This window comes from Accipiter gentilis, chromosome 3 (genome assembly GCF_929443795.1).
Source record: "Accipiter gentilis chromosome 3, bAccGen1.1, whole genome shotgun sequence".
Taxonomy (NCBI): domain Eukaryota; kingdom Metazoa; phylum Chordata; class Aves; order Accipitriformes; family Accipitridae; genus Astur; species Astur gentilis.
Window position 1 is genome coordinate 34,614,692 of NC_064882.1, and position 243,793 is coordinate 34,858,484.

The 243,793-nt window shown below is 40.4% G+C and overlaps 2 protein-coding genes across 2 annotated transcripts; one reads left to right on the top strand and one right to left on the bottom strand.

Annotated features, from left to right (window-relative positions):
• Positions 1–26,755: 26,755 nt before the first annotated feature.
• CYTL1 (cytokine like 1) lies at positions 26,756–29,635 on the bottom strand. Its single transcript, XM_049794849.1, has 4 exons — positions 29,315–29,635; positions 29,163–29,207; positions 27,670–27,798; positions 26,756–27,504 (listed from the first exon to the last, which is right to left on the bottom strand). The coding sequence occupies exons 1-4, from the start codon at positions 29,456–29,458 to the stop codon at positions 27,421–27,423; spliced, it is 402 nt and encodes a 133-aa protein (XP_049650806.1). The 5' UTR covers positions 29,459–29,635; the 3' UTR covers positions 26,756–27,420.
• Positions 29,636–57,014: 27,379 nt separating this feature from the next.
• Positions 57,015–239,945, top strand: STK32B (serine/threonine kinase 32B). The gene is made up of 12 exons (XM_049794716.1): positions 57,015–57,300; positions 86,022–86,077; positions 94,549–94,700; positions 152,647–152,820; positions 178,611–178,648; positions 188,111–188,200; positions 202,616–202,719; positions 207,078–207,194; positions 208,339–208,464; positions 215,025–215,156; positions 215,929–215,993; positions 238,914–239,945. Exons 1-12 carry the CDS (start codon positions 57,225–57,227, stop codon positions 239,050–239,052), a joined length of 1,269 nt encoding a protein of 422 aa, XP_049650673.1. The 5' UTR covers positions 57,015–57,224; the 3' UTR covers positions 239,053–239,945.
• Positions 239,946–243,793: the final 3,848 nt, after the last annotated feature.

Genomic DNA, 243,793 nt, shown 5'->3' on the forward strand with positions numbered 1-243,793 from the left:
CAAATTCAGTTGTTTCATGAAACTGTTTCTAAGCAAAAATGATATTCTCATCATTTACTGCTACAGAGTGGGAGAAAGAAGTGCTTGTACAGAACAATGGCTCATGCAGTATATTTAATACCCAAGAAAAAAGCAGGAGTCTGTATTAAGACAGGTTGCAGGATAATATCCCACGGATGGTTAGTGGCTGTTACAGTAATAAAGATCAAGAGTCTGAACTCACATTTGAGAAATGACAGTCATCCAATTTTCTGACAGATAATTCAATTTAAGACGTCCTCATTTTTAAGGCCTGACTACTAACTTAGTTCAATTAATTTCTGGTGCTTTTCAGATTATGTATGTGGGATGAGTTGTCCACAGACAACTTTATTATTCTTTTCAATGGAATAAAGATGAGAACCTCAAACTCCATGACTTTCTAATTACAAGCCATTTTTCCCCCTCTCTCTGAACTAGAGCACAGAAGGGCTGTTTAGACACTCTTGCTGTTGGTAATGGTTAGGCCACACAGTCAGAGAGCAGAAGCCATCTCATCTGACACAAACTTTTTTTACTATGAGGGTGACTGAGCACTAGCACAGGTTGCCCAGAGAGGCTGCAGACTCCCCATCCTTGGAGGTATTCAAAAGCTAAGACACAGTCCTGGGCAACTGACTCTAGGTGGCCCTGCTTGAGCAGAGCTTGAACGTGATGATCTCCAGAGGTTCCTTCCAACCTCAGCCACTCTTTGATTCTCATCCTGTGACACAGGTGACCCACAGTAGCTACAATTTAATAGGAGACCACCGCTACTTCAAGGAGCAATACCCAAAGGAAGAGAGGACTGTAACCTCTCTTCTACCATATAACATTCTTCACTCTTCCTAAGGAAGTGAATTTATCCCTGCAAATCAGCCACTCGTTTCATCTTCCTTAATCATATGGGGCTAGACTCACACATTGGTCCAGAGGAAAATACTTCCTTTATGAATAGTAAATGTACAGTATATGAGGTGCACTTTAAAAAGGGTCTATTTTACTAAATGTATTCTTTATACTTGTTCTGGCTGTTTAATGGGAATGAATATTTATATGGTCACAGATTCTGTTGCCACAACAGAGAAGTTCAGTGTTTAAAAGCAGTTGCATCTGGGAGGGTATTTGGTAACCCTTCATTCCCACCACCAAATATCTGCAGTTTTGCCACTAGATAGCAGTATGTAGCAATGAATGCTGTTTCCAGAGATGGCTTGAAATAGCTGGGTAACGAAACGCATCATATTCACCCAGACTTAGGGAGCAGACAGGGGAGAAACGGCAGGAGAAAGCAGAGAAAATACTTCCTTATTCTTTTTAAATCTCAGCTGCTTTTCTCCTGTGGCAATTTTTGATTCATAGATGTTGAATTACCTGCACTTGCTGAAAAGAACAAGTGCTCTCAAAATCAAACCATGAGATGAAGTTAAAACAAGGAGTCCTTCATTCTCTGCTACATGAGTGTGCACAGACACGTAGAAAGACTTTTCAGGGTACCTCAGCACTTGCCCCAAACAAAGGACACGGGAGGTTTAACACTAGATACTGTTTCCTACAACAACTTAGTGAAGGAAAGGGTTGACGCTGGAGGTGGGAGAAACTGCAAAGGCTGGCGGTGGTGGTGGTGTTGGCCCTGCAGGCCGTGGTCATTGCCAACATTGGCACTATCTTACACTATCATGTCCTTACATCTGCTGTGTCCCTGCTTTGCTGTTTCCTCTATGAAGGGAGGAAACTCACTGAACTCATCCTAACTCATTGAAACCTAGTGCCTAGTGGAGATAATGGAGTTGTTTTTTTGAGAAATACAGTGATTTGCACCAGATGTGCATCTATCTTAATTTACAGGTGATTAATTCATCTCACCTTGGCTAGGGACCAAGTTAGATTGATAGGTAGAATTTATCTGTGTAGTGAAAATTGAGCAGGGATTTGAATTCAAAACTAAGCCAGTCCAGCAAGAATTGCCAGAGAGGGTAACAACTAGTAAACACTAGGACTGGTGAGTTGAAAAGCAGGTCTTAAATCTAAGGAGAAGAAGAGAAAGTGTGATGCCTATAAGCTGATTATATGCCTCTCTTTACAGAGGAAAAAAATTATCCTATGTTTGTTGTAAGTAATGCTCACAGGAAAAAATAAAGAACTGTGCATGTTGTTTAAGTTCTCTTCCTGATGATAACCACATACAATACCTGACATTTTGTCCCTTCATGTCAACTTAATAAAGATAATGTTGTTGTCATATTTTTTTCTTAAATGGTCTTTTTCTCTTCAGAACTTTTATGTTTCTACAGAGCTTTCTGCCCTTTAGGTCATGTATTCAGAGAGGTGTTGAAATTAGGAAGGAGCAAAAACCATGTAAGAAGTGGGAAGAAGTTGAACTACAGCACTGCTTTGGAGGTGTGGTGACACTGCGATGAACATACCCGGATTTCTGGGAGCGGGCCTTTTCACCCCCTCCCTCCCCTGAGGACTCCCTGTGCTGTTCCCACGTCCTTCCGACACCCCAGTGACTGCAGCACGTTCCTGTTCCTATTCGTCCCTGTCATCACGGTTATCTCTGGCAGCCCATGAAGCCGCAAGGCTGGATGTGACACAGATCTTGTGTTACGGTTTTACATCTCCTGCTTCTCTGTCCGCGTGTCTTGAGATACTTATCACTGTAAGATGCCAGAGTGAATAACCCTGCTCGCTCACAGCACACAGGAGCACACTGGTGGTATTTTTTCCCTTGCCGCAATGAGATCATTATGTCTGTCATACTGAGACTGCATGGATACTATAGTCCTTTACTAACAAATACATTACTCCATTCTTTTTAATAAGATTTTAAATTATGGCTGTAAGAAACATTTTCTTCTATTGCCCCTCAGTAAAAAAGCTTTGGTGGAAAAGATGCTCTTTTTTTTAGCACTTCTAGCAGGTAGTACAGGACATATAGATCCCACGTGGATTATATTGTTGATTTCTCTATCTGAAAACTTGGCAGTGAATTTAATATTTTTGTCGATGGAGATTTTGCAGACTTTTTGAAGGAGGGGGCCATTGGGCTGCTCTGAGCCAGATTTACAACTACGTAACACTTTACGCTCTGTATCTCCACACGAACATGTCAAAGCTGTTGTTAGATGTTGTCTTAAAAGATGGCATTCAGTGCCCTGGCCCTGGCAAGATTTTGGCAAGCCATCATGTAAAAGTCTTCCTTATTGTTGCTTGCTGTTTGCAGGATGAGGCAGGACAAACAAGCTGCTTCCCAAAAGGCACAGCAAGGGTGAGGACTCCAGGTTGCAGTAGATGTTGCTCAGGAGTGGGCAGCATAGATTCTCCTTGCCTGAAGGCCAGCAAAACTTGTGCACTGTGAAAGATGCCCCCTGTTCAAATGAGGAATGTGGTAGGAACTGGAGGGACAGGATGTAAGTCTCCATAGATAGGCCAGATTTGGTCTCCTTGTGTGACAGACAGGATCCCCCATGGTGGGGAAGCCCTGATTAACCCTCCTTTTCTTGCATAGCTCTGAGTTTACTGTCACAGGGAGGCAGGGACAGTTCACAGTTCTTAAAGATGTCATCCCACATTATCTGCAAACTCAGGGAGACACCTGGGTACTGCTTAGACTTTTACATTTTTACTGGGTACTCATACCTGTCCTTTTGTGCCCATGTCTGTATTGCTTATCTTTTAAACCTTAAGTGTTGTTGTATTACTGTGTTTTCAGCCTGGTCATTGACATTTGACCTATTTCTAGCTAAGCAAGGGTGAAGATGGGTCACCCTGAAATTGGATTCAGGGGAAAAATAAATAAGAACACATTCCTGAAGTGCCCTCAGATCTGTGCCCCTTTGACATTCTGGTCTTGCTATGGCTTGTTGGAAGTGCTGGCTGGCACGAGGAAAAGGTAGTGGCTGATGACATGCAAAGCAGAAGTCAGATGAGGGCTGGCACTGTGACACTGTTTTTTAAAAAACAGAGGTTTAATCGTTGTGCATGCAGGAAACTTGAATCCTTATGGAAAAAAAAAATTGTCTTCAAATGGAAAACTATGAGAATGCCTTTATAATTTTCTATACTAAAGTATGACTTGTAAAACAGATGTATATCTCACCGGTAGGACTGGTGTGAATCAAAGTGGTTGCAAACTGTCTTCTGTCAGTTTGTTTCTGTAAAAGCAGGAGAGGGATTGCAGGTCTTATGAAGAGGCTTTGAGAAGAAATATTACTCATAGATATTTCTATGAGATAGATTGCCTTCCTACACCATGGAGAAAGGACACCTCTTTGGTGCAGGCTGTGCTAACTGCACTGACTCAGCTACATTGAAAATTGGCAAAAAAGTGCAGGGAAAGACTCACCCAGTCACTACCAGTGGTCACCCTCCTGCCTGGGGAAGGGATTAATGACAGACCTTCTTAGTATGGCCAAGTTCTTGGTAACAGGAACTTAGGTATTTCACTTTATAACCCTGCATGAGATACCTTTTAGCCTTATGTATGTTATGCTTCTCAGTTTTTGCCAGTTTGGGGTAAATCTGAAGTGCTGTTCCAAAGGCCATTTAATATCAAAGACATAAAATATACTTGCATTCGAAGAGAGGAGGACAACTTTGTGAATTCAGGTTGCTGCTTCTCAGGAGCATCTGTTATCTTAGATCGCAGCTGCCACAATGCATTAAGGAAGAGGAATTTCCTTAATAACTGGAGCAAAACTGTTCCACTGCTTTATAGAGAACACTTGCTGCTCTCAGACCTATTGTGGGATCCTGCTAGCTCTGGGGACAAGGAAGCGTGTAGTTAGACTTTCATCTAAACTCCTGTGCTTGAAAGCAGCAGCAAAATCCTGCATTTTTTTATTTATGTCTTCTTTCATGTTTCTTTCTTATTCTCATTTCTGAATCATCCCTATGGATTACAAGGGATTTGCTGTAGCACTGCTCCTAGAGCTTGACAGAAGTACATGGTATTGATGGTCCCTGCTACCTTTCTGGACAGGGTCAGGTTATCCGCCCCTCATGGCCATGTTCTGGGGTGCAGGCAGGCTTGTAAATACTGCCAGGCATGACAAGAAAGGGGGGAAACCCTGCTGCAATAATTCAACAGTCAAGGAGTTTGCTTCCCTTGTGCTTGTGTAGACAGCTGTGACGTTCAAACCAAGCTTTAAATGTTTGGGCAGGTTTATAAAGGGAAAAGCCTCTTGAGCCAGACTTTTTCTTCTATGGACAAAGGAATGGACTTTGTCTCCAGCTGCCTTCATGAGCCCTCATCATCTGGTACATAAGATAAGGCCTGACTCTACATACTCCCAAGATGGGAGCAGTTTGTATTATTAAATGCAATGGCATTAATGCCAAAGGAAATAAGGACTTATGGGCACTGGCTGTAAAGCAACAAAAGCCATTTTATGTCTAAGCATCTGCCACACTGAAATCAACCAGCATTTAACAGGTCAATGGGAGCAACACCAGAGTGTTTGAGCATAAATTGATTGCTTCTGGGTCTCAAATATCTGGAGGTCTCTTCTACTTACAGCACTGTGGATGCCAATTCCTCTGAAGCACAGAGTAAGAATTATTACCAAACGTGAGAGGCTAGGTCAGATGGACTAGAATTTAAATCCAGTATTTTAAACATTTTGGTTAAAGTTTGTTAGGATTGCAAATAAACAGTAGCTACAACAGTGACTGTGTTTCTTAAGAACTGGACATTGGTGTTTAATTTGGGCCTCAAATATGTACCTGCTTTTCTAATGACATATTATCCTCAAGTAAATTTGTGGACTTTGTTTGATGAGGTGAATTCCACTTTTCATTACTGTAGTAGACATGGTAGCAAAGCCAATATGTTGGCTGGAACACTATTTTAAGTAGTTCTGTGGGGTTTTTCTCTTGCTTGGTTTGATGAATGAAGCTATTGAGGAGAAGGGAAGTAAAAAACTTGAGTACAAAAACCAGCAATTTGTTTGCCTGTTTACTAGCTTTTAGCTAGAATATTAACGCGAGTTCATCACGGTTCAACTGACGTGGAAGGGAGGAAATCCTTGAGAAAAATTATAGTCATTGCTATTGGGGATTTAGATGTTTTTTTTGCAGATATGATCCCATCCACATCTAGTGCCTACTTTAGGGACTGTGTAGCCAGAAAGATATCTAAATTCATACTGATCCTGACCTAGCTACTTTAGCCACTCTCTGGAAAGCCTCTTTCATAAAGAAAAACACCCTTAAAACAAACAAAAAGAGTAAGCCACTCCACTATTGGAAGAGAAGACCAAGACTAAGAACTTCTCCTAAACAAGAGGGGTCAAACACCTATAATGTTGCGGAGGCAATGCCTCAGCTACTGAAATTACAGACCCTAATTTCCAGGCATTGGGCCCATTTCAAAGAAGGAGAAATGGGCTTCCAAATGCATAATTTCTGGAAATCCTCATGAGGAAGGACTTTTGAAAATAACAGTCATAAAAAAGATCCGTTGGTTTGTTTCTTAAGGGATCTTTTCTAGTTATTATGAAAAGCTGTCTTCTAGCCTGTGCTCAAGGAAAAGCTCTGAAAAGCTGAGCTGTGGACTGCCTTCTGCATGTGCTGGAGAGAGTAAGCCTGACCATCTTGGATGATGCTTTCTGTTCCTGTAGAGTCAGGAGGGAGACGAGTGGTTGGTTACTTATTCCTCTGTCTAATGGATTTCTCAGTACAACCCTGATAGGGTCAGTCTTCAGGTCTTGTTTTACTCAGAGGTCCTGTAGCCCCCAGGATCGGTCAGGGCAGGATGGACACATGAGAATGGCTTGTCTGCCAGACTGACCTGCTGAGCGGTTGTAGTTTGGACACATAGAGCTGTGGCATAAGAGTGCCTGAAGAGCACAAGATGTGCTGCAGAAAGAAGCTACGCTATGGGTATATCTACACCAGCGTTGGCAAACAGCCTGAGAGCGCTCTGTCAGAGTGGACATGTTTGCCCTGACTGCACGTAAGTCATGCATCCCTATCAGCTTGACCTCAGTCAAGCCCAAACCTATTCCACCTTTCATCGAGGCTTGCTGCTTCCACCTAAGTGCAGCTCCGCATCTCCTGGGTCAAGGCAGCTTCTAGCAGAGGCAAGAGCATGATCTCATCCCAATCTAAAGTGGACTCTCCTCTCCCCACCAGCCGTGTGATTTTGCCTCCTGCCCTGCCACTAGCTCACTGGCAATTGTGGGGTGAGGTAGTGCAGGAAAGGAGTTGTCTGAAAATAAACACCTTTTGCAAACATGGGTGTGTCTGCCCAGGTGGAAAGCAGGAGTGTGGCAGCCCCACTTGATCAGGTGAGACTGCTTTGAAACCTCCCACTTGCCTGAAATAGATGGAGGAGACGGCTGCAGGGCACTGCTCTCTGCTCTGGCATGGATGGAAAGGGACATGTGTGTCAGCCCAGTACCTAACCCTGGGGTGAGGAAGGTAAGGTGTCTGCCGGACAGGTCTGTAAGGTGAGACAGATGACTTATCTGAGAGCCTGCTCTTCCAATGCTTAACTTTCTGCATCAGTCTCTAAAGTATATGATGGGGAGGGGAAAATGGCTTAGGGAGCCTGGGAGCTGGCTGCTAGCCAGGAGGAGAGCCCTTGAATGAATAAAATATGCTTACATTATAGCTTTAGCTTCTTGTTAAACACTGACCAGATGGTTCTAAGTGCTGGCCTATAAACTCCTTCCCACAACAAAATCCACTGCACATGGGAATACTTGTTTGTGAAAGGGGGGAATTTACAAGTCCTGTGGTGCTCAGCTCCTGAGCTGATGGGAAACATCGGCGGCGGGGTATTATATCTCGGCTGTGGCAGCATTTCACCCATAGTGCTGCTACCACTGAACCACGAGTGAAATGATGTGCTCCACCTCGTGCCAGCAAGTAACCAGCCACTAGTCATATTCACCTCATATACACTTCTATTTTAACTGCCCAGCATCTGTGCTGTCACCTTATTCCCTGTAGCCTGACAAGGAGTTAAATTGCTTCACATTGTAAAATGAGGCAAGGCATCATGTCCAAAGTTAATACGGCTTACTTGCTTTAAGGTCTCAAGGTGGACTTGCATTCCTGGAGGGGGGACATACTCCATAAATGCTTCTGGAAAGCTTTTCTCAGCTGTAAGGCTGTGGATCAGACTTATTCTGTGCTTACTCTGGGTAAATCAGCAGCAGCTCTTGGAGGCTTGCCTTGCATCTGTACTGATGTTTTTAGGAGCGCAATTTGCCATACCTCACAAAGTGGGGCACTGTGGCCTCAAAACAGTGCCTCCCTCCATCCCACCCAGGAAATCCTCATTCTTGAGTTGCTTATCCAACAGAACAGATACCTGAGCTTTGCAAAACTGAAAATCCAGCTGCCCATGTGAGCATCAAAGAGAGATTAAATGCTGCCAAGAAGGTGAGACTCTTCTACCTGAAATGATGTATCCATCCTTTCTGACAGCATTTAATCTCCCTTTGTCCCCCACAAAAGGAGGAATAAAGAAATTTTCAGTTGCTAAAGCTTTAACAAGCAGGTCTAGTAAAAAAAGAGGAAGATTCCAGAGTCACCACTGCACAAGCACTCCCATTGCACACTGTAATTTGCTTGCTGGAGCAAAACTCAGCAAAGATCCTTGAGGGGGGGGAAAAGAAGACAGTGGAAAGCAAAATAATAGCTGCTTCACTTGTATTTGTCTGCTTGCACTGCAACAAGAATGAGTCATTGGTTTTGAAGGGAAACGAAAGGGTGGCGATTTTATTTAAGAATATCAAGTTTTCAATGGTCTATGCTAATGGATAATGAGAAGGGCTGAAATCTTAATTCCAAGGGAGCAGGAATAAGTGACCTCTTTTACTTCACTGAGGCCTAAATGTCACTCCAACATTCAAGAAAACTGAAGAATTGCTTTATTGCAAAGACACTGCCCTCTTTCGATACATTTCAAATAGAGCAACTGTGGGGTTTTCCTTGATGCGAAAGGTCTGTATAACATTGATCTTCCTTGAATCCTTTTCCAAACAAAGAAGTTAAGGGAAAGCTTAAATCCATGCATTTTCAAAGAATTTTCTTCATCGATTTAAAAGTTCAGCTTTAAGAGGGGTGGGAGAAGTAGCAAGAACAGAGAACTCAGCATCTTCAAAGATCAATTCCATAGGATGTATTCATCAAAAGGAAAAAAAATAAACACTCTTATGACTGAGAATGAAATAGAGTTTGCCCTTTTTTTATTTTTTTTTATAATCTGAAGACATCTTATGAATTTGATAGTGTAGAAAGGACTGGATGTTCTTTGCAAGAACTGGGTTAAACCTCAAAACCAGGCTGGCTTGTTAATACAACTAAAACACCCTATTTCAGATCTAATAGGATTCATTGCTTGTTTCCGCATTTCTTTCTGGCCTGAATCCATTTTGAGAAAATGCAGTCTGAACCCAGTGATAACAGGAGGATATAAATCTATTTTAATTAAATATAGAATCACAATCCCCTAAAGCAAGACAATAAACTATTCTCTTGCACTGAAAATAAGATGACCAGATTTCTGGATGACAAATCTAGGGTATTGTGGAGCAGGTGCTGTGATGTCTTATCGGAGATTGGGGGAAGAATGTTACACTGACAAGAGAAAAGGATTTATTATGGCTTTACATACAAGTAAGCAGTAATATCTGAACACAGCATGGCTGTATGGTAAATAATTACATGTCTCTCAGAGTCTAAAATATAAGAAATTCCAGTTTCCACAGACATCTATCTGAACGGTATTAGAGACATAGTTCATTTAAAGATCTACTAATATTACTATACTTGATAAATATGCCAAATAAAAATCACTGTGAAAGCCACCCATGGTGTTAGGTAATTTGGTGTGCTAGGAGTGTTGACAATGTCTCTCAAGCTAGAATCCCTCCAGTCTTAACACTGTGTTAACCAGGAAGGGATGTGGCCATTGCCAAGAGTGACTGTGCCCAAACCTGATTTATTAACATTACTTTTTTAATGAATTATCCTTCTTGCAACTTGAAAGCGTATGTGTCTGCACAGTGAGGATGTTTCTGTGGGGAATACTCTTTTCATAAATGTATGTGTATGGGAAATAACAGGGAAAACTTGCCAATTTACGTGTTGAATGGGTGTTTGTGTAGGGAGAACTGTTTAACAACCTTCCTGCCTACTTACTGCTTTTGTTCCTGATGGTGCCACAACAGAACAAAGCCACCGCCTGGTTCTGTTCTCCCCACCCTCAAACTCTGTCAATGTGTATCGCATCCACAGCCGCTCCTCGGCGATCTTCAGCAGCTGGTGGAAGTGGGAGTTCAGCTGTGTCAGGGTCATGTCTGTGTTTGCTCTGGATCCAGCGGGCATTTGCGTGTGCCGAAGTAGGGCTGGTGGGAAATCCCACCAAAGTCAATTGGATGCGAGTGCCTAAAGTCCATCGCATGCACAAATGCTCTTCCTTGGGACTGTCGCCTGCTGATAAAAGAAATGCGTTAATACTATTACTGCTCAATATCAGCATGTGGAACTTCTCCTCCTGCCATTCTTGGAGAACCGGATAACTTCTTTGTATGACATCATCACCCCTTAAACACCGTTTCTCCTGCAGCAGTCTGCGTGAGTCGTGGTGCCCAGGGTGCTGTGCGAAAAGGAGAAACATGGGGGGTGGCATGGGGGTGTGCAGGAGAGCTTGCTGGTGGCTCAGCAGACTGCAGAGTGCTCTTCCCACCATCCTTGGAAGGAGGTGGAAAAAGGGGCCTGGCAAAGGAAGATCTGGAGCCTGAAATAAAGAGCAGGGAAAGAGATCTAGCTTTGGGAAGGAAAGATGGGATAGTGGGAGGAAGAGTAAGGAAAAGAGAGCTGAAGAGAGTGGAGACAAAGAGATGTGGAGGAAAGGATCACTGATGTGGGCTGGAAGATGACCTGACACGAGAAAGTATGATAGGAAGGAGACTGAAGGGAGGGTGAGACAGAAATAAAGGGGGTCCGTGTAAAACTTTTGAAGAGGACTTCAGTTTGACGCTGCCTGAGGTGTGCTCCTTGGTGCAGGAGAAGAGAGCAGACCTTTGACTTGAGGGACAAGTCACACAGAGACACAGACTGGGTGGGACAACAAAGCAAATTAACTTGCTTCAGGCAATACAAGAGCTGAATGACAGCTGAATATCCCGAATGCTTATAAACATGCATGTCCTGCCTCTCCTCTCTATAGGGGCAGTGAGGGATTTTGGTTCTCTCTATCAATAACACTTTGTTTCATTGGCAGAACAGGGATGACTAGAAAGTCAAGGAGTGGATGGAGACTTCCCCCCCCCCCCCCCCAGATAGTTCTGAGCTAGTAGAAATTTGTAGCTGGATCTAAAAAGCTCCAAGGAAGCCTGGGAGGGAAATACTGTTGTGAGTTGCATTTTCTGTGTGATTTCTCTTTTCTATTTTTTTTTTTAATTTCATTTATAAAACCTGAGGGAAAATACAATGCTTCATGCGACCATAGAGCTGGACTCATCACATTCTAAGTGGTAAAGAGCAGAAAATTTTGCATCTGTTACTGTGAAGCATTTGTTTTTGCCTACATCCATGCCAGGTGCTTGAGATAAGGAAGAAGTACCATATGGGTTTTCAGAGCAACAGGGAGCAGAGGTGATATATTGTGTGTGTGAGCGAGTGAAGAGGTATGGGAGGAGAGTGGGGTGGCATTTGTAGGTAGGAGGACTGCACAGACACATTTGCCTGGTCCAGGTGGGAGTGAATCCTCAAAGGCTATTCAGGATCTGGCTGATGTCCACAAGAAAATTTCTCGACAGATCTTGCTGGCCCGAGTCACTGTCAGGCACAGGAGGAGAGCAGTGCTGGTCCCATACATGGAAATGTCAGTATGGACATCTTCTCTCTCCACAAACCAGGCAGAAAAAGGTTGCAGACCCGTTTCCACCAGAGCCTGGCAATTTTCTGAGCTTAAGCCTGTCTTGTTGCACAGGTGATTGTTGGAATTGGTTTCCTTCTCTCCTAAACTTTATTTTTAGATAAGCCTTCCCGCTTCCCAATCTCAAGTTTTATCCCTATCATCTGTTGCTTAGCACAAGGGTACTGCTAACATAACATACTCTTCTTTGCTTTGCTCAGCACTTGGCACTCTGAGCTAGCCGTAAATTATACATATTTTTCTTTTTCTGTCATATCAATGCATGGGCCTGCAAGTCCTGAGAAATTTCCTCTGAATTGCTAAAACAATCATTTCACAAATCAAGATATGGAGCAAGCAAAGTCTTTAGTGATGTGTATGATTTCATGAATTCAATAATCGGAAGAGGACAGTTTCAAGTAAAGCTTCTGGATAAGGAAAAGAAAAAAGGAAGCTTTAAGTGGCAGAGCTACAGTCACTCAATAACCATCCTCTTTCCTAGAATAAGATTCTCCATCTCGATACTGGTGTGCTGTCTCCAATGCAGAATTAATCTCTGCAAAATCCTTATCGCAAGCCAAACCCAATTAGTGGAGACAAGAGTAATAGTTTAACAGAGGACTGCTGTGGTGCACAGGAATCTGTGAACTGTCCTCACTTCAGCTGTTGCAACTTAAACTTCACAAAGATTATCTTTAATAATTAGATTTGAAGGAACTTCAAGTTACTCAGTTTTACGTCGATCAGTTTGCTGGATTACAGGTCAAGGGTTTTTTTTGAAAAATGGAGCTTTTCATTCTGTCCATCTAAATCATGCTATTGCCAGGTTCATTCAGACTTTGACCTGTTCTTACTTTGGCGCTTTGAACATTGACCAGACCCAAAGGAAACAGTAACATTCCACGCTGCGTGGGTATAAGCATGATGCCCACAAAATGGCAGCTCTGAAAAGAACTAAAACTGGAAGAAGATGGGGTGGCCTCCTGGCTGTGACTTTTCATAGTTTGGCCTGGGCTGCTCTTGCCTCCTGTGATGCTGAATAAAGCACGTTCGTTTTTTTTGTTTTCTCTGCTGTGATATGGCTTTATTCTTCTCTGTGGTCTCTACCTCTGGGATGCCTGGCTCATTGAAGTGACTGGATGTTGTGCTCATGGTTGCAGTAACAGACTGTATGTTTTGGGGAAAAATAATAATAATAATAATAATATATACACATGTACGTATGCATGTACATATGTTCCTTACAAAAGTTAGGCATTTATCAGCACCAGTAGACTGAGATGACTGTCTGGGGTGGGGGAGAGCAGAAAAGGGTGGGAAAGATGTTTCACTTGTAACAGCATTGAATTACCCTGTTCTTCTGGATGTGACCATTCAGAGCTAGAATTTCTAATTTTCAGAAATCAAACCTGTCTCAGAAAGCTCTAAAGTGGAAGCCAATCTATCCATTAGTTTTTTATTAGATCTGCTATTTAGACCACAAGTTAATTTGGTAGGCACAGTGGGATTCTCATCTCTTGGTGATTGTAGAAGCTATCTGACAGAGCAACAGTTGTGCAAATACCCTGTTTCTTGCTTCGCTTACTTTTTTTTTTTTTTTTAAATGCTAGAATGCAAAATATTCTTTAAATCTTTTTAAGCTGTTTCCATTCTGTTACAGTGGGTATCAATTTTATTCATGCTTTCCTGACAGTTTTTATTACTTTGATCCAATTTTTGAGATGCTTGTGCCCAATCTTCTTTGAGGTATTTCAGTGTTTAACCTTTGGAGAGTTTGGTGCTTAAGCATACCGGATAACTTTTCTCTTCAGAATAATTTCTTGAATACAAAGGGACTAATCAAATGATTTTCATGCTTACATATCTGCAAGGCATGGTTCAGCTGCATGATTCCTCTAACGTGTTGGCCTACCAGGTATTGCTAGTACTCATAAAGGTTAATTTATTAATACGTCCCTGTATAATTTCAGTTATTATTTATGTACTTGGAGAAACAAGACTTTGATTTCCCTAGATATAAAGAGATTCATATCCTTCAGGAGAACACCTTATGTAAGCTTGCTGTTGTTATTCTCTTACTGGAACAGCATGAACCATTGGTTTTAATAAGGGGATTAAGTAAAATAGGCAAACTTTACTTGGCTACATTGCCTGGGAACACATTTCCCTACAAAACTGCTCTGGAAGATCCAGTTAGGAGCTCATTCTGTGCTGTGTGTTTAAATCCATTCCTACTCAGCATAACATTTAAATATAGATTTAATGAATGTTTATCTATCTGATTTGTTGAACTGAGCCCACAGTCATTAAACAAGGTGGTAACAGGTGACAACAGTTTGTCTGGTGGGCCATCAAGCCCTGGTATTCCCTATGGAGCCGGGGAATACTTAACTCATCGACAAACTGTTCCTCTTAGTGAGGGAAAGATACATCGTGGGCTTTAGGAGCACCAGAAGGCTTTTTGCATCTCCTCACATCATCCCACACTGTCAAGAGGTGGTGATGGTTCTACTTCGATATCTCAAATCTCTTCTTTGTAGAGACTCAATTAGGAATTTAATTAAAAAAGGAGACAAAAGGAAATAGCATGTCTTCCCTAGAGGAATATTCCTAACACTGAGCATGCAGCCACAGAACAGAAGGGAAAAGGAAGCAGTCGAGCATGGGAAGGCAGCAACTCCTGGAACGACTGCCAGGGTACGGCCTGTTCCACAGTGTCAAGTGCTACTCTGCTCTGTGCCCTTGCACAATACTTGGGTTTTTTTAATTTGTTTTTCCTTTCTCAAGGAAGATGACTTTCCTCCAAGTAAAGATATTATTCAAGTTTTACCCCCTCCCTCCTTCTATGACAGAAGCAACTGTTTCTGCTGTTGGAAGCTGGATTTAACAGAAAACTATTTGCAAATGTAAAAATTAGCAAGGAGCTCTTGTAAATGGAAAATCCCAGATGAGCTGTTTAAAGAGATCGTACCTCCTTACTACTGAAACTATTCTCCTGACCATCTATATTTAATCCTTCTGTCAGAGAAACTAATAGTTTGGGGGAAAGAGTTGCAAGAAGAAAAACTGCACTAGTGGAGTCTGTTATATCGACTAGCTTGCAATAGAAACCTTACCCTGCTGAGAACCAAATAAACCTTTCAGATACCTTTGGTAGAGCTGCACAAGCCTATATTCCTTAGTGCTGCTCAATGGGAACATGTGCCTGCAAAAACACATGGAAGTAATTGCAGAATCACAGAATGGTTCACATTTGGAGAAAGTCTAGTCCAGCCCAGATGCTCAAAGCAGAATCAGCTAGAGCAGGTTGCTCAGGACCTTGTCCGGTTGCATTTCAAATATCTACAAAGGTGGAGACTCCTCAACCTCTCTGGGCACCCTGTTCTGGTGTCTGATCACCCTCACGGTAAGAGTGAGTGGGAGAACCCGAGGGGAAGAATCGCTTCCCTTGAGTTGCTGACAGCACTCTTGCTAACGGAGCCCATGACTACCATCTTGCCACAAGGGCACATTGTTGGTTCATGTTTAATTGGTGTCCACCAGGATCTCCAAGTCCTTTTCTGCAAAACTGCTTTCCTGCCTCTTGGCCTGCAGTGTGTACTTGTGTCTGGGGTTACTCCTCTCTAGGTGCAAGACTTGTACAACAAGCCAAAACTGTTGGCCCCAGTATCAACCCCTGAGGCACATCACTAGTGACTGGCCCCCAACTGGCCTTCATGCTGCTGATCATAATCCTTTGAGCCTGGCTCTTCAAACAGTTTTTGATCCACCTCACTGTTCACTTCTCTAGTTTGTACTTCAGTTTGTTCTTGATGATATTAGGGGAAACAGTGTTGAAAGTGTTTCTGAAGATAAGATAAACAACATCCACTGCTCTTCCCTCATCCACCGTTCTCGTCGTCTGGTTGTAGAAGTCTGTCAGGTTGGTTAAGCATGATTTTCCCTTTCATAAGTCCATATCAACCACACCAAATCAACTTCTTGTCCTTTATATGTTTAGAAATGGTTTTCAGGAGGACTTTCTCGGGGATGGAGGTGAGGTTGACCAACCTGCCATTCCCCAAATCCTTCTTAACCTACTTCAAGATAGGAGTGACCTTTGCTTTCTTCCAGTCCTTTGGAACCTCTCACAATCACCATGACCTTTCAAAGGTAATTGTGAGTGGCCTTACAATGACATCAACCCTCAGCACTTTTGAGTGAAACCCGTCAGGCCCCATGGACTTGTGTATGTCCAGATTGTTTAAATGTTCCTTACATGATCCTTGTCCACCCAGGGTAAGTTTTCTTTGCTCCAGACTTTCCTACTGGTCTCTGGGGCCTGGGATTTCTGAATGCTGATCTTATCAGTAAAGATGGAGGTGAAAAAGGCAGTGAGTACATTTGCTATGTCCTTTGTCACCAGCTTCCCCTCCCTTTCAGCAGTAGGTTCATGCTGCTGTGGAATGCAGGTCCGTGTACCTGTAGAAGCCCTTATAGCCCCTTGCCAGATTCAACTCCAGCCAGGCTTTGGCTTGCATGTCCCAGCATGCTCAGACAGTGTCTCTGTATTTTTCCTGGGTCTTCTGACCCTGATTCCACCATGTGAGGTTTCATTTTGTATTTGAGTTTTGTCAGGAGCTCCTTGGTCACCTATGCAGGCCTTTCAGTGCTCTTGCTTTAGCATGGGTAAAGACACCCTCTTTGAAAAGCGTGCAGCACAGGGAATGTAATTTCAAGGGGAATAGATTTACTATCTGCAACTTCCATAATATAATAGGATATTTATAAATCGCGTTTGGGGAGTTTTATTTATGGGAATTGACTGAAAGGATAAATGAACACAATATTTATGAGGTACACTTTTTTCTGCATGTTTGGGAAAATTTATCTCTTAGAGTTCATGTGTCTTCCAGCAAAGATAAATTAAACCTGGCAATGAACTTTTCATACTCCAGACTTACAGAGACAAAGCTGATCCTTTTGCCTTCTTGTATTACAGCAATTTTCCTCCAATTTATCCAGAACTATCTTCAGCATCAAGTAGCATCAAAATGTGTCTGGCTATTGTTAATAATAAACCCTGAGTCAGCTGTAGAGAGGCAGATTTCAAAATCAATGAAGCTAAGTGGAGTGGAGAAGAGAAAAATAGTCCACACAGCAGCTTTCTGACTTTGCAATCTGACTTGGTGACTAGAAGTCATAAATTTGTGGACAGATGAAAAGCAAAAATGGTGAAAAGCCAGAAGGTTCATTGCGAAGCCTGTTTGAACCAACCAGCGCACAGTCTCTTAAGGGGGAGACTAAGTTTACAAAAAAACTAAGATGGAAGGTGTGAGTTATTGTTGCCAACTTCACTGTTTTCGCTGTAAATGTGCCGTTAAAACTTGTGTAGTACTGAGACAATTTCAGAATTTGATAGCTGTGTTTCTGCTGGTTTTTTGGGGTCTAGCTGCATGACTCAGATGCTGAGACACATTGTCTGTTTCCCAGACTGAAGCAGCAAACAAAGGTTACTTAGAGCTTAACAGATCATCTTGCTTCAAATAGCAATAATAAAAGGCTACCTAGGGATTCTTAAAATCTATGACCCGTGCAGACTCCTTGCGTAAGTTTTAGAGTGGTGCCAACACATGCGAGAGTGTGCATGATGGGGAAGGTGTAGGGTGTTTGCGGGTGTGTCTCCTCCTGGGGGTCTCCTTTTAGGCGCAGAGCCCTGTGAGATGGCACGGTCCCCACCACGGCATCATGCCGTGGCTGTTCAGCTGCTCTGCGATGCAGCAATAGATCTGTAGGCAGATACCTGTGATCACTGGAGTCAGGGAACGGGTAAGTTGCAGCACAGTCTGATCACCACCTATGAGGAAGAGCTGTTGCAGTTTGGCCCAAATGAATGCAGTTGATGATTTAAGGAAATTTCCGCATTCTGACGCAGTGCAGAAAGGGTGGAATTGAACCTCTGCTTTGGGGCAACGTCGAGAAGTATTGTCACTGCTCACATCAGGTAGGTTTTAAAGCAGGTGGTAGCAGAACCTGGAAAGCCCAGTGAGAGCAAGCGATGTAAACTGCGTGGCATAAAGGTATTTTACAGCACGTGTCTAGGTATGGAGCCTGGACCTAGGCTTTGAGTAATCTTTCAGCACAGCTGACATGTGGATAGTTCAGTGGGGTTTTGATTTCTTTTTCCTTTCACGTGTTTCTTTATGAGGGTTCCCCAGGGAATGCATCCCACAATGCACCTGGTCCTACAGCAATTGGACTGTGGCAGAACATACCATTAACTATGCTGCATAGTTGTGTAAGATCCTGACAGTGACTATTCTGCATAGTTGCATGAAAGGAAATATCGCTGCCTGCTAGAGCTTCCCATTTACTAGCATTAATTATTTGATCTGATCTGTACCCTGGACTCTTGATAGCATATCCTGACAGTCAGTAGGAATCACACTTAAAATACTACTGTTTGTAACACTACGGTTAACCTTCTTGAAAATGTTGGTCCTTTTCCCTAATTTTTTAATTAGAATAGCGAACTCTGATCCTGACAGACCTCTTCACTTTCGCCAGCTGTTAAGTGGTATTATTGTATGGAATTTCATTTGACTCCCAGGTAAGAGAGAGGTGTGGGGCCTTACCATACAGTCTAGCTCGATGTCTGACTGTAAACATGCAAAGTATATAGAGACACTTGCATCATATGGTCTCAGTGGTGGTGGCTGCAGAATTGGCTTTTGAAGACATTAATAACAGATCATTGTGCTTTTAGGGATCCAGGTTAAACAGTTTGTTAATGTTCTGCAGGAGTTCAACTTTTTTTAGGAATCCATGACTGTTCTGAAGTTGTTGTTTGCTGCTGAATTTTGGATGATGTTCTTTCCAAAAAGCAATTTGTGAAGTACATTTTGCTGTGACCATCAGGTCTTTGCTTTTCAATATATCTCCCATATAAGCCACTGGGAGGTACGTATTACAGAGAATAGACTGGCTTTTCATTGGCTTGACAAGAGCTTTAACAGGGTGGAAATATTTCTTAAAACCATCTGGCATATGTAATTAGAACCCATTTTAAATTTGGACCATAAATCTAGCTTTGGTCAAAAGCTTGCCAGACAATGAAATAGCAGTCTATTTGATTGTTGTGTAAAATGCTGGTTGTCAGAAAATACAAGAGCCACTCCTAGACTACGTGAGGACATGTGGCTGGAGGCAGTGCTCAGAATGCTGGAGGAGGAGACTGAAAAGGTGTATGCTTTATTTTTGGCACTGTCATCAACTTGCTGTCTGATCGTAGGCAAGCTGTTTATCCCACAGAGTTCATATGTCGATCCTCAAAACTACATTTAAATAACTAAAGAAGCAGTCTGATTCAGAGGCATCAATGTCTAAATTTAATAACCTCTTCCTGAGTTGTCAGAGGTATTATGAGGTGTAATTAATGTACATAAAGCACTTCATGATCTTTTCTTTACCTGTCTACATCTTTATCCAGGTTTTTATGCCATGCTGATGAAGATTCTAAGTTGAAAGTAATTACTGTATGTATGAAGAGATGGCTGAGAAAGCCTAATAGCATAATTACCCTTATCAATAGATTTTCTTGAGAGCAACTCTTTGTTGTCCTCCTTTGAAGACAGTGATGATTAGAAATTATTTTATTTGCATAATTTCTCTTCTGAATAAGACTGTTTTCTGAGCATGTAAGTGGTAAAATGCCATTACAGGAGGCCAGAGCAAGTCTGATGCTTTTGCAGTTGATTGAGGAAAACAGTTTTACGGAAACTGCGTGATCTTTCTTTGAACAAACAAAAGTGCAGGATGTTCCTGCCTGGTTCTTCTTCCTTCCCATCCCCATTCTCTGCCTTATGTTCAGCCAAAGTAACTGCGCGACCTTTAGGGTCAGCTAAAAACTTTTGAATCTGAAGGTCATGGCAAAAGACAAGGCTTATGTCAGGTTTATCTTAGGCAACTGGATAAGTGCTGAGCAGTGAGTTGGGGGCTGGGAGAGGAGGAAGATGAGGCTCTGATCTTCTGCCTACTCTTTGCGGCAATGGTGGAAGACAGCCTTGCCCCTCCTGCAGACTGTCATGCTGTGTCATTCTTTCTTTTTCATGTATCACTTCATGCCATTTTTTACCTTTGATGCAGAGCATTTCAGGGCTGGCATATGTACCCCATGCTGCAAGTAATTTGGCCATAGCCTTTCTCCTAGTGTCCATACAACGCTTGGCAAAGCTCAGGCCGCAGGCTTCTAGGACTTCTCCAGCATTACATGTTCAGATCCTTAATAAGAATGAGACAGTAGTGTTTAAAGGGGATAAAAGTGCTGAGTGAAGAAAGGCGTTACATAAATGCAGGTGTCTGCCCTACCCCCAGGAGCGGCTCTGGCTTAGCCCAGCTCCGAACTGCGCGAGTTGATCGCGGGCCAGGCCCGGGCTATACGACCCGCTGCTGTGTAAAGGCTGAACAAAAGATACTTACGACATGCTGTAGTCTAGAACCGAGTCCGTAGGTCTTCTTAAAAAAAATTTGGAAAAAAATTTAAAATATATGGCTTGTTAGTAACATTTCAGAGGACACTAAGGAAAGTAATACGCTTTACAGCAATTAAAAGACAAACAGAACTGCTTGGGGGCATAGAATGCAAATAATTCCGAGATGTATGGCTAGTGACTAGCTTTATAAACCCAGAGACAGTTCCTATTCACTAGAAGAGGGAGGCTATAGAACAGCCTGAATGTATTTCTTTGCTTCCTTGAACTGGCCTCTGTGTCCTGATTCAAGGAAAAATTTTTGATAAACAGCCTGCTTTCCAAGCTCACATCTTCTGGCTCTCTAGCTGTCATAAGAAAGCAGCAACAGCCAAGCACTTATTGGACCTCAGAGAACTCACAGTGGAGAAAAATAGCTTAAATTCTGCAACTGCAGAAAAAGCTTCCTCTGTATTAAATGGTGGAAAACAAACAAACAAAGTTGTGATTTCCAAATAACATTTTTTCCCTTCTTTGGTCATTAGCAGTGCTTCTGTCTGACCTTGGTTTACTAAAAATTACATACTTGCTTCCCTTTCTCTCAATAGGAATAAAACCATTCTGACTCACTTACCCAGCACTTATCTTATGGGAAAGTCATACGGAAAGTGGGCAAGTTTGGGGTCTGTTCCCTGGACTACTTTAGGATTTGTGTTTTAGTTCAATAATAATACGAAATGCGTTAACGATCTGGAAAGCACAGCTCTTCTCCCAGGAGAACAACTGAATCACTGCACTCCAAAATCAGTCTTTTATTTATTTGCTCAGTGTTAGGAACATTTCCAGGTATTGAAACCCACCTGGCTATACTTGGAAATTCTTATTATAATTTTGTGCAGAGTTTTGACCTGGGGCAGATGCCACTCTTCCAAACAAGTTTTGGACATGGTCTGGAGATAGCATGGACCAGAGACCATCGCCAAAAGGGAACTTGGCTGCAGCCACCCTGGTTAGGAAGGCAAGTGTTTAGTAGTTGGGACATGAACTGTTTCATGTCAGAGAGTGCCAGAGAAAGGCACAAAAACATGTAATGTAGGGGTCTAAAAGTAACCTCACATTCTCAACTGTGCCATGGCTCAGTTCTGGCAGGATTTGACAGCCTGGGAGCTGGGACAGCATCCTGGGAGGGAGGTGTGGATCATTTTGTAGCGTCCATATGAATTTAAAAAATGTGTTTCCTCATTGCATAGTCTATTAAAAAACTGAAATTGACTCCAGTAGACTTTATAGCTACCTGTACATCAAATGGAGCAGCCATTGTATTTCAGTATCGGTTACTTTTTTTTTTTTTGTTTTCCCCCAAATGTCTTCTTCATTATAGAGTAGTGAGGTTAACTTGTACTCTAACTTTCTACATTCATTTTAAAATTTAAATAAAAAAGTGTAACAGTGACTCCAGATTCTTGGAGATAATTTTTTATTTGTAAACTAATGTCGTCAGAACGTTACTGATCAATCTTTCTTTCTACATGACTTGTCATTGATAAAGCCTCAGCTGGATGTCTCTATTTAACCTTGAGCACTGTGCTTCAAAAGGGTGGGAACGAAGTGGATAGAGCTAGAAGAAAGGCAACAAGAAGGGTCATATTTTCTAGACCTCTGATCAATGAAGAAAGATTGAAAGAACTGGATTTGTAGACCAGGGAGAGACAGAAGTCTTCAAATGTACTAACGTTTGCTGCAAATACAAAAAAGAACAATCTAATCCCCACTTCTGTGATGAATAAAGCAGGAAGCAATGGGCTTAAATTTTGAGAGGGCAAGTTAAGTACCAGGTAATGCTTTCCAACCAAAGACATGTCTGGAATAGATTGATTTGAACTGCTGTGGGCTTTCTAGATCAACTTTTTTCTTAAAAAACTTTCAGGCAAACTGCTATCAGGAATGACCTGCGATAGCCAGGGTAGTCTTGTGCTCAAGAGATGCATTAGAAGGTCTCAAGCTTATTTATTGTTCTATGACTTTGGCTTTTTTTCTTCTGTAAGGTTTGAATACTGATGAAATAATGTCAATATATTTCAATCTATGGCAAAATATCTTTGGAGAGGTTTCTCTCTTCCCCCCTGCACCCCCCCCCCCCCCCCCCCATGTCTGTTTGGGTTCAAAATCCTCTTATCTGTCTGAACTCATCCTCTTTACAGGACCTGCGAACATGAAACAAGATTTCAGGGTGTATATGTATGTATTTATCTATCTTCAAAAGATAAACATTTTAATTGGTTTCCTGTTCATTGCTATATTATTTATCTGAGGATATACATTTACCCTATGCTGAGGAAACACTGACTATGAAAAATCTTTTGATAATGAGATCATGGCCTTTCTCTCGACATTGTCTCTGAATTTTGACTTAGCTACCAACAGCTTCCTTGCAGACTACTTTTCTTTTTACTCTGGCAGGCTAACAGTAAAATCTTGGGTGGCACAGGGTTGAGGGCCATAGCAAGCCTAAAAGAAAAGTGTGAATCCAAAAAGTTGCACAAAAAAAAGTTGGTGGAGGTTGTCCACTATAATTTTCCCTTGCATTGCCATACACTCCAAAAAAGAGAAGTTTTTAATGTGGAAAAAGTACTGCTTAAAGTACAGTGGTTACATGTTTGTAAGGTACCATCATTTACAAGACCTTAACATTGTAGCAAATTTTTGGAAAATCTCGGTCAGCATCCCATTAGCTCGACCCACAGAGGCCACATACATAGGGAAAAGTGCAATGGACAAATAGGCACTCCTAAATCTGGTGTTTGGACAAACTAACACTCTGCTCTAAAGTGTACAACCTAAAAGATCAGATTCCTCCTCAGTGCTGCATTATTGTTTTTGCTTTGCTTATAAAAAAAAAAAAAGATTTCATAAGACCATATTTAATTTGTACCCTGTTAATTAGTAGCAAGTCACATATTACCCAGTGGAACCCTTCACCTTGAATGATCTAAATTATCTGTTCGACAGCTGCCATCTTTCCTGACTTGGGGTAGTGGCCAGGGATTAGACATTTGCTAGCCCTCATCCCTAGCCTGGTTTCACCAAAAAACTGTGTATGAGGAGTGGAGTGACCAGAGTGCCTGCTTAAGGAAAGCCTATGTGACTGAGACTGGAACAAAAGAGATAGGAAAGAAGCTGGTTCTAGTAAAATCTGTGATATATTTTTTTGGCAAAATTGGAAATTAATGTCTTTCTTTGAATAATACTGCAGAGACAGTCCCCAAGACCTACCATTTTGACTACCTTGGGGTTCTATGTGATAATGTGAGGGAGAGTCTAGCAGTCCTAGGACTGCTCTTTAGTGAGGCTTCTTGCAGATAGAGAGAAGTCTGTAAAAGAAAACCTAGTTCTAGGATTGACCACTCCTTCCAACAGACCTTCTTCAACAGGCAAGAAAACAGAACAGATGCTTTGTTTTTCTACAGTTCTTCCCTAATGATTGTACAAACTGAGTGCAGTTCCTTAATGATGTGCTTTTAGTAATATTCTGCAATAACTAGGCAAGATGCCAGTTGACGAATTACAACAAATATGTCCTTAATCCCTTCACGGTCTCCCTGTTGGCTGGGGCCCTAATGAGCATGAGCTGCTGTGTTGCAGGAATAAATGCTCAGCTGCATGAATGGCTCCACTGCTCCTTATATACCTGGTATAATGGTAAATTAAAAAGTTGGTAAACTTACTGTCTCACTGAAAGGGTGAGGTGGATTTCTTGGCACATTACAAGTGGATTAGATCTCTTTATCACTGTTTTTTTTTCTCCTGGATCATGACAACCTGGAGAAAGATGCTGTTCATAAAAAGCGTTCATCTAATCACAAATCTCATTATGACAGTCTGAGTGACAGCAGGTTACTATGAACTGAAAAAGCATAGCTTTGCTTTCGGCACACTTTCCATTAAAAATGACATATGAGATGTGAAGAGAATCACAGCATAAACCATAGGGAATATACTTGGTCTAAAAGCACACCAACAACCAGACAGACCTGATCCTGGGAATAAAATATACAGCATCTGCAAATGGAGGATAGGCTTTTAAAGTCCACTCAAGTATGTACAGACCCCAATGCACCTAGTTGCTTTTCTCAGCTTCTGCAGAAGTAGGACGTAACAGTGCAGAACTGAGCTGTTGTTAAGTAAGAGTATATTGGTAAGAGTATATTGCAGACAGAGTGTGTCCTTGTCAGTCATGAAAATGTTAAAGTTACTAACTAAAGCAATGCAAATAAAATAATGATTTCTACTCTGTTTCCAGTTCCAAAGACTTCTTGCAAGATATTTTATCCTAAAGAAATTAGGCTACATTTTCCTTGCAAATGTAATCAGCCTAAAGCAGGAGAAAATACATTTGGAAGGTGGTTGAAAGAATGGAACTTTACAGGAGAAATCTGGAGTTAGGATCACGAGTTCCATCAAAACGTGCTAGAGAAGTCTTATTTACTTCAATAAAGCAGAATAAAGAAGAGTTATGAGAAGATCTATAAGAAAATCCTCATCAAATACTCCATTTCAGAAAGCATGCGTCCATGCGACAGGATAGAAGCAGGGGCAGAAGTGCCACAGTTACCTGCACAGACTTTACCCAAGGTCCATCTAGGGACAGAGTTGCGCGGGCTTCTGTGGATAAGGAAACGCATCTTGCTCTGCCGTTTGCTTGCCAAGTCACAATGCAAGATTTACAACAGGACCGTGTTTAAAAAATGTGTCAGCTGGAGGTGGAAGAAAACAGCCAAAACCTAACAGCTTCTGCTGCCAGCTTCCAAGCACGTGTACTGCCCCGTCCCTGGGTTAGCTCTGCAAACACCATGGCCTGTGGCGACCATACCACGCTTTCTTGCAAGGTACGTCCGTGGCTGTCTTTGTATAAAGGTATGAAAAACAGAGGCTGTGATGTGGTTTTGGTACTTCCATGGAAGTGTATAGGCCCCGATGTTATTCCAGCGCTGCTTGCTTCCCCAGGTGGTGGCTGAGCCTCTGGTTAGAGGGAGGAAAAACTTGAACGTAGAGTCTGAAAACAAATGGTTCAACTCGACCTGAATTTCTCCTTGAGCCAGGGAGCTGCCAGTGCTTGCATTCTCCCTATGTGGGTATCAGCCTCCCTGCCAGCATGTTAATAGGTGCCTTTATTCCAGGATATGGTTTCTGCTGAAGGAGTTGGCCTTGGGTATCTCTAGAGTGTGTAGGATCTTGTACAGAGGTTGCTGGCTTGGAGACGAGAAGAATCCTAGAAGGCAAACTAAGCAATGATTTTTCTGATAGTAGGACTATCTGCGCTGTTGCACATTTTTGAGTTCAGCCTGGTACTAGATCAGATATTGCTGAGCTTGCTAGTGTCTCTACCGCATGCCTGCAGAGATGCCCGAGTAGAACCCCTGTGAGCGGTCTGTGGGCAGAATGGCTCATCTAGACGATTAGTAGGGTTAGCACATGAGGACCTCATCTTCAGGAGAGAAGTAGAAAGTCTGACAGGCGCATTCCTTGAATGGACACTTAGAATTGAAACAAACCAGAAAGAAAAACACTTGTTTATTTTCTTCCTTCTGTATCTTTCCTGGGTTCAGAGTTTCTCACTCTTATTCTGTGGTTCAGTGGGACAGTGAAATCAGATTAGTAGTTTCTACGTGCCAGGCTAATTCCAAAATAAAGAAAAAAATCTTTTTTTTCCCCCCTGCACATTTTTTTCTTTGAATTAATGTTATGATTCACTTATTTCTATAACAGTTATCAATCATTTTGGTTTATACCATCAGATATAGACTAGGATGACAGGATGATAGAGGAGCTGCGATTGTCACATAATCCCATGATTACAGAAGATGGGGCTTTTATAAAACATGGTGAGACCACTGACCAAGTCACCAGGGTTGGCAGTGCTGCAGACGAACAACCAGCAAATACTATACAGGAGAGAGAGCAACCACTTGCACAGAGGGAGGGAAGGGACTCTCTGGCATAATAGCAGCTACTTCCAAGAGTACAGGGAAGACCCTTTCTATTCTTGGCACCAAAGAGCTGCTGGGTGTGAAGATTTCATGTCCTGCAGATACTGAAGGGACCAATGACTCTGGAACTATTACCTGGAAATTTTATTAATCTCAGTAGCCCGGTATATGGGCTGTGTCTTAATAAACTATCCAAACTTTTTATATTTATAGGCTTTCTGAGCCACTGCCTCACAACTTACATTCTCACAACACAGAAACAGCATTTTAAAAAAATCCACTAATTTCGTCAAAGAAATTGTTTGCAGTACAGAAAAATTCTCCCAGTAGAAACTTACACATTGTCAAATCATGCAGACACAGCAAACTTTGCATTGCTATGGAAACAAAGCTAAAGATGGCTTATGCTGTGAAAAACAACTTGCAAGTGACTGTGAAAAGTAAGTTTATAAGAATGACACCTTTCAGTTTGATCTTGAAAGACATGATGCAACACAAACATCTTGGGTTAGAAGGCTGTTTTTATTTAGTTTGCCACAGAGACATGTTACTTTCACCTCTATTCTTACAAGTCTGACATCAAAAACTATCAGCATACATATATGAGCTATACAAGTAGAGAGACATCTGCCAGTACAGAGTTACAGGTCTCCTATCAAACACTTCAAGAAAAAAACCCATGGTCCCTTCCATGCCCATCTAATAAAAGAATTGCTAAGTCAGGATATAATATTGATCATAATGTATTTTCTTTATATGAATCTAGATATTCATAAAAGAGTAAAAAAAAAAATCTAGTATCTAATGTTTAAACAAAACATACTTTATACATTTGGCTAAGCTGAAATATCATACCTTGCCAAATGAAAAAATGCTCTCTAACCATAGTTTCCCTAGCAGCTCAGTAGGTATGCAAGGCATGCAGTTCATTTCCTGCCAAGGCAGAGAAAAATGGGTAGGTCTGAGATAATATTGCTAGTGTGCTTGAAAAAGATCTTAGTTGTTAACATTGTAGTTGACTGTGTAGACGTATTTTGACTCTTTGTCTCCTTGAAAATTTCCCACGTACAGCTTTTGGGTTGACCCCCTTCTAGCTCTCAATGATGGAGGGCTCAATGGGAGGCAGAACAGGACTTTCCAGAGCATTACAGTCATCAGTGAGGAAAGCCAAGTCCTGGAGAAACAAAAGAGAAGGCTACCATTTATAAGAAGGAAGGCAGAAGATAGCACAATGTTGAGAAGCTCAGGCCCTGATCCAGTTTTGCTGGTCAGGGGACAGGGTGGAGACAGAGAGGGCTAAAAGAAGAGACTCTGTCTCTGTTGGTGCATCTTGACCTACCCTTCTGCAGTAGGAGATCATGATGGTGTACAGGCTCCGGGCTTTTTCCTTCAGCTCACTCACTTCAAGGACTCTCTCACATCTGGGGTAGGCCACGAAATCACGGAGTTTTGCCAACACACAGTAATTCTGCAAAGCACGCAAAAGAGGTATGTGTAACTCCGCACAAACACAGATTTATGATTCTCGTCCACCACTTACAAAATTCTTACTGCCTCTGTGGGAACCTTGAATTCCTACCTCTATGTATGTGTAATCTATGTAACCTTTAGCTAGGAAAATTCACCATCAATATTGCATAACGAAGGTGTTTGGTCCAAATAAGTGCCTGGAAAAGTGTATAGACACAGTTTTGGTCTGCCAGCTTATTTCTCACATGCTTTCAGAGGCAGCAGCGCCAATACAATCAAATCTGCTCCTGTAGTAGGTGGAGTTCACTACAGAATAGGTGCACTGTCTCACTTTTAAGAGAGCACCTGATTTAGCTGGTGAAGAGATTATCAAGATCTCACAAACATGATTCCTCTATTCCTGTACAACAGGCAATATTGTGAGCACCAGGCAAAATTTTTTCAGAGTAATTTTTACTTCAGACTTTGCGTTATCAAAATAAAGCACAGCCAACATAAATTTCACAACATCCTTGTGAAGCAGGTAAGTAAATATCCCGGCTCTTGCTTTAACGCAAGGGAAACTGAGGCACTGGACTCACATTGCTTAGTCTTTGCAATGAAGTGAGGTACTGGCAACTCTGGAATTGGAATGGAGAGGGTCCTGACTTGCAAGACTTGATGGTGTAGTTGCCTCTGGCAAAATGTGTCAGACATCTCCTGCTCTGTCTGATATTTTCTACTTTTTAGTTACTCAGTGAAGCACTGGGAAAAGAAGCAAAATGTGTTGAATATCCCAGGGTAGAACACTGACGTAAACTATGTGTGCAGGAGACTATTTTGTCTTTGCTGGGAGACGACTACTGCTGTCTTTTCTCAGTATCACACTTCCATATCCTCAGGCATACTTTTTCTTTCTGGATTCAATGAGTGGCTATTTAAAACAGGAAAAGCCAGGTATTCCTGCGCTTCTTATTAAAACTGCAGTGCCAGAAGTCACTCATGATATAAAATTAAGTAGATTTATTAAGTGAAGAAAGTTTATTCTGCATTTCTTTTTTAAAGTTGTTATTCAAAGTTTTGTTGCACATATTTAACTTCTGAAAAGGTTCTGTCACAATAAATTAATAAGGTACTAATGGTAATCACTTCAAAATATTGATTTCCTCATTTCTGAATTTTTAAAAAAGTAAAATTTCAGAAGCTCCATCGGGATTTTAATAAGGTTCAAAATGAGATTTTTTTTTGGTCACTCATCTCTCATCAATTAAGCTTTTAAAAATTAATTTCGAACCACTCTTCTGAGGTACAGTCTTAAGAGTTATTCTCTTTTCATTAACTGCTTTTACTACACAGTGGTAAGAAAAAAGTGTGAAAACTTACATGTATGTCCAAGTACAGCCTGGGCAGCATCTCCACACATGAGTCCTGCAGAAAAGAAAAAAGACTGGTCGCATTTTTGTTTGGAGGGAAACTTGTGTCATAAGCAAGCAACCTGCAGCGTCTTTGCAGGAGCAGTTTTTAAATAGACTCACCACAGCTTTGGAGGTCTGTAACTCCTTAAAGGATTCCGTGATTTCTTTGCTCAGAGACAACACTCTCGAGTAGCAAGTTGGAGGGGCTCCACTGACTAACAGAGCAGCAGAGAGCAGAGCAATCAGGCTCAGCAGCATCTTCATTGTGGGGAGCTTGTCCAAAGGAGGAGGAAGGGAGGAAAAAAATCACCGTTAGTGGTTAGGCAGCTACCGGTAAGCGTCAGTGAGCAAGTTTGACAAGTCAGCCCCCAATTAAATAGTCTTCTGCATCAAAGGGAAAAAAAAAAGTCTGGGGGTGGTCCGAGCAGCAGCTTGCTGCCGTTTTAAATTTCCTGCCAACCTATGAGGCAGTGCTGCTAGTGCTTTCGTGCCTGGAGCAGGGGAAGGAGGGAATGAGGGTAACAAAAAACCCACACTGGCACTTTTCATTCCAGAAAGAAAACAACATAGTGAGCATCTCAAACAACAGAAATATGTGTAAGAAACAGCACAGGATGATCAAAGTGCTGTAGGCCTTGATCCTGTATGTGCTTTGGCACATGCGCCTCTTTCTTGATGCGCTGGGTTGACCCTGGCTGGACGCCAGGTGCCCACCAAAGCCGTTCTATCGCTGCCCCACACTCAGAGGGACAGGGGAGAGAAAATATAACAAAGGGCTCGTGGATCGAGATAAGGACAGGGAGAGATCACTCAACTAATTACCGTCATTGACAAAACAGACTCAACTTGGGGAAAATTAACTTAATTTATTGCCAATCAACCAGAGTAGAGTAATGAGAAAAACCCCCAAATCTCAAAACACCTTTCCTCCACCCCTCCCTTCTTCCTGGGCACAGCTTCTTTCCCGATTTTCTCTACCTCCTCCCTGCCAGCGGTGCAGGGCGATGGGGAATGGGGGTTGGGGTCAGTTCATCACACGTTGTCTCTGCCGCTCCTTCCTCCTCAGGGGCAGGACTCCTCACTCTTCCCCTGCTCCAGTGTGGGGTCCCTCCCACGGGAGACAGTCCTCCACGAACTGCTCCAACATGAGTCCTTCCCACGGGCTGCAGTCCTTCAGGCACAGACTGCTCCAGCTTGGGTCCCCCATGGGGTCACAAGTCCTGCCAGAAAACCTTCTCCAGCGTGGGCTCCTCTCTCCACGGGACCACAGGTCCTGCCAGGAGCCTGCTCCAGCGCGGGGTTCCCACAGGGTCACAGCCTCCTTCGGGCACCCACCTGCTCCGGTGTGGGGTCCTCCCTAAGCTGCAGGTGGAGATCTGCTGCTCCGTGGACCTCCCTGGGCTGCAGGGGGACAGCCTGCCTCACCAGGGTCTTCCCCACGGGCTGCAGGGGAATCTCTGCTCCGGCGCCTGGAGCATCTCCGCCCCTCCTTCTGCACTGACCTGGGGGTCTGCAGGGCTGTTTCCCTCACACGTTCTCACTCCTCTCTTGGCTGCAGTTGCTGTTGTGCAGCAACTTTTTTCATTTCTTAAATACATTATCCCAGAGACGCTACCACCGTTGCTGATAGGCTTGGCCTTGGCCAGTGGCGGGTCCATCTTGGAGGTGGCTGGCTTTGGTACCACTGGGGGAAGCTTCTAGCAGCTTCTCACGGAAGCCACCCCTGTAGCCCCACTGCTACCAAAACCTTGCCACGTAAAGCCAGTAAACTTGAGAATGTAATGTACAGCTGTGGGACTACATAGGCTGCAGATAGAGAGAAATCCTTCCAGGACTGGTATCACATGTAGGCAGTATCAATCAGACTTGCTTATCATTTTTAGCAAGTCTGAAAGCTTACTACTGTAAAGGAAACCTCCCAGATCTAGTATTATTTTCTCTTTTAAGCTATGCAGATGCTCACAATTTCTTAATCAAAACAGTAGTGCTTGTTATGGCTGCTTGGGGAGACCTTTGTATTTACACATTTGTGGTCTCAAACAGAATGAATACATGTCTATATGGCTGTCATAAATGTATAAAAACCATTTTGCTTTCTGAGTTGAATTTATGAGGCTCTGTTCTTTTATTAGATGCCAGACGGAGCTGAGAAATCCAGATGCTGGGATGCAGGCCTGAGGCTGAACATATGTGTTCTTACATGTTAATTGCCCTGTAAAATGGAGGTACCCTTGAATCAAGAACAGGTTATTTCACAAGTTATTCCCCCCACCCCCCTTCAAATTCAGATTCTAGCTAGGTATTAACCAAAACAGTAAAGTATCTCATGAAGTACCTGCAATGCCCTGGAATTGCAGTAGACCAGGAAGGTTCATCTGAAAGTGGGAGAAGGGGAAATGACTGAACACGTGTAAAAGAAAGGGGCTTCCCTCAGCCATTTTAGAGGGAAAATCAGAGTCTTGAAAACTAGTTTTTGGGGAAAAAAAAGTATTCTGTATTTTGCAGAGAAGACTGACTTAAATCCACCAAAACACCTGGAGAAAACAGGGAAAGAGACCTGAATACTACTGTCTTATACATTTCTTTGCTTTCATAAAGAACAGTTGGTTTAGTAACATCATGTACTCCTGAAGGTTAAATTGGTAGATACTCAAAGAAGAAAGAAAAGTTGGGAGTCCTGGCTGTGGGGAATTTAGGACTGGCCTTGGCAAATGGGCTGCTGGCTCTTATTTTTGGGAGAGGGAGCTGCCTAGACAAGTAAATGAAGAGGCCAGAGGGGGACAAGAAACCTTCTGAGGTGACTCCAAGCAGCTGGATCATAGATCTAAATGCAGCTACCTAGTGCATGTGCAAGGAAAGGATGCTACTTACTGTGAGTCTTGCTGGTGAAGAAACAGACTCTTAATCACCATCTTATTACTGTAAAGAGTAGCTGAGGGTAGGAGTAAAATATTATCCCCCTATCACATTCTCGTTTGGCAAGCTGCTAAAATGTAGTTGCTCTGCCAGAAGAGCAGTCTTCTGAACAGCATAAGTGCTCTCCCAGTACAAGAAGTCAGCAACTAAGCTGCTGTTAAGGATGGCTTCAGAATGAAGCATTTGCTTTTTTATTATTTTTTTTTTAAAGTGCAAGCAGTATTCTCTTTCTTGGTATTTTACCCATATTAAGCCTACCAGGATGACTCCATTTCAAACCACAATTAAATACTATGGATCATATTCTAAAAGACAGATGTCAAAGTGACTGTGACAAACATGACCTCATGGCCACTCTTTGTCTGGCATGAAACACCAGGAAAACAACTCTCCAAGTCCTGTGTCCTGGCCATATTCAGGCAGCTGAAATAAAAACTCTCTCTCTTTAGGATGGGATAAAGTTAAAGGTGCCAACACCAACCTGGAATTACATTATGAAAAGAGCTATACATTGGTTGCCTGAGGCAAGCGTGTAGCTTGCTATAGCCTAACACAATACTCTGTCTCCCAAATTGGGGTGAAAGCCCCATGCCCCAGAAGCCTCACCCAGTGGTCATGTCTGAGGAAGCCTAGCATAAGCGCTAGATGCCACCTGTTGCAGTCACAGCCCTCTGCTCCAAGAAGACATCCAGAGGAGGTAAAGCCCAGCACTTGCATTGCACTGAGGGCTTATGATTTTTGCCCCCAAAGTGGGACACCTGGAATTAATTTCTTTCTCAGTTTCTGAAGGTGCGGGGTGTTGGGTTGATTGGCCATGTTCTGAGGTAGTGACAAAGGAAAGGAGGAGGAAAGGACTGCTACCTGCCGTTCATGCCTTTGCACTTAAGGTCTGCCTGGCCTCACGTTTGCAGCCTGCATACACACAACTCTTGTCCTAAGAGGTGAGATTTGCTCAGCCACACACTTTGCAGAGATGCTTTGCCACTGACAGGCAGGGGAAATGATCCACCCATCCAGTTTCTTCTGCAGAACATGGAAATGCAATGATTTGCTGAGCGACCAAGGTCGTCTTGGTCCAGAGAGCAAAGCAAAGGCTGGATCCAGGCCTCACCAAAACATTTAACCAAATTAAAAAACTGACTATCTATTTTGTGAAGGGGCAAAATTGCTGAAGTAATTTGCTCTGAAGTTTTTGCTCAGCTGCAGTACTCCTGCCTTGTGGTTTCTCTCTGATCCCATATAAACCAACTCAGGGAAAGCCACCTGTGATGGATGTCTACTCAAATAGTTAAAAAAAGAGCTAACCTCAGAAAAACTAGGAAAAAAAGGATTTCTTTTTTTCAAAAGAAAAGGAAGGACTGGAGTTTAATTTCCTCACCTAAATCTTCTCCTCCCTTGGCCAGATTACATGCATAGTTGATTCTGGCCCAGATGGATATTTTCCAACGTCTACTAGCTCATCAGCACTTCTGCACATCTCAGCATGCAGAATATGCAACTCAGTTCAAAAAAGACAAATACTCTCCTCTCAGTTATTTTCTATTTGTAGCTCATCAGCAACATTATCCTTGAGCTCTGAGTACATTCAATTTATGGTCCAGATACGAGCAAATGACTTCTTTTTCTCTAAGAAGCTCACTGGTAATTTCAGGAGAACTTGCTATTGACACCGGGCACTGGGAGTCCTTTCAGTTTAAGGCACCTGGCACAACTCTGAACCAGATACACAGTTACCAAAGTCCTTGAAACTCCAGACTCTCTTTTCAGTGACTGTTTTTATCCAGTCACTTATGCAAAGCCACTTATTAATTCTGGTGCATACCCTGCCTTGGGTAGAGAAGGGCTTTAACAGGGAGACACAAGCTGTTCTTCACAAAAGCTAATAGCATCTTAGAAGCAATATTCAAAATGGACATGGAAACAGTCTCTAGAGCTGCAGGAGGGGAAGGGACAAAGATCAAAATATGTTAGAGTAAAAACTCCCCTAAGGATTCCCTCTGTGGAGAAGCTGCTATTTACAGCCCTCCCGGTCCGTGGGACAACGCTCAGGCTGGCAGTAGAAGGGAGCACATCGGGAGTCAATGAGTACCACCATATTTGTGATGATTATCATGACATGGACGTCTCTACCACAGACACATCTTTACCGTACTCCTCAATTCAGTGAGCATATGAGGGCTCCGAGGGCTCAGGACACACACTCTCTGAGTTTTGCATCTCTTGAGGCTGTTGATGTCACTACAGCCCTGAGTGCCATTTACAGTGCATTTATTTACTCTTATAAGGAATATTCCATAGCAAAAGCAGACACATGGGCTGAGAGGAAACTCAGAAGCCTATGATGACGTAACTGTGTATACATTTTTTTTTAAAATTTTTGAGCTATGTTGTCCTTTTGCTTCCAAGTTACTGAAAACTCAAACAATAATATTTTTCTAAAAGTCAAAGAACTCACTATTCAGGCAGAAATTCCTCCCATGTTTGAACAGTCTAGCAGGGCCTCCACCAACTTTTGACAAAAGCCCTTTCAAGTTGCTGACTTCCTAATACCAAAATCCACTTGTTTAATGAAAATGTTTATTTTAAAATAGTCGGGGGCTGCCATGAGACACCTCATGAAATGACCTTCTGATTATATTGAAAAATAGGGAAAAAAAAGTAAAACAGCGCTTTACAGAGAAAGCCCTGTGTTTAAGAAGCAATTCAAAGCCCAGTCACTCAACTGGCTGTTGTGGCAAAGGTGTCACTTCTTGCTTCAGAGCAGAGCTAAACTGCCCTGCAAGCTTCAATCTCGGCACAAGGCTTTTTGATTAAGGTCTTATCTATTTGTTGTGTTTTTTCCTCGCTGTGCAACAATGTATTTTGTTGAGCCTTTTTGTAGACAGCAGCCCTGAATTTTGGGATAGGGGCTGTGCAGCCTCACTCATAGACCGGCACAGAAGGGAAGCTGGGTATGGCAGCACAGCGTGCCTGCATTTGAAGCTGGGGTAATCCAGCGTGTCTCCTTTTCTCTTTCACGCTAGCAATAAGTCTCTGCTGGTGATCTGCATGGCTTGGCCAAGCTGTGGGCAATGACAAGGCAGGCAGGACCTCAGGGCTGCTGCCGGGCTGGTGTTGCAAAGCTGTTTCCCCATGAGAGTTAAGCAAAAGTTCTCTTTGCTCGCTCAGTGGTATGGGCTTCTTTTTTCTACACTACTGTTGTTATTTTTAAAAATTTACATATATATTGAGGAAACAGATGTTACTGCTCAAAAGCCTGTTCTTAGATAAGATGGTTATAGAAGCAGCTAAGCCATCTGGGTCAGAAAAAGAAACGAGATGTTCTGAAATCTGGAGGTCTTGCAAGCATGAACCTGGCACTGGGCACTTTCCCTGGAGGAAAACATATGGAAATGCGGAGTCCTGTGGTCCAGGGCAGAGACGGGACAGCCCAGCAGGGGTGGGGAACAGGAATAATTTCCTTGTGCTGCCTCAGACCAGTGGCCGAATCACAGACACGGGCTGTGCTTAGCAGCCCTCTCCGCAGGCGGTGTGTCCAACCTGCCTTTGCAGCAGCAGGGACTATGGGTGTATGGGACTCAGCATGATGGCAGTGCCCGGGACGGCCCAGAGATGTCTGCATGAGCGTCTGTCGTTGCGGTGCAGACGTAGCCTGACTTGCCTGTGTCTTGGCTGCTTTCTGTGTAATGGGGATAATTGTATTTCCCACGGACTCTGTGGGAATGCGGCCATCAACACCAGGGAGACGGAAGATTACGCAGTTTTAGCCCTGTCAGTGATACTCTTTTCAGTGACTGCAAGGCTTATTGATTCAAGTAATGCAGGATTTAGAGTCTTAGGCCTTCACCGCCTTGCTAAGAAAAAGGCAGTTTTATCTTGGAGTAACTCGCAGACCTCTCTGGTGAATCAACAGCGGTGCTTTCAGCCTGGATCCCGGGCTGGGCATGGGCAGAGGCTGAGCCACCTCCTTTCCTCCCCGTAGCACACAAGTGCCTTGTCTGTGCTCACGTGTGTGAGCTATCTTAAGGTAATACCATTCTTTATTACCACTGAAGTCAGGGCCTCAATAACAGGGTTTTGGGGAGAGAGGCTTGTTCAGATTGAAACCAGTGCTCAGCAGTAAAAGCAAGTTATTAATTCATGCCTTCCTACCCTCCCCTTGCCCTCGCTCCCCCTCTCTCACCACGCACACATGCAAGTGTGGCAGATGATAGCTTCAGGTCTTATCATTGCTGGTCAGCTTCCCACCCTCCCTAATTACGCTCATGATGAAAAATTATGTCAGCCAGCAAGGAACGTATCATCAGACGTGGTACAAATAAATGTATTCATCTACTAAATTTGTCCCTGACACAAGCCCACCGGGGAATTCGAGGGCTGAAAAAATGCAAGGTTTGAGCTATCTGCTCTCAGAGGTTGTCCCTCCAAAGAGCTTTTGTCTATGCTGTGGTTAATCTGCAAGGAGAGGAGGGACTTAATTTTCTAGGGCTGGTATTCCCGCACCTTTCAGGAGTATTATGTCACTAAAAGAAAATAAATGGATGAGACTGAAAGTGCAGCTCTGTATAACAACCCAGTCCAAGCCAAACGGGAATCCAAAGAGACTTCTCTGCCGACCTACAGCCTGCACAGGAGCTTTTTAGTTGCTGCTTAGCATGCTAGCAGGCTCAGTTTTCTATTTATTCTTGCCTAGAAACCTGCAAACGTCAAAGCTTATGTTGCTGTGTATTTTTCTAGATACAAACACCAGTTCTTCCCGCAGGCTAGCACAACTGCAAGGTAAATAAATTCTCATCTCAGCTGGCTGAGAAGGTAAAGTACAGGTCCATATAATACATCATGTCTCCATAGTTCTACTTGCTTTTCTGTACACTGCTTTTCATGTTTTATATTTAAGCATAGTGGAAAAAATCCTGCCATTGGTGAAATCAATGGCACAAGTCACAGACTCCCGCAGATACACATTCTCACTCTAGATTAAAACTTGTGTTCAGTTCATTGGCCTTAGTAGCACAAAAGCCCTGAAGCCAAAGCAAGAGTAAATCAGATGCATTATTTCTTGTTCCTCACAGCGAGCATTACCTTTTGGAGTCCTGTTCCTGGAGGCACAACACAGGTTCAGAGTTGTCTTTGCCAGTGCCCTAAACCCAAACGATGTGACAAGTACCTTGTACAGCTGCAAATAGTCTTCTAGGGAACAAAATTGTATAAAATAGGGTGGAATAGCTGATGATCCGCTCTACTAAGTAAAATCCAGAAGTTATAAAAATAAGTGAGGTTTAATTCTGTTTAAGAAAATCAATAAAATTAATAATTATATTTTTGTTCTGTCAACTTGCCTTGAAACAAAGAAAAAATAAATATCTCAGCATGTCAGCAACTGGTGTCAGCACCAGACTGTGTTTCAGATGTAATTGTCATTTAAACGTGAATTTCATTCTTCATTGCAACTTTTCTGTTTTAAATCCTTCTGATAAAAATAAAAAAGGAAAAAGAATCTTCTTCTGCTTCTGAAACACATGTAATGAACTCCCAGGTGACTAAGTGTCCCTACAAGTGTGTTTCTGGTTTGTATTTGTTTATGTCGGGTGTCTAAAAAAAGAATGAGTTGAAGATAGGTGAAACGTAGCTGCATCCATGCATGGTATAGTCGATAGCTCTCTACGGTAATAAGACGGTAGCTTGCAGCAGGGTCTCGTCTACACCAGGAGGTCGCCCTGCCGTCCCAGCAGAGGCAGCGCAGAGGCAGTGTTGCCCCCATCCACCTGGTTAGGTGTAGGTAGCGTTCAACAGGTAGTTTTGAGAACATGTGCAAGGACGAGGTGCCGAACAGGCCCCTGCTGCACAGCTGGTTCTCAGGCGGCTTGCCGGAGAGCACCCGGGGGTGCGTTAACCCAGCCCAGCTTGGCACGGGGTGCCCAGGGTGGAAGGATGGGTGTTCGTGGTCACCGGCTGGGTGACAGGTGAGTCGGATCCAAGGGTGGCTTGGGGGACTTTCTCAGCGACAGTGTGTCTACTTACTCTCATGGTTTTATAAAGTTTCGTTTTACCCTTATAGTTATTCCCAAAAGGAAAGAGAAATAATGACACAAAGCTGAGACAACATTAAAGCTGGGTAATGTAGTGAGGAAAGCACTGAGGGATGGCATGAAGGGAAATATTTTGAGTGAAGAATCACCCCCGTTGCAGCGTTATGCCTTTCATGTGTAGAACAAGCCAAGGTCTTTAACATCTATACTTCTAATTTTGGACCATTAAGCTAATTTCCATTAGAAGACTAATCAAATGAACATTTATTTTCCTCCTTTCTATTTGGCTGCAGCTTTTCTTGTTTTGTTTTGTTTTGTTTGTTTGTTTGATGTTTTAGAAGGGTTGTGGCTGGGGAAGTGAGAACTTGGCTTGATTTAAAATGTAAATGCAATTCTATCAATCTTCCCCTCCGCTAATAGGCTGCCTGGGCATTTTAAGGGCATATAGTGAAAAGGAAACTGTGACTGCTAAAGAAAAGCCACCCCCTGCTGTTCCTGTTCATATTTATTTCACAATCAGCCCATTGAAATAGTGTGATTCACACTCTGATGCTGTCGTTGTCTAGCTGGCAAAGTCACTGGTGAATTTAAAGAAGTTTCCCAAGCTGAAAACCAGGCAAACTGCATTTGGGGCAAAAAGCAATCTTATCAGCAATGAGAGCTAGTGAGTCACTGCAGCGATCTCTCTTGCTGAGAGCTGAGGCTACCCTTGCAAATGAGAAGCTCTCTTGAAATAAGAAGCTGTCTTCAAAAAACTGTGAGAAGCTGTTGCTTTTGAAATGTAAAGTGTCCTTCTGATATACATATACATAGAGTATACAAGAGTAAAGTCATGCTAAAGTTTGCAGAGGCAATTTAAATGTTCTTTGTTAAAACATTGTTCTTCAAATAAATAGCCCCAAAAGGGTAAAAGCATGTGTGAGTGCACAAGAGGGAAAGAGGCTGCCCAATTCCCCAGTAATCTTGGGCAAACACTAAAGGAAAACCCTGTCTGTTTACCTTAAATTATCCAGAGTTAATATATTCATCGTCTACCTTCTAACAGAGCAGTTTGTGTGAAAGAATCACTTCCTGGTAACACAAAGACACACAGCCCAAACATTATCTTTACTATATTAATCATGATCTATCGTTGTGACAAGTATTACCATATACCCTTCCACTGACATAACTTAAAACAAAAGTTTAGGAGCCAGTATCAACACAGAAGATCAGAATAGCCTAAAGAAAAAAAATAAAGATCACTAGAGACTGGATTAATGGAAATAATTAAATCCAATAGTATTATGTGCTTGTCTATGAGTTTTTGCATAGAATTTTTACTGTAATGCGAGAGCTCATTATATGTCAATGATAGACGATGCAAAAAAATGCGCTAAGTTTATTACTACATATTTTCTCATTAATTGTGGGATAAATATTAGCCACTAGTCAGAATTGCCATGAAAAAGTTGAGTATAATCCTAGGATGTGTCAGAAGGGTTATAGCCAGAAGGGACAAGGAGACATTGACACTGGTTTAAAAGCAGGGATCTGCTCATCTGGCATATTACATACACTTTTGGTCACCCATGGTTGAGGAGGATGAATTCAGACTGCATGGGGTATAGGAAGAACAGCGAGAATATTCAGTGAACCGGCGAGATGGGACAATGTGGGCATTTTTTCCCTTCTACCTCCCTTTCCTTGTCGTCCCAGTTACTCTTCCAACAGCTGGGTCCTTGTCCTGCTCTCCTGGCAAAGCCGGCTGTCAGCTCTGTGGCTCAGGGCACTCCAGCCCCATTGCCGCCTCCCTTATTCACAGCCCATTCTCCCACAGCTGTTACCGGGAAGTTCTCTAATAGGGGTGGAAAGGGAGGTGGTCCTGTAGACAACCTCTCTATGCATCTACGCATATACATCCCAGTCACTGAGAGAAGTTGAAATCCAGGCACACAAAGACTGCAGAGCCCGGGCAAGCCGGTAACTCTGCTTCTGGGCTGCCCTTTGGATTGGGCACTGCCTTGTTTGCTGACCAGTAGCCATCGCTGTGACCGGTATGAGAATTGAAGCTGCAGAGACGTAGGGCGATGGCCCACGGCTTTCTAGGAGAGAGCCCACAGCTGCCTGAAACACAGGCTGGAGGCCTTGGAGTCCAGCCCAGAGAAGGATGTGGTAACGCACTGGCCAGAGAAGTACAGTTGCCCCACCGGACCCTAGTCTGAATACAACATTAAAACTGCTGTGCAAGCAGTACTATGCAGCTACACGGTGCTCTCAGAAAGGCTGGGTTTGCTCCTGGGGAATGTGAAAAGCACATGTACAGGCAGCGCAGCAGCTGCCGCACTACGAACCGCGCTCAGAACATCAACCCATTTTATTCATTGATTGTACACTAACAAAAGAGGTTGGCATCAACTTTGTTCACGTCAAAAAGACACAGTTTCAATTCTTCCTATTGCATAATTTAGGTACATGAGCTTCTGTAATAAAACAATGCGCCAGGCGGAGAATGATAGCATTGTCCACACCATTTTCCCTCTGACACCAAAGAGAAATGGAGCGAATAGAGTCAAAGAAACCGAACAACATTCAGGAAAGTATCAAAGTGATCAAAGCAGACTCTTTGATTCCGCTTTACACATACTTTTCAAAGGAGGGTTACATTTCCAAACACAGTCCATTGGTTCTTGATGCCGATAAACTGGCTCTGCTTAGATTTATACTTTGATAGAAGGAGGAACAAAAAAAATCTTTAGTGAGGTGCATTTTCTAAGGCGTGCTCTCAAGTGCTGAACGTGCTAGGAAAAGGCTAAATGTATTGATGCTCTCTTAGGATGCCGAGTCCTCACTGAGAGAGACGGGGTGTCAGGCCTGCGTAGCCCTGCAGAAGAATCAGCATTTGCAAGCACGATGAAAAGCTCTAAGCTGATCTTCTTGTTCATCTGTATTTAATACACCTCTTTGTTAACAGACCAAGCCTCAGGGGAAAAAAGCAACTTACAAAGCATGTGGAACATGTTTAAAGAGTGGTTTGGAAAAGGTGCCTGGTTGTAGTCCTTTTATAGCTAGAAAATATTGATGATTTTCATATATTTATCTCCCATTCTTTTCCCAAAGAGATAGACAAGGTTTCAAGGCTCCTGATCTAAATGCACTGGAGTAAAATGTTATTTTTTGATGTTATAATTTGACCATTAATGATGTCAAGCATGAAGCTTTTCTTATACCCTGGCAGGATGTACTCCATTTCTGTCTTTGTAAAATCTGATTTTCTTTCCGTGCTGCAGCAACTGTAAAGAACAAGCTGCCCCCAGGGAGGTATTTTGTTTAGCTCTGCGGACACATTCCTCCAGGAAATATTGAAGCCAAACCACACACACATACGCACACGCAGGCACTGTATTAGAGAATTCAAACCTTGAACAGAAAACAAACCAGTACTGGGTCTGGAGTCTGAACGACAGAGCATGTTGAATTGTGTTTTTCATATTTTTCTTTGTTTTTTACCAGCTGGGGCTGTGGACCAATGTAGGTACTTTCCAAACACAGAGAACACTGCCCAAGGACAGCCCTATATCCTCTGGCCATGTCAGAACTAAAAAACACATGGAAAAAAAATTGCATATCCAGCATTTACTTGTTTTTCTCATGCTGAGGCAGACATGGGCAGTTGCAATTGTCATAAGTCAGAATTTGCTGCAGTGCGAACATCCAACATGTGACCGTGGAGGAAAAATCGCGCAACACAGGCGATGAGAGGAGACATAGATGTATGTTTACTCTTTTATGCATTCTTTTCTTTTTGCTTGCTGAAGACAGGGCTACGAGAAAAGTCAGGCTCTATTTTCTTCTGGCACCCCCCTTGGCAGCTAGTGTCAGGAACATATACAGTAACAAGGACAACATATACAGTAACGTGATTAAACCTAACTTGCTTAAGATGTGGCTTCTGCCCTGAAATGGAGCTACTAATAGGCCAGAGCCACTCTTAAACTGAAAGACATTCTAGTGCTTTCTTTTTTTAGCTTTATTTATCTAACACATTTATTTATTTATCTATCTATCTTCTTTATTTGTTGGACATTCATTTATCGAGCTTTTTATTTATTCAACTGTATTTATTTTGTGGGTTCTGACCACAGGGAAGAAAGACAACAGGGAATCGTGGGCTGGATGCAGACAGCTCAGGTAAGCAAACATGAGGCCAAACCATGAGAGACGCCTCTGCAACCAGCCCCAGTGAGGGGCGTCCCACCTCTGCTGCCCAAGCGAAGCCTGTGAGGGTCACAGCCCCCCATGCCAGTGAGCTCAATCACTGCCTGTCTTGGTGCTCCTTCCGTTGCCAACTGCCTCAAGGGGCAGGAGAGCAGAGGAAAAGGCAGAGGTGGATGGTCCTGTCTTAAGTGCACAAAGAGCCCGAGAGGTGCCAGTGTTTGATGCTGGAACGATACAGAAAAAATGGCTGCGCTCAGGGATGAAAACATCACAAGCCTTGCAGTGGATTTTGCAGCTTGCTTTGCTCAAAGGCACTGCTGGATAGGGACTAAGTTTTTGTAAGTGTTTTGGGCAGTGTTGAACACAGCATCATTTCTTAGCACATGATTCTACCAGTTAGAAAGCAGATACTTAAAAACCAGGGTACGACTAATGTAAATGAGGGCATTTCTTTCCCCTTCAGATTGTTGTGGTGCTTAAGCTGACATTAAACAGTAGGTGTGACAATTGTATTCTTAGAAGAAATGCAAGCTAATTTTGGATTAGACTGCTGATGCTGAGAGATTCTTCATATAGAACTGGTGTATAAATTGCTTGAATTTCCAGTGAAATACATGAAGGAGTTTCAGCTCTGTCAGAGATCCACATCTGATGCTGACCTCTTTTTTTTTTTAAAGAAAGCACTGGTTAAAAAGGAGAAGATGGTGTTCTTCTTGGGGGGGAAACCCAAGGTCCACATCCAGCAAAACTCTTAAGAACACGCCAATTTAGGCATACTATTGAATTCAGTAAGAGCACTCTTCTACTTGAAACTGTGTGCACACATGTGCCTATAGCACACATGGCAAGAAAAAACGCCCAGAAAAAGTAGTGGACGAATACTTGCGTGCAACTGCCTAGTCAAGTGAGCCATGCTTTGGTTGACTCTATGTTGGAGTTTTTACTGCATAATTCAGAATCATCTTTAATAAACCATGTGGCCATTGGTCCTTCTGAAGCATAGATGCCTTCGGGAATGCAATGATTTTTTGCTTTTTTTTTTGTTTATGCATGCTTTGCTTTCTTAATTCCTTTCGTCTTTTGGCTCACAGCCTCCAGCAAAGGAATGAAGTCTACTGTTAGTGTAACTTACTGGAGGATGTTTGAAGCACAGAATAAGAAGACACTACATGTGATTATCTACTATGCTGCTGAGAGCTGGAGACTAATTTCCAGATGACATATGTTGTTAGCACTGCTATATGGATTACTGCTTAAGGGGCAAAGCCATAGATCAAGACTCCCACTGAGCTAGAAGCTGTGCAAACATGTGGTGAAAAGATGATCTCCAGGTCGCAGAACTTTGCTATAACCTCTGCACACTTCTCTGTTCAACCTACTGCTGTTTTTCTCCCAAGATTGTTTCCTTACATCCATTAATAACAACATATTTTCCTTGTCTGGCAACTGCATGCCTTGCTTAGTATTTGTTTCATGAAGTCAATAAATGAAAAATGTCTGTGTTAATATGGTGGATTCCTCGCTGTTTTGTCTACTGGCATCAATTAATCATTCCCACTTGAGAGAGCAGATTTAGAAGGTAATCAAATTTCTCTCCTTTCCAAGACACGCTGTGTTCCTGAGCACTCTACCATTTCTAGTGTTAACCATTCACACAGGCAGAGCACATACGTACATCCAAAACAATCTGTATCTGTTTTGGGTGCTGCTGCTGACAGCTTTGGGGTTTTTGTGTACATGGGATGTACAGGCTGGCCAGCTTTTCCTCCAGCAGTTCTCCTTAGAAGAACAAATGCTGCTTTTGGAGTTTATTTTGTCTGGCAACATTTAGGATTAATAGCACATTGCCCGTGTCAGTGTTTCTGAACAGTTTCTCCTGTTTGGGTCTAAACCTGAAAAGCAAATTCTTCCTTCTTATTACCACCTTGGTACCGGATCCAGAGAAGAGAGTGCTTTCCCAGCACCAAGTGCAGAGCTTGGCTGTCCTGCTCCAGCTTGTGTATTGAGTTTCAGAGCTTGGCTGTCCTGCTCCAGCTTGTGTATTGAGTTTCAGAAGGCCTCAGCACAGTCCCTGCTGTGGGCAAGCTGTCACGTTAATGTCCATGATTCTGTAATGGAGGCTTGTTTGGCGTTGGACAGACAAGTCCAGTGCTAGCCACTGGACTGTGTGTACCACATGCTTGAGAGATGTTATCTTCTCTGTGGTAGCTTTCATCTTGATGACACCGAGGACTGAAAATGAAATATTGTGAGCTGGTGCCTTGCCGAGAGTTAAGCTGAAAAGCCTGAGGGCATGGGGGAGCAGGAGAGCACAGAATGAACCATGGATGAGCAGTCACGCTGGTAAATGACCAGCAAGTTCTGCACTGACATGAATAAAGCAACCAAACATGAGTTGTATGTTCAATGCTCAAAAGAAAACACATTGTCTTTTTGGCAAGAAAGTAAACGATTGCACAAAATACAGGAAGAAAAAACACATTCGGGTGTGTTTTAAGCATTCAAAATGCCACTGCTTTGGAATTTGTTTATTCAGTAAATGAACATATACAGCTTTTTAGGGTCAGGTAGCATGTAAAGCAAAAATAAGAATAAATGGGTTGATTGTTTCACCATATTTTACTCTGATTTTTATGATTCTGACCATTTTTCTTTCCTGTCTAATATTAAATTTCAAAAGCAGGTTTTAAAATACCTTTAATAATTGGGTTATATCCAATGATCGTTAACTACGCACAGATACCTTGGTGAATAGAGTCTACATGCCAGGATGGATATTGCTCGAGACTCAGTTTTCACTTGGTCAGTGCAGTGTAGGGGATCTATTCTTGCTCCTCCGGACATATTACCTTCCAAACAGTCTCTGTAGTACCCTTCTTAAGAAAACCAGATGCTTTCTAGTCTATTAATTTTCAGCAATCAACTGAAACCAAATTACTTTGAAACTAGTTAAGAAGCGTGATTACCTGGCTTTTTGAAAAAGGGGAGATTTTGAATGCTTTTGTCCTGGATTTTGAGACATGCTATTTTCTAGCACAACCACTAGTATGCTTGTTAGTCTTTACGTAAGATCTAAGGATCTTACAAGTAGCTAAGGATCCCAGTGATGTAGGCACTGCATAGTTAGTGATGTGAAGAGATCAGAAGCAATGGGAAAAGAAGAGGAACTGAAAAAGTTATGTGGATAGTCAGTAAGAGTATTTGTTTGCTCCCAAATTGCTGCCATGCCCATGGGCCATAGTAGATCAGCGCGAGCTGGGGTGGTTTGGCCCCTTGCGCTCTTGCTGCTACCCTGTTCTTGGGAGGTGACTCAGATGGAAACTGTCACGTCTTCTGCAAAATCCTCATTTGTGAGCACACTTGCAAATTCTTCTGCCCGGAACGAGCTCCACTGCCCTATGTGAGGAAAGGTCACTGTTGGGCTCATAGCGGGAACAGTTTATATAAACAACAAGCTTCACCACCAACATCATTTTACCTTAATATTTTCCCTTCTGTGTTTTTTATCTCCCTCCAAGGGCTGTCGGTCGGTCTATTGAAGATTCCCGTAATTTCAGCAGCAAGCCACAGCAGGCTCCTTTCAATCAACAGCAGCAGCGTCACAGCGAGCAACACCAGTAACACATTTCCCTCCAAGCAAACACACTCTGACTTCATTCAGGCACACAAATGTGCTCCAAATCCCAAATCACCATCTCCCAGCCCAGCAAGACAAAGGCTGCAAACTGAGTTGAAACAAAACACATAAGCAAGTTGAAACATTTTCTTCCTGCAGAAAAATAACCACAATATTTGCACTTTGCCTACCTGCGGGAACCTCTGGTCCTTCCCATGATCTTGCTGCAGCATTTCTTCTCTCCGGGCTGAGGGCCCAAGCCCTTTGGGTGGGAAACATGGTCCTCCTTTGACCCACAGTTGGAAATTTCTCTTTTCTCAGGAGATGTGAAGGGACTCCAACTTTTGGGAACCTCGGTACCGAATGAAACAGTGTTGAAAAGCTGCCTTCAGTGATGTTAATTGGATTTCAGCTTCAGGGCAACGGAAGCAGGAACTGTGTTTTCTTCAGCTTCATTTCTTTAATTTCCAGTTCACCATTTGCATAACTACTTTAGCCTCATTTTCTACTTTGAAGGCACAATGGGGCTTTCGTTATAGAAGATACACACATAGACAGAAGAAGAGATGTCGCAGGTGGCAGTCACTACTGAGCGTTGGCATTTGCTGAGCAATGAGGCCATTTATAACTCTCTACTCATAAAAGTTTGCTGAGACGTGGAAGAGACAAGCACCTTTATATGCACCTGAAAAAGGATCTTAATGGAAGCTGGTGCCATTTCTAGGGTTCTAGTGTGATTTATAATTGTCTATGAATGTCAACATCCTCCCAAATGCAGTCTAAATCTTTTTAAAAAAATTATCCTTAAAGGGAGGTAAAAATCACAAAATTCATATAAAAATCACACATTACATTGTGTCACCAGTTGTAGAAAATACTTTCAAATATAGGGGAGGTCTACTCTCTTTCCTCCATTCTTGTTTATGGAAGAGTACAGAAAAATAAACAAAGATTCAGGAAAGATATGAAATAAATAACCTTAGAGGGTGATAAGCACACCTGTGAAGGTTACAGTAGATCTGAAAAATGTTAAAATCCAGATCAAGTTATCGTCAGTCTCATTTCTGTATCAGAGCAGGAGAAATAGGGCATGGGCCCATACTGTGTTGGGTGCCTTTTTCTTCCCCTGTCCTGGCTGACTGCCGCCTGAAGAATCAGAAGAATATCAAACACATAAAATGACGCTTTAATAGATTCGTTCTTATTTAAAAGTTTAATTAATTTTTAATTTTAAAATTAATTTTCAAGGCATTCAAAATGTTAAAATTAAGATAGTTTTAAAGAAAAGCATAATTTAAATGTAAATTTAATCCTTGACAGTAGTTTCCTTCTTGAATTAAAGTATGTTATCACACAGATTTCTCAGAGGAAAACAGTACTATAATATCTGCATAAAGGAGACATGGCAGAATGATGAGGAACTTCTTCACATAATAAGGACTTATGACAACATTAAATCAACGGCGTCTACAGGACTGCATATACTAGGAATCCTAGAAAACCACAGATGTGATGAGCATAACTGATTTTCCACTTCTGTGCTGACTAGTCTGTGTGGAAAGAGTTCCTCCCCCTTCCTAACCAAGCATGACTATTCCAAAGTGGGTGTCCAATTGTACTCTAACAAGAAAAAAAATTGCTGTTGTGAATGTACGTTATCCTGCAGGTTTACCTCCAGGAGTCAGGCTCATTTCTCACAGCTGCCTGGTTGCTAAGGACAGCTGATGTATATGGCTATAGTGTGCTCATTGCCTGCATCTAGTCACTGTATCGAGGACTTTTAATAGGATGCCTCTCCTCGTACTTTTACACATTTTTCTGTTTGAATTGTTGCTTGACTGTAAATTGAGATAAACTGTGGTGTAAGACAGAACTAAATGCTGAGGTGGCTGTACATAACAGAGACTTTTCTTCACCAGCTGGTTTTTCCATAAGCTGCATTTTGGATTATTTCCTTTTTTTAAAGAGGGAGGCAAGAAAGAACAGGTAAATTCTGCAGTCAGTCAAATGATATGCTGCTTCATGCCCATGATATAATGGCAGAAATTTCAGCAGGGGGCAAAAAAAGCATGAAACAGGGGCTATAACCTCTTTAGAGGCCAGGCAGTCAGAAGCCTGGGGATGCCTTCTCTATCTATATTGGCAATTGGTTCAGTGCTGTGGGAGCAGATCTGGAATGGGAAAGAGCTGGTGCCGAGGCTGTAAAGTCCACACTGTGTGTGTTTTGGGGGTTTCACTTAGACTAGCTCTAGTCTGATGCCATGGGCTGACTGCCCAGTACCAGTCAGGCTGCATTAGGTGCACTCCTACGCGGCACCTTCTGGTTTTGATTCATCCCAAAGGAATCCTGATTATGTTCTGAGACTGCTCCACAATGCAAAGCAAGGCACAGCACAATAAATTGACTCAACTGTAAGATTTGTTTTAAAAGTGCACTGGTTGTGTCAAACCAAACCAATAATGTAGATGTAGCAGGTGCTGGGGAATAAAAAAATCATCTGGTCACAGTCCTAGGGGACATGATGTTCAGGGCAGCTTTGCAGTAGTTTCACTCGAGAGGAATCCTGGAGCTGAAAGGATAAACATACCTTCATGATAAGCTTTATCAGTCTCATTTTTTCCTTGAACTAATGTGTGACCTGGGGGTAAAGGAGCTTAACTGGTTCATGGAAATATAATTTATAGAGTTTGGTGATGACTTTGGCCATATAACAAGGTTCTGACAGATAACTGGGCTCTTGCACTAGTTGCATATGATTCCAGTAGATGCAATACCAACGAGCAGCAAAATGCTTTCCTATGCTTATGCGTGACCAAAGGTAAATCACAAGGATGCCAGATGCATAACTCCTGCTATTTTTCACAAGGTGCAATTACATATGTTTAACTTTCCAAAGCCATGTGGTTTTCAAGCACCAATAGGCCTCATTCACAAAGCACATTTAAACCTATCCCTCCTATTTTGTCTCTTCTACCACCCTATTGCACTGATTATGCTCTAATATGCATATATTAAATGTATGTGCAGTAAATCTCTTTATGAGATAAGGGCAAAGACAGGTATGATTAAATCTGAATAACAGCAAAACAAACAAAGCAGAGGAAAATATACAGCTATTAGACAACCTTCCTTGGGCTGCAGTCTTATTCTTGTAGCTTTTTCCTGAAAATTATCACAGAGTGTTTATTTTCTACCCTCTAAGCAATTAAGGTAGTGGAAAAATGATAAAATTACTAATGTCAAGAACACTTACAAAAGTTTGGATTCTTATCCAATTTGTTCAGCAGACACATGTCAACCTTCAAATTCCATCTATTGGTTCTGTAAATTTGAATGTGAATTTTGCCCCTTTTGCTGCAAACTTGAACAATTCATGAACGCATCTATCAAGGCTTTACTCTGACAGATTTTAGCAAACAGCTAATGGATATTAGGGATATGGGATATTCAGCAAATAATGTTTTTCCTTATTTTACAGACCCAATTAATTTTGATAACAGTTTCTTCAGGTGCCACTTTTGTGAACAATTGATTTTTCTTTCACTGCTGAGCTACCTGTGTACAAAATCATCATGGTTCCTTGTACAAAGCTCAACTCGTGTGGGTTTATCTTGTAACCTTCAGCAGATGATTTCAGTTTTCAAACCCTGAGCTCGTATTTTCTTATCTCTGTCTTGAGCAGTTTATGTCCAAATAAAAAAACAGAAAGAGAAAGTGTAGCTATACTCCTGAGAAGAAAAGAAACAAGAGAGCTGTAAGTCACCCTGGTGCCCCAATTTAGTGTTTTGCCTTAATAGACCAAATGAAATAGCTCTAAAAAAGCAGCCTCAACTATTCTGCGAAGTAGGGCTCTTCATCACTTGAATTACTTTATGAGTTCTTGAAAGACACTCTGCAGGCGAGGAAAGATTGGGAAGTCTATAATTTCACGTCAATCAATACTACTGATAAATTACTAGTCACAAGAAAGGACGTGACAAAACACAATGGGACAAGCTATTAATGGAGAATCCCCGGTGCTCCAGATACAGCTATATTACATGAAAAGGGGAAGAAAAAAAATCATTAAGCAGTAAAGCTTATTAAACAGCTAAGATAGAGGGGAATGTAAACCACACAGGGCTGGTACGGGCTGTGAAAGAGAACAGCCGGGCTGTTACACCGCAGCGTAATGGCTGCACCTCCGAGTAGCAGAGCACCCAGAGCAGGCTGCCCGAGGAAGCACAAATCTAGTCTGACCTCCTTTGGAATATTTACTGTGGGGAGGGGCAGGAGGTATGTTAGGTTACTGGCAGGACCTTGTAGCAGTTGTGCTGGAAAAAAGCCAACGCAGCTGCTCAGGAGACATTCTGGGGCTGTACGTCCCTCGCCTGCTCTTGCTTGGCCCTGTTCTTCTCCAGCAACAATTACTCCAGCCCTGGTGCTGGAACCAGTTTGTCTCTCTAAAGAAAGGGAAGCTACTTCAAATGTTTTCGTTTGCCCCTTCCTTAAGTTGCAAGAACTCTGCTCTGAAAAACAGACTCTGTGCATGAAAACACCTGATGGAAAGACAAAGTGTGCAGTGGTCACAGACCGTGAGCAGCGGGAGTGGAACGTGGGAATCCCTGGTCTCAGCTTCATGCCCAAGCTGAGAATCACCGTGCTCCAGCACATGATGTTGCAGTAAGCTGACCACAACAAGGTCCTGTGGTCTCCAAAGTCTTTTGTCACATATGTCTTTTGATGCCCTTGACCAGTTTAGAAAGACTCCTGTCCAACATCCCAAATGTAAGACCGAAGGCTGTGACCAAAACCTGTACAGGCAGAAGATATTTTGCCCACGCTTCCTGTCGATGTACCTGCATGCAGTAAAGAGCAATCTCTTGCCTTTTTTTTTTGCCCCCCCTCCCCCTCCCCTTTTTTTTTGGTCTCACATTGCTGATGGCTTGACTCTTCTCCCATTGCAGCTGTTTCACACCAAAGTATTGCCATTGACCATAACAGGACAGACACATCTAATCTTCCAGACTACTGACATCAGGTTTTTCAAGTTCAAAGGAACTTAGAAAAAACTTTCACAAGTTTTCCATGTTATTTCTGTGCTGAGGGAAATACATAATGCATGCCACGTTGAATTCCACAGAAACAGGTAAAAGTTTCAAAGGAGCAAAATGCTGTCTATTTTGAAGTGATTTCTGCTACATACTGCAGTGAAAATTGCTTGGGGTTTATCAATCTGAGATTTAGTGTAACAGTGTCAAATGACAAGTCAGGCATAATGGACCTGATCAGGCTGTGACTGAAGCCAACTGCAAAAACATGACTCAGTAGTAATGTGTCCAAACTGGGGCCAGCAGCTATAGAGCTGTAATCATTGCTGATCTTGGATTCCAATAACTTCAGTTTCTTTCCACTCCGTGAACACGACAGGAAGCTGACTTCCTTTCTATAGACAATCATATTTTCTGAGGGACTCCAGTAGGTTGGGGACTGTTTCTAGAGCCAATGCTGTCTGGAATGATGTTTGCTGTGCATATAGGCAATTTAATCTGTTTTGATTACTTGGCTGATATCATGGTATTGTACAGATAAAGTATATATGATAAGTAACACTAGAACTTAGCTAGAAGCCCAGACCCAAAGCTACTGTAACTTGGACCCCGATGTATTTGGTGTAGTGCAGAATCAACTGTCCATGCTATCATTTTAGGGTTCTTTATGAATAAATAGTTCCAGTTTCTCTCTAATATATTACTTACACAGGTATACTTGCTTGTCTTGCCCTTTATGTCCAACACCTTTTAAAGATGCTGTGGTAAAGGCTTTCTATAATTTCCTAAGTTTATCTGGGATCAAACTCTTTCTCTCCTGAAACAAGGCTGAGAATTCAGCAGGTCTCCACATAAATGGCCATAGCTGTGCTGTGTTCACACAGTTGCAATCCAAGTGGAGCAGCTGGCTCCTGACCTGATCAGGTCCACTATGTCTGACTTGTGATTTGACACTGTTACTCTAAATCTCAGACTGATAAACCCTAAGGTTTTAGAAACCTTATTGAATGCTGTTGGCCTCCCTGTAAAATGGAGGATGGGAAAAGAAACACTCGCAATCTAACGTTGAGATTTAATTCTGCACAACTTGTCTATGAGTCTAGGAGATTCCATACTCCATTAACTATTCTAATGGGAAGGCTAGAACCCTTTCATCCTCATGCAAAACCATGCCTGGATGACCCATACTGGGATTAGTTCAAAACTGCATTATGCTTTAAATTTGTGCCTTGGGGATTGGAGATAGGACCTGCTGGGAAAGGGCAGGTAAGCAGATGTGGTTTCGAAACAGAGTTTGAGCAGATTTACCACTGCTTCAACTGACATACGGTAAATAGCTGTAGTGAGCTTACAGTGGTCCAGTGCAAAGTGGAAGGGAAGGGAAAGGAAGGGAAAGGAAGGGAAGGGAAGGGAAGGGAAGGGAAGGGAAGGGAAGGGAAGGGAAGGGAAGGGAAGGGAAGGGAAGGGAAAGGAAAAGAAAAGAAAAGAAAAGAAAAGAAAAGAAAAGAAAAGAAAAGAAAAGAAAAGAAAAGAAAAGAAAAGAAAAGAAAAGAAAAGAAAAGAAAAGAAAAGAGAAAAGAAAGAAAAGAAAAGAAAAGGAGAAAAGAAAAGAAAAGAAGAGAAAAGAAAAGAAAAGAAGAGAAAAGAAAAGAAAAGAAAAGAAAGAAAAGAAAAGAAAAGAAAAGAAAAGAAAAGAAAAGAAAAGAAAAGAAAAGAAAAGAAGAAAATTTCATTTGGAAGGGACCTACAACAATCATCTAGCGTAACTGCCTAATTGGAAAGGAGCTGGTTTAAACCACAGAGCCCATTCTCATGCCTGAACTGAGAATTTTGCTGCAGCTGAAGGTTTCTAACTCCTTACTCTGCTTGAACTTTCTCCTGAGAACAAATCTGACCACACCACCAGGGAGCATTTCTTGGCGAGTTGGAAAACCAGCAAGAATTGTGTTCCTCTCTCACCGATACTCCTTTTAAAAATGCCACTGCCTTTTAATAAACACGGTGTGCCCTTCTTTTGTCTCTACAATGGCAGGTAGAACACACAGCAGTGAACGTGACTTCTCAGGACAGAAGCAAGCAGAAGTAACCACCTCTGTATAGGGACCCTATCAGTTTCCAAGGAGGGGACTATTTTTAACCCATTATCTTTCCTTTTATGATAGTCACAATCATAAAGATAAGCGATACCATTTTAATATCTGGTTTGTTAACTCTGGGAGAGTATTCAAACACAACAAACACAAAAATGCCAGTGTAAACACTCTGCAATTTACAAATATAACACATCAACAGGCTATGCTTTGAAATCAAGATAAGGTCACCCTTTAAGTCTCATCAGAAGCCTTTTAGTACAAAAGCTGTAATCACAGAATTACTGGCTTTAAACTACTGAATTCCCTAAGGGAAGTTTTATAGTGCAAAGGAGTGTAATCATGTTTGATTTTCTTCATTGCTAACTCTGCATGGAGATCTGCAAAAAAATCACTATTAATCTAAGACAGACAACATAGGCCTTAAATGAAAATGTAAACCAATATCTTAAAATGATGTTCATGCTGATTGCAGCTTCTCATTTACAGGAAGAAAAAAAAGCTCTATTAGACTGTCCTTTTTCCCTACCATGTTTTCTGCATAGGCTATGCAGTGTTCACCTGCTAAAAAGAAAATGTGTTTTTAAGGTTAGAACTTTGTTTATCTCAAGCAAAACCTGGTCATCTTTTAGGAGAACAGATAAGCATGAGAAGTTGGATTTGGTTCTGGTCTTTCAAGACTTACAAACTCTGACTGCTTATAGCTTAGAAATCTCTGTTCCAGAAGAGTAAATATTTCATTGTTCTGAAAATGCTTAGGCTTCAGAGAGCTTCATTGATATGCATGATGTTATGACACAGAATTTCAGACTTATTTCTGATTTACAAAAGCAATTGGAAAAACACATGAGTAATTGTTCCTGAAGAGTTGTTGCTAAATTTGGAGCAGATGCAGTGGAATTCAGGTTGTTCTGGGTAGCATTAAAAAAAAAAAAAGATACTGAAGTTATGCGTCTGTTCAGAGTTTAGCATGTATTCAGGGTTGCAAAGGACAAAGGGGAGCCTGGGACCATGTGAATAAGCAGCCTACATATTCAAGGCTTGATATTACCCATATTGAAGGTGCTGGAAAATTGCCATTGGTTTCCTTGAGTCTTTGCTGGACCTTGAGCACACATCTAGGCTTGATGCCCTCGGTTCCGTTGGACACCGTTCTGAAAACAACATTTGATTTAGCTACAGAAATGCTGATGCTCCCAGGAAGCTGGTGAGTGTGGTACAAACAAATCTTTGGTCAGAGCAAAGGCACTGTAGCAACGAATACATCATATTGCCTTCAGAACAGCAAACCCCCAAATTCTTGTAAAACTATCATTTTTTGGTGTATTTATATAGAAAATGACTGTAAGGGTAATGTCTGTCACTATTCAAGTGCAAGAGTTACAGAGGAATATAAAGTTATCAATAAATCACGAGTGAATGGCTCATCAATACTTTATTAATATATGTTAATTTTTCACATCTCACATTAACTCAGCATGCTGTTTGTCTTAACCTCCTAGCTATGGTGATGTTTAAACATAAGCCAGGAGTTTTCACAAACCAAGGACAAATGAATTGCAGAGATGTGATAATCCACATAGGAGTCAAAAAGACACATCAGTCCAGTAGAACTGACTAATTAATGAATAGAGACAACTCATTGCTCTGTAAATTGTTAGAACTGTTTTGGTTCACGGTGGGCCTTGTCATATGAAATCACGAAAGACATCTCAGAAGACTCGTTAGACTTTTGGTCTATATGGAGGGAGTCAGATGTAGAAAAGAAATAGAGTAACTCTTGGAGACAGTTTTGAGTAATTCTTTATGAATTTCTATTTTCTGCATGCAAAGGAATCCCCAACTCTTCCTGCTCACCCCATGTCTGTATTCTATGGATGTGTTTCTTGTGTGTAAAATGACCGGCCTGGGAGTTTACTGGCAAACTAGTTCTTTTTCCCATTATTTGGAAGGTCACTTTAAAATACTTTCACATCAATTGAAGCAATTACATTAACATGATGTAAGCCCTTAGCTCAGGTAGAAGGTAACTCTTATCAGCTGAAATGTGTTAAACTGGAAGTGCAGTCCTCTTTTGCTAATGCAAAAGGAAATGGATTAACATAAAGCCCCATGTTGGCCAGTTAACCCAAAAAAGAACAGAAAGGAAAGGCAATGATTTCTATATGCCACTGCTGTCTTCCGACTGAAGGAACACAATCTCAGTAACATGATACTGTTTCTACTTTTGACTGGATGACTAAATCTTTGAATGGGTGAGTAATAAACAAAGGAATAACAAAGAGCAAGTGATGCTTTCCAGACTACATTTTAGATGAATAGTCGTGGGTCAACATTTTGAAAGCTTCCCTATTTTGCAAATGCTTTCACATGTAAATAGTGGCAAATCAAACAATTTAAGTAAGGGATAACAGTGGGTGATGCAATCTGTCCATGTCTTCTTAGGGAAACATATCCATGTGTCTGAATTTATCAGTTCTCTGGGTCTGTAGGTGCTGCAAGCTCTGAGCTCTCTCTCAGCCACGCAGCATGGGGTCTTACTCACGGCATTCAATTCTAATCAACCTTTTCCTGAAAAGATATAGCAGGATTATATTGGGTTCAAAGACAGGTGATGAAAGTAAGTACGGCAGGTGAAAATCACAAGCAAAGAGACTGCAAGTTCTCCTACTTTGTGTGGAATTTGTTCCTGGGCTTTTCTAAAGAGCTGTACTGAAAGAAGGGTGGTAGATATTACAGGAGAGCATTAGCGTCTTTCTGACTGTACATGAAAATACATATACCCTGGCTTCAGGCTCCTATTGCTTCTACATTTTCTCCCCCTGTACTACTGGAGAAGCCAAAAATGCAACTTCCATTTGATTTTTCGTCTGTGGGCTTCCCCTGCAGGAACTGCACAGACTTTGACTTGGATACAATAATGATGTAGATACGTATTTTTTGTTTGTTTTGCTAACGTCTTTCCCTTTGGAGGAAGTTTCGCAAGTACTTGTTTCTACTTCACCTCGGAAGTTGCTAACGGTAGCATTTTTGGGAGGGAGCGAGAGAGCGGTCTGTCCCTGTGGGTGAGTATCAGTAGCGACTCTACAAAGACCTGGCTGCTCGCTGCGTGGCAGGTGACCCACGTTATACCCCGACGTTTCCGGCAGTTTTCCCTAACGCACGCTTGCAGTGGAGTCATTTGAAGAACCGCACGTTGGTGGACGTACATCGATGTGTGTATGTATATACATACCCCCCCATAGGCACTTACTGCACGCCCAGCCGGCCCCGCCCGGGGACATCCCGGTCCCGCCGCCAGGTGGCGCTGTGGGGCCGGGCCAGGCCGCCCGCCCCGCCCCGCCCCGCCTGCGCCCCGCCCCCCCGCCGTCTCCCCCCCCCGCCGGCCGAGGGCAGCCGGGGGGTCCCTGCCCGTCTCCCAGCGCGCCAAGGGGGGGCCCGGCGGGAAGAAGGATTTGGGGGGATGTCTCTCTTTTCCTTCCCTTTCCCCTTTGTGAACTCGGGGAACTTCGGCCAACTGGCCGCGTCCCTCCGCCCTGCCGGGCGTGAAGCCCCCGTGGGGAGGAGGCAAACCCCCAAATCCTCTCGACCCGAGGCAGCGTTTATCCCGCCCCCCAGCACCCCCAGCCTCTCACCCGCCTCGGGTCCCGGCCGGCTCCGCGGGGCGGCGGGAGCAGCTCCGTGCCCCCCTCGCCGGCGAGCGCAGGGCGCGGGTGCCGGCCCCGCTGGCGGGGCAGGAGCGGGGGCTCTGGGGGGGAGGATCCGCCAGGATCCAGGTAGATCCAGCTTTTACCGCTTACCCAAAGCCACCGGCAGCAGGACCTCCGCCTCCTCCTTCCCTCCCTCCCTCCTCCCCTCCTAACTCCCTCCCTCCCTCCCTCGCTCCCTCCCTCGCTCCCTCCCCTGCCCCTCCGCGATGAGAGACGGGCCAAGTCGGTGCGCGCCAGCCAGCAGCGGTCTCTGCCGGGGGCAGACGGATCGCTTTCATGTCGCAGGGTGACTGCTAGCCCTGCCGAGGCTCCCCGGCCGGGGCCGGGGCCGGGGCCGGGGCCGGGGCCGGGGCCGGGGAGGAGGAGGCGGCGGCGGGCGGGCAGCTGCCCCCGGCGCCGGTGTGCCTGCCGGCGCGGCCCGCGGGATGCTGTCGGCGGGGGATGCGGAGCCGGCGGCGGACTAAGATGGGGGGCGGCCACTCCCACAGGGCGCCCGTCTTCGACGAGAACGAGGACGGTGAGTGCGGAGCTGTCCGCGGTACCGCGCCCCCGCCCGTCGCCCGTCGCCGGCGCGTCGCGCCCCGGGGCGGCGGGCAGCGGCCGCTGCCCCGCCGGGGGTCTGCCTCGGCCTCCCCCCCCCCCGACCCCCAGCCCCGCTCTCCCCCGGGAGGGCAGTCCGGAGGAAGATCCTCCAGCGGGCGGTCCGCCGTGGGGTGAGCCGCCCGGGGAAGGAGGCGGGGGGAAGAGCCCACCTTTGTCTGCCCGTTCGCCCCGGTGTTCGCTTCGAGGCGAGCTCCTCGGAAGCCCGGCACGGCGTCGCTCGGGGTTGAAGCACATGGCGGGTAACTTCACCCAGGCGTTTGGGAATGGGCACCCTCTCGGAGGTCGCGGCTTTGCTTTCGTCTACGGCTGACTCTTTTGCCCACCTGGCCGTTTTCAACGGCGGCGGCGCTCTCAGCCGGTATACTTCTTCCAGCACCTTTACTTTCTGAAACTTTTTTTTGGCTTGCTCTGAGATTTTTCTCCCTGCCTATACGATATGTCGTAAGAAAGTCTGTCTTGTAAAGTTTTTGGAAGGCAAGGGGAAAGTTTGCAGAAAATACCCTGTTTCTTCACTATTTATGCAATGCCGGGTCATTTTCATATGCGGACCATATTCAGCTGGAATTATGCGAATGCATTTCAACTACAATCGTTTTGGCTTTTGAAGCAAAGGGAGCACAGCACTCTTAGGAAGCAGATGTTTGTCTACAATCACTAGAAATGTTTTTAATGTTACTTCTGGGATAGATGTTGTTGCCTATCGGAGCAACTGGTGCTTAATTTTGAGTATATTCCTTTCCTAGAAGTTCCAAATAAATTTTATTAGGAGGTGATTGTGCCTCAGTAGACTATCACACTGCTTTGGCTTTCTGAGGTCCGTAACAAATCAAAACCCTGTATGCTCTTCCCTATGTGGTCAGGATGCACGGAGACATTTGTATTATTTTGCTAATAGGGAGGACGTGCGTTAAATGCATGTAAAGTGCTTAAAAGGGTGAATACACATTTACTTGCATTTAAGACGAAATTATCATTCCCTATTCCTTGACAAACTTGAAGGGGTATTTGGTGAGGTTTGGTTTACAAGACTCCATCGTTTGTGTGGAGAATGGGACAGACTATTTACTGTTTGTGAATTGTGGTGCAATAGCTGTGATTTTCTTGAACTGATATAAAATTTCGGTCATTTACCATAGGTTATGCTATGTAAACAAGCGGGCAAGAAAGAATATCCCACCCCTTCCCCCCAGCTAAATTCTTGATCACTCACAATTAGTCTTGTAACCCTTGAGGTAACTCACCAAGATATACCCAAGAGTGAAAGCATGGCATTACTCTTGTCTAGACACCCTAAGGTACGAAACTAGCCATCCCTTTGCCTTTGTAAGACTTGTGATTGGGCTTTTTTGAGTCAGCAGTTTCCATGAATTATTACTGCTTTTTTTTTTTTTTTTTTTCCGTGAGACAAGGCTGTGGTCAGTTTTTGAACAAAATGAACAAAGTTCAATGGTAAATTACTGCAGAGAAGACTTCATGCCACTTAGTTCTTTTTGCCTCAGGAAAACATTTCTGTAATGCAGCTGTTATTAATACCTAATTAAAAAAAGCACATAAAATATTTACGGATTTCTATTAGGTCATTATTTATTCTTTGCCTGGTTTTGGCCTTTTTTTTTTTTTTTTTGTTCCCCTTTTTTTCCCCACTATAATGTTCCTAACATCATCTCTTTTTTCCTCTTAAAATACTATGCTTAGCACAACCATCTAGTTCAGAAGAGTCCATTGCTTTCGAAACAATAACCTGTTTCCTATACTACTTACAAATTATTATTCAGAATGGCATTTTCCCAAGTGCCTAAATAATATAGGAAAAATCTCCTCTTTGAAAATGTATCTTACAAGGTTTACTCCAAAATCAAGCTCTATTTCATATTCCCATTAGTAGCTACAAGAGTCATTGTTTTCCACAATATTGGACTCAACATGAAATTTAACAGAAAAAAAAAAAAAGAGAGAGAGAGAGAAAGTATAGCAAGAAAAAGTGGATTTGTTTCTTGAGATGCTATAATCTTGCTCCAGGATGACAATGCTTATCAATTCAAAGAGAACTGGAATAAATGAGTTGCGTATGAATATGTAGGCATAGTAGAAGCTAAGCTATTTAGTGTATTGTGTTTAATGTCACAGCTGCCTCTTAAAATGAGAAAAAAGTATTGTCATTTTATGTTCATGCGTGTAATGATGGATGTAGAATAAAACATGAATTTTGGAAGAAGAAGTTTAAAATCATTTACTGACACTTTGTAAATCATAGAAAAGGTTACTTACTCAGTGTACCACTTAACAAAGAATATATGGAAATAGTACATGTAGAGCACCCGGGTACTGCCTGACGAGCCTAGAGAGTATCTACTCTAGAGTTACCACTCATGTTTTCTGTCTGATGAGAATAGGTGTTGATCCACTGAGTAGATCTAAAAACTATAGGTTGTATGTAGACTCCCCACCATGCTTAGGATAATAAAAAATGATCCAGCCAGAAGGCTGGACTGTATGCTGTAAATCCCCAGTTATCACAGACAGCATAACACATCATTATCATACACCGATCTTTTTAAAGGCCATAATACATAACATTTTTAAACTAGCTATATTTGTTCTCTATGTTCTATTTTTGTTAGAAGGATCTTCCAGAACTTCACTCTTTGAATGGGTAGAAACATCTGTTTTCCTGATTAAATGAATCCTAACCTATTTATAAGATGTATGTTTATTTCAACTTTTTTGTTAGCATAAACAGCTCTCCACCCTCCATGATTACTCCAGTGCATTGATAGACAGCAAAAATATCCCCTCTCACTCCTTGTTTTTTAAGAAAAACTCTTCTAGTTTTCTCTTATTTCCACTGTTTTTTCATCTCCTGTGCCCCCCACCTGCACGCATTTGAACTTGTCTTGGCTGCATACAGACAACCCAAATTACACACAGAATTGCTGGTGAGTTTTCACCACGACCTTGTGCTGGAAACAATCCTTCCTGGTCTCTACTGGAAATAACTTTCCTGGTACAGCCTGTAACTACATATGCCCTTTTCATGGATGTATCGTGTGGATAGTTCAGTCACCCTGTGATGTTAGCCCACCAGTGCCCTGTTCAGCAATATCCACTGATGACCTCCAGTCTAAAGCAGAACTTTTTGGTGTTCCTATGTGCATGACCTTGCATTTTTTATGGCTGAATTTTGGTCCATTTCTATTATTGATATTCTCAAAGTTGATCACCCACTTCTTTCCTTGTGATGCTCCGATTCTCCATTGCTTTATCAATGTATTGTATCATCACCACTCGTCAGCTCCATGCCAGTTATCAAGTCCACTGAATATGTTTTGTAAGTATTCGGCTGGATTTTTCCAGACTTCATCTTCTTTGCTGTTAACCACCATCAGCCTCATAATTCCCATTTCAAAATAACATTTTTTCCTGTGTTAGCCACCTTGTGTTTTGCCAGTTAATCCTCGCCTTGTTCAACTTTGCTTATACTTTTTTATATATCACCTCACTGAAATTGAGAAAAATGATATCGAAGCCAACTTTACCATCTACAAAATAAGTTTCTCATCAAGGAAAAGTAACTGGTTACTCTTGCACAAACAGCTTCTGGTAAGCCCATGCTGTATTTATCTCATTTTTTTATTCTTAGCCTGGGTTAAAGCACAACAAGAGCTAGGAAAATCCAGTGAACAGAGTCCTTTGTTTGCCTAGAGCTTATACTCTGGCTAAAGAAGCTCAACACAAAAATATGTTTCATTTCTTGATTTTTATTGCTGTATAGGTTGGATAGACAACTAGCTCTGGTATAGCAGCATTGCTACCTCTAATAAAAACTAGATACTTTAATGGGTTGGCACCATAACATTTTTTCAGACATTTAGAAAGTGTTTTTAAGCTAGATACTACACTAATTGTGTAGTCATGTCAGCACTCGGGTAAAAGGAGAACAATTTCATTTTGGTTAATACTGCTGAAGCAAAGGAACGTTGACTCTCTTTACCTTGAATATTTCCTACTCTTATAACAACTGTCCTCTCCTGAATATGTGTATCCAGTGCTAGTATCAGGGGTACAAAGGAGTACGCCTTTTCTCATGTTCAGCTCTTCAGAAACAGCAATAAATTCATGAGAATGGCAATAGAAAGGCAAGAGGAATATTCACCATTGGTAAATATTACTTGCAAATTCTCAGTAAATATCATAAGTAACGAATACGTTAGCAATAGCTTGGTGACTGTAAAGAGTATCATTCTTGCTGGATTTGCTTGACTGTGCTCTGTTAAAACTTCAATGACATTTAACAGGTGAAAGTGGAATAGTAGAAAAGAGTCATTTAGGAAGGAGCTGACTCAGGAGAGATATTACTACTACCAAATAGTAATAACGTATTTGCCTATATTGTGGTGGAGGATACAGAGGAAAGGATAAGAAACCAAAGTGTCAGAGGCTGGAAGTTGTTCCTGTGAAGTGATATGGCAGTTGTATTTGATTATTTGGGGCTTAAAAAGTCAGTTTTGCCACAGCTGCTTTTAGAAACAAGTGCATTGAACTTTTAAAGAGCTTGTTTTTATTTTTATAGTATGTGACTTTACATTTAAAGCAAATACGTATTTCCGAAGAGCCTTTCACTGAGCATCCTGAAGCTACAGAGCTTGAACACTCCTTCGTGGAGGTCGGTGTGACATGCTGTGCCTCAGCACTGTAGTCTTGTATGAGGGAAATGAAGCATAGCAACATGCCTTGGCTTATTTCTACATGGCTGGTCCCTGATTCACTGTAGGGCTTATGGATCTACTTAACTTCAAGCAAGTGCTGAAGTCCCACTGCTTTGCCTGAGTCATAACTTTCTGCTCTAGCATCATAACTACAGAGCTCAATGGAAATCTTATGGACTAGAGAATATAGCATCCATCCTCTGGAGTTAAACTTTAAATTCTAAATTGTAATTTAAAACTGATTTCTACCTCTCCTTTTTAGATAAGCCTTCAGCTTAAATGAAGGATTTTAAGTTGTTGGCGAATTGCAGAAAACATCATTATTAAAAGACCAGCTGCTGAAAAGACCATCTTGTACTAAAAGCATAAAACCCAGATACGGATCCTAACAAAAAGGCCTGCGATGAATATGGATTCAGGTAGCTAAATTCAGAGCATAATGGCTGAGTTTATATAAAGTGCAGTGGAAGATGAAGAACTATAAAAGTGACATAGGGAAAAATGACACACAAGCGTTTCACTTGGAACCAATTTAAAGCAATGGTTAAATGTCAAAATAAGTCAGATTCAAAACAGAGTGTGCAGTGCCCGGTTATTGTCAGTGATATGATAGTGCCCATCAGCCTGCTGCCACAAAGCTGTAATGGATAATGTCTGAAGCAGTCGTATAACAACAGCGAAGAGCTCGAATCACGAGGCTAATAGCATGCTCTTTTCAAACTAATTGTTTCATAAAATATAGCCCTACAGAACAGTTAAATAAAGGGTCTAGAATCTAAATAACTTTTGTTAGTGAAAGTTAAAAATACAGGGTGGGATTAATATTTCTGCTGTTTTTTTGGTTTGTTCATGCAATTTCTGTAACCGGTGATGTAGCACCTTACTTCTTCCTTCACAAAGATGAATATCCAAAACACTTTCAGAACTGGATTGGGTAGGAATACCACATTGTGACTTAAAATTTCTCTAAGGCAGTTCTGTGTCAAAAAATGGATAAACCACAGCTGTCGAAGGTATTATTTTATGCTGGATATCCAGGTTTTAGGTAAATAAAATCCAGACCATTGGATTTTTATTTTTTTCCTTTACGACCATGTTGAACTATATACAATTTTATTTTCCATTTATTGAACTTTAGACATGAAGTCATCATTATGTGTAGTGCAATACATTTCAGAAACCCTAATGCTAGCGTCTGTACAAACACAGAACAAAATAATGATCAGTGTCGAGCTTGCAGTTACACCATGGTATGTGACAGTAGGAGAATATAGACAGAAAGGAGAGCACAGAAGAACAATATGATAGTTGCAAGCAGTCACAGAGGTACCAACTGCCAAACTGTTGTCAAGAGTTTGCATGGTCTGTGCCAAAGGAGGTTCAGAAGGAGTATCATGGCATTTCAGCCACCATCAGCCATTATCTTCCCTACTCAGTCTTCTTAAAGCTTTGGTACAGTGTACACAAATAATGTGGACCTCTTCAGACACTAACTGGTAACTATAGGTGAAGTTTAATACTAGATCACAGATTTCCCTTTTCTACAGGGAACTCTAAAGAAAAGCAGGATGAATCTGGCACTTCCATCTTAGCTTCTTGCTCCCTTGAATGAGCTGCATCTCTGTTCTCCCATTTGACTGTCCTAGAAATGTTGTGCAATATCTGATTTACCTCACACTGTCAGGACTATAACAAAGACTCTTTCAAGGGACAGCTAAAGTATTTACCAATTTTATTTTACTTTACCATCATCCAGATTCAACAAAATCTCTGCCAGCAATGGTTTAGAGAAGGACCAGATGAATTTTCAAGATCCTTCCTAAAGATATTTTCTACAATTCCAAGATTTAGTTTTCTGCTTTGGTGGAAACATCCTTGTCATAAGGATGGATAAGGTGGAAACATCCTTGCCTTAAACAAAGGCATCATGTAAGTCTTTGCTGCTGCTTTTGTAGCCTTCCAGAATTTACACACGTGGTTGGCATGACACCTATCTCTAAGACTGTTAAGGAATTTCTTGGTGGCTTGTTATCTAGGAAGTGAAAGTGCTCAGGAGAGGTAACAATTTACCCATGTTGCTATGTGTGTTACGTAGTGTGCCTGGATGTCAAGACAGGCTTTTTGGGTAACCAAGTACATATAATTCAAAGCTAACCAAACATCAAGCAAGATAAGGTTACAGACTCCTATCCAAGGTCAGGGAAAACTCTGAGTGTGAAACAAACTGTGAGAAAACAAGATTATTTTCTAAATCTCAACACCATTGCTTTTGCAATTACTCTTTTAGAAATTCATAAATTGCCTCCTATCTCTGCCAACAATGTTTCTTGCAGTGAAAAAGTAAGGCTCTGCTCCTTCAGTTGTGCTGCTGTGGTTTTCTGTGCCAAAAGGGTAGGCTTTCAGAGCGCTGGGTTCTGCAGGACTGGTGAAGCTGAGTGGTGGTAGAAGCAGCACACTGAAAAGTAATTGCTTAGTTTTCCCATGGACAAATGGTGTTCAAATGTACAGAGATATTAAACTGACTCCACTTCTCAATGTTGGCTTCACATCCAGTAGAGTTCAAAAGATCAGTCCTTCACTTCTGCCAGTGAGATCGTGAGGCTGGTTGCACTCACTCCCCTCTGACACCTTCCCATAGAACAAGGGGGAACAGGTCTATCGCCTCCCTTTGGGCTCCAGTGTGACATCCACTGGGTCATTGATAGCATCTGGCATGAAAGTATAAGAATTCCTTGATGTGGGTTACAAATATAGCAGTAATGTGGGAATGGAGTTTTTTGTGAAGCTTTAGTAACATGCTGTTCAGTGAATGGAGGAATTTCAGCCCAGAATCAAATGTTGTACCTGACTAAATTAGAAAATGACTGAGAAAATCTTTGGAAGAAAAAAATAGTAAGGAATTATGATCTTGCTCATAGATACTCAAAGAAAGTAGGTCCTATCCTACCAGAACTGTCTTTGCACAGTCTTTTCTGAATGTGGGCGCAAGAACGAAGAAGGCAGGGTTTTTGTTGGCCAAGCATAAGGCTCGTACTTCTCTCCAGCTTCCTCATTAAACAACAAGGCTGGGAAAGCAGCAGCAGAAATCTTCCTGTTGCAAAACCTAGTGGGCAGTGAAACCTGGGACCAAGCAGTGAAGGGCGGAAGGGTGGAAAAGAGGAAAAGATTGTCAAATCGATTTTGGAGGTTTCACAGTATTTCGACTTAGCGAGAGTGAGCTAATGCTGAGATGGTGGGAAAGGTGTTGAACACAAAAGGTTGCTACTGAGATCAATCAATACAAAGCAAAAAAATTCTGAGAGGTTATTCAAAGGAAAAGGACAACTCCAAGTTCAGCCAGATAGTAGAGCTCCACAGCATCCTATCATGGTAAAACATATGAGGGGAAGGGACAAAAAGTAGGGAACTTAGCCACGAAATTTGGCAGGAGAGGGATGGACTTTCTGGAGAGGGAAGAGCAGCAGTGTGCACATCAAGGGACCTGATCTCTCTTGAGCACAGTTCTGCTTAATTTAATGAACTAGTTAAATTGATTACCTTAAACTACATTACTTACTCTCTAATGTAAGCCTATGTTGAACTGTTGCTGAATTTGCTGTTGTACTTGTGAACACTGTATATGGGTGCATATGTAAGCTTCCCTGCAACAGGAAGAAGTAAAAGATTATTATTCTGCAAAGATCAAAAAATTGTGCTAGCAATAAATGTTGTTTTCTTAACTAAATCATATTCTGAGTTTCCTTGGATTCAATCACAATTTGGCATGAATAACAAATACAGGGTGTTTGCAGAAACAGAACAGGCAAATGCATTGATTTTTTTTCTCCTTTGGTTAAAGAACAAAGCTGGTTTACTCTCTGGGGTTCAGTCTCTAATACATTATCTGTTTTGAAGAATAACACTGGCCTTTATTTGTCTACATTTGTTTCCTTTATCAGAAATGCCTGTTCATATCACACAGTATCTGCTGATGAGCACCGATGGGGCCCAAGATGCCTACACCTTCTCAGTACAAGAGGATGTTGAGTGTTAATACATTTATCAGGACCTAGAACTGATTCTCTTAATACAGTATTTCATGGAACATCCTTTGACTTCATTTTAAACTCTTAGAAATGAATTTTATACTCTATAAATTATACATCATGTGTATAGAGTACAACTTTACGCTGTACGCTTCAAGTTCTTACTCTTTGTCTAATGTAGTAGACGGGCTTTTATTGTACTTCCTCTATGCAAAAGGTTTTTTGATAGGTACTAGTACTGTACCTTAATAAAATACAAATTTCTGGAGAAAAGAGGAAAGAACAAAGTCATCTGTTTCTTCACTCTTGAGTACTACCAGGCTTTCCCTTTCAGATTCCTCACCAGAATCTGACAAATATAATGAAAGTGCAGCATGTGACCTGTTTTCAGGTTGTCCTCAGGAAAATCTTAGTGTTACATACTGACCTACTCCCTTAGGCAGTCAGCATTCACCTGAAGTGTCCAGCAACAAGGGACTCTCTTAAGAGTAGGGGTGTACTTTGGTATCACAGAAAAGACGACTTTCTTCGTTTTGTTCCCAAGAAGTTATTTTCCACCCCAGTAGCCAGAAGAGTTCTTTACACTGTAATCATCTCTCACCTGATCAATTTGACCTCATCTTTAGCTTCCTTAATTTCCACACTGACTCTTATCGACTTGTGTATTTTCATAAGTAAATGAAACAGTCTTAACGGACAGGCTAGGATTTGTGAGGCAATTGAACAGTTTTGGTTTTAACCAGTGGAAATTTAAACTCTGTGAAAAATGTTTGTAAAAATCTCTTCTTAAATCACTGCCTCAGTTCTAGAAGCTGTCAACTTTCTGTATTTTCCGATCTGGTGTTCTTTGTCTGTCAGGAAACCTAGCAGTATGCAACCAAGGAAAGCTTGCTGGAGATTTGGCCCGTAGGGACGTGGTTTAGTGGTGGACTTGCCAGTGTTCGGTTTACTGTTGGATTCGATGATCTTAAAAGTCTTTTCCAACCTCAATGATTCTATGATTCTATGATTTCAGTTTATTTCACTTATATTCAGTCCATCAGGGTTCCTTTTTCAGTTTTGCGTATGATTACTTTCTGCTATAACCAATGGAAGATTCTATCTATAACCAGTTTTTCTCCTACAACACTTTTCTATGATTTCTGTCACAGGTCTTCACACAAGAGTATCAAATTCTATAATACTTTTATTCCTAGAAATGTTGTATCCTATTTTCTGACATTGTTATTAAAGTGCAATATAGACATATAAGTTACTTTCATAGATCCCATAATTAAGACAAAGGCATTTGCCTTTTAAATGGAAGGAACGCTCCTTAGAAAGCATTACTAGGGTGGATAGTAGCCTCTTATACAGGTTTTTAAGGCTTTAATGATAACTAAACATAGGTGATGAATCTGAAATTTATTTACCAAGTTTTATATCCCCATAAATATTTTCTTCATAATATGATATCATAATACAAAAGTCTGTATTTTATATTTCATTAATCCTTTTCTACTTTTTTTCTATTTTGAAAATGTGTGGTTTGGATATATTCACCAAATCTAGCCTACCATTTTTTTTTTATCTGACTCAAATTAAAATACGAATTAAATCTGTGCTTTTTAGCCTTCTACTTCTATCCGGTCATATTTTCTTGCTTTGGAGTTTATTTCCACTTTCTCTCTCATTTTCTCTCTTTTTTTCTTTTTTTAAAAAAATCATTTTAATTCCAGTTCTTTGAAGTTTTGAACCTTTAGATAATTTCTACAGCTGATGTACTTTTCTGCCCTGTCATTTTTAGCTTGGTTTATTAGTGAAAGAAGTAGAACACCGGCTTTGTCATTGTATTGCTAACACCGTTCTGTGTAAGAAAGACTGTTGTATTAAGTAGGATAAATAGACTACAAGGCAATATATGGACAAAAATTATTTTCTTCTTTTTCCTACTTTTGCAGTGATAAGGGAACACCTGCTGTTCCTTATTTAAGATCTAAAAATGCAAACTGAGTTAATCCTTCCAGTAATTATGATTTCATTTTTATATATTCTGCCTCCCTTGCCAAATGATGGGAAGTGTTCTTAGCCACCCTGTTAAAACAGAGATGCAATATAATCACAAGATCACCATTAGCCTCCTGAGTGTCCTTCACACCTTTCTGAAACTACCCTCCGCTTCCCCCTGGATTGTTTTCACATTATCTTATGAAGATTGTTTTTATGCCTTTTGGGGTTAGGTTTAGCTAAATTTTTGTCCAAGCTGTAAAACTTGCAAACTCTTTTGGGACAATGCCACATCTTAGGCACTGTGATCTGCTACACAGAGCTTGAAGTCAAAGAACAAAACTAATCAAAAGATCCTTTCTGAGAAGTGGGAAAAAAAGTCCTTATTTTAAGTCCAACTTCACATTTGACTGTTTTAGCATATGAAAACTACAGAGACAGCTGCACAGTCTTATGTGCAGGGCATTGCTGCAAAACAAACGTAGCCTTTACTGAGATTGGTTTGGATATAATGGGAGGAACAGTCTAGCCCGAAGTCTTCTGCAGCTTCATGAGATTTTTCTCTGCCCAGCCTCGGCATGTGATTTTTCAGCAACAGTATGACAATTACGCCATTATTTCCAACTCTTTTCCAGCCCAGTGACATGTCTTTGAGGTCTCTTGCTTAAGTTTTTAAGCTAAACTATTAAACTAGGTTGTTTTATGGTGCAAATAATAATAGCAGATAAAAATACCTTAGACAAAGAAATCTATTTTTAGTGAGAAATTCTCTGCAAAAATCTCAGTGTTGAAAGACTTTCTTGCAGGATTTATTGATCTTCTGTTAAACAAAAATGTCACCACTAAGTGCTGTGCGATTTTGCTGGAAAAGAGTCATAGAGTAGAGAACTTTTCCTGTTGATCGAAACTTGTTCTTTTGGAGTTAGGGAGCTCTCTACTGATGAACGGGAGAAGAGAGCGGCTAGAGAATAGCTGCCTGGGCAGTTGTTGGCTGTGGCTGCGGGAGGCAGGACGTGCAAGTGGAGATTGTCTGGTGGCTAAGCAAATTCTAGCTGTTGCTAGGATAGCGCCTTCTCTCTGAATGGCTTTTTACAAGGCTTTTCTGAGAGTAAGGAAAGGTTATGTCTGCTGTTTAGAAAAGATTAAGTAATATGTGGCAGTGAAGAGATACCGTGTTTTCAGTGGTTTCAAGCACTTATTCTGAGCGCTGCCCTGACTTCAGACCTTTGGTTCTCCTAAGCCAGGAGCCATCAGTCTATCTCACAGGTGTTGAGGGGAGCATAGGCATGGATTTTAAATGCATTCATTGAAAGCGACCCTTTCAGTGTAGTTACTGTCACTTACAGAGAAAAGATACTGCTTGTGGCATTCAGTTTTCTCACTGTTTCTAGTGAGATGCAGATAATTTTGAATTCTTCCCTGGGCATACAAATGCTAATGAGTAACTACACGCTCGGCGCTCAGCCTCCTAACCTTCCTCTGCTAGGTAGATCGTATACATCTTTTGATCCACAGACATATGTGGATCAATGACATCCTGATGTTTCGAGTGACAGGACATCCTGCATGTTGCAAAGAAACTCCTGCAGTGCTACATTCCAATTTGGAAAAGAAAAATACAGCCCAGCATATCACCCAGGAAAGACTGCTGAGTACTGTCATATGCAATATGTTTCTTCTAGTCTTTAGTCATGTGAAGCTGATTTCCAGTCCTTCTTCCACCTGTATTCGGTGATTAAGATAACAATAATACTAAAAAAAAGGATGGAGCTGGTGGTGGGAAATAAATCTTTTTGCTGTTTTGAAAGCTTTCCATTCTGTACTGTGAAGAAACAAAGGCTGTTCAATATTCTTTTCATAAATAGACGGAGGAAGCTCTGATCTACTGATTTACCATTTTATCCTAGTTAAGAGAATATAATACAGATACACACGTATTTTTAGAGATTAGTTCTCTCTCTCTCTTTCCCTCTCTCTATACATTGATATTTTCATACATACGTTACTCTCATCAAAACAAACCCAGCGCATGTGGTAAGGAACTCTAGCACTGAGTCACCAATATTCATTATTTTCTTCTAACATCTATAATTAAACTTATTTGAGATTCTATTTCTGTGATAATACAGAACTGGTATAAGCACATTTAATACTACCAAATGTTTCAGGCAATAAGACTAACAAACCTTCTGCTACGTTGAGCAATTTTATCCTCTGCAGTTCACTATTTGTTTGTGCTTTGCACCTAATAACTTGTGTTGTTAAAATTAGAAGTTATGTTCTTTCCATTAGTATCTGTCAACTATCCACCCTGTACAACGAATGAATCTTTTTATTTATTCGTGCTGTGTGGTGATATAACGTAAATCTTTGTAAGTTAAGTTGTGACTTGGAGAGTCTCCTGACCTTCTGCTGTTAGTGCCAGCCCCCAGCCATAACCTGGGAACTGTGTGGCTGGCCTCAAGTCCTCGTCCTCCCCTCAGTTGTCTCTGTGCCAGCTGACGTGAAAGCCTGGGAGTGGAGATGAGGTGGATTCAGTTTGTTTTGTGAATGTATCCATGTTTGCTTTGCTTTAAATCTTTCATGTTTCACTCCTAATCTTAGCAGTAGGTAGATAAGACAAAGGTCCTGATTTCCTTATTCATATTTACTGTTTTCAGCAATGCATGGTCCTATCAGCTTTGGTGTAATTGCTCATGGTGTGTAAATAAGCATACATTTATCAGGCTGAAACTATCTTTACTTCGTCACTGGAAGGATGTCCCAGAGTAGTGCAATCATCAGAGAATAAGTTGTCAGCTCCAAGTAAAAAAACTGCTGCAGATAGGTGACCATTGTACGTATAGTAGTCAACCCATCTTTTTCAGTCTCAATACCAAACCTACCAATTCCATCATTAAATATTTACCTGTAAACCTTGAGATGAAGACATTCATGTTGCACTGAAATTCTGCAAGTTCTTTATGAATTAAATATAGCTGTTACTATCAGGGTTTTTTTCTACCCTGTCTGTACGCTCTGAAGGAAAACAGTCACAAAAAGTCAAGTATCAAGATAGAAAGGTGTTTTAATGTTAACTAATAACTGAGGATATTGCTTCAACTGAAGTTGGGAAAAATCAACCATGTTGTATCAACAAAAGTTTGGTCTTGAACATGTAGGTAAAAAAACCTTTGGGAGACCTGCTTTTACTCCAAAATGGCGGACAAAGCGAAGTGATTCTTATGAAATTGCATGATTCACACAGTCAAATAGTAAGAATCCCAGCTAGAATCAAAAAGCAGCCCTTTTTGTCTCCAGATAACTAAAAAAAAATCAGAACTGCAAAGCTAGGTTCAGGTCAGTCCCTCTGGAACCTCAGAGGTTTGGATTTGAGGTTCCATCCCTAAAACGGATTTTTGAAGTAGATAGTGAAAGTCATTTAATTGCTGAGGATGGATAACTATAGGTGGGCTAATGGATAGAGTTAATGGAGGAGGTCAGCCCTCTTAAAAGTAACTTCTTTTATTTAAACAGTCAGTGGAAATCTGGCTAGTATAAGCGGCACCTAGCTTCTGCGGGACTCTGAGGCGCTTCTTTGTGGCCAGACAGTAATGGAATACTTGCAATTTTATTTAACTCTTCTATACTGGAGCGCTGGCACTTAAATGTACTCACTATATGTGCTTCTAATTTAGTTAAACGCGGCGTTTTTCCATAATGAGAGGCAGCTTTTCCTGTTTCCAGTCCCCATTCTACCCTCAGCTACTGCTGTGCAACCTTACTGCCTGCAGCTGGATCCCACTGCTGTAAAACCACGGGCCAGGCTGTAGCTCTGGAAATGCCGCTGTGCAACAGGAGCGGGCAGGGTGCAGCTGTCCTGTCCCCAAGCCAGGCGAGCAGAGAAGGTCACTGATATAAGTGGGGTCAGTCAAGAGTTCAGAGGATAGTTGAGGTTGAGTTGAGTTGAGTTGAGTGCATGGCCAGACACAGAAGTACCTGCAATCTAGCTTGGGTGAGGACTGAGCTAACGTGCAGCTCAGAAGAGCCGTGAGGAGCCTTGTGGGGACCTGCCATGGCTTTGCTGAGCTGCACTTCATGGCTCTTTCTCGTTTCATAGCATCCTGACCCAGGTCTGAGCTGCAGTGGGGCTCCTGAGCCCATGGGCAACGTGGTGGTGGGGAGGCAGGGGAAGCTGGTCATAGGCAGCAAGGCCAGTTAGTGCCCTCAGAGCCCTGAGAGGTATAGGTTGTTTTTCACATTGATATTTGTGACTTTTTTGGTGAGGAAGAGACACGAGACACAAATATCTGGATATCTTCAGACATGATCTTCAAATGTTTTTGAAATTCTTGTGATTTTGATACTATTTTCAAATCCCAAAAGATGAACCAGACCTGGACAGCCACATTTAAAACCTGCAGGTTTGCTTTCTTCTTTTGAAAGGTTTTTCCTAAGGGAACATCACTGCTCTCAAACTGATGAGCTTTAATCTTACAATGACAAATGAAAAACAAGCCTACGGCTCTGTACATCAGGCACACTTCTGCTGCAAGTTAGAACTGGCATCATTCATTTGAAGCTCATGGGGCTGGTTAGGTTTAAAAACACTAAATGGGAAGCAATCCCAATTGAAATGTGAATCTTTCTGACCCTTTAGTGTCCTTATTTTCCCCCAGTATTTAATTCGTACCTGTGGTTAAAAATGGAAGAGATAATTCTTCCAGATCCAGTTTTGGAGGCAGACTTCTCATCTCTTGGGATCTGAATTTAGAAGAAGAAGAGGAGAACAACTCATACTTTGTCTAGGTGGGTAAAATCCTATTCACATGGCTCCCTAACCTCCCATTAACATAGCACCAAGACCTGTTTTTGGAAATCCTACTCTGCAAGAACAGTGTTCTCGGAGCCACTGCCCAAAGAGGTTTCTTAGCTTCCCCTTGGCATGTTTGGCATTATAGAGGCCTCCAGGTGGATAAGATTGACTGATGCATCACTGAGGATTTTGCTGGTAACTTCTTTTAAAGAATTTTTCCTTCACCTGAGGATGACTCTGGTAAATTTTACTGTAGGAGAAAAGAGTTTGGTCCACTGAAATTTGACATTTTATTCCCATAGCAACTTCCCTCAGAGAGCCTTCCAGTTCAGTTATTAATGAGGTTATTCTCATAGTAACTCTGAAGGAGGTGAATATTCCTACTTTCTAGCTGAAAAAGATGCTTCATAGCCTATTATGTGTTTCCTGATTTCACAGGGAAGTCTATTATAGTCACAGTGGAATTTAGACTTTCTGGATTTTGGCAATACATTTTCACAAGGAGTGTCTTTTCTGTTGGACATAGCTGTCAACCTGTTTCTCCTTGCAATAGATTTCAGAGATTCTTTTTCTTAGCTCATTGGTAAGTAGGCAACATGGTCAGTCAGAAAATCTATTCACTCAACAAAAGGGAGCTATGTTTTATCACTTACGAAAGGTCTTAAAGACATTTTACTTTTGAGCAGGTCCTGAAACTTTTCCGCTTAGTTTCAACGTCAAGTTTACCCTTCCAAAGAGCTATGAACACCATGGAAACTCACAAAGGCTTCCCTGCTATTCACTGGCTGTGATAAGGTCTAGTACATCAATTCAATTGTTCTTTGATGACTTTTGATGTTTCTGGTGTTGCTACTAAGTTAATAGGCTTTCTGAACCAAATCTTTGTCCTGTCGCAAAACAAAACTGTTTTCACAGCAACAAAAAGGGATCTTTAATTAAAACTTTCACTGATCTTAAAAAACTAAAAAGGAATTAGCTGACTTGTGAGTTTATTATAGTAAAATTTTGTAAATTACTGATTTATAATAGGATACATGGATGAGTGATTAAGTTGGTATCAGAAGTTCCAATTACTTTCTATTAAAACAAGTTAGTCTATGCAAAAGAAACTTTTCTACTAGAAAAGAAGTTACCTGAATGCTATATGCTAACAGAATGTAGATGAACCTAAATTAGTTGCAAAGACCTTCTGTTATGATAAACTAACTTATGGTTATCCTGAAGATTTGACACTGCCTAACTAAATCCTAATCATTTTCATGTGGCAATGAGGTCAGGGTTATGGACTTAAGTCAGTTGCATTATTATCCAATCCACCAAACCTAATAATTGCAGTTCTTCATGTCACGTAGCTTCAGTGCCAGACTAACTGGAGAATCATGTGCCTTCATGTAGCCAGTAACAATGAATCCTGTGCACAAGAAGTGAACATCTCTGCAACACCTATGTGTTAACTGTTTCCAACTACCACCAAATCTTTTCTGGCCTTTAGGCTTGTGTGGTTACCCAGGCTCTGGCAATTGACAGACACCAATGATGGCTATGTAGCAAAAGGGAGGATATTTACAACATTCCAGTCCATCCTGAGGAACACCTGACTTCTGATGATATTTTTCATAGCACTGAGTTATACAGCAATATGTAAAATCTCTGATTGGTCCCTAGAGGCTTTTCACAACAATCTCTGGCTATTTGCTGCTTGTTGAAAAACAATAGTAGAATTAGCAGTGTAAATTCATTTCACTTTTGTGTTAAACCTAAAAGTTAAATCCCCTGTATTTGAAGTACAATTATCTTTTCAGCTTCATATATGGATGATTAACCAGTCACGATAACAGAAGACCAATGAAGTGTTGAGAAGTGTTGCTTCAAAATAATGCTGCTGAAGTTTTATACTAAACTGACCCACACAATCAAGACCATCTAGGCTGATGATCCATCATCAGCAGTCAGGTTCTTGATCTCAGTCTTTGGTACCACATTATTATTTTCAGACTGATCAGATCAGTGTCCCTCCACCTTCATGGGCATGGAAGTAGCACTAGAAGAATGTCTTCTCTGTGGTTCCCCTGCAAGGAGTTGACTTTGCACAGATCTCTCTTCTTAGTCACAGTCTGAGTGTCCTCCCCACTTTGAGCCTGCACTATGTTGTATTTCTACCCCTTTTTGAACTTGTTAATGCCTTTTGGTTTAGGCGGTATCCTGGGGAAGGAACTATTATAAATTGAATTGACTTTTTGCAGTATTAGCCTCCATTCATGCTTGCCACTATTGTATTTTGTCTCTTTTTTTCCTTTTAAGCTGTCTCAGCCGCTGCTATTTTAAATCTTAGGTATCTGTCACCAGAACCTCACCTTGGTTATTGCCTGTACCATTAGTCATCATTGGGATTTCTGAAGACCTTGCATTATCCCCCCAAAAGACAAGTAAAACATATAATTTATGTTAATTTTTTCAGCTCACATCATCAATGGTGACGTTAAACAGATAGTCATTCTTTCCCGCTTTATACTCCACTGCCCATGAGGACATGCTATCAACTTGGGCTTGATCCCTACTAGTTTGTTCAGCTGACTTTTTTGCAATGTTAATACACATTTCATGTCCCTCATATTTTCTGCCCAGCCCTGCCAGCTCTATTTGACCTTTTTTGGTTTATTAATAAGAAACAATTAAAATCCATTAGCTGAAGTGAGTAACTTTGCCTTCAAATAATAGCAGTACTTTAGACTGTATTAGCCTAAATATTTCTGGCATAGGATGTTTATTATTATTTCTACTTATTTTCAGAAGGCTAATTGGCCTTCCTGGGATTGCCATCTAAGTCAAAAGACGTGCTTAGCAGATCATTTTAAATTTGTCTTTACCTTTATGGCATGTGCTCACTTCTGCATGAGGAGAAAGTGCAAGTATTAGAGTCAGTATATTTTAATGTGACAAGGATCAGAGTTTGATCTCTACTTCGATATGAAACAATTTCTGTAAAAGTAAAATACATAAACTCTGTACTAAAAAGTACTGTAACTCCCCTATGAAGGTGACTGTCTCATTCTACTGCTCTTGAAACTAGACTTCTAACAAAACTAGCCTTGGAGGTTATCATAACGTGTCGCAATTAGCTTAATCCAGTCTAAATGTCCATACTGCCACCAAAAGGGGTGCTCCTGCTCTCCTCCCTGTTCCTGCTGTCTGCAGTGTGCCAGAGATGGTGGCCGTGTGATTGCCTCATTTTCTTCTCAGGTTTTCAAAGAGCAAGTCCTTTACCTGCGTGATCATGTGCTTTTATCATTGCAAGGATCATAAAGAAGGGCTAAAACACAGTGTCAGTGAGGTGGTCTTAGAGAGAAGTTTGTTGTGTGTATAAGCTCTAAAGCATGTAAGTTATGCTTCTGATTTGGGGAAATATAAGTGTTTTCTACTTCCTCTCATTTTAAGGCTGTCTGAAAATAGAAATCTTTCCTCTGGAAAGCTAAAAGTGAAATGAAAAGTAATATTTCTTGAAGTGTTCTGATTTCAGAAAAAAAAAGTTCAGAAATGCACACACAATCCTCATGGACACAGATAGAAAACAATAATAGCAAAGCAAAAATCGCCATGAATCAATACTGAGAAATTTTTCATTTCAGCTGAGATCAGTGAAGAACTTTCGATTTTTTAATTCTTTCATTTCCTTCTGCAGTGGAAAAGAGGTAAAATGGAAAGCAGGCAGAAAGCAAAAAGATGAGAAAGACTCCAAATCTAGGTAATTTTCTGTTTGCTTTCATTGGAGTTGACATCAAATTCTTAATCAAAAGCTCAGAACTTTCATATTGCTTTGTATCCTTCAGATCGACATTATTTATTTAAGAGTAATTTTTCTCCTCTCGTCTCTTCCTACATTTGCTCAAGCAAACCATAGCAGGCAAAAACCTGCTTTCCAATTACTCTCTTTTTTCCAGCCACCTGAGTATCTGTGTATGCTTCTGAAGACAACAGACGCAGTACACTAAACTCTCCAATTATGGCTTTTTATGGTTAAATTTTGGACTAGTTTTAAAGAGTAATAAAGCCAAAAAAACCGGATTTTATTTTTTATCTAATGCTCCCAAGAAGGACTGTGGGACAGGTAGGCATTCACAAGAGCTCTTCTGATCAGTACAATTAACCTATGCCACTAAACACCTATTCCTGCTCAATCCTTCAGAAAGGAATAGCTCCTTTCATCAAATCAGTGTTAAAATTCTTGTGGAACAAAGCAACAGCCAAACGTTCCCGCATCTTCCACAGAGCAATAAACTTTTGTTTCTCCATCACAACAACCTCTGCAGTCCCTGGAGCTTCTGGTGAAGCCCTTACTGAGGCTACCCTCTCAGCAGACTTTTGGCAAAAACGAGTGACAGTGCTCTTACATCAAAATCCTACTGCAATTTACAGCTATAGGACTTTTTGTGCTGACCTAATGGCTTGTTGATAAGTCTCTGCTACCTGTAAATCTCTCCCAGTTGTTCACAGAAGATGACACCTACATCCCTCAAGGCGTCAGGATGACTTTTCTTAGTTTTGTTTTGGTGATGTATCTCAAATTTCTCAGAAGAGGTCTTGAGACTGTAGGATGGCACTCAGAAGTTTCAGTTTAAACTTCTTTCAAGGAAAAGCTGTAATGATTTGCAGCTTGTTCTACTTGCCTGAGGAGCAAACTTTGTTTTACAGGTTTCAGGTAGCTGCTTGTTATATTTTTCAGACTAGATGTATTTAATGGCAGTATGATTATATTTTGCCTTATTGGAGGTGTAAACATTTCTAGAGAGAAATTTTCAATTAATCTTGGGTTCAAACAAACTCTTGTTTACCAAGGAGTCGCAGTTTTCTTGAGAATGCAAAATCACATCTTCATTTCTTTTAGAGCTTTTACAGAATAGCATTAGAAAAGGAATTATGTTCTTTTACAGAATTAAAAGGGAAGCAGAGTTTTGAGAATCAGCCCTAGCATCTTTTTCTTTAGCAGCTTGGTTGTTTTCAAACGCTAGTGTTCTTTGGGATTTCAAATTTCTTTCTGGTTGTGGCAACACATGCCTGTTTCTCTAACACTGTAAATCACTAGCTGATTCACCAATTCTTCTAGTCTGTTTTTATAGGATTTTGGAAAATGGTAGACTGTTGTAGTTCTTTCCAGTATTCATTTTAACTAACACATTAAGAAAATTCCCCAGCCATTTAGGAAAAACCCCACACTTTTAACAATATAATGAAAGGTGAATTACATCTAATACAGTGTAGAACCCCATGATGTTGGCACTGCTTTTGGTGAGCAAACCATGTGTCATCTAAATATTCTGTGAATTTGATGTGTAGCTAAATTACATGTGAAGTATTACCTTGTAGGAGGATTAACATAAGGAAGTAAGAATTCCTGTAATGCATCACAGCAGATTTATTTAGCCCACTCTTTTATCTATAGTATCAGCTATTTATTGATAGAATATAGAAATAAAAGAAGTATAAAATGATACTTTTCCAACACCATAGTACTGAGGTTTACTCCTCATTTCTGGCAATCTAGGGAAGAGGTTGCTTCCACTTTGTCATGTTTGAAAGGTGACATAGATGGGAGACAACGAGGAATTCCATCAATCTGTTTTGAGTTTTTTTGGAATAGATTTTTCCTCTGAATAACTTTTTAATGGATAATTAAACTTTTTGCCAAATCAAAATGTCGTTATTTTCCTTTATAAAGATTAAGCCTTATACTGGGAAAACAAAGGTGGGTTTGAAAGTTTGAATGGAATTCAAGTTTACTTTTTGAAACTGATTTCATTTGGGGTCATTTCAAAGCTAGACTACATTTCTGTGATATGACACTTCTACAAAGGTATTGGAACCTGATACTGCTATTCCCTTCTGTAGATCCAAATCTTGTACCTGTTTACATCTCCCACACCAACACACCTCTGAGTGAACAAGCGTGCTTCATGCAAGTGCTATGAGCATACTTACATAATGGGAGATATAGTCCAGCCAACGACCTCATCTTGTAGATGGACATAGTCACCATCACTAGCAAGCACAGTATAGTACTGAACTACTCTGAAAGAAACCACTTTGGATCAATCAAGAAGTCTGAAATGAAAGTCTTTTGATAATACAGAAATGTTTCACTTTGAGGAAACTGAAGTATACATTTCCTTTTGTAAGACGGACAGTATTCTGAACTTCTGGAGTTGCAGCAAGGTGGAAGCTGATTATTGTTGTAATCTGCTTGTGATATTTTAAAGTGGAAAAGATGGTGTCAGTTCAAAATGAAATGTTTTAGTTCAATTGATGAAGTAGGAAAATTACATTTTTAAGTCAATAGTCATAATTATTTTGCTCCATTAAGAACCATAATTTTTTTTTTTTTGAGTGTAAACTAGTGTTCAGGTATCAGAACTTCCCAAGAGACAGGAATTACATTTTCCATACATTCAGTCTGCAAACTTGATCAGACTGAAATGCATTTTAAAGTTTGAAGCCGAATTAGCTGAATTAAAAAAAAAAAATAATCATTTGACAGACAAAGATCTTCAATTCTTTCTAATTGCAAATAAAGTCTGGATAATTAGAAAAAAATATTAATTTAATAATTAGAAGCAGCTTATATTGAGACTAAAACACTCATTAAGCCTGCAGAATTGAGACATTGTAATGCAATTTAAATGCACCCCCCCAAATACAGTGATAGAAAACACCATGCTTCATCAGTAATGAGATAAAACTAGCTCTGAAACTGCTTTTTTCTTGTCCTTCAGTTATGTAACTCTTTCTAATTAGTAGTTCCTCCAAACAATTAATGCCTAGGAATATCCCATTCCACTCAGAAACCTAATGAAGCTATACAGATTTCATATTCTTTGCTCACCTAAAAGATGTGCCTGGCTTTATCATTCTGTCAACAAAAGTTCATTTCATACTTTAAACAGTATCTTTCTTCACTAGTGCACTTGTCATGAAAAAGCATGATGGAATGTGACTCTTTATGACTACCCAAAACATTTCGTGCCCCTTAATCTAATTTTTAAGCACTGTTCATGTTTGTCCTGTCCATGTCTATTCAAGCTGGAGACTCCATCACGAGTACTGCATATATATGACTGTATCTATTTGGTTACTCATCTTAGGTGTCTTTGTGTGGAAGTACAGCAACAATTTTAACAAGCTTTGATGGCTGCTAAGACCTCCTGAGGTTCTGTCAGCACAGCTTCATGGCTCTCTCTGGAAAAGGCTAGAGCATCTGAAAAGCAGACAGCCATAAAGAAGACTGCAGAACTAATTTGAAATCCTAACAGCAGTGCTGTCCAATGAGTCTCAGGTCAAACTATACAGGCCAAATCTAGAAGGAAAATTTGATTTAATTCTTACTCTGTTTTTCTGATTCACACAGAAGCAGGAAGCTTTAAAACACCCCAAAACAGACCTGCAACATCTAAGAAAGCGCTCAGACTTAAATAAAAATCTATTTTCTTGGCTGATGGCTACATCACATCTTGTTTCTGTTTTCTGTTGAGATCAGTAAGAATGAAGCTAGATGTCTTGAAATGCTTGTTGTATTACAAATATGGCTTTACTATACACCTCCAAATGGCTTAGTAGTCATGTTATGGTTTTGGCTACCACCAGACGGTCCAAATAAATCAGTGGGACTCCACTAGAGAAGGAGAATGTCTGGAATTAGCTTATCAAATTCTTCCAATTTTTTGTGAGTTGTAAAGCCCCTGATTTCTTTTTTATGATGCAAAGCATGTGTATGTCTGTGCTTTGACCACATTGGACTGGATATTTGCTTTTGGAGATACAAAGTTCTTTTAGATAATCGTTATTGAGTGTGTTTGGACTAATCAGGTATACATGCTATAAATACTCCCCAGCTGCAATATTCCTCTAAGAACAACAGGTGTCAGCTCTACGTAGAATCCACCCAGTATACGTGTTGCCTCTTGAGCTAGATGTAATTTGCACTTGAACAAATGATAGGTAACGTGAGAATATTTTAGATTAGCAAAACTACAAATGGAAGGACAGAAATTTTGTGTTCTTGTGTGATGTCATAAATCAAATACATAATGATCTGCATCAATGTAACTTCATTTTTTGTTGTTGTTCAAATCACTGTACCACTCATGAATAATGCAGCAGAGGTGAATGCATATGAAAGACTTCATTGTTTTAACATATGTCATCATGTATGTAATGCTGATTAAAAAAAAATAATAATAGGCATTTCCACTAAAACTATCCAGTATTTTTGCAGTATGGTTGTAAAAACCCAACAGTCTGTAACGTGCATAATTTCCCCAAAGTATACTTTATCTTTGGGGAACAGTGAAGCAAGAAATATTTTTTTTATCTTTTGCTAGAAAGTTTTATATCAAATGTCTGCTCCATCAGTGCTCACGCAGTTGGAAAGATATGCCTGAGAAATGGTGTGGTCTGAAGTGTGAGCCTCATTCTGTTCTCAGCTCTGCGGCAATTCGATGTGTGGGGTCTGAGTTAATCTACTGATTTCTGTACCTCCACTTCCACAGCGGTGTATACTTTTCACACTTTGAAAATGGCTTTCAGTCTTTACAGTGCTTTTATAAAGCGCTATTACCTGAATTGGCTGTTGCTACTCTCCTGATTACTTGTGTATCTGAGCCCTAAACAACTTCCCGTGCCGAATTTTACAGCTGCTTAGAGGTGTAATGATTCACGTTTCTAGAGACAGGGGCAGAAGGCACTGAAGCACTTGCCTAAGGTCACATGAGAAGGCTGCGGCAGTAGAGGGACTCCTGTGTACAAGCTGGTCACAAACCACTGCACCATCCTTTTAGATATTCCTGAGAGTTTTTGTGTATACAAATATATTTGATCAAGTATCTGTAATAGCTAGGACCACATTTTTTTTTTTTACTTGTCCTGGCAAGCAGGGTGCAACCATTCAGTCAGCTTGTGAATCCCATTACCATCATCCAAGCCTTTATTAGTTCAATAGCAAACTACTGGAAAATGCTCTACATGGGCCTAATTACAAACCATGAAAATAATAGAAGCAAGGTATATTTGCACTTCAAGTTATTAATAGAGATTTGAAGCTGTGCAATGGAATTCATTTAAGGTCTATTTGAGCATGGCTAAACAGAAAGAAACAAAATACTTTAATGTGAATGCATATATAGCTCATTGCTGAAATTAACAGGCATCCGTCACTCTAATACCATATCATGCAACTGATGTCATAAATGCTGATCTATTTTCTCCCTTAGTTAGGCAAATACCTGTTTTATTCCATAATCCTTCTCAGTTTTGAATTAATGGTGACTTTTTTAAGGGTGAAGGAGGGAGATGGGGGAGGGGAGATTCTAATACTTCTTAATTTTTCCAAATTAATGAAAATCAGTGAAACTGAATTATAGCGTTAACGCTCACAGTTTTATTCGGTGGATTTGCCTGTATGAAAAATTAGCTGAACACAATATAAACTAACTGATTTCTGAAAAATGTCCATACTCTAAGACTCAAATTCAGAGCTGATGTCTAAGATCTCCAAAGTATGGTGTGGCAGTATAATGAAAGAAGTGCTCAAAAAGTTGGAAAATATTTTTTTTTGCTGTTGAGTAAAGGATACCAAGAAGGCTCTTTGCAAAAAAGCAATAGTCATATTACTGTTACTGAAGAAAGTGTCCTTTTGCCAGCCACACCATTATCTCAGTGGGGCTTTGCACTACAACCATGTCATTAGCTACAACAGCAGGCTCCACAAGAGTTAGACATGCCATGTTTTAGAGGACAAGAATACAATACTTGTGATATCCTTGTTGCACAGAGGAAATGGTAGTGTCTGACCTTGATGATATTTTAAACATCGGAAATGACAGAGATCATGGTGAGCTGTAATTCTTCTCAGAATAAGTAGTGACCCTTTGGTGTTGAATTTTCACCAAAAGGGAGAAAAAGCACATACAGAACCTAAAAAAAAGTGTAATGAACAACATAAGCCAAAAATTTTGAGAATGTGAGATTAAAAACACCTGAGGAAAACACCTGAGGAGAATGACTAGTGTAATAATAAGGTGGCAGTGAACCTAGCTTGACTGTTCACTGTTTATCAGGGCTGTGATGCTGCATGGCTGGTCTGTTGTTGATGAGACTGTTGCTTAAAGCATCTTAGTTTTGCTCAACTGAATCTGGTATTGGTCTCAGCTGCAACAGTATCCCTTTTTTTATTCTTTCCTAACATCCCAAGTAGGATCTTCCCCAGTTTTTGAATCTACAATGTTGTGAGTATGTTTGAATGACCAGAAGAGACCAAGTTGTCTCAGTTGAGTGAATTAGCCCTTTCCAGAAAACCACAGTGGCTGCAAGCCTAGCTCATTTCAAATGCAGGCTCAGGTGTGTTTCCGTACTTCCACAGTCACTTGAAATGATCTTCATTTTCTCTTGCTCAAAATGCATTGCAATCATGGTACCTTGATTTAAATAAAGCTTATGGGACAGTGAACTGTAGAAAGAAAATACTCTTTTTTGATTAATGAAGATCTGAAAGTGTAACATCCCACTTTCTATTCATGTTAAACATAAAAACTGAGAAAATTTGATCAATTGTTGTGGCTAAGTTTTTTAACCACTTATTTGACTTACTAATAATCCATCTTAAAGTCCATGGTCTAGTGCCTCATTTAATAATTTCTTTCTTGTGGAAGTCCAATTTACAATTAAATCCACTTAAAAACTCAAGTTGTTTTAGTCGTTCAGAGCAATAAACACCACTAAAGAAGGAAGTACAGAGAAATAGAACAGAAATTATATGGACAATAAAAAATGTCCTTCTCGTAACTAAAAATAAATGCTTTATCTTAGTTTTACAGAAACAAAATAATTCATCAAACTGATGTATTTCAAAACCAGCCAGGCTTAAGGACAATAATATAGTCAAGTTTTACTGAAATGTGGCTTGACTGAAATTCAGATAATTACAGACTGTTTCAACAGTTTTCCAGTTGTTTTGGGGAACTGGGCTCAGCTCAATGACTGCAAGGTAAAGAACAAACTCAAACTAAGCTTTCTTTAAGGAACATGTTTGTTAAGATTGCGAAAATAAACAGGAAAAATCAGAAGGTTTGAAAGCAGAGGAGTGACACAGACAACAGCATGCTGGAGGGAAAAATTGCTGGATTTTCCCTGTCAAAGAAATTAATGAGATTAATATATTGTTTTGAACCTTTTTAATGTTGTGTTGATTTCCTACCTATATTAAGGATCAGCTTAAAGATCCCAGTCATTAAGCTCTTCAATCCTCAGACCAGGGGCATGTGTGTGGGAGGGATGACTTGTGGGAACAAGATTTAAGTTGACGTAGGTCTGTGTGGAAGGTGGTTTTGCTAAACTGACTGTCTCGTCTATCAGATCAGTATTGACCAGCAGGAACTACAAGACAGTGCCCCAGTGGTAAAAACTGTTGGCAGAGACCCCAGCTGCAGGTCGTTGACAGACAGTCTTGCTTCTCAGACATCTGGGCAACCCTAATTCTTACATGATTCAGCACAAAATTTGTTTTCCAATTTCCAAGCAGCTTATAAATCCTTTGCAAGGTTATGCATTTTCATTTTAGTATCCAAATCCTAAAACTACTATATTCACAATTACCATCTTTGTTTACTAAAGACTAGTCTGCTGCTTTCTGCTCTGTCAGCTCTGGATTTGATTTGGTCTCCAGCAATTACCAGGAAGGTGGTTGCTATAGCTGCACTAATGAAAGGAGCAACCATGTTTCCTTGAAGACAGTGTAAGCAAGGATAAATAAACAAATGCTTAAATATATTATAAGTGGTGTTAATAGTAAATGAGATATTACTGCAACAGGGAAAATAAGACTTTAGCCCTTTTCAGTGGCTTGTTATTTATCAACCTTGCAACTTCCTACCCAATGCTTAGCTTGAGCTGATACAGCTTTTTTGACAAATGTTAGAAGTATTATTAGTTTTATAGGACTTTCTTCTTCATCATGATGCAAGTCACGTTTTTGTTGTATTTAGTCATGTCACCACACTTTTCCAGTGACAGTCTTTCTCCATAATTTTGCCAATTCCTGTTATGGCAATAACAGGCACATAGATGGAGGTACCTGACCAAAGCCAGGAATGTTAAGAAAGTTTTAATTTAAAAAAATCCTGTTAAGTTGCACTGAACTTTGTCAACTCTGGTTCGCTGAGTTCAGTTTTAAGTGTGATTCTTTTCTGACAAGTGACTGTAAAAACTGCATCACACATTGTCATGTTTATGTTTCAGTGGCTCCGTATCAATTTTGTTCAGGATGTTGTTTGATTTTTTTTAAACCACTAGACCTACCAATGAACCTGAGATTTGAAGGTCATGCTGTGTTCAGTCTCATGCAACACCAACAATAATGGCATTTCTGAGAAAGGAAACCTCTCACTCACCTTCACACCAAACCACTTCAGTGTCTAGGGCAGACTGTGCTGTCAGATTTTCACGAAGTGGGAGTAAATCTATTCTACTGCCAAGCTAAAATGAAATTTCCCCAAACAAACTTATGCTACATCTATGAAATAGTCTTACGATATTAGCATTATGTATTGCATTAAGGTGGCAAAGTTCAGAGGGGCTGATCCTGCTAGCTCATCATGGGACAAGCTTCCATCACTGTAACGGAATATGGGAATTATCCTGCAGAGTGATTACTGTAACAATACTATCCTTCTATTACTATATACCTGTAAGCAGATAGTGTTACTTACCTGAATTATTCAGTACCCTTTTAATAGATCTTAATCTTTCTGGAAAATGCTGAGCAGGTTTTGCTAACGGCTGCGTAATGCTAACTTACTGTCTTGTTATTTGGTTGGGACAGAGGTATGTTTCTTGGAGATACTGGGTGCTGGAGGCATTGGGCCAAGAGCAGCTGATGAATAAAATGAATGGAGCATATTTTAAAGCAAACCTCCTCTTTGCTAGGTATTAAATATGTTTGGTGTTTCAAGAGAAAAAGTAAATACCACATGGTAAAATTACATTAGTTGGAAACACTGTCTTTTCTTTTCTTACCTGATTTCTGATTCTGACTTAGCACTCTATAAATTATTTTCCTTTTCTTCTCTCCTTTATTTTGCAGTTAACTTTGACCACTTTCAAATATTGCGGGCTATTGGGAAAGGGAGTTTTGGAAAGGTAAGAATCAATTTGTTTTTAGCAGTTAAAAATCTAGTAGAGAATTCCTTTGCTTATGTCTGGTGTGACCTGACTGGGGTAAAAGAACATAGGTTTTGTAGCCTTTTGCTTCTTGAAGATATCTGATTATCAGTATGAACTGACTCTGACTAATCATTAAATTATTTCTATTACAATACATTCACCAAAATTAATTGAGTAAACATTATTATAATAACCGAGTCTCCTCAGTGGGCATTAGCAGAATTTAGAAATCAGTCCCCAAAACAAAAACAAACAAAAAAGTAGGAGCAGACTACTTTTTTTTAGACAGCCCACTAGAGTTATCTTGTTCTTAAATCTCTGGACTTATTCGTCTCTTTAAAATAATTGCAGTATTTTAAAGGCACTTTACATAGATTCCATACACTTGGGACTGTATAAACTGACATACACTGTAATTATGATCATTGAGTAAATGTTTGTTCAATTCAACAGGCTTTTGCTGAAACAGAGAAGATTAATGGTTTGTTTACACATGAGTAGACGACCTTTCTTTCCTATAATAAAGACTATAACAAGGTTTGAAATTTTGATATGGCTAAAAACAAGGCCATGCAGTCAGAGAAAATCTTATTATAAAAATATTAGAAACCATTACTCGCAGGAATACATTTGAAGGTGAAATAGAACTTCAGTAACTGATCAAGCAATCTTGATTTCAATGATTCTTGAGTATATGCCAGCTGAGCGCTTGTGAGTTACTTCTGTAGTTATGCATTAAGAACACACACAGGATTTTGCTGGCTCTTGGCCTTCCATGCAGAAAAAATTACTTTTATTTTACAGAGACCAGAAATACTTCTCGTGGAACAACATGGTCCTTCATGGCACGGTTCTTATTCAGTTCAGTAGTTTCCAGGAGAAACCCTCTTTGAGGTCAATAGGAGAATATGGTGCTAGTGCAAAATGGTATTCAAGAACCCCTTAAAAATCAGGGCAGCTGGAGATTTATGATGGTTTATTATCACAATGCAGTGATGGAATATCATGTCAAACTAAATAGAGGTCCAGGAGTGCAAGTCAGGTACAGGATAAGCAGTTAAAGATATATTCAAATCCTGCTGGCCATCACAAAGAGCAGCTGCACTTCTCTTTCTTCAAAGCTTCCCCATTCACACCTCTACTATCTCTGCCCTTTCAAAGGGACCCTCACCCTTCCACATCATGCAGCAAAATAAAACAAGCCTGCATGCTTTTTGAAGGCTTGTTGTTGATGTTTGATCCACTCTTCTTCATGGATGTTTTTATGATATTTCTAGAAACATCTAATTTTCTTACAGGTTCATGTGGCTGCAGTGTTCGTGTGAACCTGCTTTGGAGATATGTATGAATGAGAAAAGAGTTTCACAACCCTGCAAGAACATGTTTAATGTAAGAAAGGACTCACGTACAAGTCCCCTCTAAACTTAAATTCTTATTTTGCAGCTGTCAAATGCAACAGAAGAGTCCTTGGCATAACAGGCTTATTTTTCCCAAATGAATGCAAGCTTCTGACGAATCACCTTGTTTTTCCTTCCGCAGACAGGGAAAGAAAGAAACCCATTTTAAAACCACCTATTATGCCATAGCCAAAAGCACAACATGGTAAATCAGTCACCGTTTCAAGTGCCTTTCTCTGTGAGTCAGTCTTTATCGTTCATTTAGAAGCCTCGTTGCTGGCAACTTTTCCTATTACTGTCCTTCTGGAAGTACCTGGCAGCAGAAAACATCAACAAATGATGCAAGACCTCTAATCTCTATTGACTCGTTGTTTGCTGTTTGGGCTCTGTTGTGCTCTAGCATCCTGCAACATAGAACACCGTGTTGGGTATCATGCCTGCCTTAAACTGCCGCCTTCCTTTATGGCTGCTCTGTGGCCTTTTCTGTTTTCTGAGAGCAATAGAATGTTTTAAGACATGCTCTACTTTTTTATTTTATTGCTGTTGGTACAATCTCTCTCTCTCTTTCTTAAATTACTCTGGTTGCTACAGCAACCTTAGGCCTCTGCAGGATATTGCTGCAGGAGGTATCTGACATGGCAGAGACTCCACACAGCTCAGCTCGATCTCGTGCACAGAGCTCAAGGTGATCCTCAGCGTCTCACCTCCTCCGTCGGGGCCGACTGCTTCAGCAGCTACGCTCTGTCCCTCCCAGCTGGCTTCAGAAAGCAGCTCCCTGCCTTTTCCTTTGGCATTTTCAATTCACAGTAGCAACACTTGCTGTTAGCTGTTACAGGAATTGCTAGGCCGTTTGGTATCAAATGCTTTCTATCTCGAGAGCTTGTCTTTTCTGAGAAGTGGCCGCCTGTTTTAAGCCGCTGCCTCAGCACGCGCTGTTTCTCCGGGACATCTTAAGAGCAGGTGCAGACTTCATGCACTGTAGCATCTTCCCCAGAAAAAGTGAAGATACATCACAGCAATCGGGAGGATGGTAGGAAATGGGCGTGGAGAGAAGCGAAGCGAGGTGCGTGCCCTTGTTTCTGGAAACAGCCAGGCTCGCTTCAAAGGTGTCCTTTGAGAGCTCGGGTTGTACCCTGGTAAGGGTCGGAGGAAGGAGGTGAGATCTGAGCCTGCGTAGGACCATCGCAGCCACAGCTTCTGTGGAAGCCAGTGGTTCTTTTGTTCAAGCCAAGTGACATGCAGGCTGCGGCAGAATGGTGCGTGACCACTCGGTGAATACTTGCCCCCACTCCTGGGCACATGTGTCCGTACCCGGTGTATGTCTCTGTACCTACAGATGCTGGTACAGACCTGTGAGCTGCTGCAAGGGTGACAGTGGTACCCCGGCAAGGTATGTGGCACTACTCTAAAAGTAGCCTCGCTGGCTCCAGTAACCTTGCTTTCCTAGGTAGATGAAGGTAGCTCTTTGCTTATACTTTGGTGTCCTTGTCTATAATGGGAAACTTTTTTTTTTTTTCTTTTTTTTGAAAGATCTTTAAGCTAGTTAGGCTTGGCATGTTTCAGCTATTAGTATTTCCAAATACATTTGAACTGGGCCGGGTCAGAAATTTTGTCCAGTTTTATTCATATATTAAATATTTGCTTTCTAAATCAATTCAGAAGTAAAGAACTAAAAATACTCAAACCCACAATATTAAACACTGGTCTAAGTAGCTATTTATTTATGACATGTGACACCTTAAAAGTGCTCTCCTATGTTTAATCTGGCTAATTTTTTCCATGTTGTGATATGTAGAGCCATCATTCTTTTCAAACAAAATATTGAAAAAAAAAAATTTAAGATCGTCCAGTAAGTACAAAACTGACTAGGAGTGAAATACAAGAATTAACATTGTTCCTTACTGCAACAGTAACCATATAATTGCAGGCTTACTGCCGCAAAATAATTTGTATTCAGGTGCAACAACTAGTTTTCAGGGATTTTATAGTACCAATTTTCTTCAAGTTCTCTGTTCATGGGAGCAGGTATACTGAACAATCTGACCTTCTTAAATTAAATTCAAATTATGATTTCAATGTACAAACTCTTTCTTCTATTTGTCTAAGATGCTGAGACACTGGATTTAGTTCTGATTAATTTAGTTGTATAAAACAGTGACTTCCTCTGCTGAAGTAATTGAAATTACACCAGTGTAAAACAGATGGGAGCCCAGAATCATGTCTGCATTGATTGAGGGTACTTTACTAAATAATATGCAAAGTATTTCAGAAAAAAATATGCTGCTATCCTAAAAGCAACAAAGCACACAATTGCAGAATATTATTATTGTTTGACAGTATAACCACCTATTTTTTTAGCTTGAGTTAATATGAAATGTTACTAAGCAGATGCTTGGTCCCTGCTCCAGCTGTCGTGGTTTGCTCGAGGGAATCTGGGAGTGAATCCCCCTATTTCAAGGAAATTCCCCGGCAGTGTAAAGCCAAACTTATGACATCCATTCTCCTGCCTCTTTGTGTAAATCTTTCCAACGCTGCTTGTAGGCTGAGACTATGAGCATTATTTTTTTTCAGAGTATATGGGTAAGAACAGACAAGGTAGCAGTATTTCAGGGACATGCTTCTTAGCAGATTTGTCAATTCCCACTCTGAGTGTGAAACGTATAGCTGATTTCTGTCTTGTAGTCCCCTACGTCTAGGTGAGTGTCTTCTGCCCACGCAGTGCCACAGCCCCTCTGCTGAGCTGTGATTACTCATGGCAGCTATAGCTGCCCCATCTGATCTACTGACCTGACGTAAGATGCATCGTATTATGATACAGAAGCATGGCTGAAGTGGGAACTCCAGCTGCCAACTCTCTACCTAATAGTGACCTTGCACAGAGGAGCTTTCTCTGATTGTGGTTTTGCATCTCTCCCTCCTTTTTTATGACCTGTCATGAAACCATATCATGTGGTAGTTCGAGAAGCCTAAGTACTCATGTACCAAACTCAGATCAAAATGGCTTTATTGAGCTGAAGTGTGCCTGCTCCCTGTTGTTCTTTCCAGACCAAGCACATGGTAGCTAGAAGTCTTCTGAAGTTAGTGGGAAACAGGAGAAATCTGTGATTTTCCGCAAGTCAAATTTTTCAGCCATCCCCATCTTTTGCTCTGGGAAGAGCTTCTCTGAAGCTACCTATGGCTGCTCAGCCAACACAGCATTATGCAGCTTTCTGCAGCAAACCATTAGCACATTCTGCCCCAGTTTTACTTAACGTAACTCTCTCGCTTCACTTACTTAGCTCTGCAATAGCCCGTAGGGCACTTCATCACCCATAGCAGTTGCACTGGCTGTGTGACCTCTTAATCTGCGGATCAAACTTGATCTGTAGGTGCTCTATTTTTAGCATGCAAAATCAGAGGAAATCCAAGAAGGTAGCTTAGAAGTGGACCATAGCATATGTTGCTCCTGAAAAATGAAGTTTAGCCCTGCAGTCATAATCTATTGGTTTTCTTCCCCTGGCTCTGAGGGAAAGTGGCTCCAAGTCACACAGATCAAATCTCTTTTAACCTGGTTACCTTCTCCCAAATATAAAAAAGATACAACCCTGTGACAACAGCCAAGACATGTAGAAAAACCTTCTTTAGAAAGGCAATATTTTCACAAGTGACTGAAAAATAAGCACCACGTAACTCCAAAGAAGATCAATGGTCATTCATGTTGCCTACCTTTAAACTTGTACAACACAGATGCCTACATCCAAGCTAGTCATCTACAGTCTCTTTAAGGGGACTTGAGAAGAGAAGTAATCCCTCTAGAGCTGGTCCCCTGGACCCATTTAGACCCGTCGGTCTAATACCTTAGGTGGAGCTGGATGGGCCTGACCTTCCCTGCTGACTATGAAGCTGGATAGTTGTTGAGTTCTTGACACTTATATTTGGTTTGAAGCATCATCTATAGAGACTGCTGAAGCAGCGATATCAGTTTGACTAGGGCACTGTCTGGGCTTTGGTAAATGGTATTCACAGCAAATTTGAAAGGGAATGTTTTAGCAATGTGAGCGTGACAGGCTTCCGTACTGATATGTGTAAATAAGGCAATTCTGCACAGACTTCCACAATAATGAGTCATCACAGAATTTGTTTGTTGAGGAGCCAGAGCACCTGTTTGTCCCTATTTTAAAATGACTCCTTTGAAAAGAATTTATACCATAAACAAAAAACCCACAATTTAAACATTTCCCATTAAGACTGCATGCGTAAGGAGAGTTCGAGGGCTTTTCCTTTCTTTCCTGCAGTAGTGGAAAAGTTTCAGCCCGTTGACTTCAGGCTCAGAAGAAGAGCTGACAGCCAGCAGGAGGATTTCCACTACGATTCAGCACTATCAGAGCAACGTCAGGCGTTTTTCATGATAACATCAATGTGGATACAGCTTGTGTTTCCTGATTTTTAGTAGGAAGTAGCTTTAGTATATTCATTAAAATCCTATTGATTTTGAAACAGTGTTAAAAGATATGCTTAGGTACATATTACTAGAAAACGTTTACTATAATTCTGTTTTAAAGCTGTATGCTAGGCAAGCTTCTACTAACAACAGAAGGCCTGTTTCAACTGTTCTGAATACCCTTGTCTTTACTGGCAGGTAAGAGAACTGAGTGCCTTCTGGAGTCACAGCAGTGCTTCAAAGCCTGTTTACATTACATATTAAGGTGCTCTATATGATCCTAGTTTGCTGCATTGGTCAAACCTGTAACTCTCAGCTGAGTAAAACCCCATTCTCTCAGTAGTCTCACTAGTCAACAGTTCAATAGGGAGGCTTTTTATGTAATGGAATAGGAGTCTTCAGCAAACACCTCAGTCTTGGCCAAGTTTCATATGAAAATCAAGCTGCAAATTCATGCAAGTGAATGAACTTCTGGACTTAGGTTCTGAGCTAAAATCCATAAACGTTGTACTTTATAATGTGATTCACTGCACTGGAGTGTCCACATAATCTCAGACAGGATGTCGGGAATTGCCTCTGCAAATTCTGTTTATACTTTTGAAGAACCTGTGGAAGCTTGAACAATTCATTTCCATCTTTCCATTTCAGTTCAACCCCACCTGCTACCTTTCTTCCCCCAAAAGGCTCACTCTAATTCCCCATTGTTCCACAGCCTGGGTTCTTTCCATATAAGTGTGAACCCTTAGTTATCTTAAGGGCATCACCAACATACAGACTTTCCATAACAGCTCAAGGAGCTCAATAAAACAAAACTTCAGTACTCACCATTGTGCAACATTGATGGGCTCAAGACAAAATATTACCATCCATGTTTTACTTAATTAGCAGAACATTTCCTGATATTAAGAAAGATAATTAGAAAATCTGCTTGATCACAACTTATCATTATAGGTTAAAAGTACTCTATTAACTCCTCTCTGGAGTAGATTTGAGCTAAGAGACACACTTAATGGAAATAGAGTTGCAGAGAGATAAATGTGGTTTGGTTTCACTGGCTCAGTTCCTCTTGGAGGGACTGAAAAAAGATAGGGGAAGTAAAATATGCTGATGGTACGCACCTGGAGCCTTTCCTCTGTGTTTAAGAAATAAAAGTGACCACACAGTAGATCTCTCTAGGGTCCTCACCCTGGTGGTTCATCACCAGGTCCAGAATCCAGATGACACTTTGTTAAAGTCAGAGGTTTCAGCTGTGGGAAGTTGCCTTAGTTTCTCCAGACCATTTCTGAATTTTGAGCATGCAAGTTCCTTAAAATACAACTCAAACCCAAAGGATTTATTTTTGTTTGGCATCATGTTGTAATCTCATCTCTGAGCACTAATTTCATGTGTGTATACTATAATTTCATGTGTGTATAATAAGGGAGTGTGTATGTGTGCATGTGCGTATGTACGTAAACATACATATAAAATAATAGTGCCCACACTAAGTGAATCCAGAATACCCTTGAGTTTAGATACTACAGAGCTGTGGTATCTAAACCAGAAGCTTCTATTACGTAGTCTGTATACATCCTGATGATGAAAAATTCTGGTTGGAGCCTATGGCTGTGTCAGTAATATAAATGTTGCACCAAAACAGTATTCTCAACTAATACTCTCTTGACTGTGAAGACACACTAGGAGTCTCACTCAAAAAAGTCCTGATCATTTAACAGGAAACACCCTTCAGAGCAAAAGTCTGTTGAGGATATAGTTTTGCTCTATGTGTGTGTGTAGGGCTGTTATGAAGATGGGATTTACACCAGCTTTGGGGATAAGACACAGAACAATCTTACATTTCTGTGTTGCCAGAAATCATATTTAAAATGAAAGTTCCTGGATGTGGTGCTGGTGACACTCTCCAGCTTCATTCACAGGGTAAACTACCATGATGAAAACCAATCCAGGCCTTACACAGGAGTTCTCTTGTATTTCCTGCAGTTACATAATTATTTGACTTTTGTCAAAAAAAAACCCAAACCAAAACCCAAAGTTAAAGCAAAGGAATTTACTGCCAGAGACTAAATCATTGTAATGGTCTCTCTTGACTTCAAAAATATTATAATGAATCTCTGTACAAATATTCTTTTTCTTTTCAACAACAATTAAGGGAGCATAATTCTGATATTTAGATGAAATATTGAGCCTTCTGAACATGGGTTATATTTATGATGCAGTCATCAAGATGTATGTATTGACTTGTGGGAATGAGGACAATGATTGTGCATTTTCCTAGACAGGAGGCAGTAATTTCTGTGACTAATGAAATAGCCTGTAATTTGAGCAATTGGAGTGTATTCCGCCCAGCTGTGCCATGTAACATCTGAAAGTTATGCCACTTTTCTGCATCCCCATTTCCTCTTATGCAGGAGTGAGGTGTTCTTTTGTTAATTTATTAATTACAATCTATTACAAAGAATCCCGCACAGCTGCGAAGCTGTGATGTGGACTTTCTGAAGGTGCTCCTAGATTGTAGTATCCAGATCTAGATTATTGAAATATCATAAAAGGCTCCTTTTTTCAAAGTCACAACTGAGTTAGTTTCCTTTCTGTAGGTGTCAAACTTTTTCTTTCACTTTGCTGTCACTTAGGTGTGCATTGTACAGAAGAGAGACACCAAGAAAATGTATGCCATGAAATATATGAATAAACAGAAGTGCATTGAGAGAGATGAAGTTCGAAATGTTTTTCGGGAGCTACAGATAATGCAAGGCCTGGAGCATCCCTTCCTAGTCAATCTATGGTAAGGAAACCTTTAAAATTCTATCAGGGATCTCTTGTTTTCTCCTTATTGCTGAATCAGTTCAGGCTATGGAAGGGTGGAAAGTATGAAAAGTATGAAAAATTTTTGATGTCCTCTTTTTTAAAGTTTTTTAGGTTTTGCAGAGGGTTTTATGTTTCATGAATATTTTACAGGTGCCCTTTTGCATTAGAATATTTAAGCATCACATTCACCTTTTCGTTTCTGGTTCAGTTTCTCTCCAGACTGTTACAGCAGTGTGTGGAAATGTGTTATTCTGTTCAGCTTCATAATTTCTTTTTGATAATACCTGGACAAAACATCTGTTATAAGGCTGTGGAATATTAAACCAAACAATTCAATTACATTTTTTTTCGTTGATTAAGAGAAAATTCAAAACTCAATTACTCTTAAAAATGGCTGACATGGAACAACAGAAAAGCATCTTTTTGTCACCTGGAATTTCTCTTATCTTCCCTGTGCTAGCCACTGAATGCCTTGGTCACATATGAGTGTGAGAAAATGTTGGTCAAGTAATGACTAGCTTCAGCTACACCACCAACTTAAAATATTTGCTGGCTTTTATGTAGTGATAGTAGTAATGGGATGCAGACTTTTTCTCCCTTATCTAAAAATGACCTACACTGTTCAAAAAAAAGGAGACATAAACCATTATGACATGAAAATTGTTCAGTTCATGAATAGCTTGATTGGCTGCAGATGGTCACAGTGCAAAGAGACCTTCTGTTTTGTGTTTTAGTTACCTTACTAGAGGTCAATGCCTAACCTACAGTCTTTTGCTCATCTTTTATTTCACGCTTGACCTGTACAGGTGAAAAATTTCTTGTTGTCAACTTAACAGCTTTCATGAATTAAAAGCCAAATTGTGTTCTGGCTTGAGTGAACACAGCTTTAGTATAATTGCAGTCACTTATACCAACAAAGCATTTGATCCCAAAATTAATTCAAAAAGGACCTGATCATATATATATATATCTCTATATATATCTCAAGTGCTCTACCCTTGAGACAAATGATCATACTTGAGCTAACCTAATATCCTGTTGGAGGCTTAAAGAAAAATAAATAAACATTGTGACTGTAATACAAAACTTTCCCAGTATATTTTCCAAGGTTCCAGCAACCTGTACTCTGGGGATTTCTTCACCAAAGATATGGTATCTCTGTGCTTAAGAGTCAGTGGATTTTTCTTTCATGCATTTGTCTAATCTCTTTTGAACTCACACAAACTTTTGTTCTTTATGAAGTGGCGGCAAAGATTTCCACTGTGTAACTAGACACTGTGCAGAAACAGTCATAGGTTAACGTGATCTACAAGATACTTCAGTAAACAACAATGCTGAAGGACTGAAGATCAAATATTTATTGTGAAACAAAAAGTATGCTAGATTCCAATTACTGAATTATAATCAGCTAATTAATATTCTTTCTTGTTTTCTTTTTTTGCCAAAGTTCAAACCTGAAATAAGTAATACCTTAAAGTGCATTGGGTGTGATGATGATTTTTATTGTAAAGAATTAGTTTATTCTTCTCATGCTTCTGAGATACTGTCACAAGATCTCAAGACTCATATGTTATACTGTATGTGTATATGAGAAATGTAGAAAATGAAAGAGAAGTTTAGTACTCTAGAATTAACAAAACATTTTAGGCACAAAGGACACTAGTCAAGATGCTCTAGTGCACTACCAATGTTCTATATTCAATGTCTCTAGCAACTGTTATAGTTGACCAGTCTATCTAGGTTGCTTATTAGGTAGAATGACAAGATTTTTCTTTGAAGGAAAGGCACAGAGGGGGCCTGCCCACCCATCAGATCACATAATAAATGACAGGTCATGTCCCATGGATTAATTTTTTGTCTTAAAGCTTGCGACTCATCTCAGCAGCCAACAATCTTGTCTCCCTGTCACCAAGGTTAGTTTTCAGGTCTATGGTATGAGACAGAAGAACATGCAATAGTCTGAAGACTTACATCCAGATCTAAAATCAGTGCCCACATTCAGGGATAGTCCTGTGAAGATACGCAACTTGCTTGTGCAACCATTCAGCCCCTGCTGCCTTAACATCTCAGTGCTTTGAAGCCTGAAACGCCCATATAGAGCGCATACTTTGGTTCTCCTTAGGGCCAAAACATGAATATGTGACGGTAAAGCTAAGCTAGTAGGTGAAACAGTATCCAGGAACATTCCCGGGTGCTGCCTGATGCAGCTGGACTGCCCTTGGCATGTGCCCGACCCGTGTGAGCTAGCCCCCTCTCAAACAGCTCCTGGGGGAGTTCCAGAGTCAGTGTCCCACAGATCAATGTGGTGTGCCCAGCACCCTTTGGCAGCAAGGACTTCCGAGCAGAGGCATGAGCTGCTCCCTGCCAGCTGGCCTGAGTGCTTGGAAATGCTCCCCAGCATGTTCATCTACCACGATAAGCAGAGTGGTTAAATGAGAATAGGAGAAACTACTGTAGGGATGTCCATCCTTCCCTTTGAAGGTGGGCAACTGTGTAGTCAAACCCCAGAGATATGAGACTCTACTGAGATTCATGGACTCGGACATACACAATTAGAACTGTAGAACATTTTCCAAAAATAATTTCATTGACGGTTAGTATTTTCACCTGGAGTGTTCAGCTCAAACATTACACGTTCAAATGTGTAGTGATTCAAAGCCCTGACTCCAGAGTGAGCTACTGAACTACTGGAGAACCTATATTTCACCCTGGGCTAGCACAGGAAAGGAAAGTCTTGAACCCAAGGCTCCCCAAAATTAATCTAGCCTGCCCCAAATAACTCATTCTTTGAACCAGCCTCATAATACATTTCTATAATTAACCTTGTACAATCCTAAATGAATTTAAAATAGCTTCTGACATATTTCTGGAGTGCCTACACTTGCAGATGTAGTACGTTCCAGACCTCTGAATGCTCTATCTTGACTTCTGCCTGAATTTCAAGATGTTCTACACATTGTCTTCAAATAATGACTTATGTTATTGAAATGCAACAAAACACAAAAATCACAAGTGACCCATGAATAACGGTCAGATCTCTTCTGCTAACACTAAGCCATATGAAGCTTTTAAACATATTAAGTATATTTTATTTATTTAATAATTGAAACTACATTTTATTTGTTTATTTACAACCACGAAAATAGGAACGCTGCAAGTACAAATGGAATATTCCTTAAACATATTTTATGTGTTCCCAGTAATAATCTCTTAAAATAACAGCATTTTCATTGATTTTTTTTTTTTTGTGAATTAGCAGTCTGTTTAATATATTTTTACTTGCAGTTTTGATGCAATAATAGTTTGCATCAAATACATTTACATTGTAGCTATAACTTACACTAGATGATTAGCAGGAATCCATGAGATTTCCTCTTATGAGTCAATTCATGGCATACTAATGGAAAGAAAGAGTTGAAGCTGCATTTCTTCTATAGTAATTGCAGCTAAATTTGTGTTTCATTTTTTGGAGTTAGATTTTTTTCTGTTCATTTCGTTAATTGCATTGTAAATGTACAAATGGGGTGTAAAAGGAGCTACTAACTCTATCTTGTTTCACAAACTGGAATATTAATTTAGGAATAGTTATATCATGGTGTATGGGCAATAATACAGCTGCAGCTTGTGTAAATGTTAAGTTTCTTTTGACCGGGCTGTTTTGGACTAGTCTGTCTTTCTAGGCTCTATCACACTCTCTGAGGGTTCATATCAGTTTTCAGAAATCCTGCCTAAGGTAAGATTTTGGTGACTTAAACTCAGAAATCTCATCAGCCTACTAAATTTAATTGGCATCTCCCTACTTAGCCAGGGTATCCAGTTTTGATTTCCCAAAGATATTCAGAAGTAATTCTGAAGAAGTTATTCTGAGAAGGTAAGTACCCATCTGCCATCAAGAGCTCTGCTGCAGTCCCCACACCAGTAGACAGGCACTGATGCTCTGTTCACTTAACTAAAAAACCCAGTAATCCTTCTAAAGAAAGTCAGAAATTCAGTTATAGGCAGGACTCAGACTAAGATGAATAGTGGTGAACAGCTTTTCCAAAATGGTGCCTTTTACATTCAATTGTCATTGGATAAAAACTGAACAGACTTTATATGAGGAACTGTAGTAAAGTGTGTTTGCACAAAACACTTTGTGGGCTTGTAGTTAAACAGTCAGGTAGTCTGGGAAAAATTGAGGATCTGGCTGCCCACACTAAGGGGAGCCTAGAGCTCATGTCTCCTTCTTTCTAGATGAGCTGACTACTTGTCTGCTATGCAAAATGCAATGATGGTACCAACAGCTTTTTTGATAAAAATGAATCGATCTTATTTGCCCCTTGTAATCTCAGTCAAAAGTAATTAGCCAGCTGGACCAGTCTGGATGACACTTCAAAAGTCTTCAGAAAAACCTACATTTCTCCACTGATTTGAAAGGGAAATTAGACACTTATTTTAGTTGCACTGTCCTTTCCCTTGATTCCTCCCTCCCCTGATCCCCAGTTATAAGAAGCAAGACTTAAGCTTACATAGGTAGCCTGGACCTGGTCTGCTGGTTTTTTGTCTGCAAGGGATATACATGATGATAAAATTAGGGAATTTTATTATCAAAATACTTGCATTTTCTTCAAAGTATCATTTTCTGTAAGAACTTCAGTGCCATCAAAATCTATTTTTTTGCTCTTGGATGAATTGAAATGAAATCTTATCTCTTTTAATTAGAAATGTCAAGTCCCAAATCCATACTGAAAAGCATATTTGGAGGAAACTCCATTCATGACAACATTTTCAAGGGTTTGTGGGACTGTCCCTGACCAGAACTGCTGATTTTCAAATGATAATCATCCAGACCTTCAAGTTATACAATAAAATTAATATAGTGGTAAATCTCCCAACAGTTCCTTGAACTAAAAGGAATACTAACCAAGCACATTAATCTTTTTTTGAGGAATTACATCATCAAAGAGAAAAGCTGGCAACTCAAGAAACAAACATGAAGACTGGAAAGCCCTTTAGTTATACATGATAACAGCACAAAGAAGTAATGAGATATGGGAAAGCAATCTGTCATCAGTTAAATTCTTGTGGAGAGAAAAAGAAGAGGAGTGAAAGTAAACCTTCTGTAGTGGGTAATTCTGCTGGCATCCATCAGTAACCCCAGCATACACAAGAATACGGAACAGCTAATATGAAACAAGGGTAGCATCTCAACTCCAAAAGGTCTATATTAAAAAGCTTTTTGAGGTTCATGTATCTTCTCTGAGCTTTATTAAACTTAGTTTCACAATCTAACTTATAAATCATATTATTTGAAGTATGAACTGTCTTTCATAACATCTGACACAGAAAAGAATCATTCTTCTGTAAATGCTCATAATAGCTTGGAGGATAACAGTGTTTTTCAGGAAAGGCTTGGGGTTGATTTACAACCTTCATTTTAGAAATGAAATTGAATAAATGCTTAAAGATATGTGAGCCTTGTAGCCAGTTTTATCACCGTTAGAGGCATTTCTGATAATAGAGATTCCTTCTTAAAATGAAAAGCAGTCCTGGTTTTTATCAGACCTTTTGTATGTTGTATGTATTTCAGGCATAGATGAACGAGCTGTAGAAATGTCAGCTCCTAACGTGATCCCACCTTGAGACTACAACACTCCCCTTTAAGATCCAGCATTTTATCCTTGTTTATCCTTCCCCAAATACCTGGGTGTCCCCTGGGCAAGATGACTAGTGTTCCTGAAAAGATCCGTATTTTATATATCTTTCTCACAACATACGTTAGGACTGAGCCAAGAGCCAGGTTACTCCCTATGTACCAATGTGGCTAGACTTGTCATTACATGACTTGTCTTCAAACATGAGTAGACTCACTGGCTGATCTGAAAATAATACAGCTTACCACAAAAGGCAGAAGTTTTCTGCAAAAAAAATCTAAATCTAAATGGTTTCTCTGCTGATGTGGAACAGAAAAATGTGAAAAAATTTTGGACCGTTCCTCAAAACTTTTGGAACACTGAAGTCATCTTATTTTTAATAGTCTTGCTTAAAGCTGTTACATCCTTTTTAAATTGTCGGAACAATTTCAAAGGCAGAAGAGGGAGAAAGATGAAGATTTACTTTTGTCAGCTTATAGGTCATTTTCCTAGTATAGAGAGAACAATATGTTTGATACATTTAACCACCCATAAAGAAGTGTTAGCTGCATTCTCAAAGTGGCTCTATATTCTGATGTATTTTTCTTTCTACTCACCTCTGGAGTCTTCACCTATTCAGCCTATGGAAACTGTATGTATTTCATAAGACAGGTCTACAAAAGTACATTACTGCTACCAGCTAGAGTAAGACTAAGTTTCAATTCCAGTGAAAAATGGACCAAGTGAAGAACACACATCGTAGCAAAAATGTTCATTCATTTCTGAATTCACCTAATACCCCAATCTGTCTTCAAAAGAAAGAGGAGATAAAAAAGAGGAAAAAGAATGCTGGAGAGAAGAAATTATTTGTTCAGTCTCAAGTGTTGGATGGGTTGTTTAATGTACACACACATAACTGGAAATTATCAGTTCCTTGTGAAGGTGCCCTTTCTAGAATAAGCTGGGAGGAATGTCACCTTGGACTGCCCCATAGCACAGCTCTGCTCCTCAGACTGGCATCAGAAATATGCATAAACCTACAAACTTAAGGAAGCAAAAGCAGCTGGCCAAGTGTTTGACGGCTGGGTGGAGCTGAAAATAAGCAATCAAGGAGCACCAATTACCCATCAGAGACCCCAAGCACCAAGAGCAGGTGGTTTAGGTCAGTCTTAGGTGAGTTTGCTCAGCGGCTGCGGTGTTTGGCTGTTACTTGCCTTGGCATAATAGAACTAATCAGGAGTGAAAATATTTTATGGAGGATAGAAAATTTCTTTTCTGATATCTAATATGGCCAGCTTTCTGAGCTTCGTGAGACTCCATACTAAAGGCTATGAGTGAAGTCCCTGATCCAACAGAAAAATGACATTATGTTTTTGGAAGGGAGCAGGGGGCTTGTGGTGTTTTCTGTTAGAACACAGGTTGGGTGTTTGCAGCTAGCCTGACTGCCTCTTCAGCAGCAAGGAGTCCTGCTGAAAAGGGAAGTCAAGCTATAGTGATGGCTATCTTAATAGTATGTGGTGGAGCGCCCAAAGGTCATGAAACAACAGATCCTGACAAACATTTGGGTTTCCCGGTGAGTAATGAGGGTGTTCAATGCTCTTGGCTTTCTTTGGTTATACCCAGCTGCTCTAAGCCTGGTTTCTGGGAAGAAAGACTATGATGTTGCCCTCTTTGGCTTTGTCTATGCTAGTAATTTAAAACTGGGGATTCTTCCTGGACTCTTGAACCCAATCTTCCATACTGCTAAATATATTTAGACCCACTCCTAGCCTAGTTGTGGGCTGGGGCACGAGCACCATCCCAGCGGAGGCCGCGGTGCAGCCAGATTGCTCCCAGTGGGCAGCTAGCATGCCATCGCCATGGGTTTGAAGGTGACAGGTTAATAGTCCAGGCACAGACTTTTCTGTGCCATTTGGTCTCAGTGCTGTAGAACAGCCACTGACATGTTTATTGATACAACATACGTTTCTTACCTCTTTGTGAATTTAGCTGAGGTCGTGAACCCCAGGCTATGTAATCCTAGGCCACTCTAGATATCTGATGGGCTCTAAGATTCCTTTCCAGGCAAGAAGAGATTGTAAATCAAGGGAGATATATATATGTATGTGTGTGTGTGTGTGTGTGTGTCTTGCACTGAGCTTAGATGGGTGAACTCTTTTTTGCTATAGAGGGAGCAAAGAGTAAGTACTTTCCTCAAATAGCTACATCATTTCATCACTGCATTAATGTAAATCTGGAATAGGTAAAGATACAGAAATTTTATATCTAAGATTAAAAAGAAAGTCTTTTCTCCAGAGCCTTAGAAGAGATAATGATGGAGGAAAAAGGGCAGGAAAAGGTGGTAAGGCAGCAGGAAGGGTAGGATAATTGGAAGAAGAGAATATAGGAAAGATTTGTCTTGAGTTGTAAATATTCAGGATATTATTTCTGGCTGTGGAAATTACATTGGACTCAACATTGCCAGTTGGTAACCTCTGGATGCCTGTGCTAAATTAACGTTAGCTGTAACAACTTCACTGACTGATTAGTGCATGCTCCAACAGTTACTTATTTTTATGCTGATTTTAATACCCTAAGATACTAATTGCCAGTATTGGGACACTGTCTCAAGTCTGCTTATATTGAATTTTGTTCTGGTGACTAATTGTTTCCTGTGAGAAATTGCTGTCACCTTGGAATATGTATCTTTGGACTTAACTTTAATACGTTCCTCATAAAAACAGGAATTGGCCTTTTGCATAGTTTAAGTTTTGATCCTTTTTGCATTAAAATATGTTGCAATAGATATTTCACCTCATGTGTGTATCACTGCATCCTGGGACCTTCTTAGGAGCCTGTCTTCTGCATCATTCTTACTGAGACAGAGACTTTATTTGCTGACCCATAGTAAACTTTTCTCACAGAAAGCTTTCACTGCAAGAGGAATTTTATTATAATCACTGGTAAATATCAATCTGCTGGGAAAAATAATCCCTTTTGTTTTAAAAATTGTCGGTTTCGGTCAAGTTCTCATGAATTCATGATTATTGCCTCATTCTGCCTTCATGGGGGGATAGCTGCTATCCAAAGCAGACCCTCCTCTGAGTTTGGGGTTAGCCTTGTCCATGTCTCAGGTCTGTGGTGTAGATAGTCACAATATTCCTCTGGACATTTGTGGCAGGGATAAGTGTTGTTCCTTTTTGGACAGAAGTAGAGCTCCAGGGGTAGCTGTGGCAGGGGTATTCTCAGGAGAGCTTGCAGGGGAGCAGGGTTTCAATGCTCTCAGCCTAATGAGATGGGAAAGAAAGAAGAAAAGCCCTTAGACATTGCTTCAGACTCCTCAATTGCCAATTTAGGCAAGCAGTGCTTTTTTTTTTTTTTTTCTTTTTTTTTTTTTTCATTATCTGCTTTAAAGGTTATGAATACCAAACATGATAGCTAGAGTGCGTAATTAGACTGATAACCAAGGTCCTGTAGGTAAAGTGGTTCTCATAATCAGTGGCAGAGTAATGAGTTCATCATGCAAATCTGTTTTCAGGCAGGATCCGTTCTTACCTATGCTATGGAAACTGGGACTGCAATTAGCCTGTACTAAAAGCTCTGCTAAAGGTGGACTACACAAGATGCAGCTCAGCGCTGCATTGACAAAGCTCAACAACTTTGGGACACACATCATATTGCAAAACTGTCTTGGATGCACTTGTAAAATTATCCATAGACATCCAGGGAGTGAATGCAAAGAAGGTGATCATTACAGAATAAAGATAAGTGCTTAACACTTTCATTGCAAAACTTTGATATTGAACAGATCCTATAAATCTACACCTAGTCCAAAAATGTTATTCTTGGAGACTATTGGTGGTGTAATGTGGCTAGGAGTTATTCCTAGTTTACTTTAGAATATCTTTGAGGTTTTAGTGATGATACTTTTAGTTCAAACCAGATAAAACACATAGGTGAATTCCTTTTTATTTATAACAGGTTGCAGTAAAAGTCAAGGCACAAATACTAAAAACAAAACAAAAAACCACCATGGAACTAGCAAGTAATATAAAAATAGTGATAATTGAGGTAATATCTGTGTGCTTCAGGTAATATGTTAGCTCTCTGAGTCAGATCTTTCCTTCTTACTTTTGCTAGAATGCCAAGTCTATTTTTCATGTTGCCAAATATTAAAAGTTGGGCACTTTTTTTGCCAAATGTCCAGAAGGACAGAAGAGAAGCCAAAAGGCTGACTATATAGGTGTAAATAAATAATAATAAAAATCCTGAGTTGAAGGCAATTTAAATTTTGCATTGTCAGAATTGTATTAAACAGAGTGGATTTAAAATGGCAAATAGTGGGATTGAACCAAAGCAGGGAGTTCTGTAATGCATTATTGTTCTAATATTGCCTGCTTGGGGGAATCTTTGCCTTGGTTCATTAAAATTTATCAAAGCTTTTATTATTTTAAAAGTCAACTACAGTTTTTTACAGCATAAGTGTGCTCTTAATTTCATTTTATTGAACTAAAATGATAGTTATTGTACTTGTAATGTGCAGTGAGAAGCTGATACTAACACTTCAGAAAATGATTAATGGTATCCTGTTTCTAAATCAATGACAGCTTTGCAGTGTAAAGTTCTCATTAGAAGAGACTAACTCTCATGTTTCATAAGTACACGCCACAAAAAAGGAGGATTTAAGGTTCCTTTTCTACTAATGTTGTACTTCTTACAAACTACGTCCTGACTGAGGAAAGGTCATGGGCTATGAAGATGACTATTTAAATTCCTCTGCAAAACAGTTGTGGCCAGGAGGAAAATTACTTCTGCCTGACAAATTCTCTCTAACTACCTAACCTAGAATTTCTCCAGGGAGCAGAGGGTAAATTCTGTCTTGCAAAAAGCCAAGGTGGTGGGATTAAGTCTTGTTGGCAAACCAATAAGAAAAATAAAACTAACAGAAATAACTGCCCTGGTTTCAGCTGGGATAGTTAATTGTCTTCCTAGTAGCTGGTACAGTGCTATGGTTTTGAGTTCGGTGTGAGAAGAATGTTGATAACACACTGATGTTTTCAGTTGTTGCTAAGTCATGCTTAGTCTAAAGTCAAGGATTTTTCAGCTTCTGATGCCCAGCCAGCAAGGAGGCTGGAGGGGCACAAGAAGTCGGGAGGGGACACAGCCAGGACAGCTGACCCAAACTGGCCCAAGGGGTATTCCATACCATGGGATGTCATGCCCAGTATATAAACTGGGGGGAGTGGGGGTGGGGGGGATTGCTGCTTGGGCACTAACTGGGCATCAATGGGTGGATGGTGAGCAATTGCACTGTGCATAATTCCTATATTCCAATGCTTTTATTATTACTGTTGTCATTTTATTAGTGTTATCATTATTAGTTTCTTTTTTCTGTTCTATTAAACCATTCTTATCTCAACCCATGAGTTTTACTTCTTTTACCGATTTTCTGCCCCATCCCACTGGGCGGTGGTGGGGAAGTAAGTGAGTGGCTGCGTGGTTCTTAGTTGCTGGTGGGGTTAAACCACGACAATAACTCTTCTTCTTTACCATAGCTTTCACAGGCTCACCAGCAGATGGGTTGGGAGAAGGAGGAGACAAAATAAGCATGCAAACAGAAGTGATAGTAAGCCTGGTGAGAGATGTGAACTTTGGAATGAAAGGAGAAGGCACTTTTCACCTTCACTGGGTACAAAATCTAACCTGATCAGAAAATGTAACCAATATTGGTGTGTAAGTCAGATTCTTCAAGGTCTGAACTTCCTTTACTGATATTTGAAAATAACGAAAGCAGAAGAGGAGATCAGGTTTTGCTTCTCAGGTCTCTCCAAAGAAGAGGAGAGACAAGCTATAGACTTCTCTGCATGCTGTTCTTTCTGTGGGAGCTGAAAACTGCAACCATTTTTTAAAATAACCAAAATATTTTGTTCACCTTGAACTAGAACACTTGAAATACTCCCTTGAGGAAAATATCCTTTATTTGAAGATAATATTCAAAACCAAAATATTCCTTCCTAGAGAAAATAATTTGATAAATGATAAATAAACAAATGGTACAGTAAAAATGGAACAGCATATTCTAAGCTATATGATTTAAAAGAAATTTTAGGAGTTAAGCTTCATAAGGCACTAGGAAAATATAGAGATATAATTTACAAGCTAAGCTATTAACATCCAAAAGGGATAAAATATGCTGTGCTGGTCTCAAGTATTCTCCTTGTTATTATTGTTCATCACTTAGTAAATGGTGACATCTGTAGTTTTGACAGTACAGTACTTCATTCCTTAGAGAAAGGAAAGCATTGCTTCTTTCTAGTCAGAACAACCAGCTCTTTATAAATGACAGGTAGAAAAATTTTCACTTCTTGAAACAGCTTTACTGGATGATCCAAGGTTTATACATGAACAGCTGCATATTTTTACTAGATCTGGGAAGTCTGGTGTAGCACCATCTTCCATTTGTCTTCAACCATGGTCTGCCTGCATCTAGTTTTTAGTGAAGTATGGGTTTAGCCAAGCTACCTACAGTTGTACTATCTTTATTCTAAAAACCTGGTGGCATATGTTGTCTAACAAGGCTCCTATGAAATAATAAGGACAAAAGTCTGATTCTGATCCGTATTTGGGATCACTAAATTACAGAATGACACCAAAGAATCATAGGGTTTTCTAGCATTTGTTCAAGTGGAAACAAGAATTTTAGCTGTACTGAAAAACTGGCACTAGTCATTAGGATATAAAAATATAGGAAGATTGATAAGGCAGGCCTTTAAAAAGTAGTGAAACATTGAAAATGACATTGTGAGCATCTAGAATCACAGAGAGCAGCATGTCTTTGGGACTAACTCTGCGATGGCCACCTTCACACACATGTGCTGTCGAGAAACAAACAGGTCTTCCTTCACATCCCAAGTAAAAAGATCGAAGATGAGCATTTTGCCAGAGAAGCTCTGTGAGCAACAGCCACCTCAGCAGCCTGGGACAGCTGGACAGCACAACGTGATTCACTCAGAGTAACAGCAGGGAAAAATACTATTTTTACAACTCTTTGACCCAGTTCAATGCTGAAGAAGAAATTGAACTTTTCTGCTAGCACTTCTCTGCCAGTAAGCTTATATTTCATTTTCCTCTGAGCCTTTAAACAACTCTATACTGCATCTGTCTCTGTTCCTAATCAATCATGTTAGGCCTTTTTCTGCTCAGCAAGGTCTATTACTCACTTGAGACATACAGAGAAATGCTTTCTCAGATGCAGTCTACTGGGTTTCCTCTCCTGTTCCTCTCAGTCCCACTCTTCTCTGGAGTCGGCTGGCTGGCAGCCCATTTTGTTGTATGAAGGCTGTTGATGTCTGGTGAACTCTTTAAAATGGTTTATTTTAGTTCCTGAAATGTGGCTGGATAAACAAAGTATTTTTAATGTCTCTCTTTTTTCCTTTCTTTTTTTTTTTTTTCTTTCTGTAAATAACTCAAGAGTATCTTATGACCTTTTTAATAGTGTTTTGATATGCCAGCTTCAGGGTGCCCCATCAATAAATATTGAGTTGCCTCTGGTTCCTTCTTTTGCTGTCTATTTAGTACAACTGATGCCACGTGCCCATCAACTGCATAACTAGTGGCAATGGTTGACACTCTAATTCAGATGAAAAAATGTCTTTAAGTAGTGTTGTCACAACCTTTGACAAGCATAGCCTGCTTTAATTACACCCTATATTCATTATTCTGTAACTGTTCTAATGATCAGTTTCATTTCACACTCTCAAAAGTCTTTTTTTGTTTGCTTTTATCTCTCTTACTCAGGAGACATCTGAAAACTTAGCATGTCCCCAAGGCTCTTGTGCTCTCCTGAGTTGTCTGTGCTCTTTCCCAGTGACAAGAGAAAAACGAGACCCTCCAAATTGTTCTCCAGCCTCTGTTCAAGCAGGGAACCCTGGCTGAACTACGCCTTCTACATCCTAGCAGGCACAACTTGTTTACGAGCTATAGGACACAAGAAACTAAGGGTGCCGTCAGTAGCTTCAGAGTAATGGAGCTGTCAAACGCCGTCGGGTAGGGAGCAGCGCTGTGCACAGTGTTTTCCAGCCCTGTGCACAATTTTTTCCAGCCCTGTGCCCAGAAAAGGGCAGCGGTCACGGCCGAGGCTCCCAGCCAGGCTGACAGCGCGGGGCAGCTGGCACCGGGGTTCCATCACTGCCACAGTCAGGCAGTTTGGTGGTACATCAGCAGAAATCGATAAGCTCCCTGCTTAAATGCTTTTCCCCCCTGTTTTATCAGTTGCGTGTGAAGCGATTCAGTTTAACCTTGGAAAGATGCTTTGTTTTATTCATTCATAAATCCCAGAAGTGGAGGATGTATAGTTATAGTGAAATTAAATGATAGTGTCCAACAAGCACCTCCTTCCCTGAGACATGGTGGTTTTTTTGCATTCTAGAGTCAGTGGTAAAGACAAAATCTTATAGCTAGCCATTGATTAACCTGGGAAAAGAAGTATTGCTCTTAATCTCCTATCCTACTTACTTGGAGAGCTTGATTAAATAATAAAAAGAAAAGTTGCAGTTCAGTTTACAAGACTTACACCCATGCTATCCTGTACTCTCTTCCACATTCCCCGTGAAAACTGAATTTTTAACAGGAAGCTGTAGCAGAGTCATAAAAGCATCATGTGTACCATCATGTCTGCAGAGCCTTCTTCTAAGGACAAATCTAGAAAAGTAAAGTGTGGTGGTTCCTACCTCTTCAAACACTGAGTCTTCGGGAAAAATCAGATTTAGAAGTAAAGTACAGAGATATCACAGTACACAGATGAACGAAAGAAGGCAGGTGACAAAGTAGTGTTTAATGAGGAGAGATCCTTCTTTCTCAACTATTTCTTTAACATCCTCTCACCACTACCTTGACAATTCCTCCTTCTACCAGTGCCCACACCCTGCCGTCTCCTCTCAAGGCAACCTGACAGGCTCTTGCTTCTAACCCAGGTTGGTTCTTGCTCTTATGGAAAAATTGCCAGGCTGCAGGGACTAAATGAGAAAGCAGTCCAGAATGGCCTTTTCTGCTTTAAATTTATCCCTCAAAATATGTCATTGGGGGTGGGAAGGAGGAGGGAGGGACTCTTTTCTATCCATCTTGTACTTCTGACTTATTTCTCTTTATATATATTTAAATTTTTATAGGAATACAATTTTTTTTTTTGAGCAGCAATCCTTTAACTATGTATTTGCAAAGCACATTGTGGGTGCTGCCATAATGTTACAGATAACTGCCCAATACTTCTGCTGTACAGAAGATGCATGGGACATTAATTAGGTTTCATTGTTTCTTTGCCTTTAATTTAATGTAGGTTTCCATGACAGCAAAGAGAGACAAATCAGTCAAAGTCAATAGTTAAAACTGACAATTTGCATTCTGGTCTCTAGCCTCAAAAATGTGATGTACATTTAAATAATTTGATTGTCTGAGTGTTTGGTCACATGTTATACTGCTGTCTCTTCATTTACAGCAGTCTTCTGTGAAAATGTAAACTATTATGGGATGCTGATCTGCGATTCTGACTCTTTGCTATTTATAGACTATAGTCTATTCAAATCCAATAGGTTTTTTTATCCTAACTAATGCAGTAATAGTAGTAAGAAAATCAGAGAAGGAGCTGTTATGCTGTAGCCTAACTACATATTTATATGAAAGTTGTATATAGAGATGGCTGAAAGTAGTTTTAACAGAAAATTTAATAGAAAATGATGTATTGACTAAAATCTGATTTTTCTTTTTCCCCTAAATCTCTTACTTTTACTAGAAAAAGGTCTGAATATCCAGAAACATCTTGATTCTCTAATGTAGCCGTTAATTCTCCTGCAAATTGTAGACTGATGCATTTGCTCACTGTTTAATTCAAGAGGCAAAGATGAGAGTTCAGGCACACCCAACAATCTAGTTTACATACATTTACATTTTTTTTTTAGAGGAAGCTTGTTTCTTACTGTAAGAAGTGTTTAGGAAAACAACTTCTTTAAACATATGATTTATATTACTGTTCTTAATCATTAATGTTAGCCTGTAGCACAGATATTTAAGATAGTTCTAGGCTTCCCCATGTAGAACTATAAAGAGGGGAAATATGAAGTCATTGTAAATTTTCCTAAATGCTGGCAGAGGAGGAATTTAGTTTTAATGCTCTCTTCCTGTCAAATGGATCTGATTTAGGTCTACAAAATATGGCAATCTTCTCCCAAACGGTCGGCTGACTTTGTATGAACAGTGTCTCCCACTTGAAAATGCTATGTCTGTTTTGTGTGATGGAAAGCACTGACATATTTTGTTGAAACACACACATGCAGAATACCTCCTCCTATTTTCAGCTGTCTTTCTGGAGCATTAGGGTCTTTGAGTATATCCCCTAAAATAGCTCCCAAAGTAATAAAACCAGAGGTGTAGCATCTGTGTCTCATTGGCACAAGCCAGAGAGGTCGCTGCTTTTTCTAAGAGAACTTTGAAGCAGCAGAACCTTCAAAATACAGAAGTTGGGGTCAGACAGATGCAGGCCAGTTGTCACATTTTATAAGTTGGCCAAAAGTGCCCAATTCAACTATTCAGCATGTTCAGTTGTAAAATACTTAGCAGGAGCTGGGGAGAGCTGACAGTCTCTGACTTGATAAGACCCCATTCTTGGTGGTATGCAGAAGATGGTCAGATAAGGAGAGTTGTGTGCTCCAACCCCTCCCCAAACACCCCCAGCCTCACCCTGAGTCCTTCTAGGGGTAGTCTTATGGATGTCTGTGAAGGCTCAAGCAAATGACTGCAGTATATGTTACAGACAGCAAGCCTAGATACATACCCACCCTGGTCCTTCAAACTGGTAATGTCCTATGCATAAGAAAAGGGATTTTGGTCCTGATGCCCCTTTCAGCATATAGGAGAGATCACATCACAAACGGTAGAAAACTCTGCACAATTTAGAAAACAAAACCGTTAAACAGCACAAGGATGTATACTCTGGAGGGGATTTGAGTGGTGGAAGGAGGACTTGCTTGTTTCCTTTGGGGTTTTTAGGAAACCAAACACTGGAAACAACTGCAGTGGAAGAGAAGACAAGCTCATATCCAGGACTCTTGAGACAAGTGGTCTCAGTGACAGGTTTAATCGGGATGCACATTAAAAACTTCCATTGAATAAGTAACAGTGGCTGGAGTAAGTGGTTGCTGTTATTACTTGCCTTTAAGGAAAACTACCAGGCAAAACCTGATTTATTTAAATTCTGCCTTTGACAATTAAAAGGTCCACTTTGTACAAGAAAGTTTGCTTTGGCAAACCTTTTATTTCTCTTAACATTTTAGGAAAGCAAAGCATTGGCTGCTGAAGAAAACAAGGCACTTGTAAAGCCTGAGGATGGATGTACGGATGAGGTAGCTATGTGAAAAAGAAAACTCTGAAAGTGGGTTTGATTTGTAAAGATGTGATGAGAGTAAAAAGAATCACAAATGAAAGCCCAGACTGAACCTCCTCATACAGGATGTATCGCAGAATTAGGTCATTACAAAAATGGCTGGGTTGAATAGGAGTCTGATTACAGTGGTGACAGCCTGCATTAAAAGAGAAGAAACTACAGGAGAGTGTTAGAGACTGGATCATTATTTGTGGGGATACTCAAAACCCTCCCCTTTGGCTCAGTTTATTTTAGAGTAATTCTGCCTCTCCCTCTATGTACTGCTGACATAATCTGAGTACAAGACAAACTGAAAGCAGAAATAATGACAGTGAGAATGGTAGTGGGGTTTTCTGAAAATAAATGAGTGTGGTGGGTTGACCCTGGTTGGACACCAGGTGCCCACCAAAACTGTTCTATCGCTCTCCCACCCTCAGCTGGACAGGGGACAGAAAATATAATGAAAGGTTCATGGGCCAAGATAAAGACAGGGAGAGATCATTCACGAACTACCGTCACGGGCAAACCAGACTCAACTCGGGGAAAATTAACTTGATTTATTGCCAAGCAATTCAGAGTAGGGTAATGAGAAATAAAAACTAAATCTTAAAACACTTTCCCCCACCCCTCCTTCCTTCCTGGGCTCAACCCCACTCCTGATTTTCTCTACTCCTCCCTCCCAGCAGTGCAGGGGGACGGGGAATGGGGGTTGCAGTCAGTTCATCACACGTTGTCTCTGCTGCTCCTTCCTCCTCAGGGGCAGGACTCCTCACTCTTCCCCTGCTCCAGCGTGGGGTCCCTCCCACGGGAGACAGTCCTCCACAAACTGCTCCAACATGAGTCCTTCCCACGGGCTGCAGTCCTTCAGGCACAGCCTGCTCCAGCGTGGGTCCCCTGTGGGGTCACAAGTCCTGCCAGAAAACCTGCTCCAGAGTGGGTTCCTCTCTCCACAGATCCGCAGGTCCTGCCAGGAGCCTGCTCCAGCACAGGCTTCCTACAGGGTCACAGCCTTCTTCGGGAACCCACCTGCTCTGGTGTGGGGTCCTCCCCGGGCTGCAGGTGGAGATCTGCTCCACTGTGGACCTCCCTGGGCTGCAGGGGGACAGCCTGCCTCACCAGGGTCTTCTCCACGGGCTGCAGGGGAGTCTCTGCTCCGGCGCCTGGAGCATCTCCTCCCCTCCTTCTGCACTGACCTGGGGGTCTGCAGGGTTGGTTCTCTCACATGTTCTCACTCCTCTCTCTGGCTGCCATTGTGCAGTTGGGGTTTTTTCCCTTCTTAAATATGTTACCCCAGAGGTGCTACCACCATAACTGATGGGCTGAACCTTGGCCAGCAGCAGGTCCATCTTGGAGCCGGTTGGCATTGGTTCTGTCGGACATAGGGGAAGCTTCCAGAAGCTTCTCACAGCAGCCACCCCTGTAGCCCCCGCTAACAAAACCTTGCTATGCAAACCCAATACAGTAGTTCCTGGAGATGAAGGATGGATTAAGTTTTTGTCTGTAAAGGGGTATGGAAAGAGTAACTGGAATCCTGTTCTGCTGGATCCGGGACACTGATCTGACAGTGAATATGCATAGAGGCTCTAAAGGATGTGGTAGCGTGGTGCACCTATGAAACTACCACAGAAAGCACAAGCCCCAGGAGGAGAAAAAAGCATGGAACAAGGCAGAAGCTTTTGTAGAGAAGTAAATACAATTCTAGCAACTTTCAAGTCAGACAAGGTATTGCAGAGACCAGTGCTACAGGAGCCCAGGGAAATGGGAGTGCCTCATATTTAAGCCAGAAGCATATTTACTATGAAGAGAGTATACATGCTACAGAAGGAAAGAGGTATGCCCAAACAGTTGGGAAGCAGGAGATACTTAAGTACTCTGCAGAAGAACCCCTTTTCCCCTGAAAGAGCGAAAATTTTATGGTAACTTGTGAACAGGAACAATCATAATTCCAGTAAGTGGCACCTTCCCCTGCAGTAATGCTGTTTTGGCCTCTGACATAAACTAGTGTAACTATGTGTTAAAGACTATTTTTTCTCAACTGCCTTCTTGTTTGCCAAAAAGAAGAGAGAAAATAGGGCAGGCGGGAGGGCTGCGAGGAGAGTTCTTCTGGAGGAGGAAAGAAGCTTCTTGACTTTGCTGGGGGGAAAAATTTGTATAATGGAGTGAGCAGGGCATAGCTGAAGTCTAGCTGGTGGGAAAACTAAAGCTTCTGTTCCAAAAAATGGCTACGGGCTGAAACAGCTTCCCCGCCCCCCCCCCCCCCCCCCCCCCCCCTTTTTTTTTTAAGGGGCTTTTATATATCTTTTTTCCTTTGCTTTTGAAAGTATGTAGACCATCCTGGCTTGTACTTCCCACATGAGATCTACCTATCAAAGCACCTCACTAACTCACAGGAAAAAACACCTTAGACAACTGGACTAGGGTTCAATTTGGGTAAAATACAGGCAAGACTCCTGTTTCAGGTGGGTTTTTTTGGAGGGGGGAGGTTTTTTTGTTTTGGTTTTGGTTTGGTTTGGTTTTGTTTTTTTAAGATATTGTTGCAAGGCAAAAGATACTGTAAATCTGCCTTCTACTCTTCTGAATTCTTAGGCTAATAACATTCTTCACTGTGGAAGACAAAGCTTTCTATCCAGATTGGCAATGCAAATATCCTTCTCCACTCAAGTAATCATAAACTTTCCTTCATGGCCTTGAGAAAACCTAGCTATCAAGAGTTCTTTCTTGTCTTCTGAGTTTGAAGTTGTCCTCTCAGCTAAGTTGCAGTGGGTTGTTCCACAGATGAACTTTTTTTGAACTAAGAATTCAACTGAGGCTATCATGGCTTCCCTAGAAAAATGGGGGGGGGGGGAATTCCAGTATTTGAAAATGCTGGAATAGCATATTTTTAGTACAAAGATTGAAAGTTTGGGGTTCCTATAGCTCAGTTAGTCTTCCAGAACCCATGGGCTCATCAGTTTGGATGGAGAATGAACTGAGGTGGCCCAAACTGGAATGTATTGGTCCTTATTACAGAAAGGTAAAGTGATCATGAAGAGGTAAATGAATTTATCCACAGCACAGGAGTAAATGCCAGTCCTTTTTGGAGAAAGAGGAAAAAATTTTGCAACCAACAGTCAATAGCAGAGAGGTAGCTAAATCATCTGACTGCATGTTATTAAGTTCTTTAAGGCTGCGTCTGTATTAGCAAGGAGCACACTGCTTGCCCTCTAGGAATGTATTTCTAGAGTAAAGCAATTGTTGCTGAGGTTCTGAGATCCATGCTACGTTCATTTTAGTGTGCTTTGCTTCAAACTAAATCTAGATTGGGCCTGTGGACTGAGCCCATGGTGCTGTGCACTAGGTACAGCTCTAAAGAATCTTCCAGTGCCTTTCAAAATGAATTGGCTCCGAGACTGCTCTGGAAAGTGTATTGGACCACAGTAACTGTGGCTGTGGGGAAAATCACTTCAGAAGTATGCTCCTCATCTAAACGGAAGTGTTAATTTAGACACATTTTGTGCTATCTCCTGGACATCAGTAGTTCTCAATATAAAGTATTGAGCTTCAGGCTTATGCCACTTAGGAGGCATTCAAAAGCACAACTATAACACCTTGCTTAGACACTGAAATCAAGGGCCTATCGTAACAAATGGAAATAGAAAAGCTTTTCCAGAGGACACTCTGATGTCCAAAGGACCACCAATATGTTGCACAAAAAGTTGTTACAGACTTGCATGTACAAAGCTTTACTAGCAGGGTCCACAACTAATGCCATAAATTGACTTCAAATTTACTAAAGAGAGTGGGGGCATGAGGGGTGGGAGCATGGAAAGGAAAAGGAGAGGAAAAATAGAGAGGGGAGAAAAAACTCAGTAGTGGCCAGCTAGGAGAAGTCGTAGGACCCCAAATGAGCAACTTTACCAGTGCAGAGGTGTTTCCTGACACTGTTCTGTGGGAGTTTTATAGCTTTCGTCAGGACTCCCTCAAACTCCCCTGTCAGTTGTTCTTGCTTATGATGGCATGAGCACCCACTGCAGCACATTTCTTCAGATGCATGTGTTGTATCATGACTGGCTGATAAACTTTGTACATCCATATTGTTAGTTAATATTTTGGGGTATGTAAATGATTATGTACTATGATGTTTTCTATGGGGCTGTAAAGTTACGACTAGAAGCTGTAAGGGGAATGTGAAGAGTATGGGGTTACAGACTAAAAACTATAAGGCCAATCCACAAACACGATGTTGAAGAACCTGGCAATGCAGCTCCATGAAGACAAAGGCACTTGGGATGCTTTTCCTTGGGGTGAAGGCACTGCCACAGTGCCTTTGGAGTGTGGAAGTGAAAGGTTACGAGTGTATAGTGGGCAACGTAATTGGAAATGAGAGGTCCTTCTTCAGTGTTACAGTAGTTAAAGCACTTAAGGCACCATGCAACAAATATCATTTTGGAATTGGTACCCAAGGACCAGGTTCAGAGCAGTGAAAAGCTTTAACCCTCATTAAGCAGTAAGCACCCTACAGTTCATACCATAGATAACTATATCTTTGTCCTTTCAGATACCTACTACTGATTTAAATGCCATTGTGTTCAGAAAAGTCTCCTGCTAATTGCTAGTCTTAAATATCCCCATTTTACTGCTTCCAAGCACTATGTGTAAAATTATTTGATCAATATTTTATAGCAGTGGCTTCTTTAGAGGCAGAACCATTGATTCTAATAGTTTAAATCAAAGACAGATCACTGTCATCATTTAACAGCAGTAATTACCTCATCGTAATTAGAGTTAGGTACTTAGTGATAAGTAATAATGGTAGAATACAAAAATAACTGGACAGTAGTAAGTAATAATGGTAGAATACAAAAATGATAACTGGAGGCTTTTATAATTAAAATTGCTAATGGTGAGTCATAAACAGCAGCTGAAAGAGAGGAAATAAAGATGCATCTGTGTGGCACTTTCAGCAACCAGATCTGTTTCTGCTTAAACAGGAAGCAGCCAGGTTATCAGAACAATGTTTATGTTTCAGAGAAATAAATAGCCAGCTGTAGAAGGAACTGGTACCTGTCCTTCCTCCAGCGAAGCATGTGTCTGTCTGATGAAGCTGACTATGCTCTCCTTTCAACTAAGTTTTATCTATATAAGAAAAGAGAAGGGTACATCTGTAATGCCAAAATTATTTATCCCTACTGTAGATAAAAGATCAGGAGCTGGCTATGGAGAGAGGAATTATTCCTTACCTTTCATCTAGACTTTCCCCTACTCTTGAATTTCTTGAGTTTCAGGAGTCCATGGGCATGTGCTGTCACACACGCTGTCAGTGCCTCAGTGGCATTTGCCTCTCCTCTAGGTGTACGTTCTTTGCTGCTGACATCACAGTTTTTCCCGACCTTCTGAAGAGTATTGCAAGGAAAACATACTTTAAAGGTTATTTAGCCTCAGTTTCCACAACAGTAAAAGGCACACATATATGCAACAAAGATGAAAATTTCTTCCATGTTGGGAAGAGGTGCTTGAGATCCAGTGAATTTACTACTAGCAGTTTAGCAACTGTAATTTTTGTCTTGCGCTTAAAGTTGTGAACAGCACAGAATTAATTTAAATATGACAGACTTTTTTTGGCTGAAGTCTCTGCTGTTTCACGTTCTATATAATTTTCCATAGAGAATGGGAGTGAAATGTTTTCATTCAGTTGTGACAGAGCTTTTACTGCAATTAGCAACATTCACATCTTCTTTGCACTGAGGGAAACGATTACAGTAGGTTAAAGGCAAGAAAGTACCAGATATAGCTACTACATATTTTGGTTTTTGTTTTGTGTTCTAGTTGTACGGATGAGAAGATCTGCATTAAGTCTGAATTGTATCACTAGATTTATACCAGTGTAATTTTCTGAGTTAATAAGGCTACTCTAATTTTGCTCCTAGCTCACAATACTCTTTCTAATCTCTCTTTCCTCAAGATCAAAATCTGAAAGTATAAGTTCTCACAGAGACAGGTTTTCTATGTTTTTAAAACCCTGCTCTTTCCTTATAGTTGTTTTCTTCCTCCTTTTCCTTTTGGTCTCCTAGGTGTTGATTACAAAGCAATTAAAATTTCTTGCTGTGGAAGCAAAGGTTTGATTCCAAATGACATCAGTAGCTGTCACCACCCAGCCCTTTTCCATTTTCAATAGGTCCCAAGACTTTTTGTCTAGGGATTTCTAAAGTTGGAAGTTGTAAAAGTTACAAACCTCTTTCTTGTGTGCCATTATCTGGACCAGCCTTTAGAGGAACCTCAGGTCATCCAAGTGTAAGTACTTCATGCTCTGGAACTGATAACTTTCTGTCTTCTTTCTTATCATCCCTTTTCTGTCCTCTCCTTGCCTGCTCCTTCCTCCTCATTTCTTTCCTGATCTTTGTTTGTTTCTCTTTCAGCTGTTTGCTCATATTACTCTTCCTTTTTAGTAGAACATTTTTTTCTACTTATTGACATCAACTGGTTAACTGGCCTTTTGAGGTAAACAAAAGCAGCACCAATAACACCATCCATTCTTGCATCTATTTGTAATTACTAATGTAATATTTTCTGGAATACAGGAAATATGACCTCCCATTCCCAATGCTGCAAGTGTCTTGCCACCCACATATAAGTCTGTTATGCATATTTCCTAAATATGGGTGAGTAAAAACATTGGTTGTGGTCATTAATCAGTTCTATTGCTAGCAAAGAATCTATTGAATATAAGTACAAGAGAGACATCTAAATATCTGAGAGATCATTACATCTCTTTTTAAGGATCCATCACTGCTCTTCTGTCCTACTGGTTGTTTCAGCCCAGTATTACTGTGGTTGACTCTAAGGTACCGTGCATGTGTGTCGACCATTGTTTCTGTTTGTCATTGTGTTGCAGTCAACGCATAGCCTCTGATAGCTACATATCTCTGTGGGGTTTTTGTCCATCTGCAGCTGATTTACAGCCTCAGAGCCCTTTTTCATAGAAACATTCAGTACTAAAGCAAAGGCTAGTACTATAGGCAAAGCTTCAGAGAAATTAATTTCTTTAACGTGGACAGGTTTTATAATGGCTAAAACTTTCTGAAGATTTTTTTTTTTTCATGTAGGCCAGTGCTGTGGCTGTCTCAGGAATACTTAGGTGATCATAATGGGTATAAACAGGAGGGGAAACTGTTTATTCTGTCATGAACGTCAGAGGGATTGTGGCCTGTGAAAGGAAAATGTAAGGATTCTTTGCTATTTAAGTAGAAAATAACATCCTAAATGACCTGGTTAGGTAAAATAACCAATAAACTGACCAAATTAACTTTCTAAGATTTGAGATTTACTGATATTCCACTGTATGCATGAAAGCTTTAAGGTTGTACAAATATTTCTGGGAATAAAATTTGGTCCTTCTGGTTATGTTGTCTGTAACACAGATTATGATAAAAGCATGCGGGTTATCCAAATGTCCAAATGGTTTGCCTCTAGAAGGCACTATACAGACTTGGATTTTAAACCAGATACATCTTTGCCAGTAGGTGTATTTCATTCTATAGTGGAATGTCCTCTAAAATCTTCAGATAGGTGACTACTTGGCAGCGAAGCTTTAGGTAATCTTTTTATGAGAAGAATTCATTGACAAACCTTCCAATAATAAAGTGTTAGGTCAAAGTTAATTTGAATGTTGCACACTGAGATGTCATTCTTTCCTTGCATTAATGCTCCATGGAGAAGACAGCGCTGCATTAAAGCAGCCTAATAATACAGAGTGGTGTCCAAAGTGTCAGTGGTACTCTCCTGTGACTTATTAAATTTCTGCTTCCTGAGGGCTACTGCAATGATGCTCTTCATTTTTCTCTAGTAAGACCGTGCTGGTTTTGGAACACTGTAATTTCTTCTCATACGCTCAAACCCCTGACTTTGAAGACTTCTTTGTTATGCTACGGTTTCAGGGGGTTTTGTACTTTTCATATTATTCTATAATGGGATATATAGTAATAGAATGTATAGTACTCTATATCATACAATTCTATATAATAGCATATGTAGTATTCTGAAATATTATAAATTCAGTGAAGAAAATGTTTCTATACTGAAAATTTGTTTAATGTGTAATATAAGAATTAACACCCCCATAGAACTGGGTGGGTCAGGCTAATTTCTGAATAACCCTGTAAATATGTAAGGACAATAATAAGACGAATGGGGCTGTATTACTTACATTACACTGCCTGGGTATGATGCGTGCTTCAGGAAACCCACAGGAAAGCTTTTGTCATCATTGCTTGTACTCTTCTTGTAAAGTCTGCCCCAAAAGTTTTTGTGCTGCAGATAAGTATCCATAGCACTGGCAAAGTCACAACAGTCAAATGTGTTAATCCTTTCCAAATGAGTGTTCTGGATAACTGCTCAAAAGATTTTTGGGATCGAGTTGGTAGCCTTCATGGTATTATGGTTATGCGATCTATCTGTCAGCTGGAATCTCTGGTATTCAGTCATCAAGTATTGGCCTCATGGTGCACGGGTCCTTGATCTTAGAGAGGGTTTCATAGGTTAGTTCATTTTCTGTTTCCTCTCAGGAAAGGGTCACTATTCTGTAGAAATCTTTTCACTTTAGGAAACCATAAGTCAAATATTTTTTCTCTAGTACAATGGGTCTTTTTTTAGTAATGGTAGAAGAACAGTATTTATGTCTCTCCATGAAACAAATTACTGATATGAATCCACTTATTTTCTTTTGCTTGTAATTTTGCATCTTGAAAAAGGGCTAAACTATAATTAGAAACTGTTAAACCTGCATCCAAAAAAATGCACAACCCAACAACATAACATAAAATATTCTCACCCACTCCCCCACTACTCTGCTGGGAAAAGAAAGTATAGGATACCATGTAAATGGCAAAATGTGGGGGAAGAGAAAGTAGTGCATTAGCAATGCTCATGGTTGCCATTTATATAAAAATATAATTTCTTTTTACCAGACACAGTCAGAATTTCATCATCTTCTTCAACCTTTCACTGAAAAACTTGAATACATTCCTTGAAGTTAGATATATTTCATTGTCAAAAAAACCCCAAACCAGTGAGAAATAATGAAAATGAAATACAGATGTTTCATCAGATTTTTGCTAGTTTGTAATATATACAGGTTTTAAAGAACTTCAATAATTTTAAAATATTGTACTACCAGTCAAAATAATTCATGTTAGTTGTTTCTCAAAGGATTTCACAGAATTCAGAGATGTCAATTTTTTCTTCAAATTCTCAAATAAGAAAAGGCTTTAACATCTTAAGATTACACATTAGATGGAAAGACCATTTTTCAGAAGTGATACTGCTCAGTTATTCCTCAGACCATGTTTATTTCTTCTATATTTAAAATTGTATCCAGACAGCATTGATTTTAAAATTTGCTTTCATCCACCCACCCCACCCCCCCCCCCCCCAGCTTGCGTCCAAGACCATTCTGATGCAAGATGTGGTCCTGAACCAAACTAAAAGGGTAATGTAATCACAGCCTCTGCTAAGAGCTTGTTGTTCATTTGCTAGTCATTCAAATACAAAAATAAAGGACATGGGAGTGAAAGTCCCTTTACATGTATTTTAATTATAATTCTAGCTAAATACTGTGACAGGTTTGCTTTTTAGAAATGAAAATCTAATGACCCATGTAATGAATAAATGAAATGGTTTTATTCACTTCGCACATATTTTCTTACAAAATGAATTGGAAATGAAGAAGCTTGTTTAATCATGGAATGTCTTGTTGAAGCAGATGCTTATCAGTCTCCCAAATGTAATATTTGCTGTTAAAGTTTCCATGTAAAATGTGTGTCTATTTGGCTTTCAATGGAAGGAGCCTTAACTAAGCAGCCCCTTAATTAGTATTTTGTCACATCTCTCCTCAGGCAATGTTTGTCTGGAACTGCGTTATTGCTATGCAGGGTATGAAGGTGTCACAGTTAATTTTTTTTAAGAAAGACTGAGAAGGTCATATTTTCATTGGGAGATATGTGCCCCACAGACCACCACTCTCCCTTAGGAGCCAGTAGTGGTTTGAAAGATGTCATTGTCTACCACTGATATTTTCTTTGTTTAGCAACTACTTTGTTAAAAGTTGAGAGATTTTACTCTGATGCTGGAGTGAAAAACTAGTTGGACAGTGTTACTAACTCCCACTGTTACTGTAAGTTCAATTTTTTTCTCCTTAATTTCAATTTTCTCAAGAATTGTGTCCTTTGGAGCAGCAGCAGGAACAGGAGAGTAAAGTGAAACCTTACAGATAACTCCATCAATGTCTGTTTAGGCTTCAAAAGTTGAGGAGTTGATCATTATAGTCTCAACTTGGACTTTTAGCACAAAAACTGTGTAGTTACATTGTCTGATGCATACACTTTTTATTGCGGTGAAAGTTAGTGGGGTTCTGAACATTTCTTGTTAGTTACTCAATTATAGACTTAGGATATCTGACTTCAGAACTCAGGTTTGGTCAGATTGGTCTAAATTTCCTGATGAAAAGCAGTGTCAGTAGTGGATTTGGAGAGGAAATTTAACTTCAGCCAGAATAACTCTCTATTGATGTTGTTTGCTGTACATGCCTAACTTCAGGGAAGACCAATTTGGCTGAAATGATCTTTGCTTTTTATCTTCTTTCTATAAAACATATATTGATCTCAGAGTATCACATAATAAAAACTACGGTTTCATTCCATATTGAGTAGGAGTTTGTTTTGAGGTCTTCAAATCTACAAATCCCAGGTGGATAGAGAATAATGTATTAAAAATTATCTATTCTTGTTTCTTTATGGCAGCCAGAGTGCAAGAATAAACATTGGTTTGCTACTTTTTGCTTTAGGTTATCTTGATTAGGTTTTTGTTTATTTGTAATAGGTCTGTGTTTGTGTAAAAAAGGGTATGAACATTTTCAGGACATGATGAACACCATTGTGTTCAGTTTTCACATTCTGTAGCAGAGATCTGGTATCACTGATATTCTAAGAGAGAGGAGGTTTTTTTAAGAAACAAACCAAAACAGGTTGTTTCTAAAGATTAAGCAAATACCCTAAGCTTCTTTCAAGAACTTCCATTTTCATTTTTTTAAGCTTGTTTGTATACACCGGGGAACTTTTTGCACTCTTTCGTGAATACCATCTAATGAGTGAGCCCAATTTGTTTAAATGCCTGGAAGTTTATACATTTACATACAGATTATTAGGCTAATTATATGAAAGACTGAATCAAGTTCTTCTGACCTGTGTTGTACAGTAGGTTAAGGGAGCTAACCCATTGGTTATTTCTAAATCTAAGATGTATGCATAGTCCAAAAAGAAAATAGGACATATGTAATGAATTATGGCAACAGTATTGGAGAAAGTAAGAGGCTGGGCATCTAGGATGTTCTGGTTTCTTCCTGCACAGCTCTTTAAATTGCAATGAATCTGGGAAGTAATTTCTCGCAATCAGAATTAATTGAATTCTGAGATTTAATCCCGAGGACATTGTGAGAATGCATTTGTATAGGAAGTCTGGCCATTTTTATTGACTGGGGGCTTTAGTATGTAGGGAAACATTTTGTCTTGGAGACAAACTGAAATGCTTTAATGTCTCTCCCACAAAATTAAAAAATACTTTCACAAACATTATGTGACAAGCAGGAGTACCACCAAGAGTTATTGTGTTGTGTCTTCCTGATTGAATCTGGCCTGCAAATGTGAAAAAGTAGAATTTCAACCCTGCTTTAAATGCAGATCACAGCACAGCAATAGAAAGCAATCACTACTGAGTCTGCCTAGTTCGATGTGCACGTATGTTACAGAAGGGAACAGCAGTAGCAAAACAGCAACTTTATGCCCTGAGCAGTTGTGGGTATAAGATACAGTCAGTGCTGGCTGTAGGTGCAGTACGTATCTTCTACTGATAATGAAGATTTAGCTCATCAAAGCTTTTCAGCCAGGAAGCCTTAGATTTTTCTCACCATTACATTATTTAGGAACTTAGGAATTTCTGGTAAACTGCTAGCAGCTCTGGTTGAGTCTCAGTCTGTGACTTTAGGTCTTCACAGAGAAACGGAGGCCCTCGGGGTAAGGACTGGTGAATCTATAGTTGGTGAGACATCTGATTGTACTGGTGTTGTCTATTGTCCTGTTGGAGACTCAGGGCTGGGGCTTCCTAGAGGTCCTGGGACAGACTGACTGTTGCTTTGGCCAAGCAGATTGCCTGGGGCTGGGGTCCCACGTGTCCCAAGGGCTGGCTGAGCCCTCCTGAGCACACAGCAGCCACTGAAAAGCAGCTCAGGGGTGCAGCAGTCCTGGTGTTCCTGGCTTGGGAAAGTCCTGGTGGAGCTGGGGACTTGGCCATCTGCTCCAGTGAAGTCAAAATGGCTGGTATCAGCACAATTTCTGACTTGGCAGGAGTTGAGAAAACACATGGTTTTGCATGATTAGGATTGAAATAAAATGTGCAAATGACAAGTCTGGTCATGAACAGAAAACTGTGGGTTTTATCTTTCCCCTACTAATGATCCCACCTAGCTACAAACTAATCTGTGATCTTATGTACAGCTCACACGTATAGTAAAGCATGGTCTTTGTATCAAACAAGTAGGACAAATGAGACTCTTCAACTAGAGACCAAAAGAAGGGAAATGTTTTGCCAGTTGTATCACACGTTCTGATGCAGAAATAAACCCAGATTTTCACATTCCCCATCAAGTGCTTGACTTCTCAAGTTGGCAGCTCAATTTCCATCTCTCGTTTTCCTTGATCTGCCCCAAGCATCCAGAGTATTTTCAATGCATTTGTAAGATCACCACCCAGTACTTCACTTCTATTAATGTGATGTGAAGATCCTCACATTAGTTACAACTACGCGTGCTGCCAGTTTTCAGTTGGTGGTAATAATAATAATGTTTCTTCTGTTTTCACAAAACAGATCTCTTGCTTATAACAAGTTTACAACTAACATTATATGAACTGCTATCTCAGTATCTGTCTGTGGCTGCCCTGTTTATAGTTTCTCCACATTATATGAACTGCTATCTCAGTATCTGTCTGTGGCTGCCCTGTTTATAGTTTCTCCACTGGTCCACCTTAGTAGTTAATTTAGTCTCAGGGACCTTCCATGAGAATGACTGAAGAGCAAAGAAGATAGAGGAGCTATTAAAAAAAAAAAAAAAAAAAAAAAAAGCAGGGGGAGGGAAAATCACTGCAGCCATCTATTGACTAAGGCAGTTCCATTCCTTGGTGGTCAGTTTGTTGGCTCAATGATGAGGTCTGTTACAGACTTTCCTGAGACTCAGCTTAGCAAGGTCTTTCATAGTTAGGAATCTCTGTTAGTTTGGGGGTATCCTGGTTAAACTTTGTACAGCTCAACAGATGCTAGAATAATTTAGAGCACATGGTGTGTCTCATGGAAAGAAGGGATTGTTTTTTTTTTTCACCTTCCTAGCACTTTGTGAAAGGAAAAACAGAAGTATAGTGCAGAATTAAAGGTAAAAGAAATCAGTGGGGTTTTTTTCCTCTAGTTGTAGAGTGTTTTGCATGCCTGCTGGACTACATTATCTTCTTTTCTGAGTATGAGTAAGTGAGTGTTGTGGGTCTAATACTCTAACTCAACTTTGCACAAGCCTTTATGTTTTTTTTCAGAATGCCTTTGATTCAAGGGAAGACTCTCACAAGAACCCATGGTTACCAGCTAAATACTGTCAGAAGTAGAATTGCTGGCAGCAGGGAGAGGAGGAGAAAGGAGCAGCCTCAGCCCCAAGGGAGAGCTCTCCCTCCTGCGAGGGGTGCTTTGGCGCAAATTCTGCTCCCTCCTTAGGGAGCCCATGTGCACTCCAAGCTAGAAGGGTGCAATAACTCGGTCTTGGACTTGGATATTTTGTTCTGGCATCTACTTCTGTGCTAAGGAATAATTTTGCTTAGTGATCACTAGCAGTGTTCACCCATTACTCTGAAAACACACCACTTCATTCAATCAACAATGAAAAAATGCAATGAACAAGGGCAAAATGTATTTGCAAATTATTTATTGAAAGCAAAAGGTCAAAATTAATCAAATGGGCTACTCACATGATACCATCCCTGTTATTATAACACCTGTAAGCATACTACTATGTACTAAAGTCTGGAAAGTAACAGTTAAATGACAAGATGTCTTTTCTTATCCAGATTTTGCCACTGAAATAACATTGGCAAATGGGTTTGTTAAAATAGATCTGTAAAATGCAAATAACTAGGGTTTTAGAAGTGTCCATGTTTCACTACATAATTTTAAAAGAAGGCTGTCTCAAAATCTTACTATCACTGGTATAATTTGTCTGCTGTGAAGGTGAAATACTACTGTTTCTGTTATGGGTTGCCAAATCTGGTAGTCTTATAGAGTTCCATGCCTCCAGGTCTCACCAGCAGAAAGGCTGAACATGTATTCCCATCAGGCACAGACATAAACACACTCTATAACACATACATACATACCCATACATGTGGCCAGTCACAGGGATTGACACAGCATTCACAAACACTGCTGATGGCCCTATCCAGAATGATGGTCTAGTATTGGGAAATACATGTATATACATATATTGACACAGTGTGGATCCCTTTGGAAGGTGGACTTGGACTTGAGTGGTCTATCGTGTAATTGCCCCTGCATCCCTGTCTCACCTCGGCTGGTACCTGGACATATGAACCCGAGGCTCACAGCCCCACTCTGCTTACTGATACTGACCCCCACCCTTGCACACAGCGATGCATGTACATGTGCACACACACACTATGGATCTCTCCAGCAAGTGCCCTTAGACAATCTAGTAGGTGGGTACAATGTACTTCTTAGTTGACCCAGCTGCTGGGTCCTGGCTCCTCTTGTCTCCAGCTGCCTTAAGCACAGAGACACACTCATATGCAAACAGCTCTCTTGGTTGTCCCACAGATCCCACAGTCTCCCTTGCAGATGTCTGGGAACTCCTGGTCCCTCCAGTAGCCATCTTTTCCTGTTGTCTCAATCAGAGAGATGTGCATGTCCAGCAGAGAATTATAGCCCCTTCCATAACCAGCTCCCAGGTTGCTTATCCTGCTCCCTTTCCCTGCATCCCATAACCCTGGGCATTAACTCCCCTGATCAGTCTGAAAGGTCACCTGGAGAGTGTCTCCCAGTGACTCATGGTGATGGGAAGCATGTCCAACCCATGAGGCTGATGTGAAATCTCCTGTGATATAGACCTAGGAGCAGCCAGGTGAAAGAACAGGTTCTGCCTTGTCCCACGTTTTTTTGCATCTATATGTGTGGAGATAACTCTTATCATAGAATTTAATGTTTTGATGAACTTGTAAGAAAAGCTTTGTTATTTCTACTAAATACTAGCTCAAGTCTAGATGAGTATGGCTTGAATTGTGCTTCAAGCATGGGCCATCAGTGATGTTGCAGCCCCAAGGTCACATTTAAAAGGGTGTCACTGTGTATTGACTGGATTCAGAAGAATAGCTGGACACGGAGGGTCTACCAGGACGGTCCTGCATGCCAGGGGAATTGATGGAAAGTCATTTGTAGATGGATGGAATATGGATGAAGCTTCTGACTGTATAAGGCACCAGTACAGGAAAGGCCTTTTGGCATGGTAGCATAGTGTGGGCTTATTTCTCTTCTATAGGAAGAGTCAGCACCTACTCCCCTAATCATTAATGTAAAACAGTTGTCTACCAGCTGTACACAGGTGCTTGCATTTTAAAATGCTCCTTGTACTCAATGGAAGTGAACCTCATATCTTGCCCTTTTTTTGTATGTCAGTTCTCATAGGAAGGTCAAATATCAGAGTAACACCATGGGTATGGTGGGGCTTTTGGGGGGTTCTTTAATTTGGGGGTTTTTTTTGAGAGTGGGATTGTTGAACTTTTATCTTTTACTCCCATTTTCAGGAAAAAAATCCTGTTTAAAACTTTCCACTTGTGGCTCCATGTTGGCCAGGTTGTCCTGGACCTGCTTGATACACCAGAAGGTTCAGAGCAGGCTTTGCGTAAGCCTCAAAAGTTTTGTAAATGTTATCTTCCTCTTTTAAGCACTGAGTAGCTTACTAAGACGATAATCTTTTTCAAGAGGAGATTCTTCTTCACCTCTCCTCTTCAAGAGAATATAGAAGAGTTTTGGTATATTGAGCATGTCTGAAAGCAGTAAAGAAAAGAATAGTAGCAATTTTTCTGAGTTGAGGAGGAAATATTGGTGTGTACTTGCAGTATGAGATCTACAGCCTCACTGCTTGAGATGTGGGATGTAAGCGCTGTTTGCTGAAGATCAGCTCAAATATGCTCTGTGTCTACCAGAGGCTTTTCAAACTGTTTTGTGCCTTATTTATAAACTGGGATATTTGAAGTTCATTTAAACAGATAGAAAATGGCTGGTTCAAGAAGCTTGTGGTGTTGGTCTCCAGAAAACATTCTCCTTGTGCTTCATTCTTTGGGAACATCTTCCAGTCGTTAGGAAGTAGTTGACTTGTTTTGTGCGGCACTACCTGACTAGTTTTGACAAATAACTGAAGAATTCCCTGCTGTGATATTGTTCTCCCTCATTGCTCTCCCTTTATGTATTTTCATGCATTGTTTTTCTCTTCAAAGCACTCTTCTAACATATAAATTAAAGTAATCTTGCTTGCTAGGTTTTGTTTTCCAATCTTCCATAAAAATTGAAAAGCTTGTAAATTAACTTCTCTTTTCTTGTGTACTTCAATTCTGTTGCAGATTATTAGCTGCTACTTTGCCTTTCTCTTCATGCAAAGATAACACAGCTACCCATAATTCAAAACCCAGAGCTGAGCTTGAATCACATTCCATCTCCTGCTATAATTCTCTTTCATTCCATTAAGTACATAGTCAGGTAGAAAAGTTCAGAAATAATAGTGCAACTGTAACCCTGCTACTCTGAAATTAAGTATGAAACTCTGGGGTATATCCTTTCTTTGATTCATGTGTGTATGTCCTCCAAATTAAGAGCTTAGAAGTTCAGATCAAAGTCAGAATATGCAGTGCTTCATCATGCATTTTCCATGTCAAGTGGAAGCTGAGTTTCAGGAACCAGTGGCTAGCAAATTTGACATCTTGACTGCAAAAACTGCAACCATAAAATCAGCAACCACTTCAATCAAATACAGTTCAGGAATATTCCTGATGCTCTTTAAGTAAGACAATAGCACCCAGAGACATTTATTGGCTAAACTGTGTTTTGGACAAAACATTTATTCGCCAAAAGGAATAAATAATTGAGCAGCATGAGTCTCTCAAAAGCAATTCCAAATGATCAGAGTGTTCATAGGAGAGGAAATTAAAAACTGTGGAATAAGGAAGACTTGAACTCTGCTGAAATATTTGAGAAAATCTGAAAGACGTGTTTATTTTTTCCATTTGTTGTTTTTATTTATTTATAAATTCCTGGAGCTGAGGAACCACTGAAAACTGACTCACATCTGAAGCATGTCGCTTAGTGTGTGACTATCAAGTAGCTGTGAAGAGCTCAAATATATTAATCAAAAGTTTCAAAAAAAAAAAAAACAAGAAGAAAAAAAAAGCCTGAAAATGTTTGTTTATTTTTAAAATCACAATATGTTTATTCAAACATCATGGCTCAGAAGCACATGAATGTCTCTAGTTTATCAATATTGTCAGTATTCCCTACTGCCAGAATCCTACTGTATCCCCTGTGGGCTTAAGGGAGAAAAATGCTGTTGATTAATGAATAAAATGAACCTTGAAAGTTTTTTTAACTAAATTTTATTCAAACAGTTAAATTCCCTGAGCAGGAATTTCAAAAAGCTTAGTTCTGAGAGAGAGAAAGAGACAGTAAGGAGTGAACATGGCACCGTTAACTTACCTTTCCTAAATGTGAAAATGGGATCTTGCAACCGTTTCTACCACAGGAAAGTTCAGCTAATTAATTCTCTCACTCTTCCCCTTCTCCTCTCCAAAAGTATGCAGAATACCTACTTTGCCTTTGGTGGGCTGAAGAGATTAGGTGTTTGTGTATAAAATGGGTGGTTTAGATCACTTGAAATATTTGTTCTTTTAGTTAATAGTCTACAGGTGAACTGACAGTTTGTTTCTCTGACAGACACAGACTCTCATACACCCCACCCAAAAGTTTTACATTTTGTAAAACTGTCAGATACTCTCTGTAAATTATGTGAAACATGATGTATATGCTGTCATCATGCCAAGTACTCATCTTAATTGCTTATTTGTACTGGCTTGGGATAATTTTCCTGAGTAAACTCCTCTTTTTTTTGACAATACCCACTGTGTTTTCTGTGCTATGAAATCACTTACACATGAGTTGAGTGGTAAGAAATAGCACAAAGTTTTTGTTCAACTAAAGGCATGTGCCAATCTTAGTTAACCACTCATGATTCAAAATTAACATCCCAGCACCAGTACAGAATTATATTTGCAGATGCAATAAGCCCAGAAACCATTCTGTCAGAACTGGACTCATATTCCTATAAGCAGTACTGACAATTATTGATTCTACTGATTAAAATGTCTGCTAATTCAGCTAAAGAAGCAGCACATAGTTTTCATTATTAAGCCTAACAAATCTCTGTTAGACTTTCAAACTCGTTTGTCTCCCATATCACTTCTTTCATTGGTGAATTCCAAATGTCCTAACTCTTATAGCTCATCAATCTTTTAGAAATTTGCCATAAAATGCACATTAAAAGACCATGGCATTACAGCACAGATTCAGATAGTCTTTCTGCAATAAGGTTTTGATCATGAAATTTTCCCCCTTTTCTTTTGAATCACCTGAAATATCAATATCCCAATTTTCTACCAAAGTATTTAAGGAAGAACTGCTCCTATGACATACTAACGAGTTGGCCCCTAATGAAAACCAGTCATTAGAAAGGCAATTACATTCACTGAGTGTGTATTTTACATAATCAAATGATACACACCAAGACACTGAACTGCATTTTATTTCATTTGATGTTAGAGTTGAGCTGAGTTCTTATGGCAGAGTGTGCCCACTGATAGGAATTGGGAAATCCTGACCGTTTAATATTGGCTTCTACTACTGAGGAGATGAACAGTTCTCAGCAACTAATTCACAGAGATGCTATGAATGCAATTAGAAGTCACTAATCAGTATTGCACTCAAGACCTATTAATTCTTCAATTCATATCAATGTGATATTCCTTCTCCTGAATGGCATTGAAGATTTCTCCCTCTCTAGCATAAAGATGACTGAAGGAGACTTACTTTTGCAGGGAGCTCACATCCTTTATTTTTAAAAGCTCAGTATATTTGTGCTGTATCTCATGACTCCTGAGGTACAGGAAGGAACCACTGCATACAGAAATAGAGGAACAAAACAAGCAGTGGACTTACACAGGCAGCTTTTCTTCTGATATCAACAAGTCCAGTCCTGCAAAAACTAGCACACCTGACGATACTGTACAAATAAACTGGTCACACTCTGTCACAGGTTGCTTCTGCAGACAGAGTGCGATGTGGACAGGCAGAAGAATCATAGAATCATTTGGGTTGGAAAAGACCTTCAAGATCATGAAGTCCAACCATCAACCATGCCCACTAAACCATGTCCTGAAGTATCCTGTCCACTCGCTTTCTGAATACCTCCAGCGATGGCGACTCAACTACTTCCCTGGGCAGCCCATTCCAATGTTCGACAACCCTTTCAGTAAAAATTTTTTTCCTAATATCTAACCTAAATCTCCCTTGCCTCAACTTGAGGACATTTCCTCCTGTCCTATCTCCAGCTATCTGACAGAAGAGACCAGCACCCACCTCACTACAACCCCCCTTCAGGTAGTTGTAGAGAGCAAGAAGGGGATGGAGCGGGTTGCTCATGTGCCTCTTCTTGAGGACATGTTGTTGGTAAGCTGAACTTGAACAGCTGGACTTGAACAGCAAGAAAAAAGAAGTATATCGCTTGCGATGAAAAATTAGTTTCTGGATCATGTTTCTGGGCAGTGCAGATAACTGTGGGGAAGAACTGGTGAGGGACGATAAGTCCCTTGACAAGAAATGGGTCTGTTGTTCTGGGAGAAGTGACAACAATGATGATTTAATAGACGAGATTAGTGCTAATGAATTGTGAGCACTTCAGTATTATTTTAACAAAGGGATTGATTCTCTGAGTTGGCACTGTCCTTGAAACTGGGTGTTCTCAACTGGAGCGGGAGTTGGTTTGAAAATGAGGTTGGTTTGAAATTGCTTGAATTCATGTATTTTAAAGTTTGGAAGTAACCTAAAAGTGACCAGTGTGCTGATTTAGCAAAACCAGTTTATTATGAACTTAATGTGGCATTTTTTATATGGCATTTCTCACAAATTTGACTTGAGGAAATAAATATTCAGCTAATATTAACTCTTTTTCTTCTGCTTCTTACTATGCTTCATTTTGGCACTTATAGGAATAACAATTGACGTGGCCATGAAAAAGGGAAAAAATGGTGGCTGCTAAAAAGTTTTATCATTCAGAATTCCCTGAAGTTACAAAATTCAGGTTTTGACCCACTATGTTGAAATGTAAGAGACAAGAGGGCAAAATAGACCAAAACAAACCAATGGCTTCCTATGAATTACTGGTCAAATACATACAAATAAAAAACTATTTCAGCTGGGAATCAAACAAATAAATACCCAGTATGGTGTAATTATATATAAGCAAAGTCATAAAAAGCAGAATTGGATACTTATAATTTGTATAAACATATTTTGGTAACTTTCTTGTTACACAGTACAACAAAATGCCATTGCTAACTGCCTAAGACACTGTTTTATTCCCTCCCAAATACTAAGTCTGGATAACTAGAAAAATAAGAAAAGCAAGACTTGCTGTAGCTGGGGAGAAAGTGCATATCTCAGAATATTTGAAAAATTCAAATGTATACATGTCAGCAGATCTGGCAAATATATGAGCAGACCATCAATGCAGAGAATTTGCTACACAGAATTTAGTTATGCCACTGTTGTGGAAAATGGCTGGGGACTTGTACAAAGTGCTGAAAATGTAACTTTCCCAGCTGTCAAACTGTTGATCTGGAAGTATTTAGGTAGGGGCGTCCACTGGCCTTTTTGTGTGCTTTCTGATGAAACCCTGGTGCTTCAAAGGGCTTCCTTCCTACCTTTTAAATATTCATTTCATACACAATTTATGCCATTGGCATGTAGACCAAACTTCAGTACTGCTGGTACCTTGATGGCCTCACGCTGCCATCAGCTGATTGTGCAGTTTTTACCCTTTTAGCATTTCACTAATTGCTGATGCTCTTCTATTTCCTTTCCCATTCCCACTGGATCATTCTTTTGAGAACTGGTGCATCAGCAGTGCCAATAACAAAGCAAGCTAGTTATAATAGTGGCAAAGAAAGAAACAAATAGTTCATCATTCCTTACTGGTTTTTAAATAGATCTTTTAAAGGTATTTTTTTTCTTCCATAATAATTGCTTTGATTGTTTTTATTAAGTTCTGTGGAATTTTGTCCAGTGGGTGTGAATGCAATCCGTATTTTTATTATTAATTATTTTTCTTCTATATCGTGACAGAAGCCTTGAAACTGTGAGATAAGGCGATTTACAGTCTGGCATTTGCTAAAATAATTGTATTAGCCCACATTTATTCTTAATATTACTCCCTTGATGATTCATTTGAGGTGAATTTTTATCTCATACTCTTCCCTTATTTTTCTGAGCACAGACTGTCATCACTTATGCCTCATTATAAATGTCACATTACAGATATGATCACTTTTGAGCTTCTCTGTTTAAATAGTGATTTTTCTTTCCTCATTTTATAAGTATGAAAACACCAGTAAGCTATACTCAAAAAGTAGCGTGCTTCTTTTTGAAAGACCTGCAGGTAAGAAGACTTGCTTTAAAGATTCCCATTTGGATCTGCTTCTCTATATGAACTAATGCAAATAGTCAAGTCACTGCTCAGTGATTAAGTCAGAGATGGTTCACAGGAAAGTAATTTGGGTGGACGTGATTTGGTGCAGAGCCAAAATGGAAGGGAGATGCTTTAGCACCCAGTAGCACAATATCAATCTCTACCAGCAGAGCCCTGGGGTGGGGATCTCAGGACCCGTGTTAACACCAGCAGGGAAAGGAAGGGAGGAGATGATTTGGACTGTGCAGGCGGGGTGTATAAGGCCAGCTGGGCAGAGGCACAGCCCAGACTGCTCTCCTGGCAACTGGAGTCTTTTTTTCAGAAGTGAAACGGGGATCTTCTGGTCTTTTCTAATGACGGTGGTGCAAGTGCCATTCGTTCTCCCCCTTCTATGTTATAAGCTGGTAGGTAAAGCCAAGGAAATGTCAGATTGTTTTCCTCATAAATATCCATTTGAAACAGGCTTCCGTCACAAACCGGTGCTGACTGATTGCTCCTCCACTGGGAAGCCAGACTGCAAAAATCTCTGACCTGGAGATCTGCCCCTGCACAGCAGAAGAGCTGTGCTCGTGTTAAAATGGGATGCTATTGACAAAAACTAGAACGGTGACAGAAGGCTCGTGTCCGCCTTGCCTATGATTACAAAGCCACCTCTTCCTTTCCTTCTTTTCATTTGTTTTGCAGAGCAGCCACACCTACAGCTTGCAGTAAAATTTACTTTCCTGAGGCAGAAGCAGAAACCAGAATGGTTATGCTGACGGTCTCGATAGGACGTGCAGGATGCTCTGCACTCATTGTTTCTTCCTTGCTACAAGTCTGTGAGACTGCTGAATATTGTCATCATTACAGAAGAGAGGAGAGATGACAGAGATGTATCCCACTGGTCTAATGCTCAGGGGTGTATATAGGTGACTCTGTATTTATACACAGGTGGAGGAACCTATAGATATAAAACATTTCCTGATTATTTACATGACTATTTAAAGATGTGGCCTAAGAATTACAGAAGAATGTGAGATTAAGAAAGAAATGTAGATTTTGTCCTTGCCAGTCTTGTAGTTAGTCTGTTACCCAACTTCAGTCTCAGAATTTCGGCTTTCCTGACTGCTTCCACTGTGCTTCTGAATCTGCACTCCAGACCACAGTTAACACATGTGTTCACAAAGGATGATTTCTGCAGCTATTTGTCTCTTTCTGCCAGAGGATAAATTTACAGCTTCAGTTTACATGTTTGTATACTAAAAGTATCTTTTCGCTCTCATGTGCTGTAGCGTGTAAATTGCCGTCACCCTCTTTTAGAAGCTTTGGTTAATGTGTACAACAAAGCGGTGTTTCTTTCTCGGTCCCATTCCCAACCCAAAATGTTTTTCAGTCTCATACTAGCTTATTAAAGGAATATATTGTTTGCATTGTCCCATCCAATTTAGCTACAGCTGCCAGCCTTAGCACTAAGAGTCAGATCCACTGCAATTATTACTTCAAATTAAGACAAATACAACTTGGGGGGACAGTTTATAATGATTTTCTCTTAGTGTGCAGTAAGATAAATTTGCTGTCATTGGAGCTGGCTGAAATTTTCCCAGGAAAATGAGGAAAACCTCAATTAAAGTGAATCAAATGTTCTGAAGACATGTGTCAATTCAGAGAAAACTTTGTTGGAAACCTGGCCCCTTCTTGTCTTGCCTGGAGGACAGTTAGACAGCCGGACTCTAGCCTCCTTTGCTAGTGGGTTGTGAAGAAGAAAGAGCTCCCAGGCTGGCTTTCTGCCTCCTTCCCCCATATGCAGACTGGTGATCTACACCCACCTCAGCGTCTGGACTGCCCAGCTTTGAAGCTGTCACATAAGCAGCCCGGTGCCTTTCCTGCACCCTATGGGAAGAAGTTCCATAGCAGCATGGAAGCTCAGAAGCTCCTGCTGCAAGTTTTCTTCAGGAAATATCCTAAGGTAATACTTGGGTTACTATATCCCCAGAAACACTTTCCACCGCTCCCCTTGTATCCTGACATAACGACGACAACAACAACAACAACAACAACAGTGCTAACAACAACAACAACAACAACAATAAATTTAAGTGACAAAACTCTTGTACTCTGACTGTGGTAGTATTTCTACCAGCTTTTTTTGTGCTTGAGTACAGGGTTAAAAAAAAAAAAAAAAAAAGAGGATAAAACCCTGGGATTTCCATGGATGTTTTGAGCATCAGTGAACCAAATGTTGAGGCACTGTTGCTTAAATTTCCTTTCCCCTCCTATTTTATTTATAAAGAAACAGGTTGAGAGAGATTCAGGGTAAGATCAGGCCATACGTGTGTTGAGGCAGGAGAGGTCAGGAAAGGAAGCACCACTTCATCCTGTCTTACTGAGACACTGGAAAAAAGCAACTGTTCAGCCATTAGCTCAGCAATACAGAGAAACAACTGTAGCTCTTCAGCTGTAGATTTGGACATCCCTGGCAATTGCATCCAACTTATTCCCTGTCTCATCTTCTTGACCAATAATACAACCTCTTCCTGGCAGGAGACCTGTAGTGGTGCAGGACATGCAGCCAGGGAAGTCTTCCTGACAGACACCAATAAGCCCATTGATAGCTACTGTAAACAATTAATATCTGCTGTATTTTGTTGTATCTTTAATATGTAAATAGTGATTCAAGAAGCCCTACATGTGGAAGCTGGGAAGTAGTCCATGCAAGGAAGTATGTTCTTTCAGTATTACTCCTTCATATCTGCTCCTGTTCGCATCAGGAGACAAGACGCCTGATGACATAGGCTCTGGCTGCAGCCCTGAATTTAATGATCCCTTCTTAGTGCAATGTTGCTTTCGAAGGTGATCTTCTTTGCTGTCATTGGGGTCTCTCCCTTGCTCCTGACAGTTTGACATACTCCTCCTCTCTGCTCCTCTGTTAAACTAAACACTGTTACCGCAAATAACATCACTCTGCCATGTTAAAATTAAAAAAAGAAGAGTAAACTTTGAAGGCTTGACAGACAATTTTGCAGAATAAATTTAAATGTCTGGGGTGAGGTAGAATGACAGTAGTTGACAACTGAAGTTGCCTCTTTGTGATTGCTCTGAATCAACTTGATAAACTCAACTGTAAACTAGGAAGGCAAGAGTTATCTCAGTTTTATAACAAATCTTAACATTTATTGTGACTATAATTGGAATTGGGAAAACAAGATGCTGAATCCAAGAGTGGCAATAAGATTTGATTATTCATATTCTGAAATGAAATTCTGCCATGACAAAAATATTGCTCTTTGGTGGCAGTCACAATGAATAAAAAACAGTGAATCATTGATGATATTTCCCAGAAAATTTAAAGACAAAACAGGCAGAAATAGAGTTAGTTACTGGTTTCGCATGATGCGATCATAAAATCCCATTCTTGGGTAGACGGTCCCAAAGAAACACATCCTCTCTGACAGGTATATTTGTACCAGGTGCTCTGCCTGGAGGATGATGCGAGGAAGACCTAACCTAGCACTGGCTGCCATTCTCCCAGATGCTCTTCTAAGCCTTGGACTGCCATACAGTGCACTGGCTTACTCAGAGATTTGGCTCATGCATGGCACTGAACTTGGATAAAGTAATGAAGTAAAAGCTTTTTTTCCTTTTTTGTTTAGAGATATAGTCTTCCCCAGGATCTGAGGACTGTATCAAACCTCTTCTGTTTCTGCTGAGAGAATGGAAGAACTTTCCTAACAAAGTGCTCACAGTGCTGTGCATTTCACAAAACAAAAAGACCCAAAAGATCTGCCAAGGGAAGATATTCCACTTCACATATTAAGAAAAGGAGTGGACACGAACATGTGGCAGATAACAGAAGCCCCTCAGTTCCTACGGTAATGAGTATGGCACAAGAACTGCCATGAAACAGAACACTAAGAATCTTGGGGTTTGGTTATCTGACTGCTTGTATTCAAATTAATTTAGTTTAAAAGGCTGCCAGCTGAGAAATAACCACAGATATGTCCTAACCTCCATCCTCATGGTGATGTGAGCCAATGCAGGTTACTTTGTGACCAGCTGTGTGTCTGACCACTACAGTATGTGTGCCAACTCAATTGCTTATCATTATATGGGAGTAAGATGTGTTAAACAGAGATTTTGAGCAACTTTTCTTCCCTCAGGTTTCACTGATATACTGGTAATAATGTAGAGATAGCAATATAAAAAGAGTAAAAAAAAAAGGTACAAGGAAAGTACATATATAGAGATATAATTATTTAATTTTACTTATTCCTATAACTGCCTTAAAGAATCTCCTTCTTACTTCAGGTTCTCTAACCTAAAGGGCTCTTCACTCTTTCCATGTCTCCTTGCAGTAGAACTTGTTCTTGTTAAAGAAGGTGTCATTTACATGCAATTGAACATTAACCAAAAGCTTCTGCAGAAGGGGTTGAGGAACAGAGACAGAAAAATAGGGAATTTTTCATTATTTGCCTTTTTATTGAATTATGCGTCATAATATAGTGCATTTGCAACTTTGGACAGATTTCCAGATACACCCTTCCCTCTGCCTGACTTCACTGTAGACTAAAACCTCTCTCCGCTTGTCTCTCCTGTCCTCTTTTTTTAATGTGAATAGATGAAAGTCTGTTTTCCTGGAGCTAAATGTAAAATCAATTAAGTGATCCGAAGCAAGATATGCACCACAGTTAAAGGAAGGAATTTAGCACTTTTACAACCAGCGTAAGTCAGAAATGCTATTTTATATTTGCCTTTTTGCTGATCAAACAAAAGATGTTCACTGTCAGTCATATTTATCAACCCTTCTGTAGCGGTCAAAAGGTACATGTGAATGTGATGCACTGATCATATTAGGGATTTCCCAAAAGGGAAAAGGCAAGCTCTAGAGGACTTGAATTCTTCCCAGCTGACTTCAAACATCAGCCTCGTCCCCTTGGGCTACCTCTGTAATCAACTGGAAAAAGAGGGAATCTCTAGCGAGTAGTCAGCATGCCTACGATCAGGACTGTCTGCTTACTACACAGTGATCCTAGAGAAACTACTCTTCTAACCCAAAGCACGTTAATAATGTTCCTGAAGGTAGTTTGGGCAGAACTAGGTCTAAGAAACTCGATTCTAGTATGTAGTTGGGTTCTTGCCCGGTTGGATTTATGAATAATGTTCTAGAAAGCAAACAAACCCCTCTTTATTTCTCTGTTTTCCAAGATTTCTCTTACATTTGGTGTATGGGTGAAAACCAACAGTAAAAAGAAAAGGTTGTTTCATATACGCTCATGCTGCTTGGGGAATCACTTAAATCACACTGTTATCTTATGTTCCTTTCAGAAGAATTGATTGTAAGGAAATTTTTGTGGGGGGAAAAATTAGCTTTAAGTTGAAACTGAAAACAGCTTTCTGTCCTCAGTTAAAACAACAGAGAGACAATAAGCTTCATTTGCTTTGCACTACTTCCTTCACATTACAATTCAGATTTTTGCTTCATCTTTTGGGCATGGAAAGCTTGCAAAACAACTTGTATGCCAATTAGGAAGGTAAGCCTGAAATGAGCTAGTAAAAATGCAACAGAGTGAGCAGTGTTTCAGTCCAACTTGTTTAATTTGTTTTAACATTTTAGAAATGTTCACAATTAAAAAGTGGAGTACACCATACTAAGAGAAATGTCTGGTTTCACTGCAAATGTTATTAGGCATCTGCATGTGATTGAAAGCTTTATGCTTCAGCACCGCAATTTTAAATTAACTAGTTTATTTACAGAAAATAGGAGGAGCTGCTTGGGTGAAACCTTTTGAGTGGCTGTTTTTATTCACCAGGGGTAGTATTGGAGTGGAGAAGATTCTGCAGGAAACTGGCTGAAAAGTGTTTGGATATTTCTGACAAAAACAAAAGAAGATGAACCATTCATGGCAGTAGCAGAGAGAGGTTTTAGTCTACAGTGAAGTCAGGCAGAGGCAAGGGTGTATTTGGAAATCTGTCCAATTCCAGTGAGACAAGTAGCTATAGAAAGTGTACATGTGCAAGATAAGCTTGACCTGCTTTTTCTAGGCCACGTACAAGGAAAAATGAAGGGGTTTGTGTAGCTCAGAGGAAAATCTGGTTCATGCCTAAGTAAATAAAAAAGAAAAGCACTATTTTAAACCTCTCAAGCCGTGCAGAGTGCCTCACGCACACAGATACATGTATACAATCACTGCAGTGTCTAAGGCTATACACAGCAAAGACTTATGCCTGTTCTTAACTCCAAAATGCGTTCATTTGTTTTTCATTCATTGAAGTTTTTCATGTGCTGAAAGTTAAATTTTGTTATGATTGAAGCTTAACGGTGAGTGCTGCAACTTTGATGTTTCTTTGGTTCATAAACCTGAAAAAAAGACTCTTATAAATTGTCTCTAAAACAGAACTGTGTTTGAAGTTAAAAATAGAGAGGGTTTGGAAATAATTTGCTGTAATCTATAACAATTTGACTGCTGAGCTTTGGGTTCCATCAAAGTATGAGTGCAGACCTGCAACAGCCTTTTTCCAATAGTTGCTGTTACCCCAGCAAAACTTTATTGTTAAATACTATGAAATTTTAGGTTATTTGGTCTGATTGAAATCCTTGTTTAGTAATTAGTGCTTATCTCTATTTAGAAATGTTGGTAACTAATTTTTTTAAAAAAATCTTCCACTGAAAGAAGTATTATGAACCTCAAATAATGAGGTTATGAGAAAGAGGGAGGGGAAACAGAGGAAATTCTCCATGAGACGAACATCTGCTCAAACTCTGTTCTTCAACACTCCTTTTATTATATGTAGCCCCAGTTTAGAGACCCAATCAGTTAGCTGCTATATGAAAAGATCACAGAACTGTTTGGTTTGGAAGTGACCTCTTGAGTTCATCTAATCCAAGCCCCAGCTCAAGCCGAGTCACCTAAGGCAGGTTCCCAGTTGGGATTTTAGTATCTCCCCAAATGAACACTCCACAGCCTCTCTGGGCAACCTGTTCCAACATTTGACAACCCTCACATTGAAGAAATATTTCCTTGTGTTTTGATGGAATTCATGTGTTTTAATCTGTGCCCATTGCCTCCTGTCACTGGGCACCACTGAGAAGAGTCTGCCTCCCTCTTCTTCATTGCCGCCCTTCAGGTATTTATACACACTGATGAGATCCTGTACGAAAAGTGCTCAGTCCTTTAATCACCTTTGTGGCCCTGCACTGGACTCTTTCTTGACTGGGAAGCCCAGAACTGGATGCAGTACTTCAGATATGGCCTCACCAGTGCTGAGAAGAGAGGAAGGATCACCTCACTTGACCTGCTGGCAACACTCATCCTAATGCAATTTAGGATGATATTGGCCTGTTTTGCTGCAAGGGCACATTGCTGGCTTTTGGCGAACTTGGTGTTCATCAGGAATGCAAGCTCCTTTTCTGCAAAGCTGCTTTCCAGTCAGTCAGCCCCAGCATGTACTGGTTGTTCCTCCTCAGGTGCACATTTCACTTTGTTGAACTTCAGGAGGTTCCCCTTCATGAATCTGTACTGATTACTCCCAATTACAATCTTGTCCTTCGTGTGTTTGGAAATGATTTCCAGGATTAGTTGCTTCATCACCTTCCTAGGGATTGAGGTGAGGCTGACCAGCCTGTAGTTCTCCACATCTTCCTTATTGCCCTTTTTGAGGATAGGAGGGACACTTGCTTTTCTCCAGTCACCAGCCACGTCTTCCAACTGCCATGACCAAAGAAATGAAATCAACCAGCTCCCTCAGCATTCATGGGTGCAGTCCATCAGGCCCTATGGTTTTACCTATGTCCAGTTCATTTAAGTGTTCCCTAACCTCGTCCTCCTCCACATAGGGTCTTTCTTGCTCCAGGTTTTCCTTGCCCTTCACATCCCTTCCCAGACTCAACTCCAGGTCAGCCTTGGCTTTCCTAACCCTACCCCTGCAAGATCGGACAGCAACTCCATGTTCCTCCCGGGTCACCTGCCCCCACTTTCACCTCTTGTACACTTCTGTTTTCTGTTTAAGTTCAGTTAGAATCTACATGCTCATCCATGCTGGCTTCCTACTGCCTTTGCTTGATTTTCTACTCATTGGGATGGACCATAATTTACAAATATAAAAACTTCTGCAAGTTGAAGACTGAGGTCTGGACTTGCATCTCAACTTCAGTCCATGTTTTCAGTCCATTATTGCCAATAAGCTTTTTCCTTGTCTACATCTTTCCCAAGAACTTACTTTTCTTAGGGAGCTGTTTCCTGTATTGGTAGTGGGGCACTTGTTTGTGTCAGTAGTTTCTCTGAGTTCTTCACATATGCTGTCTGTTGCTTGCTTTAATTGGATGTGTTTGAGACAAGCAGGGGACAAGAGAGACTAGTTGGCACTATACAAAGAATTGCTACTGCTGTAGTGCCATGTGCATATGAAGTGATATAAATTGGCAGTGATAATAACACAAAATGATAATGAAGAACTTGACGAACATTCGCCAAGTCACAGCACATCTCCAACACAGCTGAATGGATTTTAGAGGCTGCATTCAGATGAGAATATCAGCAAATCCCAAGTGCCTTCTATGTATGCTCTTATTCACTCAATCAGAATAGAGCTCTCGTGTAATTGTGATGTACCTACTGTAAAGAAGGCTATACATAGAACAGGAGATAGCGGTCAGTTTTCTTTAATCCCCTCAACAAAATGGATATGAAAGATAAAACACTTGGAAAGAAAATGGATGAAGAATGAACCTGACTTTGGACTCGGAGAGTAAAGCTGAGTGAACTTGGTGAAAGCTGCCATGCTCTTCGTGATAGCAGAACAATTAAAATGATCTTTGACGATATTGCATCTAAGTCTGCTAAAAATCCTAAAGAAATAGGCTGAGACATGAGCCTATTTTGCATTCATTTGCAAGTTTTACTTTATCATTGGTCTATAATATTTGAGAAAACACAGACTTTGTCATGAGACTGTGCCATTACATCTACAAGTATAGGAGCAAATGAGCCAGAAAAGTAATTAATTTTCTCCTGAAGAACAAATTGTCAGAAAGCACTTTTAGAGATGGACTACTTGGAAAAATGGATCACTTAATGTATTGGAATAAAAATGCTGTTAGAGTCATAGTGGTTGCTAGCAATGTGTCTATGTGGTAGTTTTTCTGCTTTCAATCATAGTGCACCAAAAATTCATCTTATTTGTCCAAAATTTTCTAGGCCTCAAGCAAATGTTTGTGAAGGTTTCAACTAATGTCACTCATCTCAAAAGTTACCTCCTGCAGTGGTCTTTCTTGGAATAAGTTCATCCAACCCTTGTCTACAAAATTTGGAGAAGTATCATTGCTCCTGGGTTAGAGAGCAGAGCTGGGACATGAAGCTGCTGAGCTGAGGAAGGGAACTAATTGCAGTCTTCCACTACCCAATGGTGTGGTGGTGATGCCATAAAGGTGGCAATATCAACAGATGGAGAAAAACTCTTTTTAAAAGAGATGTACACAGAAAGGAAGAGTAACAAGAGTGACACAGTGCAGCACGAGAAATCCCAACTGGATATAAGCAAAAAGTCTCTTCAAAACTCAATGAATGGCTGGAACCCACTTGGAGAAGCTGTGGAATTTCCAACCTTGGACATTTTCAAAACTGCCCTGGACAAGGCTCTGGGCAACCTTATCTAATTTTGAAATTAACCCTGCTTTGAGCAGGAGGTTGGACTTGTTGACCTCCAGAGAGTCTTTCCATCTAAAATTATTCTACACACCTGTCTTAATGTTCAGTGAACACTACTTAATCACAATCTAAAATATGTGTATCTCACATGACTGCAGGCCATATGCAAACCCTGGCTCTAAGCTCTTCACCCCCAGTCTAGAGGAACAGAAAACAGTCTAAACAGTAAGAACTCTTTCTAATTTAATAGATGACCACCTACATTTAATCACATGGTTCTCTACCATACCAGAGAAGACACCATGATTAAGAACAAGCAAAATATCCACAGTTATTACCATAACCCACATCTCAAATGACCTCATCCTTTGCTAGCATGTGCAAAATCAGAGGCAGAAATAAAGAAGCTTCCTTCTTCTTTCTTCAGAAGACAGAGCAAAGCATTGGTTGATTAGAGCCAGCTGAAGGACTAAAAGAGAAGCGTCTCTAAGGCAAACCATCTCACATGATCAGGACTCGCAAGGAACTTGGACAGTCCAAAACAGCATTGATCAATAACCTGTAGTTTACACATATAAAAATACATTAAAGGGGTTTATTTCATTAGGTGAAAGCAAAGCCCGTAGTAAATCAACAAACAACATTTATTTGTTTAGCATTTTGCTTTTATGTGTTGAGTTCATTAGCGTTCTTTGCTGCCTGCCTGTTGGATGGTTGCACAGCTCATGATGAGCTGAGCCAAACGCTGTGGCAGTGCACATGGGAATGACGAGCAGTTACTTCTCAGATCAGAGAGGGTTTGTGGCCTTGTGTCCTCAATGTCCTGGAGGGACAAAAAGACTTTTCCTTCATGTGTGGATGAATACTAAACTGTCTGTAATTGATAACCCTTAGCTGGTTGGGAGCTAATATTAATTGGTGTTGCTTATATGAATATATACTATGCTAATAAGTCTGTAACATGTCTCTTACTACCTTTGTTGAGTCAGAAATTCTTGGCATCTTCCAACTGCATCAACAGGCTACTTTTTTTTTTTTTTTTCTAAGTTGTCCTGTTTGGTCACAGCAGAGCTAAATAGAATTTGAGAAGGTATTTCAAATAAGCATAAACAACTCAATTCTTTATAGAAGAGTTTTCCTGTTCTCAAAAGTTTTCTTACATAATCAAAATCAAAAATCATAATTCTTACATAATCTTACATATCTCAAAAGATATTTTTATATATTTATAAGGAAATGAAGGAAGTAATTGTCTTTTGTTTTTAACAGCATTTGGAGAAATTACTCTTGTCTTTCTGAGTTTGGAAATAAACATATTTTCATCGCTTTGAAACAATAGAGTTCTATCTAATATTTTGCAAGCACAAATTGCAAACTCCAATAACCAGTGTTTACCCATTTTCCAAAAGGACAAAAGAAATCTATAGAAATGTGAGCAAAACCGACATTATGAAGGATCATTTCCAACATGCCTTCATAATACTTGCATACTTGTATTTCAGAAGTTCATAAATCTTGGGGGTTTGTCTCTTGAGGCTTGTCCTTGGCTGGCAGAACATACAAACTTGACATTACTTTGATTAGTTTGAACATTTCATTTTATGAAATATGTAATTCAAAGATAAGTATTTGCTATTCCCAGTCACAGTGGGTATAATAGTTTTCAGCACACCTTCCAGCACAGGCAGGTTTGTAAAGATTTGATGTATGAATGAACAAAGTTACTATTTTTGGCACCCATACTATATTATAACTGATACCTACACCAGCCTATATTATACATATATTATATTCCACCATACCTATACCAGGGAGTTTTGGACCTACTTCTACCTAGCTCTTTAGTGTACAGTTCTTTGGCAAATGCCAAATTATTCAGGCCTTTAAGTGATATGTTCTTTTTCAATACAGCAAGTCTTGGGTGAACCTATTGTTGCTTAACAATGGATGAGGAGTATTCTATGACATAGTTACACAAATTGGACTATTAAAAAAACAAAGCAAGGCAAACATATCAAGAAATAGTGACACCAGAACCAGTAATTATGCCCTCTATTTGCATAAGGACATTACGGCAGAATCTCCTTAATTGCAGGATAATGCATCACCTGTACATGATCATGATGCAAGTTGCCTATAGCCTCATAAATTCATTGGTAATATCTTTGAATTCTAAGTACTGTATGCTACACTATATTTTAATGTCATACAGGTTTAGTTTTTCTTTAGCAATCAAACATTTCCATATGGTATAATCTATAGCATATAAGTGCTAATGATTTTGTTAGCTTTTAATGTACTTTCTTACCAATTCCAAGCACAAAATTCCTTAGATTCAGAGGTTAAAGCAGTGAATTTTTACTAATTTTGCTATTGCCTTTTCACTATATATCAAGCAAAACCTGTTTATATTTCTCTGCTACCTAATGCATACTGCTTTTTGTAAGTTACATACAGACTACAAATTGATCTTTATTTTTGTTGTTCAGTTGTTTGCTTCTTTCAGGTAAATAAGTATAACAAGGCTGTGTGCTATACTTCTGCAGCATGTTTTACTTTATAAAGGAAAGATAAAATGCTGATTTTTTAGCCCAGCAAAATGTAAACCCCTTTTAATATAAACTCTGTCTGTACAAGTTACAAGCCAGTTAGATGTGGGATCCTAGTTATTTGGAACATTAATATTAGTAAATGTCATTATATTATTGACACTTAGGTACCTGGTGACTTCTTTATGCTATGTGTCATGCAGAGAGTACAGAAGAGTTTTCTCTGTCCCCAGAAGCTTCGAGGGCAAGCAGAACTGGGAAAGCTCCCGGAGCAGTGCTTGCGTTGGAAGGGTGAGAGGGCAGTGCAGCTGGGCAGCCACATCCCCATCCTCACCTGCAGCTGCATTTGCTGTGCCTTGTCTAGTCTTGTGAGTGCGCTGCCCTGCCCATTTCACCTCATATTTCCTAGGGAGACTCTAAGAGCATTTTCCATTGTTCTCTCTCCAGAGGCAGTTTCGATGCATTCTTGTTTTTTGCAAGCCTTAAGAGCTCTGCAGAAAACAGTCTCGTCTTAGTATGCTCATGACATTCACTGGGCATCCTTATTACACAAATACAGCTGCAGCATTGATTGCCTCCGTTTAGCAATGCAGCAAGATGACTCCTTGAAATTAGGAGTCATGTAGAACTATACATAATGTAAAAAGAAAGTCGGTAACTATTTTGCTGGTAAAAACTTGTTTCATTCATGTGAAAGCCAAGAAGAATCAGCTGTGGTAGCATGATGCTTCACATTGCTTTTCCAGCAGAAAGCAGGTCTTCTTTCAAAAGCTTGTCCTTAAGTAAAAGTCCCAATATTCAACTTTGCTGTACCTCCCAAAAAGGGTTCCCCAACCTTTAGGATCCACCGCTTACTGGCATTGCTTCCTAGGAGATTGCTATAGCATTGGCAGTCTACTGTTTCTGCAGATTTTGTTGTGAGATAAAGATTTTAGGAGATTTGGAGATGCCTGGAAACATCAGAGCTTCAAGCCCCAAGAACCTGCTTTGGGACAAGGGCTCCAGCATTTGAACTCCTTTGTGAAGTTTAAAGTCTACTTTTGAACAGCCTTTCCTACAGAGAAGAAATTCTCATTGACAAACAGACTTAGTGGTAACTTGGGTAATTCAAACCCTATCTGAACACTCAAGACTGCAACACCAGGGAAGCACCATAAGTGGAGCTGACTCTTCCCAGAGAAGCTGGTACACTCACACCACACAGCACAGGGGTGCTAGCTCGGGTTCAGGAAGCCAGACTAGCCTAACTAGACCAGCCTCCTGCTCTGCCAGAGGCAGTAAATCTGCTTTCACAAAAGGGGCAATGCCCCCGTGCCACATCTAACTTTGTGTCTGGGCGAGGTGGTTTCTTTGGACCTAGCTCAGACATCTCCATGAGGTTGCAGTAGGCAGTCCAGATGCAGCCGCATGATTTCTCTGAAGGAAACTAGTCTGACCAGTTAAAGAGGGTCAAACCATTACCTGCCTGCTCTCCCTTGGACAAACTGAAAATTGGCTTATAGAAGTTTTCCCATTTGGGATCTGTCTGTGTTCCTCAAGGCTTTGCTAATCCAGGCCAACGCTGACCAGCTCTGCAACAGGAATTGAGAAGGGCTCACAGAGGGAACCCACAAGGCACAAGGCCAGTTCTTCCCAAGCCCTTGGTGTTCCTCGGTTAGACTGCAAAGTTCGGAAGCAAGGCACTGCTACAGCTCTCTGCTTTGCACTGTTCCGGGACATCTACATCTGCACTGGGAAAATCTACAGTCACTACGGGCTTCATGTCACTAAAAAAATTACCTCCTGCCTTTCGTGCTACCAAGGGAAAACTGGAAAAAGATCCTTCTTTAAATTTGTAATTAGGAGCTACCAAGACTTAATCATTTATCATATTCAGTACAGCGCAGAGGTGTTATCTGACTGTCTGAACTGTGCATATCTTGCTTTAACTGATTATCTCAGATTTATGAAGTTTGGTTTGGGCTTAATGATGAAATTTTTATAATGTGTTTTTACTCTTAAATTAACGTCACATAGAAAATATCCATGATGATGTCCTCTTCCCCAGGTAATACGTATGAAGAAAGAACTCAGGATACTGGGTGCCTCATCTGGCAGGATTTCAACAAAAAATTACCCTGGCTAACTAAGATGAAGGAATGCAAAGGGGAAAAATTATCTTAATAATTCATCTGTAACTGCTTTTGTGAAGAGACAGAGATACAAATAATAAATACAAATATGATATAAATACAAAAAATAGCTATTATTAAAACAAATATACAGATATAAATATGGGAACAGATATAACTTATTCAGAAAGTGCTTTGTTTAATTTTGTTTCCATGGAGGATTTTGTTCAATGGTAGTTTATCTTCCAGTCTCAAGATAATAAAAAATCCAATTCACTGTTGCTAGGGGCATTATTATTTTATCTTAATTTGGAGAAAGCTGATTCTAATGCATTAAATCTTTTCTTCAAGCAAGAGAAAGCAGAGACTAGCTCTGTAATTAGAACAGTTTTCCTATGACTGGTTCATGACACTACTTAAAAAAACAAACAAGCAAAAAGAAACAAACAAACAAAAGTACTCCAAGTCATTTACTTTTTCATTTCAAGCAGGATTACAATTTTTTCTTTACAGTAACTTAGTAATGTATTATTAATATTCGATATCAGTCACAATGCTATAATTCATTCAGTAAGTATTTCTCAGTTAACTAGTTAACATAAAAATCCCAAACAACCTCTGATTTTACTTCAAAAACCAATCAGCCCTTTTGTATTTCATTTGCCTTTGAGCAGATAAGAAGCTTACAAAAGTAAAATTACAGTTCTTACTCAAAAAACTAATCTCCACTGGGCTGATTTGCCACCAGCCCCTCCCCAACCTGCAATAATATTTTCAAATTCATTTTTCCCATGGCCAATATTTCACCTGCTGTCAATTTCAATTCTTAGACCAATAAATCAAACCCACTTATTTCTTGAAATATTGAAAAAGCAAGAAGCTAAAAGGGAATACTTCATTTCTTGTGTAAAGAAACAATACTGGATTTGTGTAAGGGAGAGAGACAGAGGGCTAAACTGCTTGTGACCATGACAAACCAAACTGGTCAGGAGGTGGTACACCAAGTCCTGTGAGTCCCTAACGCAGAGCAGGAGAAACATTGTTCGGTGCCCAGCTGCACAGCAGGACCTGGAGCAACTCCTGCTCTGCATTCTGTAGCTTAGAAATTTGTAGCTGCAGGGGCTACTTAGTGGAGTGGCCATTAGCTCCAGAGACCTTCTGCTGTTCGCCATGTCCAAGCTCTCCTCTAGGTCGTAGACACATAATTTCACTGGGATGGACTCATTTACCCTTCAGAAAATCTGTTGGAATGGTCTTGCAGTACCTTTAATTGCACTGTGGTCTGATCCAGATAGTCGGAGAAACACCGTCCATGCAGGTTTGGTCCAACTGGATCGACTGTGCAGGGAAAACACCGTTATCCATGGCTACATGCGTGTGATTAACATAATGATGCGTGACAGGTGTGATATAATTTATAGTGGGTGAAAATGCTGCTGATGTACTGAACATATCCATCCACAGTATCTGTTCTTTCAAGCTGGGCCTATACAGCTTATATCTTAACTACACCAGTATACACAACACTTCTGACAGGATCAGCGGAGTTACCACAGATCTATATCAGTGCAAATGAAAGAAAACTCTGGCTCCAAGTGAAAGAGGAGAGCACCGGAGAACATATACAGAGCTCCTCAAGAGCTGTTTCTCGGTGTGCATCATTCTAGCTTCAACATCTAAATAAAACTGGCCTGTGCTCCATTCACAGGTCATGACAGATGATAGAATCATAGAATACCAGGTAGAAAGGGACCGCAAGAATCACCTGGTCCAACCTTTCTTGGCAAAAGCATGGTCTAGACAGGATGGCCCAGCATCCTGTCCAGCTGAATGTTAAAAGTGTCCAATGCAGGAAGGCTGATGAGTGCAAACATTAGCCATACTTCTGAATCTCTTTAGGTTTTGTTGGGGTTTTTTTGTCTGTTTGAGTTCAAAACACTTTATTCTAGAGGTAGAGTCACCTCTGGAAGCCTTGTAGCTCTGTTTGTACGGATTGCACTGACCTTAATATGTTTACTTGAAAGGCAAGGTGTAGTAGCAGGAGACCAATGATTCACTAACGAGTCTGACAGGTCCCTGGACAAAACTCATCTCTCGTCATCCCAGCCTGGATTCCCAGAGATGCCGAACAGAGTCCCTCAAAGTCCCAGAGTGGTGAATGGGTGGAGGCTGGTTGAGTCCTGGAGAAAAGCTGTTTGTATGTCCATAGTATTCTTTGCTCATCCCTGTGTCTGCTCTCTGGTGACTCCCACACTAGTTAGACATCTAGTCTGACCTGGTGTGGTTGCTCTTACATTGTTATGGAGCGTGAGCAGAACTAACGCGCAACCCTCCGCACTTGACTGTAGACATGCTCTTCTATGCAAAGAGTATTATTTCCTGACATAACGAAATGGGATAGAGTACCAGCTCTTTCCAGTTCAACTTTTTGATCTCTCTTTTAAATCATTAACAATTCACAGATGCACCAAAAGCTTGCCTGGACGATGACAAAGGACCTCTACTCCCCGCTCACAAGCACAGGAAACCAGAGTGCCTCTGCAAAAACAAATGCTCAGAGTGAAAACCCAGTTTGATCAAGTGTTATCATTCACCTGGATATGGATAAGATTTCACATTTATTTCTGGATTGTTCTAATGGCTCTTTTATCTAGACTAAACATTCATGGGTACACTTTGAAACAGTATGAACACACTCATAATTTTCCCAGGAAAGGGAACAGTCGTTGAATTTAAAAGCAAGTTCACAGCAGTCACTCTTTACCCTGTCTTCACCCTCTGCCTTATGGTGGCTGAATTACTGAAAAAATGACTCAGGACATTTTCCTTCTCAAGACCAGAGTTGCCTCAGAACTGTTTCTACTGACACGTAACCATATGATTTTAGACACCAGGACAGCTCTTTAGTCCCAGACTAGACACAATATTTCATTTATACATTTAAGTAGAGTTTTCAATCTGTAATTTTAATTTTGGATTTTTTTATATATATAAAAAGAAACCAGGCAAAATCTACACTTTACTCAAGCAGTAACTGAAGGAAAAAATAACGTCTCTCATTACATTTGCTCAATGCTACAACTACTTCATTTAAAATAACAGCAGTGTCAAAAAAGAAAAAAAAAAATCTTAAACATAACTACGTATTTAAGCTTTCCTTTTGCAATTGCTCCAGGCTCAGTAATGTGCAACATTCAGAGTAATTTGAATATAATTGAAGCCTTCTGTTTTTTTAACATGTGTGTTATGAAATTCTGAGTCTCTGGAGGCGAGCAGACACCATGTGCTGCCTACTTTACTATTTTGCTTCAGAGATTTGACTTATTGAGAAGTAAACTTAATGCAAATAAAATGGCTTTCCCCTCCTGGCATTTGGCAGGCATACAGAAATGCAACAGAAGAGCAGAGTACCTAGAGACACTCGCTTCTCAGAACCGTGTTCGGAAAGAATAGAAAGCATTTAAATTCAAAACGAGCCATCTGTGACAACCCCTGAGCAGTGCCTCATTTCAGAAAGTGCAAGCCTAGGAATGAAAGTGAAACTGTATGTAACTGTCAATTAAAATAATCTAATATAGACTTTTCTGCCTTTGGGGGGAGGGTGGGCACAGATTTTCTGGAAGCCCACTCTTTTTCATTTCCTTAGCATATATTTTACAGTTCAGGACAACAGAATCACATCTGTAGCCAATGTGTATTACACATCTCATGGGAGAAAAGGTGATGGAAGAGGCACTATCATTGTGGATCACCTCTCAGCAGTTCATATCCTCAACTGGTATAAGCTAATGTAACTTCACATCAAAATTAATTCTAAAACAGCTTCTAAGAGAAGAGTGACTTCATATTAGAAATAAGGTATTCGGTGTTCCCCATTTGGGAAATCTAAAATACTGTCTTAGACAGCTGCATCCAGAAATGAAAACCAGAGAGTTTCTGTCAGTTTATGCAGATCAGAAATGAACAGCAATGGCAGCATAGCCAAGGTAAGTAGAAACACATGGAAATTCCTGCTTGCCGAAGCAGTGTATATAGACTATACATTGGCTGGCTACACCTTTGGATTTACAGGATTTAAATCAGGTCAGCATTTGGTCCTAAGAGTATTCAACAGGCAGTTCTGGGAAAGGGTCCAGAAGAATTCAGTCAGTAACCATGAAGACTCTGTCATTTTATAAGATATAAGTTGCAGACTGAAAAAATATGTATTGTTAGGCAGTAAAATTACAGTTTTATTTCTTACTGAATTTGGAGCTGCACTGCAGAAAATACTCAGCTAATAGAATATTGTGTATATTTATTGAATCTGGAAAATAATCCCAGGACAGCAGCTCTCCATCCTGCCAGGATACTTTCCACAGGCACTGAGCTACGCTTGTATGTGTGTGAATACCAAGTGTTTTTCAAGGCCTTCCATTTCATTGCTGTTATTTAGTAAGCCGTTTTGTCAACTGAATGAGTATATGGTTATTTAAAAAAAAGTAAAAACCTGAAAGGTATTTTAGGTACTGTTTTCTCAACATTCAGGTGTTAATCTATGGTTAAAACAAGATAGTAGCAGAGCAGCAGTTCAAGCTCCGCTTGCCTTGAATATGCAGAGAGTGCCACCACAATCAAAGTCTGGTTGCAGGATTGGACCACAGCAGTGAGAAATCAGTGTATGCCTTTTGAGCAAATCACGGACTTACCATGAACAGATCTACTTACTGAGAGCTACCCCAGGGCACAGCTGTGGCTGCGTCACCGACCCTGAGATCTCAGCTGTAACTTTTTCTTCCAGGTATTCCTTTCAAGACGAAGAAGACATGTTCATGGTGGTTGATCTCTTACTTGGAGGTGATCTGCGTTACCATTTGCAGCAGAATGTCCACTTTAATGAAGGAACTGTTAAGCTGTACATTTGTGAGCTGGCGCTTTCCTTGGATTATTTGCAGAGATACCACATCATTCACAGGTGAGTGAATTTCATTTGATGGATGGCCTGCTTTCTTTTGGTAGAGCAGAGGATTTTTATGACATATCTGATTACATGGTTCTGTTTATTCAAAATCTCTGAAAAGTTTCTATTGGTATCCAAGGGTGGTTTTTAAAAATCTTTTCTTTCTGCCCTCAACCATTCAGTAGCCCCATATCCTTCTCATATTACCTTTTTCTTGTTCTGACCTCATACTCTGATGTAAGCTTTTTACTATGGTCTTTAAACACTAAATACAACCCGTAACAGCATCGTGGCTGCTTTTAATGTGTTTTTAGTTCTTCATTGCCCCAATGTTCCTGAGCACAAAGATGTTGTAATCCAGTGCAAGAACTTCACACAACAACATCAGGGAAAGGTTACAAAACCAAAGGCTGAGAATAAAGAATAGTTTGTTTATTTGCAGAATCTGCATGAAGGTCAGAAGGAGGAAGAGAGTTGGGGAAATAAAAGAAATAGTAGAAATAAATTGGAACAATATTAGATGGTGCATCCTTTTTGCACTTCTTAGATTACAACAATCTGTTATTTTTACTGCCTTACAGCTGACAATCAGTATTCATGTCAAAAAAGGTGTCAAGCATCAGGGTCTGCTTGTTTTCCTTAAACAATTTGGCATTTAACTGAAGCAGCAGGGTAACTTCTCTTTTTATGTTAACACCGCAACTGTGAAATTATAAAAATATGGGCTTGAGCCTGCATTTTACTCTTTTTAGGCTAAATTCAGGGTATTCCTTCCTGATTTACAGTGGTCTGAATATAAAAATTATCAGTTTTCTGTGTTACTGAAGCTGGATGTGAGTTTCAGAGACCAAACTAAATGAAGCTGCGCCATAGATCTTCCAGTGTCCAGTATAAAAAAATTCCTCCAAATATATTAAGAGTTCTCATCCCATCCACCTACCAGAGCTGCTTCATGATTTTGCAGTAAAGAACCAATAAAAAGTATGATCTGACTTTCTGAAGAGGGAGGGTCCATACAAAATCTCTTTAATCTGAGGTTCAGTAGTATATGGGTGTTCTGTATTACTGAAACTGCACAAGGCAAACTTCAAGTAAACATTGCAACAGTTGTTTTGCTTGCAGTTAAAACTCCTACAAATGTTGCAGGCAGTTTCTGAAATTTTGTATCTTTAGCACGCTGTTATTATTTTAGAGCATTTCCATGTATTTTGCATACGTTTTCCTTTCTCAGAGAATATTTTAAAGGTGGAACTCAGAATTTTGGCTGACCTTTCCTTCTATGCCTTAAGGAATGTTCTTGGTGAAAAACAAATCGATGAGCATTTTTCTCACCCTCATTTTAATGACATTTTATGCAAATAGGCTGTCAAAACATTCATGAGAGAATCCAGTTCATAATCAGAACTTATATTTCGCTACAAGCCTGTGACTTAAAAATGTTTCACAGAAAAGCCTGTGAAAGGTGGCAGATGTCTTAAGAGAATGAAGGACTGGACTGAAGTCTCTGTGGTTGTTTATATGTGACAGTGTCTGCATTGCCATGGTCCAACTGTGAAACTGGGCAAGACACTTTGTTCTCTTCTGTACTACTTAATCATGACTTGTAAGCACTTGATTTTGCTTACTTTTCTCTTTTGCACTGGTTGTAGTATAGAGTAACACCACTGGCTTCAATACTTGTCGATTTGCACTAAGGCAGGGGAAGGCAGGACGGGTCTAGAGCTGGTTGTTGGCTCGATTTAGGGGCGAGGTCTGGGGTTTGGTTTTTGCTTTTATTCTACCCCAAAAGTTTCTACAAAACCAGACACGTCAAAATACCTGTTTCCTAGCCTGTGGCAGATCTTACTGGCTGGCTGGCTAGGATTACTGTTTAGGGTATAAAGAGTCTGGTTCAGAACTCTGCTGTGTTATAGAAGAGAAGTTTATTTTGAAGCTGGCTGACCTGAGATCTGAGCGTCGCTCTCCCACTTCACTACTTACTGCCCAAATCACCCAACTGTGGCACAAGGAGTCTTTCGTCTCTCATCTTCCCACCGATTACCATAAAATCCCAAATGATCCACAAGCCGGTGAACACGTTATTTAGCCAGGAGAGTCCCAGCACATTCTGCCTTCTGCCTCGCCACCACCTGGAACAGCACTCTGTGGGACGGGTCTTCAGCTGCCATAAATCTCTGTGGCACGGCTGGCATCAAGAGCGCAATGCTGATTTAAATTGGCTCAGGAGCTGAGCCAGCAGTGATGCACAGTGAGGAGACTTGTAGCCATTATTTTATCATTGCAAACACACCGTCTCGATCAGAGGTGAAACGAGTGAGCTGGTTGGTGTTTATACTTCGTGGTAGCAGACCTCCGCAATATCACTGTGACCAAATGCTTCCAGTCAGCATTCACACACTAACCTACAAAACTGTATTAGATCTTTCATTTTTAAATGAGTGCATTGGCAGCAAAAGGGGGAAAAAAGGTTAGTGAGTCACAGAGTCATTGAGAGAGCCCCTACTAAATTATGTCTGGGCTACAAAGAAAGAATAGTTGAATGATTCATCAGACTGGGTAGGTGGATTTTCAAATTGCAGTATTATAAAGAGCTGAATATATGATGTGTGAGTCAGGAACTTAACTCCTCCTCAATATTTACAGATGTGTATGAAATGTGTTCAGGTTTCCATTACTGTTGCATCCAGCAACATGTCAGAACCTTTTTTTCAGGGTTAATCTGCAGCCCCAGGAGTCTAGTATAAGAGAAAGTGGTAATGAAGGGGACAGAAATTATCAGGCATGTATGAATGGATGTAGAAGTGTCCAGATCACTGCTATGCCAGTTCCCCTTGGAGATGCCTTGCAATGCCTCTGTATTTGCTGATGTGGTTTGAGGTACTTTGAATGTGGCAATCATTTCAGCAATAGAAGTATTGTTTCTGCAGGGACAAATTTATCCATAAATAGTGTAAAACCCACTATTGTTCTGGTGTGTTTATGAAACTTCATTTTTATTAATCACATCCATGTGTATAAAATCCATATTTGCCACGCACAATGCTGCAATAGTGGATTTAATAAGGAATGCTGCATTGTGTGTCTCGGAGCTCTACTGTAAATGTTTGCATTATATAGATGTTCAGCCAGAATTATAAAAAATTTCAAAAGAAAAGCTATAAGTTTCAAGCTATGATTTGAAGGCTATTCTGGGCAAATTTTTCACTTAACTTACACAACAGCTAAGTTAATATTGAGATATCTCTAACATTGCTGGTCACAGGTAATGGCTACATCCCAAAACCTTATTTCCTCACAGCATTGCTGTAAAAATATTTTATCCACATTTCTTAACTGAAAAAATAATGCTTTGAAAGCTGGATGAGTGGTGTTTATTATAGAGCATCGGGTCCACTACACACAGAAAGGCTTCTGACAATTCGCATGGTCTTATTCATTCTCAAACGTTGGATCAAATCTGGCATTCTGCTGTTTCAAGACAGTATGACTAAACACATTCTTTCCAGCGCTGCTTGTATAATACCAGTGAATAATGTGCTGGACAAAAGTTTTCCATCAAAGGCTGAATAAACTTATTTCAGCCCTGAGTAACTCAACCTCCTCCTTTCACAAATATTGCTGTTCATACATTTCAATAAAACCACCTGCTTCCTCACCAAAGTAGGCTGCCCACTTTCATTCAGCTGGTTCTTCCAGCAGTAGCTCCAGTGTTGTCTCTCCCAGGATGCTCTTGCAGCTAAAGCCTTGGCTCAGAGCAGCGCTGGCCCTGCAGTGCTGCGGCTGCTGCCCAAGTAACACGCTCGTGCTGATAAAATCACATTTTCTCTTTCTGAAGGGGCAAGTGTTAACTGCATTGCCCTTACAACTTTTCATCATCATTTGGCTCCACCGGTTTTCATCTGCTCAGAAAGGAGGCTGGATGTGGCAGATGTCTGGAAAGGAAATTGCAGTAACCTTCCAGCACAATTTTAGGATACCGGACTAGCTGTTTGATCTGCATGCCCAGGGCTTTTTTATTTCAGTGGGGTATTTTTTAATGCAAAACCATTTGTGTGTGTATGTGTACATATATAAACGAACATATAAATTTTTGGTTGAAGCACAGTATGACTGGAATCCATCCAGCTTGGCAGATCTCTGCTGTGTGGCTACTGTGATCACCCCTCTGTTTTCCACTCCTGCAAGTTCTGCTTCCAATGCGGAGTAGCACCAGGAGCTGTTCCAGCTCTGAACAGCTACTCAGCAGCAGTGCAGGGTGGGCAAAAGCTAATGGAAAATGGTGACAAATCGAGCATTACATTTTCCTCTGCCAGCTGATCCACTGCAGAGTAAGGGTGTCTTGCTGCTACCAGCTAGACAAGCTGTACTCTTTGTTCAGCACTGCTAGGCTGGGCTACGGTGTAGCAGATGCCTGTTTGTTCATTACCATTGAGCCTTTCAAGGTGTTCAGCGGTCTGGTGAAATAAGGTAATATGTGCAAATGATTAGACTCTTCTTTAAAACGGGCTTTCCCAGTCTCACTTGTGATACCATACACCAAAAGATCAAGCTCTGATTTAAAATGTTCCCTTCGTCCATTTAGTATGTAAGCTGTAAATAGGTTTGGAAATTATTTGAAAATGGAGAATTTGCCCTTTGTTGTTTTTCACAGATGTCACAGGCAGAATAGTGCCAACCTGAGATTTACCAGGACATACTAAAAGGACACAGTTCCTTATGGATTGCAGTGCATACTAGCAGTCTTCTTGCTCATAAGCATGGGCAGGTGAAGAAGAAAATATAGTAGAGTCTGAAGTAGATGAAATGGGAAAAAATTACTCATAAGCATTACCAAAGGTAATGACAGGTCAAGAGGCCTGTCCATCGAATTTTCTTAATTTGTTTTCCCATGTCTCTTCCATGTTATTCTATTATGTTCTTTAAACAAGTGCAAGCCCACATTATTTCCAAGGACACATTGCAGGACCTGAGCAATGAGTTACGTAAGAGAAGCAGATTAGAAAACATATCAAAACCGGCCAAAAAAGAAACACCATGCAAACCACAAAGCACAGACAACCTGCTGAATGCTTATGAACCAGCACTGATCAAAAAGGAAGTGATTCACAAAATGTAGGCACAAAATGTATTTAAATTTCAGTCATGTCCTTAAAAAAAAAAATTAGATATCACAAGATATGAATATGCAGAGAACAATCCTTTCAACTTTTGAACAGAGTTCTCTACCTACAAGAACAAATCAATTTTGCTTCTGTTCGGCAACAGTAAAATAAAAGGTTATTTGATATACCAGATGACATACTGCAAATAAATGAAGTCGGTTTGGAAACACACAGAGATTTTAATATCCAGAGACTAGATTACTAATGAAGTAAAACTGCCTGTATTGGGGGAGAGACAGAGGGAACACTCTGAGATGCGTGATGCCCCATCAGGTGCTGCAGTCCTGCCACCGGCACTGATATAATCTTTTATCATGGGCACAGTGGGCTCTCCCTTCATCACTCATGTGAAATACCAGAAGACACCCACCACACCCTCACTCCTTTCTTACCTCATTGCTGAGGGATCCTCACTGCAGTCAGCAGGGGATTGCTTTGTTCCTTACAGTTTTCAAGTGAGTAGATGAAGTTGCCCCTCAGCCGTTTCTTTCATCCTCCTTCTTCTCATTATTGCAAAGTTGTAAGAATGTGCTTACATGACATATTTTGTTTAGCCAAGGAAAAATCATTTCACAAGCCCTACATGATTTAAAATTTAGGCATCCGGTCAATGTTAGGAGAGGGAAGATCTGAACTGTTGACTGAGCTTGGCCAACTACCTTGCATTAGGTGAAAAACCTCCAGTGGCCAAAGATAACCTGAATTGAGCCCATCCTAAGTGTTTGTTTGTGCTGTATAGAGCTCTAGTGAACAAGTGTCCTTCACTAAAAAAAAATAAGTCCTGTGATTATAGTTGGTTTTCTTTTTGCTTGCTTCTCTATTTAAAAACAGACACCCACCCAAGTGTAGACATGATCTAGACAGAGGAGTGTATGACATGTGCCTAGAAGAAAAAGTTACGTCTTACTAATTCTTCTATAATGCAACTAGAAAGAATTTAAAACAATTTTATCTGAATTGTAATTTTTACACACTGATTTAAAGGTTTTCCTGAATCCTTCCTCACCTCACTGTCATTTAGCTGCAAGGGACATAATAAACATGAAAGTTCTTGTTTTTTCTAAAACTCTAAAATCACAATAGCATTACTAGGGAATTGTGGACTTATACAGGTCTGACTTGCTCCAGGTAGTTGTAGCTCCATACTCTTCATTATCGGAAAACACAGCTCTCTCGGAGCAAGATGAAGCATTTCCACACAGGGAATCGGCACTTCATGCTGTTCACAGCTAAGTACACAGAAAGAGGACACAGTGTAGAGAAACTGAGGCCCAGGCAAATTCAGACTCTCTGCCTCATCAGGAGGTACAAATCTTTTTGAAAATGGGCAACAAAAAGCTGCTAGGGAATTACTTTGCCCTAGAGCTTGCTGCTGCAATGGGTGTGATAGCCAGCATCCTGGAGATGCCAGCAGGTCCTCTGATGCCTGGGCTCGGCACATCCTTTTCTGTGGCGTGTGCTCAAAGGCAACATAGAAAGTCCATGTAGGTATTACACACCAATTGGCCAGCTCCATGCTTTGCATTTCCCACTTTCCGGTCACTGTGGCAGGGAGCAGAGTATTGGTTTGGTGTTTTCATCTACGTCTGTCTTCCAGAGGACTTTCCTAAAGCCCTTCATTGCGTTTGTTCTGGGGTTATAATGACTTTCCTATGAATTGCTTCTATTTTCTATAGAGCACCCCCCCGCACACTTAAATCAGCTGCCATCCCCTGTCTGTGTTACAGTTTTTTGCTTCCTTCTGGTTTTCTTTAATAATCCCTTTACATTAACCTACCTTTTAGGAAGAGAAGTCTTATAAAAGCAGTCTTCAGGGCACATGATATGTATGAAAATGCAATTTATCACCCTATTGATGGATAATGAAATTAAATGTTTTCCTTCCTTCCTTCCCCCACTCTTCAGTATTAAAATTTTGATCATGAACCATTTTCATAGATTCAGACACTGAAGCAGAAGATGCTGACAGAATTGAAGCAGAGCTCTATAGTCAAGATTATCTCAAGTCTCCATCCACAAATCTGATCTGGTTTATGCCAGTTTTCTGCTTTAGTGTATTGCTAGTTTCTTTGTGGCCAATGCGGTGTGAGTGCTATCAGAGCCATCTTTCTTTCTCAGAAATCTGACAGGAATTTCTTGGTGTTGCTTTAAAGCTTCAACTGTTTTTACTTTAGGCATCTGCTCCCAACTTATGCATACTAGCGAAGACCACCATATTAATGGCACGTTGATACTGTAATCCTAAATATAATAATCAAGAGTATTAATAACATTTAAATAATTTTCAATAAGTAATTAAAATGATTAAGCATTCCTTCTAGAGAGGCATAAGTGTCTCCACAGTATGAAGTGCCTGCCTCATATGACACTGCCTGGTTTACCCTGGTTTTGTGACCCCCCAGCCCCCACCTGCCATCCTGGGGTGGTCCTGCTGTCCCAGTCTCCTTGGGCCAGCTGTGAGGGGAGGAGAGGCTGAACGAAAGCTCCTCTCACCAGCAACATCAAATGAGCAATGAATGAAGGTTTAATTAACAGATGAGAGAACAAGAGCCATCCCCTCTGACACAATATTGATCCTTTTTTCCAAAGCTTTGTTGTTAATGTTATATTAAGAGTATTCTGACATGTTTGCATCTTGGAAATTTCACATCATGACTGTATACACAGGCATATTCTCTCCACCGAAGTGGCAGATTTGCATGCAATGTACTTAAGTCATTTTTTGGTTTGTAGTCAGTGAAGAAATTTAAAATCCTTGATTAAAGTATGTAGATGGAGGGACAGAATATGGAAAAAGACTGTAAACTTCAGGCTGAGTAACATATAAACCAATAGCAGCATATGGACAATTGCTTCTTTCTCCTCTTTCTGCTTTAGTGGTTGCAACATTTTTTCAGCTTGGATGAGCAATACACACATAGCGTATTTTATCATTCCCTCGGAGATTTCCTTCAAATGTAAGTTTTGGGTTAATATATGGCAAAATAACAAAGACTTAAGGCAAAAAGTGCACATTTACATTATTTCCTCATGAGTGCAATAAATAGTCTTTTGTATCTCAGGAATTGAGTAGATTGTCTATGGTGGGGCAGAAGGCATTTCATTAAAGGATATTGCAATTCAACCTTCCTTCCTGCCTTAGAAATGCATTCAGCAGCTTTCAGCACAGCTTTGATATTTCAGGTGAGATGTGGTCTGCTTTGTACAATTTTTGACTTAGCAGATATACAGAGGGATGATAAAGAGTGGGAGTTGCAACACTGATCATCAGACAGAGTTTTATCTTTCAAAACAAATCATCTGGTGGGCAGGGACTGTAATTAAGTTACAGATTGCCATGAGATTTGTTCTGCTGAAGTTGCCTTCTCAATTTTTTTTCTCTTGCATTTTATTCTCTATATCCTTTTTTGAGAGCTCCTTGGGGCATTCCCTCAAGGTTATTTTCAAACATCTCTACATCCTCTGTGAACTCCTGTCCCAACTCTTCTGGATGGGTTTTACAGAGGAGAAAGCAGAGCAGCTCAAAGCCAAAGCTTTGATGCTGTAAGACAGACAGTCCTACTGATGAGCCTCTGCTTCTCCCAACGTGTGCTTACGCAGCTTACACTCATCCTCAGGGGAATTTCCTACTGACCCAGTGCAGGTAATTGCACTTTTCTGCAGCAGAGGAGACAAGGCAAGCCTGCAATTCAGCAGTTGTGGTGCTCCTACACATGCAGAACTGCTGTCAGCAGGGAAAGACCTTAAAATACGGTGCCAAACTGGGACCTTGCAAGGCAGGAACAGCACCTGGGAGGTGGTACAATTTCAATGAACCAAAATTTATTAAATTAGATTCTGGTGAATTTGGTCACTCTTTACACTGATGATCAAAATAATCTTTACAGTCAGACTAACAAGAATGAGAAATAACCTCTCTTCAGTGACTACCAGTTTTAATCCAGTTGTTTATCTGTACATCTTGTTATACACATGAAACTTTGGTGCTGTTATGAATGCAGAGGAGTTGTTTTCTAGTCTAATGATAAAAACAATACAAGGCTGGAGCTTCTATTTTTTTTTTCCTTTCACAGTGACTATTCTGTGCCTAATGATGTTATAGTCTCACGATTTATTTCAGTGATATTCTTATTGCACATTTGACACTTTTTTTTTTACGTTTGGGAGTTTAATTATGAGCACAGGTACTTCAGAAGATAAGTACGAGTTTCTTATGATAAAACTGTGGGCCTTCTTTCTATACATCTTTATCTTTACCTTGCTGTCAGGTTTAGTTCATATTGTAAGCATTTGGATGTTCAAAACGTATTTTTCTCTGGCTTTATTTAGCCCTCAAACTTAATTAGTTTTTAGTAAAAACCAACCCTGCTTAAAATCTCATCTTTCTCTGTAGTTGTTATCATTCAATGTCAAATGATTTGCGATGGAACTGAAATGATAAAAGGCTTCATGAATGATAAAAACACACTACAAGAACAATAAGGGCACAGAAGGTATCAATTTTTTAACAATGTCAGAAAAACAAACTGGTTGGACAGTCTTACACTGAGCTCTGAATGTCTGGCCCATGAGTTCACAGTCTGGACCTTCAGTGAACGTGGCTGATTTTTCAGCCAGCTGAGCAGCTACAGTTTGGAGAGCCAGTAGCAAGAAAAAAAAAAATTGGTGGTAAGATAGATGGATTTGAGGGTACCAAGAAGAAAGAGGACATAATTTCCCTGCATAAAGTGTGGAGGAGATGTCCAGAGGGACACTAGGAGGGCTGAAGGAGAGACTGGGGAGTGCAGAGTGTGGTGTGGGGTGTGGGCAAGGAAGACCTGCTGTGGAAAGGGGCAGACCCTAAAAGCCAAAATCAGGAGTGACCAGAGAGAGTGGAGAACATGGGAGAGAGGCACCATGAAGTCAAGGGGAGCAGTAACAGGGGAAATGACTGTATATGATGCCAGTATATGAATTCCAGATCAGAGGGGTAAGGCTTACTGAAGGCTGAACTGTTTTGAGTATGTCTGTCTAGATTTCCTATGTTGCTCTCTCAAGCTGCTACAAAAATTAAGGCATGGTCCTCTTTAAAAATCTCGGATCAATAAGGCCACTTGATGAGGGTCAGAGCTCTATTTTGAATGCAAGTCAATAAAAAACAATTGACTTACTGTCAATAATCAGTAATAATTACTAATATAGTCACTTAGTAAGACTGGCTGAGTGGAAAACCTATTGCCCAAATGCTGCATTTCTCAGCTTTTATGCTCATTAAATGTATTCATTATCTAGAGTTCTGCCTTTAAATTCTACAGAGACTCACAGCTTGCCTCTTAATTTGAGATGCTGCAGAATTTTCCCCTGATGGTGCTCCTTCAACTCTCTTCTGCAAACCTACTCAGCCACAGAAACACTCTGCAGACGGGCCCCAATGCAAATACATGCAGTTACATATGTATAGAGAGTTGAACACTAATTAAAGTATCAGCTTATTTCCCCAAGTCTCAGAGTACCTCTACTGCTGAAACTAAGAATTATGAGCATATAGGTAAGGATGTCCATTTCCAGCTAACAGTCTTTTATCCTGTCATTATTGTTTAATATTTGCTTTCGGAAGATACAGTATCAAAAAGGAATAACAGATCTAAAGCCGAGAAATTGAATTATTAAGGCTTAGTTGTCTAGATTTTGGAACATATACATGAAACCAGCGTAACTAGCTCTTTAGTTAATGGGAAGAAAGGTGGAGCTCAGTAAGTTGGAGCTCAGTCATTGCCTGCTCTTCTCTCCTAAGAAATATTTGTCGCCAGTTTCCTTACATCGGACAAGATTTTATCTCACTGTGATGAAATGTGGCTCCAGTTGTACAAAAGCAGCTCTGTGTGGCAGTGCCATGTTCCCTGGATGCCCCAGACAGCTGGGCTTGTGATGGCTACCTGTCTGGAGGGAAGCGAGGAAGCCCTGGGCTCCCTCCTCAGACGCCCCCCTCTTACCCTCACCCAGCTACAGGACCCTACAGAGCCTCAGCGGTTTTCATGCCTCAAATGAGGAGGATGTTTTATTTGATGGCAGCATCAAATTCTTAAGCGTGCAAGGTATTTTAACTACAGCACAGTTTATCATGTATGAAGGATTGCGTTCTTCATGGTGTGAGATGACGTCAAACAAGACAATGAGCACCAGAAGCGTGACTCCTGCAAGAGGCTTAAATACCTGCCTGCGCTTTTGTGATAACACATTACAATAATTTGACTCGAGAACATCCCCCGTTGTTTTCATAATTCCGCACAGCATGCAAGAAGTTTCTTATGGTTTTAAAACTTATTCCACAGTTCACCAAAATCTAAATGCAGGAGTCTATATTTTTTTTAGTTGGCTGTCCAAGCAAGTGGATACCTAGTCAACACAGCTGACAGAATCTAAAAAGCTATTCAGCTCATCCAAAAATAGAAAGTCATCTGAATGGCTCTTTACACTCCAATGACCATGTTGTTTATACACCCATTGACTATAAATGGGAATGTAGACACCTAATTCACAGTAGAACCTAATCCAAGTATCTTAATTTGAGAGCTGAATCCCATCTCTATTTTCAGTTGATTAAGTAGCAAGAATAATCCTTATAATAATTTCAGCGTAAGTAGTTACTGTAACAGCAGCTTCTCTGCACAGTCTAGTTTAAATACACCTTCACCTGTACTATATTCTTGCCTAGTAATCTTAACCGGGATGTTGCTACTGCAGTCTGTGAACTTAAGTAATATTGCTGATCCTTCATTCCTTATCCAAGCTCATCAAGAGGAGTTGGAATACTTGGCTGTTTGATTTCAAGCAATGTGTTGTTGACATCTCTTAGAATAGGGAGACTTCTTAAAAAGGTGGTGTACTGGAATATGAGTTGAGGTTTGGGTCAAATGTAGCCTGTCAAGTCTCATCTATCTTAGACAGCAGTCTGCAGGAATACACATATTTACTGCTCTCTGAGTTTGTTTGTAAATATTCCTTCTTAAAAGCATCCAAATTTATTCTTAGAAGTAATTTATTACATTCCTCTCCAGGATAGGTGAGGCTGGAGGTAGAAAAGTGTTATGAGACTTCTGTTCAAAACATTAAAGATTGGTTGGAGGGACCAAATGCAGCATAAATCAGATATTTGCCCCTCTATTTCATGGAATTATTCCATCTGTTGCTGGATTTCACAAGAAGACCTGCCAGCTGCTACTGACATTTCAGGTAGCAGCAGGTGAGTTTTTTTAATAATTTACCAAGTATAGTTTTCTTTTCAAGCACAGACTCTGCACCTCCCATCCTGGTCTACTGCAGCTTACTTTTACATATAATAAATCTATAAAACCACCCAGAAGGGGAAGCATATGCAGGACATCAAAGCTCACTTGACTGTGGAACATGTTCAGCTTCCTCTCAGTGATATGACCCGGTTGTGTATATTAGGGGGTCTGAGCCAGTCAATTTGAAGAATAAAGGCCCAAATACTTAAACCCATGGTTCTCATGTCACAGGCATGAGCCAGCAGGAGATGATGGCAGTGGTGAGGGTAGTGGGGAATCTGACAGCCATGCTAGCATTTGAGGTTTCAGATCAGAGTGAACGAGACAGCATTGCATGGTTGTTTTCTGCTTGCTGGTGTCCAGCCGTTCTCCCTGCTGCACTGTACTGCTGAAACTTGCATCAGCAGAAAATGTGCTCAACGGGAAGCTTCACTGCTGCCTTGAAGGGATGACTGCCCCGGCACTCGCTGAAAACCTGAAACCTTTGGAAGTTGCTGTCACCTTCCTTGGCCTGCATGTGAAGTCCACCATGCTGAACCATACTTTAATTGCCAGCCACGTTGGCTGTAATTAGTTGCACTTTGGTATGGATGAAGGAAACAGCTGTTAAACAATGTGATATTGTTATTTGGGATACTGCTGTTCTAACAGATGCCTGATGAACTTTTACCTATAGAAACTGGTAGGGCTTTTAAGGCAAATTTTAGGTATATTATACGCTAATTACACACTATGAAATGTGGCTGACAAGCACACGTGTGTGTTTGGAATTCTGTATTTTTTATTTTTTTATTTTTAGTTTGTCTGATAAGCTGAGCAAACTGTTGGAGATGTGATACATCTGAATGGGTCTATTCCGTACTTTATGCACTGAAAAAGAAAGGAGCAGCTACATGAATTTCAGCCATTGCAAAACACCACTCTTTCAATGCTAGCTTTTTACAACAGATAAAGCCAAATACGCTTATTAGTAACAATGCTCTCCTGATTCATCTTTAGGCAGAGGACAAATGTCATCAATTTCTTCCCTCATTTAGTTTCACACATGGATTTCTGTCTGTGTAAATTGGAAGACTTATGCCTTTTACTGGAAGGAGACTGATACTTATGCAATTGCTGTCAGAGTACATGCTGAGTACTTTCTCCCTCTTCTTCCTAGTCAAAAGCCTCACATGGTATCACGGAAAGAAGCATCACCATTGCAATGTGTACGCTTTCCTGCTGGACAGATAATTTTTTCCAAATGCCATACTCCAGTTAGTGTCTAGTGAGTCCGTCCGCTTTGCGTGGTTATCAGAGAAGTCACCAGTTCTTGAAAGCTGATTCAGACACAGGGGTATGACCCTTGCACTCATATGCGCAGAAGGTCTCAGCAATACTTGATGCTACAACTCAGAAAAGATTAGAGCCACCAGCTGTAAGATGATCAACAAATTACAGCTACATGGTGATTCTGCATGACTCCTCCATGTGATCTGGAGAAGATTTTGCTGAAAAGACTTCTTCTTTGAAACATGGTGATGTTTTGTCATCATTACAATGTTGACAGCTGTTCAAGGTTCCCCTCAGAGCTACCCAAAAGTCCAAGGGCTGCAGTCATGTCTAGCGTTCACTCTAGAAGGCAGTTCTAGCAAAGGGAGTGGCACATTTGCCGTTACTTTGAGCCCTTCAGGCGAGATGAAAACCAACCATTGTATTGCCTGCAAGTCGTTTGTGCTGGTTAGTGTTCACTTGGAAAAGAACTACTGAGTCAGGACGAGGAATCCTGGATAACATAGTCTGGGCTTTGTTATGTAAAAGCTCAGTTTATATGGCCGCAGTGGTACTTTCCAATCCCAGTCTCTGCGACATTATACAATGCAACAGAGCGGAGGCAAAGTACAGGTTCACATTCTCCTTTGGAGAAATCTTTCTAGCTTTTAGAGCATATAGGAATCTTCACCTATTTTTCTTGTTATAGCAGTATAAAATTACCTCTGTGTCAAAGTCACTTTGGATCTTCAGGAAGAACAATATAATGAAATATTCTGTGTTTAATATTTTTATTTTAATTTAGCATCTGTGCAAATTCAGGAGCTAAACCTAGCCAAAGACAACTATTATCTGGCTATATACACCCAGAAATGTGAAAGGTTCAGTACAGGATTCCTGTTTTTAAAAAATTAATTTTCTTCAACCTGGGACAACAATATCTACCACAACTATTTCTCTAAGATAAAATTGACAACTAGAGTGTTTTCAAAGACCACTGGCCATTCAGACAAATGTGGATATCATTACTGCCACCTATTGTTACAAGTAGAGAACTGAAGTTATTTTCATAACTGTATTTTTCCAAATGGAGATAAAAATTGGAAAATAACAAGGTTGTTCCAGTTGAGGTATTTGTAAATAAACGTGTTTCAGTACCTTCTTTGACAGCTTTGTTATCAGAGCTATACAAAATTGGCAAGTACAAGTGCTAAGAAAAGCCAAGATCTTCATGGACACCTGGTAAAAAATAGTGCTAAACTAAAAAGGAACCACAAGCATCATAATGTTCAGCATCACATTAACATATTTCTATATATCTAGGTACTACAATCCCAGGCCTTAAGGCAGGTGTCCAGACACTCTTTAGAGGTACATAGGAAAAGATAGGGTCTTCAGAGGCATTCGTTAGTGATAGCTTTTTCACTTGTCATAATTATTACAGCAGTTATATCTTGCATACATACTAGAAAATGGTCTTGTTGCCACACAGAAGGAAAAGCTCTGAAGTGTGATAATGGGCTGGATGATATGATTCTGATTAGTATCATATGAATGCTTGCTACTGGATAGTTAGAAGCAGTTATGTATTTTTTGTTTCTGCATTAAAGCCCCAGGAGTAGGAATTGCAAAGAAAACAAAAGAAAACAAAAGAAAAAAAGAGAGAGAGAGCGCGAGAGAGAAGATTTTAAATAGGAAAACCCAATAACAAATTTTTTTTGCAAGGCCTACTAACTTTTTGAGTACCTCAGGTTCATCACAGTCTGTATAACAACAAAACTATGTATTTCTGATTGGTGATAAATATATTATTTGGGATTGCATGTTTAGAATCTTTTCATAGGTGTTTCAGTTTTATGGAATGATTTTGAAATCATGAAACGTTTACTCATTTTTTTCACACAGAATTCTGTGGATTTCTGTTAATTTCTAGATTTAGAAGTTGCTTTAATGAGTACTGTGAGATTTGAACATATGACTAAAATATCATAAAACTATTAAAACACTGTGATAAAAACAGATTAAATTTCAAGTTGTAATGTTTGTTAGTCTGAGCCTTTCTTGAAGGCAAGAGTTAATTTCTCTAAGATGTCTGATATTTATCTATCCACATACATATACTTATTTGAAAAAAACCCAATCGTCTACTGGAAGTTGATGATTCTGAAACTGTATCTGGTAAGTCACTGCAAAACTACAAATTTTTCTCCATGCCTTATTTGGAGTCTGAAATGTAGATTGATTTCTTTCTTTCTTTCTTTCTTTCTTTCTTTCTTTCTTTCTTTCTTTCTTTTCTGGATAGAGATGGGCCTGATGAAGTAAGTTCCACTGGATGGAACTTAGACCAATTAATATTTTAGACTTCCTGACATTTCAGACTAGAACAGGACACTGGAATTGTCAAAAAAAAGCAATGCTCTTTGACATTCCAAGTCCTCTGTGTACAACAGGCTCCAGAAAGCGCAAATGGAAATGGCTAACTTGATTGAATGAATTATTGTACCCTTTGCTTCTCAGAAGATAAATTTATGCATGGACATCCTGGTGCAAAATAGTAATTTATTTTGCTTTCAAGCAGAATTAGTGGATCTCAGCTGTGCTGGAATTTTATCCTTACTCAAGAGAGAAATAGCTAAAAAAAAAAAAGGTGCATTCCTTTTTATTTATTCCTATAAATAGCTCAGCTCAGCAAAAGCCATGCAACAATAAATTACCTGTGTAACTTATCCCTGGTTGTTAGTGAATTAACCCAAGTTTAAATACGTAAAGACCAGGACCAGTACTTTAATTTTTTGTCATCTCGGTCACTTGTTTCTTCATTTGCCGTCCACACCTATGACCAGTGGCTTTTACTAACAGACATCGTTTTCTCATTCCTATTTTAGTCAGGCACCATGAACTGTGAAAGCCTATTTCTGAACTTACTTATTCTGGTGGCTTGGCTGTCAGATGTGGTGCCTTGTGGAAACACATCCGGAGTCATACAAACAAGCATCCACAAGATTTTTTTTCTTTACAGATCTCTCATAATCTAATACCACATCTTCTCAGCCAATTTTCGATTTTACTGAAGTCTTTAAATTTCAAAATTACAGTGATTCATGGGGTCATGGCATGGCATGGCATTCATTAGAGCAGGAACAGAAGGCTCTGAAGGTCTTTTTATAAAAGGACGGTAAGTGGCAGCAATTACTGGTGAGATCTAAGTGAGGGGTATGTGAACTGGCAATCAGAGGTGTGGAGCAGTCAGAAGTCTTTCGTTCCCATCCATCTGATAGGAAATAACAGTAAAGAACTCTGCGCTTCTTACTATGACTTTATTTTAATACCATTGAACATTTATTGAAACTAGGAAGGATGTTGGTCAGGAATAAAAACCTAAAAAAATAAAAGTGATGAGGTGTTGATGAAAGGAAGAGAGGATGCATCAGACTTCATTAAGGCTATTTCTTGAGCAAGCACTATTGGTAGCTACTCTGCACAGTTCAGCTCTGAAGGATACATCATTTCTGTGCTGCCCTTATAGAAGCAAAACACCTCTGACCAAATTCATCTCCTGGCTGTACAGTGGCCAGTATGTATTGACTTTTCCTTCATCCAAAGCTTCAACAAATTTGCCACAAGAAAACCTCACTATGTATGCACTCACCTTCTTTATGATCTGCATACCTTGGACATGTGTAATATTTGTGAATCTAAATATCAAATAGGAAGGAAATAAGGTCCCGATCTATGAAAATCAGAATTTGTTCACATTTCTTTCCATAATCAGGAAAAATCCCTTTATAATGTATGATATGGTTCTCTTCAGTGCTCTGATATAGTGATAAGTCTCATGTTAACTTGAATAATCCATAGCTGAAACTTTTGTTTCCCAACTCATTGCCATTCTTATGGCTGTTAAGAACTGTTATACAGCTAATATTAATTGCAGTGAAAATTGTTCAGAATTACTCATGTCACATTAGTTTATTATTATAAGGCAGGTATACATTTGTGATTGAATGTGAAACATTGGTGTGAGTAACAAAACCTAAAAAAGAAAAACAACACAAACAATAAAAAATAAAAGGTTCTGGTCAGGTATATTCTTTAGTATATAAATGGGTTATGAGCAAATTAAGAATAATTTAATATTTGAGAGAATCAGGTACTCAGTAAACTGAGGTTATTGGAATTGTCCCTGCATGACTTCAGGTTGTTATCCAGAAATTTTTGCTTTTTACTGTGCTTTTTTTTAATAGTAACAGCTGTCTTCTAGACTTTAACACTTTAATTACTAGCCAATGCAGACTCCTAGTCTTCTTATAGCATTCCCTATATCCAAGAATACAACCAGTGCTCACATTCAGTCATGTTGGGACTATTTTGACAAAGAGAAGGCAAACAAGATTGTGAAGGTTGCTGTTGGTTAAAAACTAGTGAATGTGACTTTCTGTGATCTTAACACAATTTGGTTTTCCCCAGTGAAAACAGTAATTTCAAATGCCTGTTTCTGCATAAGGAAAAAATATTAATATCAGAAATGAGCTGCCTAACTAAGAAAAAGCCTTTAAATTCAGTATTTCAAGGTTTATCCTACGCAACATACAGTTAGATTGTCAGCGCTAAAGAGAAAAGCGTACGAGAAAAACTTTATTAGGGTTGAAACAATGTCTGCTGAAGCCAAAGAAATCCTTCCATTGACTTCCATGGTCTTTGTCTGGATCTTGTTTCTTTTGCACCCTTATGAGAATGCAAAATCCATCTAATTTAATTACTCTGTTGGATATTTTGAAACGATCTCTGAGAAAAAAACCCTTAGCATTCTGCAGGGACATAGCCTGCCTTAACTGTAACCCAATGAATTTTAGTGACACACATGTAAATATGGGCTTGCCACATCCAGATTGAGACAAGCATATCTTGTGACCCATGGAGTTTTATTGTCAGTGGGCTCTAGGTTTTACCACTGACCCTGGAGGAGGTTTGTTATGGGCTGTAGAGCTAGGTGTGGTTTAAAGGAAGCTACTCAGTTGCTGCTCCTGACCTGAAGGGTGAAGAAAGCTCTCTTTGCTCCCTGCAGAACTTGTCTATACATAAAGGATCATGGGAAAAACTCAGGTTGGAAGTGACCTCAGGACGTCTCTAGTCCAACCTTCTGATTAAAGGATGATTGGATATGACATCAGACCAGGCTCCCCAGGGTTTTATGTAGTCATGTCTAGAACAACTCCAAGGATGGTGACCACACAGCCCCTCTGGGCAGCCTGTCCCACTGCTTGTCTGTCCCCATGGTGAAAGTTTTCCTTTATATCCAGTCTGAACCTCCCTTGTTTCAACTTACACCTGTTCGTACGCTAGATTCTGTCCTTTGAATGAAAGTGAGTACATGTCTTCTGTCTATTCAAATAAAAGCAGTTTAGAGCTGTTTTTAAAAATCTAAGACTTCATTTCATGAGTTTGTACACAACTGAGTTTTCTCTAAGTTGCCTTTGGCTAATGAAGAGTTGAACCCCCAACGGTCCTCATTGAGAGAAAACCAATCATCACTGAAAAATGGAAATAATCCTAATAAGTCATGCTGGTAAAACTGCTATTAACTGAAATGCTCATCAATGTTACTGTGGGATTTTAGAAGCTCAAGAGAATGGAAATGTGGTAATACATTAGATCCTGCTCTGTGCCAGCAAGGCAAAGAGTGAAATCTGTCAGATATAAAGTTGAAAGAATGTACTTTGGATTTTTTGCTGATATGAAATAAAGGGTTAGGCGTTATTACACATGTGAATTCAGACCCATCCAGAGCTGTTATAACTGAAATATTTCCTCTGATAATATTAGAAAGCTGCTTGGACTGGCAAAGAACAGCTCTCCCTGTGTTGGAAACACATGAAATCTTTTGATGAAATAAGGAGATAATACAGACAAAAGCAAAAAAATCACACATTTATACATGGCAGAAACCAGCCTGTGGTGTTTGTATGTTTGCTGCAAAACAGGAAAGCAGAATAAAACAGATGGGAAGTGTTAGTTTTTCAGTTCTCACAGGCTTAAGGAAAAGCATAGATCTTGTGTTTGGCATTATTATTGATGTTTCAAAAGGGTGAAGGAAAGACAGCATCTGTACTTGTTGTAGAAGTACTTTCCTAAACCAATTAGATTAACCTTAGCTGGAGGAACTCTAGTTCTGTTATTCACATCAATGGCTAGATCTTTGTTTAAGCCTCTGAAGCATTTTTACACAATTATGTCTTGTAGTAATCAACTTGAGTTTAATTCTCAGTTGTATAAATAAAACCTTGTTTGTTTGGTTCACTTCAGTTTTGTGAAATACGAACCTTGCTTTCATGTTCCAAAAGCAAATAGAAAAATTCTATTGACCATCTAGATACTATTTATTATTTGATATGTCTGTCACATTGCATCTTATGGATCTTTTCTGTTAACTAAACAACCTTAATCTATTTGTTCTTTACTCTCAGGGTATTTTTTTGTTTAGTCTTCCCCAGATCTTTTCTTTTTTGACTATTTTCTTTCAGATGCTATGAAATCAGGCAAGCCTAAGGACCTACTTTTGTTTTAAATTACAGCACAACACCTTTTTTTCAATATTTTTCTGTAACCTACTTTAAATTAGTTATCAATGAGAAGTGGTAGTCAATGAACCAGCCATTACTTTTTTCCTTGAGAAAACTAGGCAATTCATGGTTGACTTCACCAACCACACAACTTTCCTTTCTAGATCAATGTTTCAAGTCCAGTCAATATCAGTAGAGATCAAAAGTTACAATGTCCTTGTTGCTAATTTGTAGCAGAACACATGAAACTTTGGGGGGATTTCAAGCTTCAGAGCAAATAGCATCATCACCTGTTTTTCAGTCTTCTTTTCTATGACTATTTGATCTACATAAGGGACACAAAAGTATGACCTCTGGCAGGTTATTTATGGTCATTAATCCTGATGAGTAATTCAGATTCTCCCCTTCTGGTGTATATATATACTTTGCGTCTGTTCATTTTATCTGGCACTGGCAATAAAGTTACCTAGTTTTGCTCACTCTTACTGAAATTTCTTAGAGTCCTCTTCAGGTGAAATAATCTTCATTCTTTTACCACTTCACATAGCTAATAAATATTGTGTTACGTCTGTCCAGTGCTGAACTGCAGAACATTTCAATCTTAACCTCCTTTCATGCTGAAGATAAGCTATTTATTCCCACTATTTTCTTCATCAGCATTCAAGCCCCATGACAGAATTTAACATGTGGAAGCTCTGACTAGCTTCCAGCTGCAATGGACTATACCAAAGACTCACTAAATTCCACATATACTGTCTTCTCCTAGGTGTCTTCAACATTTCATGAACTTCCTTGTAGCCAAAAGGGGGAATAAGAACGATGGACTTTGAACTTGGATACATTATTTTTCATAGACTCACAGACTAATTTAGGCTGGAAGGGACATCCAGACGCCTCTAGTCTAATGTCCTGCCCAAAGCAGGGTCAGCCTTCAGATCAGACTAGGTTGCTTGGGGTTTATCCTGTCAGGTCTTGAAAACCTCCAAGGATGAAGACTCTACGACTTCTCCACTTCTTAATTCAGAAATCTGCTTCTTCCCCACTTAGTAACACCAGAAGGCAACATTGATGGAAGCGGTCATTAAACCTGCACATACTTGAACCTCAGTCCTTTATAACCATTGTGAGCCTTTCCAGGGAGTTCAGGGGACTCTGACTGGCATATGCAGTGAACATGAGTTGAGCCACACTCGTGGTTTTCATCCACGCAGAGGGAATATCTTCAAGCATTGGATGCCCACTCGGCCTAGATACTATAGAGGTACAAGTAGATTATTAATCAATCTTTCCTATTTGGAAATTATACGCAGCACCTTCTTACTGTACTTTCATCCTTCAGGGAGCTTTAGTTTGACATTTGTAGCTAAGGCAATTGAAGAAAGCTAGAAATAGTTTCACAGGCAATATCAACAAGTGGCAATTAAACTGCAATGTTTCCCATTTTTTTCTCATTTGTCCACACCTCTTGAGTTTCTTGGACCAGCTGTTATGTTAGTTATGTCTGGTCCTGCCACTGAGCAAAGACTTTGAAGGTTTCTCTACTCCCATTTCTATGCTGGTCTGATTTTTCTGTCTGTAAAAAGAGTTGGAGCAGCACCGGTACCGACTGAGAAAGTTGTGTTTATGAAATCAGTGTCAAGGACACTGCCATAGCTTTGCTGATCATTGCTTGGTGAACAGGTAGAAGGCAGCCCAGGGCTCTTTTGAATCCAAACTGAAAGTTTGGTCCTTGCAAAAGTCCTTCAGTTTCTCTTATGAGCTGGTTCGGGATACTTGGATTATGAAATGAGTATTTCAATTCATTCTCTTAGCTAGGGGTATGCATAACAGGAAAACTCTGTTAAGGTGAAGAATTTGACAACCTGTTGTTTGAACATGCTTGCTAAGGGGAAAAATGTTTTCTGAAATATTAATGTGTAGTCAAAACAGAATTTCACATACTTAACATTTGAATTTAAACTGCTTAACTAAAGAGTTTTTATCTTTTAAACCCACCTTCCTATATAAATAGTGCTTTTACTGTTTAAATGAATTTAAATAGAGTATTTATTTAAAGGAGTTAGCTGTCGTTTGTGTAACAGGTGCCAGAAGCCCTCCATTCTGAATACATCCAGTAACTTCAACTGCAATGCTCCTCGACCTGCCAAGTCTTCCCCTTGACTGTGTGGAGCCCTCCCTGCCCTGTACCTAGCAGGCAGTGGTCAGTGCAAGGGCAGAGCAGTGGCCTTGCTCCCCTGCAGTCTTTGGCGATTTCATCAAGCTGCGTCCGGAGAGGAGAACTTTTAGTGCCACACTGTAACCTGGGGACAACCACATGGCAGAGTGCTGCTGGGAGGCATGCTCTTCACGGTGACCCTGCGCTTTGCTTTCTCTCTCGCCATGTACATCTATGCATCACATGCTTCTCCAGGCACGTGATCCCACAGCAGCAGCATCTTAAGAAACTTGTTCACTTTCTGGCTTAAGTTAGCCTATGAATTTTACTTGCTGCAAAAGCCGTTTAAAACAGACTGTTTTGAGATCTGAGGCACAGTTATGAGTCTATCAAGTTGCCTCAGGGACTGAGGGGTTGGGCTGCTCTGTGCAAGGCAATATAATCTCCCCAGCTACAGTCCTGCCCCTGAGCAAAATGAGCGAAGTCGGTAGAGCCCACGGGGAGGAAGATCCCTTAGGTAGGAAGGGCTTTATGGTCTGTGTGCATCTGTATCAAGTATCAGCCACTGCCTGAATTAGTCACAGAAAGATAAGCACAGATCTAATTTTACCACTCAACTTTCTGAACATTACAGATGCAACTGCATGAAGAATATATTTGATGATACATACAGCTGTCAAGTGGATTTGTCAATGTCTTTTCTGGTGGTAATAAAAACGTATAGTCTACTTAATGGTGCAATACCATACCAGATATTCAGATTGTTTAAACCCATCTTTTTAAAAAAAAAAAAGACAGAAAAGGCATAGCCTTGTAATGAGCAATCCCTGGGTGCTGCATTATTATACACATGGCAGTAGCTCATAAAGCTGAATTTCTCCTTTTGATCACTTTTATTCTCAGTGAAGTACTAGTGATTGTACCATTCCAATTCTTAATTTTTATTTCCTTAAACTGGGGAAAACGGTTTGGAGTGATGTTGAATGTATCACTGATTTTAGGAAGCCACAGAAAGGCCCTAATGTGCTTCGGTGTGATCCCCAATCTTTTTACCCACATGAGAATTGCAGAGTCAGATTGTGCTTGTTAAACTTTGTGAAGGCAAAGTTTTAAAGATTTAATTCAACAGTCAAAACTATGACGTGCTTATTTCCATTGAAAGTCATTGCTTTATTTTCAAGTCACGGATCAACCACAAAGACTATTAAACATGAAATCATAATTCCAACTTTTATCAGAAAACAGTTATAAAAACCCAAAGACCGTTACTGCTACTGGACCAATCATTTTGTTATTAGAAAATATATTTGATACCGGCTGAACAGTAGCTATTCCAAAAACTGTCTCATCAATTGAGAGATTAGCTATAACATTACATATAAAAATGTGTAGAATATCCTATGATAATTCAACCAAAGAGAAGTTTTATAATATAAGAAAAGATATTTAATCCTACAGTTCACCTGTAACTCACAACTTCACCCATATGAAGTCAGGGGAAAGAGAAGCTTTGATATGGTAAATGATATGGCAAGTGACTACAGGGGAGAGGAAAGAGACAAGTCAGAGTTTGGAGGTTTGTGGGTGACGGGCTCTGGAAGAGATTTCCCTTTATATTACACATATAACTAGAACTGCTGCTGAATCAGGCAATTATAGGTAGCCTGTAAGTTGTGCAGAAGAAATACAGTATTTCACACTGAAATATCGGTATAATTTTAAATTTCCATTCCAGATGGTAATTCATAGTGAGATCCTTTTCCTTGCACAGAGACATATACATCCTACATTATTTCCAAATGTGCGGGGAATGATTCAAAGTAATGTCTTATTTATCCTACATTTCCCCAGCTGCTGCTACACAAATTGTAAACATAATCTTATTGTACTTCACAATTTCGTATGATTCTCAGGAAAGGCTAGAAAGCGTGGAATTCGGAATACTAAACTGTAAGCTTCCTTCTTTTGTCAATAAAGGTGTGGAGTTCGGGTGATGACTGAGCTCATATCATGCAAGAAATATGCATATTATAATTGTTGTTGCTATCTTATTCCTGTATGATGTTTGCCTCGGAAGTCATTCTCTAATTAAAAAAAAAATAAAGTCTTCTGGTGTAACACATTATCCTTTTGCAACATTTCACTTTTTTCTTCATTCCATTTATGGGCACATTGGAAAAAAAAATCTTAGTGAAATCTAAATATGTATTAGTATGTATTTCAGTCAGGATAGGATTTCCTGGGAAATCCTTAAATTGGAATAATCAAGCCATCCTGTGGCTGAAGGAAATCACACAGGTGGAAGTGTTTGGAGTTCATTTGCAGACTCAATCAACAGCTTATTTTGGCAGTTTACAGTGCCTTCTCTTTTGACATAAGTGGAAAATTCAGCCCAAGGGGCAAACGTTTTGCTCAAGGTGGACGGATGCATCTCCCACTCTGGCAATGCCACACCAAGAACACGGCTTTGAAACCGCATGAAGCACAAGCTGCCAGTGAAAAGGCAGTGCCACGCAACACTGCCGCATCACGCTCACCAAGCCGCAGGGTGAGCCAAACCAGGGACCGATCCAGGCTGGCAAAGGGAAGAGATGAGTTTCCCCCAGAAGAGGTCCGCACCATAAAAGCAATGATGCTGGACCAAGGAAGAGAGTAGGAATGCCCGACAGTGGTGGGGATAAAGCTGTGTCCATCCCTCCTGACAGCGGCATGAACGCAGGTCAACAGAGAATTATCCTGAAAGTGCAGCTCTCTAGAGCAGTGTTCTTCCCTTGTGCCAAGAACCGCAGAGTTGAGCTGATGCTTCAGCACATCATCATCTTCATCCTCCCTTATCCCCGCTCCTTTCCCCAGCATAGTACCTACCATTACAGACAGCCAAGTGGGGATTTAGGAGCTAAAAAGAGAGCTGCTAGACTTACCCAATCAGCATAAGATAGCTAGCAGGACTCTACAATATGTGAGTGATCATGCATGTGAGCGTGGCAGATTAGTGGGGTCTGGCAGAAACGGTAGATCACCAATGTTTCCAATTAAATGATTTCTTGGGTCTGTCAAATGCAGAGTCCCTGAGGCAATCAGGCACCTACTAGATGCAAATCTTCCATCTCGTTGTTCCCGCTGCTATAAATAAAGTACATAATCTTGAAAACTAAATCCATGTCGATGCTAACCATATGAAAACAAAACCACAAGAAATGGAAACATAGAGGTCCTCTTTAGTATGCATGTTTTCTCAGGGCAGTAAAAAGATGTAGATAAATATCATTTGCCTTTATCTATTATATGGTTTTCATTGGTTCTGTAATGACTTAAATGACTTGACCCTCATACCCAGATGGGGAAAGCTTTAAAATTGCAGGTTTTCTTTGGGTATGAAATGTAATGCATTCCGTTCCTTATTTTACAGGGACATCAAACCTGACAACATACTACTGGATGAGCATGGTAAGTGAATATTGACTGCTTACTCTCAGATATCTCTAATTCTTGAGATCTTAGTGGCATGCTCATTACACGCTTTGTAAATCAGCCTCAGATGTTGGATTTCTACCTAAATCCAGACTTTCTCTGCAAAGACCCTCTGTCCACCTTGTGGATTTTGCAATTTCCCCTTCTATTGCAAAAAAAAAATTGCTGATCTGACATTTGCAAGATGTCGTGGTTTAAGCCCAGTTGGCAGCTAAGCACCATGCGGCCACTCACTCACTCCTCCCCTACACGGTGGGGTGGGGAGGAGAATCAGAAGAAAAACATAAAACCTCATGAGCTGAGATAAGGACAGTTTAATAGGACAACACAAGGAGACAAGAAGTATTAATAACAATAATACTAATAAAAGAATGTATAAAGTGAGTGATGCACAATGCAATTGCTCACTACCCAGAACCTGACTCTCAGCCTGTTCCCAAGCCTCGATCCCTCCTCCCTCCGGCCAGCTCCCCCAGTTATATACTGAGCATGATGTCATATGGTATTAAATATCCCTTTGGCTAGTTCAGGTCAGCTGTCCTGGCTGTGCCCCCTCCCAGCTTCTTGTGAAAATTAACTCTATCCCAGCCAAACCCAGGACATAAGAGCTGAAGAAGAAGGAATTTAATATGAATTGAGATCACCAGGAACACCTAATAAAAAGAAGTTATTATTTTATTAACAAGATTACTGTGAATCACCATAGTCCCTTTTTAGGGGCCTACCAGTAGAATAGTACCAAACACTTACTTTCTCTTTGAAAACTTCTGAAGGGCTAAGAAATTTCATATAGCAAATTATTTTTTCTGTAGGTATCTGAAATTACTTTCCTAAATTTAGATGCAGAATTTGGAAATTTGCATCTAAGTCTGCAAAGTTTTTACTTCTCTACATGTAGTTCTAGCTTAAATAGCATAAAAAAGACTAGACAACATAATCAGCTTTGAACTTTCAGTACTATTTCCATGATATCAAACAAAAAAAGGTGTGGTATGAAAAAAAAAGCAGGTGATTTCTTTAAACTTAAATTTTAGACATTTATGCTGTCTATGAAGTATTTTGCTAAAACCTCGTGTATCTTTTTGCAACTATTCATAGGAAGAACATGAGAAAATACAGGTAAAGAAGGCATTGACCTTGTATCAGCAGAGAAATATGTACAGGATGAAATGGAAATAGAAATGGAAAAAGGAGATGTGTGTTTGCTACTGTGGGAAAGTCTTGTGCTTTGTTCACCTCAGAAATTGATCAAATGCAGTTAATCTTTGTGAAAATATAAACTTGAAATCATGCCAATGTTACCATTACCTTTCAAAATCCATTGCAGCGCTCTGGGTATACAAGTTAAAGTTGATTAAAGAGGTAACATTGCAAACAGCTGGAGTTTGTCCCTGGGAATATGGAAGCCAACAAAGCTAAATAATGCCGGAGTTTTAAACCACCTAGAGCTTCAGGAATTTAATGTTTCAGACCCATAAGTGTTAATGCTCCCTAGACACTAGTATCAGCAAATAAGCATGAAATAGAAATCTCTTGTCTTTAAGTCCTGTGTGAATTAAAGATGTCAAAGGCAACTTGAATTGACTGTGAATGTGTTAAATCTCTGACTGACTGTCTTTGAAGTACGGTTGCCCTTATCTCTCCTTGCCCCTCATCAAGGCCAACTACGGCACAAAATCAGCCTCTTGCAAGAGCTCTCCTGTAGGGGCTCAAGTATTGCAGAGAAGCTTCATCCGAGTGAGCGATATGCTGTAAAATGGGGGGGGGGGGGGGTGATTATGAGCTGTTCAGCAACAAAATTATCCGTAGCCAGCTTGGAAATTTTGGGATGGATAGCCCTTTTCTGCAAAGCAGCAGAATAGTGCTCTCTCATAGCACACCTGCAGACAAGTGGTGAAGCAACCATGCTTCTCCACACTCGCAGATAGACCTTGGTCAACAGAATTAATCAGCTCATGGATCCTTGGTTCACAGACTGTTACGTGGCTGGGAGATGTAATTCTCTCAACCTGGATAAAGGTCCACACACTTCAACTCACTAAATGAGGTGACATCAGTAGGACAGGTGTCTGTAGTGTGCTTGTCACCACAGGCTTCTTTTACAGGTAACTGAAAGACATAGGTGCCCTTTAGATCATCTGATCTGTTTTGGATGTCTGCACCATACACCAGTATCTATTTCTCTTTGGTGCCTAATACTTAGAATTTTTGAGTAAAGATATAGCTACCCACCTTATAGACGTACGTTTTGCAAGATGAATGCTAGCCTTGGAGTCCATAAAAGCTTTAAGTTGCAACATAGTAACATAATTTTTATGGAATCATCAGATCTCACTTAACAGAAGAATGTGCTGAATATTTGCTACATAAATATGCTAGGCTGTAGAGGAAGCATAACAAATTCACCTAACAGGAGTCAAACCAGGTGCACAGGAAGGAACTTTATTTTAGCCTGTGGCCTCTAAGATGGCACAACAGTTTCCTATACCCCTAGGTCTTCCTTACAGTTCATTAAACAAACTCTGCTTACACACAGTATTATGGAATTGGATATGCACAACGTTTAGGACTAAGAGTTTGTCTCAGTGAATTAGATTTCTCTGACCTCACTGAAGAAACCTATTTTGGCTGAAGTCAAAGTGTAGTGCTACACCATTCACATTACCTTACATCTTCAAGCAATTAAACTGACTGACTTTCATAACATATATCCAGATTACAGATATTTCTGCTCATTAAAACTAGTTTCACTACAATTTATCTGTACGGCTTAGGGAACATACCTCAGGAATACAGAAGTAGTGAAAACAGGAGATTTTTCTTAACCCATAAAAATGTTCAATGTAATTCACAAAGAAAAAAACCACAAAAATGTATACAATATATTCAGAATCATTCTGACAGAGGAAGCCTGAATTTTCCCATATACTTTTCAGCAAAGCCACATCTCAACACTGCTGAGCACAGGTGCTGATGCATCAGTGGAAATAAATGTTTAATGATCATGAGAAGCATAATGCTACATGAGAATGGGGTAACCAGCTGCTTAAAATAGTGTTCAGTCCCTACCAGAAGATGATTGCCTGGTCTCCTGGAGAGATTCTTTATCCCATAGAGGAGTCTCCTCTGAGGAGAGAAAGTAGGAATGGTTTCAGGGTTCGCTCTCTGAACCAGAATCAGGTCTCTAAGAAAATCAATGCTGTCCATAAAACTCTTTTGTTATGTTTCCCTCTTACCTTTCCCAGAAAGCTCTTCCTCTCATGACTAACACTAATCTCTAAATTTAGTAGCAGTGCTCTGTTCTGCTAACATGCATCTGAAACAGAATTATACCAGTGATAGCTGAAGGGACTACCTGATGGTTCAGGAGAGCTATTATGATTGTACTGCACAGAGAAAAGCATTATAGAATTCTCTTAATAACAGTATTCTGCTTCCTCTACTATTCCTGTCGTTTTAATGGTTTAGAACAATATAACTGAAGTGATGGCATTTAGAACTGAAAGCTGGCAAGTCTGGTCATGTTGTATTTTTTTCTGAAATATCAAAGAAATTAAAAATGTCCTTAAATCTTCCTATGATCTATTAGCTATGATGTCTGAAGAGATGTCAAATGCCTAAAATGCAAGAAAACAAGCAGTGGCAACCAGATTAGTACATTGCCTTTTTTCAGAGATGATAACATTTTTTCTATAGCTATTCAGTAGCACCATTGATATTAACATTTCTGGTCATTCTGCAGAAATTATGAGGCTCTACTTTGGCATCCAGGTTTTGCATTGTGCAGAGTGACCACACCATTATTACACTCTGCAGGAAATTTGCAAGGGTTTGATTTCCTCTCAGGCAAGTTTTTCAGGACATCATTTCATAAGACCCAGCAAGGCCCCTGCTTGATCTACCGAGGAAGAACTCCCTGACGGCTCAGACACAATACCTTGGCCAGTATTCTGTCACAACCAGTGGCAAGAACAGATACTATTCATGGAGCGGGCCCTTTGCCACTTGGTCATCAAATGTTTCAGTGCTTCCTATCACCCACAATTTTTGTATTAGGATATTAGAGTATCCCTGTAGATTCCTTTTAGAATATGGATGAATCTTTGTTAGTGAGTTTGCGTACTGCTTCTCTGAAGCTGCTGCTGATACTGGCCTCTACAACCTCCCGGAGTAACAAGTTGTAGAAGTTCACCATCCTTCATGAAAGAAAAGTGTTTTCTTTTATGTGTTTTGAAACATTCTTATTTCCAAAAAACATCTTCTACTTCTAGAATTGCAGGATTAGGTGAGTAATAGCTTACAGTCACAATCTTCATGAAATTCAAAAACTCCTTCAGCACTCTCTCGTCAGCTGAAGACCTTCAGTCTTTTAAATTTCTCCTTATAAGGCACTGCTCCGGTCCTTTTGCCCCTCTCTCTTGCTAGTGTTACAGATATGCAGGCTTTCAGTTTCAGAGCAGAAGAGCAACCAGATTGGATCAAAGACCCATCTAGCTGAGTTTCTTATCTCAAAGAGTCTCCAAAAAGTGAATGACAGAGCAGGATATAAAATGAGACAAGTTTTTGTGGTACTTCCCCCACATACTCACCCAACCTCCAGCCTTTCGTGACTGAGGCATTTCCCGAGCTGGGTATGGTTTCCACACATTTAATAACTTTCAGTGGCCATTTCCATGGTCTTTTGTGGTGCTTCCTTGAGTGGAGGGAACTTTTAGCAACCTCAACATCTTGTGGCAAAGCGGTCCTTAGCTTAAACACCGGTTATGTGAAGACTCACTACCTGTTTGTCCTTTTTGAAGGTACTACCTTCAATACTAATTGCACTGACTGCTTCCTACTACTCATCTTGGAACTGTTGCCTGGTAGTTCTCTGTACTAAAATCACAGACCTAATATTTCACTCAGACTTAACAGGACTAATTATATTTTATTAGGTTTTGGGACGTTTTTAGACTGGATTTTTGCATATGTTAGTGATAATTTTACTCAGTAATCATTTCTCTTGTGAGATAGCAAGACATATTTAAGCTGGCATTCATCTGTGCCTTATTATATATGATTATATTGTTTTATGATCATCAAAGCTTTCCTTAAAACTCTATCTCCTTGAGAATCTCAGCTCTCATTTGAAAACTAACAGCAAAATTGAAAGATGCAGCCAATGAGCAATCTTGGTCTTAAAACCAGAAGTAGGATGAAAAAACCCACCCATAAATTCAGTATTTCGAACCCCAATATTACTTTCTGAACAACAGAACTGCCAACATCATTACTGTGTCGTGACGTCTGGGAGACATAAAGTCTCCACTAAAGATCCTGGTGTGTCTGCACTAGGGCTGGTCCTTATCATACCCACAGACAATTTTCAGGGACTGTGTCTCATTTAACCCTCTGATGTTGATGAACAAGATGAATATTCTCAGCATAATTCATCTACCTGAAGCTATCTTCAATTTGAAAATAAATTTGAAACTTTTACATGCCTGCATGGCCATTAAGCAGCCTGCCCTTTTGAAAGGCACAGCCTCACTGAACCCATCTATAGCAGTACAACAAGGTTTCTAACAATCTCGCTGATGATAAGTGGCAGACTGCCAAGTCATGCCAAGTTCACGTGGATACGAGCTTATGCTCTTGCACGTAGTACAGATGAACCAAGAGAGAGGCTTTTTAAATTGTTCATAGGGCTTGACCTTCCGAGGGCAAACCAGATCTGAATTTGCTCCAAAATGTTACTGTGTTGAGATTTCCCATCAGCCCTGATGCACGCCGATTCAGTGGCATTAACTCCAGTCTGGTATTTCTCCTCTCTGCCCTCGCAATCACTCCTTTGGTTTCAGACTCTGAGAAATTCAATGAGGTTTCAAGTCATGTACATTTTCTTCTGCTAAATGTTAGTCAGCCAGCCTCATCCACCTTTCAGGACTTGTTTTAACTGTCATTATGATTTGTTCAAAAATCAAATAGTAGTCCAAACAAAGATCATTTGCCGTTTACCTCCGATACTAGGATTTCAGGCCATGTGGAAAAGTGAGGCATAAAAGCCACACAGCACTTCTGAAGTACATGCATAAAGCTTCCCAAAGTCATACACTGCTGTAGGTATTAAGGTATTAACTTACAAATTTTCTGTGTTAAAGTCTTAACTGGAAGCTGACTGGATGAATGGAATTTTTGAAATAATTTCCACTGAGATACTTTCTGCTTGCAATGTACATGTTGGCATATGCGAAATCTGTGCAGTCTAGGATGATTTGAAAAAGCCACTCTGCAGAGAGCCAGAGGAATGTGGTCATTTGCCTTTTCTTCCCTTTTCTCCACCGTCATCTTATTATCATATGGGGTGATGCAGCCATGGGGATTAAGCAACGTGTTTTTTCCCTGTTATACTTCAATTTAGTTAGGTACTGTTGAATCTGTTGTGCACTGTTCTGCTTCACAGCTCTTAAAAGCTAAACCCAAGTGTCACTGCCATACTGCTTAGCTCAGTATTGTACCTGACACCTGAGAAGGGAGCCAGGGTACAGACTCGGTTCTGACATTTAGTTGTTCACAATAATATCCAGAAAGGGAGGGCAAGTACAAGGTGTGAAGCTCAGATGCGAAAAAGTTCCCGTGAATTTTGGAAACAGTATGAAGTAGCTAGTATCCCAGCATATTTGCTGCAGCAATAGCAACAGTTCCTTTTCCTATATGCAAGAGTAGCAGTAAAAAGATGTCTTAGAAGCTGATTAGAAAGACTTCTATAGAGAATAGGGCTCTAACTGTCTCTTGAAATATTCACACCAGGAATGAAAAACTTAAAAAAAACCCCATACGAAACAAGTCACTAGGCTTAGAAGAGTTGAAACTATTCAGTGGTGTGCACAGGCAGGTAGAACTCTGCTTTGACATCTCTCCAGCCCTCCTCTGCTGCCGACAGGCATGGGGGTTCACTCCCCACCTGACTCAATCCCGGACCCAGCCTCTCTCCATGGCCCCAGCTCCCTGCAGCAGCACAGCCATCCGCCTCCCTACGGGATACCTTGCTTTCCCTCCAGAGCTGGTTAGCAGCCCTCCAAGCAACAGGCAAAGGCTGCTTGCAGGCAGCCCATGGGCCATGGGGGGGGGGCTGTGATGGGGAAGAGCAAAGGTGGAGTTTTTCCAGCGGTACAGACATGGATCTGCTGTGCCCTGCTACGTGTACAGGAGCTGCCCGTTGCAGCAGGCTGCTATGCAGAACCCGGCTTCCCAATCCATCCCTTACCTTGCAGAAAGGCATTTTTAACAAAACACATCAACCGGTGTATAGGCAATGCTTCATGTGTGCTATTTTGGGTTTGTTAAATGAAAAAATATCTAATAAAAGGGATAGAAAACAATGCACTGCAGGAAAGGCAATTTTCATTGCAAAGCAACTGTTCGGATCAGTCTGAATGGATATTATGCGATAGGTGTTTTGCAACAGGCTATCATGCTGGCACTCTAATAGGAAGCATCACTTACAATGCTGTAATTTAAATGACACAACTTTATATTTATCTGTCAAAAAAGAGAAAGTATTAGTCTGCCAAGATCCTTGCAGCTTTTCATTCTACAGTGTACATGGAACCGCTTAAAACTACTGCCACGATGTGACTGTATGTAGTTCAATTATCATTTTCAAGAAGCTTTTTGCCATGGTACTTTATTATTGCAGAACTAAACTGCAAACATGCTATGCTCCAGCCACAAAGAAGGAGGAATACCGCCTTGAAACCTGATGGCAGGCTGGGCTTTAAACACTAATTCTTGTTATGCCAGCCTAACATCTCCCACCCCTCATAAAGTGATCGCTTTCATCTGCTCACAGTTTTTATCTGCTGTGTGCAGATGCCTTCCTGGGCTGGGTGACTTAGGAAGAAAGTGTCAATATAATGTAAGCAGGTTTTTTGAGAAAAATGCAGAAAGCATGCAAACCATTTCATTGAACACTTCTACAGTGCCTCCCATTTGGAGAAAAAGCTTTAAGTTTAGCAGTGGGATGTGCCTTCTTCCTTCTTCCCTTCAAAACCAGCTCAGATCTGGCCAAATGAGGGGCCTCAGAGAATTTCAGTTCACACATGCATAGCTGCAGACCGGTTAGAGGTTGGCAGATAAATTTCCTGTGGACTTTGAGCTGTATCTAGGTTAGACTGTCAGAGCAGCATAATCTTTTGTTGAGACTGCTGTTCCTCCATCAGACACCACGGTAACGTTCAACATCAGTCATTTGTTACGCTCTTTTCATCTTTGGCAGCAAACATGATAACAACACCCCTCGCTTAATAACTGCATCGTGCCCAAAGCCTGCTCCATTCTGCGGACTGAATGAGGTTAAGATCTTGATCAAGAAATAAAATAAAAAAAAAAAAAACATCACAGGAACCTGTCACTCAAGACTCTATTTCAACACATGATGTATTAATCCTCATCTGAGTGCAGGGCTAAGCCAGGGAAAGGAGTACCTTTCCCTATATTCTGTCCTCCACAATGGCATTGCCAGATATAATCACAGCAAGCATAATATCTGCATCACTTCACAATACAAAACTAGTCCTTAAGCGGAGATGTAAAACCTAACAGCAGACTTATCAAATTAAAAGTCTGCAGTTTTTTCAGGCTGGATTTATATTCAGTTTACCTCCCTGTTGGCAAGCCAAGATTAACAACTATTGCTTCACCGTGGTGGAGCAATTTAACCTATGCTCATCGTAAACTACCCCAGGAAAAAAGTAATGACAGCAGGTTTGGGCCATCCAGCCTGATTAGTTCAGTTTAAATCAGCTGTCTGGCTGGTCAGGCAGCAAGTCCCTAGGCTGACTTCTGTCACTTATCTTTCATCTTGCAACCTGCTGTCAAATGAGTAATCATTTGGGACCTGCTGCTGTTACATACAGACTCTTCTGCTACCATGGATTTAATTTTCTAGTTATTGTACAATAAAGATACACTTTTTCTTCTCAACTCCCTTTTTGCCCTGAGGAGACTCAGGAAAAGCCAGGCTGATGGTAACCTGAAGTGGATGAGATAGCAGACAGGTGTCACAAGTACCTGAGCTTGTGAGGGATGGCTCTAGCTGGAGAGAAGGAGAGGGAGATTTCACGCATAGCTTCATATGCTACTCCTGCATGTTACTGCTCTGAGAAGACAGTTACTGTCCTTAATGTTCATGGCAGGAAAAGGTTCAGGGATGACCACTAAAAAAAGTCCAGCACTGTGAGCAGATAGTGGATGCAGCCACACAAGAAAAGTATTCTGTCACTTTGCTGCCAATACGATTTTTCTAGTTATGAGTAACATTTAATAGTAAGTTTCTATGAATTGTTATGAATCCTTCCAATTTAATTTCTTTCCATTATCACTTAAATGTTAAACAAAGGGAGGAATATTTTTATTATGTGCTATTTTAACTCCTGTTTTCACTTTGTGTAATTGCAGGACATGTTCATATCACTGACTTTAACATAGCAACCATAGTGAAAGGCTCAGAAAAAGCTTCTTCTATGGCTGGCACAAAACCCTATATGGGTAAGTTTTCAAGACCATTTAAAAAATTTACGAAAAGTTACACATTAAGGTTTACTAATGGTATATTGAAAGGATTTTAAGTTGTAAAAGGTTACAATAAATGTGATCAACTTCTTTTTTTGACAGTTTATATGTGTTAGCAATGGAAAACATTGGAGATGGAGGGATTGGGCGGGAACTTGGTCTCTACACTGCTTCTAGTCAGGTTCTGTGTGGTTTTGTGAAGCAAATTCAAGAGAATTTAAATTGTGTTACTTCCTGTAACCGCCCACATCTGGAGACAAGAATACATGATTATATTTGCACCACTGTGGCTATGATCTAGCAGAGAACATGTAATGTCAATTTAAAGGTATTTAGGCACATCCTTAATTGCTTTGCTATGCCAAGTTCCTAAAAAATGTGTCTGTTTAAAATTATAGAGTTCTATGTAACTAACAACTTAAGTGCTTGCCCTGTGGCTTTTAGGGGAAATTTTATGTTTTAGTTTTGTATTTCTAAATGCATACATAGATTGAAGGCTGGGAGAGCAAAATTCAGTTCACCTGTCCTTATGTGTCTAAAAGTTAAGTATCTTGGCTAAGTTAATAATTCAAACTTCCCCTAGAGCTGAAAGATAGAAGCCATCTCCTGAAGGTCATTTGTCCCACCAATGTTAGGCTATAGCTCTGTGACTAAGAACATGCGTGGTTTGTCTTATTTGTGGCTTCCTACACATCTGCTGTTTTAATTCTGTCTGTATATGGAATTGTCATTGCCTGAAGAGATGACTAGCTTAAGACAAAACATACTTGGGTTCTGGAAAGCATACTAAGAGATACGTGTGTCTCCAAGAGACTTTCTCCAGCAGACATGCTCAGAACACATCTAACACAGTGGTAAAATATTGGCAAACGATCATATTCTGAAAATGTTGTTTGGGGAACCAAAGACCACTGCGTTACCACACTTGTGCGTATTAGCATAGGAGTAAAAGCATGTGCCCGAGAAATAGGGATTAACACGTTTCTCAGAGCACAAAGAGCACTGTAGCAACCTGCACGTGAAGCAGGCAGGGTGCCTCTGTACCAGCTATGAGACTGTGTCAGAGCAGTCCCAGGCACAGGAGCAGAGTCCTATTTTCAGATGTGATGTGATTTTGTCATGAATCAACAGTTAGCAGGGGCTGCGGTCTGCTGCCCCTGAGCAGCTTGTGCCCCTGAGCAGGTCTTAGCTGTCCTGTTTTGGCAGTTAATAGGATACAACAGCATGTGTGTGGCCACACGGTGCTGCTTGGGCTCAGGACCAGTGCACCTGCCTGATGCTGGTTATCTTACTCTTATAAATGTGCTCAAAACAGACCAAGAAACATTTTATGTAGTCCTGACTCATGCATTTAAGTTATGCAGAGGAATGAGGTTTTAGCTTAAAATTTTCTCAGCGTTTTGTATTAGTTAGTTTCAGCTGGGTGTCTAGTTCAGTGTCTCTACTTAGATGAGGTGGCCAACACTGCACGGACATGGGATATAGAGCACTAGGAGATCTAGTCTGCATGCAGAGCTTCCCCTCTGGGCTGGTACCCCAGTGTCTGATATTGCACCACAGGTTCCCTATTCACTGTACTGAAAAGAGAGGGGAGGGGATGCTGCAACCTCACTTACACCAACAGCTTTAGTTTAAAAAGAACTTGCTTGAGCATTTTTGCCAATACGTGGTACATTTATTTATGAAAAAAACCCAACAAACAACAACCACAAAACAACAAAAACTCAGGAAAAAAGCATTCGTTTGTCTACAAGTAATTTGGCCTCCCCTCAACACATACAGACAAATAGCTGTACAACTGACATGTGAAACTAATTGCATTCACAGAAGTGCCCTTCTGAAATGTTAAATGACTGAAATGTTAAAAGATTCCAACATTTTTTATATGGTAGTTTTGCATTTCTGTGAGAAGGTTATTTCTCAGAGCTCACACATTCTGCTTAAATAGCTACTTAGAATTTTCTAGTAGCCATTGTCATTAGATGTGCAAATTCTTATTACACAGATTATTCAAAAAAACCCTTGAAGAGCAGCCATTTTGCAGGAGCTCAAACAAGTTCAGAATAGACATTTTCCATATTTAATTGTGATGATGACAGCAGACTACCAATAGAGTCTTTTCTGACATTTAATTTGGGAGTCAATTAAATAACTGTTTTGATGGCCTCACATTTTTAATCTTGAAGCAGTTGCACAGTTATTACATTAGAAAGCATAATTGTTAGGAAAGCAGAAAAAAGCTGAATACTTGCTTAGGGGGGAGTTACCTTTTAGCGTTTGTCTGTCATAGTCTGAATGTGTGTAATGAAGAGATCATCTGGCAGCTAATGATCAGAAGCAGATTAGTTAAAGCAGCTGTATAAAAATATATGTGAGTATTCTTCAAATATTTTGCTGAGAGTTAACAGGAAACTTAGTGTCCTTTGGAGCGTCTTTCAGACCATCTGCACACATTGGTGGACCACCACCTTCTTCGTTCATTAGTGGTCTCTACTGGCAGGCTTTTCTCACAGGAAAAAAACTAGCTTTTAACAACAGAAAGCACAAAAATCTGTTGCTAGTGCTAAGTACCGTGATTTGATATTTTAAGGTTAAAATTATGAAAAATGGCCCCGTCCTTTTGGAATTCCAACCATCCATCCCCATGAGGAGGAGTAACTTGTTCTTTGCGTAGCTGACATTTACCAAGAAATGGTACAAGGAAGGAAATGCTGAAATTCATCTTAGAAAACATCTATTTATTCTTCATCTAATGCAGAAATGCTAAAGTCCAGTCCACCCTGCTTAAACTCATTTATGTCCCTTTCCCCGGTATTCTCCATTTGCTAGAAAATGCTGAAGTCCATGTATCTAGTAGGAAGATACTAATTGCCAGGATCTATTATGTCCTTTTATAGCCTTATTGTTTTGTAATCGCTCCTCAGCTTAACATCATGGCAAATAATTTCTCTACCCTAAGTCTGGAGTGCCATAGACATCTGAGACTTTTTGCCTTCCCAGGGAGCTAAATGAGCTCCTAGAGGGTTCCTGTGAGAGCCCAAGCTGACCCACGGAAGGAGGTAAACTATAGTCCTGGAGCAGGGGGAAGATGGGACATAGGAACAAGAATTTACCTTTGCATGCTAATGAACTGTTGTCTTGGTTCACTTCAGCTCACGGAGCTGTCCTGCCCCTGAAGCCTCCTTCCCACACGTCAGGTCTCCCTCATATCCAACAATCTCACAGTAAGAAGAAACAGTACAAGAAAAATGCTCTTTCCCTTTATGAAAAGACTACGGACCATCCACCAGCTTACTTTCTCTCCAGTGCGCCTTCCTCACCTCTTGGAAATGCAAAAATACCGCAAAAGCCACAAGTTCTGTCTTTGCTACTCAGAAAGAGTCAAAAGAGTCATCCTTGCATTTATTTGGAGCCGTAAGAAGGCAGGAAAGCTTTTAGAGCTGTAAAAATCCTCTGTTTCAGGTGAAAAGTGATGGGTGAGGATTCTCTGTGGCACAGCTGGGGTAGCAAAGCTTCAGCAAACCTCAAATATTAAGTTTGACAGATATGGCCAGACACTCATTGGTGCTGCTTTTTCTTCTAAGATTTCACTTCCTTTCCTCTTTTATTTTACAAATTTAATTTTATGAAGAATCATAACTTTAGTGAAATGCTACAAAGACTTTTCTGTTGCAGTGCTCAAATTAAGAAAGTTTTGGGATTGTTCCTGATAGTTATTTAAGTCCGTATGATTTCTGTCTTTATGGCTATATTGAAGCCTTTCCATGTGGCTTCACCTAAGCCATTTAGACAGTGAGACAAAAAGAATTGGGAAGGTTGGATTTACAGTTGGCAATAAGTTTTCATTACCAGGAATTCAAACCACACTTTAACAAGACAAAATCACCTTTGAGCAAGGTACTTGCTGAGCACCAGAACCAAGGAAACTCAGTGGTTCCTGTAAGACATGCCTTACGCTACGCTGGTTTTCATGATGGTGAAGGTATGTGATAGAGACTCTCTCTCCCTCCTGGAGGTTTATAAAAGCTTACTCCCATGTGGACCCTGTTACGTTTATTCAGATACAAAGGCTCCTCCAGCCTTTCCCTTAACAGAGATACTTACAGGATTTCTCACTTCTTCCTATGGCCAGTTTAAGGAAATAAACAGAAAAATCTTGTTTCTAAAGCCTTCATTCCTATTTGAAATTTGATTGAAATAGGCTGAGAAATTGCTGGGGAGCGATTTGCTCACGTGCAGCATGACTGCATAAAACTGATATCCAGGAAAAAACTCTGTGAATTGATACTGTGTTGTAAAAACTCACTAGCTGTTCTGATTAAAATACCTATCTTGCAATGCTAAACATGGTGTGAGTCAGGTCCTGCAGCCTTTGCTTAATCCCACTTCACATTAGCCTTTTTGCCCCTAATCTTTCTCAGCCTGAAATTTTCCCTGCCTATTTCCCTACTTATTAAATGGTTATGCAGAATGCAATGTGTCTGAACCTGAACGTTTCTTCAGAAACCCTGGTAATTTCTCTGCGTTCCCCCTTCCCAGCTGATTCATTCAGACAAGTGAAATACCTGCCACACATAGGCAACAAAAACGTGAACAACAGTGAATCTGAAAGGAACGAGGCCAACAGCCTGGTGAGAAAAGCTGCTTCCAGCTGCTTCTGCAGTTTTACGTCTCAAAGCCACTGGCCTGAAATACTGAAGCGAAATCAACTTTTTAGTGTTCGGTGGTCTTCAGAGTTTCTGCCTCATACTGTTCAGATGGCTGCAGCTGTGAAATACAGCGTGTGCCTGAGGCTGGTTTAGGGAACTTGTGTCACCCGTGCCTGATTTTATCATTACAAATTCACTGCTCAGACTTTCTGCAGCACCTGTGATTGAGGGTGTTGTCAAAGTCTTTATTGTAGAAACAGCCCTTTGAATACTCATAGGTTTTCAGGCTGTCGTCCTATGCCGGCAAGGAATGCAAAATGTCCTTTGAGACGCAGCCGACTTTTGGCAGGCGTGCCTGCTGCCAACGAACGAGCAGGAGCACTTGTGGGGGAGCCCTCTCCGCTCTGCACTGGGATGGGGACCAGGAAAGCCAGTGCGGGGCAGGACAGGGTCCCTGGCCGCAGCCTGTGCCTGGGATGTTCAGCTGTGGCTCCTTCATCCTGCAGAAGGCTATTCAATAGGTCTCCCGTGTTTAAAGAAAGCGTGCCTTTGCCTGGCTGGAAGCACCTGTGTAAGTGTTTGTCATTTTCAACACTGTTCCATCTTTATGAGTTGGAAAAAAAAGAGATGTTTCTTATATCAGCCCCTCATACAGGCTGCAAGAAATATGCTTGTCAGAGAATGTGCTCTGTGCTGGGCACCCATTTGCGGTAATGGCCCTCTCCCCCTGCGACAGGTTGGTCAGCTACTAAACAAAATGTTAAATACTAAAATATAGCTAGAAAACGTTACAGATATTGCCTTTTGTTTATTCATCATTCTGGCATAATTTAGATGCATTTGAGTCCTATGGCACATGCTTTTTACTCGCTGAAATATTTCCTTTTTGAATGATCGATTTCTATACATCTGTATATTATATATGAGTGTTGCAAAGACTTTCCATTCACAGGTTATAAATTTGGGGGCTTTAGGGTTTGTTTGGGTATTTTTTCTATTTCTTGTGGTAGGAGGGTTAGGGGAGTTAGGTAGAGGCTTCGTGGTTTTCTTCAGCAGAGGCTGAAGCTATCTAAATAATGCATCGTGACTTTACTTCAAATCAAACCAATAAAATACATTTTATGATAGCAATACACCTGAGAAAAATCCAAAGCCAATAAAATCAGCTGTAAATTACATGAAATGTTTCAGCTACCCCCTTCGTATCCTACAGGCTTGTTATCTCAGATTTTCACAGCTGCTTTCATAGGTTGCTGTTGCGGTGAAGAATGGCTGTACGCCTGCGATTACCAGAGGAGTGTGGATTTACAGAGCTCCACTGAACTTCTAAGATGTATGAGTCGTCCATATTTATTAATTAATACTGTGTGGGAATACTATTGGAGTCAGAGGAAAGCTAGTGGATGTCCCAATATCAACCTTGCAGGCAAAGTAAGAATATCCTGTAGGGTTAAATTTGTTCCTGAGGTAGTTACAATATGGCCGGGGCAAATTTGGAGTTGAGTTTTCAAAGGTGTTCAACCTCGGTTTTCCTTGCGCTCATACTAAACAGTGCTCTGAAATTAAATAGTGTTTTGTAGCTCGTTGCTTTTTGCAACTTGTTGCTTTTTGAGTGCAGTTAAGGCAGTGTTTAGTTTTTTAAAAATCCCACCTTTTCCTACCGAGGGTTTGACTGCCCATCTGCAGACTTTCACTGGTGATGTCGCTACTTGCCCTTTTGATCCCAGGAAAATATCACGATGCCAGGATGAGCTGGGAGGCTTGTGTTTGTTCTGATAAGCAAGAACCGAGAGCGGACGTGTGAGGCTTTGAGGTGCTGAAATAAATATTCACCGTACTGACGGGGTTTTCATCTTGCACTAGGAGCGCTGCATCTGAGGGGTTTAAGCACTGAGCTGTGAGTGGGTATTCAGGTTTTGGTTCTGCTCTGACACTAATAAGTAAGTAGGCACACAAGCAGCTGAAAAACCTCCGGAGATCAGGCAAGAAGTTACTGTCTCCAGCTGCTTTTCACTTCTCTGTGCTTTCTGACCTGCTACCACCCTTTGAGATCCTCCAGCAAAACTGTTGATAATATAATCATTTCTTTGACTATTTCAGTCAAAATCCCACACACGGAGTTCAAGTGGTAGTTTGGTTTGGGCTTTTGTTTGTTTCTTTGTTTTGAACCTGCCCGAAAGGGCCTGATCCGATGTGGAGCTCTGCAGGCAGACCCGAGGGGGAAGAGCCCTCCAGCCGCGGTGGCGGACGGGGCAGCAAGCAGGGACTGCCAGCGACCCCGGCGGGCCTTTCTGCCCCCTCCGTAACTCCCCTTCTTCGGCCAAGCCACACAACTCCCCCAGGTTTTTGCACCCATAAACTGATGCTAAGACATTTGCTAACCTCGTAGGAGTATGTGAGGCAAGAGTACGGAATAGTCCTTCTGATGTGTCGGGTACGCAGCCTGTCCCGTGAATCCCTGGTTATCCAGACCAGTTAATTTCAGCACAGGGGGAGAATGGCTGCTGTCCATACGCTGGGCCAACCTTCCAAATAGTAAATGGATGTTTTTGGACACAATCCCTTCAACAAGTTGCTAAAAAACCTGGCATTACAGCCACTGTGAGTTTTGGATGGAGTAAGGAAGGTACTTCTGTATAATTTCATATTTAGTAGCAGGAGACTGTGACACGTTCATTGCTGCTGGGCTTTTTTTCAACGGGGCTAGCAACTTGAGGTCGTTTCTCTGAGGTTGATCCAGATGTTCAACCAGTAAGAGCTTCTCTGTGCAAAAGCAAGAGCAAGAAGTGGGTTCCGTTCAGTGGTTGAGTAATGCAGAGGGTTTTATGAGGACAGCACTCCGAGTAAGGGCAGGAGAGGTTGTATAGCCATATGGCTAACTAATAAAGCGTTCTAAATGCAGTATCTGTGTTCAGGTAACGGTAGCTAAAATATTTACTTTGATTGAATAATTGCATTAAATATGAATATTAAAACTACTGAGGTGTATAATGTGAATAATGGTACAAAATCAGTTACACTGCTGTAAAAAGTCTGGACCCCACACTAGAAAATTGCTGGCCCAGCACGGTCAGGCTTTAAGCAGCACTTTGCCTTATACAATAGAATTTAGCAGTTGGCTAGTCTCGAGCTCTGAGTCAGAAAGCTGTCCGTTATAATTTAAACCCTTTCAGCACATGAGAAAGTAAACACTAGGAGGTAAATTGATAGGTTACCAAGTCCATGTTTATATTCAGGAAGAGGGAAGTTGTTTTCTTCAATTTTGCTCTTAAAACAGCTTCTGCTCTAAATAGAAGATCACTTGTCATCCCTGTAGTTTGATTTCTGTTTTCTATTTAAACCATGACCTAGAAGAATTACTGACCTCTGAATTTACTTTTCAGAGGAAAGTGAAAATTAATGTTTTCTCATCACAATGCTGAGAAAGCAATTAATATGTCACTGAACTGTCTCAGTCCAAGGTTCTTGGAATATTATTTCAAAAATCAAGTTCATTTTGTATTCAACTCAATCTGTCATCCATTAAGCGTGATTCAGCAAGGTGAAAATATGAATGTGTTACATACATCAAGTCATTCACATGTTTAAAATTTGGAAAGTTCTAAGCTTTTTACAGCTTATCCTGTGCTAGTCAATCAAAACATTGTTTATGCTGTGTGCATTGTATATATGTGTATATATCCATTCATCTATACATATATTCTTTTTTTTTTTTTTTTTTAAGACCAGGGACTAACATGAGGAAGGAGAATGATATCTGGCAGCATGGTATCATGCTGAACCTCAGTTAATGACACTGGAATCTATTTTCTTATCTATGAAATCTCAGGCATTACAGTAAAACCTGTGCCACTGAGGTATGTTTTACTATGATGATTACGGCAGAGTGTATTGCTTTGCAACCTCTGCCTTACACCACAAACCTCTGATTCCCCTTACTGACACATAGGGTCTCTGCTGAGATGCAAATAGACTACAGAGACTCTAGCTAGCCAACTAGATGACTAATGTCAGGGGTTTCATTCTTGAGAAATGTTTCAGGCATGCCCACCCAAACTTGATCATTCAAAAAAGTTGAGGCCAAACCACTATGGCTTTATTTTTCATTTTATTTTCAGTTTGTCATGTTAATAACACTGGCACAGGACATTTTGTAGGAATTAATGACCAGGTCTTATTGGCAACATTTAGCTATGCATGGACAATCAGCTGCTTACAGCTAATTGATCTTGCAAGACTCACCTGCAAATTATTGCTTAAATACACTAATTTGTTAGTATGTAGTAAAGACCACTTGAAGAAGCGTCTAATGCGTTCATCTCACTTCACTTTCCTTCTCACACCAATTTTACAAAGTTTCAAAGCAGCCTATGGAAGTCAGCGATCCTTCAAAGTAAGTATTAGCTCTGTAAGCTTCTTAATCAACACTTGGCAGTCTCCCGGGTAGTGGTAGGCAAGTACACCAGGCGCTCTTTGATTAGCTTCTTGCTAAGGAAGTGAAACTTAAATCAGTTCATCAGAAAAGAAATGACACATTGTGCTATTTATGACTCATATCAGAGTGACTCCAAGCTCTTCATCTTATGATTTAGTCTGATGAATTATCTTTATGATTAAACCAGTATGCTCCATCAAAAATAATAACAGCTATTCTTTGTGCCAACCATTCCAAGCGAGAGACCTCAAATTAGCTATTTTATCATGGACAGCATTTTCAAACTCACCATTGGGCACCAAATTAAAATGGCCTGAATTTCAGAGAGCTGGAGCACTTACAGTTTAACTATGCAGTCAAGAGATACCTAGGAATACTCAGCAGATTTTTAGAAACCCTACTTAAAAGCATTTTTTCCTATGTACAAAATGCTGGTTTACAGTAGGAAAAAATAGTGAAAATCAGGTTCAGTGTTGTTTGCACTTATATTGATATTCTCTTTTATTTCAAGCTCATGAATCATATTGTTAGATGCTGGTAATCTTCCACAAATGGCATACGTATTTACAAACCAGTTAAGTAAAATTTCAGTTTTGTAGTTTATTGTTTTTACAGACCTTTAGGGAAATATGCATACAATATGAGATGCATCTTCTATGTCATTTACACTGTGGATCATCTGACTGTTATGACAATTGCAGTGACTAGTTATATATATTAATTGATTTGTCAGAAATTACTCTCTATTTCACATAATTATTAGCTCCAAGTATGCCTAAACAGGAGTATGGATATCCCGGTAAGCCACTGCTTCTGAGATGGATGCAGACCCACCGGATTTGCTTTCATGTTCAATTTTTTGTCAGCTGTTCTCCAGTATGGTTTTATTTTAAAGAGAAATAACCATTTATTTACTTCCTACGGTCTGCAGTGATATGGTATTGATAGAAAGATACAGCACAAAAGCATCAAAAGGTAGAGCTCTGAAAAAGATTTATTTTAAATTATTAGTTGGAAAAAACCCCCATTAACTTGATATACATATTAGGGACGACCAAGGAATGTACTGAAGCACACTTAATGCAGCACAAAGGTGGGTTTGTTTTATGTCATCTTTCAAGAATGCAAAGCAGATGAACAGTCAAAGCATGAAAATACATTATTAAGAGAAAAATATAGATGTAGAAAAGAAAAAAGCAATCGGAGGATTTTTAGCATGGCGAGTTGCTGAAGTTAAATACGTGCATTTACTCATTATCACGCAAGACACAGAAACATTCCTCATTTTATCGCTTGCCCTGTTAAAATTAACACAGACGTCCCAGCTTGGAATGGCATTAATTTTGAAATACTGTCTTTGTAATTACCAACGCCTTGCATGAAAGGTGTCGGATCACACTTCTGCCACACATGAAGAGTAATTCCCCAAACCAAAAGACTGCATTGCTTCTGAGATCCAGACTTTCAAAAGTCCCTAGCACTTTGGGTGACAGGTTTTCCAGGTGTCTGAGCAGAGGGGAAGAGCCCATGCAGTTCATGATGACTGCCGAGGCTGTAAAGGTCCCATTGACACTTCTGGCCTTAGAGCCCTTCATCACCCCACTCAGATGTGCTGTGAGAAAGTGGTTGAGCTTCACCAGCATGGCAAGATTGTCGGTGATTCATGTTAGCCGGGGCCTCAGGAGTCTCTGGTCCAACCTCCTGCTCAAAGCAGGGTGAGCAGTGAGGCTGGAGCAGGTTGCCGCTGTTGAAGGCACTCTTATGGGCAGCTCTAGTAAAGCAGTTCTCCATCACGTCAAAGGCGTTTGCTCATGGGGAGCTGTAAGACCTACCAATTGCATCACTTCTCCACTTGTCTTTGAATTAGCTCTTGCTGCTAGACTTACAATTACTTGATTTAGCTTAACTGTTTAAAAGCTGTGCTTCCACCATGCAAACTTCTACTGCCTTCCCTCTAATTGGATGTGATAGTAACTACAGCCCTCGGCCAAAAGAATCTGCAGGATCGGACCCAGAATTAAAACCACATATTTTCCTGAAAAGCCTTTGTTCAGTAGAAATTGCTTGAGGAAAAAGATCTGAAGCTCTTGTTCTTACATGCACTTTCTCACTTTTGTTCACATGAATGAACTTTTGCAGGCAGAATCCTTGAATTTAGGTAGATGCACGGGCATAAAAGATGTATGTATTCTTCTCCTCTTAAATCTGTTACGATAAGAGAGGATGTGTGCAGAAAGAGTGCACGCAGCAGAGCTGTTGCCCTTGCTCCAAGCTGGCAAGCTCAAATCTTGTCATCCTTTGGAAGAACCTACCCACAGCAGGCTGCAGAACTGCTATCCAAGCTGAGCCTGAGATCAAATTCAAATTTTACAAGATAACAGATAGTCTATTTCAATAACAATCCTAAAGAAAATCAATGTAGAATTTTAACTTCCCTTTCAGATTTTTTATTTGCTTTCATCCTAGCCGGTTTGTACTCTGAATTAGTTCTCCTGACATAGTTATTTCTTACAGCAGAACCTAATGTTCTGTTCTGTATTTCACAGCTCTAGTTCTTCAGAGCTTGGCTAACCTCATCACTTGGAGGATCTTTTGTCTTTGTGTAAAATGATGGTATGTTTCTGAATGAGCAGGCAAACTCCAGAAGTCTGCCATACAGCCTGGAGGCCTTTGTTTGCACCTAACATCTCAGGTCAAAAAGGCTTTTAGACACATTAAGCACAAGCTTAGTGTGAGATTGGTGTTTAACAGCCTTGCCAAACAGGGGAAAGGTCTTTTGGCTTCAGCACGATTGAGATTTCACCCAGAGAAAAAACTTGTACGTAGGATACTGTAAATCATATTGCACTTTCTGTCAGTGCCCCCCTCATCTTGCAAAGCAGGTGCCTACAACCGCTTCACTGGAGCTGACCGAATGCAGAGAGGCAGTCCAGCTGGACTGCAAATCATACTGCTACAGCAAGGGAAAAGGGGCTATCTGCTTTAAAAATTAGGAGCCTAACTGCCCATTTTCTGATCTAAGGATGCCATCAGCTTAAGGTGAGAAAACAGAGCTTCAAAACACCAGGGCCAGTCAGCAAAAGAAAGCACTTTCTGCTGATCTCCTTAATGTGGCATGAGTTGACCTTGAAGCTTTTAGAACAAGAATATAAAATAAAAGTGGCTAACTCAGCCACTGAATTAGCAGAACAGCTGCACCATTCTGGCAATGTTGTAGGTTGCATCAGTAAAGTACTTTCATCTCTACCTCACAAAAATCTGAGTGATCCGTTGCACTACTACAATGTTAAAGCTAGAAAAGAAAGAATGAAACCAATAGTATACCTATACAACTGAGTAAAAAGTCCACAAAGGCTATTTTCTGTAATGAGATATTATACATCAGCTAGGCACAGTAGGCAAAACCCATAATGAATATGGATAAACAAAGCAAACATTCACTACAAGGTACTTACAGTGATACTCAAAATATGACTTTGGTGCCTGATGTGCAATTTAGGTGCAATGATGCACTGAAGTAACACAAAATAATCCTGCCTATCCTCTTAGCATCTATCTATGTGGTAGCCCCCACACATGTAAGTTGTGCCTACACAGATCTCCAGCAACATGCAAACAAGATCTGAAGTGCATCTGGAGATACAGCATGCCACGTGAAGCTACATTATCTGGAGGTGAGACAGAGGTAACTCAGTGTGATGACTTTTATGGCATTGTTCATTCATACCGTACTGGATCACAGCACAAGCTTAACTATGCCAGAGATCCGCTGATCAGCTATCCTCCAAACACATGTATTCTGGGAAAAATGTTTATTTAGGTGTCTGCAGTTCTCCTACCAATCCTATTTAGAGGTTTTGTTAGTTTGCCATCCATAATGATGGAAGGACTGCAACAACTCCTCTGAAAGGAATGCCTTTCCTTTAATTAAAGGTGCTTCTTTAAATGCCATAGTTGAATCCCAAACTGCCAGTCAGAAGTAGGTGTGACCAGATTACATTATTCATTGCAGCATGCCTGTTAGAAAGTCATGTGATGGTAATCAGGTGGTAATGTGTTACATTAGATTCAGTATTGTGGCCAGAAGAGGTTTACACCGTAATTGCAATCTAGCAGGCTGTTACGGTTAGTGATAGTGTTGTTTAGAAAATCCCCAGAGAAAGTGCTGTTTTCACAAAGTGTACTGAAATTCTGCTGTGAAATAATTAGAAAAGCATGACTGACTTTTTATTTCATTTAATTTCATTTCATATCCTCTCTTATTTATATATGGTTTTCTGAAGAAACCACAGTGGCATTATTTATTATGTCTTTCTTGCTGAAATTAGCTAACTGGATCCTTGTTTTGAAAAGATCTTCCCTCTTCTCCCCCCCCAGATAATTATTTTTATGGAATTCATTACTTTATTGACAGTGTGTTTATTTCCAGTGGTGACAGAGTTTCTCACAACATACAGTCAGTGTCAGGATATGGACTGAATTAGAATTCTCAATCTGAATACTTGTAAATCCCCTTTGATTAATTCTACTCAAGTGTAGAATAAGGTTGAGATTTACCATGCCCGACATTTCCATCAGACACAAAGAATCACCTTGCTTGCAAATATTTGTCCCATAAAATGTTTACGTTTTACCCTGAATATTCCAAGTGACGCTTCAGGAATTCCCATCCCATTACTTTGTTTTAGTCACATAACATAAAACCCAGATGGGCCAGGTAGGAATTAATATATAAAACTACTGGATTTTGAAAAACCCTAACCCATGAAGGCTCCCTAGAAGCACATAACACAGATGATAAATAATGGGGTTTGATTTGAGAGCTGTGCATAAAGCCACTCCAGGATCAAGCTCTGGGCCATCTTGACTGTTCTCCTGCCTCTAGCTCTGCTCAGCATCAGGTGAAACATGGTGATCCTGCAGCAAAAGATGTGGGATAACCCTCAGCTCAGCATTGCCCATGTGGTTGGTCAAAACCCAGTGTAGATATATCCTTAGAGACCCTTGCTTTGGCAGAGCGGCACACGAGAGTATTGCATGTGCAGATGGAGGAGCACAGCCAGTGTTACACCACCGCTTCTCTCTCAGCAAAGCAACCAAACACACGAACCAGCACACCCTTTGCTGTACAAAAGCACTCACTGCCAGCAAACCAAGGCACTGAAACTGCATCCTGAAAATGCTGTGTTTACAAATGTATTTAATTCCCGTTAATTGTGTCCTTATTCATTTTTCAACTGTCAACATTAATGATCCATAATCTAACCTTAATATAATGTCTTTTTAAAACTTGATTTATTGTTTTAGCTCCAGAAGTGTTCCAGGCCTTTATGGATGGAGGTCCAGGATACTCGTACCCTGTAGACTGGTGGTCACTAGGAATCACAGCATATGAATTATTGAGGGGTTGGGTAAGAACGACAGGTTTTGTTGTTATTTAACACACTGTTTGACAGAAGTCCTGAAGTTTGCAGTGCCCCTGCGTGCACCCTCCATAAAATTTGAGTGGACGAGACTGTGGTTCAGGTCAGGAATGCTGTCCTTCCCAGCTGGAAGCATTCTCAGGAAAGTTTCACCCTACTCTCAATTACGTTACGAACTTTTGCTAAGTTTGGCTGAGGAAAGGCCTAATGCTTTAATGGCTTCTCAACAAGGCTGAACTGGAAATAATGGTATTTTTTTTCAAATAGAAGTTGAGTTACTTCAGGCTTTATTACATCTTTGATTCTCTTGGCTAATACCTTAAAAGACCTAATGTAATACTCTAAGATGCTTGGCCCAACTACAGAAAATGCTTATCTGCCAGTTCACTTGTTACTTATCTAATCAATTATGTGATTAAGCTTAATGAAAAATCTTCCTGAGCATGGTCAAATATCACAGAAGATAATGGAAAATTCTTTTCCATTTGGTTCAAAGGATTGAAGTTGGTTGCTTAAATATTTACTATTCCCTATGGAAAAGAGTAATTTAGGTACTATTTCAGGATAATGACATGTAGCTAAAGTAGCAGCATTTTTTAATTCTTAATTCCTATTTTGGGAAGAGGATTTTATTGCATTGCAGTATGCCGTTTTTAAGGGAGGACTATTTGTTTTCATATGGCACTAACACAGTACTGCTACCCTGTCCTGCTAGATACTCTGTGACAATCCGTCCCACAAAGATCTCTCAGTTTCACGTAGGATGACAGAAAAGGGAAACTAGAAATAAAGAACAACTATTATTCCAATTTTTAGATGGAAACCTACATTTTAGAGTGTCTGCATATTGTTACTTCAATCCAGAAGCGACATTTTTTCAAAGGCCTAAAACTGGGCCCAGCTATTTTTATTTCCATAGAAATGGCAAAAGTCATGCTCCTGATACAAAGATCTCTCCCATGCCAAACCTTGGTGCCTGCTCTCAAAGCACAGGAATATTGAAAACTTTAAAAAAAAAAAAAAAAAGAGTCTTTGCAATTTTTGTCTACTGTCATTCTCAAAAATTACTGAGTTTTTAAACTGACATTCTTCCCAGGATGGAAAACTTAAGCCTGACTAGTCAAGGTCTGGCAGTGATAAGCATAATACATTCTCAACCCTAGTCATAGACGGTAGTACTAGCTGCACATATAATAAATTCAAGGAACATCCTGCTGGTTTTATCTCAACATTTTCACCAATGAGTGTCTCCAAGAAAGCAGCACAATGAATGATTGTGCAAGGAAAGCTGAACTCCCAAGACTAATCACAAAAGATACCTGGTCACTTTATAAATGAAAAATCATATAAGAATGTTATCCATTTGCCAAGATCTGTACAGTCTTCTCTGAATGAGTCTATCTGGCTACAGACAAAGCAAGACTGAGACTAAATCAATTTTTATTTTTTTTAAATAAAAACATTGCCATCTGTCTATGCTCCAGTCAACCAAGCCAGCTGCTCGTTTTCTCCTGAAGAGCGGCTCTTGCCCACTGAGCAAGCCAGAGGGTGGCTTGGCAGCCCACGCCTTTGGACGGCCTAGGAAAAGGTGTGGTTTTTCCCAAACTGCATTTCTGTATTTTTCTAGTCTAGACAAGGCCTAAACTGACAAGACAGTAGTGATGACAAGAGAAGTAGCGGCGGGTTGAGGAAATGGGCTTAACCTGAGGCATGTTGCCGTCTGCAAGAGCGGTGAGCTCCAAAGCCCCATCTGCAGCAGCAGCCCCCTGCAGATGGCCGCGAAGAGGCTGCAAGCTAAACCTGCAGGCAGGCAGCCCCCTCCTCCTCCACGTTCCCCCCCCCCCAGCACTTCGTTCAGCGGCGAGAAGAGAGCCCCATCGCCCCAGAGCAGCGGGGTGGGCGCTCAGCGCAGCCCCGGGGAAAGGGGAAGGAGTTGCACTGGGCAGGGCCACCCGGAGAGAGGACTTGCTCCAGTCGGAGCGTGGTGCACGTTAGTCCATGGGGAAGGCGAGAGGAAAGGAAGGAGCGTTAAAAAGGAGGAGTTATTTTGATCATTTTAGGTTGCGACCAGTACAGAGCTGTCTGGGCCGGTTTTTGGTTGTGCCCAGTAGCGCTAGCATTTCTCTCTAAGTTGCAGGCACATTTCTCTCCTTAGCCAGTTGCCAGTAAAAGACCTGACAACCAAAACCACAAGTTTGTAAAGCTTTGCATGAAATGTTCATCTTTTCCCCAAGTTCAGGAAAGTAAACTGCATGATGCAAACCATGACACGTGAGTGTTTTCCCAAGCCATAAACAACTGCTAAAATATTACACTAACTCTATATGACATGCTCTTGACAGAGACAAAGTGAAGGAAAGAGGTAGTAAGTGGGATTCTTGGACTCTGACTTTCACCTTGATGTATATGGTTTACAATGAACTTTGGTAAAACATCATGAACAAAGACAAAGCAGATTTTGTTTTTCCTTTTTCACAAAATAAAAAAGAAGGGGTCTGATGCTCAAGTGGACTGAATAGCTGAAAAACATGGGCAATATAGGTGTGAAGGATCTCAAAAGACCAAGCATATAATGGCTATTTCTATGAGTATTTACAGTTCAAATTAACTAAGAACAATATTAAAAATCTCTGCAAATCTAAAAAAATCAAGTAAGATGGAAGAATGCTAATAATTAAAATTAGGTGAGGTTTTTAAGGATTTTTTCAGTGAGGAAAAAGGCATGTGCAGAAACATCCTTAACAGAAAAACTTTCTTATTTTTATTCTCACTTTTTACTTCTTTCAAATAGTCATTATTCCTTAAAGCTGCTATTTTTAGAGCTAAGTCACCATTTCCAACAATTGGTGTAAATTCTGGCTCAGTGATCATATTGGTCACATCATTATATCTAGTCTAAATCAGCAGTAGGTCACTTCTTGACAACAGACAGAATGTTAACCTTTCGTTTTTAATAGCTGTTTTATGGCAGCATTACCACAGGTAGGGAAAAGCATATGACAGACTATTTCAAATGACAGTTTTGAACCTGATTCAAGAATATTATGTATTCAGAGCATGCACCTAGGTCCTGTTGAATCCATATGGACATGATATAGCTAAATGAGAACAGACTAACAGAATGCAAATCAAAGCAAAAAGATTTAAGCAATCCTTGGATTTAATTTTAGAATATCCTGATGACTTGGAATGGAGTTGGTTTCATACACATGCTCAAAGTTAAACATGTGCATGAATCTTCTTCTCAAAATAAGAATATCTTCTGGGCCTTTATGAAGAGTGGCTCTAATTTGCTATCAGGTTAGATAACTAACACCTAGAAATATTCTTAAATTATGATCTTATACCCGTACATGCTAGCAAAAGTCAAGGGATGATTCAGTTCTTAGTGAAGGTAATGAGTGTCTGCCCTTTGCTGTTGAGGTAACTCTATGTTGTGTATGAATTATGGTGCATCAATTCGCACATTGCTGCTATGATGGCTTTTGGCTGCAGATCTCGTATCACAGATCACATATTTGTCATCTGCTGGGTACAACTTAATTCACAAGCAATCCACACTCTATCCATGTTTAAAAAAGTACATCAACATAGAGTATCATTCTAACAACTTTCTTCACAAATACAAGTCTTTAAAAAAATATGTGCACAATAATAAGTATATAAATTTATATGTCATACTTTCATTTCCAAATGCTACATTTAGTAAAAGATAAATCACAGCACTCTTCATGAACAAAGCACTGTGAAGACTAGGGCTTCTCTTCACCTATAAAAGAATTTAGGCACAAAAACAGGACAGCAGGTCCATCTAATCCATAGTTCCATGTAACGAGTTAATTTTAGATTTCAAAAAGGGAAAAGGAGAAGGATTGGGATTTGCAGAGTACTTTTTTACTGTGGTTCTTACACAGATTTTTGTAAGCATTTTTTAATTTCTTCTATCTACTACTCAGTAAAATCAGGGTGACAAAGCTCCCTTCAGCCACCACTTTTCCATTTTGTCAGTTTAGATCACAAGTATATTCTAGTACTACAAGTAAAAAAGGGTAAATAATCCACAGTTCACACAGAATGTCCCAGGAACAAAATTATGCAGCCATCTCATTTGAACTGATACTTCTTTTCATGAGAGAAAAATTTGCACAGGAAATACATCTATGAGTAATTACATTCATTATGACCAAAGAAAAGCACACACCCGAAGAAGGATTAGCCTCAAAATTGTTATGTTTTGGTGGTTTTGATATTTCCAGCATAAACAATACTGAGCTCAGGGAAATGTGAACTGTCTACACTCTTTTATCCATTCTTGCTGACTTGATATTGATTTAACTTTATCCCAGAGGCCCTATGAAATTCATTCAGCCACCCCCATCGATGAGATACTCAACATGTTCAAGATAGAAAGAGTTCACTACTCATCTGCATGGTGCAAGGGCATGATAGCACTACTGAAAAAGGTAAGAAAGCACAAACACCTTCTGTCCGCTCTTCTCTCCATTTCCAGAAGCCCCCCCCACCCCCAACAATGCAGAGGCATCAGGCAAGCACACACATTAGGTCGCCGAAATTTCAAGGGTAAGAAAGCAGTGCTTATTCCTAGATTTTCCTGTACATGGGTGGTGCAGTATTTTCTCTTGAGAAGCTGGATTATTCTTAGGCTCAGACTCAGGGTTTTCGTGGCCTCAGAGAAATAGAAATCTAATATTTTGTTTATTTTAAAACTGATTCACTAGTGATAGCAAAACTTTGGGGATCAGTAATTCCCACTCTGTGCCCTGGCCCCATCCTCTCCAGCCCTAGCTGTGCGTGTGGGAGAGGGAAGGAAGGACCACTCTGCCCTCTGGATTTCCGCGACAGTTTCCAGCCAGGGAGCTTAGAGATGAAAAGGGCTGTAACTCTCCCTGTCCCATGGTGCTATAGTTACAAAAAGAAAAGTCGAGCCACTTGCTGTAAATGCCACTAAACAGGGTTCTTTCTGAATGCATCACAACCCTGGAACTCACTTTCTTCCTCAAATCCCAGTTATTCGTTTGGTTTAATTTTCTGGCCATGCTGCAAGGCTTATCTGTCTCTTTTAGGTATTTCAGACTATCAGTACTGATATTTGAGCAGGAGAAGTTTGTGAATGTGTAAATAGAGCAATACAAGATCAATTTCCTTTGCAGCAATGAGCAATCTATTTTTGATAGATGGAGCAATGAGGTGGTTAATTTTAATTGCTGCCAGGATGCTCAGTGTAACTATATCTTCCAATAAATTAAAGATGAAACACAAATTGTTAGGGGGCATTGAACTGTGATGCTTCATGTCATTTGGACTCTTGTGTATTTGTAAACAGACTTTTATTACTGTTCAGGACAATTACTAATACATTTATACACTTTGTGCCCGCAACAGCCATCTGGTGGCAATTAAATTATTTTCATATCCTATGAGTTATTACTTTTTTTTTTTTTTGGACTGGGACTTGCAGGAGGTGTTAGAAAATTCCCTAGCTATTTTCTTACTCAAAATTGTGTATCATACAATTTATGCTTGTGATACATTTACTCTTTCATATGGCATCCAGTCCCTTAGAAAATGCCTTGTGCTTGATCACAGCTCCTCACTAAGGACCCAGAGTGCCGTCTTTCAAGCCTTGCAGATATCCAAAGCTCTCCATACCTAGCTGATGTCAACTGGGATGCTGTTTTAGAGAAAGCTGTGACCCCAGGCTTTGTTCCTAATGTAAGTCGATATTCCAGGTGAACTGTGTTTGCAAATTCTGCCTTTAATTATCATTGCCGTTTTACTTGTTTATGCTTGCATGTATTGCTCTTCAATGATTTACTTCTCACTGAAGCTTTACTTTGGATTCTCCTTTCATTTATTCAGTCACAGCTAAGGGAAAATTTGGCTCATTTCATTAGATCACAACAAAATCTAATTAACCTTGGTTCACTTTTTGTTCCCTTTCAAATAAAAAAAAAAAAAAAACATTTTCCAGACTTTGCATTTCAGTTGTTAGAGCAAATGATTGTCAGAGTTAACTCTGAGCCAAAGAATACCAAGAAGATTGTTGCTGCTCTGAAAGTTAGGCATCTGAGTAACATTTGCAAGACTTTTCAATATCCCAGTTGTGCTGTTCCTTTTTCAGTTAAAAAAAAACTGTTCCAAAAGACTGTCCTATTTCCTTTGTGACAGTTTCCTACTCTAAAACATCCAGATTCTGTGAGGGAATCTGGTGGTTTCTTTTTTACTGTGGTTCCATTTTGTTGGTATTTTCTGGATATTTCCATTTTGATCATTTGTAAGCTAAATGGATTTGAGGACCACGAATAAAAAGCAATGACTGCAGTGTTAACATGCTTCTCCCCTTTGTTCAATCATATTATACCATAATTCTTCTCCAAACAATACATCTGTAGCATACTCAGGTTTGTTTATATTCTTTTTTTTATGCGGCTGTAAAGAAAGATGAGGAAGGGGGAATACCTAGACCCTGTTCTCATCCAGGCGCACATTAGAGTTCTTGCTAAATCTGATGGGGACAGGATCTAGCCCTGCAGAAGCTGAGGGCGAGAGGACATTGCCTAATGGAGCAAAGGCAGCCGGGTGGGTTGCCAAGACAGAGCTGGCAGTGTTTGCTGTGCTTCTTGGCACCTGACCAGAGCCTTTCCTGGAAGCAACGTCCTGCAGGAGATGAAAGCTATGGGTGGACAAGCAGGGCTTCCCTCAGGGAGCTTGGGGAAAGACCAGGAATACAGCAGGTAACTAGCACAACGGGTGGAGAGAAAGGCAGGACCCTCTTAGGCACTTCAGAGCAATGTTCACCAGGGCTGAAATTCCTTCCTTTCATGTTGTGGCTCAATGATGGTGCAAGCTAAAAGCTTGGGAAGTGAATGCCATATCTACCAGACCAAGGCCAGGACTTCTTTCCTCTTACTCAATGTCCCTGCAGCTGGAATAACTGCTGTGCCGTGCCTGGCCCTTCCTCTATGCTTGCCCAGGATGCTTCCCTAAGCAAAGCACTGCAGAACAAAGCTCCTCCCTGGCCTGGTGGACCGTGAACTCCATTCTCTGTGGTGGCGTGGATCTACAAGATGAATGGAGACTGCGTTTCCTCTTTTCCTTCTTTTCAAGTTAGAGCTGCTCTCTGAGATATCGTAGGTGTGGGCTGACTCCTTCTCAGACAAAGCTCAACAGATTATTTAGACCTCCTATTCCTAGCTGAAAGTTTAATCCACAACTGTCAGCATGCGGGAAACTTCACAACCCTGCTTTGTATTTTACAAGAGGGATCCAGTTCCCCATACTCAAAGGTACAACATACGTGGGGATCCAAGGAGAGTCCCAGACTCTGCAAAGCACAGTCGTGCCTAGGTACATGTCTTAGGACTTAAAGTCAAAAGAGAGGACTTCAATCTGCTTCAGCAAAACTGGCTACTGAAACCTGCCGATGGCAAGTCTGTTCTCCACTCCTGCTGCTGCTCCAGTGGTTTCCTTTCCCCAGACATCTCCTCGGTCTCCTCCTTGCTCCCACTCAAGCTTGAATTCATAGGGCCATATCCTCCATCTTAACTCTGCTCCTGAGGATTGGACTTAAGCCCGCTTTGGTCCAGGAGTGTACAGCCAACTAACACGATGTGTGCCACCCTGCTGAGCCTGCCTCCTAAGCAGTGAGGTATGGCACTTCAGCTGTAGTAACAGGACCTAATAAAGGGCCTTCAAGTTTTCCACATCCAGCTGGCTTACACCCAGCCTACCCAGAGCTGGGGCACAACAAGTGCCCAGGGAAGCGCTGGAGTCACCATCCCTGGAGGTGTGCAAAACACGTGTTAGACGTGGCACTTCAGGACATGGTTTAGTGGCATGGTGGTGGTGGGTTGACAGTTGGACTCGATGATCTTTTAAAGGTCTTTTCCAACTGAAACGATTCCATGATTCTGTGATAAGTGTGTGAAGGTCTGCATCTGGCTACAGACAAGTAACCCTAACTCCTTAATTCAGAGCTCTCCTGTGGCTGTTTGCTTTTTTCCACCTGGATTGAGGTTGTTTTGAGAGTACCTTGCTCCTGAGAGAGTATAGATAAGTTTCCTGACTTCTTAAGGATGGTGAAAAAAGTAATTTTAAATGTAATTTGAGAAGCAATTATGGAATGTATGTGTCTGCTCTGTTAGCCAAGTGGCCTGTCTCTGTGGTTGATGTTGACAATGTTGAATGTGATGGAGACTGAGAAAAGAGGAAGTCCTCTTGAAATACTTTGAACTGTCTGCCATTAAACATGTGTTCAAAGACAGCTGTTCTTCTCACATTTGGAGTCACCTTATTTGTGTTTTGGTGGGAATCTATAATACTGCAGGGAAATCTGTAATATTGGAGGCAAAACAATATTATATGTTTAAAAGAAAATAGGAGTTAAAAGTTACTTTAGATAAATGTAACTTTCAGATAAGTTACTAAGTACCTTCAGATAAAAGATTAACCTGAAAGTCCCATTACAAGCTCTACCAGACACTTCAGGACAGAGGCTGGTATTGCAGAGCTTGTTCCAGCTGGTCAGTCAGGTGTGTTAGGAAAAAACAGTGAGAAGGTAAAAGTCAAAGCATCTTTTCTAACACAACGCTTCTTTTGATAGTAAACTTTAGTGTTTTGTGAGACCAAGTTTGGCCAGGAATTTTCCAAAAACCTCTCTCTGTTGCACCAGCAAAACCTTCACTGATTAACCCAGGGCCACACAACAAAATATTTGTTGGTTTTCAGGCTTTGTTGAGAGGGTGAATTGGGGCCAACATACACTGTGATCTGGGGAGAGTTTTATAACTACAGAGTTTTATAAATTTTGACAACTTGCCATTATTGTCAGGAGCTTGCCTGCCTTCTGCAGGCAAGAGGCATGTGGGAGGCCTGTGGTAGGAAGGTCCCATAGTTTAATTTCTCCCTCTGTAGTTTGAGAAACATCGTTCTTACTTAACTAGTACATGTGTTTCTTTACGGTTTAGCTAGTTTCTTTATATTCAGCTTGGAGTCATAAATTGTTAGTAGTTTTTTTTGTTTTGTTAAATATTTGATAAAGCAAGCAAGAAATTATTTAAATCTAATTTGTGTTCATTTTTAAAGCTTCAGAATTTAAGTGATGTATTTTTTAAGTGCTCAAACAAATCTTAGAACTGTACATGCTCAAGAAAGGAACTGATATTGATCAAATATAAAGAATTATTTATTTATAAATAAATGTAAATAAGATATAAGCCTCTATTAATAAAAAAAAAAATTTACTAAAACTGACTGGATAGTATACAGGAAAGGGCATCAGAGAGCTTAATATTATACTTTGAATATACAGACTTTGCTAGGAATAAAAATGATGGAGTGATCTCTAAATCAAATGGTTCACTGTAGGATACCACAAGTTATACAAGTGGTTTCTGATGTGGTTTTACTGCTTAGCGTCTTTGGTTGCTAAATAATATTTGCCATTTATATGTGACTTATGTTAGTACTTCCACCATGATGGTGATAATGGTGTGATTGAACTCTTGAAAGTCCCAGAGGAAAACAGGCTGCTTTTAAGATCTTCTACCACACAATTCAAATTGTTTGCAATTTTTTTAAAAAATGCTTTGAGAGAATGAGGAGAAGAAAGGAACTCCTGTTATTCTGATGAAAAGAGTAGCAAAACACTGATCCAGTAACTAGGATGCCAAGTTGTGACTTTTTAAAATTTTATTGGGTTCAGCTGAACCATAGATTTCTGGCCATACCCTAGCTCTTATCCCTAAATATAAGAGGAAAAGTTCATCCCAAATGTTGTCGTGAAGTGGCTTTATTGCACTAATGAATAGAACTAAAAAAAAAAAACCCTCAAGGCATAAACTATGCTCCTGTAAACTTTTATGCTGAAAAGATCTGAAAGAATCAAGAACCTGAAAAGAATTAAGGAAGAATCTGAAAAGAATCAAGGAAGGAAACAACCACATAGAAATGGTGTTTCCAATCATCCTGCTTAAAAAGGGATTTTCTGATACAACAAAGAATCTTAAGATTTGGTTCAAGGATCACAAATTAACATAAAAATGGAGAATCCAGATTATTTAAGTAATGTAAGTAACAGGTAAGAAAAACCATAATAGATTGGATAGAGTAGAAAAAGCATAATAGATTGGAATGAAGTACATGATAGGGGAAAGCCAGCACAGATTCACCTAGCGCAAATCATGCTTGACAAACCTGATCGCCTTCTATGATAAAGTAACCTGCTCGGTTGATGTGGGGCAAGCAGTGGACATTGTCTACCTGGATTTCTCCAAGGATTTCAATATAGTTGCCCACAGCCTCCTCCTAGAGAAACCGATGTGTTATGGTCTAGGCAAGTGGTCTGTGTGGTGGGTGGGGAACTGGCTGACAGGCCGTACCCAGAGGGTGATGATAAATACCTCCTTTTCAAACTGGCAACCTGTCACAAGTGGGGTCCCCCAGAGATCAGTATTGGGCCCAACGCTAATATCTTCCTAAGTGATCTGGATGATGGGATCAAGTGTACCCTGATGAAGTTTGCTGATGTTATCAAACTCAGTGGGGAAGTGGACACTTCGGAAGGGAGAGCCACTCTGCAGGAAGACCTGCATAGGCTGGAAGAGTGAGCTAGCATGAACTTTATGAAGTTCAATAAGGACAAGTGTAAGGTCTCGTGCATGAGAAAACATAATCCAGGACTGCAGCACAGGCTGGGATCTACGCAGCTGGGGAGCAGCTCTGTGGAAAGGGACCTGGTGGACAACAAGTTCAATATGAGTGACCAGTGTGCTGCTGTGGCAAAGAAAGCCAACAGGATGCTGGGTTGCATCAACAAGGGCATCACCAGCAGAGGTAAAGAAGTCATTATCCCACTCTACACAGCGCTTGCCAGGCCACACCTGGCATATTGTGTTCAGTTTTGGTCCCCACTATGCAAAAAAGATGTGGACAGGCTGGAGAGGGTCCAAAGAAAGGCCACAGAGATGATTAAAGGACTGGGAAGCCTGCCATATGAGGAAAGGCTGAGAGAACTGGGTTTGTTCAGTCTTGAGAAAAGAAGGCTTAGGCGAGACCTTATCTCCAGTTATTATGTTCCAGTATTTAAAGGGTGGCTACAAAGAAGATGGAGACTCCCTTTTTACAAGGAGTCACATTGGAAAGACAAGGGGTAATGTGTGCAAGGTACTCCTGGGGAGATTCCGACTGGACACAAGAGGAAAATTTTTCACAATGAGAACATTCAGCCATTGGAATAATCATAGAATCATAAAATGATTTGGGCTGGAAGGGACACTAAAGATCATCTAGTTCCACCCTTCCCCCGCCCTACCATGGGCAGGGACACCTTCCACTAGACCAGGTTGCTCAAAGCCCCATCCAACCTGGCCTTGAACACTTCCAGGGATGGGGCATCCACAGCCTCTCTGGGAAACCTCTTCCAGTGCCTCACCACCCTCACAGTGAAGAACTTCCTTACATCTAATCTAAATCTGCCCTCTTTCAGTTTAAAGCCATTACCCCTTGTCCTATCACCACATGCTTTTGTAAAAAGTCCCTCTCCAGCGTTCCTGTAGGCCCCTTCAGGTACTGGAAGGCTGCTATAAGGTCTCCCTGGAGCCTTCTTTTCTCCAGGAGTCTCCCCAGGGAAGTGCTGGATTCCCCAACATTGGACACTTTTAACATTCAGCTGGACAGGGTGCTGGGCCATCTTGTCTAGACCATGCTTTTGCCAAGAAAGGTTGGACCAGGTGATTCTTGAGGTCCCTTCCTACCTGGTATTCTATGATTCTATCAACCATTTTTTGATACAAACGCTGCTAACCAAAAAAGGCCTGCTCCTTCCTTTGTTATCATGGACAGGAGCTAGGTAACTGAATACCTGTAACTCTTCAGAAAATCAGGTTTTAACAACTAAGGTCTTAGAGGTACTCCCCATCCTTCCTGCACTATTATAGTTGCCATTTATGCTCCACAGCACTAACTGATATTTTGATGAAGACTCTGGGCCAGATTAATTTCTCTCATTGGGGTGACATAATGTAGTCACTCTAGCAGTACATCTGTATATAACTAGGAAGAGGATCTAACTCTTTATAATTGCTTTATAATATGATTTTTATCTTACCTCCCTTATTTAAACTTCAAGCATCACTCCAGGCCTAAAAAGACAGTTTTCATTTTACAGATGTTGTTGGGAAGCAGATTCATTATTAATACTATTAACACTTGCCAGGCAAACTACAAAAACACAATAATGCTTCAAAGAGTAACTTTCAATCCTTTTGTACCAGAAAGGAAGACTGAACTGTGATCCTACATTTGAACTTGAAGAAATGATTTTAGAGTCCAAGCCTCTCCATAAAAAGAAAAAGCGACTTGCCAAAAACAAATCCAAAGATGGAGCTAAGGAAACCTGCCCACTGGTAAGCTGTGGACTGTGACTGCAGTCAGTGTCATTTCATTTACACTTTTTAATAGACAAACTCATTTAAGTTCAGTTTTATCATCTCTGAAAATACACTTGACCTCTATGTCTGCCATTTTACATATAGCATAACCCATCTCCAAAGCAAGATGAAAAGTAACCATTTATTTCAGTCAAATAGTAACAGCATGTTTAAGTTATAATAATTTTTAAGATTCTCACAGATGCTCTTTTCAAGTATGAAAAAGTGTTGCCAGTTGGCAAATATGCTTCCCACACACGGACAGATAGTTACAAGGAGTATTTATCCACTCCTAGTACCAAAAATGAAAAGTATGCGGTGAAAAGCTCATTATTCATAAATGTTTTAAAGCTGTCTCTGGCAGTCTTGACTAATGTGTCCCATGTAGAAACACTCATTGTATAAACAGTCTAAACTTCTGAGAAGATTAAGAAATAATCATTTTCCAGGCTTGAATTTTCATTTCAGTGAGGTTTTATAAATTCTGTTGCTACTGCTTTTGAATGTTCATGTAAGCTGTTCTTAGAGTTATCAGACATAAAAGTCCTCAGGAATTCTTTGTGGGGCACTTCTTCCAAAAGGAAGAAAGATTGATTGTGCCAGCATGGCCCACTTCTGAAGAGTCTTCAAAAGCCTTTTGATAGTATTCATTCATAAGCCTTTTTGTTCAGTATTGTTTCTGTTGTTGTGATTTTTTTACATGATTTTCCATCTTTTTTAATCAACCTATTCATGCTGTTTTTTAAAGAACGTACACCTGCAGCAGTGCTTGGAAACCGTTAGGAAAGAATTCATCATATTCAACAGAGAGAAGTAAGTGCATTTCTTAATGCCTGTTTAGCATTCACTACTGAAATTAATTTGAGAACCATTTTTTTTTTTTCTCCCAGTGTAAGGAAAAGTGATTAATGATCACAGCAGCAGGGGCTAAAAGGCTGGATTTCCATTGATTTCTTCCTCTTACAGTCTCTGGTGTGATGGTTTTGTCGTTCTTCCATCTCCGGAAGCAAGCAGCAGTGTTTGTGGTGAAAGTATGTTAGAGACGTAAGGTAAATGTCACCGACACTCTCCAGAGAAACTGTTAGCAATTAAGCAAAGGAGATACAATACAAGGGGCTGCTTTCTCACAACTCAAACAAAACCAAAGGAAGTGATAGCTCATGAAATTTTAATGATATGAACTGCGGTGTTCTGACTTGGAAACACTATTCATACTTCACCACAATAAAAAAGTTTATTTCAACATTATTTATTTCAACAGAGCTAAATATTAAAACTATATCAGACTTGAAGCAAGTGTTTCATAGTCTAAGATTCAGCCAGAATTCATAGAACACAAGTCTGAATCCCAGGGATGTCAATAATCTTCCTGGTCCAATTAATACACTGCATTTCACATAGTCCACTGTGTTTGAGTTGCAGACACTACGGACCTGTTTGTATTAACAAATATAGCTTATAAAAGGGGAGTTGTTTGTGTCTTTGGTCAAATTATTGCATTTCATCCAAGTATATTCAGTGGTTTTATTTGACCTAATTATATCTGCAAGCCTTTCTAGCGGAGTTGTGAAATGTTAGAAATTAATTAAAAAGTTTTGACTATATTACTTAATGCTTACAAAGCAGGTAATTACTGTCTTCCGTAATTAAAACTGGGAAAGAGATTGTCAACTTTGCACAGTTGACATGTGGTCATGAAGGAAATTATGCCATAGATAACCCCATTTTTCCTGTTACAATCTTTGGTACATGTCTATACCCAATACTGACTGCTCACAGAAGCTACAGTGAGGACTTACAAAGAAAAAGAAGGTCTGACAGATTCTTCATGTTATTTTGCATGATCTCTAGCACCAGAGATCCATATGTTTATGTAAGAGCCATAGACGAGAAAAGCCAGACCATGTCAGCTCATAAAAGTTTTTCAGAAGGGTCTTGGTGGACTACTTTGAATCAGTTCTAGTATCAGTGAACTAAGGAATGCCTGAACTTTGTAGGAGTTTTAATAACCCACAAAAATCAAAATGATTAAGATTGTAATAACAAGATTAGGAAAAGATTACATTGATAAATCAATTTAATGTGTTTCCAAGCAGTTGTTCATACAACTAGTGCATTCCAGATATGACTCTCTCATCTACTCCAAAGCTATATATCAAGGAAACCCAGTATATAGCAATTTTTGAAAGATAAAATAAAATACCAGATTTTGTAAAATGATTTCAAAATCATATTGTGTGTGTTCACTAGCATTGAACGATTTCTTTTGACATGATTTTACTGTGTTATTCTTAAATCTTTTTTAGCAGTGCATAGGAAGTTTTTTCATTTGTTTCATATTGCACAACTACAGTAACAACAAGCTATAAAGGACTCTGAGAGGCTGATGCAAGATCAAAGAGAAGTTTAAATGGAGTACAAGTAAAATGGAAGCAAAAGATAAAACATATGCACTTCATTCAGAACAGCATGTGTTTCAGTCATCACTTGATTGGCTTTGACAAGGTAAAAGAAAAATATTTAGTATAGACCTACAACAGATCCTGCATTGTCTAAAGCCAGACCACAAACATTTCTTTTTTAAATTGTATTAGAGCTAAAGAAGGACATGGAGGGACTTCTGTAATACTTTTCAAAGATAAAAATATTAATAAGGGGGGGAAGCAGGTGGGAAACTTTTGAAGTGCAAAGTGAATTCAAGTTAATGGGAACAAAATAAAAGCAATGACAGTGTTGTGGTTTAACCCCAGCCAGCAACTAAGCACCACTCAGCCACTCACTCACTCCCCCTCCCCCCAGCTGGATGGGGGAGAAAATCAGGAAAAGAAGTAAAACTCATGGGTTGAGATAAGAACGGTTTAATAGAACAGAAAAGAAGAAACTAACAATGATAATGGTAACACTAATAAAATGACAACAGTAGTAATAAAAGGATTGGAATGTACAAATGATGCGCAGGGCAATTGCTCACCACCCGCCGATCTACACCCCGCCAGTCCCCCAGCGGCGATTCCCTGCCCCCCCACTTCCCAGTTCCTATACTGGATGGGACGTCCCATGGTATGGAATACACCGTTGGCCAGTTTGGGTCAGGTGCCCTGGCTGTGTCCTGTGCCAACTTCTTGTGCCCCTCCAGCTTTCTCACTGGCTGGGCATGAGAAGCTGAAAAATCCTTGACTTTAGACTAAACACTACTGAGCAACAACTGAAAACATCAGTGTTATCACCATTCTTTGCATCCTGAACTCAAAACATAGCACCGTACCAGCTACTAGGAAGACAATTAACTCTACCCCAGTTGAAACCAGGACAGCCAGACAGAGATGTCATCATACTGGAGAGAAGAGGCTACACAGTATACACCAGAGTAATTTATGGTGGGTTTCCTTAGACCTTTCTATGCCCTCAAGGCTGTATTGTAGAGGCTGAGGCTGTGCTTACACAGATTTCCAAAGCCACATGGCCAAAGAAGTTCTTAGGAACAGCTGCAGATGCTGAAAGACATTAACTGTTCCTACAAACACAATATCCAATAATATACGATCATACCATTAGGTGAGGTGTCAATCCCAAGCAGATCTTTAAATCAGCCTCAGATTTACACACCCGGATGTTTTGATATTCCTCCACGTTCCTCTACGTAGACCAGAATTCCTTATATAGTCTAGCCATTTGAAAATATCTGCATACCTCCTTATGAATATTCATTATATTCAGCTTCAAAAATCTACATTCTGTTGTGATTTAAGCCTTCTGCACAGTTTACTTCAGTGGCACAGAACATTACATAAATCCTAAGAAAGTGAGAATCAAACAATTAGCCCATCTTTCAAGGGAAAAGATGAGAATGAAAGGATTCAAGGAAAAATTTCAGATGTTTCTAACTGAGCAACAAAAAGTCAGGTAGTAATGTTTAGTCAGAGTGTAATGTTAACCATCCCAGTTCCACAGCATCTTGCAATCCAATACTCGTAAAATTGCAGAATCTGTTTTTATTGAATGTTTTGCTGATGCTTCTAGGCTGTGTCTCTTTTTCACTTTATATATTTCATCCTGCAACATATACTGCATATCTTGAAATATGCCATATTTTCTTTCCAAGAAGCACAGGAGACTCTCAGATTGCAGATTGGGGGGAGGGGGTGTGTGTGTGTAAAGAAAAGGCTTACTAGGCTAAAAAGAATTAAAAAATAATTGAGGTGACTGAAAGAAGTAACTTAATAGTTTCAGTTAATGACAGCAAAGAGAGAATGTGCAAATTTTCACTTTTCTATTGCTTTCCATAGTTAAGTAGTTGGAAACTGGTATTTATAGGAATGTTTTAAGCAAGATGAGTCCATTTCAGCTAAGCCAAACTTTCAAACGAGTGGGCTCAGTTAAAAAGGCTGATGTTTTTCCATATTGCTTTACTGGCAGCATTCAGGCAATAAAACTTCTCGGTAAGTCTTACCTTGTCCTTGAATGCAATTTATTTGGCTGGACTGTAGTTTAACTAAGTAGCTGATATCTATGGTTTGAACAGTTATGAGATATGATGAAAGATTTGAAGAATTAAAATGTTGTATACAGTCAGAGAGCACAAACATACGCTGCAGAATGATAGAACAAATGTGTTTTGTTAAATCAGGAATTAGGAAAGGAGGACTTGGAGCCAAGATATGAGCTGTTTTCTTTATATATTGGATTTAATTGCACAGGGCTTCCTGGACAAAAAAGTGTAGTCAGTGCTTATCAGCAATGGGTAACACAAGTTAGATTTGTGTATCTTTACTTACACACTCCTGATCACAGAGCGTCTTCTGTTGATGTTATTCAGAAGTCACTGGGGAGATGAGGAGGAATGGAGGGGTTACAAACTATTCCCAGTCACTCTGTAGAAAAAAAGCCAGAAAACAACCCTATCAAGCAAAGTTTCCAGAAAATGAAAAAAAAAATTAAATATTTCCTAATATTTGCATGAGTGCAAGACTGTCTTGTGGGCTAAAAATGGAGGTTATAGAAAAGAAGTCCAGGTGTAGTTCTATGCTTCAGTTTAGCTAGGCATGGTCTCATTACTGTTAATCCTATAAAACAGTCTAGGTAATTTGTGAAATCTGAAGGGAATACTGCTTTCATGTCTGCAAAATGGACACTGAACATTCCAAAGTCTTTCTGTGATCCAAGTCAACGGTCATTCCTATGATACACCATTCTTTTAATAAAAGGATTAAGGAAAACTAAATAAGGGCCATGTTCATCTTCCACCCCCAATGTAGTTTGCCTTGGGACACTCGTATAATGGAACAGCAGCTTTAGGGATGTGCAACATTCATGGGTTGAAAATACTTTCTACTACATGTAAAACGTCTAAGCTGTTCTGAAGAGGTAGCTTTATACCTTCATCTTCATTTGTGCAGGAAAACATTAAGCCTCCAGAATGAAATCCCTTACACTGTAAGCAGATTTTATCTTGATTTTATTTTTCCAGAGCTTCAGATACCAGAGTGGCTGAAGTGTTGTTTCATTCAAGCCTTTATTCTTACTAACATCGATATTTCAGTGGATGTGAGCTACAAATTAAAATACATATGTGTCTTTTGATACGACATGAATAAATGTCATCTGTCCACATTGACACTATCTTCCAGTATCTTTAAGAGAGGGGTACACACTGACCTGATCCAAAGTAAAATAACATAGGAAAACCCTTTTACAATCCAAGTTAGAATGTGGTGCAGGAAATGTATTCTATTCTTCTTAAGATTGTCAGTAAAATATCTTACTTGGTTTTGAACACATAAACTAAATAAACTGTGGTCTAAAAATGGTCCACGCACTGGGTCTTGGCTGGAGAATATGATCTGAAGATAATTTCAGGGACTCATTTGGGTCCTTTTGCTGACAAATGATTTTTTGTTTTCTGGTTTTAAATCTATTTCTATGGATAGAAGCTTTATTATATCTAGAAATGCAGCATCAAACATTCTGCAGTATCTGAATTTTTATTTCCATAGACTTGCCAGCAATTTTTCAAGAACCTGATCTCATTTAGAAGCTGTAGGCTATATTTTCAATTTTTTTGGGGTGGGGAAGAAATATTGTATGGGTAAAACCACACTGTTTTTTTATAGCTTTATTAAAAATCTGAGCACAGATTATTTTGCTATTTTTGTGCCATTATCACTAGACTAATCTTCACATACATCTACATCTGTTTATGAATGTCCAAAACCTGAAATAGCCAAAAATGAAGAAATAGATTCAACATTTGCTTGTAGTGGAATCATATTTCTTACTCTATCGTTCCTGAGCTTCTACTTCTCCCTGAAAGATGTCTTTAAGATTAAAGGGCTGAGCAAACAAAGAACAGAGGAGAAAACACAGGAAATATCTGCTCCACAAGCAGAATAATCCTTCAGTTAGACACTTTATAAACTTTTCATCAAAATTATCAGCCTGCTCATGAAAGTTACATCATATAGCCACCTTTTACTGAGTAGAATATATATTTCATATATCCAATGTACATGAAAACGGGTTAGAAATCTGCAAAACTAGTTTAATAAATGCAATGGAGTGATGAGCAAAATATCCATGTTTTTAACAATTCTAGTGGAAACTTTCAAAAAACTTACTAATGATTATGAAGTTGGAGGTTTTTTAATTAATATTAATATCATGCAATAGCATTGCTGTGATATTCAGCTGTCTAGTCTCCATTGATGTGAACAGGCTTGCCTCTTTCCTAACCTACTAGTACACCTTATTTCTCTTCTCAGTATTTGTTCAATGCAACCACACTAAAAAATTCTGCCCGAAATTGAAGGGTCAGATGGCTGCTGCACATTTCCCTCTGTTTTCCTACTATAAATCCTACTGTTTGGCCATACCTATTCTTTCCTAAAAGTTACTAAACAGCTCTAGGTGAACAGACAGCTCTCCATTCCCAGAATAAACAGCAAAAGTTGAGGGGACATATTTTAAGCATATTAAGATGTTTAAAATCATGGTCTGATTTTGTCCATATCATAGGTGAAAAGCTTGCTTAATATTCTCTGCACTTTTTATAAGATTAAATTTATTATCTCTCTTTTTGTAGTTCCTTTTCTTTCTTTTCAATTGTCTTTTCAGTTTCAAATCCAGAGTCCCTGAGTGCTCTCTTTCATTTTGGTTTGACTGGAATTGAATATTCATAATGATTTGCAGTATACCTCATTGAATGTACTTTTCTTAATAGGTATTATATGTCACTTACTGTCTCTGGAGATATTTATATTACCATAATCCCCATAATATCTGAATGCTTTTTGGATGAGGCTACAGCACAACTTTTCTTTTCTTGCCACTTTTGCTGACCTTAATTCAGTTTAAATCCATCTCTTTCTGGGCATTTCAAGTTGTTGCACTGCTCTTCACTGACCTCTTTCTTGTCCCTTTTGTAATGGATATGTCTGCTTTTGGAGATTGGTCCAGCAATCTCACCTAATTAGAAAGATGCCTTTCTGAACATGGTTGAACCTGGTTTGGTTTTGGGTACTAATAAGTGCTGCTTGGTCACACAAGCCCTTTCACTTCTGCCTTTGATTCCTGCTCGTTATTACTGGCTTAGAATTACCAGTCCAACTGTCTCTTCTCTGTGAGCCAAGCTGCCTAAAGATTTGAGCATAGCAGATCCAAGATGGTAAATTTTCTGTAGGCATACCTTCAAATTCACTTTTTTTGAGAAAAGAGTGGTCATACAAAAGCCATCATTTCAATAATGTATTCCCCTCACGGTTTCATGGAGGAAAAAAAAAAAAAAAAAGTTTAATGAGTATCTGGAACCTCATTTTCAAAGCCTTCCAGGAAAAATGGTTGAAGTTTTCCTAAACAAGTAACCATACCATTGTAGTGGCTACACTTCACCAAATGGACATTAAACTGGGAATGAAAGTTTCGGTGGGGTGGGGTGGGGTGCATATATCAGAGCATTCTCTCTGCTGAAATGTGGTCCTGGGAGGTTCACGATAACATGCAGATGCAGATCATCATAAGATGCAGATCCTCAGCACTGTAGGTCAGCAATTCATTGCCATTTACAGAAAATTAAACATAAACATACCTCATAAAAACTAATCAAAGTCGATTCATAGGCAGAGAAAAGAAAAATCTTCATTTGCACATCTCAGATTTTGGAGAGGAACTAAAACTGTATGATTCTGAGCACCATATAAGATTTTTATTTTTTTTAATAGGTTACATGGAAGACATCATATCTGTGATAAATGAAGGCTGCATAACAGGTCATGACCGTTCAGTGACCATAGGGGCTTACCTTCATGATTTCTTTTCAGCTTTCTTCATGTCCCTCACTAGCATAAATTCTCGCTTGTTACGACTCTCCTTAAATTTAAGAATGAGTCATGAAGACTGAACTCATCCTGGTTTAGGAAAGCATTTTGGGGACAGTTGCTGAAGCAACGCAGAAACAAGCCAGTAATGGTATAACATTATTATTGCCAGTCATTCTGATACTTTGTGTATCTGTTGAATATGTTCATAAATGAGTTGGAAAGGGAGGTGAATGGTGAGGTGACAAAGTCCACTTATGATACCAGAGTAGTCACAACTAAATCTGACTGCAGAGGACTGCAGTAGATAGTGATAGTGATGGTTCTGAGTTGCAGGGTAATAAGAAAATGGCAGGTGAAATTCAGTACTGATAAATGCAAATACGTTAGGAAGAAAATAATCTAAACTTTACCTTTAGTACAATAGACTCTAAACTAGCTTCAGTTATGAAGGAGAGAGATTTTGAAAAGACTGTGGATAGCACAATGCTTAGTGGACAACTAAAATGTGTTAATACACTCATAACTGCAAAGAAACCTATAGAGAAATGAACATCAAGATGTCATTGTGTGTATACAGAGATAAGTTCATATACATACGCCCACATCTTCCATTCTGTGCGCAGTCGCCTTCCTTATGGCAAAAAAGTTACAAAGGACTGAGAATGGTTGCAAAAAAAGAAAAACAGGATTGGAGGTGTGGCATGGCTCACATTGAAGGATTTCATAGACTTGAACTAGTTTAAACTCAGACAAGAGGCAACTGAAAAGACTGAAACTTGTTAAATAATAGTATGTTATGAAACTTAATGAGAAGATGACTAAGCAATGATTATTCACCCTTTCTCGTAACTCAATGTCACAAAGTTATCAGGCTGCAGGTTTAAAAGAAAACAAACCATGCTTTTTTGTGTGATGCAGCCCATTGCCAAGTGATGCTTTGGATGCTAAATGTATGAAAAGATTCAGAAAAGGATTAGAGAAATTCATGGGAAAAAATGCATCAAGGTCCATGAGACATGAGACCTCCGATGCACTCATTGGTTTGGGATGTCTGGAAACATCAGAAGCGAGGAGGATATGCCAAAGCAGACATTTGTCTCCATTTGGCTTGTTCTTTGACAGTGTCCACTAGTGTCTGAAATGGGCCACTATGAGAGATGGGACTCTCTGTTAGGTGAGATGGCTGGGTATGTACTTTTATGCTTTCTCACTGCTTATAAGGTCTCCATTTTCTTATAGAGTGTCCATAATAGCACAAGGATTGCAGAGTAAAATGTACATATATATGCATGCATATATGCAAGTACATATGCAAGTACATATATATCTCCTTTTTGGAAACAGGGAAAGTAAAGCAGACAGGGCAGTAAGAGATTTAGCTAAGATTCAGATTGTCCCTTGCTGTGGTTCAGGGGACATCAGGCACCCATCCACTGGGAAGACCTTGGGGTTCTGAAACCCAGCTGGAGATAATTTTCCTGTGTCCCACCTCGGGCAAGATATGTACTCCTGTCGTGTGTGCACCTTAGTGACTAGCCTAGACGGCTTGGTGTTCAATACAGTGGGTTCTGTGGATCCATGTGTCAGGCACCCACCTTCCCCATTAGGGAGGTTTGGTGATTAACTAAAGGCTGCAAATTCTGCTGTGCGATCCCAAATGAATGACCAGCTAAGTTTCCTTTGGGGGGCCATCCTTCAGGGAATGAAAGAGCTGTCTGGTTAACTAGACTTCTTGTGAATCTAAGTTTTGGACTCTGGCAGAAAAATCTTGCATGAGGAATAGGTGGAGAGATGAGCCAGCAGAGAGGTCAGTGCAGGCTGTGGTTGCTCCCTGGCAACTCACACGCTCTGATTCCTGGAAGCTTGCTGCTGTGAGAAGGGTAGGGCTGAACCAGCCTCCTCCGAGATGCTTATTCCAGTCTGAGAATGTTTATTGTCAGGTCCCAATAATCAGGCAAAGCCAGACTAGCTTTTGTGGTGGGTTGACCCTGGCTGGACAGCAGGTGCCCACCAAAGCTGCTCTATCACTCCCCTCCTCAGCTGGACAGGGGACAGAAAATATAACAAAAGGTTCCTGGGTCAAGATAAGGACAGGGGGACATCATTCAGCAATTACATCATGGGCAAAACAGAATTGGAGGAATTAGTTCAATTTATTATCAATCAAATCAGAGCAGGGTAATGAGAAAATGAAAACTAAATCTTAAAACAGCTACCTCCCATCCCTCCCTTCTTCCTGGGCTCAACTCCACTCCTGATTTTCTCTGCCTCCTCCCCACCAGCGGTGCAGGGCAATGGGGAATGGGGTTGGGGTCAGTTCATCACACGTTGTCTCTGCCGCTCCTTCCTCCTCAGGGGCAGGACTCCTCACTCTTCCCCTGCTCAGCGTGGGGTCCCTCCCACGGGAGACAGTCCTCCATGAACTTCTCCAATGTGAGTCCTTCCCATGGGCTGCAGTTCTTCACGAACTGCTCCAGCGTGGGTCCCCTGTGGGGTCACAAGTCTTGCCAGAAAATCTGCTCCAGCGTGGGCTCCTCTCTCCACGGATCCTGCCAGGAGCCTGCTCCAGCACAGGCTTCCCACGGGGTCACAGCCTCCTTCGGGCACCCACCTGCTCCAGCGTGGGGTCCTCCCTGGGCTGCAGGTGGAGATCTGCTCCCCCATGGACCTCCGTGGGCTGCAGGGGGACAGCCTGCCTCACCAGGGTCTTCCCCATGGGCTGCAGGGGAATCTCTGCTCCGGCGCCTGGAGCATCTCCTCCCCTCCTTCTGCACTGACCTGGGGGTCTGCAGGGCTCTTTCTCTCACATATTCTCACTCCTCTCTCTGGCTTCCATTGCGCAGTTGCGGTTTTTTTCCCCCTTCTTAAATCTGTTACCGCAGAGGTGCTACCACCATCGCTGATGGGCTCGGCCTTGGCCAGCAGCGGGTCCGTCTTGGAGCCGGCTGGCATTGGCTCTGTCAGTCATAGGGGAAGAAGCTTCCAGCAGCTTCCCACAGAAGCCACCCCTGTAGCACCCCCACTACCAAAACCTTGCTACGCAAATCTAATACAGCTTTCCACATACCTTAATTCTTAAATTATTGACTATACTGCTCCCGTGGAGCTGCAGTTTCAATTAGAGATGCCACATTAAGCAAATTGGTGCTGCTATGCAAGTCAGTTGTCACAGCTAATATTTTCCTCCCTCACCTCTGAACCAGGATCCTCTTCTCAGCACCAGGGGAGAGGCATGAAAAACAAAGAGGCAAAATGAGATGGGATTGAATGTCCATGTCTTGGTGATGGCTGACTGCCATCCTATCCTGTCCAGTCCTGTTTTACAGTGGCAATCTGTCACACCAGTTCACTGCCACAGAGCTGCAGACGTGCATCACCATCACTGCAAAGGCAGCAGGCAGTTCACAGGCATTGCATTATCATTTGTCTTTAAATTCTCAGTCTGTTAGCAAAATTATGCTTGTTGCTGTGACCTGCTATCTGTAACGGGCATCTTCAGCTCTTCTGTAAAATCTTCCTGCCCTGAGGTCCAGGGTCTCAGTGGGGATGGCAGTGGCTGTGAATATGTTTCCAGTAAAGTAGATCTAACTCTAGAAGCAGACAAAGAATTGTCCTTCTCCCTGTATATTTCATTTGGACTTGACCCAAAGGATCACTTTACCTTGAAACTTTCACCAGAAGAATAAAGGAAGAGAATATTTCAAAGCAGCTCCTGTGATCTATCCATCTGCTGACAGCTGAACAAAAGGGTGAGCCTGCATCCTTCAGGATACACACCTAAGGAAGGCTGGGAAATTAATGTCTTTCTTGAGAATGAGTTTTGGCCCACACTGCTGAGAAATACCCGTATTCATGGGCAAGTGCCTGTAGTTTCTAAACTGAATTCTGGCTAACTAGAAAGAAAATTTTCTCTCTGTGGTCCCAAAAAGTCTAATAACCAATACATTATCGCGAAATTTCATAGCTGCTTTCCTGTTCCTTGTACGTGTGGATCTACAGATGTATCTAAACTAGAAAAACTAATTCACATTTTAAAATGTGGCTAAACAAGACATATATTGTTTAGGATGCACCTGGTCTTGGACGGACAATAACTCACTTCTTAGAGACACCTATTTTACTAGTCTGAACACGGCTTTAATATTAGTTTTAATTGGTTGTTTTAGTCTCATTTTCTTAAATGGCTGCACATGGTTTGATGTTTTCATTTATTTACGTCATGTCTTCACTCTTATTTTGCTTTATCAATTCCCAGGGTAAACCTGAGATCTGAAGACATTGCAGGTCAACATGCTACAGCATCCAGTATAATTTGTCACTTGACTTCCACATACTAGTATTTCAGATGTCACTCACGCTGTATGTGCACCTGAACCCATTATGCTTGATTATAAATTGCTGGTGGATAGAAAATTATATTCACAGGCATTTAGTGAGCGTAATTACTCAGCAGGAACTATCAACCTGAATCAATTACCCATGGTATAAGAATATTTCCCCAAGGATTTTTGGAACGGGTGGGAGTAAATGTCATGAGTGTCAGTGGTACAAGAAGACATCTGTGCTACATGGGGATACTTCCTCCAAAATTTTACCTTTCACATTCACCTGTAATAAAAAGTAACTTTTAGCCCGTGCCTCAGTCATTTAAATTCAAATGGAGTTAAAACAGAGTTATTTGAATGATTACATGATAATCTACCGAGCTATCAAAACATACGTCACAGTGCATTAGGAAAACAGACCTGAGGTTATGACTGTTTCTATCGAAGCAGTCAGTACCAAACGTACATGTTTTGGGTCAAAGACAGACCGAGTTAAATATTGGTTAGACACTGAACAACTCCAACCCCAAAGGGTGTACACAAGATTCTCAAAGGTACCTGAAATAAATGGGAATTAGATGACAAAGTATTTTTCAAGACACAACCCAAGTCATGCAGAAAAGCCATTGCTGGCAGACCCAGAGCCTGAATATGCTACAGGCATGTCTGCATGGATGAACAGGCAATTGCACCCCTGTGCTCCTCGGTGACTTCATTACCCAGCTCTTGGCAGTATTTGTTGGTATGTGCTATGTTCCAGGCTGATGGGACTATTCATTTTCTGCACGCCTGAACAGTGTGGTGTAAATTAGCTCTAATCCAGAAGCAAATTGGCTCTGTTAAGCAGTGCAGCATTTGGTGAGCTTATACTGCTGCTAAACAGGAAGGGGCTTGAATCTGTGGTTCAGAGAGAAAAGATATCTCTATTTTACTGGAGGTGCAACAAGACTATATTCCTTTAAACTACTCAATTTAAAAACCATTTCTTTAGTTTAAGCTCCTTTAGTAGTCAGTGAGGACAGACTTGCATCTCCCAAAGTTGATCTGTGACACATATATTAGATAACTTAGACTGGAACTAATCAATCTGTGTTAGTGCCTCTATTTATGCTGTGGAGAGAGCCTGAACTAATCTTTCAGTTGTCTACAGTAAGCTGGCATAAAATCCATCCCACAGTCATGGGCTCAGTTCATTTCTGCAAAACTAAATGCCTAGCTGCCAGTCCAATAGGCACAGGTCACCTCTGGTCTGCAGTTGGGTCCGCCTGCTCTCTCGGGGTGTCAGGAAATCAAGGGCATCTCGTACGGCACCAAACACCACTTGTGGGGCAACTGCATTTGAGCCATATGTGCCTAGCCATGGGGGCAGGAGGCCAAGAACAAGCAAATTTTAAGTGTGAGTGTTATCAAGGAAGAGCTAAAGACTCATGACATCCACTCTTGCTAGTGATTTGATGAGGTTATTACTTGGACTCAGGTCTCCCAAAATACATACCTGCTATTACGCAAACACACAGTAGCACTGTGTTTCATTTAAAGCTGCTCTGCACATGTTGGCTGTCTACACAAACTCTAGAGTGAGGGGAAATTATCTGAGTTTGCAGACTCTAATTTTCAGTTTGGAGCTGTGTGACGCAGCGCTGACATTGCTGAGTGATGAGCGTTGACTCTGCTCCAGTCGGTCCTTAAGTCTGCCCTGGTCCGCCTCAAGCTTCCTTTGGCACAGAGCAAGATTGTGTCTGCCTTGTTTACTTGAAAATGCTTAGAAAATTCATACACTTTTCAGTGATTTCTGTTTTCCTGAAAGCACTACTGAGATCACCCTGTGCACAAGCTAAAGAAAGGCAAAGCCCACTATTAAGTCTGCCATGGTTACTGCTTCTCTGTTAGGTGTAAAGAGGGTTTTTTAATAAAAAAGAACATTAGCTATATGCAGCTGCCTTTTGAGATAGTTTTAATTAGCTATATAATTAGTTAGTTAAATTAATTAGATCTCCACAGTTGGGATTCTTCCTCATTTTTCAGGTGCTTAACTCTCCTCTTTCCATTTCTACTCCTTTTTTTCCTCATCCTGCATTTTCCACCTTCATTGTTGTTTTCTGCCTGTTTTTTAAAGGCAAAATATAGGCAATCTTCCACACTACTCAGTTGTCAGCACGGTCCCTGGCATAATTCTTCCCAGGCCAAAATCACCCTCTGAAGCAATTCCCTTCATGTTTCAGAGGTTAGCATAGACCAAAGGCTGCCTAATAGGCAGCTGGAATACAACAGTTCTGGTTCGAAGATTAGAGAACTTAGCCGTAAGGATGCAAGCCAAACTGTGTCACTTCACTTCCAGGCATCAATTCCTGCACCATTTTACCTTCTGGTGCAAATGTAATGGATGCCTAAAATACAGAAATGACATTCCCATGCAGCGCTCTATTTGCTGTCCGTCATGAGAGCCTTCCTGGCTCCCGCTGGGGAATGGGAAGCAGATGAATAATTTGGCAGATGTTCAGGTTACCAGGTAACTTAATCTTATGCAGCATTATTAGATCAATTAGTTCCGATATATGTTGCTATGAAATCAGTTTCAAATTGGGGAATTTCTCAGAATTTGGCCGGAGACCTATCTCTGTTCACATGTCCTAACCATATGCCAACTCCTCACCCTGCACCCTGGTTTCCTTGGGAAGCAAATCTGAGCAGGAAAGAGCAAGATGGGATCTGCAGCTCACACTAACAGGGTGTGGACAGTCTAGGAGTATCGTATTTGTTCTTTTTTGTTAGCATGTTTCCTTAAGATTTACACTGAGCAAAGGTCAGTGTTTTCTTCTTTAAGGATGGTAGTGTAAAATAAGGAAATTTCCTGAACTTCCGATCAACTCATCAGCTTATTTTTGTTAACTTTTTAAAAAAGAAAGCAAATACAGGAATTTTCATTCCTTTCTGAAATATTTGGTGGCTATTTTCTTTTGAAAAGAAAAAATACTCTTCCCAAATACGCCTGTTCAGTTAAAAATAACCTGATCAGGATGCTTTGTTCATTTCTTTCTGCTTCTTTATTTTACCTTTTCACTAAAAAACGTAGCTGAATGAAACCTGGGAGATGAGAACTAGTAAGCAGAATAATGGAGATATAAGAGAAAGAGTAACACCCATTTACAATTGTAAAATACTTCCAGCTTCTTCAATTTATACAAAAATAGAACACAGCAAGAACCAATTTATAAGAGAAACCTTTAAAAATGCAGGCAGAAAATAAAGTGTCCGTATATCCAACTCAATTCTTATTCCCCACAGTGGTAGCTAGATGACCAGCCAAGCTGCTTATTGTCCCAGAAATCACGCTCAGTTATCAATATTTCTACAATCATTGCCTGCAATTGATGTTAAAATGATGGCAGAAAAATAATGGGGAAAGTTTTCAAAGGGGAGCATGAGATGCACATGCATATAACTCATTATTTTTGAAAAGTCGTGTGCACACTGCAGAACCTACATATTACTGCCAAAAAATTGCCCCGATTTTCTAGTACGTGCACTTTTACTGATGTGCATGAGCTCCTATAAAGCTTAAATAAGGGATTTTACAAAAGATAAGGTTTTGCATGAGCTTGGTGAAGTGACTATGTTTTTCTGGCTAAAGCGTGAAAGATTGTGGGTGCCATGAACATTTTTACTCAGTGTAAAACCAAGGGAACAGAGTCTTTTTGGGGATGCTGGGTGTGCTAATCCAGAAAATGAGCTGGCATGACCACTGTTGTTAGCTTTCAGCTCTCTACCACCTACTTACCACTGAGCACTCATTAGTTAGGTAGGAGAGGTAAATGAAAACATATGCCTTCTCACGATGGTTATACCAATATGTAAAGTTCAAGCTAGCCAGCAGCCTTCTGTTTTTACTTTCTGTCACACTCCAGGTTAACATTACCAAGGGTGATGCTGCACTTTGAGTTGACAGTGTGAGTCCTTTTGAGTCTTCACAGTCCAAATCCTTCTGGTTTTTCTCAGAACAGGTTTCTCTGCATAAAACCACTCCAAAATGTGAGGAACACATGGATATACTCTGTACTTGTTCCACAAGGAGGAAATAGGCAAATCTTATTGCCACAGTTAGACTCCAAAGTACCATTGAGTCTTTCTTTTTTACACCTTTTGGCTGGAAATGAAGAGAATGGGTGGGGATATAGTTAGTGGAGCTCTAGAGTGCCACAAATTTACCAAATTGTTTGTGTTGAGAGTTTCATCTTTGGTTTGTGTGTAACTGATCAGGGAGTCCAGTTCTGATGAGGGGTACGAACAGCCACTAACCATCTCCATTTCTTTAGAAAGCAAATTCTGGACCTTTTGGTAAAAGAGTTACCATCAAGACAGAATAGCTATGTTCAGGGACAGGCAGTGGTGGAGTGGGAAGAGTTAAAGCATCACCACCTTGAGGAAGCAGTCATATTGACCACGTCTGATTAGTTCACCCAGGCATTTTTTGCTTGTGTTTGTATACAAATTAGGATGGATCATTACGACACTTAATAAAAACTAAAATGAAAAACAAATAGTGGGCAATAGCAGTGGGCACCAAACTGACACCTTACCTGCCCTCAGTGCCAAGATATCTCAGTCCTGCCTTAGCTATCTACAGCTAGCTACTATCTTGGCTAGACATGCTGGGTACTGCCAGCTCTGGAAGTATCCCTGTGAGATATTGCTACAGTAACGGTCCTCTTACTTTATGGAGTCCACCTCTACAGCATTATACCACTCTGCAAAAATTATTTTCAATTACGCTGGAATTTTTGCAACTCCAGGATATCCAGCAATTTAAGTTATATGGCATAACTTCCACATTTCACTTTTCTATGACCAGGCTCTAACAAAACAATGCCTATGTCTGTCACTTTCTGACTTTTAACTCCTTTATAAAATTTCATTGCTAGATATTTTCTATTGAGAACAAAAAGGTTTTAGTGTTTCATTTTGAAGAAATACTATCTTCCAAAGAGTCTGTATTTACCAACTAATATTCTAAAAATACAGGACTTGGACATAAGAGTCTTTACTGTTTTTCTGAAATCCCCTTTGTCACTTCTACATCTGTGTTCCAGTAGACAAATCACAGGGACACACACAGAGACATATAGCTGAAATAATAGTTCCTTTCTGAGCACAGTCATTCCCCCTGACAGATCAGTTATTTTTTTTTCTCCTGATTCGGACATGTTCAGAATTAGCCTTCTAGCAAGGCCATCTGGACAAGACATCAGCATTACTTCTGTGTAGCTGCTAAATCATAGAACTGAGGTGGGTTTCTAACTATTTAGCAAGCTGTCCCCCAGGATTCATGAGTTTGAAAAGCTAGCGTAGACATGCCTCGTCTGTTCTGACCTCAGACCCCCTCCCTTGTGAAGAGTAACTGGGATAAATGTTCCGCACATTTATCTACTCCTCAGGGCTTCTTTCAAGAGGTGTAAAAGTTTCCATTAATAGAACTTTTTTTCCTACAATGAAACTACAGTTTCTGAAGCTTGTATTATTATGCCCACCATTTCCACAAACCAAAAGCATCTGTTCTCTCCAGCAGTGTTTGAAATATCAATATTCCAAGGTAAAATGCTAAATCTAGAAATGGTAAAGCAAAGCCACAGCCCACTCAGACCGTTCTCTTTCCTCCACACCCAGGACACCATGTTTGCTACACTGGCAAACTCACTTGCAAATTTTCTGTAATAAAAAGAGTTTTCTGTAGGACCTGGTACATGTGGGAGTCTCATATTCAAGATGCAGCACTGGAAATCGATACTGCAGGAACTCTACTATAATACGAGTATCAAGATAATAAGAATCTTAAAAACCTTTCCATAGCTCACACAGACACTTTCTCTTTACCAGAAATACTGATGAAGCCCAAGACTTGCCTGAAGGCTCAGTTACTTTTCTTGATGCGTTCCTGCAGTGTTTGGTACAGCCTCTTTCTTCCTCACTGCTGGAGAGGAGGTTGTTCCACACTCAGGTGTCACGCACTATCAATATTGCATGGAGCAATGGTGAAGGGAAAGAAAACTCAGCTTACAGCTCTTTGTTGGTTCAGCAGAACCACTCTTAATTCCCAGAATAACTGCCTCTGAGAGTACTTATATATTTGTACAGAATTGTCATGGAATAAATGTAATAGACACTGTTCAAACTCATTTTCATCCTCTTTTCCCTGAAGGCTTTTTTTTTTCCATATGACTATCAACTAGAACCACTTGTTCACTTTTTTCATCTGCAGCTGGCCATTTTACCATTTATTCTCAGTCAATAGTATTCAGCACAGGAACAGCTACCTGGTTCAGATCCACAGCTAGGTCCCCATCAAGCCATTCATTCTCCCTTTATCAAGTTATCACAGCCTGTAGCTGCATCAGCTTAAAGGCAAGATAAGTCATTCACTGGAAAGCAGTTTTCTACAAATGATTTACTGCACTAGTGCCATTTTTAAACAGAACAGCCCAGACTACATTTACTTTGCCATGATTACAGGAACTGTGTCGAGGTACCCATGTTTTTCAAAAGCTGAGAACATCTGATGAAAAAGTGATCCAGCTCTGGCACCAAGGAATCAAGAATGCACAAACGAGATAAATTTCACTTCTGCAACTGTCCAACATTTTAACTGAAGAGACTGCTTGTTCATACACAGCTGCTGTGGTGAGATTTGTTTAGGTCTTGACCTGAGCTTATCTGCAGTTTGGAGCTAGACTGAAACACAGACCAACAGCCTTATTTTATTTTTGCTGAAGTTGCAGTGGTTTCAGAGGAGCCCTTAGTCTCAGCAAATATGAAATTTCGACAGTTATGTTGAACCTGCAACTTTTCATCCTTTTTCATAGAATCATAGGATTGTTTGGGTTGGAAAAGACATTAAAGATCATCCAGTTCAAACCCCCCCGCCATGGGCAGGGACGCCTTCCACTAGACCAGGTTGCTCAAAGCCCCATCCAACCTGGCCCTGAACACTGCCAGGGATGGGGCATCCACAACCTCTCTGGGCAACCTGGTCCAGTGCCTCACCACCCTCACAGTCAAGAACTTCTTCCTTCCATCTAATCTGAATCTGCCCTCTTTCAGTTTAAAGCCATTACCCCTTGTCCTATCACTACATGCCCTTGTGAAAAGTCCCTCCGCAGCTTTCCTGTAGGCCCCCTTTAAGTACTGAAAGGCCACACTAAGGTCGCCCCGGAGCCTTCTCTTCTCCAGGCTGAACAACCCCAACTCTCTCAGCCTGTCTTCACAGGAGAGGTGCTCCAGCCCTCTGATCATCTTCGTGACCCTCCTCTGGGCTCGCTCCAACAGGCCCATGTCCTTCTTCTGCTGGGGGCCCCAGAGCTGAACGCTGTACTGCAGGTGGGGTCTCATGAGAGCACAGTAGAGGGGCAGAATCACCTCCCTTGCCCTGCTGGTCATGGTTCTTCTGGTGCAGCCCAGGATACGGTTGGGTTTCTGAGCTATTGCTGGGTTGTGTTGAGCTTCTCATCAACCAGCATGCCCAAGTCCTTCTCTGCAGGGCTGCTGTAATCCATTCTCTGCCTAGCAGAGAAGTTTTCATTGAATTTATGCTACTAAGCAGCCTAAAGACAAACTTTCAGTATTCTCCATCTAGTGAACAAAGCTGAGTTGTGAGCTCTTCCCTGGTGGTCCCTAAGTTTGCTACTGGGTTTCATTAGATGTTTGTGGTTTTCATTCTGGCCTGCCATAGTTGTAGCAGTCTTTTTTGCTTCAGTATTTTATTTTCTATGCTAGCTTTTAGCCAGTCTCCTCTCTTTACTTTTGTATTCTTATATATTCAATAATGCATGTATGCATAATTACATATGCAGTATAATTACATTTTGCTTGATTATATATGCCACCTTCTTTTCTTAATCATCACAGACACCAGACTGTAATTCCCCATTTCATTCAGGCCTGTGAGGCACAGAGCAGTACTTACAGGCACAAAGCTCTCAGCTTCCATCATTCTTGGCAGCAGCTGCCTCAACATCTGATGTGCAACGACAAAGTCCCGCGTTGCTTGGCACGTTCCTGCTCATTGCATCCTTTGCCTAATCGAGAGCTGCAAGTACAAGCCTATAACATGCTCTGTCACCAGTTTATCCAGTAAAATCTCCTGCAGGCACAGGTTTGATAAGAACACAAGGTTTCATCACTCCAGGCATGGCTTCTATGTTCTTTTTGTTTATACTTCTTAGCCACAACTTATCCATCTCAGATTTATGACTTGAGCTCCAAACCACGTGAGATTTCTGGACAAATATAATTCCCCCTCAGCTTCACTCCTCTACTTTTTCTCTATTGGTCAAGAGAGAAGCTGAGGCACAGAAAAGGGCTGTAATTTACCCAAAGGGTGACAGAGGTAGAAAGAGAATCTGCATCTCCTCATTCTTAGTCCAATTCCCCAGCCCCCAGGGCACACTGTAGGTGTTAGCATGCCCATAATAACCCCTTATAGTGAAGTCTTTAATGTAATTTGAATCACTGAATAAAGTGATTGATAAATTATTAAATGGTTAAATAAATTAAATTTTTACTACATCATCAGGTTAATAACCTATTGCTTACTTTGATAGTTTGTAAATATGGGTAGTGAATCTAGATACACAAACAGAAAATGTCTGAAAAGGGAATACAATGAGGCACTGCTAAAACAGTGTATTTCCTTAGCATTTCCAAACCCCCATAATCTAATTATGCTTCAATAATAGACCTGGGGAGTAGGAACAGGATAAAAGAAAAGAAATGGAAATAAATCAATAACAGAAACCACCTCTGTAGAGAGTGGGAAGTTCGAGGCTGGTCAGTGGTATCTTTTGAACTCAGCATGAGCTTCGTTATGCTCTCCTTTTTCGGCTGTCCTCCTTACATGCTGGTTTTGTGCCAGTTTGAGTGGTTTTAAAAAAAATAAATTAAAAATTGGTGTTTTCATGCTTTATGCTGTTATCGAGAGACTTCTTATTTCCCCATTAATTTTAGCAGTACAGTAAATGCTTTCTTTTTCAACATTTTATGAACGAAATAAATACTAAACAAATTCAGGTAGAAAAGTACTTGCATGTCTTAAACCAATGATTCCTCAGATCTCCATAGAGCCAAAATTTCTCTCACTCCTCTATTTAGTAGTTTGCCCAGGTTTGCAACCCACAGTTTGCACCATGATTTTCAAAGCACTGTGGCCTTTTCTCTTGATGCCTACAAATACCTTGCTTTTGTAAGGACCAGTATCTCAGACCCTAAGGTGTTTCAAGACTTTGTCTCATTCAATTACTCTCTTGGTAGTCCCCCAGATCATTTTTTAAGCCCTTAATAACAACAACAACAAAACAAAACAAAAAACAAACCCAAACCCATCACATTTGCTGTGTTCCATTCCTTGGTGCCAAGGCAGTTTCAACAGTAAGTTACATACTCCATTCAGCTGGGCAGAAAGTATATATTTCAATTTTGTTTGAGCCCTTAGGAGAAAATCCACTGTCTTGACACTTTGTCAACATTCATTTGAATGACTGGTTCTAAAGCTGTTTGACTGATGGTTTGACTGGAGATGATGGACAAATTTCTCATGAAGAAAGGAAAGTCCCTAAGCTCATTTGTCATGAACATCGGTGAAAATAATTCATTGGCTTTTCAGCTAGGGACTCATATTTCTTGTGCTATCTTCTAATATCTCAGGCATCCACTGGCCTGTAGTCACCAGTAGCCATCATTATTTCTGGTGCACTTGAAAAAATCACCATTAGGGTAAATGCTTTTAGCCATTTGTTCCTCTAATCTGGTTTTTTTCCAGTCTACCTTATAGTTTTTTATTTAATGTGGCAGTGTTTGTGCTCTTTTAAACTTAACCTATTTGGACAGTGTTTTCATTATTAGTACTTTAAATAGTCTCCTTTATTCCTCTGTTGAGCTCTGACAGAATTTTCATGTCCTTTCACATTCTCTTCTCAGTCTTCAGTACGGTGTCTCTATAGTCTTTATGCCACCTGGAAGTGTTTTATCCTCTTAAACTGACCATTTACATTTCAATTTTGCATGCTTTTCTATTACTGAGTATTTTTTTTTACATGTATTTTTTTAAATGTTATTGCAAAGGGTTTTTTGGAGTATATCATATATATCACTTACAATCACTGTTACAAAGAGCTTCTTCCATAGTGTCTCTGATGCCAACTCTTGGTGCCTTTTTTCAGGAATACAATAACAGCTGCTTCTTATTTTGAGAAAACAGACAGTCAGAGAAAAACTCCTCCAAAACAGCAGCTGTTCATGTTTGTTTTTTCGTTTTTTTAAATTGGTTTCTACCTCATAGCTTCCCCATGAATCTTTACACCTTTCTTGAAAGTACTTACATTCTGTCTGTGTTTAGAGGAAAACACTGAGTATCACATGAATCAGTAAAATCACAGAAGTTGATACCAGTGTTGAACAGAGACGCTGAGAAGCTTGATAATAAAATGATTGGTGGGAACTGCAAGTGCCGCTAGGGCTGTTGCTGTTTTCTAGAAAATGATGTCAAAAGAAGATAACTTTGCAGTCTTTAAACAATGTAGGATTTTTTTGTTGATGTTCCTTGAAACCACGTGGGAGGCTTTGACAATATATGAAGTAATAACAAGAGGAATACTGAATATACTTTCATCTCATGTTTTGTTCTCTTGTACTGATGGAGGTTACTGATAATTTTGTAGGAGAGCAGAGGGGAGCAGCTGCTTGCTGCTGTTGCGTGCGTGCCCGGTCAACAGCTCTCATCAGCCTCAAGCTACCTGGAGGTTTTGTCAAGTTACAGTCTAAGCAGAGGTGCTAAAGCCAGAGAAAGCACTCTCTTCTGCTGGCTATTTATGATAGGCTTTAATGGGAGCAGGGTTTGACCAAGACCCAGCTGCACATATTTAGGAGGAAGCAATCAGCAGTGTTTAGAAGAAATGGCAGCTATAAAGCTCAAGGAGTTAATAGAGATCAAACGGTGCAGGAATCTGTTTTATACACAGGTGTATGGGCTGTCCACAGGACAGGCCATGGCTGTCATTCTGATACAGTTACCTGCACATGATAGCTATATCAATGTTTTTAACCTTTGGCAGATTAAGAAGACAGCAGGATCAAAGTGGACAGACTTCCAGCATGGACAGCAGAGCATCCCTTCAGAGCCACGAGAAACTCCAAGATGGACGTAACAACAATTTACTGGGACACGGCTGCACAAGAGGCTGCAGCAGCTAGTAAGCTACGGCCCCGCGCACGCTTCCACTCTGGCAGGGCGAGGAAAAGTCCTCTCCGCGCATGCCTTCATCTTCACCCCTCGGGCCCCGGGACGTCTGACTCCTCCCAAGCAGGATCCCCAGCCAAGGACAGACCCACAGGGCACACCGGCTGAGACTTTCCACGGACGACCCTGCTCTTCTTTTGACTCTGCCACTGGAAAAATTACCATCAGCAACAACATACAGTTTTTTAAGTAAGCGTGACTTTCCTGTTCAAAATCCTGGAAGAAAACTTGAAACAATTCATTAGGCAGCCTCTCAAAGATTGCCACGGTTCTGGCTACTTGCAAGAGACAAAGTTACATTGGGGCCAGCTTTGTGTTGAAGGCTTTACGTTCCCCTCTCTGTCTCTGTTGGTTAAAATGGTCCAGTTTGGAATTTTGTGAAACTGCTGGACGCAGCCATTTCTCATCACCTGCTGTTGAGTTTATAACAGATGTATATGATGTAAATACGTGAATGTAGTGTCAAATAGGCCAAACACTGAATAATTTCATTTAAATACCTGAAGCCCGTTGGAAAAGTTGCAGCGTGAATGTATTCACATTGTTCTTTAACTTCATGCATTCTGCTTTGTAGTAAAAGATGTGACCCTGGCCAAGTCAAAGTTTTGCTCGTGACTTTAGTGGATGCAGGATAAGACACATTAGTAGTGTATGATAGCCATGACAAAGAAGGAACTTTTTATTTGTAACAATAAGCTGACTAAGCCAGAGTTGAAAAGCAGCTTAGTAAGGAGAGCTAAAAATGTTAAGAATTTGCTCAGATCGATAGATGTTATAAAATGTGAAGAAGTTACATGTGTCTTTGTTTTTATGGATCTATTCTGGATGAGAACCATCTTGCACAGAAAGAAACATACTTTATCCAAAGGATTGCTGACATGAAAGCCTTTTTTGTTTTTTTTTAAACAGTACCCATAATTCCAAACATTTCTGGTATTTTACAACTTGTACATCCACATTTTGATAATAAATGCATGTTTGTTCTGTCCTATTGTGCTTTTATTTTTAAGGGTTACCATCCGTAAGCAAATTTCATTTCAACTTTTTAAACCAAATCAGTTAGGCTTTTGGAAGTGAAAACCATTTTATTTGTAATAATCTATTTTTACTGTATTGTTCCCATTCTATCTTCTACAAAGCAAAGTTCTTTGTAATTGAATCTATTTTAAAATTTGGTTTCACATTACATGTAATTTTTTTCACAATTTCTTCATAAAATACAGATTTTTATTGCTCCATGAAATGACATGGTGTTCCTATCAACAACAGAGCAGTTTACAAATGTACTAAGGTAAAGATTTTACATCTGTCTACTTGCTTAATTTGGGCATAGACTGAAATAATCATAGGGTCAAGCAAAGAAGCAGAGTTTCTCTAGTCATGAAAGGACAGATTTCATTGCCCAGAATAAACTATTTCATGTCTATCTGTTCTTATAATGACCCTTTTTTATTTTTCTTTTCTTTCATCATATTCGTTTCACTTCGGAAGGACCAAAGTAGATAACTTTTCACATAATTTCTGGAAACCCTATTGTTCAGTTCCAATCAAAATCCACTAAGTTCTTGGATCTTGATCCGGATCTTGATCCTGGAAAGAAATGGAAGGTTTTACTTACTTGAGTAATCCTGCAGAAATTAATGGTACTACTACTCATAAGTAAATGCTTGCAGGATCCATGACGTATCAGGTAATAAAGATTAGAGCTGTGGAGTTCTTGGAAGCAGGGCCAGTAATTTATTAAGATTTTCCAGGTAAAATTTTCCAATTGGAAAAACATTTGGACAAAAAGCAATTGCACATTTGCTTTTTTTCCATGATTACAGTTGTTTTGAGCAAGAAGAGTTATTGTGGGTGATCTTGTACAATATCAACCATCTAGAATGGAACTACGCTAGCACCTGAATTCAGGCTGGGAAGGCATTTTTGAAGTCAATGCCTCAATCTTACAGCCCTACTGCATTTTTGTTCATATTGTAGCACCCAAATCAGATTCTTTTTGGATGGTACAAAACCAGAAGATGTGCTCCAAGAGAGCACTTAATGCCATCCACCCAGCCTTGGGCCTGCAGACCACAGGAACAGGTGAGACCAAATCTGAAATTCAAGTTCCCCAAATATGCCTCGTGTGGGTGTCAGGTCTGCATTGCCGACTGCTCTGCTTTGCAGAGCCCCTCCTGTTGGGCTGCACTGCCTGCTAATGCACACATAGCCACCGAGAAACCTGGGTTTCTAGAATGAAAAGTTTATAGAATGAGAGATCCACAGCTTTTAGAGTATAAGAAGTTCATCAGCGACTGTATTAAAAATGGCGGGAGTTTCCTGCACATAGAATTTAATTAACAGCAGGATTCTGCCAAACATTTGCAGTCTGATCTGGCTGGCTGCTGGGTGTCTTTGTCAATGCTTTACTAAGCTGTTTTTGAGAGAAGCCTGCTTATTCAAGAGATGGCATCTACTTAAATATGTTTGCACAGAGTATTGTGCATGAATGCAAGCTCACTCAGACACTTTAATTTCACGCTTGTTGCCAGACGATCATTTCTCAAACAACTCTACTGCTTGCACAAAAAAGAAATCACAGCACCAATCATCAGCTTTATCCAGAGTCCACAGCACTTCCACTGACTGCAAGCTGAACCTTATGCTGCATGTAATTATTTTTGTCTACTTACACGGATCAGAGAATACCCTCAGCTGTACTGCAGAGACCCAATACGGAATCACAGAATAGTTTGGGTTGGAAGGGACCTTTAAAGGTCATCTAGTCCAAGCCCCCTGCAGTGAGCAGGGACATCTTCAACTAGATTGGGTTCCTCAGAGCCCCGTCCAAGCCCCTGACCTTGAATGTTTCCTGGGATGGGGCATCCACCCCCTCTCTGGGCAGCCTATACTCTTAGTTCATCTTTCCCTTTGACCAACACAGATGTAAGGAAATGGCCTGTCATGGGACGCCCTGATAGTGGTGCAGAAGAAGAGGAGAGGTCATTCTGTATAGTATGTGCTTTGTGAGGACAGAACAAGTACTACAAGAAAAGTCACACAGCCTGGGAATAAGCCTGAGGAGTGCTTGGCTGGGACTTGTCTCCCCTAGCTTTAGACATACGAAAAACATACTTATCTGCAGCTGAGTTAGCCAGATGCGGGCTCAAAAATAAAGAGGGGGAAAAAGAAAGAAAGATGCTTTTAGAATGTGGTGCACTTGATCTGTCTTGATTGTCTCTATTAGCAGATTGTTGTCCCTGTAGCTCTGCCTCCATGGAGTATAACGTCAGTGTACACAGCTCAGATGTGGACATGCACATTGTGCACTGACATTTACTCAGATGAATCTTGTTTGTGATGGCACAGACAATTTGTGGAGATGCAGTCTAATCCTTATGAAAAAATGGGAACATTTCTGATCACTTCAACAGGAGCAAGAGCTATTTAAACAGTATTTACCTTTACATGTGAACGTTGTATTAGAGGGACAAGAAATGACACAAAAATAGACTCTTGCAATGAATGCTGCCTTGCTTTCCAGCAGAAATGAAAACAGAAAAGGCAACCTAAATAAGACATAGAAGGTTTTTAAAAAATACTTGGTGAGATGGAGGGGAAAACCAAAGCAGGCAGTCATAAAACCAAAAGAAACTCCTTGGGACTCATTTATTCTATACAGCTTTATTGCCTTGCAAAAGCAGCCAGTGATCTTAAATCCCAAAGTCTCATCTGGTTTCTCCAAGTCATTTCAAGGGTAAAATATTTTTTCTTGTTTCTGTTCCAGGGAAGAGGGAAGGAAGTCTAACACAGCTGGAAAAGCAGTTTGCTGCTACAACATTTTATTGCAATGCCACTTGCTCTGCAGTGTTACAGTTCTGATCGCACATGCACATTCCCACAGCATCACTCCATGTTAAACTCTGCCAGATTTACCTTCTGTTCAGTTTGCTCCTTCTACATTGTGTATTAAATATTGGCACCGCACTGTAAATGTTTAATTACCAACTGTCATAAAATACAAATGGCTCCTTTCATCTGTAGTCCTGACAAAAATGACTAATGAAATATTTCCAGAAGTTTTTCCTGTAATTTGGTGGGGTGGAAGGGTTGGCTATAGATCTTTGCACACTATTCAAAATGACATCAAAGTACACAATAGAGGAAATACTAGGCACCAATCCATCCATCCATTCTGCTTGCAAAATATGTAATCACAATTTCAAGCTGATTTCTGACAGCTTAAACCTAAATATTGGTGTATTGGGATGTACTGAGGAACTGTGGTTGGCTGAATAAGACCCAAGGTGTTTTTCTGTTTTCCAGTTCGATAGCTATGCCAACACTTCTGCTATGAAAGAAGCGTCTGCCAACATAGGAGAAGCTCAGAGGTTTTGGGCAGGTATGCCCAAAACAGTTTTGGTGAGAGTTGGAAAGCAAGAAAATACTTAAGTGCATTTAATTAAAACCCCACAGGTATCCTCTTGAACCTCCACTGCTCTAGCACTTGCCTCAAGAGGAGACCTGGAAAAAACCACTGTCCTGCAAATAATCCCCATTACTTCTATATCTGGCCCAGATTTCCCCTGTGGCTAAATGAGTTGTTCTACACAGGCTCTGAATAAGAAGCAAGTGAAGGCAAGACCCCACCTGTTTGCAACGCTGGGCTGCTCAGACTCTGCCTTCTTGTACAGTTAAAGGAACAACAACTTG

What these genes read in the sequence shown, in the direction of transcription:
- CYTL1 (XM_049794849.1), bottom strand. Translation starts at nt 29,458, where the DNA reads ATGAAGATGCTGCTGAGCCTGATTGCTCTGCTCTCTGCTGCTCTGTTA. An exon ending in TACAGACCTCCAAAGCTGTG is followed by an intron (nt 29,208 to 29,314) that starts GTGAGTCTATTT and finishes TCTTTTCTGCAG; the next exon opens with GACTCATGTGTGGAGATGCT. An exon ending in GGCTGTACTTGGACATACAT is followed by an intron (nt 27,799 to 29,162) that starts GTAAGTTTTCAC and finishes CGTGCTTTGCAG; the next exon opens with AATTACTGTGTGTTGGCAAA.
- STK32B (XM_049794716.1), top strand. Translation starts at nt 57,225, where the DNA reads ATGCGGAGCCGGCGGCGGACTAAGATGGGGGGCGGCCACTCCCACAGG. An exon ending in TGGCACAAAACCCTATATGG is followed by an intron (nt 188,201 to 202,615) that starts GTAAGTTTTCAA and finishes TTATTGTTTTAG; the next exon opens with CTCCAGAAGTGTTCCAGGCC. An exon ending in TGATAGCACTACTGAAAAAG is followed by an intron (nt 207,195 to 208,338) that starts GTAAGAAAGCAC and finishes GCTTGATCACAG; the next exon opens with CTCCTCACTAAGGACCCAGA.